Source organism: Saccopteryx leptura, chromosome 5 (assembly GCF_036850995.1).
Source record: "Saccopteryx leptura isolate mSacLep1 chromosome 5, mSacLep1_pri_phased_curated, whole genome shotgun sequence".
In the NCBI taxonomy this organism is placed as follows: Eukaryota; Metazoa; Chordata; class Mammalia; order Chiroptera; family Emballonuridae; genus Saccopteryx; species Saccopteryx leptura.
Window position 1 is genome coordinate 123031601 of NC_089507.1, and position 212002 is coordinate 123243602.

At 39.5% G+C, this 212002-nt stretch overlaps 1 protein-coding gene and 1 pseudogene across 1 annotated transcript; one reads left to right on the forward strand and one right to left on the reverse strand.

Moving 5' to 3' along the window:
- Window positions 1–1022: 1022 nt before the first annotated feature.
- On the forward strand, window positions 1023–122128 carry PRTFDC1 (phosphoribosyl transferase domain containing 1). The gene is made up of 9 exons (XM_066385930.1): window positions 1023–1417; window positions 9502–9608; window positions 14999–15182; window positions 103724–103789; window positions 114146–114163; window positions 115822–115904; window positions 116370–116416; window positions 119423–119499; window positions 120865–122128. Exons 1-9 carry the CDS (start codon window positions 1370–1372, stop codon window positions 120910–120912), a joined length of 678 nt encoding a protein of 225 aa, XP_066242027.1. The 5' UTR covers window positions 1023–1369; the 3' UTR covers window positions 120913–122128.
- Window positions 122129–157417: 35289 nt separating this feature from the next.
- LOC136405919 (large ribosomal subunit protein eL31-like) lies at window positions 157418–157820 on the reverse strand (annotated as a pseudogene).
- Window positions 157821–212002: the final 54182 nt, after the last annotated feature.

Consider the following 212002-nt stretch of genomic DNA (forward strand, 5'->3'; position numbering starts at 1 on the left):
CCTAGAGCAACATTAACTGATTGATAACAATTAGCTCCCAAATCAGGCAAAATCAACATTCCTCTCCCTGCCATGTGCCAAAACCCGAAGAAGAACAAAACTGTCTTTTAGAGAGGCCTGCGCAGAGGCGGACTTAAGGGCGGGTGTGGGCCCTGGGCTCAGCCCGACTTCTGAAGGGCCCCGGAAACCCCAATTTTATACTTTTTTTAATGACACCAAGTTTGGTTTCATATGTGCAATTTTAACATTAATAGTACATAATATTCTTTATATATTTAAAAATATGGTTAACACGTATTTTTATTTTTCCTCTTTTTTTTCTTAAGGGGCCCAATATTTTCTTCTGCGCCTGTGGGCCTGAGTCTGAGAGCTGTAGTCAGCTCCGGGCCTCAAACCCAGAACAGGGCTCTGAAAGATGGGGCAGGAGAGCAGAGACTAGATCTGTGTACGAACACAGATACAACCGGGAAAGCAGGGCCCTCCAGGTATGGACAAAGACCCGGGACTTTCGGGGTCGGGGAAGGCTGGAATTAGGTGTTGATTTAACAAGATTCATAAGAGGATTTCTAAATTGAAGGGAGTGATTGCTTTAAACTGCAACCAGAACCAATCAAAATATAACCGTATGTTCTTACAAAAAGTGCTAAAGCAGATAATTTGTAAAAATCTCTCCCTCTCCTTTTCAGCCTAGCTGAAGGATGTTTAGGAAAGACCCTATTTCGGAGTCCGGATCCTTCACCGCGATACGGTCCAGGGTTTTTCCAAGCAATCGTGTGGCTCTTCCAAACTCCTGGCTGAGCGGCTCGAAGATGTAAAACACTGATCGGAGAGCCTGATACACGGCCCTACTTCGAAAACGTCCCGGACCGCAAGCTCCTCAGCGCATTTGTTTGGCGTAAAGAGCGCAAATGAGCAAGGGCATTGTTAGCCCGAAGCTGGGACGACAGACTTAGGGGGGCAGCGGCAAGGGAACACTTTCCCTTCCTGTAAAAATCGAGCCGCAGGCAGCCTGGTCTCCTGAGTCTCCGAGGAGCGCGGACCAGGCGGGTCCCCGGCTCGCAGAAGCGAGGCGGCGGCGGCGGCGAGGGACGCGCCCCAGGCCTGCGCTCAGGTGGAGCGGGCGCTGCTCCGCAGTCGCTCCCGGCGCTCCGGGTCCCGCATCGCCCCCGCCCCCTGCGGCCGCGCCGGAGGTGGAGACGTGGGAGGGGGCGCGGTGGCGGAGACGCTGGAGCCCCGCCAGCGAGGGGTCCTGTGCGTGCCCCTTTCCGCCTGCTGGCCCGTGGAGGGGCGGAGCAGTGCAGCCCCCACCCCGTCCCCCTCCCGGATCCTTCCCGCGCCCTTCTTCCCGCCCCGCTTTCCCGGGAGAAACATGGCCGGGAGCAGTGAGGAGGCGCCAGGCTACGGGCGAGGCATAGTGGTAAATGCAACTCCCGATTGATTTCGGGGCTGCGTCGTACGCTCCCCGCGCCCTCCCCTCTCTCCCTTCCTGGCATTCTCCCCTTAGATTCAGTGCTTGAAGCGCCTGCGGGTGAGCGCGGGCCACTGCTTTGTTCTTCCCTCCTGGCGGGGACCCTTCCATCCTCAGACCCGGCGCTCCCAGCTCCCCGCGCCCCGCTCCCCGCTTGCAGTCTGACCAAACACTGAACCTCCCTTCGCCGGATGTTCTCAGTGTCTCCCCTCTATCCTCCTCCCCTCACTCCCGGCCCGGAACCGCTACTCCAGCGTTAAGCCTGTATTGAGTCGGGTCCCCAACTCCTGGCAGCTGCCAGGATTCACCCTTGGGAGGGGGGTGGGTTGGTGAAGACTCCTTGGGCCACCCCTGGAGGCCTCCTTCCCTTTGTGCTTCCCCCTGAATTCTCCAGCACGGGGCTTCTCGTTGTTTTCCTAAAGGATAACAACGAGATTTTCTCGAGGGCACCTAGGAAATAAAGTAGCGCAAACGGATGGAGTTTGGGCTTTGATACCTGCGCTGGGAGCCTGGCTGTGGGGTCTCTGCCCAAGCTCTAGGTAAACTAGGGCCTCTGGGGCGTCAGTTTCGTTGTCTGCAAGAGGGACGGAGCATGAGAAGCCGGTTGAGTGGTCTGGAAAATTTATAAGGAAACACCCAAGGTGGGAAAGTGGAATGATGGGTTCCCAGACCAGACCCTCTGTATCCCTGGCAATCCCTCCATTAGTCAATGAGAAGGAGCCCCTCTTCCAGTGTTCTGGAATCAAGTTAGGCCTGTGACCACCAGTGTCCACCTGTGGCTCCCATCAAGAATGATTTCTGTGGAAGGTGGTGGTTATATTACTGTGTCAGGTTTAATGTAAAAGAGAGGTGAGCCTGACTGGGCCGTGGCGCAGTGGATAGAGCGTCGGACTGGGATGCAGAAGACCCAGGTTCGAGACCCTGAGTTTGCCAGCTTGAGCACGGGCTCATCTGGTTTGAGCAAAAAGCTCACCAGCATGAGCCCAAGGTCGCTGGCTCAAACAAGGGGTTACTCAGTTTGCTGAAGGCCCGCAATCAAGGCACATATGAGAAAGCAATCAATGAACAATTAAGGTATTGCAATGTGCAACGAAAAACTAATGATTGATGCTTCTCATCTCTCTGTTCCTGTCTGTCTATCCCTCTCTCTGTCTCTGTAAAAAAAAACAAAAAAAAACAAAAAAAAAACAAAAAAACAAAAAACAAACAAAAAAAAACCACTGGTGAGGCTGGCCAGTAGGGTTAATTTAATATCTCTTTTTTCAGAGATCACCCTATAATTCACAGATAATCTGTGCTTATGAGTGGTCTGCATGATTAAGTGGGTTGGGGAAGGAAACACTTCACCTGGAACAGGACTGTTCTGGTTGATATATGATATATGTTGCTCAGTTCTTAATTTAACAGCAAAGCCTTTGTTCCTGAAGGAGTTGAAGTTCCCTTATTGATTCATTCCACACCTGCTGACTGTCCTGCTGGGCCCTCCGCAGTGTTCTAGGATGAGGCTGCAGCAGGGAACAAGACAACGCCCTGGCTTCTTGGAGTTTACATTCTAGAGAAGAGTCTGAGCAGGCAGTGTGAAAGCAAACACATGGAGGAGGCAATTTCAATGGTGACATGTACAGTGAGGATGAAAGAGAGTGGCTGGAAGAAGGCTTGGGAGCACTTCTGCTGAGGTGGTCAGGGCGGTCAGGATGGTGGCTTTTCCATGAGGTGTGAGCCACTATATGAAGGGTGAGCGGGAGTAGCCATGGGCAGACTCTGAAGCTGAGTGCTCAAGAGAGAACATACCGAGTACTAAGCAATCGTCACATCCTGAGAAGAAATGATTACTCCAAATTTATGCTTTTTAAAAAGTCTTCATGGAAGGAGATTTCTTGGGGTGGTGTGAACACACAATGCAATATACAGTATACAGGTGATGTATTGTAGAATTGTGCACCTAACACCTGTATAATTTTATTAACAAATGTCACCCCAATAAATTCAATAAAAAAGTTAATTTTAAGAAAACGTCACTCCAGTTGCCTTGAAGAGGATGGTCATGCCTGGGGTTGGGATGCAAGGGATGAAAATGTAAAAGGGAAGAAAGTTCAGCTCTGGACAGATCAAGTCTGTAGTGACCGTAGGGCCTACACGTCAGGATGCATTATGGGCAATTTGAAATTGAGGAGAGTGATTGAATATATTTGGAAATCATCAGCAAGTAGAAAACTATCTGATGCTTGGGAATGGATAGGGATGCCCAATGAAAATGGAAAAAGATTAAAAACTTAGGAATAGAAACCTGGAAGGTCCCAAATATAAGAGGCTGAGTGTCCAGGAGAAGCCAGGTAAAGTGACCAAGAATGAGGAGCAAGGAAGGGTGGTAAGTATCCAGGGAACAGAATTTTGTGAAGGGGTAAAGGGGTAAGGAGGTCATGAAGAGTGCAGATGCTGCATAACACTAGTAGGGACTAAATGGAAAAGTGGCCATTGTTTTCTTAATCACAAAGCCACTAGTGGAAAAAAAAAAAGCGTCCATCAGTAGAATGGTTAAAATATAGCACTGCTATTTGATAGTAGATACTCTTAAAAGGGAATGAGGTAAATCCGTATGACTAATAGGAAAGGTAGATTGTTAAACCTAAAAAAGCAAATAATGGAACCGTGTAAACAGCCTAATCTGTGTCAAAAGAAGCCGTCGGAAAAGTGAGGTGTATTTGTGGAAGATGCAGGGAGGCAGAGAGAGGGCCCACCTTTTTTGGAAATGCCCAGTGCACGGTATAATAAAAAGAGTTTCTGCATTTATGTCACCTTTTTTCCAGTAGAATTTAGGATAATCAGATTAGCTTCAAATTGGGTACAGGCAGGCAAGGCAAACCCAGAGTAAGTTCAAGGTGCTGAAGTTCATTTAGGAGTCTTGAAAACAGAGCTGAGAGCTGAGACTCCCTTCTTCTTTGACGGTGGAGGGGCAGCCCTGAATCTAGAGCTAGCAGTCATGCCTGAAGGAGAATGGGCCCAGTGCAAGGGACTTCGCAGTGAAGAAGAGAAGAGATGAGATTCACTTTTTATATGTGTTTCCAAACTGTTTTTCTCCTTGGGAGAAACCACTTGGAAAATAGTGCAAGAAATAGTCAAAGCACAAAATGTTTTAATGACTTAGGAAGAAGGTTTTCAATATATGTTCAAATGAGAAAAAGAGCGTTGGAATGAGCTCTGGGATTTGATGTTGTATAAAACGGCACAGCTGATGTGCTTGTCACTTCCTCAGCTTGGCCGCGTTTTGCACTTTGAACAGAGAAAGTATTGTTCTGAATAAACTTAGAGCATATTATCTGTGATACCGAAACTATTTTAAAGGCTTCTTGTTTTGGTTTTTTTAAAAGCCGATTAATAACATAATTATCTACAGTACACAGCAGTTTCCATTCCCTTAGGTTTAGGACTTATTTACCACACAATTTGCATGCAACCTTAAGGATAACAAAGGATAAACCAAGTCGTTCCTTTATCTCTAGTTGTCTTTTAGCTCAACAACAAAATTTCACTATTCCAGACTCATTGGAAATAACGCCAGTTTGGATGATAGAATAGTTTTTAGAGAAATACATTTTTCTGCTTTTACATTTACAACTTTAACTAAAGTAACGAGACTTGGGCAACTAAGTGTGAGGCATTTCTTTAAATTAATTAAAACATGTCATTTGTAAGTAAAGCGCTGATGTTTTTGGCACATCTAAATGGTTAATACTTATTACATAAGTGCTGCAGACTAACTATGAATGAGTTTGTATCCATTACTTAGCCTGTTGACCCCTCCAGTGACCAAAGAAGACAGGCATGGCCTTCACTTTGTAGATGAATACACTGGGACGCAGAGCACTTAAAATGCCCAAGGTCTCATAGTTAGTAAGCTTGCCTCCAGGTGTGTTGGACCTGTAAGTCTGTGCTTTTATCCATTACTCCTTTTGCTTCTGACCTGTAGATTACCATTATAGGTGTTTTAATTTGTTATTTTCTTATTCTTTTTTGGGGAGAGGGGTCATCATTTCTAAGCACTTACTATAAATCAGGAAATTACGAAGAACTACGTATTTTATCTGTTCTATACCTAATCCTCACAACTACCCTGTCTATAGACTGTATGTGTCTTATTTAAAGGAAGGGGAACTGATCCTCAGAGAAGGTAATTTTCCTAATGTCACAGCTTGTAAGTGTCAGAGCTAAGCTCAAGAACATGGATAGAGAGCTCTGAGGTTTAGCCAGAGCAGAGGACAGTAGAGAATTGGCATGATAAGGGAATGGGTTCAGCTGTCACCACCTGGAAGGGCTCCGGAAGTAGAGTGGTCAGTGTGTGTGGTCTGGAAGAGGATCCACAAAGGGCTGTGCACTTGGAGGTTCTCCCTGGCTTTGGTCAGGGTTCCTGGCTGGTCAGGATTCCTTACCTTGGCTTGCCAGCGGATCTCCTGGAAGCTGCTCATGTGCAGCTGATGGCCCAGACTCTGACCAGCCACTGTGGTATTGCTGGTTACAGCAGGCCCAAGCAGTTCTCAGGGGTGAAAGCCAGAGCTTCTCCATGCAAACTCACCTGTTGCACCCAGCTAGTTTGCTGGTAGAGGCCACACGTATGTGATGTTCTTCAAATATGCAGATGACCATTTGCTACGAGTCTGACTGTGGTAGATAGGAGTGATCAGAGTCTTGAACAGTGGTGCTCTTTATCACAGGGCAAAACTGAGGGTTAGGCTGGAGTTCAGATAGCATTGGATAATCCATCAGTGGAGGCTGTGTCATTCACTTACTCCTTTAACATTTTTGAACACCTACCATATTCTAGGTCAATGTCCTGGGCATTGGGGATTCAATTATGAATAAGGGAAAGTCTTTGCCAGAAGGAGCTGATTTCCAGTGGGACGAGAGAAGACAAAACGGGTGCATGCACATATACAACATGTCACCATGAGAATACATGCTATGAAGGAAAGTCAAGCTGGGTAGGAGGCAGACAAGGATGAGTGCTTAGGAGGTAGGTCCTCTTTCATATAGGTGGTTAGGGAAGGCCTCTCTATGGAGGTGACATTTGAATGGAGTCTAGAAGGAAGTGAAGAGTAAGCCATGTGGATATCTTGGGGAAGAATATTGTAGGTAAAACAAAGGCAAGTGCAACACTCAAAGCGCAAGCATGTTTGACACATTCAAAGATCAGCAAGGCAGACAGTGGCTGAAGCAGAGTGAGGGGGAGGAGAGGGCTTGCAGACAAGTCAGAGAGGGAAGCCATGCTGAGGACTTGGGTGTACTCACAGCGAAATGGGAAGCCCTTGAAACAATGTCAACAGAAGACTGCTACAATCAATGTACATTTTATTTATTTATTTATTTATTTATTTATTTATTTATTTATTTATTTTTGGTGAGAGAGAAAGAAAGACAGATAGGGACAGACAGATAGGAAGGGAAAGAGATGAGAAGTATTAATTCTTCGTTGTGGCTCCTTAGTGTCCTTAGTTTCATTGATTGCTTTCTCATATGTGCCTTGACTGAGGGTTTACAGCTGTGCAAGTGACCCTTTGCTCAAGCCCGTGACCTTGGGCTTAAGCCAGCGACCATGGGGTCATGTCTGTGATCCCACGCTCAATCCAATGACCCTGCGTTCAAACTGTTAAGCCTACACTCAAGCTGGATGAGCCCACACTCAAGCCAGCAACCTCAGGGTTTTGAACCTGGTCCTTTGTGTCCCAATCTGATGCTCTATCCACTGTGCCACCACCTGTTCAGGCACGATGTACATTTTTAAAGGAGCTCTTCCGCTGCCATGTAGGCGAGCGTTTGTGTATCCAGGTGGAAGCAGAGAGGGGGTTTGGCAGCTAGGACAATAGTCCCAGGAGACATAATGGTAGCCCAGACAGGGGAGGCAAATGGAGGTGCTGAGGGGTGGTCCAGGTTGCTTTTTGAAGGAATTCATGATAGGGTTTGCTAATGGGTCCCGTGAAGGGATGAAAGGATGGAATTGACAACTCTGAGATTTTGATATGAGCAACTGGAAAAATTAGTTGTCCTTTCTTGAGAGAGAAGGATAAAATTAGGGAGAACTATTACAAGTTTGGCTGGCATTCCTGAACCTAAGACGAACATGAGAGCAGATAGGGGCTGGGCAGTAAGTTGTCTTTCTAAAACCTGAGGTAAAGAGAATTGGCTTTAAGTCCTGAGTGAGGAGGAGAATGGAAGGCAGAAGAATGGCCGTTCAGACGGAGTGAACCAGAGGCTGGAAGGGACAGGCGTTTTCTCAAGGAGCCTGGATGGAAGCCTCTAGGAGAACAGATAGCTGTGAGGTGCACCAAAGGTCAGAGGACAGAAGGAGGCAGCAAAGCCTCCAGAAAGAAGGGGAGGCTGACCTGAGCTTCTGCAGAAGGAGCTGAGCTAAGAACACAGCAACAGAAGGGTGTAGATGCAAGACAGGCAGATGAACAGGACACAGAGCTGGGAAGGAAAATTACTTGACTGAGGACCAATCTGAGGACAGCAAGGAGATAGTTTAGGAATTGGACTGTAAAATTAGGATAGGTCAACATTATGAAAGGTCTGGAAAGCTTAAAGCTGGACAGAGGCATCTAATGGCAGTGGGTAGGAGTGGTTAAAGAACCAGAACCAGCAATGCAGCCATTGTAGTGTTTGAGTGTGTTAAAACTTTACTGTTGCATCCTTTCTTGAAGATCCAAAAGTAAAAGTAACACTTTCACCTTCATTTTCTCTCTTACCTCTTTACTATTATAACCATAAAACTTGCACACTCCTTCTAAGCAAGAGGAATACTTGCTAGCAGGTTTCCCAGTACCTGAATAGGTCAGTTTTCTGGAGCAACAGTTTCCCAAATAGACTGACTTCACTTTCCACCATAATACAGCCTATAGAAATCTTTACTAGGCCTGGCCTTTGGTGGCACAGTGGATCAAGCATCGATCTGGAATGCTGAGGTCACCAGTTCAAAACCCTGGGTTGTCCAGTCAAGGCACATATGGGAGTTGATGCTTCTTGCTCCCCTCTTCTCTCTCTCTTTTTCTCTATCTATCTTCTCCAAAATGAATAAATAAATAAAAATAATTTTTTAAAAATTTTAAAGAAAAAAAATTTTTACTAGAAGGACTAGAGCCTGACCAGGCTGTGGCACAGTGGATAGAGTGTCAGACTGGGATGAAGAGGACCCCGGTACGAAACCCCAAGGTCGCCAGCTTGAGTGCGGGGTCACTGGCTTGAACGTGGAATCATAGACATAACCCCATGGTCACTGGCTTGAAGCCCAAGGTCGCTGGCTTGAGCAAGGGGTCACTCGCTCTGCTATAAGCCCCCAGTCAAAGCACATATGAGAAAGCAGTCAATGAACAGCTAAGGAGCTACAACAAAGAATTGATGCTTCTCATCTCTCTCCCTTCCTGTCTGTCTGTCCCTATATGCCTCTCTCTCTGACCCTCTGTCAAAAAAAAAGGAGAAAAAAAAGAAAGAGAAGATTAGAAGTTTGGGTCAACACTAATCCCTGGAAACCTGTATTTTTTAATAGGTTATCTTTCCTAGGCAGATGAGGCATATCCAATGCATAGAAATGTAGTAATATATATAAAATGTAGTAATCTGTGGTATAGTGTATATATTAATATGATTACAAATATAATGTTATATACTCATGTTATATTTATGGTAACATTTATAATTTATGTATAGATTATATTTTTATACATATGTGCTTATTTTAAAGAATACTATCAGGCTAGCGCAAGACATTGAGTTTATACTTTTATTGTATGATGTCAAGGGTTAAAAATAGAGCATGTGCTCTGTTCATTTCAGTACGAGCGTCCTTTATCAGGCTGAATGAAGCATTACCTGTCCCACTGAGCTTTTCAGGGGTTGACAGAATGTAATTTAATGCCATATTAATTATAGGACCAACTCTCTGTTTTCAGTATTATTCTGTTTTTCAAAGAACATTTTTTTGTTTGTTTGTTTTAAAAACAAATTTCCAATGAAAAATACCATAACCAAAATAATGTGATTTGCAGATTACGGACGATTGGCCAGGGTATGACTTGAATTTATTCACATACCCACAGCACTATTATGGAGATTTGGAATGTGTCCTCATACCTCATGGCATCATTGTGGACAGGTAAGTGTTACTCCTGTGTTGGGCTTGGCCCTGTGCTGGGCTGGCTGTCTCTTGTGTGAATCATGCAGTATACTTTAGAACCCTGTTCCTGGTTCATTTTTATGCAGTGGTGGACAACATTTTTTAGGTCAGAGAATTTAAAATAAAAAGAATCTGTGCTTTAACTGAACTGTTTACCTGGACATTTGTTCAGGGGGAATAGTAAGAAGGTTATACATACATAGAGTGTTATATTAGAAATAGTAGCCTCAAGATAACAAGGTTCTGGACAAACTATCAAATGGCAGATGGGAAAGCATTGCTTCTCATCCAAGGACCTTTGTCTCACCTTTGTTTTAGCCTCTTGAGTTAAGCAAGAAGTGTTAAGAGGTGACCTTTGCCTTCATAGGACACACCCCAAGAGCCCAGGCTCTTTCTGCAGCTTACTTCATAGACTGGTGCATAATGTGCACTGGTCAGTGCACAATTTTATTTTCCAGACAGTGGTCAAGTTTTGGGGAAAATGGTATTTGCAGCTCAAAAAGATCTGCACTGAACTCTTTCTGGAATACTATTTATAGTTCTTTCTGATCTGTCTACACAGGTATCCTCTGACTCCTTCATAGTTGATTAGCTTTCCTGAAGCCAATATTTTCTCTCCTATTTAATCCTTACATCATCCCTAATTGTCCCTGCTTTTCAGAGAGCTCCCTGCAGTTCAGCCCACAAGTGCTAGGATTTATAGGTCATACCCTTTCACAAAATAGTCTTCATGCTCAGACTATTGTTTCCACATACCTTTAATTTCTGTACAAAGGTCAAATACTTAAACCTTCTCATTTATAGAGAAAGGTTCGTGGATTTCACAGTGCATTCCCAGGAATCGTAGAGATTCTTCAGAGACCAAGAAAGCGAGGTGCGGGGACACTGGGGATGAGGAGCAAAGGGAGGGTTTGGGCTCCCACTCTACCCTTTCCTTAAACCATAAACATAAACTTCCGCTCCTACTGTTTTTTATCTATTAGCTTCTTCTGAGTTAAACTTTAACTTTATGAAATATATCCTCAGCCAAAAGAAAGTTTGAAATAGACTAAGTGGTTATTATTCCCAGGATATTATCTTTCTATCAATTTCTTTGTGTAAGCAAAAGGAAATGTCATTCATTGACCCACCTTCTAAAATTTTCCATTGGATCAGATTTGAAAATTGTGTGTTCCCTCTCAAACTACAGTATGTTACTAACATGAAGTCTAGTTTGGGTTTCCCATGGCCTAAGATGGCTTTCTATGGAATACAAGCTCTGATCTTCAGAGGGGAAAATAGGTTTCAAAATTAAATAAACTTGGAAAATTTTCTATCTCCCAAATCGCTAAATCTCCCTATTGACAATTGATATTTAAATATATGGGAATTATGCAAATAATGGGGGTGGGGAGAAGAAACCTGCTTGACTTTAACAATTAAACCAATTTTTGTTGTACTCAGTTCACCTCATAATAGCTCTCAGGAGTTTCCACCTTAATATCAGTTTGGAAATCCCATGGTTTAAACAAATTCCTACTTTTCTCACCTGAATTTTATGTCTTAAGTTAATTGCATCCTGATCTAGTGTATGATTGAGTCCTGAGAGGATTATCTGAAGCCTGGTCCCTTACAGGACAATCACCTAGTGAGCTTGTTAAAATGCATATTCTTAAGCTTCATGTCCAGAAATTCTGATTTCCAAGGTTTGGGGTAGGGCTCAGGATTGTCATCCCACCTTTTCAATGAATTAATTAAGATATAATTTATATACTACAGAATTTGCCCACTGTAGGTAAATGATTTAATGATTTTTAAAGTAAGTTTTTATGGTAGGACAACCATCACTTCAATCATTTTGCAATATTTCTATCATTTCAGAAAGTTTGTTTCCTAAGTCTCTGTTCCTGCCTCAGCATTAGATGGTCGCTAATTTGATTTCTTTGTCTATAAATTTGTCCTTTGTGGAGATTTCTTATAAATTAAAGTATACAATATTTAATTATTGATTCACCAGTTGATAGACATTTGGATTCTGAGTTTTTGGCTATTGTGAATAATGCTTCTGTGAATGTTCTTTGGTGGATATAGCTTTTCATTTCTCTTGGATGGATTTCCTGGAGTGGAATTCTGAGTTTTATGCTAAGTTTGAGAAACTGCCAATTATATTTTACATTTCCACCAGCAGTGTAAGAGGTTTCCAGTTTCTCCACACACTTGCCACCATTTAGTATTGTCAGTCTGTCTAATTACGGCCATTCTAGTGGGTCTATAAGGGTACCTCATTGTGGTTTTAATTTGCATTTTCATGGTGATTAATGTGCTTGTTAGCTATGATATGTCTTTTTTGGAGAGATGTCTGTTTAGGTCTTTTGCCATTTTTTAAATTGGGTTGTTTGTCATCTTATTGAGTTCTTTGTAAGAGTTCTTTATATTTTCTGGATGCAAGTCCTTTATCAGTTGTATGATTTGTAAGTATTTTCCCCCAGTTTGTGCTTTGTCTTTTCATTTTCTTGTTGACATCTTTTGAGAAGAAAGTTAGATGAAATATTCTATAAATGTCAATTAGATCCAGTTGGTTTATGATATTGTTCAGTTCAACTATTTCCTTACCGGTTTTCTGCCTGCTGGATTGTCTATTGCTGAGAGAGGGGTTTTGAAGTCTCAAACTGCAGTAGTGGGTTCATCTATTTCTCCTTGTAGTTCTGTCAGTGTTTTGACCCTCTGTTGGTAGGATTGTTATATCTTGTTGGAGAATTGACTTATGTATTATGCAATGCTCCTCTTTATTCCTGATAATTTCCTTGTTCTGAAGTCTGCTTTGTCTGCAAGTAATATAGCAACTCCAGTTTCCTTTTGGTTAACATTAGTGTGGCATGTCTTTCTCTATCCTTTGACTTTTAGTCCATATGTGTATTTATGTTTAAAGTGTGTTTCCTTTAGATGACATATACAGGGTGGGGCAAAAGTAGGTTTACAGTTGTGTATGTGAAAGTTTATTTTTGTGTTATTATTTATTAATTATTGTATTATTTTTAACACGAACCACTGTAGACCTATTTTACTCTACCTGGTATTACTTTTTGTTTGACAGTCTCTGCCTGTTAATTGTTGTATTAGGATCATTCACATTTAAAGTGATTATTGTTCTAGTTGTTTTCATATCTACCCTATAGGTAACTATTTCCTATTCATTGCCCTTCTTTGTTTTTTGTTTTTGGGTTTTGTGGGGGGTTTTTGTCTTCTACTCCATAAAATATCTTCCCCGCACAGTGTGTTGCTTTTGATGACGTGGAGTTTATTTTTCTTGTTTTTAATTTTAAGCCTCACTTACGATGGTTGACCCCTGGGTCTGAAGAGCTTGGTCTTCAGCCTTAGTATGGTTAGAAATTGTACTCAACACCTCGAGCCAGGAAGGCTTCCACTCACTGCTGATGAGAGCGTGGGGAGAGTCAGCAGATATGTTTTGATTACCAGCCTTTTTCAAGTCTTCCTTGGCTTTTACATTCCACCGGGCTTCCCTGGTCTCCCCTGCACACGCGTCCAGTCTCCATCGTCCCGGGATGTGTGGGTAGCTTAGGCCCACTCTGGACTCTGCTCTGCATACACATAGCTCGGTCAATCTGGGATACGCAAAGAGTTTATTGTGTAGTCTGTACTATGACTCTAACCTCCTGGAATTCCCTATCAAATCCAGGACTGGTCTAACCAGTTAGTTGCTCAAACAGGAATGCAAATACTGGAAAATGAAGCCACTGGCCCTCTCTGTTCACATGCTCCCAAAATAGCCATTTCAGGTGCTAATGTTCCCAGTTAGATGCGCCCTCTGGCACTGCCCGCCTGCTTGAACTGCCTGGTTGAACAGCACAGTTGGTGGGGAGGGGGGGTTGAGGGGTCTAATGGGGACATTCTTGGGTGAGCATCCATAGACTTGCTCTGTTTCTACCCAGTGTTCAATATTTTCATAAATAAATGATTCTCAGTTTGTTTTATGCCTTTGGTTGATTCCAGTGAGCTGAAAAGGTTACTTTTGTTTTTGCCAGTTTTGTCCAGTTTTATAGTTGCTGTTTATGGAGAGGATGTGTTGACCTCTTCACTCCATCATGCTGAAACAAATGTCCATTTTTATAGAATATCTGGCATGCTGATATACATTTTTTGATGATTATATTTGAGACTGAAACCATGGTTGCCATTTTATAAGTGTATGTGCATGTGTGTAGACATATACTTATATAAAACATCTATAATGGAGTAGAAAAGGTGAAGGGGTCGAGTAGTAAAAATTGCCAATTATAAAGACAGTCATGAGATGTAACATACAACTTGAGAATATAGTCAATAGTATTATAATAACTATGTATGGTGTCAGATGGTACTAGTCTTATCAGGGTTATCACCTCATAAGGTTTATAAATGTCTAATCACTATATTGTATACCTAAAACTAATATAATATTGTATGTAAACTATAATTGAAAAATATTTTTAATTTAAATGTTTTTAAATAAAAGAGATAACAAATATATGTAAAATATATTATATAATTATCTTTATGTAGATTATATGTAATATAATGTTTTACATTATATATATATAAATATATTGAGATCATTCAGTTTATTTATTTTAAAATTGATTCTATTTGAGACACCAGTAGGAATTTTTTTTAAGTATGTGCCCTAGGTCCTGCCTTTATTCAAGGTTTTAATGTTATATGGATGCATGGGCAGTGGACTTCTAGACATGAAACAATTAGAAAAAAAATATGAGCATTCTAAATTAGGTATTGGGTGCCAATGTAAGGTTGCATCATCATATAACTCCAGGAGGCATAATTCACATCACACTCAACGGAAATGGTGCCACTGGGATTATACCCAGGGCATCTTTCACATAGGTAGTGTGCTGTCTTTGTGAAATGTAAGGCAAATGTTATTCTTTTGATAGTACTAAGCGCTTGACTTTTACTTCAGTCTCCTTTAATGTTGAAAGATGGTGAGTCATTCTCCATATCCCTTTTGTCTGCTATAAAGTGAGCAGACTATCAGCAAATACCATCATAGCATTAAGGTCAATAGCCAAGCTCTGTGGTGATAAAATAACAGTATTCATGATTTTTGACTTTATGTTTTACACCTCAATCATTTTTGTGACACAGAAGAGCAACGATGTGCTATTAATGATGTGACTATCAGAAATATGTTTTGAACACTCTCTCTTTGTCCAACATGAACAAAGCTTCTCTATCTGTAGGCTTTGTTCTTCCAAGGTCCTCTCCACAATCTTTTGCATAATCTAATATGTGTAGTACATCATGCATTTTTCTAAAAGGAACAAAAACACTCAGAAGTGGTATGTTTTAATATAACGTTTAATCCCTTCTTTCAGAATTGAGCGGCTGGCTAAGGATATTATGAAAGACATAGGATACTGTGACATTATGGTCCTGTGTGTGCTTAAAGGAGGTTACAAGTTCTGTGCTGATCTTGTAGAACACCTCAAGAACATCAGTCGAAATTCAGATAGATTTGTCTCTATGAAGGTTGATTTCATCAGACTAAAAAGTTATAGGGTAAGTCATTTGTTCCATTTTTATTTTATGACCTTTAGAATGAACAAGTTAATAGAATAAAATAACTAGTAATATTATCAAAATGAAGATTGTAATTTTTTAAAATTTGAAACAAGCTGCAGCTTGTAATTTAAATAGTATTCTTTGGGCTAGGATGGGGCTGGGGGAGAGTACTACTATCTATATATTTACACATATATGGAAAGATGCTTCAGGAATAATTCATGCTTGCTTTTGTGGTTATTTCTTGGTGCCCCAGCTTCTCAAGTGAGTGTGTTAAGAATGAGTGTTAAGAAAGTTCAGTGAACATTGACATATCTCTGCTTGTTACTGTTGGCCTGGAGACCTGAGTGAGGATGTCCTACCCAGAAAGGAGAGTGTTAATACCTGGGTGGCTGACTTTAGGTAGAGAAAGGAAGTCTGTGGGGACAGGAAGTTATCACATGCGATGCGACAAGACCAGGGAACCTCCAACAGAAGGCCCCGCCACCCGTCTATGCCAGGCTCCTCTTGGCCACTACTGAACAGAATTGAGAGAGATTGTTCTCCAAACACTGCATCGCCTTAGCCTTCTCCTCATTTCTCTATGTTACCTTTTGTGAGGCTTTTTGATTCAAGATATGGTAAGTCATTAAAACTGGCTTACTATTGGGTGGGGAGCTTTTGGAGGTCAAAATCATGAAAATGTTCACATTGATTAAACTAGGTTGCACACTTTCATTCACTTTTTGAATTGGTTTTCCGCTGCCACCTGACAAAATCACCATGAACATAGTGACTTAAACCAACACACTTTTACCACTTTATAGTTTCTCTAGGTCAGAAGTCAGGGCATGGGTTGTCTGCTCAGTCTTCCCAGACTGAAATCAAGGTGTTAGCTGGGGCTGTGATCTCATGTGAGGTTTGGGGTCCTTTTCCAAGATCACTGATTTTTAGCAGAATTCAGTTCCTGTTTCTCTGCTGACTCTAGGCTGAAGACTTCTCAGGTCTTTCCCTCATAGACTCCTTGATAGGCAGCTCAGAAAACTTTAGCAGACCCTCTTTTTAAAGGCTAATCTAATTAAAATAGGTTCACCTAAGATAAACTCCCTTTCGATGAACTCAGAGAGTGAATTCCCATGATACTTATAAGTCTCACTCAAATTCAAGTGGAGAAAATTATACAGGGCATGTATACCAGAGGATGGAAATGGGGAGGGGGCATTTTAGAACTCTGCCTACCTCTCTCTGTGACTCAATTACTTCAGCTATGGAGCAGTTGGAAAATTATTTCTATTTCTTGAGATACTGATACATTTTCTGTCTTGAGTTTTGCTTTTTCCAGAATGTCATATAGTGTAATCATGTGCCATATAACCTTAGTAAGTCTAAATCTTAGCATAATTCATTTGAGATACATGTATTGTTACGTGTACCAGTAGTTCATTTCTTCTTATTGTCAAGTAGGATTTCATTACATGGATATACCACAGTTTTTAAATCCATTCATCAGCTAAAAGATATTCAGTTTGTTTCCTTTTCAGGGTCATTATGAATAAAGCTGCTATATATATCCACACACAGGTTTTTGTGCATAATGATGTCTTAGATTCTCTTGAGATTGCTCAGTCATATGGTGACTGTATAAATTGCCTAACTCTTCTCCAGAGATTGAATAATTTTACATTCCTATCTACAGTATGAGATTTCCAGTTCTTCCACATTTTTAGCAGTACTTGGTATTGCCAATTTTTCTTTACTCTTTATTTTGCCCATTCCAATAGGTGATGGTATCTCATAGTGATTTTAATTTTTATTTCCTCATTGAATAATGATATTGAGTACAATTTCATTTGCCTATTTGTTCCTTTGATGATGTGTTTATTTAAATATCTAGCTTATTTTTAAAATTGGATTGTTTGTCTTCTTATTGTTGAGTTTTGAGAATTCTTTATATATTTTTTGTCACAGATTCTTTATTAGATAAAAGAATATATTTTTGGCCTTACCAGGCAGTGATGCAGTAGATAGAGTAACAGCCTGGGACCCTGAGCACCCAAGTTCAAAAACCCGAGATCACTGGCTTGAGTGTGGGCTCACAGGCTTGAGCAGGGTCGCCAGTTTGAGCATGGGATCATAGACATGACCCCATGGTCTCTGGCTTGAGCAAAAAGATTGTTGGCTTGAAGCCCAAGGTTGCTGCCTTGAGCCCAAGGTCGCTGGCTTGAAGCCCAAGGTTGCTGGCTTAAGCCCAAGGTTTCTAACTTGAGCAAGGGGTCACTGGCTTGGCTGGAGCTCCCAATCAAGGCACATATAAGAAAACAATCAATGAACAACAAAGGTGCCGCAGCTATGAGTTAATGCTTCTCATCTCTCTCCTCTCTGTTTGTCTATCCCTGTCTGTCTTTTTCTCACTAAAAAAAATATCAATTAATTAATTTTAAAAAAATACATATTTTTAATGCATTTTGAATACATTTCCAAGTAGTGGGTTGTTATGTTCCTATTTTGTAACAGTGACTTTTATTCAAAGAGCATGCTTTAAAATTTTTTATCAACTCCAGTTATCAATTTTTTCTTTTATGGTTCATGCTTTTTGTGTATCTATCTAAGTAACCTTTGCCAAATTCAAGGTCACAAAAATGTTCTCTGGTTTTTTTGAGTTTTATCGTTTTAGATTTAAAACTAGGTCTATGGTCCATATTGTGTTAATTAGTACAGTACAGGTCAGGGTCTTTTTTTTTTTTTTTTTTTTTTTTTTTTTTTTGGCAAATGAATGTTTGATTATTCCAGAATCATTTGACAGTCAATTGACTATATCTGTGTGGGTCTATTTCTGAACATTATATCCAGTTCTGTTCATGTATGTGCTTATCCTTTTGTCAATACCCCACTCTATAGATTACTGTAGCTATATAATACATCTGGAAATTAGGTAGTATATGTCCTTCCAACCTTGTTCTTTTTCATAAACTCTCTTAGTTATTCTACTTACTTGCTTTTCCATATAAATTTTAAAATCATGTTGTTGCCCTGGTTGGTTGGTTCAGGGGTAGAGCACTGGCCCGGCATGTGGAAGTCCCAGGTTTGATTCCTGGTCAGGGCACACAGGAGAAGTACCCATCTGCTTCTCCCCCCACTCCCCTCTCTTTGCCTCCCACAGCCATGGCTCAGTTGTTTCAAGCGCATCAGCCCAGGCACTGAGGATGACTCCATGGAGCCTCTGCCTCAGGTGCTAAAAATACTTCGATTGTGAGCATAGCCCCAGATGGGCAGAGCATTGTCCCCAGACAAGGAATGACGGGTGAATCCTGGTTAGGGTGCATATGGAAATCTATCTTTCTATCTCCCCTCCTCTAATTTGAAAAAGAAGAAAAACAATTAAAATCACATTGTTGATTTCTACAAAATAACCTATTAAAATTTTTGTTGTTTTGAATCTACAGATCAATTTGAATTAAAATCTTAACACTGTTTAGTATTCAAATCCATGGACAGGGTATATTTTTCAACTTATTTAGGTCTTTTTTAATGTCAGCTCTTTTCAGGTTTGCCAGAGTCAGATCTTAGACATACTTCTTAGGGTTATACCCAAACATTTAATGTTTTAGGTCTTATTATATTGTAGTTGTAAATTTTTCTTTGAATTTTAATTTTCAATTGTTTATTATAAGTATATAGAAATACTGTTGATTTTGTATATTTAAAACTCTTATTAGTTCTTTGTAGACTTTTTTGATTTTTTATAAAGATAATTTCTTCTGTAAATAAAGGTGGTTTTACTTCTTCCTTTGTAGTTTATATAGTTTAAGTTTCTTTTTATTGCTTTATTGCACTGGCTAGTATTTCCTATACAATTAAGTCAATCTTGCTGAAACTAACAGCATTGTAATCCATATAAGCTTAACAATACTGCTGATGATGCAGGTGAAAATGGGCTCTTCCATGGAGTCATAAGGAAAGCATTGCAGAGACTCATGTAGGAGGGGATGAGGCTTTGTGGTCAGATTTATTCAAGGTTGAAATGGAAGGCTGTCCCCACATTGCCAATGTCTTGTCATCCTCCCTTTCACCATTGAAAAAGTCCAGTCTAGTCTTCCCTAGACCCAATACAAAAACCAGTGTCCAGATATTCTGTGCCACAGTTCAAATCATATCAAAGCTTAGTTCATTCCAGTCTTTGTCTTTGTCCTTCAGCACAGTCTGTGTTCTTGGCTATGCTCTTGTTGGTGCTATGTCCAGGCCCCGTTTAGAGTCCATGCTCTTGTTGGCAGGCAGCCAGCCTGCGAGGTTCCTAGAGCCTCATGGCTGCTTGGAGAATGTGGATGACTATAACAAGTGTGTTTCCCGTGAAAGAAAAGAAGAGAGAACTTCTCTGTTAGGCTTAGGTTATATTGCCTTGGACTTTGGGAAAGTCTAGGGCTTCTTTAAACTAATAAATCAACTTCCTAATCTTTGGTGTTCTTCTTATGGTTCTTTCCCCTAACCAATCTGATCCTTCCAGGCTAGACTGACAAGTCTCTGTGGCCACCATATTGGCTTCTATTGCACATGCCTCAAAGAAGAAGCACCTACCCCCCTAGTCTGGGGATGGACATGTTGGGGGAGGAAGGAGTGTTAATTCCTTTCATGGGACTAGACTGCAATGTACTGGTGTATCTCAAACTATAATTTCCTAGTGAAGCAAGCAGGTTTTTTCATTTCTGGTTCCCTTTTCTCTCTTCCCTTATTAATATCTAGCTACCTCTACTGACTTTATCATCTTTCACTCTTCATTTCTCTAAATATCCTCTCTATTTTATCAGTGTTTTAACTAGAGGCACACATTGTAACACTTATTAACAGTCATTAACACTTATTAATTAGTATACATAACTCGTGTTTATGTGATACTAGTTCAGAACAAATAGTTGCATTCTAAAACTCCAATAACATTGTAATCATTATTGCTGCATCTAGGCTGATATTTTCAAATAGACATATTTTTCCTGGGGGTAAGGGTGTAGGGGCTCCTACCCAGGGTTCTGATGAAGGAGGAAGGCAATTCTAGATTTTAAATCTTTCTCAGTTACATCCATTCTCCACACTGTATATTTTAGCTTTTGTCCTACCCTTAAATCCTGTAGAACCCAAGCATGATGTGGTATCTCTTCTCTTCTAACTAAATGTTTTTCCTCTTGTTTGTCTCCAAAGTGACACACATCAGTGGTGGGATTCAAATAATTTAACAAGCAGTTCTCTGCCCTAATTACAAGGGCCATTTTAACAACCAGATCACCAGACTCAACAAAAAATTAGGCATTGGTTCTGCCAAACCCATGCGAACCTTCTGAGTCCCGCCATTGACACACATCCTCTCCTAAGAAATTACCTGACGTAGAGGCCTACTTGCTACTCAGAGAAAGCTTTTCGGCTAATTAAATTTGCTGAGAAGCCATGGGAAACCATATTTATAGTCCAGGCACAATGAGAACAGCTCTCTGCTCACAGCACATAAACTGTCCTCATCCAGAGATGAATTAATTTCTCTGTCTGGTTAGGCTTGAGCTGACCTTCCTTTTCATACTTTAGCCATTTCAACATTCCTGAGGGCAGAGAGACCTATTAAAAAACCAAGCTAATAAACATCACCAAATAAGGGGAACAGGACTAGGTCATTTTCCTCCGAGGGTGTCTGGTGCTCCTGCATGCCTCCAGACCTATTCATAGGGAGCAGACATCTCGAAAACATTTCAGCAGAAACAAGGGCCACTAGAGTGCTCTTTTTGTTCCTTTAGAAATTTCTGGAGGGGAATCAGGACTTTGTGTACTGTTACCAGGTTGAGATCAAAAGCACTGTGTAGTTTTACTCTCTCTTACTCTTCTACTCTGTGACTCATTCTAAATTTCTTCTTTGAGGAAAGAGGATGAAAGTTCAATGTACTGTAGTAACCATGAGCATTAGGAGCTCTTTTCCTGGAGGATCTCATTGTTTGATGCCCTTCATAGTTTACTCACGACTGGTGAGGGTGGGGGCTCCAAACATCTCCTCAGGGCTTTAGGTAATTCTACTTGTCATTTTGTTAAAGGTACCATAAGACATGAAATAAATTTACATGAATGATAGCAATCTAGATAAAGATTATTTAGAAATTAGCATTAGGCTAATTCACTGGAGAACTGGCCAATTTACTCTTGTTCTTTAATGAAATGAGAGGCAGTGGCAACCTGAATTCTTAACACTTCAAGTTTTTCTATCCCTTCTTCCTTTTTCCTGCTATCTTTCCACTAATGTTTATTCAGCTCTTGCTAGATGAATTTAATATCTCATTTAATCCTGACTGCAAACCTTGCCAAGGTATGTTTCATTCATTTCCTCTGTTATTGATGAAGGAAAGGAGACACAGAGGGATAGTTAGCTCCCCTAATGTCACACAGCAGTGAATAGTCCAGATGGCATTGGAACCCACACCATCAGTCTCTCAGCCCATGGCACTTTGTAGTACATCCACATTTCCAACACAATTTTCTAAGGTTTTCCACAAAACTTTACTATTCGTGTTTACCAACATTTATACAGGAACTGGTTATATTTGCTCCTAAAAATATATGTCAGAAAAAGTTTAAGTACCTATATACAATTATTATTCTCATTTTGTCATACTTTTCCTTTATAAAACAGTGACCTTAGTGGAGAGAATCTGGTAGTTCTGTGAGAGAATTTATTACATGTATGACCTCTCATCCGCACACAAGAGGCTGCACTTTGCAGCTGGTCTCATAAGATCAACAAAATTTAGTGAAAGTATTCAGTGTTCATATTTTTTAATAAAAAAATTAAATATCATTTTTCATAAGAATGTATTCAGCTATGGGGCCTAATTTCTCAGCTGCTCTTATTCAAAGATACCCTGCATCGTATGGGCACCTTATTTTTTTTATATTTGTGTTATCACTACATTACACATTTAAAAAAATATTTTCTTTTTATCAAAGTAATATATTTATGCAGATTAACAGAAAAAAAATAGAGAATTTGACTGTCAATGTTATGGAAGAGACAGCTTGAAAATGCTATTGCTACCAAAATGCCATGTGTAATATGATTTAAAAGTATTTTAAATGCTTTGTGGAGCTCACAAGAAGGTAGGGAATACCTATGAGCAGGTAGCTCCCAGGATTAGGCTTAGAGAGAAAGAATGTCAGTCTCAGTAGTCTGGTTTTCACAAATGTGCAGAGACAGCTAACAGAGCCCTGGACACATATAAAATAGGAAGTTCAGTGAGACCCTTGGGTAACGCTCAGGCCTTCAAAGATGTATACGCTTGGTGAAGAAATTCATCCATTGGTAATGGGAGATCCAAAGAAACTAGCTTGTCTTTCTTGGTGTGGGCTGTACTGGGAAAGTAAAATATCCCTTATGAATTTTTAAGCACAAGACTATATCACATGTGAATTTGATGTTTTAATTTACTGTACCTGCATAGTCTGGGAAACCCCAACCAGAAAATTTAATATTAAAATTGTTCTTAGACTACAACACCCACATGTGATTGTTAGAAGTGAGTTGAAAACCTCTCTAGAGAGAGCACCTCAACTTAAGAGGGATTCCTACAGATAAGCTTCACTTATTCTGAACTCACAGACCCAAAGCAAAAAGGGCAAGTGGAAGCAACCCACACGGGCAAGATCAACTGGCAGAAGCAGGTAAACAAACTGTCTGAAAGAGAATATAAACTAATTCTATTTAACATGACCAAAGATATAAATGTCAGTATTTTTTTTTTAAAGATAGAACATAAGAAGAAAAAAACAAAATAACTTTTAAGAGTGAAATAATAGAATGTCTAGCAGTGAAAAAGGTAGTAATTGAATGGTTAAGATAGTAACTCAAACAATAGGATATGCAGAAGATTGGATGTTATAAATATGAATTTTGAAATGGAAGATAAATCTGAAGAAGTTATTCAGATATAATAAAGAAAAAAATTATTCATGAATATAAGACAGAGAAGATAGGAGATATGAAAGATTGAATGAAAAGACCCAAAATATGTCACATAGGCATTCTATATGAAAATACTGGAGAACTGAAGAGAGGCAATTTGTATAAGCTAAGACCTAATCATAGTCTAGAGTTGATGAAAGAAAGACATGACTACTCAGATTCAGGAAGTAAAGTGAGACCACAACTAGGTGTGACATAGTCAAACTGAAAAACAAAACACCAGAGTCAAATAATTGCCAAGGCAACTGGGGAGAAAGGAAAAGTTGCCTTTATAAGAATTTCCATTATCATATCAATGGTCTCCTCAAAGGCGATAACAGAAATCAGAAGACATGGAGTAGTATCATCGATATACTAAGAGAAAATAACTGCTAACACAAGTGTAAGCGCCAGACAAAGACATCAGTAGTCTCATTCTGAAAGAGTTCCCTAATAACAGATGCTGGCTGAGAGCACCTCCTAGGAGTATATTTTAGTAAGAGGGAGATTGAATCCAAAAGAATAAATGTGATGCAAAGAAATAGAAAAACATGTAGGTAAATCAAAAAAGTTTTGATTGGTTTAAATAATAATTGATGAAAATAATACTGATTATGACAACACTTTGGTGGTAAAACAAACAAGACAGAATTGAAATACCAAGTCAAACTCACTTGCCATGGTCAGAGCAAAAACATGTTACTGTCCTGTTACTGTTTAGGAGAAGCATAGAGATGTTGATGACTTTCAAACTTTAATTTAGGCATACCTTTAAAAATTTTAGGGTAACCAATGAAAGAATAGGAATATTGTGTATGTTATGTTTAACTTCCAGGTACTATGTATAGAGAAACCTAAAACTTGATTGATTTTTTTTTTTTAATGTGAGAGGCGGGGAGGCAGAGACAGACTCAGACATGTGCCCGAACTGGGGTCCACCAAGCAAGCCCACTAGGTGGAGGTGCTCTGCCCACCTGGGGCCGTTGCTCTGTTACTCACAACGGAGCCATTTTAGTGCCTGAGGTGGAGGCCATGGAGCCATCCTCAGCACCCACGGCCATCTTGCTCAAGCTGCTTGAGCCATAGCTGTGGGAGAAGAGAGAGAGGGGAGAAGGGGAGAACAGATGGTCACCTCCCTTATGTACCCGAACCAGGAATTGAACCCAGGACTTTCACATACTGGGCCAATGCTCTACTGCTGAACCAACCAGCCAGGGCTTGATTTTTCCATAGTAGACAGAAGATGAGAAACAATTAGGTATCTTATTATACCCATTCTACAACTAAAGAAACTGAGACATGAATGTTAAGTAACATGTCCAAATCAAAAGGTTTATAAAAGAAGTATATAGTATCAAACCCAAGTTCAACTCCAGAGCCCAAGGCTGAGACCACTAAAACATTGTCTCTATAGAGAGGTGTTGTGTTGAGATGTATTAGACTAAAAGAATGAAAATTTCACCAAATGAATCAACATTAGTTTTTTCTTGAGCTTAATTTTGATATTTACTGAACTCGTTTAAGACAGCTCCCATAATTTCTGGAAAAATGGCAATATCTGTAAATAGATAATTAACTGCTCATTTTTCTGAAATGTTTTATGTATTAGTAAACTATCAAGAATTACCTACCAAGAAAATAAATAATAAATAGTAACACTTGATTTTCTGGTAAGTTGTGGGAAACTAGTCCTCCCTGGTCCTCTTCCCCTCCCCGTGGAGGCTGCCATGTTGTCTCTCTGGCTGCACTTCAGGCTGCAGCTCGTGGCAGCCACATCCGGCAGAACCACACCGGAGCCTGGAGATCAAGCTCCTCCCAGCTCCTGAAGGTCGAGAAACCTGAACCGGAGAGAAACAGCTGTAATTCAGCTACTCCTTGAGCTACCCAGCTGAGTTTGTTCTGAGGAAGTTCTGTCAGAGAAGGGGTGGGAGGCCTCTTGAAATATTTATTCTAAGTGTCTCAGGAGTAGAAAGCTGTGAGGATTTGAAAAGCTGGTGGAGAGTAGGGCCCAGCAGGTGACTTCTCAGCCAACTTTTTGTATGTGGATGTATTATTTGCCAGCTTTCCCCCTCTTATCCTTCTGAAACGTTACCTTGAATTAAAGGTTTATTACATACAATCCAACGTGAGGATAAAGTGCATTACTCAGATTTCGTCTTCCACCAGTTTTGCTGTGAGCAAAGTAAAATCTTCATCAAATTTTCGAGGCTTTAAAAACTGAAGAGAAATTTTATTTTAAGTGGACCATAGTTGCGCTAGATCCTCCCCCATGCTGTTTGAACATGCACTGCTTTGTACTAATTAATACTTCCTGTGTGCTGGCAGCAGCCAGAGAACGCTCTCTGGTGATAACATACAATCCAAAGCGTGGCTGCAGTAAGACCGAGATTTGCCATGCTGGGGACGTGGGCCCCTGAGGAAGCTGGCATCTTCATTAAAGCGGCTCATTAGAGCTAATGGTTGGCCACAAACCTAATCCCTTGAGGGAAGATAAAAGCTAAAAAACGTTTCTTCTCTCTCATTCCCACAGTAGAACAAAGGGTCCAAGTCAATCCTTGATGATCCACGCTAGTGAGGAATGGGAACAGGATAGATAAGCTGGACCCAGCATCCTTTGTTGTAGTGAGTAGTTTTCACTTGGCCCCACAACAGGCTTCGCACTGAACCTCTTCCATGTAGTAAGGGGCCTTGAGCTGAACGCCCCCTATTCTTTCTGAGACAAGAAGTCCACCTGTCCCAGAGTCCCATCTTGGGCATAGGATGAAGATAAGGACTCTAATTTAATTCTTTGGAGATGGACAGGTGGAAAAAAGAGGTCCCCATTCTTTGGGGTGCTGGATGGGTCCAAGATGGGTGTGTATTCATGTCATTTGTAGTATTATGTGTGTGTAAGAGAGGAAGGAAAACTAAAGGCATAGGAAAAGGAAAATGAGAGACAAAAGAAATTCTAAAATTTGCCACATTTCATTAAATCTAATATGTCATAGATTTTTCAAGTATACCATTATTTTATGTACCACTAATAAAGAAAAACTGCTATAAATTAAGCCATGATCTGACATGGATTATAAGATGCATCCTGATTTGGGATATATTAAAATGTGAAAAAAAATGTACCACTTGGATTGAATGGATTGGTAATTCCCTTTTTTTTTTTTTTTTTTTTTTGTAATATCATTTGCAAGTGTTCAAATAGCTGAAATATAAAGAAAACATTGTCTTCAAATTTTGGTTATTCTTAAATCTTAGGTCCTGTAATATTATTCCAATGCCCTTTACAAATGGTGGGGTATTCCTTTGAGGCAGCAGATTTTTTCCCACTTAGTATCTGAAATATTTTTAACTTCTTTAAAACACTTTTGCAGATTTTGAAGGGAGAGTTACATACTAAAGAATAAATCAGAGAGAGGCCTGGGTGGTTTGAATCAACTCACATCCATCTTTAAAATTAATTAAAAGGCATTTATGAAACCAGAACATAATTTCTGTGTCACTTCTGGATAGATATATTAACCCATCTGTCATGTTCATATGTTTACTGAAAAAAGGAGTATTGATATTATCTGTTTTGTCTTTGACCTTTAGTTCTTAAGATATATTTACTATTAGCTTTCAGCATGACTGGATGAAAAAACTTGGCAGGAGGTAAATATTTATATCTTTTTGACCTTAAAAGAGATCACCTAGATTTTCCTAGCTTACTAGGAAAGTTTACTTTGAGATATATTTAATTCTAGCAAGTAAAAGATTTTATTTATTTATTTTTGTGTGGTGACACAGACAGAAAGAGAGACAGATAGGGACAGACAGACAGGAAGGGAGAGAGATAAGAAGCATCAATTCTTCATTGAGGCTCCTTAGTTGTTCATTGATTGCTTTCTCATATGTGCCTTGACGGGGTTGGGGGTGGGGGCTACAGCACAGCAAGTGACCCCTTTCTCAAGCCAGAGACCTTGGACTTAATCCAGTGACCTTGAGCTTCGAGCCAGTGACCCTTGGGCTCAAGCCAGTGACCATGGGCCACATCTATGATCCCACATTCAAGCCAGTGACCCCTCGCTCAAGCTGGTGACCCTGAGCTCAAGCTGGATGAGCCCGCACTCAAGCTGGCAACCTCAGGATTTTGAACCTGGGTCCTCTGCATCCCAGTCCCACTCTCAATCCACTGCGCCACCGCCTGGTCAGGCAAAGATTATTTTTAAAGTAAAACCAAAGCCTTTTTTTATATATTTATTTATTTATTATAAATTTATTTTTCAATTACACTTTACATTCAACATTATTTTGTATTAGTTTAAGTTTACAGCATTGTAGTCAGACAATCACATACCAAGCTTGTTTTTATAATAAAGTTAATGGTAGGGTTTATAACCACATTTTAATTTATCGTTTCTAACAGTTTTTTATTTAGTAATATATATGCATTTTATTAACGTACATTCTTCATAATAAAATTAACTATAAAGATGCTCATTAAAATAAACGATTCGTCTTTCTTTATAAAAAGCAGACACTGAGATGGCAAGTAAATGAATAATGCAGAAATAATTATTAAATTATAGAGGCCAACAAAGTTTCAAAGACCACTGTGGAGCTAGGGCTGTGCTTAACTCAGTAACTCTCTCAGACTGGGTTGACTCCTAGCTGAGGAACGTGACCCAGCCCAGAGTAGGGCATTCTGGGAAATGCGCTCTGCTGCCAGTGCAAGTTGAAGTGCAGGGCGGCAGGTGTAACACATAGCTGAGAGATGGGATAAGAGACCACAGCCTTTAGAGCTCCAGAAACGAGGCAGGAAGGATGAGCAAGCTTGTATTCTACTACTGGTTCAACTATTAACAAAATCTAATATTCACTGAGTACTTCTATATTATGGCCAGCTGATGGTTTAAGTGCTTTATATGTATTCATTCATTGTACCCTCACAAGCCCCTATGAAGCTGGTGTGACTAATACCTCTTTTCACAGGTGAGGACATAGAGGCCATAGAGGTTAGTCAGAGCTCCAGGAATACATGCTGGGAAGTAGAGTTGGTCAGATTCCCAGACTAAGGCCTTTAAGCACAACACCACAGCTGCTTGTGGGAGCTATGGGTGAGAAAAAGGACCTCAACGCCTAGGAAGTAGACAAGCAGGAGAACAGAGCTGCCTGATTCTTTAGGAATGCTGACTGAGTTTCCAGGAAAAGACCTGGGTGTAAAAGACAGGACAAGGCATGAACCCAGTACAAACAGAGGGCTCTGGGTCTTGGGAACAAGGCAGGGTGCCAAAACCAGCAGGAGAGACAAATACTGAGTCAAGGGGCATTAGGCTCCACTGCCTGCCCAACAGCTCCAGCGTTCCAATCTCACCTAATTTAGGGGTTTTTCATAGAAATTCGCTCATGTTGAGCCAGTAGATGAGGTGGGGGCCAGGTTCAAGTGACTGTTATTAGGAGGGAAGGCTGCAGAACCAGAGTACTATGCAAGACCTGGCCCACCGGACAGTGTGTGTAGGGGAGAACTGATTCCATCAAATGCCTCAGGGTTCTAACTATAGCTCATGTCTCTGAGTTGCCCTTTAATCTTTTCTGTGTACTCGCTGGACCTTGGAACTTAAGCATGCTGCATATGTATAGTAACAATGCTGCTATCATTTTCTTTTATTTGTGTCTCTCCTTTTCCAAAAAGGATACAATGCGGTATTTTATTCATTGTGTCCATATAATTTCTAATTTTCAGCACAAAAATAATTGCAGGCAGCAAAATTCTTTGCCCTTTATGTTAGGATATTTTAATCAACATTTTGTAACTGATACAGAATATAAAGCCTAGTATCAAAAGTCTTTATGAAATTATAAAACACATGGACTTGATATGCTAAGAGAGTTACCAGGAAATCATTTGGATTTGGAGGGAAAAAATAATTCATATGATCAAATGATTTGGGGAAAGTATTTGTGGAAATTAACCTCTTTAAAATCTTTTATGCTGATCATTGTGCTATTGAACAGTTTGAACTTAATGTTTTTTTTTCTTTCTTTTTTTTTTTTTTACTTTATTTTTTTTCTTTTTTTTTTTTTTTATTAATAATTTTATTTTTTTTAATGGGGTGACATCAATAAATCAGGATACATATATTCAAAGATAACAAGTCCAGATTATCTTGTCGTTCAATTATGTTGCATACCCACCACCCAAAGTCAGATTGTCCTCTGTCACCTTCTATCTTGTTTTCTTTATGCCCCTCCCCACCCCCTATCCCTCTCCCATTCCCCCCTCCCCCACGTAACCACCACACTCTTATCAATGTCTCTTAGTTTCACTATTATGTCCCACCTACGTATGGAATAATACAGTTCCTGTTTTTTTCTGATTTACTTATTTCGCTTCGTATCATGTTATCAAGATCCCACCATTTTGCTGTAAATGTTCCGATGTCATCATTTCTTATGGCTGAGTAGTATTCCATAGTGTATATGTGCCACATCTTCTTTATCCAGTCATCTATTGATGGGCTTTTTGGTTGTTTCCATGTCCTGGTCACTGTGAACAATGTTGCAATGAACATGGGGCTGCATGTGTCTTTACGTATCAATGTTTCTGAGTTTTTGGGATATATACCCAGTAGAGGGATTGCTGGGTCATAAGGTAGTTCTATTTTCAGTTTTTTGAGGAACCACCATACTTTCTTCCATAATGGTTGTACTACTTTACATTCCCACCAACAGTGTATGAGGGTTCCTTTTTCTCCACAGCCTCTCCAACATTTGCTATTACCTGACTTGCTAATAACAGCTAATCGAACAGGTGTGAGGTGGTATCTCATTGCCGTTTTGATTTGCATTTCTCTAATAGCTAAAGAAGATGAGCATCTTTTCATATATCTGTTGGCCATTTGTATTTCTTCCTGGGAGAAGTGTCTATTCATATCCTCTTCCCATTTTTTTATTGGATTGTTTGTTTGTTTGTTGTTGAGTTTTATGAGTTCTTTGTATATTTTGGATATTAGGCCCTTATCTGAGCTGTTGTTTGAAAAAATCATTTCCCATTTAGTTGGCTTTCTGTTTATTTTGTTATCAGTTTCTCTTGCTGAGCAAAAACTTCTTAGTCTGATGTAGTCCCATTCATTAATTTTTGCCTTCACTTCTCTTGCCATTGGAGTCAAATTCATAAAATGCTCTTTAAAACCCAGGTCCCTGAGTTGAGTACCTATGTCTTCTTCTATGTACTTGATTGTTTCAGGTCTTATGTTTAGATCTTTGATCCATTTTGAGTTAATTTTTGTACAGGGGGAGAGACTGTAGTCCAGTTTCATTCTTTTGCATGTGGCTTTCCAGTTTTCCCAGCACCATTTATTGAAGAGGCTTTCTTTTCTCCATTGTGTGTTGTTGGCCCCTTTATCAAAAATTATTTGACTATATATATGTGGTTTTATTTCTGGATTTTCTATTCTGTTCCATTGTTCTGAGTGTCTATTTTTCTGCCAATACCATGCTATTTTGATTGTCGTGGCCCTATAATAGAGTTTGAAGTCAGGTATTGAAATGCCCCCAGCTTCATTCTTTTTCTTTAGGATTGCTTTGGCTATTCGGGGTTTTTTATAGTTCCATATAAATCTGATGATTTTTTGCTCTATTTCTTTAAAAAATGTCATTGGAAGTTTGATGGGAATTGCATTAAATTTGTATATTGCTTTGGGTAATATAGCCATCTTGATTATATTTATTCTTCCTAGCCAAGAACAAGGTATATTCTTCCATCTCATTATATCTTTTTTGATTTCCCTTAACAATGGTTTATAGTTTTCATTATATAAGTCCTTTACATTCTTTGTTATGTTTATTCCTAAGTATTTTATTTTTTTTGTTGCAATCGTGAAGGGGATTATTCTTTTGAGTTCCTTCTCAGTTGTTTCATTGTTGGCATATAGAAAGGCTATTGACTTCTGTATGTTAATTTTGTATCCTGCGACCTTACTGTATTGGCTTATTGTTTCTAGTAGTCTTTTTGTGGATTCTTTGGGGTTTTCGATGTATAGGATCATATCATCTGCAAAAAGTGATACCTTTACTTCTTCTTTTCCGATATGGATGCCTTTTATTTCTTTGTCTTGTCTGATTGCTCTGGCTAGAACCTCTAGTACCACATTAAATAAGAGTGGAGAGAGTGGACAACCCTGTCTTGTTCCTGATTTAAGGGGGAAAGCCTTCAGTTTAGTGCCATTTAATATGATGTTGCTGATGGTTTATCATATATGGCCTTTATCATGTTGAGATATTTTCCTTCTATACCCATTTTGTTGAGAGTCTTAAACATAAAATTGTGTTGTATTTTATCGAAAGCCTTTTCTGCGTCTATTGATAAGATCATGTGGTTTTGTTCTTTGTTTTGTTGATATGGTGTATTACATTAACCGTTTTACGTATGTTGAACCATCCTTGAGATTCTGGGATGAATCCCACTTGATCATGATGTATTATTTTTTTAATATGTTGTTGTATTCAATTTGCTAGTATTTTGTTTAGTATTTAGCATCTGTATTCATTAGAGATATTGGTCTGTAGTTTTCTTTTTTTGTGCCATCCTTGCCTGGTTTTGGTATGAGGGTTATGTTGGCCTCATAAAATGTGTTTGGAAGTATTGCTTCTTCTTCAATTTTTTGGAAGACTTTGAGTAGAATAGGAACCAAGTCTTCTTTGAATGTTTGATAAAATTCGCTGGTATAGCCGTCAGGGCCTGGACTTTTATTTTTGGGGAGGTTTTTAATGTTTTTTTCTATTTCTTCTCTACTGATAGGTCTGTTTAGGCTTTCTGCTTCTTCTTGACTCAGTCTAGGAAGGTTGTATTGTTCTAGGAATTTATCCATTTCTTCTAGGTTGTTGAATTTAGTGGCATAAAGTTTTTCATAGTGTTCTACAATAATTCTTTGTATATCTACGGTGTCCGTGGTGATTTCTCCTCTTTCATTTTGGATTTTGTTTATATGAGTTCTTTCTCTTTTTTCCTTGGTGAGTCTTGCCAAGGGTTTGTCAACTTTGTTGATCTTTTCAAAGAACCAGCTCCTTGTTCTATTAATTTTTTCTATAGTTTTTCTGTTCTCTAATTCATTTATTTCTGCTCTGATTTTTATTATCTCCTTTCTTCGGCTGGTTTTGGGTTGTCTTTGTTCTTCTTTTTCTAGTTCCTTAAGGTGGGAAGTTAAGTGGTTCACTTGGGCTCTCTCTTGTTTGTTCATATATGCCTGAAGTGATATGAACTTCCCTCTTATCACTGCTTTTGCTGCATCCCATAGATTCTGATATGTCATATTGTCATTTTCATTAGTCTGTATATATCTTTTGATCTCTGCACTTATTTCTTCTTTGACCCAGTCATTTTTTAAAAGTATGTTGTTTAGTTTCCACATTTTTGTGGGATTTTTTTCCTCTTTTTTGCTGTTGAATTCTAGTTTCAAGGCTTTATGATCAGAAAATATGCTTGGTACAACTTCAATTTTTCTGAATTTGCTGATGTTGTTTTTGTGGCCCAACATATGGTCAATTCTTGAGAATGATCCATGTACACTGGAGAAAAATGTATACTCAGTCACTTTGGGATGAAATGTCCTGTAGATGTCTATCATATCCAGGTGCTCTAGTGTTTTGTTTAAGGCTACTATGTCTTTGTTGATTCTCTGTTTGGATGACCGATCTAGAGCCGTCAGCGGTGTATTGAGGTCTCCAAGTATGATTGTATTTTTGTCAGTTTTTGTTTTAAGGTCAATAAGTAGCTGTCTTATATATTTTGGTGCTCCTTGGTTTGGTGCATATATATTAAGAATTGTTATGTCTTCTTGATTCAGTGTCCCCTTAGCCATTATGAAATGGCCATTTTTGTCTCTGAGTACTTTTCCTGTCTTGTAGTCAGCATTATCCGATATGAGTATTGCTACACCTGCTTTTTTTTGGATGTTATTTGCTTGGAGTATTGTTTTCCAGCCTTTCACTTTGAATTTGTTTTTATCCTTGTTACTTAGATGAGTTTCCTGTAGGCAGCATACAGTTGGATTTTCTTTTTTAATCCATTCTGCTACTCTGTGCCTTTTTATTGGTGAGTTTAATCCATTTACATTTAGTGTAATTATTGATACTTGTGAGTTCCCTATTGCCATTTTATATCTTGCTTTCTGTTAGTTTTGTGTCTTGTTTGATCCTTCTCTTTTGTTTTTCTATCTTTTGTTTTTATTTGGTTGTATTCCATACATCTTTCCTCTGTTGGTATCTTTTTTATCTCATGTGCTTCTGTGGTGGTTTTTTCAATGGTGGTTACCTTTGAGTAATGAAAAGGGTCCCTACCCTGTTCATTGTAGCGAACTATTTTGTGAGTACTTTTGTACTCCATCGTCCTTTGCTACTGTTAATCTCCATCTTCTCCCCCTCTTTCTTTTTGTTGTTGTCACAGTTTAAATTTGGTTTTATTGTGTTCTTCTTGGAGCTTTTACTTGTGGCTCTGTTATTTTTTGTTCTTTGTATCTGATTGGAGAACCCCCTTTAGTAATTCCTGGAGTGGGGGTTTTCTGATGATAAATTCCCTCATCTTTTCTGTATCTGTGAATGTTTTTATTTCTCCTTCATATTTGAAGGATAGCTTTGATGGGTATAGTATTCGTGGCTGAAAGTTCCTCTCTTTCAGGACTTTAAATATTGGGGTCCACTCTCTTCTAGCTTGTAGAGTTTCTGCTGAGAAATCTGATGATAATCTAATGGGCCTTCCTTTATATGTTGTATTCTTCTTTTCCCTGGCTGCCTTGAGAATTTTTTCTTTACTGTTAGTTTGTGTCAATTTCATTATGATATGCCTTGGAGTAGGTTTGTTGGGGTTAAGAAAACTTGGAGTTCTGTTTGCTTCTTGAACTTGAGGCTTTAGTTCTTTCCACAGGCTTGGGAAGTTCTCATCTATTATTTGTTTGAGTATGTTCTCCATTCCATTTTCTCTCTCTTCTCCCTCTGATATACCTATTATTCTTATGTTATTCTTTTTGATGGAGTCAGATAATTCTTGTAGGGCTATCTCATTTTTTTTAATTTTTGAGTCTCTTTCTTCTTCTCTCTGTTGTGCCTCAAGTTGCTTGTCTTCTATTTCACTAATCCTCTCTTCTATCTGACCTGTTCTATTAGCTAAGCTTGTTACTTCATTTTTCAGCTCGTGAATTGAGTTTTTCATCTCTGTTTGATTTGTTTTTATAGTTTCAATTTCCTTGGACATATATTCTTTGTGTTCATTGAGTTGTTTTCTGAGCTCCCTAAATTGCCTTTCTGTGTTTTCTTGTATATCTCGGAGGATTTTTAGGATTTCTATCTTGAATTCTCTGTCATTTAGCTCCAAGGTTTCCAATATATTAAATTTTTTCTCCATAGATTTTTCCTCATCTAGCTGTGTTACCTCTCTTTCTTTTGTATCCATGATATTCGATTTTCTCTTCCTTAATGGCATCTGAGGGTGGTTTTGTTGATAGTATTAATGAGATTTAATAAAGAATAAAAAGTTTAAAAAAATAATAAAAAAAGTAAAAAATCAAAAAGAGTTATTTTTTTTTAAAAAAAATTAATAATGAAATAAAGAAAAATAAAATAAAATAAAAATTAAAAAAAAAAAAGGAAATTATTCCCTCCCTCCTTTTTTCCTCTCCTCTCCTCTCCCCTCTTTCTTGAGAAGATCTTGTGGTGGACTGTGAATTATAACAAACAATGCCTGTGATGGAGGGCCTGAATTGGGGAAAAGTAATAAAGGGGAAAAAAAAAAAAAAAAACAAAAACGTATGGACCCACAAAAAGCAAATAAGGAAAAAATTTGGGTCAAGAATAAAATGATTTGCTTTTAGGTGTTGGTTGTCTAAGAGTTATGATGAGAGGAATAAGAGGAAAACGGAAAAATGGGGGGACAAATTAAAAAATTACTATTGTATTTAGTGGAACAAGAACTAGATAAAATGGAGAGCCAGGGTTGGGAGCACTGCTAGTGAGTTAAAAAGGTGAAGTAAAAACCCCCCAAAATGCCACAAACATAAGTTTGAGTCCCAGATAAGATAATTTGTTTGTTATTGAGGTTTGAATGAGAGGAGATGTAAAGGAGAAAGGAAGAAACTAATATAGAGGGAGAAAAGAAAGAGAGAGAGAGAAAAAAAGAGGGAACCACTAAAAGAAGAAAAAAGAAAGGAGAGAGAGAGAGAGAGAGTTAAGGGTTATGGAGTGCAACCCTCATAGAGAGAAAGGAAGAGAAGAGAAAAGATAATGGGAGATGTAACACTTATGGGTAGTGTAGTTCAAGGAGAGGAGAGAGTAAGACCGGTAGAGAGTTAATCGGCCAAATTGGAGGAGGAAAAAAAAGTATCAAGAATGAAGATAAGAGAAACAAATGAACAAATATAATAAAATGGGATAGGTTATAAAGTCTGCAGATTATTCTTGATTTTGAGAGGTTATCTTCTTGCTTTTTCTTTTCTCTCCCTCTTCCTGGTCGGTGACTCTGTACCCCGGGTTTTGCCCCTTTGGCACGCTCAGGTGGAGGTTTGCAGTTGATAAGTCTCTATGGCAATGTCATGTATTGTGCTTTAGTCTCGTTGGCAGTCGAAGCTCATTAGCATTTATAGGCTCCGACAGTGAGAGAGTCCGTGTTCCTGGAGCCTTTCTCCTAGTCTTTCCTTCCTCAGTTAGTAGCCTAATAATCCAGCTATGGGGTTTCTGCTGCCTCTGCCTGGATAGTAAGAGGCTCAAAGAGCTGGCAACTCCCCACTCTATTTCCACTCAGCACAGGGCTCTGGGTAAGGCTCAGTCAGTCAGAGCTGCTAGCATAATCAGGCGGGCTTTCCGCCCACTCAAAGACCTCTGGCTCTGCCACTCTGTCCGGTAACACAAGCGGGCGCCCACTTCCGGGGCGCTTGGAGGAAACTCTCACTCACTGTCTGCGACCAGGATATCCAGCCAGCAGTCTCACGTTCTGAGTGAAACCCCCAACCGCAGGGAAAAGTTGCAGCGTTGGAATTGAGTCTCGCTCTGTCCCCGTGCGCGGCTTTTGCAAGGCGCTGGGGCGGCCCGAGATTCCGCTTTGGCCCACACAAAGGCCCCTGACTCTGCCCCTCTGTGCGATAACATGGGCGCGCACTGCCGAGGCACTCGGAGGAATCGCTCACTCCTTATCTGCGTGCGCAAACCAGGATATGAGGCCGGCCGCGTTTCCCTCTGAGTGAAACACCCTCCAGCACGGAAAATCTCCACCGTTGGAATTAGTTCTCACTCCCTCCCGTGCATGGCTTTCCCAGGGCGCTGGGGCTGCCCAGAGACTCTGCCCTCGGCCCACAGAAAGGCCTCTGACCCTGCCTCTCCGTGGGGCAACACGGGCACCCACTCTCGGGGCCTTGGAAGAAATCTCTCGCCCACTAACTGCGCGCACGCCGACCAGGAGACCGGGTAAAATGGCCGCGCCGCTTGTCTTTCTTTGTTTGGGTTTGGCGCGAGTGTTAGCTTGAATTGCCCGGGTTGCCACAGGATCAGTTTTTCCTCGGCTTGGATCTCCGTGCCACAGCCTGGTTCGGCCATTTGTGTCGTGGCCTGGATGTATTCACCCCCTTTGTCCCCCTCAGTTTCTATATTCACAGTTACCAGAGAAAGCCGCCCTGTTTAGGTTAGTGAGGAAGGCGGAGCATTTCTTACTCCCTATTTCCTTCGGGGTTTGGTTATATATTTAGCCAATTTTTCACTCGACCATACCTTTGGGTGTTTTGCGAAGCATCTGGAAGCTCCAAGTATAGGTTTTTCTGTTTCTGGTTGAAGATCTTGTTGAGTTTTGGGGGAGATTTATCGGTATCGCTTCCTACCCCGCCATTACTCTGACGTCATCTCCAGAAAAATGAACTTAATGTTTTTATTCTCATTTTAGATTATACTATGGGTTATTTTATGTCATGGGTTTTCCATTATTAAATATAATGCTAACAAATTAGGTGATATAATAATATATATTAAAATGTTTGAGACTCATAGCTTTCAAGGACAAGAATTATTTAAATTTCTTTTTATTGATTGGCATTCATATAGAGGAAGTTTAAAAAAAACTTTCTTAATTTGCCTGGCATTATTTTCTAATCAAGAACAGAAATGGTATCCAAACAGCCATTGAAAAATTAGAGAATAATACCATCAAAACAAGATGATTCTTGGTGAGAAAACGGACACAATAATACATTAAGGGCCCTGAAGCTCATACCGTGAGAGAAATGACCGAGCAGAAATGCATCAGGAAAAGGCTGAGCAGTCTTGGCAGACCAGTGGTCTGATGATCAGCAATGCCTTAGCTAAAAAGATTAATCTAATATAGTAGTGGGAAGCACTAGTAGGCACATGACATGTGGAAGCCTGTAATCACTTTTTCTTCCCTCCTAAGCCACTACTGAAAGAACTGATATGGACTTTGAAGTCCTACTAACCTCTGCATGTTTTCATTGTAGACCATCTTCAAATTAGGAAAGGCGCTAAACAAAAGGGACACTCAGAGCTGCTCCAACTTGAATTCTGGTATGGGTGCACTTCTGAAGTCCATCATGCTTATAGTTAACAGATCTAAGAAGTGAAAAAGTGTAATGTTATCTCTCCTTTTCTCCTAGTAAGATAATTTCTTAAGACAGAAGACAATTTGACTTTTGGTGAGGGGTATACAACATAATCAAATGTCAAAATAATCTGGAGATGTTTTCTCTGAATATATGTACCCTGATTTATCAATGTCACCCCATTAAAAATTAATTTAAAAAAAAGACTACAGAAAAAAAAAAAGATAGAAATAGGGTTTTCCCTAATTCCACTGCTTTCTGAGCCTGAGTCACTCAGGAAGATACCAATTATGCCTCTGTTATTCAATTCTTTAAATTATTTTAACTGTTGTTGAATTGTAGGAAGGAAAATACTTCACTGTGAAAGAAACACATCCTAGATTTATTTCTTTATTTTAAGCAAAATCCACTCACTTTTAATGAAGATCAATTTGTACCAGTAATCAGGGATAAAATTTCAGATGTTTTTAGGCATTATTCTTGTAAGAATTAGAATTTTCAGTGATTTTAGATGATGAATGAGTATATTTTCATTTGAAAACCATTATGCAATTCAGTTTTTTTATTAGATAAATTTAAACACATTTCAAGTGGATTGATTCAGACTCTTCCAAAGATGATTTTTCTGTCAGCATCACTGTTAAACTAATATCTATGTACAGAACACATATACTAGAATAAATTATTCCTAATATTGCTTGTTCAAATTCTTAAATTAAGCTCTCTTTCTACTATAATAGTACTCTGCATGTTTTTTTAAGTTAAGTTAGATTTATTTATATAATATGATTGATATATCCAAATAATATAATAATATTTATTCATCAACTACTGTGTGAAAATGCTTCTTAAATGCTGTGCAAATATTAATGTCAACCACAACCTGGTGAGTTAGGTAACAACTATTATTATTCCCATTTAACCTATGAAAATGTGAGACAGAGAGTTTTAAAAAACTGTTCAAAAATCACAGAACAGGTTGATACTGAGGCTGACTTGACAGCATGAAGGCCAGACGATGTCTCCACAGTGCCTCCCAGAAGGACCCTATTAGTGCAGTTCACTTGGGCAAGAACACGGTTTTCTGGGCTTTCCTTTTATGCTTTTGTAAAATGATTAGGTTAGCCCTGGCTGGATAGCTTAGTTGATTGGAGCATCATCCCAGAGCACAGAAGTTGCACATACAGGAGCAGCCCAGTGTTCCTGTCTCTCTCTTCCTGACTATCTCTCAAAAAAAAAAAAGTCAGTTTTCAAAATCAGTAGTGTCCCTGACAGATTTGAATTTATATAACCTTTAAAATAATGGAGTATCTGTGTAAAAATGACAGCTTGACCACACACATTTTGATTGCATTCTCCACTAAAATGACATTTAAATTTATATATATACATATATATATATAAATTGGAGGTTTTATATATATATATATATGCACATATATAATATTTCAATATATAAAACCTCAAATGACAAACTGAATAGAAGAGGAGATAACACTGCCAGAGATACAGGGACCCAATGGCATGGGGGTGCATGGGGTCCGGTGCCCGTAGTGTGAGGGCGCCATAGAGCAAGTTGAGCAGGGCCTTGAGGGACTCAGCGTGCCAGAGAGGTTGGGTAGAGCAGGCAGCGGGCTGATGTCGGACAGACCACTTAAACTTCTGTTCCCCTACTCTACGTCCATTGTTTGCAATCAGGTGACTGCACTTCTCCCGTTGCAACTAGCCCTCATTTGCTTCTTCCACTGTTGCAGGAAACTGAAGATTTATTTTTCAGAAAAATTGAACCAAAAAGGTGCCACATGTGTGGACACCAAATAAACAGAAGTCTGGGAGAACTGAGCTAAACTTTCTATAGAAGACTCCGAGAGCGTCTCCTCCTTCCTTAGCAATACGCATGTATGTCCACCCGTAAGGTTTGAGAATAAATGTCCTCAAAAAAAAGAATGACTTCAACACTTTGAGCCTAAGCAAAAGTAAGAACTGAGTTGGCCTTTTCTAAAATTAGAAAGAGTGCAAAAAGAGGAAGTTTGGAAAGGGAAACCAATGTGTATATTTAACTTTATAAGAAACTTTGTAAGTTTGGGTTTGCACTATCTTTCCTCTTGAAAATTTAAGATGAGCAAGCAGTGTGTGTACCAATCTGGAGTTCAGAGAAGAGGCTGAAAATGAAGATATTACAGCAGGTCCTCAAATAACATTATTTTATTATGAAGTTGATAAGAGAAAAAAGAATCTTTTTCCATCCAGGGTCACTGTCTATATGCAGTTTCTAAGTTCTCCTCATGTCTGCATGGGTTTTCTGTGGGCTCTCGGTTTCCTTCTGCATCCTAGGGATGTGCATTTAGGTGAATCGTGGTATCTAAATTGTCCCAGTCCAAGTGAGCATGGATGTGTGTGAGTGTGCCCTGCGATGGGAGGGTGGGGGTCCCACCTTGCACCCTGAGCTACTGGGATAGACTTAGCCACCCGTGGCCTGAACTGGGATAAAAGGATTGGAAAATAATTAGCTTGATTTTTTTTTGTTTTTGTTTTAAGATTTTATTTATTGATTTTAGAGACAGGAGAGAGAGAGAGAAGGAGGGGAAAAGCAGGAAGAATCAGCTCATAGTTGCCTCTCATATGTGCCTTGAGCAGGCAAGCTTGGGGTTTCAAACTAGCGACCTCATATTGCAAGTCATGCTTTACCCCCTGTGCCCCCACAGGCCAGGCTTAGTTTACTTGTTTTTATTAATCTCTCTTATATATATTAGCACCCATATTTATTTCAATGTCTAATATTAAAAGTGTTTGGGGTCTTTATTTAGAAGTTTGGTGATTTTTCTGTGACCAAAAAGATGCCATGGGAACTTAGCTCTAGGCTATGGTAAAACTAGTATACAGAGTTTTGCTTAAAGTCACAGTTTCTAAGAACTTATTGAGGATGTTAAGTGAGGACTTACTTCATTTGAAAGTGGTCAATATATAGAAGGGATTTAAATCCATGAAAAAGGATGAGATCATCCAGAGAGTGAGAGTAAACAGAGCCAAGATCAAATGATGAGCCCTGGGGCATACCAATAGTTAGGAAATGGGAGGACGGACAAGAAGAAACTAACAGAGGAGTCTGAAGAGGAGCAGCTAGGGCAGCAGTTGATAGATCCCATAAGAAGACTGAAACATTGACCACCAGGGTTAGCAAGGTGGAACTTGCTCATGGCCTTGACAAGGGCCCAGGTGTCTTTAGAAACAGAGAAGACAGCTTCAGCAAATGAGGATCTGTCAGCAATAGCAGCTAAGCTAGACAACCAGTCATGGGAGGTAGAGTGCAACGCTGGAAATGACTCCTTGCCTGGGAAGTGTGTGCAGTTCTAACAGTGCCTACAAGAGTATGGAAACCAAATTGTGGGAAAGGGTCACTGTCTGAAAGAGAAATAAGGAAACAATCCCCTTCACTATTACAAAAAATAATAATAATAAAGTACCTAGGAGTAAATTTAACCCGGGAAGTAAAAGACTTGGACTTGGAAAACTTTAAGACATTGAAAAAAGAAATCAAGGAAGATACAAACAAATGGAAGCATATACCATGTTCATGGTTAGGAAGAACAAACATCATTAAAATCTCTATATTACCCAAATCAATCTATAAATTCAATGCAATTCCTAATAAAATACTAATAGCAATAGATATAGAACAAATAGTCCAAAAATTTATATGGAACCAAAAAAGAACATGAATAGCCTCAGCAATCTTGAAAATGTAGAATAAAGTGGGATGTATCACACTTCCTGATATCAAGTTATACTACAAGGCCATTGTACTCAAAACAGCCTGGTACTGGCATAAGAACAGGCATATAGATCAATGGAACAGAACAGAGAACCCAGAAATAAACTTGCACCATTATGGACAATTGATATTTGACAAATGAGGTAAAAGCATACAATGGAGTGAAGGCAGTCTCTTTAATAAATGGTGTTGGGAAAATTGGACAGGTACATGCAAAAAAATGAAAATAGCCCTCCAACTTACACCATTCACAAAAATAAACTCAAAATGGATAAAAGACAAATGTAAGTCACAAAACCATAAACATCTTGGAAGAAAACATAAGCAGGTAAGTCACAAAACCATAAACATCTTGGAAGAAAACATAAGCAGTAAACTCTCCAATCTCTTTCATAGCAATATTTTTGCCAGTTTATCTCCACGGGCAAGTAAAATAAAAGACAAGATAAACAAGTGGAACAATATCAAACTAAAAAGCATTTGCACAGCAAAAGACAACACCATTAACAAAATAAGTAGACAACCCACATAATTGAAGAACATATTCACCAATACATCTGATAAGGGGTTAATAACCAAAATTTATAAAGAACTTCTAAAATTCAACACCAGGAAGCTAAACAATCCAATTAAAAAGTGGGCAAAAGAACTGAATAGACACTTTCCGAAAGAGGACATACAGATGGCCAATAGGCATATGAAAAAATGGTCAAGATCAATAATCATCAGAGAAATGCAAATTAAAACCACAATGAGATACCACCTCACAGCAGTCAGAATGGCGCTCATCAACAAATCAACACACAATAAGTGCTGGTGAGGGTGTGGAGAAAAGGGAACCCTCCTGCACTGCTGGTGGGAATGCAGACTGGTGCAGCCACTGTGGAAAATTGTATGGTGTTGCCTCAAAAAATTAAAAATGGAACTTTTTAATTTGGACCCAGCTATTCCACTTTTAGGAATATGTCCTAAGAATACCAAATCACTGATTCAGAAGAAGACATGCACCCCCACGTTTATGGCAGCATTGTTTACAATAGCCAAGATCTGGAAACAGCCCAAGTGTCCGTCAGTGGACAAGTGGATTAAAAAGCAGTGGTACATATACACAATGGAATACTACATGGCCATGAAAAAGAAGGAAATCTTACCTTTTGCAATGGCATGGATGGACCTGGAGATTATCACATGTGAAATAAGCCAGGCAGAGAAAGACAAATATCATATGATCTCACTTATATGAGGAATCTAATGAACAAAGTGAACTGAAGAACAGAATAGAGGCAGAGGAGGGGTCACAGGGAGCAGAGGGACAGCTGTCAGAGGGAAAGGGGATGAGGGGATAGGATCAGAGAAGGTGAAAGGATTAGTGAAATTATATATACACTAGAAAGCCCGGCGGTCATACAAAATGACCGCTGTTCTAGATATTATAAATTGTAATTAAAATGATTTGTGCAAAGGTGTCTGCTAATTCAAACTGAATTACCCAGGGCAGGCAGCGAGGATGCCCCTTTGCTTACTGCCCCATGGGGTTTCCCCCTTCTACTTGCTTAATTGCTTAAAGTAGAGTGCAATGAAGGAAACCACTGGCGGTACATTTCTTAAGAGCCACCACTAGCTTAATAAATAAAGGCGATTTAAATAATAAAATGTTAATTCACATGTCAAAGATCTCTTTGTACACAACATTTCTTGTGTAGATCTTTCCATCATTTTTAAGCTTGCCTTGCAGAGGACCATCAATTATTTTTAATTTTACGTCCGTTCTTTCACGAACTCTTGAACAGGCAACATAAGTTTTTTTGCATTTCTCTCCTGCCTTTGTTCAAGGGACTCATTTTGTCGAGACAGGCTTTTTTGTCTTGCATCTGAGGCAAGCCTTGTTTCTCTATGCTCATCAGTCTCATTTTGCCGAGAAAGACGCATTTGCTCTGCGACTGAAGCAAGCCTTGTCTTTCTCTGCTCAGTTGTTTATTTTTGTCGAGAAAGCCGTTTTTGTGCAGCTTTAGCTCCTTTTCTCTCCTCTTCAGTGCTGTATTTTCTAGGAGGCATTCTTAAAAGAAATTACGTTAAGACGTAGTTTTTATGTAAAACAGATGATTGCCAATGCAAACAAATGTTCACCTCCCCCCTGACACACTCAATTTGCGTTCAGCCTTAAATTGTTTCAAAAGCAGATGATTGCCAATGCAAACAAATGTTCACCTTCCCCCTGACCTGCTCAATTTGCAATCAGCCGTGGCAACTTCACCCCATTGGCTAGTACAGTTACGTAATCGGCGACAAACAGACATTTAAGCCGCATATAATAAAGATAACACATAGATACAGATAACAGGACAGCAAATCCCAGAGGAAAGGGGGAGGGAGTTAGGGGGAAGGGGGCAAAAAGAGGGTGATGAGATACAAGGGGGTGGGGGGTGAGGGTATTATATTGAGTAGGACACATAAATCTATGTTAACACAATAAATTAAAATTAATAAAAATTATTTTAAAGTGGGAAAGGGTCATTAAAAGGCAAGTGAGAAGCTCTGATTTTAGCATTTAAGTGGAATAGGTATGCTCTTTGCAGCTCATATTTATTTAGAAACATGGTAAAGGAAGCTCTGTGACCCATTCACTCTTCAGACGTCAGAGGTCTTTGAAAAGACAAGCATAATAAAAAAGAATGTGGAAGCCATAAGCACAAAGTTTAGAATAAAAATATATCAGGTACAAATTCCTCCAACATTGTATACTAGTTTTGATACCAAGTTAATGAACCATTCTGAATCTTGATGGTTCCTCTATCAAATAAGGCTTATCATGCCAATCTCATGAGAAGATTTTATGAATAAAATCTTGTGGAAGGCCCCTAGTACAGAATCATGCAAATAGCTGATCAATAAATACAACTATTACTATTACCATTCTTATTAGATCCTTGTTAGGCCCGAGGTAGAGGCCACTCACTGTGCTGTGGGAAGGATGAAGTATTTGTTGGTGTGAACCATGTTGGAGAAGTGGGTGGCTGTGCCTGCGGTTTTAATAAAATTCTTTGAAAGGCATTTATTATGGCCTTGACCTTGTAAGAAGTAGAGCAGTGCTCGAGGCCATATTTTCTTGACATATTCCAACACAAATTTCCCTGACTTCTCTGAAACTGTTTTTTAAACCAGATCTGAGTATGTGTAAACTTAAGATAATACCACACCCCTTTGAGACACTGAGGGCAGGGAACAGGGAACAGAATACCTAGCAGCCTACAAACGCCGCCAGGCCAAGAAGCACATCTTTGTGAGGCAATAAATGGCCCTCCACTCACCTCCATTCTGTTTCTGTTCTAACCTTTACGTATTTTTTACTTCAGAACACTATGTACACAAGGGGTTGGTTTTGTTCTCAGTGCCTCACAAAATAGAAAGCAGATAGCAAATGTCTAAGAAATTATTTTGTGAAAGCACATCATGACTTCCTTTTTATTTTCACAGTAACTCAGACCAAATTGGAATATTTCTAATGGAAATAGTCACATTTTTTCACACTTGAATAAAATATTTGGAAATTTAGCAAATGGGTTCTATGTCCTAAAACAATGTTTACTTGAAGCTATTATTAACTTCATTTTCTTATTTAAATATGTAATTCTGAGTCCTGTGTCTGTGATTTATTTTTCCCAGCTGACCTGACTGTGAAATGTTATGTCATGAAGCACTTTAGTCAAGGGAATCAGAGGGCAATGTTTGTTTTGAATTTTGTTTTGTATTATAGTTTGTGGTCGATTTATTGAAAAAAAAAATCCAACAAAATGGATATTCCCAGAAGTTAGGTAATTTCCCCAGAGAAAAAATAAAGTTTTATTACTTCCCAAATTTAACAAAATCTCCTATCCCTATTTAAAAATAACCACAGAAATTCTCTTTATTCATATGTGACTCAAAGAATGACTGCTTTGTGCATCTTGAATACACAGCCTCTGTGGTTTCCTGACCTTCACTTACATGCATTCTAATTCCTACTTTAGAGGTAAATAGGTTCTAAAAATTGCTTTAAATCATTGCCCTGCTGGTCTTGTCCTTATTAGTAGCTAAATGTAATCTGGATGAAAATCCATCCTAAGAGGGGCATTGAAAATCATTTAGGATCATTTCTGAAGGAAATGACAGTTCCTGAACACTCAGATTAGATGCATTAGCCTGTCTTAATTCTAACCTCTCTTGTAAAGATCGTGCCAGAATTTTACTTACCAAGCTCTCTGGGCATAAAGAATTGTCAGTTTGGGCCTGAAATATGTTGAAGTATTTGAAGACATGGGCACAAGCATGTCAATGATACCACCCAACAAAGAACTTTTTAAAATTAAAAACTGCATTTTGAATCATCTCATAAACCTAACATGTACACATGAACATACTTAAAGGGTCAAGCTAAAAGGAACAGTAAAATTGCTTGACATTATACACACCCATCTCTTTGCTAACCTAACTTTGAACCAATAAAAGGAAGCCAATTACAATGACACCCTTTTTCAGCTGAGAATTTACTAGGTAGCTCTCCCATGGAAGCTGAGCAGCCCTAGAAAATTAGTGTTTCTCCATAAAGCAGCTGAAATTTCAATGGTAAATGGTGTTAGAACTTTTGAATGCCATACATGAAATGTTTCATGTTTGATTTAGTAAAAATATTTCATTTACAGTATTATCAAATCTGAGTTCAAAAAATATAAATGGCATTTTCTTTGTTTTTATTGTAACTGTCTATAGTTCTTGATTTAGTAAAAGGAAGCCTTTGGGGGAGTTGAAGTGGAAAAGTGACACGACCTGATTTGTGGTTTGAGAGGCTCGCTCAGGGTGCTGTGTTTAGAAGGGAAGGAAGGGGCACGGGCAGAATCCAGGCGGCCAGTGCAGAGGCTCACTCGGGATGCTGTATTTATAGAAGGGAAGGAAGGGGCACAGGCAGAATCCAGGCAGCCAGTGCAGAGGCTCACTCGGGATGCTGTGTTTAGAAGGGAAGGAAGGGGCACGGGCAGAATCCAGGCGGCCAGTGCAGAGGCTCACTCAGGACGCTGTGTTTAGAAGGGAAGGAAGGGGCACGGGCAGAATCCAGGCGGCCAGTGCAGAGGTGACTGCAGTAGTCCAGGCGAGAGACAGTGGAGCACTGCAGCCACTGGGCAAGTTCTGGGTACATTAAAGTATGTAGAACCAGGAGAATTGGATGCGAACAGAAACAGAATGAGAGTTGTCAAGGATGACTCAAAGATTTGGGACTTAGGCACCAAATGAAAGGAAATCTTTGTAAAACACATCGGCTAAAGGTCTTATATTCAGACATAAGGAATTCTTACAACTCATTAGTAAGAGGACAAATAAACCAATTTTTTTTTAAAAAAAGAAAATTTGAATAGGCATTCCACTAAATATATGTATGTGTATATATATATAAGTTTATATTATATGTATGTATTTATAAGGATATAAGTATATGAATGGCAAATGAGAACATAGGAAGATTCCCAGCATCATCAGTCATCAGGGTAATGCAAATCAAAACCCAAACGAGATACCACTTCACACCATTCAAATGCCTATAATCAAAAAGTCAGATAGTAGCAAGTGTTGGAAAGGACATCGAGAAATTGGAACCCTCATAAACTGCTGGTGGGAATGCAAAATGGTCTAGCCATTTTGAAAAACTCTGACAGTTTCTCATAATATTAAATATAAAGATGATCCAACAATCCTACTCCTAGGTATTTATCCAGGTAAAATGAAAATATATTTTACACAAAGATTTATATGCAAATATTTATAAAAATTTTATGCATAATAACTCAAACTAGAAATAATCCAAATGTCTATGGACTGCTGAAAGGACAACTAAACTGTGTTCCATCCATGAATAGAAAAGTACTCAGTAATAAAAAGGGATAAGTTACATCCAAGGAATAATATGACATGGGTGAATCTCAAATGCATTATGCTAAGTAAGAACTAGACTCAAAAACTACATACTGTACAATTCCATGTAAATGAAATGCTAGAGGAAACAAAACTATCGCAACAGAAAGCAGATCAGTGTTCATTAGAGGCTACATACAGGTAGAGGGGAGGAGAGGGTGACAGAAGTATTTTATACCGTTAACTGTCGAGATGGAGACATAACTATATGTTGGTCGAAACTCATAGAATTATCTGCTCAAAACATGTAGATATAAATTAAACCTCAAAAGAGCTGATTTTTAAAAAAAGTAGTGCTAAAAATTACTGCATTTTTTGAGGTTGACACATTTTAATTATTTGGGATTTAGTAAATAGATGCACCACTGTCCAGTACATAAGAAATCTTGAAGAAAATTAACCTAGCCCTCTAGGGGTGTCTTGTCAGCTATAAATTGGAGACCATGGTTCTTCATTTAGCAACTTTTTAAATGGTCTAACAACTATTTTTATAAATTGTATTGAAGTTTAATTGCCTCAAGTTCAGTTTTTATTTAATGGAATCCAATGGTGATTCATACTCATGTTATAAAGTATAATTCTATAATGAAATAAGTGGGATTAAATTATTTCATAGACTTGTATTATTGAATACAAATTTTTATTAAAGCTGAATTTATCTATAAGTACATATTCCTGAGGGGGGAAAAATGCTTGCTCTCATACTAACAACCAGAAATTTTAAGCTCTTATTTAATTCATACGCAACTAACATGGATTACGGTATTTACTATAATCATACATTTTATTTTTATATACATAATCTTAATCTTCAACAGCCTTTTGAAAAATAGGTGTCATTACCTCCATTATACACAGAATGAGATAAAAATCTTTGTGTTGTTGAATGACTTACTCATGGTCACATAGCTTGTACTGGTAAAACTAGAATTAAATCTTAGGTTCTCTGGCTTTTTGCTCTTTCCTCAACCAAAGCTCCCTGACTCCCCTGGTCCATAAAATATATGTAAGTTGTAAAGATAATAGCTGTTTTTTAGTTCACTGAGTTCCCAGCCTCTACCACTGTTCAGCTCATCAGACAAATGTATGCATTTGATTGGTACATATCTGCATGGAAACCTAGCAATGTTAATAAGATCTGGCTTTGGGCACTGGGAAAGGCCCTTGCACGGGCAAGTTAGCCTCCAACTCATCTTCCTGAAGCGCTAAGGGCTTCCTGGACCTACAGTGGGAGGCAAGAGGAATCTAACGTAGTGCCAGGTAGAGACTATTAGTCTTTCACTATTGGAAAAAAGGGATTGTTTTCCTATACAAAGCTATAAAGATTAAGAAGAAATATATGTAGTATTTTAAACTTCATCCATTCAGTGGACACTTGCAAACGGCATGTGCATCAATGATTCTGCTGGATCCTGTGAATTTGGGAAAGCATAGCCGTATACAATCCCTGTCCTTAAAGGGCCTGGAGCCGAGAAAGGGAAACAGGTGTGCAAATGAAGGCTGAACAGCGAGATAATGGGTAGTGGATATTTTTATAATAAAAAGACAGCTTGCATCCCAGCTACTTATTAAAGGCCCTGCAATATTGCACTCTAATCTTTAAGATATTCTTTCTCCACTTAAAACATGAGATGACTGGCCCTGGCCAGATAGCTTAGTTGGTTAGAGCATCCTCTGGCAGCAGAGGTGGCCGGTTTGATCCCAGGTCAGGGCACATACAGGAGCAACTCGATATTCCTGTCTCTCTCTCCCTCTCCTCCTTCCTCTCTTTCAAATCAATATAATAAACATTAAACCATATATATATGATTCTCAGGAAATTTAGATACCCTGTTCAAAGCTAATCATCCTAGGACAGGAGTTGATATTTAAAACAGGGGTCCTCTCTCCTGCAAACTTAGCCCAACCACAGATCTTCTGTTTTTCTCAAAGTAGCTGAAATGAAAGGGGCTATAAGGAAGAGAGGTCCACTCTGAGTGCTCATCCCCACCTCCACACCCCACCTTGGCTACCAGGGCCAGCATGGAATAGATCCCGCCAGGTACACGGCCGCACACAGACTGTTCTGGTGCTCAGCCTCTTCCCGGCCCCTTCGAGTCCTGGCTGTCCCACAGTCCTGGGGGAAACCAGATGCTTTATCACTTGATGCCTGATTCTTCCTGCCAGAGATTGTGAAAAACATCAAACTATGTAAAGAAATATTGCTTAGACATTAAAAGTATTGCCTTGAAATACATCGTGGTGGTCTTCCAGCTCTTTATTCAGTAAACAGTAGAAGGCATATTCATTAAAAGCAATTCACCAAAAATGTATTGAGGGCATTCTGCACCATAGTGGAGGGGGAGGGGCGGTGGAATATAGCACTGGAAGAAACCTTGGTCCCGGGAGGACTTTATTGCAGATGGAGCAAGTCAGTAAAACTTCCTTCTAAAAGGCCCTATTCAACATTCACTTTCCATGTCTTGGATAGAATCCTAGAAAGCAGTGTTGCCCTCAAGTAAAATTTTCCCACATCAAAAATTTAAGACTCAGTCGCTAGAAAATTCTATAAAGAAATTTACTGAAAATCAAACTCTTAGGGTGAAGGTTATGGCATTTTGTTGCCTGGTTCTGAAATAAAATAGTCTTTTATTTGTGTTCTCTGTTTATGCTGGGTTAGAATACTTTACTTTGAAATGTATTTGTTTGTGGTTTTGAAGTGAAAAAGAACAGAAAGAAAACAGTCAGTCCAAAGATTTTTTTTTCTTATTGTTTGACATTGCATTTGAAACAATTTAACTTCTTCAGTGGTGTTGATGAAAGCTGCCCACGATTTTCAGAACCTAAGTGAAATGATATAATAACTCTCAAAATGACCCTGTTGCTATTTTCATAAAAATGATCCTTTTTCTTTGAAGAATTTGTCTTGAGAGGCTTCTAGTCAAATACTTTTACCCTGTGGAAATTGTAACTCATACAACTTTTTCTCTCTCGGTCTCCATTTCCTGCGTAACTTTCCATTTTTATTAATACACTTATCTACAGTATCCTGTTTTATTGAATGTGTTCATGTGACATTTCTACTCAAGAACATAAGACACAAGCTGCTTTATATCCAAAATGGATATAACCATAACATAACTATATGCTTATATTCCAAAGAAATCCATTTAAGGAAAGATAAACGAGGAGCAACACCAGGAAAAGTGACAGGATTTCCTGACATCTCCCCGCTTCTTGCTCCTTTGACTCCACGCCTCTCGGAAGGAGTGCCCACGATGACCCACTGGGAGCAGGCAGCTAGGAGCTCTCTAGAGCGCTAAAAACTGCTCATATGTGAGCATCCTGGCCACAGTGGCTCCTGTGAAATGAGGTTTTGTAGCAATCTCACTTTCATTTCCTTGATAAATAAAAATGTTCCAGTTCACTGGTTTCTTAACAGAAATGCCAAAGATATCAAACAACAAAGGGCAGCCTTGTGTGTTCCTTCTGTGTGGTCTGTATTCTGTCCATTTACCAAGTGAGATATGATTTTCTTTGTTCCACATGGTGAGTTCATTCATTTATACAAATCATTTTTGTCTAGGAGTGTGTGTGTATGTATTGTATTTAAGCATTTAAATTATAACACATTTTGTGATCTTGTATTTCTTCACTACATCAGGATCGTCATAAGCTGGGTGGCCCCAGGCCACTCTTGACTTCACAGAGGACCTGGCAGTCTCAGTGCAGAGAGAACTGTAATGAGGCATATGCACAAAGCGTGGGAGCAGAAAGGGGTCAGAGAGGCTTCCTCAGCTCAGTCATGAATGTGGAGAAGGACTCTCCTTGGATACAAGAGACGGGAGTTTGAGGCCTAGAAAGCAGCATTTACAACCGCAAGGAACAGGAGGAAGCCTGGTTAGGAACGGATGGGCACCATGGGCGTGGGCTGTGCTGGGAAGCAGATCTGCAGAGATGAGCCTGCTCTGCCTCTGAGGAGGCTGCTCGGACACTCTGGGTCTGGAAGATGGGAAACTATGGAAGGATTGTAAGCAGAGAATTGATATCATCAGCTGGGCCGTAGAAAGTCATTCTGAGGGTGCTGTAGATGATTGCAGGCAGAAGAAACTAGGGATGAGGAAGTCAGTTAGGAGACTTGTAATAACCCAAGCAGGACATGAAGAGAGTCTTGAACTAAAGCAAAGATGGAGGGGAAGCTTCAGATACAACAAGCCTAGCCTGAGTCTTTGTGGAAATACTTTGAAGCCAGTTGGGCAAATAATTGAATCTTTATGAGCCTTAGGTGTCTAATCTCTGTAAAGTAGGTATAATAACTCTTACTCTGAAGAATTATAATCTAAATGACATGTGACAATGACTACCACCAGTGAGCCCTCCCTACCACCACTACTCATGCAAGTCATATGGGTCTCCTTGAATTTCCTTAAATACCACAGCCATGGCTCAGTTGGTTCCAGGGCATTGGCCCCAGGATGCTGAGGATGGCTCCATGGAGCCTCCACCTCAGGTGCTAAAAATAACTTGGTTGCCAGCATGGCCCCAGATGGGCAGAGCATCAGTCCCAGATGGGGGTTGCCAGGTCAATCCCAGTCAGGGCATGTGGGAGTCTGTCATCTCCTCTCACTTGGAAAAGAAAAATAAATAAATAAAATTAAAAACAAGTAAAAATTGAAATGTAAGTACATAACAGAAAATGATCAAATTATAAGTGCACAGTTCAATGAATTTTTCACCAAGTTATTGGGTTGGGGAATAAGTTCGTAGCGTTTTTACCGAAGACTTTTATTTAAACAAAAAACAATAATTATATCAATAAGTTAATCAATTATATATTCGCCGTTGCTGTTTACAACCTCTTCCCACTTCTCGACCAATTTGTTGATGCCGTTCCGCCAAAAATCGCCTGGTCTGGTGTCAAAGAAGTTGTTGAGCCAGTTTTTAAGGACCTCATTGTTATCAAAGGTACCGCCCTTCATATGGTTTGACAGGGAGCGGAAAAGATGGTAATCTGTCGGTGCAAGGTCCAGAGAATACGGCGGATGCTGAAGGACCTCCCATTCGAGCTCTTAGAGTGCGGCTTTGACGACTTGTGCAACATGGGGCCTGGCGTTGTTGTGAAGGAGTATGGTTTGACCATGTCGATCAGGTCTTTTCAGTCGAATAGCCTCATTCACGCAGTGTAGCTGGGCAATGTAGAGCTCCTTGTTGACCGTGGCATTCTTTTCGAGCATTTCCCAGTTCTTCATCGAATTCAGAAGGCCTTCTGCTGCGGCACGTGTCATCGACGTCAAAGTCGCCATTTTTGAACTTTGCAAACCATTTCCGTGCTGTAGACTCACCTATGACACCTTCTCCATACACGTCGCAAATGTCCCGGGCTGCTTCAGCAGCTTTTTGACCTTGATGAAAAGCAAAGAAGAGCAGGTGTTGAAAATGTTGATTTTTGCCTCCTGGGTATTCCATTTCTAAGCCTCAAAACTAATAAAAAATTAAATAACTCAAAAATACAATTAACATAGTTTTGTAGAGCAGAAAGAGTTTTATCGAATGACTACTTACCCTTTGCCAAACAGCAAACAAATCGTTGTAAAATAAAAGAAAATATAAAAACGCTACGAACTTATTCCCCAACCCAATAATATGAATATATTTGTGTAATTATTACCAGTTAACAACAAATAGAACATTACCAACTATGTGCTTTATTAATATTGAACTTACGGGGGTGCCTAATAACAATTTACTTAGTCTATTAAGATGATTTAATCATCTTTTCTCACAACACTCTCTATACCAGGGGTCAGGAAACTTTTTGACTGAGAGAGCCATGAATGCCACATATTTTAAAATGAAATTCCGTGAGAGCCATACAACGACGACCCATGTACGTTACACATTAGCCAATAAAAATTTGGTGTTGTCCTGGAGGACAGCTGTGATTGGCTCCAGCCACCCGCAACCATGAACATGAGCGGTAGGAAATGAATGGATGTTTTATATTTTTAACGTTATTATAATTTTTATTAAAGATTTTTCTGCGATACAGATGCAGCCATCAAAAGAGCCACATCTGGCTCGCGAGCCATAGGTTCCCGACCCCTGCTCTGTACCTTGTTATTCCATTCATAGTGGAGAATTTTTGCCAAATAATCTCTTATGAACTATTATAATCTTTTAAGGTCTTATGAAATCCGCAGTTATTTGTTGAAAGAATAGATGAATGACTACTTAAGTCAGCAATTATGGCTGAGTACCAAAACAGTGAGGAAGAAAGAAATGTAATTTGCTAGACTCCATTTTACTGACTTTCGCTCCCAATTCCTAATTCCTATTAACATGTGACTGTGTGGTGAGTGGAGGAAGCTCTCTCAGTTCTAGTGTCACTCTCTCTGGTCCAAAGTGTGAAGAAAAATGTAAAAGTCAGATTCCCCTGCAGCTTCTAAGAAGATCCTTTCCTAAGAGAGGCAATTTGCATGGGACTGGTTTATGAGATTCTATCCCTGGTTCTGATGTGACCTCTTGAATGACCAGGTCTTGGACACAAGTTGACTGGATCTGACATCTGCAAAAAGACAGAAGCAAACCATTGCTAGAATTCATTTCTTCTCCAGGATTCCAACAACACACACTTTTCCACAATGACTGGTTGTAGCTAAAGGTGCCTTCTGTGGACACAAAGCAGATAAAAGTGGGCTGTGACTCTGCAACGATGAGCCCTTTGTCCTGGGTACACAGCTCTGTGAGTTGGCCAATCAAACAAACCAGGCAGAGATTAATGCCTAACCAGAATCTGAACTGTTGCTTTGAAAAGAGCAATGTAAATGTTAAGGGGGAAAACAATTCCCAGGCAATCATATTGCTCTGCCTCCCAGCGCCCAGGCAGCTTCCACCTGGTACTCCAAGCCATCACTCTCTTCTTTTGCCATCCTTTGCTGTGGCAGAGTTTTTACACTGCCAAAAGCCACTCCAACTGTGTAGTCTCACCTGCCTAACAGCCACCTCCCACTCCTTCTAGAAAGGGTATCGGAATTGCAGTGACATTCCTGGAGGAGAATCCGGGCTGTGGCCCTTGTGGCTGAACACCCGTGACAGGTCATCACACCTCTGGGCCATCTCTGTAGTGGGAGTGGGATATTTATAGATTTTCAGGAGAGGAATTCATGGCAACTGCAGAGTGATTCAATACAGCAACAAGGCATTGTAGGTGTGACTAGTTCAATCTGGGAAAGATGAGATGTTCTGTTTCAGCCTTTTAAACACATATTTTAGAGTGTATTAGTGAGGTTCGGCCATGGAAGCCATTTCTCTGAAAAAGCACTTTCCATCTAAAGCTTCTATTTTTATCTTACAGTTCCAGCACGGACATTCTCTCACCTGGTACACCTGCTCTTCTAATTGCTAACATGGATTCGATGCCAAAAAAGAAGCCCGCTTAGTTGCTTCCCTGCAGTTGCAGGTTCCTTTTCTCTTACTGTTTGAATGTTAGCCTGGTCTACCGACCATTCAAGAAACAAGAGCCTGACCATAAAGAGATTTTATTTTATTTTTTATTAAGTTAAATTTATTGGGGTGACAAGTTGAAGGATTTTAATCATGGCCTTATGATCAACTACACATATATTGGATCAAGGAACCAATATAGAGTTTTCTATTACATCGTGTGATGATGTCTGCGGCATGTGGTTCTGAAGTATTTTAGAAGACTAGACATATTTCCAATGCTAAAATATGATTTCCAGGTTATAACTCCTTGTACTTTGATAATTTGAGGTTCAACCTTCAGACCAGAAATTTTGAATACTATTAGTGACAAGTGGCCATAAAATAATTTTCTTCCTCAGGGACATGCACAGGAAGCAGAGTTCTTCCTTTTTAAAAATGGTCTTTATGCATAAATTTTATTTACATAAAATGTTTATCTCATGCCTTTGTAAAAAGCACTCACACTAGTTATTGGATTTTTTTGGGGGGGAGGGTCGTTTGTTTTTTTTTAGGTGAGAGGAGGGGAGATAGTGAGGCAGACTCCCACATGCACCCAAACCAGCATCTACTCAGCAGCCCCATCTGGGACCGATGCTTAAAGACCAAGCTATTTTTAGTGCCTGGGGCTGACATGCTCCAACCAACTGAGCTATCCTCAGCGTCTGGGGCTGAGGCTTGAATTAATCAAGCCACTGGTTGCAGGAAGGAAGAGGGAGAGAGAATGGTGGAAGGGAGGGGAGAGAAGCACATGGTTGCTTCTCCTATGTGTCCTGACCGGGAATAGAACCTGGGATATTCATACACCGGGCTGACACTCTATCTACTGAGCCACCAGCCAGGGTAGTTATTGGTTTATTTTTTAATTCTAAAAGTAAACATGTACAAAATTTAGCAAATAAAATCTAAACTCACTGGGCTTGCAAGTAATACTGCATATATTTGCTGATTTGGTTTGTAGGAGAAACAATTGTTTATTTTTTTTATCCAGTGAATGGATTTGAAGAGAATATTCAAAAGAATAAAGAGATATGTATCCCAAAGAGCATATTTTTCTTCTTTAGGTTACCGTACCACAAATTGGTCACCACAGTCTTCTCTCTCTGTCTTCAGTCAGGATTCTAGAAAGGTTTGAGGTATTGGCTCTCTGTTACTTGACCAGAGTAAGAGAGCAACTTCTCTGGAGCTGCAGAACTTGTTGAGGGAAGATGCAGTTGCAAAAATACCAAATTACTAAGGTTCTGTAAAAAGTCAGCCACAAAGCCTTGATTTAGAGTTTCTAGCTCTTCGGTTTCTACCCCTTTTTGAACCTAGACATGAAATGGTGTGTGTACTACACACCCGGAGCTTGAGGGGGCTCTGGGTCAAGACCACTGCCATATTCTGTTTCTTACATTTTCTCAATATTGGTCTAGGTTGTCATAGCATTTATATTGAAGAAGAAACTCTGAAGAGGCAAATATCTAAATTCTCTCAACTTAGTAATATGAAACAAGATGTAAAATAAGTGGTGTGGTTTTCAAAAGGGAGAATTAGGTTGCATCAGTAAATTAGGTAAGATGTGGAATTTTGCTTGTTGATGGGCAGTGTTAATCCACGATACCCTTGTCTGTAAAATACAGAAACTCCATAAAGGCGTTATTGTTTAATTCAGAATACTTCCTGCAATATTGTTGGCTTTTCTCTGACAAAACTAGAGCATTTCATTGTGGTAATATATTTTAAATGACTATCATTTGTCATAGACATCTGTCTCTATTGTCTTGAGATCTGGGTTTATTAAAGACCCATGTTGTATTTCTCTCTCTCTGTAAAGTATATGGTTCAAAAATGGCATCTCTAATGATAGCATGATAGAATTCACTTTCTGGTTAGTTAGGAATTGGTATGCTTTAGAAATGCTCTGCTAGATTTCTACATAACAGAAAATTATTGTTTCATATCATCAGTTCTCACCCGCAAAGTTTTGTTTAGGACACGAAGTCTTCTGTTAGTGGTGGCAGCTCACCCGCCTGATGCCACTCAGTGTGGCTGGGGGCGTCATGGTCAGCTCCAACAGGGCAACTCCTTCCCACTGCCCTTGACTCCAGAGCACTTCCCAACCACTCAGTCACAGAGGAATCCCTTTTCTTGAAATAAAGTAAGACAAAGTTACTCTTGAACCTCACAAGAAGACTAGGTCCAACTCTGGTGGTGAGAAAGCACTGATAGATGATGCTGTTGACTGAAGATGTGGGAGACAGATTGAAGTCGCTTCCTGGGCTCCAGCAATTGCCTCAGCAACCCTGACTGTGTTAGTCTACCCATTCCACTCTGATCCTCTCACAGGGGGTCCAAGTTACCCCCTCAGCCACAGCAGTCAATCTAAGGGGAGGTATCTGACAAAAGGCAGGCTAGTCCTTAGACCTCAAGTATACCTGGCCACAGCCATTAGGCCACAGGGTGCACATGTGATCCAAGCCCAAGCAGAGAGGTCTTCCTGGGAAATTTTCACATTGGATATTTGCAGGGAAAAATCCCTTCCTCTTGCATGATGATATTGTTAGGATTGTGAGCCTATAAATAAAGTGGGAGCAGAGACAAAGGAGAGTCCTGAGGCCATCCGAGTCCTCTAGTTCGCTGTCCCTCAAACTACCCTGTGTCCTACCTTCCTAAGCTTGGTTGTTCAGCTTTTCTTTTCTGTCAATCATCTTTCTGTTTAAATTCACTCAAATGAGGGTCCCATCACTTGTACTCCAGAAAGTCTTAAGTTGGACCATATTGAAAAGAGTTGTTCACAATATCACTCTTAGTGGCTGGTAAACATCCTGCAATATGCATATATTTACAGGTTTTTCAAATAATGTTTTATAATTATGTATTTAAATTGCTTAAAGTCTTCTTGCATTATGAATGATGTTGCAATAAACATGGTTTTGCATAAAATATTTATATCGTTGATTATTTCATTACACTGCCTCCAGAACATGTGTGCACTTTGAAAGCTTCTGATATGTTATTGCCAGATTTTCCTGCCCCACAATTGCAGTTAATGTGTGTTCCCAACAGCAGCTCACGAACATGGATTTTTCTCATTGTCACTGCCTCAGGATAGGATCAGTCCCTTTCTGTCACATATTTCTCAAGTTTACAGGCAAAAAGCGCTACCTCATTGTTGCATTTTTTTTTTTAATTTGCACTTCTTGGGAAAAATAGGTCATTCTTCCTGAGAAGTCCTTGATGGCCCTCACGCTAGAGCATTGTGCTTACAGCTCCTATCACCCCCGCAGCCTCGACTGCTGACTGACTCACTGTATCAAAGTGCTCTCAGAACTTCCTTCCTTTGGAGGGTTTTGTCAAAACATCATGTTGCCTTGCTTTGATCCAAAATACCAACAATCTTCTTCATTCTGGGAGGAGGGAGAGATAAATCGTCAAGTAAACATCCTAAGAGATGATAGAAGGGAGCAGGAGGATTTTCACTTTATTTTGTTTGCTTTCCTTAAGTTTAGACTTAAAGTGACTGAAGGGGAGTGGCAAGTCCTTTGGCCAGGATACCGATGCTAAAGAGACTTTCTTTTGACTCAGATTGCTGTCAAATTTTTTTATTGATTTAAATTTACTGTGTTTACATAGATTCAAATGTCTCACCAAATACATCCCCCTGGCCCCCTCCACCCAGTGCCCACCCCCTTTCCTCCAGGATTTGCTGTCCTGCTCTCTATAACGATGTGTTATGTGTATATAATTTCACCAATCTCTATCCCTTCTCTGATCCCATCCTCTCATCCCCTTCCCTCTGACCACTTTCCCTCTGGTCCCTTTGATCCCGTCTCTGCTTCTGTTCCATTCCTCAGTTCACATTGTTCATTGGGTTCTTCAAATGAGTGAGGTCATATGATATTTTTCTTTCTCTGCCTGGCTTATTTCATTTAAAATAATAGTTTCCAGGTTCATCCATGTTGTCGCAAAAAGTAAGATTTCCTTCTCTTTCATGGACCCATAGTATTCCATTGTGTATATGTACCACCGCTTTTTAATCCACTCATCCACTGACGGACACTTGGGCTGTTTCCAGATCTTCGCTATTGTAAACAATGCTGCAGTAAACATAGGGGTGCATTTCTTCTTTTGAATCAGTAATTTGGTGTTCTTAGGACATATTCCTAAAAGTGGGATGGCTGGGTCAAAAGGCAGTTTCATTTTTAATTTTTTGAGGAATCTCCATACTGTCTTCCACAGTGGCTGCACCAATCTGCATTCCCCCCAGCAGTGCAGGAGGGTTCCCTTTTCTCCACATCCTCACCAGCACTTATTATGTATTTTGTTGATGAGCGCCATTCTGACTGGTGTGAGGTGGAATCTCATTGTGGTTTTAATTTGCATTTCTCTAATCATTAATGATGTTGAACATTTTTTCACCTGCTTATTGCCCATCTGTATGTCCTCTTTGGAGAAGTGTCTATTGATTTCTTTTGCCCATTTTTTGATTGGATTGTTTATCTTCCTGGTGTTGAGTTTTACAAGTTCTTTATAAATTTTGGTTATTAACCACTTATCAGATGTATTGTTGAATATGTTCTCCCACTGTGTGGGTTGTATTTTTATTTGGTCATATTGTCTTTAGCTGTGCAAAAGCTTTTGAGTTTAATATAGTCCCATTTGTTTATCCTGTCCTTTATTTCACTTGCCGGTGGAGGTAAATCAGCAAATATATTGCTGCAAAAGATGTCAGAGAGCTTACTGCCTGTGTTTTCTTCCAAGATGTATGGTTTCATGACTACATTTAAGTCTTTTATCCATTTTGAGATTATTTTTGTGAATGATGTAAGTTGGTGGTCTAGTTTCATTTTTTTTGCAGTTAGCTGTCCAACTTCCCAACACCATTTGTTAAAGAAACTGTCTTTACTCCATTGTATGCTCTTACCTCCTTTGTCAAATATCAATTATCCATACAGGTGTGGGTTTATTTCTGGGTTCTCTGTTCTGTTCCATTGATCAATATGCCTGTTCTTATGCCAGTAAGAAGCTGTTTTGAGTACAATGGCCTTGTAATATAAGTAGATATCAGGAAGTGTGATACTACCCACTTTATTCTTTTTTTTCAAGATTCCTGAGGCTATTCATGTTTGTTTTTGGATCCATATAAAGTTTTGGAATATTTGTTCTATATCTTTGAAGTGTGTCATTGGTATTTTAATTGGAATTGCATTCAATTTATAAATTGCTTTGAGTAATATAGACATTTTAATGATGTTTATTCTTCCTAACCATGAACACAGTATATGCTTCCACTTATTTGTATCTTCTTTGATTTCTTCATCAATGTTTAATTATTTTCCAAGTACAAGTCTTTAACCTCCTTGGTTAAATTTAATCCTAGGTACTTTATTTTTTTGGTTGCAATAGTGAAGGGATTATTTTCTTAATTTCTCTTTCAGATAGTTCATTGTTGGTGTATAAAAATGACTCTGATTTCTGAATATTAATTTTATATCCTGCAACCTTGCTGAATTCATTTATCAGGTCCAGTAGTTTTTTGACTGAGACTTTAGGGTTTTCTATGTACAGAATCATATCATCAGTAAATAATGATAGTTTTACTTCTTCTTTTCCAATTTGGATGCCTTTTATTTCTTCTCCTTGTCTGATTGCAGTAGCTAGGACTTCCAGAACTACGTTGAATAAGAGTGGTGAAAGGGGGCACCCCTGCCTTGTTCCTGATCTTAAAAGGACTGCTTTTAATTTTTCCCATTGAGTATGATGTAGGTTGTGGGTTTGTCATAGATGGCCTTTATCATGTTGAGGTATGTTCCCTGTATTCCCACTTTGCTGAGAGTTTTGATCATGAATGGGTGCTGGATTTTATCAAATGCTTTTTCTGCATCTGTTGCAATTATCATGTGGTTTTTGTCCTTCCTTTTATTTATGTGATGAATCACATTGGTTGATTTGCAAATATTGTACCAGCCTTGCCTCCCCAGAATAAATCCCACTTGATCATGATGTATGATCATGTATTTCTGAATCTGATTTGCTAATTTTTTGTTGAGAATTTTAACATCTAAATTCATCAGGGATATTAGCCTGTACTTTCTTTCTTTGTATTGTCTTTGCCTGGTTTTGGAATCAGAATTATGCTTGCCTCGTAAAAGGAGTTTGGAAGTCCTCCCTCCTCTTGAATTTTTTTGAAATAGCTTGAGAAAGATAGGAGTTAATTATTCTTTGAATATTTGGTAGAATTTGCCTGTGAAGCCATCTGACCCAGGGCTTTTGTTTGTTGGGAGTTTTTTGATAACTGTTTAGATCTCATTTATTGTAATTGGTCTTAGGTTTTCTGATTCTTCCAGATTGATTTTTGAAAGATTATATGTTTTAAGAAATTTATTCATTTCACCTAGGTTGTCTAATTTTTTGGCATACACTTCTTCATAGTATTTTCTTATAATCCTTTGTATTCTGCTGTGTCAGTTCTTACTTCTCCACTCTCATTTCTAATTTTATTTTATCCTCTCTCCTTTTCTCTTGGTGAGTCTGGTTAAAGGTTCATCAATCTTGTTTACCTTTTCAGAAAACCAGCTCTTGATTTCATTGATCCTCTGTATTTTTTTTTTAGCCTCTATGTCATTTATTTCTAGTCTGATCTTATTATTTCCTTCCTTTTACTTCCTCTGGGCTTTACTTGCTGTTCTTTTTCTAGTTCTTTTAGATGCAGGGTTAAATTGTTTATTTGAGCTTTTTCTAGCTTCTTAAGATATGCCTGTAATGCTATGAACTTCCCTTTCAGGACTGCTTTGCTATGTCCCATAAATTGTGAGTTGTGTGTTCATTTTTATTTGTTTGAAGGAAATTTTTTATTTCTTCCTTGATTTCAGTGTTAACCCATTTGTTATTTAATAACATGCCATTTAGTTTTCAAATGTTTGAATGTTTTTCAGTTTTTCTGTTGTGGTTGATTTCCAGTTTCATGCCATTGTGATCAGAGAAAATGCTTGATATGATTTCAATCTTTTTAAATTTGTTGAGACCATTTTTGTGCCCTAACATGTGGTCTATCCTAGAGAATGTACCATGAGCACTTGAAAAGAATGTATATTCTGCTGCTTTAGGGTGAAAGGTTCTGAAGATATCTACTAAATTAAGTTGATCTAGTGTGTCCTTTAAATCTGCTGTTTCTTTGTTAATTTTTTTTCTTGAGGATCTATCTAGTGATGTTACTGGGGTATTGAAATCCCCTACTATTATAGTATTGCTGTTGATCTCGCCCTTTATGTCCATAAAAATCTGCTTTATAAATTTAGGTGCTCCTATATTAGGCACATAGACATTTATAATGGTAATATCTTCCCATTGGATTGCTCCCTTTATCATTATGTAGTGACCTTTTTTATCCCTTACTATAGCCTTTGTTTTAAAGTCTATTTTGACAGATATAAGTACAGTGGTACCTTGAGATAAAAGTTTAATTCATTCTGTAACCAAGCTCATAAGTCAGTCAATTTGTGTATCAAACAGATTTCTCCCATTTAAAATAACTGAAATAGATTTAATCTGTTCCAGCCATATGAAACATCCTGAAACCATCCTAAATTATGAAAAAAGACATATTTAATTAAGAAACACACATGTATACTTTACCAATACATAAAAAAATATATGAAATAAGAAAAAGTGTTATTTAGTACTGTATTCTTACCTTGGAGACAAACGAGTGTGGCTAACGGAGGTGAATGGCAGAGGAGGAGGGAGGGAGGAAGGGATGTAGGCACTGTAGACACGTGAACTAAAACTGCACTTTCTTAACACTAAATGTAAACTAAAACTGCATTTTCTTTAAACAAAACTAAAACTGCACTTTCTTTACTTAAAATGAAACCACAAAAACTTAATTGTAAAGAAATGCACTTTCTTAACTTTAAACTTAACCTAAGCTTAACATTACATATTTTTCATTTAATCATCACCTGTTTATGCCTTTTTGGTTGCACTTTCGGCACTTTCACTTGCAGGACTTTTGAATAAAAATCTATCCAAAGAGGTTTGCTTTTGCCTGCCTTTTAAAATGTTACAGAAATGTGACAAACAAGTGTCATTAAAAAGTGCTGAAGCACAACCAGTTGAAACTTTTTCTGGGTGTTTCTTTTCAATGAAACTTGAAAGCTTCTCCCACATTGCCAGCATGTCTTTAATTTCACTTGTAGAAATCACTTCCTCTGACTCTACCTCCTTCTCACTGCTAATCTCTTGGAGAAGCTCCGGATGTTGCAACATCTGTAGCTCCTTCAACTCCTCAGTTGAGAATTCCTCCTCATGTTCCTTGACGAGCTCGTTTATGTCACCCTCATCTACCTCCAGACCCATCGACTTTCCAAGGGACACAATCTCCTCCAACGCTTCTACTTCAGTCTCAGACTCTGGTTCAAATTGTTCGAAGTCCCTGTCTGCAACAACATCAGGCCATAAATTTTTCCATGCCGAGTTCAAGGTTCTTCTGGTAACCTCTTGCCATGCCAAGTCAATAATGTGTAAACATATTATGATGTTGTAGTGATCTTTCCAAAACTCTCGAATGGTTAGATTTGTATTCTCAGTCACCTCAAAGCAGCGGTGGAACAAGTGCTTTGTGTAAAGCTTTTTAAAGTCAGAAACAACCTGTTGATCCATAGGTTGCAATATTGGAGTTGTGTTAGGTAGGAGGTAGAGAACTTTCATGAATTTGAACTCATTGAGAATGTCATCTTCAAGACCAGGTGGGTGGGCTGGAGCATTTTCAAGGATTAGTAATGCTTTCATTGGGAGTTTATTTTCTTGAAGCTATTTCTTCACTGCAGGACCAAGGACGAGATTAACCCATCAATAAAAAACTGCTGCATAACCCATGCCCTAGCATTGGCGCCACATAACCTGCAGTTTTTCTTTAAGAATCTTGTGAGTCTTAATGGCTCGAGGATTTTCGGAATGATACACTAGCAGTGGCTTTACAGTCACCGCTAGCATTTGCACACAGTGCAAGGGTCAGATGATCCTTCATGGGTTTATGGCCTGGCAGCTTCTTCTCCTCTGCGGTGATGAAAGTCCTCTGGGGCATTTTTTTCCAAAACAATCCTGTTTCAACACAGCTGAAAACTTGTTGGGGGATGTAGCCTTCCTTTGTGATAAGTGCAGCAAAACGTGCTATGTACTTCTCAGCTGCCTGAATGTCAGCACTCGCAGCTTCACCATGCCTCACCACCGAGTGGATGCCAGATCTCTTCCTGAAATTTTCAAATCAGCTGTGACTTGCCTTAAATGTATCTTCTGCTGCCTTTATTGAGGTTGATGGTTCTTCTTCAAGTCGCCGTAAATAATACATGCCTTTTCGCATATTACAGTCTCCGTCACTGTATCTCCTGCCAGCTCTTTCTCTTTCACTCACACCAGCAGAAGCTTCTCCATTTCTTCATGGATATTTGTCCTTAATTGGGACAGAATTGTAGTTCCTTTCGCTGGATTTGCGCATTTGATGGCATCCTTTTGTTTAAGGATGGTACAAATTGTAGATTTATTGCAGTCGTACAGCCTTGCCAGTTCAATCACTCGTACACCACGCTCATGTTTTTCTATTATTTCGTGCTTTACTTCTATCAACATTATTCTCTTCTTCTTCTCACCACTGTCCTTTACACTCACATTCTTCAGCCTCATGATAGCACACAAAAAAAGTTAGTAAAAAATGCAAAAATGATACAAGAACGAGTACAGTGCATGAGATTCAACTTGATTCTGTGGGTAACACATGAGAAAGAATGAGATGCTGGTGTTGTGCTGCCGGTATTGGACCTGTGCACCAATGCGCCAACTAGTGGCAGCTCCCCGAATCATGACTTGTATCTTAGAATTTTGCTCGGATCTCGAACAAAAATAAGGAGCGACAGCAAGAGAAACTGATATCAAAATAAACAGACAGCCCACTAAATGGGAACTGATATTTTCAAACAATAGCTCAGATAAGGGCCTAATATCCAAAATTTACAAAGAACTCATAAAACTCAACAACAAACAAACAAACAATCCAATAAAAAAAATGGGAAGAGGACATGAACAGACACTTCTCCCAGGAAGAAATACAAATGAAAAGATGCTCAGCTTCATTAGTTATTAGAGAAATGCAAATCAAAACTACAATGAGATACCACCTCACCCCTGTTAGATTAGCTATTATCAACAAGACGGGTAATAGCAAATGTTGGAGAGGCTGTGGAGAAAAAGGAACCCTCATACACTGTTGGTGGGAATGTAAAGTAGTACAACCATTATGGAGGAAAGTATGGTGGTTCCTCAAAAAACTGCAAATAGAACTACCTTATGACCCAGCAATCCCTCTACTGGGTATATACCCCAAAACCTCAGAATCATTGATACGTAAAGACACATGTAGCCCCATGTTCATTGCAGCACTGTTCACAGTGGCCAAGACATGGAAACAACCAAAAAACCCTTCAAAGAAGACTGGATAAAGAAGATGTGGCACATATACACTATGGAATACTACTCAGCCATAAGAAACGATGACATCAGATCATTTACAGCAAAATGGTGGGATCTTGATAACATTATATGGAGTGAAATAAGTAAATCAGAAAAAAACAAGAACTACATGATTCCATACATTGGTGGAACATAAAAACGAGACTAAGAGACATGGACAAGAGAGTGGTGGTTACCAGGGGTGGGGGGAGGGAGGACGCAGGAGGGAGGGAGGGAGGGAGAGAGTTAGGGGGAGGGGGAGGGGCACAGAGAAAACTAGACAGAGGGTGACGGAGGACAATCTGACTCTGGGTGAGGGGTATGCAACATAATTTAATGACAAGATAACCTAGACATGTTTTCTTTGAATATATGTACCCTGAATTATTAATGTCATCCCATTAACATTAATAAAAATTTATAAAAAAAAAAAAAATAAGGAGCGAGTCGCAGCTCGTATATTAAAAAAAAAAAAATCGTATGATGATCTGCTTGTATCTCAAGATACCACTGTATTGCTACCCCAGTTTTTTTTTCATTCCATTTACATGAAATATTGTTTTCCATTCCTTTTAGTCTGTGTGTCTCTTTTGTTTTGAGGTGAGTCTCTTATAGACAGCATATGTACAAGTTTTGTTTTCTTATCCACTCAGCTACCCTATGTCTTTTGATTGGAGCATTTAATCCATTTACATTTAAGGTTATTTTTGATATGTAGTTGTTTATTGCCATTTTATCTTTAAATCTACATTCCTCTTTTTTTAGATTTTTTCCCCCTTTGTTCTATTTACAACAGGCCCCTTAACATTTCTTGTAGCATTGGTTTGGTTATAATGAATTCCTTGAGTTTTTTGTTTGTTTGTTTTTTGTCTGGGAAGCTTTTTTATTGCTCCTTCAATTTTAAATAATAGCCTTGCTGGATAGAGAAGTCTTGGTTGTAGGTTCTTGTTTTGCATTACTTTGAATATTTCTTGCCATTCCCTTCTGCCCTCTAAAGTGTTGAGAAGTCAGATGCCATCCTTCTGGGGGCTCCTCTGTAGGTAATTGACTGCTTTTCTCTTGCAGCTGTTAGTATTCTTTTTTTATCCCTTAATTTTGGTATTCTAATTATGATGTGTCTTGGGCTAGGCCTCTTTGGGTTCATCCTTAATGGGACTCTTTGTGCTTCTTGAACTTCTGTGACTTTTTGCCTCATTATTTTGGGAAGTTTTCAGCTATGATTTCTTCAATCAGGTTCTCTATCCCTGTTCTTTCTCTTCTCCTTCAGGAATCCCTGTAATGCAGATGTTATTTCTCTTCACGTTGTCACAGAGCTCTGTTAGAGTTTCCTCAGTCTTTTTGAGCCTCTTTTCTTTTTGCTGCTCTGCCTCCATGCTTTCATTTATCTTGTCGTCTAGACCACTGATTCAATCCTCAGCTTCATCCATCCAGCTTTTAATTCCTTCTAGTATGGTCTTCATTTCTGATATTGTATTTGTCATTTCTGACTGGTTCTTTTTTATGACTTCAATGTCCATTTTGATGCTTGTCTATCTCTTTATTTAGGTGCTAATTATGTCCATCCATTGTTGCTTTAAGATCTTTGAGCATTCTAACAATCATATTTTAAACTCTTCATCTGGTAATTTGGTTATTTCCATCTCATTCCGATCTTTTTCTGGGGATTTCTCTTGTTAATTCATTTGGGTTGCCTTTTTCTGCCTTCCCATTTTTGTCTGTGTATAGACTCCTCCTTTAGATGTGTTGTTTGTATAGCTAACTGAGTTTAGAGTTGGTATTGTCTGCCTCTAGTTTCCAGTTGTGTTGTTTCTAGAACTTCTTGTGTTGGCTTCAGCTGCTGTTTGTAAACTGCTGTGGGCTATTTGTCTGCTATTTTTGCTATTTGTATCAATGTTTTCTATATCTTAACTGGGTCAGGTGTGAGGAGCCCTTCCTTAAGATATCACTCTAACAAGGGTTGTTAGGTCCTGAACTGATGTTCTCTGTATTTGGCTTCTGGATGTGCCCTCCCTGGACCTTCTTGGCCAGAGTGTGGCACAGACCAGTGAAGGTCAGTGCCTATGACTGGCCCTTACCTACCTTTTTGGAGCAACAGGCGATCCAGATCCTGTGGCTGCCTCTGCTGAGCCCAGGTGCCATTGTTAATATCAACTGCACTCTTAGGCTGGCTTTTATCTACTTTTGGCCTGGTGGATGTTTGTTTAAGTGTTCAGATTCCCCTGAGATCCGCTTTCTGCCATCTCTTATTGGTGGCTACCTGTTGGGCTCCGTAGTATAAATCAGGGGTTAGGTAAGGTATTGGATGTGGCTTGCCCTTTAGCCTCAGGTGTTGTTCTATCCAGACTTCTTTTTTATTTTATTTTATTTTTCTTTCTCAGCCCTCAGAAGGGTGTGACCACAGGAGTCCAATGGGTGTGGCCTCTGTGTTCCCAAGGTGTGGTCTGTCTGTAGGCCCACCACCACTGCTGCCTCTGCCTCAGGCATTCAGGCATGGGCATTGCCAGCACCAGCCTGCTGCTGCAGTTGCTACGGCTTCCACTTTGCCTCCATGGATGGGACTGCATTCAGGCACCAGGCCACAAGCCTCTGCCAGTTCCCTGGCTTCTGCCCTACCCCCGCAGGTGGACTGTGTTCGTTTGCCCAGGCTGCAAGCTTTGGTTGGCCCCCAGCCTCCACCCCACCCCCCCAGATGGGACCGCACTCTCACATCCTGCCACCGCCTGCCCTCCACAAGCACTCAGCAATGTGGGGGTGGTGTTGTAGCTCAGAGCTCAGCATTCAATACTGTATTCCTGATGGGCTTCCTGCTTCTATGTGACTCTGCTCTGACTGTAGCAGGAGAGCTTCTGTTTGGCTGGTGACCTGCTTCCCTTTGCTGGTATTGCTGGTTCCAGGAAAAATATTCACTTTAGATTTGGGGAGTGACTCGTCCCAGGGGTTAGGGTGGCTGTCCCTCAAAGTGTTTCTCCCTGTGCCTCCTAGATTATACTCTCTTCATGCTGCTCTGGTCCTCTCCTCACTCTCCATCCCCCAGAGCCCCAGGTGGGTGGTTGTGAAAGAGGTTTTCTGTGTGGACCCTTTACGATGAATCCAGGGTCTGAGAAATCTGTCTCTTTCTCGCAAACAGTATCCTGGCCTGTTTCGCAGCTAAATACTGTCCATATACTGTCCATTCGCCTCTTCTAGGCTCTGGGGCTACAGGCTGGGGCTACAGGCGGGGACTCCGGTCCTGGGGCCCAGGACCCTCCCCTCTCTAGGAAACTCACCCCGCCACACGAGTCCCTCTGGGCTGCCATTCGCTCCCGGGAGCTGGGCAGCCCTCTCTGCATTTTTGCTTTTCCTACCAGTCTCAGGGTGGCTTCTTCGGTGATCTTTGGTTATAGATTCCTCTTGGTTTAGCCCAGTTGTTTTTTCCAGATGATTGTTCTTAAAATTAAGTTGTAATCCACTTTGGTTCTGGTAGAAGATGGAACATCTTCCATCTACTCCATTGCCATCTTGCTGCTCCTCATCTTATGGGATTTTTTTAATTAAAAAAAAAAAAAACAACTTGCTGTCAATTTTTTTTAATGCCCTCACAATGGTTTGTCTTTTGGGATGCCATTGGGATGATCTTGAATTTCACAGAGGAGCTTTTCAGAACTCTTCCACGTCACCTTCTTCCAAAGCATTTGCCATACACGACCACTCAGGGCTCCTGACAACAGACTGAATGACACACATTCCACCCTTCCTCTGTAGTGGTTCCAAATAGGGTGCGTTTGCTCTCATCTTTTTCTCCCTTTCCATTAGGACAAACTAAAACTAACATTACGTTGTCAGAATTTGAATTTAGTGAACTCTGGTATTTTCTTCAAGAGGCTCCAAGTGAAAACAGGTCACATCTCATAATTAAAGGCTTGAAGAAGCAACTGTTAGAGCACATACTACTGACTCCTGTTGTCCAGGACCAAAAGCCCTTCTGTCACATGTGGTGTGGGTGTGTTGTGGCCAAAGAGTTAGCTGACACTTGAGATTTTTTACCAGTTCAGTGCAGTGAAAGGAGGAAGGGTAGGCACTATTTTTATTCTATTTTTAGATTTAAATAGAGTTGACCTAGTTTTCAGTGGTATGAAAATTATGATATGTAAACTTTTTGAATATAATAAGGTTTGTATGAATATATCATTATTATTGACATAGTAAGTTAAAGATTGTATTAAGGGGAATTGATTTTCATTTTTATCAGTGTTTTAGAATATATGTATATATAGTATATATATACACATTATCAGAATTTGTGTATATATATTATATATACATTGTCAGAATTTAAATTTATATATACTTTTTTGCCAGGCTCAACTCTAACTCTCCTAGATTTTAAAGTCTTCTTTCACTGGTATTCAGTCCTTTATCTTTTCCCTCTGCTTATATGAGCCCCACTCCCCACCTATACCATGTATATAGAAAACTACTTTATTTATTTGAATAAGAAAGTTTAGAAATACCCAGAAGGAAGAAAAAGAACTACATGGATATAAAAATAAAATGGTTTCTGATTTAACCTTGGTACAAGTCACAGCTTCCCTAGACCTTAATTTTTAAATTTATAACAGGAGAAGTCCAGTTTTATAATCAGAAGATAAAATACAGATAAACTCTTCACTTTACTTTAGACCAGTCTGGGGAACCAGGCTCCCAAGTCTTTCTTTCACAGACCAATGATTATTTGTCTTCTCTTTCTGGATTTAAACCACCCACCCTTAGTTCCTCACTCACGACTGGGACCAGACAGTAGTGTTAATAACTGACATTTTCAATGCCAATGCTGAGCCAGAACATACATGCGAGGTCAAAAGGATGGACTGATGTGCTGTGAAGCACAAGTTAGGAGTGGTTGAGCCTAGACTTGAACCCAGTTTATCAGGCTCCAAAGCTATGATCTTAACCACTGTGCCTTGCTGTCTCCCAGTAGGCATGTGGTTTTCCAACATTTTAAGTGATATCTTCCATAAAACCTCAGGCAGAGAGCTGCTCTGAGTAAAGCAGAATGGGAACATGAGTGTCGGCCACTTTGTCTCATCTCTGAGCCTATGTTGGCCCATAGTGTTTTCACTGAGCTACGTGAAGTGGAAAAAAGAACCACTACGCTCTCTTCGATTCGACTCAACTGTGACAGAGCAAAGCCTACTTTGCCTCCTCTCCAGAGTCTCGGGGTGAAGAGCAACCTGTCACTGTGCACAGAGCCGAGGCCCAAGAGCATGACTCAAAGCTTCAGCAGCAGTTACAACAGCCAGCGTGACAGCAGAGCTGCCCTATTTTAACACTTCCTTTGAGGGCCATGGTCACATTATCAGGAGACAAGCAGTTTTTGCACTTCCTCTGTCCTGACCCCATCACATTTTCAATAGACATGATAAGGTGGGAGCCTGCAGGCCTTCATATTTGAGCACTATTGCCAAGTTGATTACTATTTATTCATATCATTTTCCTGAAACTTAACATCATGGTTGAGAGAGGAGTTTGCTATGGGTAGGCCTGACTTTCCATTCTGGCCCTGCCAATTACTCAGTGGGCTTGGACTATCTCTTTAATTAAGTTCCCATTTTTTTCATCTAGGAAATAGGGTATATAAAACAGCACAGTATCTATCACAATAAAGGTTAGCTATTAATATTAATATTGTGAGTTAATAAAACATATTCTTCTAGTTATAAGAAAATAAGAAGAATCAGTATTTTATTTTTTAATTGAATTTATTAGGGTGACACTAGCAAACATAATTCAGGTACCCAATTCTATAATATATCTCTGTACATTGTATTGTGTGTTCACCCCCCAAGTCAAGTCTCCATCCATCACCATTCATGCCCCTCTACCCTCTTCACCTCCCCCAACCTCACAATCACGACACTATTATCTATGTCCATGGGATTTTTGTTTTTGTTTTTGTTTTGGCCTTTTTTCTCTATCCCTCTACCTCCCTCACTGAGTCTCCCACCCCCAGAAGAAGCAGTGATTTCAAAAACTTTATTAGTATATATAGTTACCTTATTAAAAGAATTATTAAGAGATGGACCTGTGAAACTTACTTTTTTTAGTTTTAGTTTCCTTCCAAATTTCACTTGAATTTTTTTATGATCACCATAATGTCTAGTGAACATCCAACACCACACATAGTTACAAATGTTTTTCTTATTATGAGAACTTTTAAGATCTATTCTCTTAGCATGATATAACACACAGTATGGTGACTATAGTTAATAATAACACTGTACCATATATTTGAAAGTTGCATTTGAATTTTAAGTGAGTTATTTCTCAAGTATGTAATATTGCTCCATTTTCCTTTCAATCAGATATACATTACAATGACAGATGTTAGATGATCAGGGTTTAGATGGATGTTATTACCTGCTCACAGCTAAATCCCAGGATTTCAAAGAACTTGTAAACTCCTTCTTCTCACCCTTATAAGCCAAATAAAACCAGAGTTATGGAAATCAGTGTTCTATTTGACAGGTTTGGGAATCATTAATGCATCCTAAATATGCAACCATATCTGCCAGCAGTAGCAAAATGTGTTGTTAGGTCTTCCATGCTCCAGAGTTAACTAGTGCTAGACTAGAATCTGAAATGTCAGTTTTCTCGTGAAGAATATTGCTTTCACTGCCACCTGCCTCCTGAAATATCTCAGCACCTTCACACTTGTGACCCAGTGTGTTTATAGTACCCACCATTTGTCTCTGAATTTCAGTTGTTGAGTTAGGTGTGCATGAATGGCATGTGAGCACAGAATCCTGGCTGCATCGCCTAACTGGCCCCAGGAGCACATATCTTAAGTTGGATGGGAGAAGAGGACTGCTTTGGACTATAGGAGTAAACCAATATGCACAACCAATCTGAGCAGATGAGAAGCAGGGAGAACATGCAGAAGAAACAGATGGTGATGTATAAAGAGAAGTAGGCAAGAAGTTTTATGTAAGAAACAACTTAATCAGAACACTGGTGACTTGAATCAGTTTAAAATGCCCATCTGAAAGAGGTTTGACTTGTGGAAATGGGATTGAGGATTTGGAGCATGTTCTGAGAACTTTTGGCTAAAGTGTAAATTATTTAACATAATCAAATATGTTTATTGATTTTGAAAAACTGAACTTTTTTTAAAAAAAAGCATTTTCTTTCTTTTTTTTTAAGTGAAAGGAGGGAAAAAAGAGAGACTCCCTCATGTGCCCCAACCAGGATCCACCGAGCAACCTCCATCCAAGGCCAATGCTCGAATCAACCGAGCTATATAGCCTCAGCACCCAGGGCCAGTGCTCGGACCAGCTGTCCTCAGTGTCTGAGGCCGACACTCAAACCAATTGAGCCACTGGCTACAGGAAGTCAAGAGGGAGACAAGGGAGGGGGGAGGAGAAGAGATTGTTGCTTCTCATGTGTGCCCTGACTGGAGATCAAACCTAGGACATCCATATACCAGGATGCTCTATTCACTGAGCCAACTGGCCAGGGCCTAAGAAGCATTTTCAAATTCTTAAATCTTGTGTGAAATACTCCTTGAAAATGGCCAATCAGCAAGCCAGTGTGAAGCTTCTCCATTTTTCACTGTCAGCTCCTCTTCTGAGCCCACCTAGTTGGCACCTGTTGATGGATATGTGAGTAGCTTCCAGTTTTTGAGCTATTACAAATAAAGCTTCTATAAATATTCATAACAGGTTTTTGTAAGGGCATATGCTTTCTTTTGTCTTGGGTACATTCTTAGGAATGAGTGGCCAAACTTCATAGTAGATGCATATTTAACTTTCGAAGAAACTGTTCAACTGTTTTATAAAGTGACTTCCTTTTAAGCCCCACAAGCAGTATGTGAGTTCCAGTTCCTCTCCATCCTCACCAGCACTTGGGATGGCTTTTAAATATAGCCATTCAAAGAAATAGAGTTATCTTATTGGTGTGTTAGTCTTTCCTTAACGATTAGGGTGCTTGTTCGCTATTCATGTGTCTTCTTTAGAGAGGTATCGATTTACATCTTTTGCCAGTTTTTGCTTTAGACCTTTCCCCCTCCCAGAATCTTACAGACGCTGATGAAAGCAGTTCAATCCTCTCACACCAGAGTTCAAATGTAGTCAAATGAACCATCTAGAGCAGTGTTTCCCAACCTTTTTTGTGCCATGCCCCACCTTAACCTTTCTAAAATTTTTATGTCCCCCCCTATGTAACATACATAATTTTTAACATTAAAAAATTGATTTGTTCACTTAATAAACATAAATGATAGGTTCTAGGAAGAAATCACTATGAAATTGTTAACAAAACATAGTAAGTAAAATTTCAAAACATATAATGAAAAACAGAAATTTAAATTCCAAATAATTTTAATACAGATTTTTCTATATTAATTTATTATTTTAATTTAGTGTGATCCTTGCGCTTGATGCTTGCTGCACAGAGATTTTATATTAGGTTCCAATTTGGTTAGCTTAATCTCAAGTCTCCACGTTGTGTTATATCCAGCCGATTTCTTTTTTTTACCAGTAAATCATTTACAGCACTAAATCCACATTCAGCTAAAAATGAAGATGGAAACGGTAGCAATAGTTTTCTTGCACATTTGGTTGAATTTGGGTATTTGATTTCTGTTTCCTCACAAAGCCATGCCATTGCTCCTTTGATATTAAATAAAGCTTTAACTGACTCATCATTTTGCAATTCTGCGAGTTCTTCTTGATACTGCATATTTGATATATCAGACAAATCCACTAACATTGGCTGCGTCAACCATGTTGGGAAATCAATTTGTTTTAAATCAGAAAATCTTTCTTTTAAATCAGCCGATAGAATATTCAAATGATTGACAATAACAAGTAAAGCAGTATCAGTTACTTCACATTTTTGGAGCCAATGAAACTGTGTAAAGTTTTTGTTGTTAATATGTTTCTGACATAACTCAATATTGGTAATGAAACCAAATATCTTTGCTTTTTGCATCGACAAGAGTTTTATTTGTTCCTTGAAGTTGCTTATTTAATATATTTAGTTTTTCAAAGATATCGGCTAAATAACTCACAAATGCTTTACCATCTATTGTTAACAGATACTTCATTTCAGGTTTGTCACTTAAAAAATCACTAAGAGTATCAAACAGTTCCATAAATCTTTTCAAACAGTTTCCTTTAGATAGCCATCTGACTTCAGTATGAAGTAAAAGTCTCACATGGTCTTCATTTTGTTCTTCACAAAATAGCTTGAAAAGACGCTCACATTTGGCACTACCTTTAATAGCATTAACACACTTTATTACTGTATGTAATACTTCATTCAGAACAGGCGAGATGTTTTTAGCTACCCAAGTTTTCCCTATGAATAACACAATGCACAAGAATCATTTCTGGATTCGCATCTTTCATCAATTTTAAGCAGCCATTTTTCTTGCCCATCATATTGGGAGCACCATCTGCAGCACAAGATGTTATATTTTTCATTGGTATATCATTGACATCTAAGTAGTTTTTTAGCTTATTATATATATCTTTGGAGGTAGTGGTGCTTCCTAATCTTTTACAGAACAACATTTCTTCAGCAAAATGTCCTTTATCAATATACCTTACGTAAGTTATCAATACTGCCTCACTGTCTCTCAAAGTTGATTCATCCATTTGCAAGAAGAATTTTCTTGTTTTCAGCTTTTCAATAAGTTGTTTTTCAATATCCTAACTCATTTCGTCTATTCTTCTGCTAACAGTATTGTCACTGAGTGGCATAGCTTTTACATCTTTGTCATCTTTTTCAAGAACCGTTTTAAGAAATGCTGATATTGATGGTTTTATTAAATTCTCTTCTATAGTGTGATTTTCTCCAGTTTTAGCAATGAATAAAGGAATTTGATAACTAGCCTCAAGAACACGATTATTAGTTGAAGTATGAGCAGTAAATAGAGACTTTAATGTTGTTCTTTTTTCAAAATTTTTCTTTAAAGTTTTAAAGTAACTCAAATCTGAATTAATATGAGCACTATGTTTCGCCTTCAAATGCACCTCAAGACGACCTCGTTTCATTGATTCGTTGGTCAAGCATTGCTGGCATAAAAGACAAAAAGGAATCCGCTCATCGTGAACAGCGGGTATGAACCCAAATTTTAAATATTCCTCTGAATATTGACAAGTTTTTTTCTTGCTTGCACCATTCATTTTATTATGGGCTATAAGAAATAAAAATAAGATCAATTAAAAACTAATATTAAAATATGTGTTAAATTATATTCAATGTGACATAGAGTAAACGTATACTAAAAATTCATATTTATTTAAATGTATATAACACATTTACTACACTACCACCGCAAATCAAAAGGTATCTATATTTTTTCCACTTGACAAAATTTTCTGGAAAGTTATGCTTCTAAAATTAAAATTGTTGTGCATGCACTATTATAGCCCCAATAATATTTATAAAATATTAGTGCTTTCTAGCCCCGATGCAAGAAGTATTTAATAAAGAGTTTAATATTGATAAAAATAAAATCAAATACTTACCAATTATATCTATACAATATATATATATATGTATATTTATTAAATCAACGAGCTTTTACAACAGTTTTGACTGACACTTATTTCAAATGAACACCAACTGAATGATGTGAAACACTACAGAAGTTGCGATGGGCCAACTAGGTGAGAATAACTGCGTTGTTTAGCGAGTTTTTAAAACGTCCGGGGTTCCCTGCGGCAGACGGTACGCTCCGTGGTGAACCCAGGATGAAGTTTACTTGACGACGCCAATCACCCAGTTGATATTTTGGTCTCGTCAAACGAAATTATACTTAATAATTATTTCCCACAATTATTTAAGAATTGCATTTTTTGTTAAATTTGGCACCGATATCTAGCATTGCATTTAAATGGCCCAGGGCGAAAGAGTTAAAGTCGTGTCGAGTCCATTTTCAAATTGCCCCCCTTAACTATCGAATTGCCCCCCTGTGGGGCGTGGGCCCCACGTTGGGAAACACCGATCTAGAGAGCAGTGTTGTATCACCCTCCATCTTCTCTCTTTCCTGCTGCCTCTGACCCAATCAATCTTCTCCTGCCCACCTCCAACTCCTACAAACCAAAGGCCCTCATACTCATCAGCCAATGACAACAAATATTTGACAGGGACAAAGAGAACAATAGGTATTCTATGCATTAGCAATATCTAGATGCAAAATACTTACAGCCTGCATGCCCTGTTCCGCAGCTGCTGAGCCTTGTTAGGCCAGGTCATATGGACATTCTGACATTCAGAGCACAGAGGTTGATGGTCTTGAAGCCTCAGTTGAATCTCTCACTGAGGAGTTGTTCTTAGATTATTCAGCAAAAACTGGGAGTGAAAGCCACCCTCCCTGGACAGTTTGTCACTCCTCATCGGCAGTCTAGAATAAGGTATACTACAGTAGCCTTTTGCATTGAGCCCTACATTTCCCATGTTTAAGAAAGTATGACTGCTCTAAGTCAGGCACAGCTGCTGACGACTTCCAGCTCCCACGCCTCCTCCAGGTTTCCACCACAAATTGCTACAGCAGAGTCTCATTTCCATTGGTGTCCTGAACCTTCCTTTTGACTGTGATTATAAAAACATTTATTAGAGAATAATTTATTCCTCAGGCACATTAATGGAGTCCAGATTCTGTTTGTATAATATGGACAGACAGATGTGCAGTGTTTTGTGTTACTTTTAGATGAGCAATGCTGTTTACACAGAATCTTCCTGAGACCACCCAACTCCATTCACATGTCCTCTTCAGCTACTTCCAAGCCCTGGCCTCCAGAGGAAAAGAAAAAATGTACTAACTCAGAGCCCCACCCAGTTTTGAAGACATGACTTAATACTGAAGGAATGTGCAAGTGTGCACTGCCAATCAACATGCCTACATCAAATAAACCATCTTTTCTTATTCTGAAAAATAGAACGTGGCTCAAGAAGCATTCTACTCTGTGACCTCCTTACATATTACTCATGTCTCATTAGATACCTGGAAAAGGCTGAGAGCGGACTAAATCTAAAACATAATAATAGATGAAACATTGGATGTTTGGCACTCTTCATGTCTTCTACTTTCTGTATATTTTGCATAAAATGACCCTAGCTCTGCATTATGCTTAAAGATATTGCTAATAATTTTTTCACACATAAAAGGTTTGCTATATTTTTCATAGTATTTGCATATATTGGCAGTTTGTTTGCTCTTCACGTGAGCTCTGAAAAGAAAGTTAGGCAGTTAGTAGTGTCTCCATTCCAGATGAAGTCAATGACAAATCAGGTGAGTTTGCCAAGGTGTCTCAATGAGTAATTGATTAAGGCAGCTATTATGGCCGTTCATAATCATTTCTTTTCTTCTTGTATCATCACATTTTATCTGCTCACTATTACCTATTTTTATGTTTGGCTAATATGAGTTACATAGGCATACCACTACAGATGTATAATAAATACCTTATATTGTTACTTTGCGTTACCAAGGTTTCAGGATACATCAATGCCTGTTATTTCTAAGCCCTATTTGAATTTTAGTCAATGATTTGCATAGAAAATGTGAACCAGGAGATAATACTCTAGGGTTTTTTTCCTGTAAATATTGATCAATTTTAGTTACATCAATGACCAAGAATTTCTCACATAAACAAAATAAAGTGAGGGACAACTTGATAGAGTGGAAAATCATTGGAATGAAAGTTAAGACACCCAGTGCTATGCCTGGCTCTCATTAACTTACTCCCACGTTCATACCCTCCCCTTATAAGGATAGTAAAAGAGGAAAATAAAACTCAGTAAATATTTATCAGGGGCTTACTGTGGGTGAAGCAGTTTATAGGTGACATTTAATTTAAACCTCACAACAATTCTAACAGGTAGGTGTTATTGTCTCCATCTTATAGATGAGGGACCATTCTCGGGGAGCTTAAAGAAGGGACAAGGCAGGGTCTGAGCCCCTTTCTTTAACACACCCTGTTCCTTTCTGCAAACAAGGCCCCGCTCAGTGTTGGGGAACCTAAAAAGATGCATGACATAGAGTCCCTGTCCTCAAGTTGACTTCGAATAGCAGAAGTAAACAGAGTCAGAGAGAATGAGTGAGGAATACCCAGTATAACAAGAAAGAAACAGATGCCACATGACTGGTGCTAACTGCAAAGGAAGCACACTGGTGGAAGAGGTCAGTGCTGGCTACCGGCGGGGGGTGGGGGTGTGGTGAGCATCAGGTGCCGCTTGATAAGGGAAGTCTACCCTCATTTGTATATCTGAAGAAGATGAACATTTTCAGAGGCAGAGATGTGGCAGAAAGACATTTTGGGTAGAGGGAACATTGGAAGATACAAAGGTGATAAAATGCAGGGTGTGCCCTGGACTTAGTCAGGAGGTTGGCATGGGTGGAACATAGACCCTGGCAACTCTGAGTGTGGCCTGTGTGACCTGCCTAATCACCATCACCTGGGAGCTTGTTAGAAATGCAGGCTCTTGGGCCCCACCCAGACTGGATCACCGTCTGCACAGGTGAAGCACAGGGGCAAGAAGGACTATAGTAGCAAGTCACACGAAAGATAGATTCTGATCAGAGCCAAGAGAAAAGCTGTGGAACGTATGGGTAGGTGGGGGCTTTGGAGCGAGACAGAGGGTTAATCTCTGCTCAGCCTCAGCTCTGTCAGTTTCTAACGGTGGAGTCTTAAGCAAAGTTACTTAACAAAGTTACTTAAATCGAAGTGGTACCAGTATTGTTACTTCATAGAATTTTTTTGATGGGTTTTATTCTTTTAGAGAAGTTTTGAGTTCATAGCAAAATTGTCCCCACACACTTACTGCCTCCCTCACTGTCAACATCCTGTGTTAGACTGGTACATGTGTTATAATTGATGAACCTACCTTAACAAATTGTAATCATCCAAAGTCTATTTGGTCGACATTAGGGTTTGTTCTTGGTGTTGCATGTTCTTTAGGTTTGGACAGATGTGTAATGACATGTGTAATGCTGGTGGCCGTGGTCAGGCAGGTTCACATTGGATTCGGGCAAATGGTAGAGAAACTAACTGCACAGCCGGAAAGCATTGGGCCATTCCCGTTCAATAGATTCTCACAATGGTGGACAAGCACCCTGCTTCTCACGGCAGCCGGCAAACAAACCGCAGAGCAGCCCCTCACAGTGGCGGGCAGCCCGGTTGCCCCGAGGGCAAACCCCTGTAGCCTTACACAGGCTAAGCACACGTGGCTCTGCCATGTGCTCATGCACCAATTATGTAAAACTTCAAGCGAGCAGGCCTGACACAGCTGCTTTCCCTATAACGTGTATTCATCATTACGACCTAATGGAATATTCTCACTGCCCTGAAAATCATCTGTGCTACACTTACTCATTCTTCTCTTCTCCAGTCCTGGACAACCACTGATCTTTTCTACTGTCTCCACAGTTTTGCCTTTTCCAGAGCGTCATTAGTTGGTACCATACAGTATGACAACTTTTCAGGTTGACTTTTTCCACTTGCCAGTATGCAATTAAGTTTTCTTTATGTCCTTCCCAGGCCTGACAACTCATTTCTTTTTAACACTGAATAATATCCCACTGTCTGGATGTGTCACAGTTTACTTACCCATTCAGCTGCTGAAGGACATCTTAGTTTCTTGCAAATTTTTGGCAATTATGAATGAAACTGCTATAAACCATGTGCAAGTTTTTGTAAGGACATAAGTTTTCAATCCCTTGGGGAAATGCCAAGGAGCATGATTTCTGGGTTGTATCTCATTGAATTTTGTTAGATTCATGTAAGTATTGTGCTCAGCATTGTACCTGGCACTTGGTAAATGCTCAGTAAGTGGTTTTCAAAGTCAGGCTCACCCCTAATATCTGAGAGGCTCAGGGTAAGAGTACAAATGCAGATCTACATATCATATGACTAGGTAGTTAACTTTAAACTTTAAATATTTAACATTAAAACTTTGTAGCTTTGTCTATGGCCAGCTCATGTTTCTACCCAGGTCGCCAGGCCTGGGGACTGAAGGGGCCCTGCTCGCTTGCAGCCTGCAAGCCCGAGCGAGGCCAAGTCTGCTGGGCAAGGCAGGGCAGTGCGGGCCAGAGCCGCGGCCGGTGCTGACGCCCGCCTGAGCCCCGCACAGGGCCAGCCCAGGCGAGCTCTTCCGGGGCCTGAGGCGGGTAGGTTATGTTTGCACACCTTTCCAACCCAGAGGCCCCTCCGACGCAGACTGTATCTCCTGAGCAGAGACACAGGAGTGACAGTTAGCTGGGGAGTCCGAACTCTTATCCACCTGCTGGGATATTTAGGGTGCCGACTTGAGAAACAGCAGGCACCCTTTGGTATCCCAGGGTAAATCTGCTGTTCTCCACCACCACTTCCCTGCCACAAACTCAGCCCTACAAAGTGGGGGAGGGGTGCAAAGCCCAGTTCAGCACACATGTGCTTGTTGTGACTCAAACTGTTACAGAACATTCTAGAAAAGTTTTTCATAAAACGAAAAAGAAGAAAGACAATGTCTTTGTGTTTCAGTATTTTTGACATTCAGGGCCCCTCTTCCCTAACTAACAGGGTGGTCCTGCCTATTGGGATGGCATAATAGAACTTTATTTTGAGGGCATGGGCATCTCCCAAAATATCTTGAGCTGAGAAGTGGCACGAGACAACAGAACTCTCTGGACCCAGAGCACAGTCGTGGGAATGAAGACAGACCCGGTGTGATGCTGAAAAGCAGTGTGTGTTCCAGAGGGCTCCCCAGCACGGAGTCTGCCACCTGCTCCCTCCTTGGCTCTCCCTTGGCTGTTCCCCGAAAAGCAGTGTGTGCTCTAGAGGGTCCCCCAGCACGGAGTCTGCCGCCTGCTCCCCTGGGCTCTCCCTTGGCTGTTCCCCGAAAAGCAGTGTGTGCTCTAGAGGGTCCCCCAGCACGGAGTCTGCCGCCTGCGCCCCTGGGCTCTCCCTTGGCTGTTCCCCGAAAAGCAGTGTGTGCTCTAGAGGGTCCCCCAGCACGGAGTCTGCCGCCTGCTCCCTCCTTGGCTCTCCCTTGGCTGTTCCCCGAAAAGCAGTGTGTGTTCCAGAGGGTCCCCCAGCACGGAGTCTGCCGCCTGCGCCCCTGGGCTCTCCCTTGGCTGTTCCCCGAAAAGCAGTGTGTGTTCCAGAGGGTCCCCCAGCACGGAGTCTGCCGCCTGCTCCCCTGGGCTCTCCCTTGGCTGTTCCCCATCCCATCCCCCAGTTTTCTTAAGAATGGGTCAGGAGAGCTGGTTTATGATAGCATAATTGTTTAACAACAATTTTTATTTGGTTATTTTTTAAAGTTATTAACCTTTCCCGGGGCTTTCAGGGGGGAAATGTGTGGTCTATCACTGTGACCAGGCAGTGAATAGAGCATTGGCCTGGGATGCTGAAGACCCAGGTTCGAGACCCCAAGGTCACTGGTGGGGTGACACACAGGGTTGCTGGCTCGAGTGTGGGACCAGAGACATTACTGCATGGTCGCTGGCTTGAGCCCAAAAGTCACTGGATTAAACCCAAGGTCGCTGCCTTGAGCAAGGGGTTGGCTGAAGCCCCCTGGTCAAGGCACATATGAGAAAGCAATCAATGAACAACTAAGGTGCCGCAACTATGAGTTGATGCTTCACATCTCTCTCCTTTCCTGTCTGTCCCTGTCTGTCTGTCTGTCCCTCTCTCTCTCACTAAAACTCTCACTAAAAAAAAAAAGGAAGAAAAGAAAAAGACAGATATGGTGGTGGTGGTACACATTTTAAAACATTGATTGAACTGGAGTCTTCTGGGGCCATTCAAATGTGTCAAGAGGCTTAGCTTGTTTGTCCCTCAGATCCACAAAATAAAAACATAATTTAAACCCAAACAAGTCCATACCAATGTTCAAAACAGAAGGATATCCTGCTTCAAGGTTGCAAACAGAGATCATATAAAGCAAGTCACTGAATCTGTTTTTAAACTGAGTTTCCTCTTTCCTGGAGTCTGTTATAACTAAGTTGAAGTAAAAGTCTATTTTACTTTTCCCCCTCCCCTGCCTCTTTATTTTTGTGACCCTGTTTGTTCCTTCCAGCATGTAGTTTCTTCATGTGCTCGTGGTCTGTTATTCTGACCCCACATCCCTCTAGTTCTCAGAAGAAAAGTGCCTTTCTCTGCTGGGTGGGGATTACGTTCAGCTGACCGGTCCTTTCTTGGAGCCTGGGTGGAGTAGAATACCAATCACAATAGGTAATAAATCATTGTCAATAAACAGAAAGCCATGTTGTCTTTGAGTAAAGTCACCTCATGTTTGAAAAATTAGAACCACCAAATTCTAAAAATGCAAAATGTATGTGTACTTTCAAATTAGCTAAATTGTACATACTAACATATATTTTTTCTGGATTAAAATGCTAGTTTGGCTTTAAAATGTATCCTTTACTAATCATGAAATGAATTACTGATATTAAAATATCTTAATAATGCAAATTTTCGTATCTTTAGTGTCCGGAATTCATGTGGATTTTTGCATTTAAGTGTTTAAAAATATTAAGGAGTCTGTTTGGGAACTGAGATAATAAAATAATAGTCATAAGAGTAAAAATATATCATTTGAATGGGAATCATTCAGACATAACAGAGAAAGGTTAGTATTTTTATAGCCTCCCCATCTTCCAAGTTATTTATGTCAACTTCATTATGTCCCTCTCACTTGAGTTTCACGATATTTTTTCATATGTGTTTATCATTTTTATTTTCTGTCTACCATTGGGCAATAAGCCCCTCAGGCCTCTGGACAGCCAAAGAAAGAACTTAAAGCAAGAGAAGCTAAGTGCTGCCTGAAAACACTTCATGTCTAAAGTAGGTAGGAGAAGTATTAAAAATATAGCTAACACGTGTACTCAGATGATTTAACATCTGACATCTCAGCAAACAGTGGGTGGCACAGTGTGCCAGCCACTGGGAGTACAGTTAGAATGAAAATAGGGGCTTTTTAGTCCGTTGGCAATTGCTACCTACATTCACAGAAAATTCCAGGTGGACATGATCTGTTAACATGCAGATATGCCTAGAGTGTTACTGGGACACAGATAAAGTCCCAGGATTCCAGGAATGCTTCTTGAAAGAGATGATGGCTGCAATGTGTCTTTTTTTTTTTTTTTTTTTTTAATGAGAGAGAGAGGAAAGGAGAGAGATGAAAAGCATCAATTCCTAGTTGCGGCTCCTTAGCTGTTCTTTGATTGCTTTCTCATATGTGCCCTGACTGGGGGGCTCCAGCCAAGCCAGTGACCCCTTGCTCAAGCTAGTCACAAGCCAGTGACCCCACACTCAAGCTGGTTACCTCGGGTTTTGAATCTGGGACCTCAACATCCCAGGCTGAACTGAGTCCTGAAGAAAGAGTAAGAATTACTCTTGTGACAAAAGGTGGAGAGGTGTGGCATGAGCCATCAAGAGCTAAGACAGAGAGGACAAAACAGTGCGTTGTGTGCCAGGAGCTCCTAGTATCTCAGTGCAGCACAGGGGTGTTCAGTGGCGGTGGTGAGGTGTAACCTAAGTAATTTTTCATTAATAATATTCATCAAAATATGCAAATATTAACTTTTCTGTAAATTAGCATGATATCTTAGTCAAGGAGTTTTTGTGTACAGGTATTATAAATTTATTTTAAATTACTGTAAGCTAAAATGGTGGATTTATAGGAAAGAATTGGGGTATCTCATGATCCCCAAGGTAAAAATGCAGCCAGGCCTGGAAAAGTGTCAGGATTCCAGCCACTGCTTCTCGTGTTCTAGCACAGGCCACCTGCCGCCATCTTGTAAAGTAGTTTCAAGGTTAACTCCTTGCTCTAGTGACTATAAGTGGCTCCACAGAATAACCAACAAGGATCTGACAGAAAATAATAAGTTCAACAGTATGTCAGAGCATGGTCTTCTGGTGGCTCTGTCTATTGAGGAAAAGGATGGAAACAGCAAATTGGAATGATGCAAATTATGCCCACCAAATGGCCCACTTTAAAGCTTTAGATGCCACAGCAGAGCAGCTGGGGAACCTCCCCAAAACAAACAAATGAGGTCATTTTTTTCAGCAAGGCTCTCACCATAATACAGAGGGCCAATGGCAGGACATGAGTCCTGTCCTTCTTAACCACATGCCTCATGGGTTGCGATCTGCCTCAGTAAACCCAAGCATGGAGCACATGGCATAGGTGTATTAGTAGGTGCTGAGTGAGCTGAACAAGGAATCTGTCACAAGCCAGTGCTAGAAAACTCAGGTAGGTGTGCAAGTTTAAGATTAAAGGTAGATGGTGAGAACACAGGGCCTGCTTTATGTTCTGTTGATTATTACTTTTCTCAGTGCATAGTGAATATTCTTTTTGTCCTCCCAATAATCCTTTAAGTTGGAACTATTAATATACTCTCTATAAATAATGAAACTAAAGCACTGAGAGGTGCAGTGACTTCCTCAATGTCCTACAACTGATGGCAGGTGGAGCTGTGACTAACTCTGGTCCCTGAGTGCAGGGGACACCAGCAGCCTGTGTACTCCATCTCAGTGTTCTCCTTTCTCACAGCTCACCCCACATGTTATAATGATGAGTTCTAAACATAAACAATCTCAGAAGCCAATGGATAATTAAATGAACAAGAAACCCACAAGAAAGTCAGTCAATTTGTAAAGAAGAAACCATTAACATGATAGGTTTCAACCTTGTTCTGCTTCCACCATCTCACTTTTAACCCAATCAGTACCACAGAAATAGGGCGTTGGTCTGGTTGAAGCACAAGAGCTACACCAGCTCTGACTGCACTGTGCCTTCCTCTTGGGCTCTGGCTGCTTCAAGGACTCGGGGACTCAGTGAAGACTCATGTCCACCATCCACATTACTGGTTGAAAAAAACTGGGGATAATGGAATTAATTCACCTGTCCTCATTACCGGGCTTGGCATCTAATGTTAGACTTAAAAATTTGTTTCAGAATTTGCAACATTTTAATTAGAAGCTCTCCCATGTGATCGTTACAATTTGTTATAATGAACCGCTCTTTGGTTTTGTTTTGCATTCCTATCCATTTTCTATAGTGTTTATCTTATTAAGTATAGTGGAATAGCTGAGAGGAAGGATTAGGCTGAAAAGGTCAGGGCAGCCAAATTAAGGCATCTGTAGAGGATGAGAATGTTGAGAAAGCTTTTGCACGTATATAGTTTTAAAGCAAGTCGGCACTGACTTTGAAAATGAATAGCTGAGAGACTGGTTCTTTTTGTTTTCTTGACTTTTCCCTTTCTGGTTCCTCAAAAGGACAGGAATTCAGGATATTTATTCTTTGTTGTGGACAGAATAAATGGCAGAGAGCCACTGTGGATTCGAGGCTTAGCAAAAGGCTGGGTTCTCCCCCCTCCACCTCCACATTGGCTATGATGCTGAGTATTCGCACCCACTTCACTTGCTTCTTTAAGTTGCTGGAGGCAATTTACATGCCCTTACTCTTGCTCTTTGTTTGTTCAGATGTTGGTTGATTTTGCTTATGCATGGTGGGGGGATTCCTGTTTGCGCCTTGGGAGAGTTCCTGTTTTGGCCTCGGATGTGTGGCTTTGCGTCCAGGACTTCCTTGATTTGCATATGGCTATATAATGAAGCAGGCTGGGGCTACGGGGCACTCGGATATTGCCATCAGCTTTGAAGAGTCCTCCCGGTCCCATCCTTTTTTCTTTTTTTTTTTTTTTTTTTAAATAAATTTTTATTAATGGTAATGGGATGACATTAATAAATCAGGGTACATATATTCAAAGAAAACATGTCCAGGTTATCTTGTCATTAAACTATGTTGCATACCCCTCGCCCAAAGTCAGATTGTCCTTCGCCACCCTCCATCTAGTTCTCTGTGCCCCTGCCCCTCCCCCCAACCCTCCCCCTGTCCCCCCTCCCCCCACCCCTGGTAACCACCACACTCTTGTCCATGTCTCTTAGTCTCATTTTTATGTTCCACCAATGTATGGAATCATGTAGTTCTTGTTTTTTTCTGATTTACTTATTTCACTCCTTATAATGTTATCAAGATCCCACCATTTTGCTGTAAATGATCTGATGTCATCGTTTCTTATGGCTGAGTAGTATTCCATAGTGTATATGTGCCACATCTTCTTTATCCAGTCTTCTATTGAAGGGCTTTTTGGTTGTTTCCATGTCTTGGCCACTGTGAACAGTGCTGCAATGAACATGGGGCTACATGTGTCTTCACGTATCAATGTTTCTGAGGTTTGGGGGTATATACCCAGTAGAGGGATTGCTGGGTCATAAGGTAGTTCTATTTGCAGTTTTTTGAGGAACCACCATACTTTCCTCCATAATGGTTGTACTACTTTACAGTCCCACCAACAGTGAATGAGGGTTCCTTTTTCTCCACAGCCTCTCCAACATTTGCTATTACCCGTCTTGTTGATCATAGCTAATCTAACAGGGGTGAGGTGGTATCTCATTGTAGTTTTGATTTGCATTTCCCTAATAACTAATGAAGCTGAGCATTTTTTCATATATCTGTTGGCCATTTGTATCTCTTCCTGGGAGAAGTGTCTATTCATGTCTTCTTCCCATTTTTTTATTGGATTGTTTGTTTGTTTGTTGTTGAGTTTTATGAGTTCTTTGTAAATTTTGGAAATTAGGCCCTTATCTGAGCTGTTGTTTGAAAATATCATTTCCCATTTAGTTGGCTGTCTGTTTATTTTGATATCAGTTTCTCTTGCTGAGCAAAAACTTTTTATTCTGATGTAGTCCCATTCATTTATCTTTGCCTTCACTTCTCTTGCCATTGGAGTCAAGTTCATAAAATGTTCTTTAAAACCCAGGTCCATGAGTTTAGTACCTATGTCTTCTTCTATGTACTTTATTGTTTCAGGTCTTATATTTAGGTCTTTGATCCATTTTGAATTAATTTTAGTACACGGGGACAGGCTGTAGTCGAGTTTCATTCTTTTGCATGTGGCTTTCCAGTTTTCCCAACACCATTTGTTGAAGAGGCTTTCTTTTCTCCATTGTGTGTTCTTGGCCCCTTTATCAAAGATTATTTGACCATATATATGTGGTTTTATTTCTGGGCTTTCTATTCTGTTCCATTGGTCTGAGTGTCTATTTTTCTGCCAATACCATGCAGTTTTGATTATTGTGGCCCTATAATATAGTTTAAAGTCAGGTATTGTAATGCCCCCAGCTTCATTCTTTTTCCTTAGGATTGTTTTGGCTATTCGGGGTTTTTTATAGTTCCATATAAATCTGATTATTTTTTGTTCCATTTCTTTAAAAAATCTCATAGGGATTTTGATGGGAATTGCATTAAATTTGTATATTGCTTTGGGTAATATGGCCATTTTGATTATATTTATTCTTCCTATCCAAGAACAAGGAATATTTTTCCATCTCATTGTATCTTTTTCGATTTCCCTTAACAATGCTTTGTAATTTTCATTATATAGGTCCTTTACATTTTTTGTTATGTTTATTCCTAGGTATTTTATTTTTTTTGTTGCAATCGTGAAGGGGATTATTTTTTTGAGTTCGTTTTCTAATATTTCATTGTTGGCATAGAGAAAGGCTATGGACTTCTGTATGTTAATTTTGTATCCTGCGACCTTACTGTATTGGTTTATTGTTTCTAATAATCTTTTTGTGGAGTCCTTCGGGTTTTCGATGTATAGGATCATATCATCAGCAAAAAGTGATACCTTTACTTTTTCTTTTCCAATATGGATGCCTTTTATTTCTTTGTCTTGTCTGATTGCTCTGGCCAGAACTTCTAGCACCACGTTAAATAAGAGTGGAGAGAGTGGACAACCCTGTCTTGTTCCTGATTTAAGGTAGAAAGTCCTCAGTTTTTTGCCGTTTAAAATGATGTTGGCTGATGGTTTATCATATATGGCCTTTATCATGTTGAGATATTTTCCTTCTATACCCATTTTGTTGAGAGTCTTAAACATAAAATTGTGTTGTATTTTATCAAAAGCCTTTTCTGCATCTATTGATAAGATCATGTGGTTTTTGTTCTTTGTTTTGTTGATATGGTGTATTACGTTAACCGTTTTGCGTATGTTGAACCATCCTTGAGATTCTGGGATGAATCCCACTTGATCATGATGTATTATTTTTTTAATATGTTGTTGTATTCGGTTTGCCAGTATTTTGTTTAGAATTTTAGCATCTGTATTCATTAGAGATATTGGTCTGTAGTTTTCTTTCTTTGTGCCATCCTTGCCAGGTTTTGGTATGAGGGTTATGTTGGCCTCATAAAATGTGTTTGGAAGTATTGCTTCTTCTTCAATTTTTTGGAAGACTTTGAGTAGAATAGGAACCAAGTCTTCTTTGAATGTTTGATAGAATTCACTAGTATAACCGTCTGGGCCTGGACTTTTATTTTTGGGGAGGTTTTTAATAGTTTTTTCTATTTCCTCCCTGCTGATTGGTCTGTTTAGGCTTTCTGCTTCTTCATGACTCAGTCTAGGAAGGTTGTATTGTTCTAGGAATTTATCCATTTCTTCTAGATTGTTGTATTTGGTGGCATATAATTTTTCATAGTATTCTACAATAATTCTTTGTATATCTATGATGTCTGTGGTGATCTCTCCTCTTTCATTTTGGATTTTATTTATTTGAGTCCTGTGCCTTTTTTCTTTGGTGAGTCTTGCTAAGGGTTTGTCAATTTTGTTGATCTTTTCAAAGAACCAGCTCCTTGTTTTATTGATTTTTTCTATAGTTTTTCTGTTCTCTATTTCATTTATTTCTGCTCTGATTTTTATTATCTCCTTTCTTCGGCTGGTTTTGGGTTGTCTTTGTTCTTCTTTTTCTAGTTCCTTAAGGTGTGAAGTTAAGTGGTTTATTTCGGCTCTCTCTTGTTTGTTCATATAGGCCTGAAGTGATATGAACTTTCCTCTTATTACTGCTTTTGCTGCATCCCATAGATTCTGATATGTCGTATTTTCATTTTCATTTGTCTGTATGTATCTTTTGATCTCTGCGCTTATTTCTTCTTTGACCCATTCATTTTTTAGAAGTATGTTGTTTAGTTTCCACATTTTTGTGGGTTTTTCCCCCTCTTTTTTACAGTTGAATTCTAGTTTCAAGGCTTTATGATCAGAAAATATGCTTGGTACAATTTCAATTTTTCTAAATTTGCTGATATTGTCTTTGTGGCCCAACATATGGTCAATTCTTGAGAATGTTCCATGTACACTAGAGAAAAATGTATACTCTGTCGCTTTGGGATGAAGTGTCCTGTAGATGTCTATCATATCCAGGTGTTCTAGTATTTCGTTCAAGGCCACTATATCTTTATTGATTCTCTGTTTGGATGACCGATCTAGAGCCGTCAGCGGAGTATTGAGGTCTCCAAGTATGATTGTATTTTTGTTAGTTTTTGTTTTAAGGTCAATAAGTAGCTGTCTTATATATTTTGGTGCTCCTTGGTTTGGTGCATATATATTAAGGATTGTTATGTCTTCTTGATTCAGTGTCCCCTTAATCATTATGAAGTGACCATTTTTGTCTTTGAGTACTTTTTCTGTCTTGTAGTCAGCATTATCAGATATGAGTATTGCTACACCTGCTTTTTTTTGGGTGTTGTTTGCTTGGAGTATTGTTTTCCAGCCTTTCACTTTGAATTTGTATTTATCCTTGTTGCTTAGATGTGTTTCTTGTAGGCAGCATATAGTTGGATTTTCTTTTTTAATCCATTCTGCTACTCTGTGTCTTTTTATTGGTAAGTTTAATCCATTTACATTTAGTGTAATTATTGACACTTGTGGGTTCCCTACTGCCATTTTATAAATTGCTTTCTGTTAGTTTTGTATCTAGTTTGATTCTTCTCTTTTGTTTTTCTATCATTTGTTTCTGTTTGTTTGTGTTCCATACTTCTTTCCTCTGTTGCTACCTTTTTTAAGTCATGTGTTTTTGTGGTGGTTTTTTCTAGGGTGGTTACCATTAAGTAATGAAAAGGGTACCTACCATATTCATTGTAGTACCCTATCTTATAAGTATTTCTGCACTTCATCGTCCTTTGCTACTGTTAATCTCCATTCTCTCCCCCCTTTTTTTTCCTTTGTTGTCACAGTTTAAGTTTGGTTTTATTGTGTTCTTGGTGGAGCTGTTACTTGTGGTGTTGTTTTCTTTTGTTCTTTGAATCTGGTTGGAAAACCCCCTTTAGTATTTCCTGGAGTGGGGGCTTTCTGGTGATAAATTCTCTCATCTTTTCTGTATTTGTGAATGTTTTTATATCTCCTTCATACTTGAAGGATAGCTTTGATGGGTATAGTATTCTTGGCTGAAAGTTCCTCTCTTTCAGGGCTTTAAATATTGGGGTCCACTCTCTTCTAGCTTGTAGAGTTTCTGCTGAGAAATCTGATGATAATCTAATAGGCCTTCCTTTATATGTTGTACTCTTCTTTTCCCTGGCTGCCTTGAGAATTTTTTCTTTGTCATTGGTTTGTGTCATCTTTATTATGATGTGCCTTGGAGTGGGTTTGTTGGGGTTAAGAAAACTCGGTGTTCTGTTTGCTTCTTGAATTTGAGGCTTTAGTTCTTTCCACAGGTTTGGGAAGTTCTCGTCTATTATTTGTTTGAGTATATTCTCCATTCCATTTTCTTTCTCTTCTCCCTCTGATATACCTATTATTCTTATGTTATTCTTTCTGATGGAGTCAGATAATTCCTGTAGGGCTTTCTCATTTTTTATTATTTTTGAGTCTCTTTCTTCTTCTCTCTGTTGGGCCTCAAGTTGTTTGTCTTCTATTTCACTAATCCTATCTTCAATCTGGGTTGTTCTGCTAGCTAAGCTTGTTACCTCGTTTTTCAGCTCGTGAATTGAGTTTTTCATTTCTGTTTGATTTGTTTTTATAGTTTCAATTTCCTTGGTAATATATTCTTTGTGTTCATTGAGTTGTTTTCTGATCTCCCTATATTGCCTTTCCGTGTTTTCTTGTATATCTCTGAGTATTTTTAAGATTTCTATTTTAAATTCTCTGTCATTTAGCTCCAAGGCTTCCAATATGTTAAGTCTTTTCTCCATAGATTTTTCCACATCTATTTGTGTTACCTCTCTTTCTTTTGTATCCATAATATTCGATTTCCTCTTTCTTATTGGCATCTGAGGGTGGTCTTGTTGATAGCACTAATTAGAATTAATAAAGAGTAAAAAGTAAAAAACAAAAAAACAAAAAAAACAAAAACAAAAAAAAAACCCAAAAAACAAAGGGTAAAACACCCCACAAAAAAAAAGCAGTAATAATTTATTATTTCCCCCTTTTTTTTTCTTTGTTCTCCTTCCCTCCTCTCCCCTCCTCAGGGAAATATCGTGCCTATAATGGAGGGCCTGGTTTGCGGTGTAGAGTTCAAGGGGGCAAAAAATAAAAAAAATTAAAAAAAAAAAAAAAAAAAAAAAAGAAGAAAATCTTAGACAAGCATAAGTTGATCTGCCTGCGGGTGACAGTCAACCAAGAGATATAATGAGAGGGACAAGAGGGAACCAGAAAAAAGGACAAAAAAAGGAATAATCAAGAAGAAAAAATAAAAATAATAAGTAAAAATACGTTGTATTAAGTGGAGCAAAGACCAAATACAATGGAGACCTTGGGTTGGGAGGACCCAAAATGCCACAAAAACAAACCAACCAGAAAAAAACAAAAACAAAACCGAAAAAGAAAAACAAAGCCAAAAAAAACCTTGAGTCCCAAATTAACTAATTTGTTCGTGATTGAGGATTAAATGGGAGGAAAGTAAAACGAGAAAAGAAAAAACGAATAGAAAGGAAAAAATAAGAAAAAGAGAAAAACGAAGGAAGAAATAAAAAAGGAAGAGAAAAAAACAAAATAAGGCAAAAAAAAACAAAAGAGGAGAGAGTGAGAATTAAGTGTCCTGGAGTATAACCCCAAAGGAGGGTGAGGATGAAGAAGAGAAATAAAATGTAACACTTATGGGTAGTGTAGTTCAAGAAAAGGGAAGCATAAGATGGGCAGAGAATAGAAGGACTGAGGTGGAGGAAATAAAGGCAATAAGATAGAAGGAGCAAACAACAACAACAACAACAACAAAAAAAAAAAAAAAAAAAAAAAAAACAAACAGTGGAACAAGCTGCAAAGTCTGTGGATTTTTCCTGATTTTGAGATGTCAACCTCTTCCTCCTTCTCCTCTCTCCCTCTTCCCGGTCGGCGACTCTGCACCCCAGGCCCTGCCCCTGCGCCACACCCAGGCAGGGACTTGCAATTGATGGGGTTCTACGGCAATGTCACACAATTGGCTTTAGTCTTGCTGGTAGTCAAGGCCTGCCGGCGTCTGCAGGGTCTACCGACGAGAGAGTTCGCCTTCGTGGATTCTCTCTCCCAGTCCCCCCTTCCCGAACCAGCAGCCTGGCGATCCAGCCACAAGGCTGCCACTGCTTCTGTCTGGGGAGTAAGAGGCTCAACGAGCTGGGAAATCCCCACTCTATCCCCACTCAGTGCAAGGCTCTGGGAAGGGCTCTGACAGTCAGGGCCTCCAGTGTAATCAGGCGGGGGTGGGAGTCAATTGTTGTCAAGGTGATTGTTCAGCGCCTAGCATTCCGTTGGACCTCTCAACCCAGGCTTTCCACACTTTGTAGCCTGTTTTGGCCGGTAAGAAGAGGCACTAGCCTCTGCTTGCGACTAGTGTGCTATAGATCTTATTATCTGCCAAGTCCTTCTTGTTAGCGTTTATCCCTGAATATGGAGGCTCTATCAATCAGAAGTTGCCCCCGCCCCTTTAGCGAGAGGCACCAAAAAATATCAAGCCTCTTGTCTTGGGTCGGTGAACTGAGAGAGATCTTATCAATTAGAACCGAGGGTGCGCAGATTTCACGGGTTAAGTTAATTTTAGTAATTGGGTCGCAGCTGTGCTCCCGAAGGTATTTCAGGCTGCCTGCGCGCGCCCCTCCCCCAACGCTTGATTGTTAGCTTGAATGGCTGGGTGAGGTGCCCCGCCCGCGGAGAGAATCTCCCAAGTAGGGAATACCGCCCTGGGGCCTCTCCCGCTCCCCGTGCGCGGGCCGCTGGGAACGTTAGCGGTGCTCGGTCTGCAATGCTCGGTCTGCAACCAGACCGGGAGCGCGCCAGCAGCTGCTCGCCGCTCGTTCTGCAACCGACCCGGGCTGGCCTGGCGGCGGCAGCGGCGGCGGCGGTGGCGGCGGCGGCGGCGGCTTCCGAGTGCGGGATGACTTACCCCAGGCGCACTTTCTCGCGGCTTGAGTGAACGTCCCTGGGGTAGCTTCCTCCACACCCTCGTCTTTCAGATTCGAGTGATAACAGTCCTATTGCTTTCAGTTTGCTCCGAAGATAAATTTTCCTGTTTCTAGTTGATAAATTTGTTGTGATTTTGGGGAGATCTGTCGGACGCGCTGCTCACGGCGCCATTTCCGTGACGTCACTCCCATCCTTTTTTCTTAATAAGTCTGTTTTCTTAATTCTGCACCATTCTCACTCAAAACCCAGAATTAGGAGCTGCGCTGGTCTGCGGCAATTCTTCTTCACTTATGCTTTCTCTAAGCATTACCTAAGCAGTCCAAAGGCTCTGCATGAGGCATCACCACATCTGTTGGGCTATTTGGTGTGCTTGTTTTGTACCTGGAGATCAGGTCACCTAAGCTCATAAATTTCCAAAGTATTTCCTTCCAAGGATGTCCAGACTCAGTGCGAGAGGTTTCTGTTGCTACGTAAACAAATCCACACCACCTCTACCAGCGCTTCTACCACAATGTTGATTTCTCCTAGCCATTTCAACTCTTGTATTTACTTCATTAGTACAATTACGACCCACTTCTTCTCTGTGTTCCTCTCAGATGTACAACATGCTTCTTTATTCTAGGAATATTGGGGAGGGAGGTCACCAAAATTATGTACAGACAGGCAATTCTAAGATTAAACTAGATACCTTCACTTTCTAGCTGCACCTCTTTGGTCAAGTTACTTAACCTCTCCTTGCCTCAAATTCCTCATTTGTAAATTGCGAATTAAATAATACCTATCCTTAGCTCAACTGGACCTTCGCAAAACAGAATCAGTCGTCCCTCACCATATTGCGGTTCACTTTTCGTGATCTCACTGTATCGCAGATTTTAAAATTCTATATATCTAATTTTGTATCGCAGATATTTTGCTATATCACAGGATTTTGTGGTATTTAGGTATTTTTATATATTTATTGTTTTAATTCTTTTTGTGGTAAAATAAGCATTTTATAGCCTAAAAAACTGAAAACAATATAAAAAATATTAAAAGAATATTAAACCGAAATAAAATACAGTGTAGAATTTTATATGTTGTTAAAATTGTGTAGGTTTAAGAGTGTAGAAAGTATTTAGGGCATAGGAAGTATTTATAAGAGTGTGGGAAAGGTTAATAACACTGTGGGAAAGGTTTATAACAGTGTAGGGAGGGTTTATAAAGCCTTAAAATATATATAAATAATAAAATAAATATAAGGTTGCTACTTAGTAGATTTTCGCCTTTGCGGGGGGTTCTAGAACCTAACCCCCTGCATAGACGAGGGACCACTATAAATCCATTCATACACAAAGTTGTTTAGACCATAGAAAAAAGATAAAGAGGAAGTTCCAAGATGATGGAAGGGTGGAAGCTGCACTCACCTCTTCCCATGACTACATCAAAATTTTAACTAAATTATAGAACAGTCAACCTGGAAACCATCTGAATAGGAGCTAAACAGAAGTCCTATAACTAAGGGTATAAAGAAGCCATACTGAGACTTGTAGGAGGGGTGGAGATGTGAAACAGGCTGGCCATGTACCCACATACAGCTGTTGAGAATACGGAGGGATATCTCAGCTGTAAAGTTCCCCTGAAGGAATTAGTGGTCTCAGCCCCAGTCTGGCTCCCAGCCCAGAGTACCAGTGCTGAGAAAATGAGCCTACATAATATTTGGCTATGGAAATAAGTGAGGATCCCATTTCCCCCCAAAACAACAAAGGCTGCTAGACACCAAAGTGTCCTTTCAAAGGGCCAACACACAAGTCTCACAGGCACTCACCCTGGGCTCCAGTGGAGAGACAGCAGCTCAGGGGGGTGCCAGAGTCATAGAAGGAGAAACTGAATTGTGTGGTTCACAGGTTAGAATGGAAGGACAGCCTCCAATGTCCCTGTGTTAAGTCCTCCTATCACACAGCCCACAGGTACCATCTTTCCTGAGTTAATCACTCCCCCAACAGGCAGTAGTCTGACACTAGTTCCACCCTGATGCCTGTTGCTAACCAGCTTTCACATGGCTAGACACTGGGGCATCTTCCCCCTAAGCCTACAGGCATCACCCATTCCTGTGTGGAGCCCTTCCCCCATAGGACATTAGCCTGGTTAGCTACACTAGCTCCATCATGATGACTCCCTGAGGTCCTACCTGACCAGCTCACACAGGGTTAGAGGCGCTGTCAGTGGTGGCTACTAGTCTCAGCCTGTGTTGCATTCCTTCTTTAAAAACTATCCAGGATTTCTGGTTGAGCTCTAGAGTGCTACAGACACAGAGAGAAACTGAGTTGTCTGGCTTCAAGGCACACAATCTATTTTCCCACAGGGCCATCTTTCTTTTCTTAAGGCTTCACTACACACAACCAAATCTGAGTCTGCTTTAGCTTGGGAACTCTACTAGCTCCATCCTCAAAACTCCTTGAGGCCCTACCCCCACCGCAATGGTCCACATGGTTGCTGGTTGGCCTTGGTGTACCCTCAGACTTGCTGAATGGTCTCAGACCCAGCAGAGCTACCAAGTTTGAAAACGTATTAACCTGGTAAACACCACTCAACGTTACCTGGTGACTGCCTGAGAACCTGCCACATGAAACTAACTTAACTGCCCAAGGCTCTTACAGTGGTTCAGTCTATGCTGCAGGTGGCAGTATGTCTCAGGTGCCTTGGGCCTTTTGCTGACCTGCCCAGGACTAGTACTGATGGTAGATGAGATCAGTTTGCAGTTTTGTCCCTCCCACATGCACCCAGGTCCAGCAGATAAAGCTACAAACCATGGATCACTTTTTAGCTCCTAACAGGTAGCTCAGGGCTGGTCACTGGCAAGGACTGACCTGCACAAAAATCCTGCCCAGGAGGCCTCAGAACCAACACTACTGGGGGCTGGTTTGAGACTACATCAGAGCACCACCCAATTAGCTCCACAAGTGGCATACACAAAGAGAGGTCTTGGTAGGCACCAGAGTATGCTGGGGAAAATTCCACTTCATGGAGTCAGTCCCCACATGGAAAATCATACAGTGTGATCATGGCCAATTCTCACAGTCAGCCAGCCTGAAGGTCAACCCTACCCATAGATTTATATACCAAGAGCAGTCAAGACTCAACTGCAACAGGAGGGCACACATAAAACACAAAAAAGACATTCCTGGAGCACCCAGCCAAGGTGATCAGGTGGACTGAATGACTGTGCCCCACTGGACACCTACTACATAAGGCCACCCTACCAAGACTGGGAGACTAAGCAGCTCTACCTAATACACAGAAGCAAACACAGAGAGGCAGCCTAAATGAAGAGAGAAAGGAGCATGCCTCCAATGAAAGAACAGTTGACATCTTTAGTTCTTTCATTTCTCATTTCTTATAAAATGGAGGCATCTACTTGATACAGAGTTCAAGTATGCCCAAGGAACTGATGAGAATTTCAACAGCGTAACAAAGGACATAGAAACCATAAAAAAGAATCAGTCAGAAATGAAAACTGCAATAACTGAAATGAAAAATACACTACAAGGAATCAACAGCATAATAGATGAAGCAGAGGATCAAATCAATGATTTGGTAGCAGAAACCACCCAATCAGAGTAACAGAGAAAAAAGAATTTTTTAAAATGAGGAAGTGGCCTCTGGGACAACGTCAAGCATAACAACATTGACATCATAGGAGTACCAGAAGGAAAAAAGAAAGAGCAAGGGACTGAGAACTTATTTGAAGAAATAATGACTGAAAACTTTCCAAACCTAGTGAAGGAAAAAGACACACAAGTCTAGGAAGCACAAAGAATCCCAAACAAGATGAGCCCAAAGTAGCTCACACCAAGACACATCATAATTAAAATGGCAAAGGTTAAAGACAAAGAAAGAATTGTAAAAGCAGCAAGAGAAAGACAGTCAGTCACCTATAAGAGAGTTCTCATAAGACTGTCAACTGATTTCTCAACAGAAATTTTGCAGGCTAGAGGGAGTGTCAAGAAATATTCAAAGTGATGAAAAGCAAGGAACTAAAACCAAGACTGCTCTACTCAGCAAAGTTATTAAAATTGGAGGAATGATTAAAGAGCTTCCCAGACAAGAAAAAGCTAAAGGATTTCATCACCACCAAACCAGTATTACCAAAAATGTTAAAGGGACTTCTTTAAGAAGAAGAAGGGAAAAAAGAAAAATGAATATTAATAATAAAATGACAATAATGACATACCTATCAATAATCACCTTAAATGTAAATGGATTAAATGCTGCAATTATAAAGCAAAGAGTATCTGAATGAATAAGAAAACAAGACACCTTGACCAGGCAGTGGAACAGTGGATAGAGCATCAGACTGGGATGTGGAGGACCCAGGTTCGAAGCTTCAAGGTCACTGGCTTGAAAGCAGGCTCATCTGGCCTGAGTGGGGGCTCACCAGCTTGAGCTTGGGGTCGCTCACTTGAGCGTGGGGTCACAGACATGACACTATGTTTGCTGGCTTGAGCCTAAGGTTGCCGGCTTGAGCAAGGGGTCACTCGCTCTGCTGTAGCCGCGCCCCCCCCCCCCCAGCAAGGCACATATGAAAAAGCAATCAATGAACAACTAAGGAAACTAAGGAGCCACAACAAAGAATTGATGTTTTTCATCTCTCTCCCTTTCTGCCTGTCTGCCCTATCTATCCTTCTCTCTGTCTCTGTCACACATACAAAAAAAAAAAAGAAAACAAGACCTATATATATGTTATCTATAACAGATCCACTTCAGGTCAAAAGATACACACAGACCTAAAGTAAAGGAATAAAAAAATATTTCATACAAATGGAAACAACTAAAAATAAAGCTGGGGTAGCAATATTTATATCAGACAAACTAGACTAAGACAAAGGCTATAATAAGAGACAAAAAGGACATTAAATAATGATAAAGAGATCAATCCAACAAGAGAATATAACTCTTGTAAACAACAATATGCCCAACATAGGAGCATCTAAATATATAAAGGAAATATTGATAGACATAAAGGAAGAGACTAATAGTAATACTGCCACAGTAGAGAACTTTAAGATCCCTGTTGATGTCACTGAATAGATCTTCCAGGCAGAAAATCAACAAGGGAACAGTGACCTCAAATGACACATTAGACCAGCTGGGTTAAATCGATATTTTTGAGCATTTTATCCCAAAGCAGTGGAATATACATTCTTTTCTAGTGTACATGGAACATTTTTAGGATAGATTGCATGTTAGGCCACAAATGAAGTCTCAATAAATCTGAGGAAACTGAAATTGTATCAGGCAGCTTGTCTAACCACAATGGTATGAAACTAGAAATCAATTCCAAGAAAAAAACTAAAAAAAACCACATGAACATATGGATGCTAAATAACATCTTACTAAATAATGAATGTGTTAACAATGAGATCAAGGGAAAAATCAGATGATACCTGAGACAAAAGGAAAATGAAAACACAACAACCCAAAATCTATGAGACACAACAAAAACAGTCTTAAGAGGGCAATTTATAGCAATACAGGCATACCTCACAAAACAAGAAAAATCTCAAATAAACAATCTAACCTTATACATAAAGGAGCTGGGGGGGGGGGGGAACGCAGCAAACAAAGCCCAAAGTGAGTAAAAGGAAGAAAATAATAAAGATCAAATCAGAAATAAATGAAATAGAGACTAAAAACAAATACAAAGATCAATAAAACCAAGAACTCATTCTTTGAAAAGATAAACAAGATTGATAAATCTTTGCCCAGACTCATCTAGAAAAAGAGAGAGGACTCAAATAAATAAAATCAGAAGTGAAAGAGAAATAATGACTGACACCACAGAAATACAAAGGATTATAAGAAAATACTACAAACAATTATATGCCACAAGATAAATTCCTAAACATATATTATACAATCTTCCAAGACTGAGTCCAGAAGAAACAGAGAATTTAAACAGACCAATTACAACCAACAAAATCAATTCAATGAACAAAAAATACCTAGCAAAAGTCCTGGAATGGGTGGCTTAACAGGTGAATTTTACCAAACATTCAAAGAAGAATTAGCTCCTATTCTCAAACTATTCCAAAAACTTCAAGAAGAAAGAAGTCTCCCAGATTCATTTATGAAGCCAATATTATAATGATTCCAAAACCTGGCAAAGACATTACAAAAAAGAAAATTATAGACCAATATTTTATCAATATAGATGCAAAAACCCTCAACAAAATATTAGCAAACCAAAAGCAGTCATACATTAAAAAATCATACACCATGGTCAAGTTAGATTTATTCTTGAGATGCAAGTTTGGTTCAATATCGAAAATAAATAAATGTGATACACCACATAAACAAAGGATAAAAATCATTTAATCATTTCAATAAAAACAAAAGGCATTTGACAAAATCAATCACCCATTTATTATAAAAACTCTCAGCAAAGTGGGAGTGGAGGGAACATATCTCAACACAATAAAGGCCATATATGACAAAACAACAGCTAACATCATACTCAACAGGGAGGAAAAGCTAAAAATGTTTTTCTTAAGATCAGGAAAAAGATTGAGGTGTCCACTTTCACCACTCATTTAAAATAACATTGAAAGTTCTAGCCACAGTAATCAGAAAAATCGAGAGCTCATATATACAGCCATGACTTTATGGTCAATTAATATATGACAAAGGAGGCAAGAATATATAACAGGGTAAAGAAAGTCTATTCAATAAGTGGTATTGGCAAAATTGGACAGATACATGCAAAAAAAAAGAAACTGGACCATCTTCTTACATCATATATAAGAATAAACTCAAAATAAATTAAAGACTAAAATAAAAGACTTGAAACCATAAAACTTCTAGAAGAAAACATAGGCAGTATACTCTGACATTTCTGCAATATTTTTTCATATATATATCTCCACAGGCAAGGGAAAGAAAATAAAAAATAAACAAATGGGACTAAATCAAACTAAATAGTTTTTGCACAACAAAGGTACCCATCAACAAAATGAAAAGACATTCTACTAAATAGAAAATATTGACCAATGATTCATCTGATGAGGGGTTCATATCCAAAATTTATAAAGAAGTCATTCAACTTAATATCCAAAAAACAAACAACCCAATTAAAACTGGGCAGAGGATGTGTGTACACACTACTCTATAGAAGACATACAGTTGTCCAGTAGATATATAAAAAGATGCTCAGTGTCATTAATAATCAGAGAGATGCAAATTAAAACTACAATGAGATATCACCTTACACCTGACAGAATGGCTATCATCAATAACCAACAAATAACACGTGTTAGTGAGGATGTGGAGAAAAGGGAACCCTCCTGCACTGTTGGTGGGAATGCAGACTGGTGCAGCCACTGTGGAAAACAGTATGAAGATTCCTCAGAAAATTAAAAATGGAACTGCCTTATGATCCAACAATTCCACTTTTGGGTATATATAAAACAAAAACCCAAATCACTAATTTGAAAGAATATACACATTCCCATGTTCATTGCAGCATTATTTGCAATAGCCAAGATATGGAAGCAACTCCAGTGCCCATCAATAGACAAGTGGATAAAAAAGTGGTGGTATATATACACAATAGAAAATTACTCAGCCATAAAAAATAATGAAATCTTATTATTTGTGACAGCATGGATAGACCTAGAAGGTATGCTAAGTGAAATAAGTCAGACAGAGAAAGACAAATCATATGATCTCACTTATGTGTGGAATCTAAAGAATAAAATAAGTGAACAAACAAAATAAAAGTTGAAGGGATTAAGAAGTACATATTATAGTTACAAAGTTGTCATGAGGATGTAAAGTTCAGCATGCAGAATATAGTCAGTAATATTGCCATAACTATGTAAGGTGCCAGGTGGGCACCTGAATTATCAGGGGGATCACTTTGAAAATTAATTTAAAAAAATAATGTTAACTGTGATTAAAAAATAAAATTTATAAAACAGAAAAAATATACCAGTATAAAGAACCACCCTACTCATAGTAGGAGGCCAATATCACTTTGCTTTAAAACTAGAGGACAATCTTACTTATGAATACAAGATGAAAAAAAATCCCAAATAAAATATCATCAAATCAAAACCAGTGACATTACAAACCAGTAGGGGAAGAAATAAACAATTCAATAAATGGTTTTTGGACAATTGACTATATATTAATACATACTTGGGAGATAGAAGTTCCAGATGAATTAAGAACAAATCTAATATTAAAAACATGTTATGAACTTGGACTAAGTAAGACCTGAAATAAGACTCGCTTGGCAACACAACTATGTTGTTACTCAGATCATATTATTTAGCTTTCTGAGATATTGTCTTTTGTTTTTAATCAATAGAATGGAGATGATAATAGAAGTATTGCAAAATATATTCTGATCTGGCAAAGTATAAATCTCATTTGTTACATTAAACTTTGTGGTTTAATAGTTGTATCTGATTCTGCATACTTCAGTCCTCTGGAGGTACTGAGATTTTATTTTTCCTGCTGCTATTAGGAACATATTTGAGTTGACTATGCAGAAATTCTCCTTCTATTAACTCATACATTAATTCCTATTGCTTAGTGCCTCTAGACATAACAAGAACATGTTCTCCTTTGACATTTTGGACAAGTTTCTTAGCCTACTGACATGATTGCTTGCAGAAACATGATTACGTATGCCAGCACAAAACAGTAAAAGATCTGGGAATTCTGGATAGTCTTTGATTTTCTCTTTCTGAGATCCATTCCCATAGGAAGGAAATTATTGGTTTTATTGACTTAGTAGGTCACTTTCAAGCACTCTCACCACTTCTCTGCAGTGAGGATTGAATGCTTTTACCAAGCAGAAGTAAACACATTTTAAGGTTATTTATTTTCCCTCTTGAGCAAAAAAGTAAAAAGACAAATGTGTTTCATTGGTAAAACTGTTATATTGGTGGTTCAGCTGTTTTTTCCTTCCCCTGATGACCATTTCTATGACTCAGTGACTATGTCTTGATCAAGACTCAGTTTTCAAGAGACAGAATCCAATTCAAAGCAACCCAAGATAATTCCTAAGGAAATAAATTGGCTTCCATAGGTGGAATGTCCCAGGCTGGGTATAGCTTCCTGCATAGCTAGTTGGTTTGCATGGTTAAGGCCTAGCCCCACCTGATGCATATGGAATAAACTCCTCTCAGAAAGAGGCGGGGCCTTATTGGTGGAAAGAAGGGGGACAGCACTGAACTGGCAAAAGCAGTAGCTGACCACAGCAGTATGGAAGATGTGTCTTGGTTCCACACATTGTATACCCGGTGCCTGCATCTCTCCCTTAGGATAGTTTGCATGGAGGGGTTGCATCATTACAGCAGTCTTTCTCGGGAGCTGATTGCCTCTAGGATATCTGCTTCAGGTTCGTGTATCGTCTCCATCCTGAGGCTAGAAAACAACTTGCCTGCACTGCTTCCCATTTTGCCCCCAAGTTATTTTGTTGTGATATTCACTAAGTAACAATTTCACACATTGTGTGAGGTTTAATTGGGACAGGATGATGTACCATCCATGACCATTGGGAAAGCAAATGCTCATAACCTCTTTCAGGATTTGTGTAAAAATGTCTTCTATGGAGGGTTATGGGTCTCATTTTCCTGGAACTGCAGCAAATTCCTGAGGCTTTGTCATCCTTGTCTGAAGGTCTGAGGGCAGTAGTTCTTGATCCGCAGCCTGTTAAAATTGTCCTTGACCTCAGCTGAGGGAAAGGACCTGCGACCTGCACCTCTAATTGCTTTGGGAACCGCAATCTAATTGTTCCCCACTGCAGAGCAATGACTGGAGCAGGACAGCACGGATGGCAAATACTGGGCAGACTACTGGGATTCCCGAAGCCTGCCGCACCCCAGGGAAGTCCAGGGGCATGACTGTCTTTCATTCCATGGGCCTCTCTGGGGAGAGGCTGAGGCACCTTCCAGTTTTTTGTTCCAAAATTAGGTTTGTTTGTCCTCTCTTCACTCTTTCCATCCTCTCTCTCCACAGACTCTTAGCCATTAGAGTGCTTTGTCTCAAGTACAGGAGCAGCCAGCGGCTATTGGTAACCATAGGCAACCATGAACCTGTACTAGCTATTTGTGCTATATTTGTAAGGCGCAACCTAGCCACTGGCTGAGTGGATGGGAAAATGTGCTCTATGGATGTCTTTGTACAGTAAAATATTGGCTTCTCTTTTTTTAGAACGACCAGTTCATGGGCGAGATGCAGATAATTGGAGGCTATGATCTTTCAACACTGGCTGGAAAGGTTTGTTAATGTAACGGCTCAGCCCGCACTGCTGTCTGATGTTGTGGGGAATTGGTGACCTTCATTTCAAGTCAGCACTTGCAATACATTTCACACACTCTCCAGGGTTTGCTAATTAATGCAAATGTCTGTGTGAATTCTTTTAATGATTTCTTCTTTATAAAACACTCCTTTTATAATGCTTCCAGGACATGAGGCAGACCAAATCTTTCATCTGCGAGCTTCCTTCAAATCTTGTTTCAGACATCCTTGTATTAGCAGACGCCTTGGCACTCCTTGTTTTTTCCTTTCCATTCACCCTTTCAGGTACATCCTGAAAGGGAAGCTTTCCCCTGTATTTCTCGGCTTTGTGTCTCTGGTCCCGACTCAGCACCCGGAGACTTCAGGAGGACAGCTAATCAACAGGTTTGTTGAAATGTACAAAATTGGGTGAGAGAAGAAAAAAGACTTTTGTGACAGCACAGTTTTCAGCCCTTTGTCCTTTCTCTGTTATTAAAAAGATTTAACTCATTAGATCATGGAGGAAACACCTTTAGTTTTAACATGGAATTCCAAAACTTGCCAATGCTTAGTAATCCAGTGGGGGGGAATGTTTGGCTTCTGGTAGGAATGCCTACATCAGAAGGAAGAGTGGCTTCGTAAAGCAGATGCTCTTTGCTACGATGTGACTGGAAATGAAAGTTTTGCTGTGAATAAAAGCAACACAATTTGTTTTTTGCTCTGCTCTACTGATGTGTCTTGTATTCATTATATCTAAACAACTTCGGCTTTCTAAGTAACATGGTTCGGTCTGTTACACAAGCTTAATCTCTCATATTGATGGTTGCTATTATGCAATGCCCACATGGTGAAAAGGAATGCCAGTCACATTTAATAAAAAGATAAATAATAACATAAGGGACACTCCAACGCACAAGGATTCTCACTACAAAGCTGCTTAACTTCCCTCTGCACTGGAGGCAACATAGCAGCATCCAAGTGTTAGTGCTAAATTACTATCTAGCAGTAAATTATGTTCATAGAAATTGGAACTAACTTGATGTTAATGTATCTATCACCAGGCCACCATTTAATGTTACTACTTCAGTGCATAAAACAACATCCTGGAAAGCTAAAATACTCAAAGCAATGTCCAGAAATTTATAATTTTTAACACCTCTGGAGTGGTCTATAAATGATGCCATTTTATATTCTTTTTTTATCTTTTAACTTTATTTTATCTTTATGACATGTAGCTTTTTATCAATATTTGGAAATTTGCACATTGTCAGTTCAGAATCTCTATATCATATGTATCAATGTATGTATGTGTACATCTATAGTAATATGTTTAACTTCTGTGTGTGATAGCAGATCACCTCACTTAAACATTACATTTTGGTCAAATGGGAAGTAAACATCAGAGGTAAAGCTAAGTTGCAGGCTATAATTTTGTGGAAATATATCATCATTATTCCTGAAGGTCAAAGCTGGAAAGTGGTATTGAAAACAGCTCAATATTGAACTACATCTTTTTTATAAAGTTTTTATATGCAAATGTTAGTTCAATTTGAAGAATTGCTTTCATGTAGGAAAAGATCAGCCAAACATAATTTAAGTCATTATACCAAGCTCATATTATTACTGTACTTTTTTCTTCTAAGATCTGAGATGAAAACTCAGCTTATAAGGTTTGTAAATAGCAACTGTATTCTAAGTAAATGCATGTTTTAAGAATTGAGATGCAACTGACATACAACATTGTATTAGTTAATCACTATACAGCATAATGATTAAATATTTGTATATATTATGAAATGATTACCACAATAAGTCTAGTTAATATCTAGTTAATGTAAGACATTTTAGGACTTTGCTGTATGACATTGCCTTAAAGGTTTATTACACAAAAGAAATATACTTTGTGCTTTTGCCATGAGGTCTGTCAAAGTAGCAACTCTAAGAATCCCAAATGAATCTCTTCATGAGAAATACTACACATAGAATTGTGGTCCTTCTGTCCTTCCTTCAAAAATCATCTTCTATTTTTTTTAGAGTGATTTACTTCTCTCTTAGGTAAGCCCTGGATAGTTCCTTCCTTTAAGAGAGAGAAAGGAAGTTGACTTTCTTACTGGAGGTTGAGTGAGCAGAAGGCGTGACATTGCTATTCCTCAGTATCCCCTCCTATAGTTGCTACAAAGACCCCTCCAATGAGAAAGTAGAGATCATGTAAGTGTTCCAGTAGGAGAGGTGGAAAATGAGCTAGCAGTAAGAATGACAAGAGTTGGCTTCAACCTTTGCCAACATGACAAATCATTCTTTCAAGTGACACAGTGCCGATTTATGGTATTTTTACACTCTCCGTGTGTACAGAGATGCATTTCTATATGTTTCAACATGTGCCAAGTAAAACCGCTTGGACTTAGAATAATACACTTGGTTACTATTTCTAAGATGAGTGAACATCAGTTAACCAGGTTCTCAACTGTCACAACAGCTTAAGGTTAAAGACCCTGCCGTTGATGTGCCCAGGCTCACATCAGAAGGGAATGCCAAACACGCCAGTGCAGACCTCGCTCGGTGCCTTCAAATGTACCTTGACTTTGCCCACGTCTCTCCATCTCCTTAGTAACCTCCCAAGTCTAGACCTGTGCTACTTAATGTGTGATCTAGGGCAGAGCTCAGCAAACTTCAGGTAAGGGCCTGAGAGTAAGTCTTTTAGGTTTTTGTAGGGCATACAGTCATAGCATGAAAGCAGCCATAGATAACATGAAAACAAGTGGCTATTTTCAATAAAGTTTTAAATAGTCAGCAGGCCAGATTTAGCTGGCGGGCCCTCGTTTGCCAACCTTTGGTCTAGGAACCAGCAAGGTCAGCCAGAGGGATCATCTTAAATCACAAATTGGATCAAAATACTTGCCTACCAAAAACCTTTCAGCAACTTCTCAGTTAGGGTTATCAGATTTAGCAAAAACAATGAAAAACAGGTTCAATTTGAATTTCAAATAAACAATGAACAGACTTTTTTAGTATAAGTATGGCCCATGTAATATTTAGAACACACTTAAACAAAAAAAGTTATCTGTTACTTATGCGAAGTTCAAATTTAAGTGGGAGTTCTGTATTGTACCTGGCAGGCCCACACCCAGTGCTCGAGATTCTACTCCAGACTCCTTAGTACAGTTGGTAAAACCTGTGTGATCTGGCCTTGTCTCCTTCCCAGCATCCTCACATCCCGTCCTACCCTCCTCACGGTGCTGCAACCACACTTGCTAAGCTCCTGCCAGGATCTTGGACAAGCTGCAGCCTCCACCTGGAATCCACTTTCAGCCTAAGTCTGTGTAAGGGAAGCCTTCCCTGACTAAGGGAGCACAAACTCTCTAACAAGACTTTTCTGGAGCTTAAAGAATTCCAAAGAAGGAATGATTCGTTGGGACTGAAATTGCCTTAGTGAAAAGCATATGAGCTTTTCTTTCTACCTTTTTCTTTTTATTTAAAGATTTTATTTTATTGATTTTTTTTTAAGAGAGAGGAGAGAGAAAGAGGAAGATGGGGGATAAGTGAGAAGCAGCAGCACATAGTAGTTGCCTCTCATATGCGCCTTGACCAGGCAAGCCCAGGGTTTCAAAGCAGTGACCTCAGCGTTCCAGGTCAATGCTTTATCCACTGCACCACCACAGGCCAGGCCAAATGAGCTATTCTTTGGGACCAGGATGTTGGGAATCACACAGACGAGGGAGGCAGAGCAGCCTGGAGCAAAGGGAGGGGATAGGAGAGCCAGAGGACAGCCATGGACCAGTGGAACGGAAGGAAATTAGTCAGAAACAGGGAAGTAATAATTTTAAAAAACCAAGCATGTACATCAGACTTGGTGTATAGTATACATTGAATTTCTCAACAAAGAGTTTGACTTGCTCAGAAAAAGCAAAGAGGGGCCCCAAATGTTGTTGAGCAGAAGTGACATCAGGAAGATGTGTTTGGGGAAAATGAACCTGGCAGGAGGGTGGCACTGACGGAATGAAGAGAGGGGCTACAGGCAGAGAGCCCACAGGAGGAGCGGTGTGGAGCCGCCTGCATGTGTAGTGGAGCTGCCTGCATGTGTAGTGGAGCTACACAGCAAAGGAGGAGTGGGAGAGGAGGAACAGTGCTCTCAGGAGCAGCGACAGCTAAGTGATTCAGTGAAGGACGGCTCTAGATCAGTGGTCCCCAACCCCCGGGCCATGGACCGGTACCGGTCTGTGGGCCATTTGGTACCAGTCCACAGAGCAAGAATATATAACTTACATTATTTCTGTTTTATTTATATTTAAGTCTGAATGATGTTTTATTTTTAAAAAATGACCAGATTCCCTCTGTTACATCCGTCTAAGACTCACTCTTGACGCTTGTCTCAGTCACGTGATACATTTATCCGTCCCACCCTAAAGGCCGGTCCGTGAAAATATTTTCTGAAATTAAACCGGTCCATGGCCCAAAAAAGATGGGGACCACTGCTCTAGACCAGCCTCCATGCACCTCCTCTTTCTTTCTTTTTTCCCTTCCTTCCTTCCTTCCTTCCTTCCTTCCTTCCTTCCTTCCTTCCTTCCTTCCTTCCTTCCTTCCTTCCTTCCTTCCTTCCTTCTTTATTTCTCTTTCTCTTTCTTTTTTCTCTCTTTCTCTTTTTCTTTTTTCCCCATTTCTTTCTCTTTTTTTGAAGCAGAGAGAGAGAAGCTCACAAGGAAGGCTGGCTGAGTCATGGTTCTAAATAGGTCATGGCTGTTGAATAAAAGGAACCCTCAATGATGAAGTTAAATGGCTTCTTTACTCACAACGTTAAAAGCATCTTACTCGGCAAGTTTAAGCTGTCTGTGCACCGTGCTTTGGCTGAATTTTTTTCAAAGTTGATTTAATCCTGGCACTTCATAAAATGTGTATAAAGCAAGAAGATTTTATTCCTGTTCAAGAGAAATGTCTGAAAGGGTGGAAGAAACCGAACGCATGGGAACAAGCTCAGCTCTGGCAGCTGGGAAACACAGATGTGCAGGTCAAGTCAAGATCCGAGCGCCCCACCCCCACCCCTCAGGAAGAGTCTGTGCCAGAATGAAACATCGGAACCTGCCAAGATTTCCTGCTTGGCTGCTTTAACTCTTGAAATTATTCCTTTTTATTGCCTCTGATGAGGCTAAGGACAATATTGGAAATGTCCACCAACTGATGATTCTGGCAGTTTTGTGAATTATCACACAAAATGAAATGGCTGAACTACATTCCCGTCGCCATGGAGTTTATATTCACACTTCTACTCCGGCTAGGCATCCACAGTCAGCTCACCACCCTACTGCCATCCCTTCCGTGGTGAGACCACAGCCGCAAAACTGTGCTGCTGAGGATTAGACTGTGATATGCTCATTTTGCATTTTAAAAGACTAGAAGTAGGAATAACCTATTTAAGAGAAACCACTTATACTCCTTGTATAATTCATTCCTTCTCCTTGTTTTTCTTTAGTATGCTCGATGTGATTAGCTTTGATTAAGATCGTGCACTAGCAGAGAGAGAACACACATCAGAGATTCCCCACAGAATTTTGCCCATGGCCCCCAAGCTGCAGGTTTTCCTGGCTTTCTGGGAGGAAATGAACTAGGTGTGATGAGATGACTAAGGCAGAAACTGGCGGACATCTCAGATTCAGTGATCAAAGTTATCAGACTGCAAGTGTTTAAGAGGCACAGTGTGTTCTGAAGAGGTTTCCAAGGATGCCCACTCAAAAATAAACTGGGGGGGGGGGGTAAATTTTAGAGGATTTCTTAGTGCTCGATTAAAAGCAGTAGACATTAAGTATAGCTCAATTAAAGAGGAGTTGTACATCGTTAAGGAAAAAAATGAAAGGATGTATCAAAAAGATAATGAACTAGAGAAAGTGAAAGAAATGAGGTCAGAATTGTCATGTTCCACAGGCATTTCTTGAGCAACTACTGTATATCTGTCTCCACGTTATATATTAATAGTATAAAAATGAGCTAGCCTTTGTCCCTTATCTCATGGAGTTAATCTTGATACATGAAAATGTAAAGAGATTAGTTCTTATAGACGTTCATAAAATGCCTCAAAGTTGGGGTAGTTGCTTTCTCTCTTCTCTTGGGCTACTACTTCTTGTTTCACATGGCAGAATCAACCTTCCAAAGGGCAAAGGGCATTGCTTTGGTTAGAGGTAAGCTGTTCACATAACATGAGTGCCACTGAAAAAATCCAGACAGAGGCATAGATTGCTAATGAAAGAATTTGAAAACATAGTGTGATGTTCTGTAAAAGAGAATAAATACATATATGTAATGACTGCTCTATATAACTCACTAAATAGCTCTGGATATCTGCTTCGTTCCCTCTTACTAGCAGCTGGTTTGTCCATAGCAGCATTCCCTGCTCATCATTCATGAACCCACTAAATAACAGAGAGGACTTTGTATTGTTACAGATATTATCAATCCATTCCTTAATCCTCCAGAATCCTCTCAGAAATATATATATAGTTAGACCATAGCTATCCAATGTTTTCCTCATAATAATCCTTCTAAGAAAGAAGAGCTTGTTTGCCCTGGCCAAATAGCAGCATCGATCTGACATGCCAAAGTTGCAGGTTCAGTCTCCGGTCAGGGCACAGCCAAGAATCAACCAATGAATGCATAAAATAAGTGGAACAACAAATCAATGTTTCTCTCTCTCTCTCTCTCTCTCCTCCTTCTCCTCCTCCTCCTCCCTCCCTTTTCTCTCTAAAACCAATTTTAAAAATTTAAAAGAAAAGCTTGCTTAAAAAATATGGAAGATTGTTTCAGTATAAGTCACAAGAAGATGATAGAAAAACCAATTAAGAATTCTAAGAAAAGAATAAGCAAACCCTAAAAGGAACTATAATTATAGTACAGCACTTCAGTCCTGATTCGGAAAAATGTAACACCAAAAGATAGAAAGTCACAACAAAGTAACTGCATTGGGAATAGGGAAAGGAAGTGAGTAAGTCTGCAAGAACTAAATTCTCATCTATTATATAATATAGTAAATACATGATGTCTAAAATTATTAAATTGAGAAAAGAAGTAGGGAAAAAGAGACTATTCTAAATTAAATGAGAATTAAAAATCCAATGCATAGTCTTAGATTGACAAACCAGCTACAAAGGCTATTTTAAGGACAACTGGGGAAATTTAAATATGTACTAAGTTTTATATGATATTAAGAAATTATTTTGTTTAATGTAATATTTAGCCATGCATAATAAAGAATATCATGATAACTTTAATCTATTTTAAAGTACATAGCATTTTAAAATACTTTAAACAGGCACACATCAATACTTAGAAAACAGACATTTTTATTTGATTTTGAACATGTGTGTATGCATGACCTTGACTTTAACACATTTTAAAACGTGTTTAAGTAATTTTGACAATATATCTCTAGATTAGTACACATCTAAGTTCCTTCTAGGAACCACTATGTCTTACAGTTGAAGCTGATCTCTTCAAAGATGACTCTTGCTTTGCAAGTCTCTAAACTTTCAAAACACAGATTTAACTATTTCAGTACACTTTACTTAATTAAGCAAGATTGCAGACTGAGTGTAGGAAGGTTTTTCATTATCAGATTAAGACAAAAAGTGACTGTGAACTAGGAACCAAGTATTTATTCTTCAAGTATTCTGTTTGGTTAATAGGCATAGTAGGTAAGTCTCAATCAAACAAAAAATGCACATCCTAACTAACTGTTATGGGTTGATGGTTAAGATCAGAGCAAATGTGTTTAAAATACCCAGGGGACTCCTGTGTGGTTCTCAGGGTAGAGAGAATACTGGGAACGTGACATCCTTTAAAAATTGACAAAATAATCTTACATTTTAATGATAAAATTTTTTAATGGATTTGATGAATAAAATACCATACTTGAGAGAAAAAACACTTCTAGAGAGAATTTCACTTCTAAATGTATTTGACACATAAAGTAGTGTGCAAATTCAACCAGGTTTTTAGTTGCTTGGTTAACATTTTCCTCACTTAAGTCTCCTCTGTATTCACCATAAGTAAGATACCTAAGGTGTAAGGCTTGATCCAATTTTTAAACTATTATATGAATCATTGGGATAAATGAAAGTTCATCAAAAGAAAGAAAACATTACATTGAGGGAATATCCACACCATTTAGTTAATTGGAATGGCATATTAGCACAGTCATTTTAATTTGGTGGGACAGTATTGACATGTAACTACTAATCCATTTAATTGGTTGATTTAAACTCACAAATAAGAGTAATTAGTTATTATCCCTTCATTCAACAAATAATAACTTAGCATCTGTATACAGATATTTCTGCTGGGGACTGAGAATACAGTAATAAGCAAAATAAATATGATTTACATCCTCATAGACTTATACTCTAGCGGGGAAAACAGGTATCAAACATGAAATTTAAATGAAATGTAACCAGTGTTCTTAGGGGAGAAGTCGATGAATGTCTTAGGAGCACCTGGCAAGGAACCTAACCATGTCATTGAAAATATAAACCAGGCACCTGCTAGTCCTCTATCTCACTCACCTCCTTCCTCGTTGTCCCAGTAGAGCCCAAGCTCTACATTGACCAGGCGTTTCTGATTCAACTTCCCTGTGCAGTGGGACACTCCTGCTTATCAGCAGGGCTGGCAGCCTCTTGGAGACTACTCTTGAGGCGGCTATGAGGATGCTACTGATAAGTACCGACACTAACAGCCACTGGAGGAAAAACACGACCAACACAAGTTAGTTGCAAGAATCACACAGGCAGTTTATTACTCACAAATCCTTTTGGCGTGCCTGGGTACAGCTTAAGGGGACCCTGTTGGCGTGCTCCTCTTGGCTGTCTTTGGTCAGAGCTCAGAGTGGTGTGGAGACAGTCCATGTTCATGCTGGAGTCTGGGTGACTACCTGAGCAGGGGGCCCCTCAGCTTTAGTACCTTTTCTGCCCAACGCCTTCTAACAGGTGTCAATCTACAGGATTATCACCTCAAACCACCTTCTTGGGAGTTCCTTGCAGGGAGCCCCTTTTATGTTAATCTACTGAAATGTTACATCAAACCACTTTTTAAGATGTTCCTAAAGAAGCTTCTTGTTTATGTTAACTTACAAAGTTATGAGATCAGGCCCTGGCCAGTTTGCTCAGTGGTAGAGCGTCGACCTGGCGTGCAGGAGTCCCGGGTTCGATTCCCAGCCATGGCACACAGGAGAAGCGCCCATCTGCTTCTCCACCCCTCCCCTCTCTTTCCTCTCTGTCTCTCTCTTCCCCTCCTGCAGCCGAGGCTCCATTGGAGCAAAGATGGCCCGGGCGCTGACGATAGTTCTGTGACCTCTGCCTCAGGCACTAGAATGGCTCTGGTTGCAACAGAGCAACGCCCCAGATGGGCAGAGCATCGCCCCCTGCTGGGCATGCCAGGTGGATCCCGGTCGGGCGCATGCGGGAGTCTGTCTGACTGCCTCCCTGTTTCCAACTTCAGAAAAATATTTAAAAAAACACACACACAAAAAAACAAAGTTATGAGATCAGGCCACTTCTTATCTATGTATAACTTCACACACACACTAACTGGGCCTTGTTCAAAAGTTAGAGTCTGTTTATCACATTACAGAGTTATGACATCAAGCCACTTCTTATCTATGTATAACTTCATACACACACACTAACCGGGCCTTGCTGGAAAGTCAGAGTCTATCACATCTGCACACACTATCTTAATTCTTATCCAGATAACATAACTTTATTTAATTTTCTTAATTAATTTTAATATTATATCTTAATTACTTTTATATATCTTCCATATTTTTTTATATTTCTATATATTTAATTACTTTAACATTATATTACTACAACTCTCAAGGATGAAAATTTGAGAGTAAATACAGAATCCCCAGTGATGTTGGAGGCAGTGTGGGAATAGGGCTGTCCCAGTTGAATATGTGACCCCTCTGCAGAGCGTTGTCTCTATTAGCAATGCAGTTTGTGTTGGCTTTGTTTTCCTGGAAAATGCTTAGTAAGCTTTGTGTCCCAAAGAATGCTGGACGGGGCACTTGCCAGAATTATGAAAGTGGGTTGACTATGGATAGCTCTTCAGACAGGTAACAGGATTTAAGATAAGTCTGCTCCTTACCTGAATACAGATAATTAATAAATAATGCAGAACCAACCAATTCTTGAGAGACTGTTAAAATGAGTCTGGGACACCTGGGTTATCTCCAAGGATTTGGGTAAGATGAATGGGGGAGGACCAAATAAGCCAATTGTAAAGTTCCAACTGTAAGCAAAATGTGTGTTTATTTTGTGAGCCTGATTTGTATTAGAATCTAACTAAAGGGTGGTGTTTGTTTTCTTTCTTCTTCAGAATGTCCTCATAGTTGAGGTAAGCTGATATTTTTATCCTTATTTGGAAATTGAAATGGTGAACAGTGAGTTTTAAAACACAGTGGTCCCTCATCTATCCTGGGGGTTAAATTCCAGAACCCCCACAACAGGCGAAAATCCACAAAATAGCAATTTATTTATTTTATTATTTATATATATTTTTAAGGCTTTTAAAACCCTCTCCACACTCTTATAAACACTTAATTATGCTTTTAAACACTTTCTATACTCTTAAACCTATGTAAAATTCCATGATGTAGTGAAAAATTTGCAATACAAAATTAGATATATACAATTTTAAAATCCGTGATATAGTGAGATCGCGAAAAGTGAACAGCGATATGGCGAGGGATGACTGTATAGAACTTGTTATTAAATTGGCCAAGGATGTAGTGAATTCTCTTTGTGGGCATGGCTCTCTAAATTTACTGACTAGGAGCCAATCAGAATCAACTTGAAATCACAAAAAAAGTATTTTTTTAATTTAATTTCATACATGTTTAAATTGGTTATTTTACCTATTTGTGAATCAGACATTTTTACAGAAGAGAAAACTGACCTACAAAATAAATTTATTTAATAATTAAGTGAAGGTTAGCACTCTCTTCACCCTTAACTCAGTGTTCTTGCTAACGACCTCTCCTGACTTTGAGCAATTTTACCTTCAGCATCCAAATCATAAATATAATCAATTTTAAAATGGAAGTCTAAAGGGAAGCTATGAATTAATTTAATTGGTTCTGTTTAAAAAGGAAGGAAGAGAAGAAGGGAGGGAGGGAGGGAGGGAGGGAGAAACCAAGCCCTGTGGCAGCCGTGCACTAATAAAGCAAATGTCTGTGTTTCCTTGAAGAGCACACCTGTCTCATCAGCTGGCAGAAAATTCAGGGGGGCTTATTTCAAGGTTTTGTTGCACAATTGCCTGTGTGCCATATGTATATGCAGTTCTGGCTCCAACATAACCCGTGAAGTCGACCCTCTAGTCAAAAGAATTGCCCAACTCAGGCTAAATTCAGACCTCTTGTTTTGACAAGCAGTGCCTGACAGCTGATTTCTGTCCCGAGGACAATAAATTTCTGCTGCCCATTCTACTCTATAATTGCACAGCAGCAGCTCATCAGCGGAGATGAGCCTCAGCACACTGTGGCCTCGCACCCCTCAGAATTCAAGGACTGTCACCAGCTGCTGTCCAGACACATCTCACTACCCAGTCCTAGAGTCCCTTATTGAGTGGGGAGAGCAAGGAGGAGGTTATTATCTATTCAGTGTATTCAGATGTACATCCCATATCCATGAAAATTCATGCGTCCTTTATTGTGTTACATAACCTCGGGGCCAAGTGCAACCCTTGAATGTGCATGAGCGAGTCCAAATACACTCAGTGAGGGTTCCACATCCTCTCCAAAGGCTGAATTTAGCCTTTCAAGCCAGCTCAAGGATTCAAGGTAATACTCACCAATGTATTTCCCCAAACCCAGCTTTCAGAAAGAAGCACCTGTCTAAAAAAAGAGAACCAATTCTGCCTCCTACTTCGATTCCAATTTGATCGCCGTTCTAATGATGCATTATTAATAAGGGATATAATTATCTGTCTGAATAAAAAAATCTATTACAGTGCCTAAATGTATTTGGTTGAATTTGACTGTTCTCTTTGCAAAGGATGTTGTTGGAACAGGAAGGACCATGAAATCCCTGCTCAGCAGTATAGAAAAATACAAGCCCAACATGGTTAAGGTGGCCAGGTGAGTAGAGCACACATCACTGTTGTTTCTGTCTTTCCAAGCCAGCCCAAGTGGGATTCTAACACAGGATGTTGTTTTCAGAGAGCGCAGTCTGTTCCAAGCATGTGACCTTTTGCTCTGGGGTGTTATGGTTTGACCACACTATACACGCATCCCAGTTAACTGCTGGCATGAGAGAAAGGAAAGGGAAGAGGACGCCCTTTGTTGTGGCTGAGCCCTTCTTTACTGTGCCTCTAGCTGTTTGCAGGGGCAGCTGGCTGAACTGGGGGAGCCAGTGCCCCCTTCTTTCCCTTTATCCTGAATCACTGAGGTGGTGCCTCCGGAGCAGGAGCAGGAGTTAGAGGGTTGTGATGATGCCCCATATGCTCATGGGAAAAAACACATATTTTAATGATGTTTAATTCTATTTTCAATTCACAGAGATTTTATTTGAATCACTACAGCCTTTTTTTTTTTTAATGATAGTTTGTTGGTGAAGAGAACATCTAGAAGAGATGGCTTTAGACCTGACTGTAAGTTTGTTTTTGGGTTTTGTTTGTTATTGGGTTGATTGGGAGTGGTGGTGTGTGTTTAAGAAACTCCAATTTGATGGCATTCTGTGTGAACTGGAAGCCATATAGGTTTGATAGACCCACTGATTCCCCCGGTCTCACAAGCCTTGCAGGCAAGTCTAGAGCTCTTTACAACAAGCAGCTTAAATTTTCTAATTTGCATCTGTCACAGGAGCTAAGTTGTGTGCATGACTACTTTGATTTTAGGTTTTCCATAGTACTTTATCTCCAAAGAACTCAGATAATAGGGTTTAGGTGGTGGAGGGAGACTTGATCCCTCTCGACTGACTCAGATACAGAGGATTCCTTGCCTCGTCCACTGTCCCCACCAGTCAGACATGGAGAGGCACTTGTCACAGTTTAGAGGCATTTTCATACCATCTCCAATACAATGCTGACCTTCAGCAAGCCTGAATTTTAACTCACGGAAAGAAATCCAAGACATTGCCCCACCACCTCCAAACAAAAGTTCAACAACACAAAGAATGAAATGTACAATGTAGGGAATACAGTCAATAATAGTGTAATAACTTTGAATGATAACAGATAGTAACTACACCTATTGTGATGATCATTTTATAATGTATAAAGACATCAAATCATTATGTTGTACACCTGAAATTAGTATAATATTGTATGTCAACTATAATCAATTGAAAAATTAAGAAATAAATATAGTTTCAAAGAAATGAAACAATAACAGAGCATTAGCAGAACAAATATCTATAGATGCTATCTTCACACTTGCCTTCAGACATGTGTTCTAGAAGACCCTTCTCATCCAAGGCAGAAGGGTAAACAAGCAGCTTGATTATTTATTATTCTAACACTGAATGATTTTTTTTTCACTTGCATAGACAGACTTCAGCTTGATTTTTATTAACTTACATTTGCTCTCAAGCCTCTGGGGTAATTTGGCTGCCGTTCTCATCAGCAAGCTGAACAAACAGTACATCAAGAGAAGCATGCTATGGATAGGTAATGTGCCAGTGGTACTTAGCCAGTGACGCATCATTCTGAAAAACAAGTTGCATTCCTATGTGAGATGTATTAAATCCAGGCAATGTCAGTTCTGGGCAGATAGACCCAACAGTGTTCCTGGCCAGTTATTGGCTTGGGGACTGTAATCTGGCTATAGTAAAAGTTGGACAAGTTTAGTAAACAGAAATGCTCTAAGGAAATAATAATGTAAGACATTGAACATAAAAGGTTTTAAATGAAATTGAAAGCCATTCACTACAGGCATCCAGTTATTTACAAATTTCTTGTGTCACTTATAGCAACAACATTAATAAAATAATAACAGCCAACACCAGTAAGAAGTTATGATGTGCCCAACACTGTTCTAAGAGCTACACAGAGATGAACACATTTAATCTTCAAGGAAGGTGCTATTGTTATGCCCACTTTACAGATGAGGAAATTGAACATAGCAAGGTTAAATAGCTTGCCAACATCACATAGCTGTAAGTATAGAGTCAGTATTGAACCCAGGCAGTCTACTGCTCTTATGCTTGCAATATACCTAAAAGTAACATCTGCAATTGCAAACATAGAGGAGGAATTGAACCCATTTACCAGCTAGAGACAGGTCAGTCTGGTTCCTGACCTACTCATCCAAGTCTTTCTTTTATTCCATGACATCTCTGAAGGTCTGGCTTTTCCAACTAGCTTTTCCCAGTCTGAGGTGCCCCATCGATTCTAGGGTTTGTATTGCTTGCTGTGAAGTCATTATTATTGTTACAACCAGGGTTTCCTGGGCTTTACTAATATTCTTTTAACTAGCTCCGAATCTGTTTCTTTTTTCTTCCTAGATTTCTGAGGCTTTGTACTTTTTGTTTCTTTCTCCTAATTGACTCTTTTCCTCTGTGATCAATGAGATCTTTTCTTCTGCTCTGATAACTTTTCTCAAGAACCTACAGTTTGAAAGGTCAAATGGGCTTCCTAACAGCAATGAATAATGCAGTCTCCCAGAAAATACGTTCCTCGCCTCTAGCACGTTCTGCGAACAGGAACCGATTAGGTTCTTCTCCACATGAAAGCATCTTTGGTCATACAGGTCAAAGTGATAGTGGCAGTACCATGGAGGCGACTTCCTCTGTGCTATACATTCATTGGCTGCACCAAAGTGTAGTTTCATAACAGTAAGCAAATACATATATCATCTGCAATACTGTATTAAACAAACATGATTCCAAAAACTGGAAGGAGTTCGAAAAATCATTGGACCATAAGCACATTTGTTTTAAGCCCTCTGATAAAAGGAGAGTTATGCTGTTCCTTAAGATCCTTTTCAAGAAAAGTCATCTTTCTTTCTATAAATTCTTTTCCTTAACTTATCTCCTACTGCATTTAAATTCATTTACTCTCCCTCTGTCCTTAATAGAGATAAAGAGCTAATTATCGTCACCTGCACTGTGGATTCCATACATTTGCTTTGTCAAGCTGAACAATCCCATTTCCTCTCAGATTGTCTCCCAGATTTGCCTCCCAACCCTTGAGTCTGCCAAGGACACTGAGTGTAGTGGGAGGATCGCCTCTTAGTTGCAACAGCCTGCACACCTAGTCACAGTGTTGCAGTATCTTAATACCTTCTGTGTGGCCTGCCCTTTGTGCTCGTCAGAGTGTTTCCTTTGGCATCATACCTTGGCTAACTCTTTGGAACAACCAGGATACATGACTAACACATGCATATATACATCTTATCCACTGGGCTGCCTGAGCCCTTTCTCAGCTCTGGATACAAGCAAGCGGTACAGTCATTGTTTATTGTTTGTTGGTTTATTTGACTTGCCCCCCTTAGTCCCAGGTCCCTGTTGGACATATCCTATACATTGCTTATCACTTTTCCTACTTGCTACTGCCTAAATGAAAATCCTCACTGTTGAAGTGTCACTAATAGCATATGGTGGCTTTATACTTATGTTATCTAAATTTTGTTTCCTTTTTCCTTCTCTTTCTGCTCAGATGCTGGATTTGAGATTCCAAACTTATTTGTGGTGGGTTATGCCTTAGATTACAATGAATACTTCAGAGATCTGAATGTAAGTCTTGCATGAAAATACCTACCCCCACTTTCACAGGAACTTAACAGTTCCATCAATTTAACAAATTATTGAAATAGTAGTCATGATGACTGCCATTTATTGAGTAACTTCTGCGGCAGGAATATGCTGAGCACTTTGCATGCATAATCTCAATTCATTCTCCCTACTACCTTGCAAGGTAGAAATTAGGGTGATAGAAGCAATTTTGATTATTTTACTTCTTTTTTAAAATTATTTTATTTTTTCTTTTTGATTGTCTCTGTTTTATACTAAAAAAAATAGGAAGCTAAAAGCAGAACTTTGGCTTGATATTGCTCTTTCTCCAAGTCATTGACTATGCCCATCCACCCATAGAAATAGTCAATATTCTACAAACTGTTTTGTATCATTTGAAATCTAACAGGTGCCAAGTGAAGTGACATGCAGCTAGCTCAGAACTATTCCCAATTTGGGAGAAGTGGTTTTAACATATAGACATGGACCCCCAGCTGTGTGACCTTGACCATTACTGAGTGATCTAGAAGTAGACATTTTACCCAAAGTGGACCAACCAGTCTCTCTCCCCTAAGAATTAGAAACTTAAACCAAAATCACAGAGACCAAGGGGTATGGAGCTTAAGCAATGGGCTGAGGTATGGAACTACCCCTGTTCCTGCCTTCCGTTCTCCGTTGCTCAGCCCTTTCTTTGCTTCTGTGAGCTAGCCTGGTATCTTACCAATAAATCTTCCTCTTTTGCCTATGTTAGCCTGACTCCATTTCTGTTGCTTGCAATCAAAATATTTCTGACACATTTCTTGCTACCCAAAAGTGTCAAATAGGAGTCAATATTATATTTTTATGGCTATTTCTCCACTCACCCTAGAGGTTGTACTTTTACCAGTAGGAAACTGCTCTCTCCACTGCCGCTAATGGTGCTGCTCCCTCAGCGTTTCTGGTAGTTGTAGTCCTAAGGAGCCAAACTCAGAAAAAGGCTCAAAACTGAAACAATGAAGAAATTTTTGTCAAGCATTTGAATGGGTCACTTTACATTTTACATATGCACATACAGAGACATAAATACACTTCTGTTTAAATAAACAGTAACTGGTGCAGTGGGATAAAGTGTCAACCGGGAACGCTGAGGTCGCCGGTTCAAAACCTTGGGCTTGCCAGTCAAGGCACATATGGGAGTTGATGCTTCCTGCTCCTCCTCCTTCTCTCTCTCTCTCCCTCTCTCCCTCTCTGTTCTCTCTAAAATGAATTTTAAAAATCTTAAATAAACAGTAACCACTTACAAGATAATAGTCTGTAATTATTGCATAACATTTTATGCACCTCATATTTTCTTAAGAAACTAATACATTATTAAATTTTTTGTTTCAGCACATATGTGTGATCAATGAACACGGCAAAGAAAAGTATCGAGTTTAAAGAAGTAAATTCTCACCATCAAATGCCCAGACAGCATCATACTTACAACTACATTCAGGAAGCCATCGTGTGGAGCTTGTCTCCCTAGGCGTCTTCACTCAGCAGGGTAGAAAAGAAAAAAATGTTTTATTGAGAGAGCTTTCTTTTCTGATATTATAACATAAAGAGTATCAGAAGTTCTTAAGGAAAAGAAAGCAATGTTTTTATTTGATTTGTTCCAAATTAAACACTCTGCTGTGTGACCCCTGAGCTGTCTCCACCTTCACACTCCTGAGCCACACCTCCTTTTGTTCTGACACAGTCCTTGTGCTCAAATACTCCCTCCCCCCCCCCCCAGTTACTCAAATACTTCTCACTCAGCTTTTAAAAAAATTTTAAAATATACTCTACTGTAGTAATATTTTGCAGTCTTAAGAAACTGGAAGCCCCTTTGAGTTAAGGTCTAAGCCCATATACTGGAAATGTGAGTAGATTCCAATACTAAAAAAGGAGGAACAGGACTATTTAATATAAATTTCTGTTTGCGCTTTTCTGACAGGCTGTCATTACTACTTTGACAAAGCCTCTCTGAACTACAGCGTACAATGAATGTTAATGATGTTATGAAATGGGCCTTGCTCAGTGCTCTTGATTGAAGCTTCCAGTATGTGATAACGGTATGTCATGGATGCATGGATGAACTCAACTGTGCTTAATACTCTGAATTCTAATTAGGAGAAGTACAATGGCTGCAAGGCCCCTGTTTCTGAGTGGCATCCTTTTATTCACATGGACATGAGCAAATGGCAGGCTTTGGGAGAGGGGCAAGTGTTTTCAGTGCTCAAAACTAAGCAAAAATAAAAGTTTCCTCTTATATGCACTGGAAGAAAAACATTATTATGTATTTTCCTAAACAGAAACACCGAGTTTGAATTATTTTTTTAAGTGGCCTCATAGGACTGATCACACAATCCAAGACACTATTGGGAAAAAGCATACTTAAAAAAGGTCTCTCTGAATAATATCTTTCCCATTTTTTCTGCTTTATGAAATGCTTTGTAATTTATGTGGATTTTAATTGAAAATAAACCTGAGTGCCTATAAAACTGTTTCTTCCTCACTTCCTAAAAGGAGCAAATGCAAAATAAATAAGCAGCCTTTGCTTGGTTCTGAACTGTATGCAGCATATTGTTACCAGGTTCTAGCTTCCCTTAAACTAATAAAGAATAAGAAACCATGTTATGTTTCATAACTGCTTACTGTTTTTCTTCTGCCTTCATATTTTTATATACTTTCAGACATCAAAATGTGTGTGAGCTGGTAGCTTAAACACACTATTGCGTGTATCTTCCTGTGGCTTTATTTTTGTTAACCTGGAAAAAAATCCAATATATGCACCAGTATAAGCAAACGATTAAGCCACACTTGACGTGCTGGGGTTTTTTTCTTCTTACGTTTGTTGGTAAGAACAAGAATTTTAGTTGTAGATTTTCCTACATATTTTTGTTCCAGCCAGAGAGAAAATAAACCACACCCAGATATCCCAAGGGGGAAAGAGCAGAGGGAATTCCTTCTAGCTTTATTCCATAGGAGAACCAGGATCCAAATTAGAGAGTGATAATTCTGTCTAATGGGCCTACTTCTTGATCTATCAAAATTAATTTTCTAAACACAATTTTTTATTATGCCACATTTATATCAGAAGACCTAAAATAATCCAGATACATTTGATTTTAACTATAAAATTATCCATAAAGTATGATTTATGAAAATATTTTCTTTAAAATTTTGAATTTCAATATCAGTATCACTTTTGAGTGCTTTATGTTTATTCAAATTAAGAACGAAAATACACTTCACGAAACTGAGGACTTGTGCTTACTTGAAGTTAATGCTGAAAAAAGAAAAATTTACTCACTACACAAGAAGTTTAATCATTCTTGTGATATTTTTCTATCAGATAATATTTTGACAGTGATATCCAAGAATGTCATCTTGGGAAAAATGGTATTTCCTTTTCTCTTGCAAAACTCTAGTCTATTTAATACCACTGAGTTTATTCAACCTAGACAAAAAAAAAAAAAGTAAAAGCTTATTACCTAAGTAATAATCAGTGAATTTAGTAAGTTAGTGTTCCAAAACATGAGTCAGGTGAAAAGGTGTATGGTATGTTTTATTGGAAAAATTTGGATTTAGTTACAATAACTCAATACTTTTACTGTAGTCATACAATAGCATAATTAGTAATATTTAGGAATCTCCCGAACAAATTAGGACCCATCATTACATATTTTAACATTTTTTAATTTATTAATTTTAGAAAGAAAGGAAGGGAAAGGGAAAGACAGAGAGACAGAAAGGAACGTTAATATCTTCCAGTATGTGCCCTGACCAGGGATTGAACTGGCAACCTTTGTGCTCGGGCTGGCACTCTATCAGCTGAGCTATCTGGCCAGGGTGGAGAAACCCATCATTACAGACTGGACCTTTCTTCCGAGACTGACGGTATCACACACTGAACCATGTGCCTAGCCCCAATGTGCACTGAAAATACAGTTGACTCTGAACCCTTTGAACAGTACGAACGTTCACGTACGTCCTCGTGCTTCCTGACCATCCAGATAACAAAAATTTTTATTTAAAAAATGTGTAAGCAACATTTAAAAAAAAGGCAAATGTATGTTCTTCTTGTTTCCATAAATTTGTTATCAAACAAACATAATTTTAAGTTAATAAAACTGTAAACGGAACTAATTTTTTGAAAAAAAATTCACTCCCAGGGGTCAGTAAGCATGAAAAAAACTTACTACTCAAAGAGTTAATCAATAAAGGTTAAAACTGCTCAAGTCCATTTATATGATAAATATATTGGAAAACATTTTTGGAGATTTGCAACAATTTAAAAAATGCTCTCAGACAGACATTATGCTTTTCTCAATAACATTTTCTCTAGACACACAGCTGCTGCGCGTGGCTGCACAGCGGGGCTGCTGGCGCCCTGTATGAGGACACCGGAGGCAGGGGAGCGAGGTGGGGCATTGAGCCCAGCCCACGCGCACCCAGCTCACACTCCACTTGCCAGGCCATGGACCCTACTTTACTGCAACAATATGGTATATAATTACTATACAACATAAAAAAATATGTGTTCATCAACTGTTTATGTTATTGGTAAGGCTTTCAGTCAAAAGTAGCCAATAAATATAGTAGTTAAGTTTTGGGGGAGTCAGAAGTTACACATGGATTTTTGACTGTAGGGAGTTGGTGCCCCTAACCCCTGCAATGTTCAAGGGTCTACTACAGGGGTAGTCAACCTTTTTATACCTACCGCCCACTTTTGTATCTCTGTTAGTAGTAAAATTTTCTAACCGCCCACCGGTTCCACAATAATGGTGATTTATAAAGTAGGGAAGTAACTTTACTTTATAAAATTTATAAAGCAGAGTTACAACAAGTTAAAGCATATAATAATAATTACTGACCAAGTAAATTATGTCAGGTTTTTTGCTATGTTTTGCAGAATAAATCTTTATAAAACAACTTCCTATAGTTAAATCTATCTTTTTATTTATACTTTGGTTGCTCCGCTACAGCCCACCATGAAGCTGAAACACCCACTAGTGGGCGGTAGGGACCAGGTTGACTACCACTGGTCTACTATAATCAAATCCTGATGTACCTCATTTAACTTTTGAATCTGAATATAACACATTTGCCATGTTTCAGGCCTTCTGAGACTGTGACAATAGCCCTTTTCAAGCAAGCATGTATTCAGCTTTGCGTGGGGTGAACTTGTATATATTTCCCGGATGGAGAGAGAAGGTAACCTATCCCACTTCTGGAGACTGGGGGCCATGGAAATATTTCCTCACTTTTGCAATAAAGGTAATGCGTCCTAAGAAATCAAAATCCTAGAACACATTCTCCACTCAGATGTCTGGAAATTTGGACAAAAGTACCACTTGGGAGTTTTACTTACTTTGCTATCATTAAGTTTCTCTGGGATTCCGCAGGTGACACTGGAGAAATTGGGGCAGGCTAAATTCAAGAAGGGCAAAGGGCGATCGTGAAAGGGAGATTTGCGCACCGATGCTGGGAGTTGTGTGCAGACAGGAAGAAGGGTGAACGTAGAGAGGGCTGCATTGTTTCTTGGCCCCGATCACATCCTATGGTTGATCCTGAACCCTGTGAAGAGAAGTAGACAAGGATGCCAACCAAAAGAGCTGTTTTCATGGTAGCCTTTATGCCACATGGTGGGACAACAGGTCATTCTCATGTTCCAGTGAGGATCCTGGCACAGCTTTGGTGCAGGGAGAAGTGGAAAAACAGCTTGTTTTAGGATCCCAATGACTCTGCAGTTAGGGGAGCACTCTCGGCTAGAAAGGTTGTCCACATTTAAGGTGCTTCATGAGATGCTACCCGCCAGAGGTTTCATGGGCCAGAGGCATCCACAAGGAGACCAGAGCAGCCCCTGAGAGGCATGTTGATGGACAGGTGAGAAAGCTCTGAGATCCCAGACACACAGCTGCTGGGCGTGGCTGCACAGCCGGGGCTGCTCCGCCCTGTATAAGGACACCGGAGGCAGGGGAGCGCGGTGGGGCGTTGAGCCCAGCCCATGCGCACCCAGCTCACACTCCACTTGCCAGGCCATGGACCCTGGCTGAGGACTGCATCCACCCTCCGGAAGAAGTGTCTTTTTCTAAAAGTGTATCTTTTTCTAGTCTGCTCAGAAAACATGAGTTTTTTGTTTTGTTTTGCTTGTGATTTAGCCAGGAGGAGGGTGGCTTTTTGTGGAGAAGTGGACTTTGGTCAGAAATAAGTAGGGGAGAGCATGAAGTCAGGGTCGGGTGCTGAGGTCTGCACTTCCAGGGGGGAGAAATAAGCTGAGCTGACTTCACTTTGACTCATTTGTTTCCAGAGCCCAGTGGATATCGATAGTGAAGAAGTTGTAAGTAAAGATGGTAAGTGCAGACAACTCACTTAAAAAATTGGAGGTAGGCCCTGGCCTGTTGGCTCAGCGGTAGAGCGTCGGCCTGGCGTGCGGGGAACCCGGGTTCGATTCCTGGCCGGGGCACATAGGAGAAGCGCCCATTTGCTTCTCCACCCCCCCCCCTTCCTCTCTGTCTCTCTCTTCCCCTCCCACAGCCAAGGCTCCATTGGAGCAAAGATGGCCCGGGCGCTGGGGATGGCTCCTTGGCCTCTGCCCCAGGCACTAGAGTGGCTCTGGTCGCGGCAGAGTGACGCCCGGGAGGGGCAGAGCATCGCCCCCTGGTGGGCAGAGCGTCGCCCCTGGTGGGTGTGCCGGGTGGATCCCGGTCGGGCGCATGCGGGAGTCTGTCTGTCTCCCCGTTTCCAGCTTCAGAAAAAATACAAAAAAAAAAAAAAAATTGGAGGTAAAAAGAGAAGACACATTAACTATAGCTAGAGGGCTTTTAAAAGTTGGAAGAGATTTGTTAAGGTAACCAATCCTCCTCCTTTAGGGAGGACAGTCCTTTTGTAAGTTTTGTCCTCCCTTGAAAAGTGTCCTCCTACATGTCCTCCTTTTTGATAATTGGAAGACTAATCTATAAATGTCTGTATTCAATCAATGCAGAGTCGATGCATTGTATGTGATGTGATGTATTTGTGTTTGACATGACGATTCGTCAAGGATCAGTACAGTGTGGCAAGATGCGATTATGAGACGCATGCGCTCTGCACGGGAGACCTTGAGAGAGAGCTCGATATACCAAGCATGCAAATGGCTTTGTGCACTTCTTACTGAAACATGACATGGCACATAAGACATTGTAGACTCACAATTATTTCTTTATCTGTGAATATTCAATCATAGACAGGTAAGCACAATTCACATAAAATTCAATATGAAGGATATTTCTTGTTCAGATATTTTCAATATATTATTACAAAATGATACATTGACAAAAAAGATTCATTCAATAATATTATCTAAATGAGTACTTTTTTCTTACAATTATTAAAAATTAATAGGCATGTAAGCATAATTAAAATATAAAATATTACAAATGTTTTTATTATGCATTTATCATATTATCATGTATTATTGTTGCAATGAATAACATGTTTCTTTTATTTACAATATTGTTTTTTTCTATTTATTTTTGTCCTCCTTTTCATTGTATTTTTAGATTCATGCATTTTTATTTGCTAAAGAGAACAAAAAAACAAACATAAGGGGGAAAACTCTTGAAAATGTATTTGTTATCCATTTCCATGTCACAAATCACTCCAAAACTGAGTAGTAGCTTAAGCCGACAGTATTTATTTACATCTGCCATGATTTACAAGAGCTTGGAGTACAGAGAGGGCAGGGGAAGAGTGGCTTGTTACTGCCCTGTGATGTCTGTTGCTTCAGCTGGAGGACTCAAAGGCTCTGAAGCTAAACTATCCAATGAGGCAGCCATTAGCCAGATGTACTTTTTAAATTTAAATGATCAAAAGTTAAATGAAATGAAAAATTTACTCCCTCATTCATACTTACTATGTTGCAATTGGTCAATAGACTCCTGTGTGGTAAGTTATCATACTAAACAGCACACCAGGAAATTTTCATAATCACAGAAGGTCCTACGGTAGTTCTGCTCTGAAAGCTCATCTCATGGCTGATGTTGGCTGGTAGCTGGAACCTTAGCTCAGGCTGTCAGCTGGAATTTTTATTCGTGTTCCTTTCATGTTTAGGCTTCCTCACAACATGGTAGCTGGGTTCCAAAGCAGGTGCAGAGAAAAGCAGAGACAGAAAGAAGCAGGTGAAAGCCATATTGCCTTTTATATGACAGGTTCACTTCCACCACAGTCTGTGAGTCAAGGTAGTTACAAAGATTTATTCGAGTTCAAGTGGAGGAATCATAGACTGCCACCACTCAATAGAAGAATAGCAGCATCATATCGTAAAATCAAGTGGAAAGTGATATATACTTCTGCTGCCAATTCAGAAAACTGGAGATGAAATATTCAGCAGAAAGGTTATTTGCCTTTGTATATTTTCTACTAAGATTAGTGGAAGAGGTGAGTATTCAGTAGTCATCTTATCTTTATTTTAACAAGGCTTTTGGTTTCTGCTGTGTGGAAGTGACTTGCACTACATAGCTACTGAGGGACTGCACAAATGCTTAGAGTTGTATTGAAAAGAAACCTATCGTGGACATAACATAGTATATATCTAGAAAAAGAGCACATGAATGTTTGTAACAGCTTTATTTATAAGAGCCAAAACTGGAGATACCACAAATGTCCATCAATAAATAGGTACAATAGAATACCACTCAGCAATAAAAAAATAAACAATTGATACATGTTAAAATACAGATGAATATCAAAATAATTATGCTAAGTGAAAAAAGCTAGACAGAAAAAAGAACCTATTGTATGATTCTACTTACATAAAATTCTAGGATGTGTAAGCCAATAAATAGTGACAGAAAGCCGATCAGTGGTTGCTTGGGGGCAGGAAACGGGAAAACAACGGCAAGGAAGTGTGGGCAGAGAGGGCGAGAAGGGGCAGGAAGAAATCTTATCAGTGTTAAATTACTTTGACTCTGGTTGATGGTTTCATGGGTACACACATATGTTAAAACTGTTCAAATTGTATACTTCAAATATGAGCAGTGTATCTCATAACAAATGGATCTCAATAAAGCTTTCTGAGAAAATAAACTTAGATAATGCAACCCAAATCAATGTAATCAAAAACATACTATATACTGCATGCACATTGTATTGCCAGTTCTTGTTCAACATTATGGGCTTTGGCTATTTTAAATATTATACCTGACTGGTGACATCTGACATGTAGGCTAAGTGAGGGTTTCCATGGCAATCCATATGTTAAATGTTAGTAAAACTTAATTTCTTAATTTTCGACTTAAAGAGCACTAACAGAAGTTTTAGTATTTCCTGCCCACCCTCATGAGTCACACATATCTATCTTGAGATATGAACACCCAGCTTTGGGGACACCTGCATAAGTGATAGAGCAGAAAATGCCTCATTTCCTCTTTCTCACTGGTGCCTACTCAATGGTGCATGACAGGAGTTGGCAAAAGCAGATTTATAGCTATGAGTACACAAAACAGAATTTATTAATTATTATATTTTCATTTGTCTTACAACTGTAAGCACACTTTTACCCACCCCTGTATTTGTTAATTGTGTGGCATGGTGCTAATAAAACTATTTTGTCCTATAGACCTGAAAACTAATACTCTTTTTGGAGTACCAGCATTAGTTCTGGGAATGACGAGTTTTAAAGAGCAATATAGAGAACAGGAGGGATCAGAAAATTGTGTAGAAGATAAGTGATGTTAGGTCTCTAAAGACTGAGCAAAGGAGTTTAGAGAGAAATCTAGGGATAAGGTAGCAATTTGTGTGGTTAGGGCTTTTTTTTTAAGTTTATTTTATTGATATTAGAGAGAAGAAGAGAGGGAGTGAGAGAGAGGTACATTGATCTGTTCCTGTATATACCCTAATCAAGGATCGAACCAGCTGTACTTTGGAACGATGCTCTAACCAACAAGCTATCCAGCCAGGGTGGGTGATTAGGGCTAATTCAAATGTGTGGAAAGTGAAGGGCTGAACCCACTGTACTTGAAAATCAAGTCCAAGGGTTCCCAAACTGCACTGGACTGAAAGAGAAGGGATAGCCCAGTATGGCACCTGTATATATTTTGATATAAAGAGGAAATTTTCTCAATTCTCTGTCTGGGCTGGCACTGTAATATTAAACTTTGACATGGAAAAACAGATTTCTTCAAAATGGAGCATTTGAGGTACAGAAGGAAATAGAAGGTCATAGAAGTGATGGTCTAAACCTCTCAAAGTCAACTATGGGGAGCTATTAGAAGATTTTTCTAAATAAGCAGGAATAAAAGCCATTTTTGTCTCATGTTTAAAATACACATGCTGAATAATTTCTCTATGTTGGTATAGCACCTTTCACATATGCAATACAGTATTGTTAACTGTAGTCACCACGCGGTGTGTCACAGCCCCAGGACTGACTTATTTTATAACTGGCAGTTTGTACCTCCTAACCCCTTTCATCCATATCACCACTCTGAACCACCACCCACCTCATGGCAATAACCAGTATGTTCTCTGTATCAGTTTTATTTTGTTTTGTTTGTTCATTTATCTTGTTTGTTTGTTTTTTAGATTCCACATATAGTGAAATCATATGGTATTTGTCTTCCTCTATCTGTATTATTTCATTTAGAATAATACCCACTTGTCACAAATGGCAAGATCTCACTCTTTTACATGGCTGAGTAGTATTCCATTATATATACAATGTGTCCATAAAGTCATGGTGCACTTTTGACCGGTCACAGGAAAGCAACAAAAGACGATAGAAATGTGAAGTCTGCACCAAATAAAAGGAAAACCCTCCCAGTTTCTGTAGGATGATGTGGCAGCATGTGCGCATGCGCAGATGATGACGTAACACCGTGTATACAGCAAAGCAGCCCACGGCCATGCCAGTCGAGATGTGGACGGTACAGAGGAAAGTTCAGTGTGTTCTGTGGCTCGTTAAATTCGAATCCATGACCAAAGTGCAACGTGAATATTGGCGCGTTTATAATGAAGCACCAACACATAGGAATAACATTACTCGGTGGGATAAGCAGTTGAAGGAAACTGGCAGTTTGGTGGAGAAACCCCATTCTGGTAGGCCATCAGTCAGTGACGAGTCTGTAGAGGCTATACGGGATAGCTACCTAAGGAGCCCTAAAAAATCTGTGCGTGAGCCCACATCAAACTGCACTGAATAGGTATGAAACTGGGAGAGTTTTCCTTTTATTTGGTGCAGATTTCACATTTCTATCTTCTTTTGTTGCTTTCCTGTGACCGGTCAAAAGTGCACCATGACTTCACGGACACACTGTATGTACCACAGCTATTTTTATCCATGCATCCACCAATGGGCACTTAGGTTGTTTCCATGTCTTGGCTATTGTAAGTAATGTTGCAATGAACATAGGGGTGCAAATACCTTTTTGAATTAGTGTTTTTATTTTCTTGATCTAAATTCCCAGAAATGGAATTGTTGGGTCATGTGGTAGTTCTATTACTAGTTTTTTGAGGACCCTCCATACTGTTTTCCCTAATCACACACTATGTATTTAACCACTTTTCACATAAATGGCATCTATGTTCAATATAATTCTAATGGCATAATTTTTAATATCATTATGACTTAAATAGTATCTTAGACACAGAAATTTAAATTTTCATTTGGTACAGAATCTACATTTTCTTATGTTTTAACATAATTTATTACATATACCACAACATGCTTTAATTAAGAGAGCTGCTAAACTTTGCTTAACTGGTTGCACCCTATGACTCATCAGCTTTTAATTTTTTTTTTTCTATTTTAAATTGAGTTCAACAACATCTGGTAGCTTATATAAAGAGAGAGGATGTTCTTTACAATCTGATTTTTCTGGACAACATGTTTCTGCAATTGGCGGACTTCCATTTTCTCTGAGTTGCTCTCTTCATGTAGTCTAACACAGGCATCTGAATATTTTGTCTAAATATTAACACGTGCTGGAATTTGGTCTATCTTGCATAGTAAATTTTATAATGATTGATGCCTAAATCTCTTTTATTAGTATGTTCTGAGTTGGTCCAACCTTGAGAAAGGAAAACAGAAATAATTGTAAATTTATTAGAAGCAAGCAAAAATACCAGTCATACACACTTCACATTCAGAGTGGCCCTTCTTTTAGGGAATTTTCATTATGAAATCTTTTTAGTGTCTTTGATAACCATTACAAAGAAGATAAGGATCAGATGTTGCAAAATATATCTCTAGATAACACTATTGTTTTTTACCCAGATGTTTTTCACATCCTTTCTGACTCACAGTCCTTCAGACAGAGATAAACTGTTCATGATATTCACACCACCAAAACTTCTGGAAATATGTCCCTAAGTTTTTACATATTCCTGCTTTTGTCTGGTCTCTCTTTTTTTTTTCCACCTTAGAAATGGGAGTAAGGAAAAGAGGCTTGTCTGCAACAGGAACTACGGTCACTTAAATAAAATCCTTTTACAATTTTCTACTAGTGTTTCTTCAGGCAGAAAAAGAACAACATTAACCCCAGTTATTTTCTCTCCATCTGTTTGCATTTTCATTTCGCTGGGGAAAAAAATATTACAGGAGTTTAAAAATGCACTGTGATCAAACTGTACAGACAAGATATAATCAATACCAGATACTTAAGAGTATCAAATGACCTAGAAAAAAGATGTTGACATCCAATATAGATTAATATTGAGTATAGATAAGATGCTGCTCAAAAAAGCCATTTTACACTTTTGTCTGCTCTAGCTTCCAAATAAATGGATGTTTCATTTGAATATTTGGTGGTTTGCAGGGCTTTAATGAATAATGATATTTCTACTTCTTCTTTCAATTCTTATTCCTGAATATTTCATTAAGACTAAAGATGCTGGCCCTGGCTGGTTGGCTCAGTGGTAGAGTGTCAGCCTGGCATGCAGGAGTTCCAGGTTCGATTCCCGGCCAGGGCACACAGGAGAAGCACCCATCTGCTTCTCCACCCCTCCCCCTCTCCTTCCTTTCTGTCTCTCTCTTCCCCTCCCACAGCCAAGGCTCCATTGGAGCAAAAAGTTGGCCCGGGCGCTAAGGATGGCTCTGTGGCCTCTGTCTCAGGCCCTAGAATGGCTCTGATTGCGGCAGAGCGACACCCCAAGATGGGCAGAGCATCGCCCCCTGGTGGGCATGCCGGGTGGATCCCGGTTGGGTGCATGTGGGAGTCTGTCTGACTGCCTCCCCGTTTCCAACTTCAGAAAAATACAAAAAAAAAAAAAAAAGAGAGACTAAAGATGCTCTTGAAGCTAAAAAAGAAAATTGGTTTAAAATTTTTGTTTTGAAGAGAAACAAGTACATACACTTAGAGATAAAGCAGAATTGTTTGATGTCTTGGCATAGTTTCAAATGTTGGTAATGTTTCAAAAGGTCACCAGTATCTCCATCCATTTCCACTCTCAGTGTGACCGTGAATTCATTCATTCTTCTCTGGGCAACACTGTTCCTGCCCCAGGTTAATAAATGGCTGGTCCCTTGCACATCTATGTTTGTAGCAGCACTATCCTTATTAGCCAAGAGCAGAGGTGGATTAATGTTGGTTAAGGCCCTGGGCGCAGAAGAAAATATTGGGCCCCTTAAAAAAAAAAGAGAGAGAGAGACAGGGAAAATAAAAATACATGTTAACCGTATTTTTAAATAAATAAAAAATATTATATACTATTAATGTTAAAATTGCACATATGAAACCAAACTTGGTATCATTAGAAAAATCTGTAAAGTTGAGATTTTTCAGGGCCCTTCAGAAGTCGAGGCCCAGGACGCTTGCCTGGTGCGCCCACTGTTAAATCCACCTCTGCCAAGGGGTGGAAGCAACCCAAGTGTCCACTGGTGAATGAATAGATGAGCAATATGTGGTACATACATACAATAAAATAATATTAGTCAGCCTTAAAAAAGAAGAAAATTCTGTCACATGCTACAATATGAGTCTTGAGAACAATACAGTAAGGGAAATAAACCAGTCACCAAAAAGCAAACATTGTGCAATTCCATTTACCATATTTTTCACTCCATAAGATGCACCTGACCAGAAGACACACCTAGGGTTTTAAGGAGGAAAATAAGAAAAAAAATATTCTGAACCAAATGGTGTGTTAAAATATTTAATAAAATATACCACAATAATATTTCAACAATGTAAACTCAACAGCAGTATTAACAGCCATTAGCACTGTTATTAACAAATGAGAAAAGACTTTAATGTTCAAATACTCTTCTAGTTGTCCTGGAACCCGCAGCAGCTAAAAAAAAATGAGCATTCGCTCCATAAGACGCATGGGCATTTCCCCCTCCACTTTTGGGGAAAAAAAAGTGCTTCTTATGGAGTGAAAAATACAGTATATCCTAGAGTAGTTGAATGTATTGAAACAGAAAGTGGAGCCATGGTTGCCAGGGCGGGGAGAGGGGACAGTGGGGAGTATCTAATGCAGGGGTCCCCAAACTACGGCCCACGGGCAACATGTGGCCCCTGAGGCCATTTATCCAGCCCCCACCACACTTTCGGAAGGGGCACCTTTTTTATTGGTGGTCAGTGAGAGGAGCATAGTTCTCATTGAAATACTGGTCAGTTTGTTGATTTAAATTTACTTGCTCTTTATTTTAAATATTGTATTTGTTCCTGTTTTGTTTTTTTACTTTAAAATAAGATATGTGCAGTGTGCATAGGGATTTGTTCATAGTTTTTTTTTATAGTCTGGCCCTCCAACGGTCTGAGGGACAGTGAACTCGCCCTCTGTGTAAAAAGTTTGGGGACCCCTGGTTTAATGGGTACAGAACGTCAGCTTTGCAACATGAAATGCATTCTAGAGACCAATGGTGTTGACAGTTGTACAACAATGTGAATGTACTCAATGCCGCTGAACCATACACTTAAAAATAGTTAAGATGGTAAATTTTATGCTATGTGTTTCTTACCACAATTATTAATAAACAAACAAATTATTATTATTTTCTCAGAAAGGTTTTTAATTCCCAAAACCCAACTTTAAAGTATAAAATTGATTATACTTTAACACCTCCCATTGTGGGGAGAGAGGAATGGAAAACTTCTGTTGTCTCTAAGTGTCCTAAAATTCACAGATGTCTTTATTTCTTATGTGCTTGGTTTGAAGATGTTACCTAATTTTTCCTGTCAAAGCCTGACTGTTTTTTAGAAGTTCCCAGATGTCAGGCAGAGGAATTTTAGAATTGAAATTTTAAAGAAATTGTGCACTCTGTTTCTTTAAAAGGTTTGGAGCTCTGGCCAGTTGGCTCAGTGGTAGAGCGTCGGCCTGGCATGCGGGAGTCCCGGGTTCGATTCCTGGCCAGGGCACACAGGAGAAGCGCCCATCTGCTTCTCCACCCCTTCCCCTCTCCTTCCTCTCTGTCTCTCTCTTCCCCTCCCACAGCCAAGGCTCCATTGGAGCAAAGAGTTGGCCCGGGCACTGAGGATGGCTCTGTGGCCTCTGCCTCAGGCACTAGAATGGCTCTGGTTGCAACAGAGCAACACCCCAGATGGGCAGAGCACCGCCTGCTGGTAGGCATGCTGGGTGGATCCCGGTTGGGCTCATGCGAGAGTCTGTCTGACTGCCTCTCCGTTTCCAGCTTCAGAAAAATACCAAAAAAAAAAAGGTTTGGAGACTTGCTCCTACCCTCATTCACCTAGAGAAATGTAAACCCTCATGGAATGGGATGAACAATTTGTTTTTATGTAAAAAGAAAGGACGTGGAAAGAAGGGAATGATGTGTAGTCCAAACACCAGAGCATCTTGCAGTATTCTAGCCTCTCTGCCTGCCTCTCATGCCCCGCTGGTGCAGAGTCAAAGTGACTAAAATCTCTATTTCAGATACTCCCACATGAGACATTTAATAATCTGACATTTAGCTCACTTCCTAACCTGCAGCTTGGTATGTACAGACCTTAGGCAACTGAGGAAATCTGTTTCTGTACAGCAGTCTGTAAGCAGAGAAGAGCTGTGAAGGTTGACAGTGACCTTCATCTAAGCGTTTCTACCCCCACTCCACTCACTACCCTCTTCCAGGGTCTGTTTTTGGTCTAAATTTAATTTTTTTGTGGAAAGGGAGATGGTTGCTCCACTTTCCAAGTGTACTGAGTGTTTCACCCCTGGATTAGTTCCTAGTTCTGGGGGGTTTGTAAAGTCCTCCCAGTAGAGTTCCAAACAGCCTACGCCTTTTCTTCGAGTCAATGCAGGCTCATTCATTCATTTAACAAATATTTATCATTTTATATATACTAGGTATTGGCCTTTAACAATGCATTTCTCTTTATTTTTTTTATTTACTTATTTGTGTGTGTGTGTGTGTGTGTGTGTGTGTGTGTGTGTGTGTGTGGCAGAGTCAGAGAGAAGGACAGATAGGGACAGACAGACAGGAAGGGAGAGAGATGAGAAACATCAATTCTTTGTTGTGGCTCCTTAGTTGTTCATTGATTGATTTCTCATATGTGCCTTAACTGGGGGCTACAGCAGACTGAGTGACCCCTTGCTCAAGCCAGCGACCTTGGGTTCAAGCTGGTGAGCCTTGCTCAAACCAGATGAGCCCACGCTCAAGCTGGCGACCTCGGGGTCTCAAACCTGGGTCCTCCACATCCTAGTCCGACACTCTATCCACTGTGCCACCGCCTGGTCAGCAATGCATGTCTCTTTAATATGGCCTTTTACAAATTAAGAAAGTATCTCCAGAATGGTTCTCTATATTTCAACCAAACAATGACCTTGACTACCAACTCAATGCTAGATATATAATAGGGCATATTTTTTAAAAATTATACAGATTCTTGACTCATTTCTGGGAATACAGAAAACAGCTATCTTTCAAGTATGAATCTTCCCAAAATACATGTGGAGGGGCTGGTACAAGCTTGTCCACAGGAATCTATCCTGGCTTTGAACGCTGACACCTGTGACCCAGCTTTAGCGCAGGGCTTGCACGCACAGGCCCCGACAGGAGCAACATGCAGATCCTCGACTGGGCCTGCCGGGTTCTGGCGCCACAGGGGTGAGGTCAGTCCTGACTGATGGGCTGGTTTCTGGCCACCTGGCCTTGGCTTGCAGAGAGCCTACCTATCTGCTTGCCTGCCTTCTCACCTGCCTGCTTTCCTGAGCTCCCCCACAGGACAGGCCCCTGGGATTCTTGGTCTTCCCAGCCTTCTGGCTGTGTGCCCTGCCTCCGCAAGTCACTGTTGCTCAATGCCAAGCTTGACAGTTGTGACTAATAGGGGGCAGGTCATCCTTTCAGCTCCAAGACAATCTCCCATCTACCTCATTGCAGCCTGTCTTACTCAAACAAAGGCATTTTCTTCCCAGACCCAGCAACCCAGAGCTTTCCTGGACTGCGAGCTTGCTGCCCACTTCCTAAAATCTAAGAGCTAAGAAAGAAAGATGTTTCCTTCATTGTCTTTAGAAGTAAATGGTAACGAATTTACTAGAAATGAGTGTCCAGTTTTAATCACCACTCTCTGTGTGTGAGCGCCACACCTAACCTCTCTGGAGCTCGTACTGTGTGGGGGGCTGAACTGGCGCAGTCCCTCCGTCTCAGAGGGAAACGCTTGAGCAGCAGGCAGAGGCCCAGGCCTGGGAGGGAAGCAGGCCTGAGTTTGAGTCCAGAGTTCCCATTTACTAACTGCGAACATGGACAATGGCTTAACCTCTCAGTTAGAGAAATACCTACCATCTCGTATTGTGATGATTAAATGAATTGATATATGTAGCATTCTTAGCACTTGGTATTAATCAACACAGTTATAGATAATATACAAATGCAGGGTCTTATGGTAACACTTAATGCCGACAATTTTCTTGTAATTTAATTCTGAGCATTCCCTTCAGCTAGCTCCATCTCGGTCCTTGCATCTACAGCATATTTAAAATAATTACTAAATATTTCTATGGCCAAGTAATATTTGCCTAAACCTTAATTTTGTGATGAGGGCACAAAAATCTTAGTTGTTGAACATACCCTAATCAAAACTGAGTTAAAATAAGCTGTTCTAACTTGAACGGATAGCTCTTTTCTTTTTTAAGCACAAATTATTTTGGCCACCATCTTTGAACTGGCTATAGATAAAACTTTTAGAAGACGTTCCAGTTTTTCATCGGGAAGCCAAACCGAGCTGGCAGATCATTTCCACATGGGAAAGGAACCTCCAGAGAGGTGTTGTGTCCCTGCTAGCTCAGTGTTGAGAACTCACGGACATTCTTTTCACAGCAGCCTCTAAGAAGGTGTGCCAACAGCAAGGAGAACAAAGAGAAGTCTCATTTCTCCTAAGCTATAACGTCAACAATAAAGACATAATAGGTTCTGCTCTTCCAGTCAGAGGCAGAGAAGTGAAACACTGAGGCCAAAATTCAGAACACAAGGAATGCTGTCCTCCACAACACAGAGCGGCAATTCTGGGCCCCGGGGGTCCTCTCTGGGTCCTGCTTTACTAGTCTAGAAGCCTGAGAGAGCCAGCAGGCCTCTTCACAGTGTAGCTGCAAGGAAGAATTAGTTAATGAGAGAAAGGTAACTCCATTGGCAACAGCAAACATCAGATGTTATAATTCACTTGGGAAGAATGATAGGTTAAGAGGTCTACCTTCACCAGGAGCAACCCTGCTCTCTGGGGCAAGGCTGCTAAACTGCTAACATTTGGAAATATGAAACAACCTTGAATTTACAGGAGGTCCAGGGCACAGTTGTTCAGTATGAGACAGATTGGGCAAGGCCATGTGGTGAAGAGAGGTTCTCGAAGTAAGTCAGTGGTCCTCCCAAATATCCATGCTCTAATCCTCAGAGTGTGTGAATATGTTGCCATGCATGTAAAGGGACTTTGCTGTTGTGAGTAAATTAAGGCTCTTGAGATGGGGAGATGATCCTGGATTGTCCAGGTGAGCACAGTGTAATCATGAAGGTCCTTACACGAGAAGGGCAGGAGGGTCAGGCTCAGAGGATAAGATGGATGACAGAGGTAGGTGCTCAGAGTCAGAGAAACTTGAAGGTGCCACACTGCTGGCTCTGAGGATGGAGAAGAGGGCATCAGCCACAGAAGCAGGAGGCCTCCAGAAACTGGAAAAGGCGAGGAACTGGATTCTTCCTGGAAAGGAATGTGGCTCTACCAACACCTTGATGTCAACCTAGTGAAAGCTGTTTTGGACTTCTGGCTTCCGAAACTGAAATGTAATAAATGTGTAGTGCTTTAAGTCACTAAATTAGTGGTAAGTTGTTACAGCCATCAAACAAAACAAAGTGCCAGAGATTCAAAGATGAAAAGATACATTTTCCCTTTGGTATTTGTTCAACAAATATCTATTGATTGCTCAAAATTACACAATGCCCAATGTTTATTAATACCCAGTATGTGTCAGAAAGGATGCTAAGTGCTTTGCATGCATTATTCTAATATTGATACTTACCACCCAGCCTTTTATATCCATTGCTAATATTTATTGAACACCATGTGCTAGTTACTGTCTTAAACAGTTAATACGAATTATTATATTTACTACTTAAACTCTTTGATAGAGATAATAATTCTCTGCCATTTTACACAGGAGGAAGCTGAGATTTAGGAAGGTTGAAAGTGGTTTCTCAGGGTCAAACTGCTAGAAAGCGATAAGAATTGAAACCAACCTGCTTCCAGAGCCTGCTCTAAATTTTCCCCATTGTCCAGGTGAGTAAACTGAGGCACAGAAAAGTTAAATTATTTACCAAAGCCAGACAGCTGATAAACAGCAAGACCAAAATGGATGCATCACCCACTGACTAGTACGGACTTTTCTCTGAGCACCTTCCCCACATGCCCAGAGCCTTCTAATTCTAGTCTGAAGCTTATTCAGAAAACCTCACACAATGTAGTAACGAGGCCCCTCCCAGCCTGATACTCAGTTGACCAGCTCTTGGGAAAGAGATTTGGGGGTAGGGTATGCGAGGGTAGATGGCCCGCGTTCCCCTTGCTGTCTTCAGCTCCTTTTAAGCTGGGACTAATTGATTTGCCCTAACAACACTTTCTTCCATTGGAGGAGAAGACATTACTCTCATAAGTTCCCTTTTACTCTTTTCCTTCCACTCCTTCCATAATCCCTTTAGGACCAAGGATTCTCCATACAGAAGTCTCCATGCAGGTCCTAGAAAGCAGTGGTTTTCAGAACTGGGAGGGCCCAGATTATCACAGCCCCCAATTGTGAGTCTGCAGACCACAAGAACTGAGGAGAGAGGAGGAAGGAGGCTCAGCCACTCCACTGCCCCTGATACCCTCACTTCCACAGTATCCTCAGGGGTCCCTCTGTGCATTTTTGCTGCTGGCCACAAGGCTGGGCACACGGCAGGCCACATGACAGCCCATGGAACTTGTCCTTCCACCTGAGATCCTGGGTTTTCCGTGGGAAAAAACAGGGTTAATGAATAACCAAAGAAAGACTATAAAGAATAAAAGGACTAAGTGCATATCAGCTTCTAAATATATCAGTTTCTAAGCTTCAAGTGGCTGGTGATAGTAGGAAATGCATTTTTGGAGAAGAAAAGCATACAGGTGCTCCAGACTTATTACAAATGATTCAGACACAAGCCAAGTACCCAAGAAATATTTATTGAATTGAATTGGTTTGGTTGAAATAAACTAATTTGATGGTCTGGCCTACTGTAATCTAAACATACCCTTTTCCCCACCACCAGCTCCCTCTCAACAGGTGGGAGTTCTGTCTACTCTGTCCTTCTCCAAAGGCAAGATATTTTCCTTATGAAAAGTCAAACTCTTTCCTTGTTCAAAGCCGCGCACACACACACCAGCCCTGCCCGCCAGCTACCTCACTCCTGCCTGTTGGTTCTAGTTTGGAGCTGGAGGGGAATGCTGGTCCCTGACGGTTCACAAGGAGAAGGCAGATAAGGAAGATGAACTAAGGCTGTCCTCATGCGGTTCCTCCCTCTGCTTCAGGAGCCCTTTGCTGTGACCTCTTCAGGTGACTTCCAGCTGAAGTTTGCCCCCTGACGTGCTCTAACAAAGGAGCAGCCAGGAACATCTGCAATAAGAACAGTCCAAAAATCAAAGAATAACTTTGCATCTACAAGGAGAGCTCACCTAGAAATGGGGTGAGGCACAGGAAGGCAGTCCTAATTCTCCTAATTCCAGCTGAGCAGGACGAGTCATCCGCCCAGTCTGTTTCGCTGCTGAGTCAGCGGCAGGGAAGAATAAACCCAGTGGCTCCCTTCACTCTTTTAAACGTCTATGGAATGTATTGATTATTTGCTCCTTTTGAGAATTTCCAGGTCTCCTTACTTTTGAATGAATACAGAGTGCTGATTCTCCTGGGACTGTTATGACAGACACACCTGTGGAACACACAGCCCGGGCTGCAGTCTGTCTTGTTCACGACACCCTGTGCCCAGCAGACTGCTAGAACCCAGTGAGCCCCAGTCCCCAGTCTCTACTGACATTTAGCTCCATAACAGCATTGTGATCACTGAGTGGCCATTAATGTGAGCCGGGAAACAGCAGCAGGTAATTTCATTGTTTTACCTACAACTGGTTTCGTTCCTTAGTGATCAAAACTGGGCAGATTCTTCAGATTCTCAACTGTCATCCAGGCAGCTGCCTCAAGGTATGACAGGAATGTTTTTAAGGTTGGTTTCTCTTGATGACATCATTTCTCTTTACTCGCTGATACGTTCCCTCCTGACCAGCCAAGCAAACCTGTTTGCTGCCTATGTTCATGGCTCATGGCTCTTCTCTCTGCCTCTTTGTCCTTCGACACAGTGCTATTTATTTCTATATTGAATGCTTTTACGTTCTCTTTATGTACTCACATGCCTCTCGGCTGCATTGATGCAGAACAGGATGCACTTCTAGAAACCCTTCTTGGGCCACCCCCACCCACCCACCCCGATGATCCCTGGTCGTGTCTCCTCTGTTCTTCCACAGGTGTTGGGTTCTGAGGCCAGTGGCCTGATTAGTCCCCTGGTACTTGGATTTATGTGTCACCTGTATTCCCAGGGAAACTCTAAGCCTTGAGAGGGAAGGAGCCATGTCTTCTGTTCCTTTTCTGTCACATGCCTGCCAAGATACTCCTTAGTACAGCCTTCAGTTTTCGGTATGTTCTTAACAAGTGGTTCTGACGGGGTGCGCTCTTCCTTCCAGGCAGAGAGAGCAGACCTTGGTTTCCGCCTGCCTCTGTCTTGAACCACCTGAGTGGTGTTAGCTGGGGCACTTCACCCACCTGCTGCTCGGCCTCTCCAGGATGAAATAAGGAGGCAGCTGAATGATCTCTAAGGTCTCTTTCAGTCCCAAAAGTCTACATATGCACTTCTGTCTTGGTGATGTTCCCCCCAGCCTGCCTTGTCCTTTCCCATTGCCACTCTTTGACCCCTCTGAGACTTTCCCACCATCTTGAACCATCTCAAGGCATATTTGATGCTCAGTGACAGCCCAGCCAGCCTGAACCACTGGGGCACTCAGTGGGCAGGGCCTGGTTTTCTGAGCAGACCCTTGGAGAGTCTCTTTGTGTCTGATTGTCAGCCATGGAAAGAAGCATCTTGTTAGGGCTACAACTCCGAAAGCTTTCTCTTCTCAGACTCATACAAAAGAACACTGGATCCCTCCACAAAAACCCACATAGGCTTCCTTCTCATATCTCTCTTGTATCTTCTCAAAACACTTCCTATGCTGGAGGCCATCCAATGTGTGCTGAGATACACTTGTCTCATGCAAGAGCTACTGAGGCCACTTCATCCCGAGCATGGGAGTGAGACGATTACCTGCATGGATGGTGGGATGCCACCCAGCACGTGGGTTCACGGGGGGCCCTGAGAATGCACTTGAAAAAACTTAACAAGTTATGAGCTCGAGTAAGTATATTGTTTAACCTCTGCCTCAGTTTCTACATCTATAAAATGGCACTAATAATAATATGCTTTTCATAGGGTTCTTATGAGGATTCAAGCAATTAGAACTGGGCCTGTTACATAGTAAGTGTTCATTAGATGTTAGCTCTCATCATCATTATCATTATTTGGGTGTTACCTTAGACCAATTCCCTCCAGGACTATTACCTGCATGAGGATGGAGGCTCCAACAGGGCACAGAGGTGAGCTCCTATTGGACCCAGCTGGCTTGCTGGGAAGCAGAAAAGCACACGGCACCTCACATAGTATTTTTTTTAGCAGTGATAGTGAATCATGAGCGTTTAATGTCAGAAAGGCTTAAAACTGAAGTAGCTCCTAGCACCTCTCCACTATTTCTACCACACTGTTTTATTTGGGCATAACAAAAAGTAATTTTAATTATATCTTGCTCTGCAAGAAAAGGAAAAAACCCACATCTTGCCATCTCTCTTCATTTTATGTGTGCCTTTCATTCCTAACCAGCAGCAGCCTCTAGAATGACGGCAGGGAGTAGAGTGTCTCTTGGTCAGGTGGAATCTGCCCACTGGGCCTGGTTTAGCCCAACTTTATTACAGGAAATAAATGCATTGTACTGAAGCTGTTTGTCAGCCCGTTGTTTCCCAGGCCCAGCCTGTGTGGGACTGTTTGTACTCCGGCACACACAGCAGCCATTATGTCCCCCGCAACCTCCTTCATGCAGCTGTGAACACTTGTGCCCAAGCCAGTTTATCTGCAGTGGAATTCACTCCAAAAGGGACTGTGAACAACACACCAAGTCAGGGCCCGACTTTGCGATGGGAATGTCCTGGGATCTCCAACATTCCTATTCCCACTTGGCCAAGAAAAACAAGCAACCAGAGACCCATTTTGATGTGTGCATCTCGGGGCTCGTGGGGTAACAATTTCCAATCTCCACATGGAATCTCCATTCACAACTTTCTGACCCAGAGCAGGAAACAGTGAAGCCCCTTGCGGGAGATGGTGGCAACAGACTTCATAACTACACAGTCTTCTGTCCCCACTGCCAGCAAAGTCCAGGAGTGTCCAGCCTGGTCATTTAATAGTGTGATTGGATAACTTGTGTTGTGATGTCATGAAACTCTATGGTTCTCTCAGCTTTCCTGCAGCCCACGTACCAGAGGACACATATTTAAATCAGCAGATGAGAAATATTGGCTCCCAGGCTAGAAATGATTGTCAATGAAGACTGAGGCGGTGAGTTCAAAGACAGCCATTTATGTCAGGGCTCAACACTTGCACTGACCTCCTCTTAGGGTTTAGAAGTGACAGCATTTTGCCCTCACCTTGAGGCTTGGGTTGGTAAGGGCAGCCTAGAAACTGGTCATTTCCTCTTAGGCACAGCGCCTATAGTTTTAGTTGATAAATGGTGGTGTTTGAAGGCTTGGTTATGTAAAGCAAACCAGCCATCTGGGGTTCTCCTGGGGCTGGTGACAGGACATTTAGCACAAGGAGCTGCCATAAGTTAAGCATTTCCCATAAAACATATATGTGTACAGATATGTATGTGTATAGAAATATAAAGCTGTGGATAGACTTATTAGTATAAATATCTAACAAACACAATTTATCAACATTGGCCAACACAGTTCAAAGTGGGTGTCATTCGAACATGACATGTAAATACAAACACCTGGATGTAAGTTAGATTGCTCATTGGCTCAATGTCTTGTTTCCACTGCTAAGTGTGAATCTGGCATTTATTACCAGGATGGGAGGAAACAAACTTAACTTGCTCCCAACTTTTTACAGAGTCTGGAGTGTTCTCGGCTTATGCTTAGCCTCTGTGCAGCAGTTATAGTACAAAAAGCTCAAAGGGAACCAAAGTTTTGCCACCATGAAACTGTTTTGGATATTGATGTTAAGCTATTTATTAAGAAACAAGACTCAAAAAGAAAATTTGACCTTCCCCACTTTTCTACTCAGGTACCAAGGAGATTCAGACAGAGAAGCCTGCTTCAAGAAGGATAGCTTAGGATGTTCACATTGGCCTAATTTGAATTAAGCATGGTAAATAAGAGGGCTCCAGACAGACCCCTGTTAGCTAGATAGCTACTGTGTCCCATTGTCTTGGGTTATTCCTCTTCCTCAACTTTCTGTAAATCCCTCATTCTCACTCCTGAAGTCAAATACTCCATCTACCCTCTTTTTCTCCTTTGCCCAAAAATGTCTCTTTTTTTGTCCAGTTTTCTTCCAAAAGACAACCATTGTTACCATTCTTTAGCATCTTGTCAAATGCATCATATATAACATTAATAACAGACTGTTTTGCATCTTTCCTTTTTTTGTAGTTCTACCTAAGTTTTTTTTAAATTTTTTATAGAATTTATTAGGATTATGTTGGTTAATAAAGTTAATAGGTTTCAAGTGTACAGTTCTATAATACATCATCTGTCTATTTATTGTGTGTTCACCTCACCAAAGTCATGTCTCCTTTCATCACTTTGTATACCTCTTATACCCTCTTCTACCTGTCCCCACCCCACCCCCCTATCCCTCAGGTAATTACCACATTGTTGTCTGTGTCTATGAGTTTTTCTTTTTTGGCTTAATTCCCTTTTTCACTCAGCCCCCACTATCCCCTACCCCTCTGACAGCTGTCAGTCTGTTCTCTGTATCTGTGAGTCTGTTTCTATTATGTTTGTTAGTTCATTTTGTTCATTAGATTCCACATATGAGTGAAATCATATGGTACTTGTCTTTCTCTGACTGGCTTACTTCACTTAGCATAATACTCTCCAGGTTCATCCATGCTGTCAAAAAAGGTAAGAGTTCCTTCTTTTTATGACCAAGTAGTATTCCATTGTGTATATGTACCACAGCTTTTTCATCCACTCATTTACTGATGGGCACTTGGGCCACTTTCTAACCTTGGCTGTTGTACATAACACTGCAGTGAATATAGGGGTGCATATATTCTTTAGAATTAGTGTTTTGGGTTTCTTTGGCTATATTCCCAGAAGTGGAATTGTTATAGTAATTTAGTTAGTTAGCTAGCTAGCTATTAACAAAGGAAGGAAGCAAATGGAATCAGACATTAAGCCTGACTAACTAAGAAATGACTGCTTCCCAGACACTCCAGGGATAGCCACATTGCCCTCTAAGGGGACTAATTCCTCCCATCTCTCCAAATGGGGAGGAAGGACCAGCTTTCCAATCACCCCCAAAAGCAACCAGTCCTTCCTCACCCAGATGACAAGGGGGAGGAATAAACAACAGGGAGGGAATTCCTCTGCTGAGGTATGTGCAGTAGAAGCCAAAATGATGATCATGCAGGGGAAGAGTCTAGCCTGGGAAAATCTGGGGAAAGGGTCAGATAGAATAAGGGCACAAAACCCCAGAAGATCCAGGAAAAGAATGGATAAGAAGTGTCAGCATAAGCCCAGGAAGATCCAGTAAAGAGGTTGGATAGTTTGAAGGAAAGCCTGCTCTTTCCTAAGTCCACATACATATAATCAAAGCTTAACGAAGGCCCATCTTGGTAGCACCTGCCCATGCTCTCTCTCTTTGGCACCTGGCATGGGCTAAGTTAAGATAAATAATAAAAATTATTGAATATCTAGATATTTCAAAATAGCATATAATACCAAAACAGTCATTGTTAGGGCAAGACAAGTTTACCTATTTTTGGCTTGATACTACAGAGAAACTAAACAATAAATTTGAATATGGCTGTACTTTATTAAAAATACTTGTGTCTTGCCTGACTTGTGGTGCAGTGAATAGAACGTTGACCTGGGATGTTGAAGTCCCCAGTTCAAAACCCTAACATCTCCAGCTTGAGCACAGGTTCATCACCTTGAATGCTGGGTCACTGGCTTAAGCATGGGATCATCAACATGATCTCAAGATCACTGGCTTGAGCCCAAGGTCGCTGGCTTGAGCCCCAGGTCACTGGCTCAAGCCCCAGGTCACTGGCTTGAGCAAGCAGTCACTGGCTCGGCTTGAGCCCCCAGGTGAAGGCACATATGAAAAGCAGTCAAAGCACAATTAAAGTAAAAAGCAACAATGAGTTGATGCACCTCATCCCCTTCTTTTCTCTCTCCTTATCTCTCTCTCTCAAAATAAAATAAAATACATGTGTCTTAAAAATTGTGAATATATTTGCCAATAGAAGGGCCTATGCTTCTAAAGATGATGTCACGTATTTATAAATTTGCCAACCTGAATTACATTGATTACTTACTTTTTGGTTGTTACTAGATATTATGATTTCTAAGAGTTAAGTATTCTAATTAACATGGAAAGCATGTATATTTTTGGTAATAGAAGGTATGAGGTATGGAAATACACTTTTAAGGAGTTTAAAAAAATAGTTTGTACTAAAATTGGTTATTTCTTAATGAGTTTATTTTATTTTATTTTATTTTTTTGTCTGAAGCTGGAAACGGGGAGGCAGTCAGACAGATTCCCGCATGCGCCCGACCGGTATCCACTCGGCATGCCCACCAGGGGGTGATGCTCTGCCCATCTAGGGTGTCGCTCTGTTGTGAACAGAGCCATTCTAGCACCTGGGGCAGAGGCCATGGAGCCATCCTCAGTGCCCGGGCCATCTTTGCTCCAATGGAGCCTCAGCTGCGGGAGGGGAAGAGAGAGGCAGAGAGGAAGGAGAGGGGGAGGGGTGGAGAAGCAGATGGGCGCTTCTCCTGTGTGCCCTGGCCGAGAATCGAACCCGGGACTCCCGCACGCCAGGCCGACGCTCTACCACTGAGCCAACCGTCAGGGCTGAATGAGTTTAGAAGAGGCAAAGTAAAGGGGCTGTGGAAAGTTGTGAAAGGTTTGTGAACAGAAATCTTGAGAGGAAATTTTATATCTGGTTAAGCTAAATGAGATTGGAATAAATACAATTAAGTAAATGAATATAAATATCAAGAGTAAGCTAATACAGAATCAGTTTGGTTCATTTTTGGTTAAAGAAATAAAGTTGGAGGGGTTTTTGTATTATTTTTCTTCTCCAGATATTATTAAAATTTTTCTACATAGAAAACAAAGATTTTATGTTTCATTGAAAGTTTTCTGTATGTCTTAAGCAGATTCTTCATTACTTAAGGAAACAATTTTCTCAATCCTAGAATGAAAGTTTTGCTAACTTGTGTTTATGTTTGAAATCTTTTATTGGCACTTTGGGTAAATAAATAATTTAATATTGTTTCCTAATGATATATATATAATCTTTTTGGTAAAGTATGTTTGGCAATGTTTCCAGGAATCAAATTTTAGAAGACTTTTTTTTAACCGGGAAATGACTTTGGGTTACTTTGATGAGCTCCTAGAATACCTCAAAGATTTTCCCCCCTCTTTCTTTATGAAAAAAAGGAATTTTAAATGAATTAGGTCTATTTGGCATGCTAAAATTCCATGGGACGATTTGTCAAATAAATAATAATATTATTATAAAAAATATATTAAACTAATTTTCAAAGCTACGAAGTTCTTATATATTTTCATTTGTAGTTCTAATTGTTATCTTAAAATATTGTTACAGAAAAGCACATGTTGTCAACTGCATTATAATTAGATATACACCAGTGTGTTATTTTAAATTTTGTTATTAACAGACAGTCATTGTTTTACTCTGATGCTTTTGTAAATATTTCATCTTAAGAAAGATCCATGGAGATGACTGATATTCTAAAATACAGGTTTCCAAGAATAAATTTTAAGGTTACACCTTTAAACTGGATGAAGTATAAAACTCTAAGGAATAATTGGATTCATAAAATGCTGGCAAATTATTAGAATAAACAAGAATTGATTATTTGAGACAGAATGAACTGAGGATGATTATAATTTTTATGACTTTTTGTTTGAAATATTGTTGATTTTTTTCAATGTTTCTATTTTCTAAATATAAAACAATTTGTTCTTAGACTACTTTGGTAAATTATACCTTTGTCAGCAGTATTGAGGCATCGTTTTCTCCTTACCTGATCTCTCCAGAACTTGGAAACTCAGTGAGTACTATTTTCACGGCAATATGTTTGTCTGCGTAAATAAGAATCTTTTTTTTTTTTTTTTTAAATAACAGGACACAATCGGTAATTGGTTTTATTGCCAAGATGTTGAGTGGAATGTCATGTTTAGAGGAAACATGCATAGACTCTGGAGGTCACCAGAAAGCTTTCAAGAATTAAGATTGTCTTTGGAGGTTGAAAGCCCCTTGGGAAAGCTTACATGGGAAGGAACAGTCTTTCCAGGTAAGGAGCGGAAGTTTCTTTCCTAGGAGATGGCAAGAGAAGAAACACAAGATATTTGGGGAGGACTTCAGGAACCTGAGGAATTCACCCAAATTTGTAGGTATTGCAGGCAATGTCTGATGGCAACTATGTGGTTTGGCTTCTTAGCCTTAAGGGTCTAATTAAAGTTTAATCTAGAGATTCCTTATGAAATTCCAGCAAAGCAGGGTTAAAAGAGTTTATATAATCAATCATTATTCTTGTTGTGTTTATGCAAATAATCAGGCCAAATTTATTGAAACTAGATTTATGCAATAAAATAGTTTTAATTTGGCTATCTTTTTTAAAAAGGAGGGTGATTCTAGAGAGAAAATGTGTTTTAATAGAAACTATAATGCATATTTGTAGATATTAGATTCTAGTTAATTGTCCTAAAGTTTTATTTTTCACCTATAAACTGGACTGGACCCTGAATATTTCTAGTTGTCTTAAATATTTGGCTATAACCTTCCAAACTAATGTTTCATTTTTCTCCCATATTTTGAGTTGAAATTATTGAAAACTGAAACTACTTTTTTTTCTGAGATGACATCAAATAAACTTAAGAGAAATAACCACAACAGCTCACACACACTTAAACAATCTCAGTGACTGATGCTGTGTTATCTTTGACCACTGACCCCAAGGACCCCAATACGCTGCAATTTCTTTGTTAAAAGTCTTTTTCCCTCTGCCCCAAACAAATGCAGCTGGCATAAGTTTTTCTTCATTTCCAGCCCCTGAATGCTGCCTCTCCTGTAACCAACAGAGAAGCATAAAAAGATGTTCATGGAAGGCTCGCTCCTTTAAGGTTCAAGGAAGCTAGTATTTCCTGAGACCGCTATTTTTTTCCAATCAAGAAAGGGTTCTCTTGATAATGAAGATACTGATTTATTCTCAACTCTTCCCTGATATTTGAGGCTTCAAGTGGCTATAAAAATAACTTCACAAAGAAGACTAAGGATTACTCACTAAATATGTTCCCTTCCTACTCATTCTGCTTGGCAAGCTATCTCAATTTTTGGCCTTTCTTCCTTCTTTCTTTTCTTTCTTTCTTTCTTCTTTCTTTCTTTCTTTCTTTCTTTCTTTCTTTCTTTCTTTCTTTCTTTCTTTCTTTCTTTCTTTCTCCTTCCTTCCTTCCTTCCTTCCTTCCTTCCTTCCTTCCTTCCTTCCTTCCTTCCTTCCTTCCTTTCTCTCTTTTCTTTCTTTCTCTCTCTCTTTCCCCTTCTTTTCCTCCCTCCCTCCCTCCCTCCCTTCCTCCCTTCCTCCCTTCCTTCCTTCCTTCCTTCCTTCCTTCCTTCCTTCCTTCCTTCCTTCCTTCCTTCCTTCCTTCCTTCCCCCCTCCCTCCCTTCCTCCCTTTTATTCTTTCTTAGAATATTAAAAAGCTGAAGGAAGCAGCAGAGAATGAGAATAGATTAGGCTTTAAAATAGGTGTGTTAACATGGTTTCCTGCAAGATGTGTTCCTTCATCTAGTGATCATGGTAATATGAGATCTAGGTAGCAGCAGGTTGAGCAATAATGCAGGACGACCCAAATGAATGTACATCTCTAACCTAATTATTGTCCTTTGTGGTTTCCAATGAAAAACAAATTTAAACAAACATAATATAAAACATTTTAATGAAAAACAATCTGTGAAATAAAATTCATCAAAATCAGTCAGTTGTTCAGAGCATATTTTCAAAACTCTCTAAATTGGAGGTTCTGAAACACTTTTGCTCACAGCCCCTAGCCCTTCCAAAAAAATAAGAATTTTGAAAAGCTATGCACTTTCTCACCCATTTTAAAGATAATGTCCAAATTTTTCAACTAAGTTTAAACAGTTGCCAAGGATACAATTTTCATGAGATTATAAATGTTAATATTTTCAACTAAAAGTACACACTACTATATGTCTGATAGAACCTAAGTATTTGGAAAACTTGATACTAATTTTCATCCACTTTAAAAATACATCAAAGCTCTTACTTAATGTTTGGAAATGATATATTCTTTATTTTTCTTTTAGAACTTATATCCATTCTACTTCTCCACATAATTTTATGCTAAGGATACTTATTTTTATTCTTGAAAGTCTTTTATTAATCATACTATTAAGCTTCTCTGTAATGAAATAGGTTTACAAATGGTTTCTGGCTGGAATATGGAAGGAGGTTACATGATCAATTAATGGTTTGAGGGTCTGAAATGTCCCCTGGCAGCACTCACCAGCTCGATCCAACATGGTCAATGTCGGGGTGGGAGCACACAGCCTGGTGTCTGGGACATATATGGTTCATCCCTCGTTTCAACACAACACAATTCTCCTTAGGGGGAAAAGTCAAGGCTAGGGCATCTTTAGGTCTGCTCACGCTTGCTGACCTTTGGCTACTGTGTGCAGGGCCCCCTCCCCACCAGCCCCTCACCTTCCCTTAGCATTGGACAGGGCTCAAGGCTGCAGATAAGCCAGAGCAAAGTATCTCACTTCTCACAAAAACTTCCCATCTGAATCCAAAGTTAGTCATGGCCTTCTAAGGGTACTGCATCTATTTATAGAAAAAGAATCAGATAAGAAAGGGGATTTCCTGAAGAGAAGGAAAAAGGAAATCTAGGGATGTCACGTGGGCACATAAGGAGTTCCCTTGACCAATTCTATTCATATGTGGAGTACTTGCTTAATTAGGCAAACTTGAACTTTTGCCTTAAAAATATGGACAAACAGTAATATAAAAGAGGAACATGATAGGTTTTCAAAAAGGAGTCTCTTACATGTCATTTGAGGTGTGGTTACTAAAGAATTAGCTCCTATATCTTGTGTTTGATCAGATGTGACTCCAGACTATTGGGTTTTGTTTATTCTCTAATGATTTTCTTTAAAATCGAAGTAACAATCCCAACATACTGTCACTTGAAATAATAGCAATAATCATAACAAACATTTATATATTACCTAAAATACACAAGATAGCATGTTAATTTTAGTCTCACAATTACCACTGTATCCCTATTTCACAGATGAGGAAACTGAGGCATGAGAGATTGAGTGTTTTGTCCAAGGTCACAAGGTTAATAAGTGATGGATCCAGGATTCAAACTGAGGCAGTTTGGCTCCAGTCTGGGTTCTTAGCAGCTCTAGGAGATATACTACTCAGAATGAGAAAGACATCCATTATAGAAAGAATATCCAATGCATCATCAGAAATACAATAGATGTGATGGCATCAGTGTCAGCATCTTACTTTCTTCCTGCCTTTGCTGGGGTTGTTTTTAAAAAATGGAATTCAGAATCAGGTATCCTTAAGATGAAGTAAGTAGGCCCTGACAGTTGGCTCAGCAGTAGAGCATCAGCCCAACGTGTGGAAGTCCCAGGTGATTCCCAGTCAGGGCACACAGGAGAAATGACCATCTGCTTCTCCACCCCTCCCTCCCATCTCTCTCTCTCTATTACCTTCATGCAGCCATGGCTCAAATGGTTCAAACTAAAGTTAGCCCCATGGCCTCGCCTCAGGTGCTAAAATAGCTTGGTTGCTGAGCAATGGAGCAGTGGCCCATATAGGTAGAGCATCGCCCTATAGAGGGCTTGCTGGGTAGACCCAGTCCAGGAGCATGCGGAAGTCTGTCTCTGCCTCCCCACCTCTCACTTAATAATAATAATAATAAAAAGATGACATAATCTCTGTATTTAGATCAGATTTGTAGACTAGCACTCACAGTGACTCCTGCCCAACATTCATTGGCCAATCCAAGTGTGTAAAACAATAGATCCTTCCTGCTGTTAGCAACCAATAGATCCTTCCTGCTGTAAGTCAACAACAGGTAAGACTTTAGGCAAGAGAGATAGGCTAGAGTTGATTGTTGTCACTTATATCATTTGCTTGTAGGAGGCAAGGAGTTAAGTTTATTAACAAGAAGAGAAACATTATGTCTCTATTTCTTGTCCTGTCCTGAAACATTTCCCCAATAACTCCTTTGCCAGCAAGCTATGGCATTTCTGGCTTCAAAAGCCCACTCTACAAGCTCTTTAGCTTGTAAATTCAATATGGAGGGTTTAACAAAAACCTAATAAATCTAATAAAAGGTTGTAAATTTTAAAAAGTAAAAAGCCTAAAAGACCAAATGAATGATATGTTAACATTAGATTTAAAAAAATAATAGATGAGACATAATACAGAGTGGAGAACCCAACCATTTAATGCCTGCAGGGCAGACAGCAAAAAGAAGCAAATGAGTTTGTCCCCCGAAAGCCTCATATTTTAGAATCACCAGGTAACATGGAAGGTTGTGTGAGGGCCCAAACTAAAAATGTGAATGAAAGATTGCGTGCACAAAGCAGTTTCTGTCTCCCCCCCCTCCTGTATAGCCAAACAAACTGCCTTCCTCTCTACATACACACACACACACACACACAAGAAATTACCATATTTCCCCGTGTATAAGATGCTCCCATATATAAAACACACCTTAATTTTGGTGCCCGAAATTTGAAGGAAAAAAAATGTATTACATAAAGTTATTGAACTTGTTTTATTTATCATAAAATTCATACAACTCCTCATCCCTGTCAAAACTACCATCCATTAGCTTGTCCTCATCTGTGTCTGATGACGAATCACTGTCTTCAAATAATGCCTCGTCCTCAGTTCCAACAATGAGCACAAAAAAAGTGCAAAAAAAGCATGAAATGCAAATAAAACAATCTACAACCACTGTATAAGATGCATCCAGTTTTTAGATGCCAAATTTTTCCAAAAAGGGTGTGTCTTATACATGGGGAAATATGGTTGTTGTTTTTTTTATCTTCAAATTAAACTGAGCATGTTATGCACCTACCACAAAGGATCCAAACCACAAATATCACTGGGAAATTGTAGAACATCAAAAATAAAGAGGAGATCCTACCATTCTCTAGAGAAAAAAATTAAATAAATAAATAAATAACAGCTCATACAAGAAGTATCAGAAATCAAAATGGCATTGAACTTCTTCATAACAATAATAGACACTATAGGTCAATGAATCATTGCCTTCAAAAAGTCTGAGGATTTTTTTTCTGATATAAGAGTCTATATTCAGGCAAAATATTAACCAAGTATAAATTTTAGAATAAAATATCTAATTTAGTGTAGGGCCAGGGGCTGCCACCATTATGGCCATGCATGTGCAGGTTCTCATTGGATTCAGGCAGACAGCAAAGAAACAGTGGAGCCAAAAAATAGTGGGACATTACTTTATTAAAGTCTTGCACTGGCCGATGAGCAAACACAGAGGGAAAACACTTCCCTCTTCATTCAGGGATCCTAAAGCCGCTGATGCATTCTCCTGTGGACAAGGCCCACCGGGGATGAAGATGACGGAGACGCAAAGACCCGACTCCGGGGATCAAGTTCAGTGATGCAGATCCGCTTTATTCAGGAAGTAAGCTAGCTTATAAACACAGGTTCAGTCTATAGGGTGTTATAGCATGTTCTTCAAAGCCAATGGATGAAAAGTTCAGGAAGCTTCCTTATAGCAGTGAGCTCCCTCCTGGGTGTGCCTAGGAGGGTTTCTGGTGCTGGAGTATTCTCACAGCATTGCATCAGCCACAGCTGCTAGAAATGTGCTCTGTGCTCTACCTACATTTCCCCCTTCTCTTTTAATTAGGGCCAGTTGGACTTGATGAATGACAGCTTGCTGTTGTCTCTACGGGCAGGATAATGCCAGGGTGGGGAAAAGCAGCCCAGATGTGGGGATACGCCCGCGTCTGGAAGTCAGCAGTTACTATAGCACACATAAGCAGGAACAGAGTACCAGGGCCTGGGGGCCCGTCAGGGGCCATTCTCTGGTCTTGCTCCGCTAAAGCCTTCATATCCCCCCAGGTGATGGGGTGTGCACGTTGGCCGTGAGGTCTTCTTCTGGAGACTTGCCATCTCCTGGGTTGGAGGGTTCGTTGAAGGGTCATCTTGGAACACTGGGATTGGCCTTATGTTTCATCCTGGGATCCAAATTGGCTGAGGGCTGTTTTCTGGAAAGACACAAGCATAACCTCTCCCTTGCATTAGAAGGGGGTGTGGACCCCACCACTGTGCCGTGGCTGGGTCCTTCCAGCATACCAACAGTAAAGGGGTTCGAGAGTGGCAACTTCTGCTTCTTCGGCTGGCGGAGCTGATGGCGCAGTTAGCAATTTTGTTGGTTTTGCTTTTGCACACTCAGCCACGAGTGTGTTAAACTTGGAGGCTCAGCCACTTTCCTCCTCAGTGGAGGGGGGCGAGGAACTCCTCGGTGGGAAACCTGAGAGGATTTCCAGTAGGTACAAAGATCTTTTTCACTAACTAACTAGCCTACTCTGCTAGGGCATGAAGGGCTCGAGCTTGTGGGGCTTGGGAGTGAGGGAGAAGGTTTCCTATTGCAGAGGGTCACTCACCCCTCCCTTGTATGCCAGTTGGGTCCCTGTTCAGGCACCAGTTGTGGACAAGGCCCACCGGGGGTGAGGACGACAAAGACGCAGAGACCTGACTCTGGAGACCAGGTTCAGTGATGCAGATCTGCTTTATTCAGGAAGTAAGCTAGCTTATATACACAGGTTCAGCCTATAGGGTGTTACAGTGTGTCCTTCACAGCCAATGGCTGAAAAGATCAGGAAGCTGCCTGGTTGGTGCTGAGTTACTTCCTTATAGCGGGCAAGCTCCCTCCTGGGTGTGCCTAGGAGGGTTTCGGGAGCTGGAGTATTCTCACAGCATTGCATCAGCCACAGCTGCTAGAAATGTGCCCTGTGCTCTATCTACATTCTCCGGTTCCACAACCAGGAGAATCTTCTCCAGTTCCTCCTAGAATCAAAGGCCCCACCAGCCTCAGTGGAGCTCCCAAAGCCCCTCAGCTCTGGTTCCCCATCTGCACACCTTCCCTCTCTCTGCATAAACTGGCTTCTTCTTCAGCACTCTGCATTCTCTCCTCTCCCTCACTCTGCAAACATGGCTTCTTTCTAACTCTTCTCCTTCTCTCTCTTTTCAAAACTTTCTGGAGCAAAAACCTCTCTTCCAGCAAACAATGGCCCTTCCCAAGCAGAAAGGTAATTTGCCATTTTATAGACCACATATACCTGACACTGCCCAGCCCCCAATGCAACCTATAAGCGAGCAAACATAAAAGTCATATTTTACAAACTTATTTGACCAATATTTAGATATATAAATCCTAAAATGTTTTATCTTTTGTATGCTCTTTGTCAGAAAAATACTGAATGAAGTTCTTTAGAAAAATAAGGAAGATAACCAAACAACAGAAATTGGTGATCAGGGATCCAAGGGCAGAATGACAGCGGCACAGGAGGCCTGGGTTGGAACACAGGCAGGAAGGCTCCAGGGCAACAGGCTCCTGGATAAAAAACAAAATTAATATACTTGATTGAGTAGCAAATAGAATTGTGAGGCATATTACAGAGCTATTGGAGTATTTAGAGAAAGAGAGAGAGAGAGAGAAAGAGTGAGTCCAGAGAGTGAGTCGGGGAATTCTCTGGGTTGTGGAACCCGAGAATGAGTCAGGTTTGGGGACCCCTGAATGAAAGGGAAGTGGTCTTCTCTGCCTATTTGCTCATCCACCCTTACGAGACTTTAATAAACAGAATGGTCCACCATTTTCTGGCTCCACTGTTCTTTACTGTCTGCCCAAATCCAATGAGAACCTGCATGGCCATGGCCATGGCCACTGGCCTTACAATCACATAGCAATTTACAAAGGAATTCAAGAAATAGTTATGGTAAATTGGAGAGTTTATTCTCATTCTAATGGTGTGTGTATATAAAAGTAACATATTTAATATGTGTATATATGCATATTTATACGTCAGTTATATATGTATCCATACATGTACATTTCACATATATTCTAAAACGTTAGCAGTGGTTAATATTATGGTGATTGATATTGTTATTGTGAATAGTCTTGGATTTCATCTCTTGCTACTATTGAAATACTTTGGAAAAATGCAATTTTTCTTTTTAATAGAGGTTTATTTTAATTTTTTTTCAATGACAGTTTACTTTCAATATTATTTTGTATTGGTTTCAGGTGTACAGCTTAGTGATTAGATAATCATATACTTTACAAAGCGTTCCCCATGGCACCATATATAGTTATTAGAATATTATTGAGCTTGACTGGGTGTTGGCACAGTGTATAGAGCATCAGACTGGGATGCCAAGGACCCAGGTTCAAAACCCCGGGGTTGCTGGCTTGAGCATGGGCTCATCTGGTTTGTGCAGGGGCTAACCAGCCTGAGTGTGAGGTCGCTGGCTTGAGCGTGGTATCATGGATATGACTCCATGGTCTCTGGCTTGAGCCCAAAGGTTGCTGGCTTGAAGCCCAAGGTTGCTGGCTTGAGCCCAGGGTTGCTGGTTTAAACAGGGGATCACTTGCTCTTCTATAGCGCCCCCTCCCCCCACCTCAGTCAGGGCACATATGAGAAAGCAATCAATGAACAACTAAGGAGACTAAGGAGCCACAATGAAGAATTGATGCTTCTCGTCTCTCTCCCTTCCTGCCTGTATGTCCCTATCTGTCCCTCTCTCTTTTTCTGTCTCTCTCTCTCTGTCTCTGTCACACACAAAAAAAGAATATTATTGACTATATTTCCTATGTTGTACATTACATCCCCATGACTATTCTGTAATGACCATTTGTACTTCTCAATCCCCTCACCTCTTCCTCCTAGTCCCCCAACCTCACTCCCCTCTGGCAACTACCAGTCTACTCTCTGTGTCTATGAGTCTGATTCAATTTTGTTTGTCCATTAATTTTGAGGAAAACACAATTTGGGGGGCAGTTTTATAACTGTATTCAACAACCAGCCATTAGTTCTCATCCACATGAACTATTTGTAGATTTTTGAAAGTGATGACAGGCTCATAGGTGACCAACATATAGAATTTGTTTGGTGAATCTTTATCCTCAGGACATTTTTCCATAAAACCACACCTGGATAGGTATGGGACAGTCCTTATTCCTTTGGCCCAGACAACTTTGTATAGCCTGATGTTAATGTGCACATCTTGAGTTTTCATCCATCTCCCTCATGGCACATTTTCAAATCGTTCTAAGTGCCCAAGGGGCATGCTTCTTGAAGCCCACTCCATGGACATGCTTGTGGATGTTGGTGGTGTACTCTCTGGCCACTTCCTCACTGATAGTAGCACAGCCCTTCTTCTTGTCTCCATTCTTTGTGGGGGCCATTCTGCCAGGTCCAAGTTGAAAAGAAAGAGCATACAAAAATCCCACAATTTTAAGTGAGCTCTTTTTATAATGCCTGTGTGTTTTCTGTTTACTTTTACTTTTGTGCTTATAAAATTATAACATTAAGAACTGGAAGGGACAGGAGGTTTAATTAAGATGGATAGCTGAGCACAGATGCCTCAAAATGACAGAAAGAAATAACATGTTTAAAATAACCCACAATATAACTGAAAACCAAGGAGACATTCTTGGTGGACCAAAAATAAGAAGGAATTCCTAAATAAGAGAAGACAGGCAAGTTTGGAATAGTAGAGGAAGATTTTTTCAAAAAGCAAAAGGCTGTTGTAGAAAGAAGAAATCATTCTGGAATGTTCCAAGCAGTTACAAAGAACAAGAGGGGAGACTAGGGGCGATTGCTCATGGAAGGCAGAGGAGCAGTCAGATGGGACGAGTTTTGACCCCGCCTTCCCCTCTAGAGATGTCTGCCTACAGGCTGGAGCAACAAATGTGAGCTTTGGAAACATCCAGAAATAATGGGGAATCCCTTTACGCAGATGACTAACTACTGGCATATCCCACCTGACAGTAGGTGGGACCACTCTTCCCGTTTGAGAATGCCAAGAAACAGAGGAACATTCCCAGAGAAGCTACCAGGAGGTTCCAGCTACAGCAATGAGCTCACAGCTAAGAGTGGTCAACCACTTAAGAAAAACGAATATCCTGAAGATTGGTACTAAACTCAGTAAATGGAAGTTGTTTTTTTCCTTTTTTTGAGGACACAAGGGTAATATGGTAATAAGAGAAGATATCATATCTCTGAAACTAAACAGGACTTTTTATTAGAAGCTTGGAAATTAAGTTTATGATGGTCAGAACAAGAATCTTCAGGATCTCGTCTGTATTTCCCTTTCTACTGAATTTCTAACCATCTGTGTGTTGGGAACTCATTATCTCTTCAAGCAATCTGTTTCATCGTGGGAGAGCTCAAATTTACGTTCTTTCATATTGAACTTTGTCTCTTTGCTCTTAAACCCATGGTCCTGAATCTTCCTTTCAAGCCAAACTCAGTCGGCTTCCAGAGTCTTCATTCTTCTGCTGACTTTTCCCCTGATCCCTTTCAAGATTATCCCCAACATGTATGAATGAAACTACTTAAGGCAGGCCTGGAATCTCTCATGTGATTTCAGATGTGGTCTAATTCTTCCCAAAATGGTATTATTACTTCCTCCGGTTACTCAGCTACTATTACTATTAATAACACCTGAGCTGGACGATTGTGGTGCTTTCCTTAAAGAACTCCAGGAAATGAGTAAGTAGGCCTATCTCTCTAATGTTTAATATTAGTTTCATCTACCTAGTAAATACTCATTAACCACAAGGTGTGTACTAAGTGCTATTTGGCCTTGAAAGATGAATGCAGTACTGTCACTGCCCTCAGAAAGTTTATAGTTAAGAAACTCAAGATGCACATGTAAAAAGCCTCCCCTAAGAAAATGGTATAGGATGGCAGCATAGTCTAGTTGTAGAGCTATGAGACCCAAAGGAGATACATGATCAAAAATTAGAAATTCTTCCTGATAAACCATATCTCAGGAGGCTGAAGCTGGACTTCCTGCTGCCGGGGTTCCTTGACATAGACCCTGTTTGCCCAGCCATTCCCTCCCGACTCCTCCCCAGCTCCAGTGCCTAGTGTTTGTCTCTGGTTTTTTGTTTGTTTGTTGTTGTTTTTTATTGTTTCCTCCTGGGCTTGAAAATGGCCTGAGAGGCCTTGCTTAAAGACTCAGCCCTTTCAGCTTTCCCATTTCTGTGAAAATGCCCCAAATTATTGGAAGCAGGAAATAGAAGACCTATCTTGCACACCCATGTTCATAACAGTATTATTTGCAATAGCCAAAAGGTGAAAGCAAACCAAGTGTCTGTTGGTGAATAAATGAATAGAAAAAAAAATGTGGTCTGTACATACAGTGTAATATTTTTCAGCCTTAAAAAAAAAAGAACTTCTGCCATATGCTACAACATGAGTAAACTTTGAAGACATTATGCTAAGTGAAATAAGCCAGTTACAAAAGGGCAAATATTGTTTAATTCCACTTACATCTGGTGAAACAGAAAGTAGAATGGTGGTTTCCAGGTGAGGGAGGAAGGGGAGAGTGTGGAGTTAGTATTTAATGGGTATAGAGTCTCATCTCAGATTTACAAGGTGAAAGAGTTCTGGAGATGGATGGTGGTGATGGTTGTACAAAAATACTTGATGCTGCTGAACTATACACTTAATAATGGTTCCAATGGTAAGTGTTATGCTATGTATATTTTACCACAATAATAAACAAAGAATCAGTCTCTTTTTGACCCTTAGATGATGCAGAATTCACTCCTTCACCTCTTTTTCTAGCTCTGATCCATAATTTTGCCTTTCCTTTTAGAGATACTCCTGACAGAGTGCTGTTTCCTAATGTTTAATATTTGTATCATCTAGTTCTCGTGGCTGCTGTGGCTGGGACTAAATGTTAGCTGAGGGAAAACAACGTACCCGGAGCAAGGGCTTGTCTTCAGGGGCCACAGCCAAGAAACTCACGTCAGAATCTTCTGGGGCAAGACTCACATGCCACTCAGAGGCTCTTCTGCCCATAAACCTGCATGAAACTGTTAAGAGTAGGTCACTAATCAGGCATGAAGTTGGGGGATGGCAGGGGGAATGGTAACCTTAAATGCAGCCACCAGTTGATAACAATCAGATGGCTGACCATGATTCTCAAGCTCCGGATACCATCCAGGGCAGTTACATACCCATGGGGAGCATGTGCAAAGGGACTGACACACAAGGCAGTGACCAATATGTGAACTTCCACTGGGACACTAGACGTGAAAGGACAAAATAATAGAAAAGAGCATGCATGTGTTCTCAAAGCATGAACAGTGCAGGCTTATGACCTCCGAGGACTGACAGAGATGTGCACAAACGATGGGCAGGGACAAACTGGTGGGGGTAGGGGAGCCAGGAAGCAGGGGGAGTGCCCGGTCAAGCATAAACATTTGACTAACCCAGAGGAGCATTCAGATTGGTCCGAGTTGCCTGCTTGGAAATCTTCCAAGTGTGCTTTCTCTTTGCTTATAAACCGCTATCCACTTTGCTATTCGCATCTCTGGTCTGAAATCATTCTCTCAAGAGGACAAGAGCTGAGGACCCCAGAACAATACTGTGAAACCAGTGACAGAGCAGACCCATGAGTTAACCATGAGCTTGTTTGGCTCTGGTCTGGAATAAGCCTAAAGTGAAGGCTCCCCATTTCCATCCCTGCCACGCTGGCATACTTCACAGAAACTCATTGTGAAGGAGGCTCTTTGCCTGCATTCCTTGCTCCATTCCCTAGAGAGGACCTCACGCCATGGCCCGCAGCCACAGCACCTGCTGCTGGAGTTGTCAAGTCAGTGAACAAACCAGCAGACTTAGAGAAACTGAAGTGACTATGTCATAAAGAGCACTCTATTAATTTATTTTGACAAGAGTTGTTTAATTTCAATTATTTATGATGCTTTATCATCCGCTAGAGACTGCCCACAACTCACTCAATAGGAGGCAGGCGGCAGAATAACCTGAGACCTTGGCCTGCCTCTCAACTGTTAAGGCTTTCTTACAAGAAACAGTTAACTTTTTTTTTTTTTTTTTTTTTTTTTTTTGCATTTTTCTGAAGCTGCAAACAGGGAGAGACAGTCAGACAGACTCCCGCATGCGCCCGACCGTGATCCACCCGGCACGCCCACCAGGGGCGACGCTCTGCCCACCAGGGGGCGATGCTCTGCCCATCCTGGGCGTCGCCATGTTGCGACCAGAGCCACTCTAGCGCCTGAGGCAGAGGCCACAGAGCCATGCCCAGCGCCCGAGCCATCTTTGCTCCAATGGAGCCTTGGCAGCGGGAGGGAAAGAGAGAGACAGAGAGGAAAGCGCGGCGGAGGGGTGGAGAAGCAAATGGGCGCTTCTCCTGTGTGCCCTGGCCGGGAATCGAACCCAGGTCCTCCGCACGCTAGGCCGACGCTCTACCACTGAGCCAACCGGCCAAGGCGAAACAGTTAACTTTTTAAGAGAAAAAAGCTATTCCTTCATTTAATAAATATTTATTGATATTGATATAATTATATGCTATATGACAATAGAGTTATGATAATAAAGGGGCTGTGATTGAGTAAGTGAAAATCTACTGAATATAGGTCATAAACATTGTTTTTATATAAAAACTGTTTTACTGTAATCTTACAGATCCCAAAACAATTGTACTTCTGGAAATACAGGGAAGACACTGTTGGTATGTTATGGGCTGAATTGTGCCCCCCTCCCAGTTCATATGTTGAAATCCTAACCTCCAGTACTTCAGAATACATTTAAAGGTATGGTCTCTAAAGAAACAATTAAGGTCAAATTAGGTCATTATTGTCTGCCTTGATCCAATATGTCTGGTGTCATTAAAAGAAGAGATTAGAACACAGACACACACAAGGGAAAGACCCTATGAAGACACAGGGAGAAGACAGCCATCCACAAGCCATGGAAAAAAACCTTAGGAGAAACTAACCCCGCTGAAACTTAGATGTTGGAGTTCTAGCCTCCAGAATTATAAGGAAGTAAATTTCTGTTGCTTAAGCCATCCAGCCTATAGTATGTTGTTATGGCAACTCTAGCAATAATACACTCTGTCAATGCCTAGTTCATTTCTCTGATTCCTTAAGAATCCCACTCTGTTCAGTGATATTATATCCAAGACATTAGGACCAAATTCTTTAGAGTCATGAAGGAGCTAAAGAAACACACAGCTAATAAATCTTCCTAGCAACACAGTGTGCATGAAAAAAAAACATGGTGGGAGGGGGAGGGGATGAACTGTGCCACAGCTCAGCAAGCTGTTGCTCTATTAAAAAAGCATATTTGTTATTACTCACATTTCCTTCGAGAGTAGGACTCTTCCAGAGTAGGAAGGCTTCCTGGAGCTGGCATTACTGCATTAACAGCTCAGCACTCAGGCATCTACTTAGCACTGTCACAAGGAGTTCAGGCAAATTGTGCAGTCTCTAAATAAGGATCTTGCTTTGATTATAATATATGTGAACAAGAAAACCCACAAACATTAATCCCCAAAGAAAGATGCCATTTCCAGCAGTCAGAGAGTGTAGGTGGATAGCTCCTTCGGTTTGAACTCCTAAGTGTCTGCCTTGTGTTTCTCCCTTCCCCACCACCTCAGCACATCCTGTGGGAGCCACATGGCCACATGCCTACTCAGCCGGTCATGCCCAGATTCATTTCTGCTTCTTCAGGAATCATGACAGCATCCTAGCTGAGATAACTCTTAGGCTTGAGCCTGCTTCTTATACTATGGACTCTACCTGTTTCCCAAATTTTCTTGCCAGGATTGTGAGCTATTTTTCCCAGCTTTCCCCCTAATTTCCCAAGCCCTGTACCCAGGATGTTACCCTCCGTATTCCAGGTTTGTCCATGACTGCTCTCCTGACCCTTGGATATTCCCATCCAATTTTCATTTTCTCATCTGGTTGGGGCCAATGGGCTTTTCCTAGTTGGGGGTTATGAGCCTGATCTTGATTCTTTGGTCAAAAACTGACACTAGCTTTCCAGACCTGGGAAGAGCTCTCAGGCCAAACAAACTCCGTGCCTGTCACATTGTAACTGCCTGAAATCTGGCCAACATCCAAATACTTCCCCCTTCTTCTTATTTTGTAGAAAGCATTTTTGTGTCCAATTTAATGGCAAAACAACATCTGTATTTATTGGAAGCCAGGCAAAAAATTCCTTCTGAATGCTCTCTTCCAACGGCACTAACCGGTAACAAACCTGCCTGGCAAACCTCAGAACCAGCTTGCTTTCACAGTCGAATACCCATCAGCTGCATCAGAAAAAAATCATTCACAAAATATAATCTAAGAGAAATAACGTTGCTTCCAGCTACTGTGAAAGCTCTCATTACAACCCCCGCCCCTTTCTGTTTCAAGAGGTCATCAATTGAGCTGCTCAACTACCTTTTTTTTTAAAGCAACACTCATCTAAACCTCTCACCAGCTCTACTTAGACTAGACGACAGGTCTGTTTCCCTCATTTTGCTCCCGACTTCCCCCTTCTTTGTCTAGTTAGAAGCATTCATGCTGTCCCCTAGAATTCTGATGCCTTCTGTGCTCTTCCATCTCTCCCTACTTTCTATCACACCCTTTCTCCTTGTTCCAAACAGGAGTGTGTGCAGAGCTGTTTATGCCCACAGCTATGCTTTGTGTGCTGGGAATGCGGTAGGCTCTGCAATGCATATCATAACCCTAAGGAACATTAATTGCTACTCTGATAAATGGAGAAAGAAAAAAAATGCCTCAGGGACAATGCCAGACACATTTCAGAACGGAATCAATCTTTGAAAGGCATCTCCAGAAACATCAGACTTTTAAAGAAAACAATCCCCTTCTCTCCCCTCTGTTTTTACTTTGGTTTCATCCTCTTCTCTTAGGCCATTCTAAGATAATTTCTTCCTGAACTGAACAAGGCATCTCAAGCTAAAAACAAATAAAACAAAACAAAAAAACAGAGCCCAGAATGGTCTCTGCTGTTATCAAGTTCAGGATTAGCTGGACAAGCCCTGCTCCCTATCACAAAACACCATTTTCCCAAGACGTCCTTGTAATCCATTGTCATTCACCAATCAGAGAGCCCAGCGAGGTGATATTTAATTCATGTCTGTCAATCATGACACAAAGGAAAGGCCTTCCACTGGCCACTGCGAGAATCTTCTGCCTACAGAACAAAGAAGCTGCAGGGCTGTGTGGTCCCAGCGCTCCTGTGCTCAGGGCCCGGCTGCTCTTGCAGCAGGCTGGTGCGTGGTTTCAGAGTAATTGTGGCATTGAAACAGCAAGGCAGATTAGAGAGATTAGATCAGCAGTGCATCCATGATACCTAGTCAGAAGAGAAGACAATATGATTGGCATTTTAATGTTCCAGCTCTTCAATCGCTGATCAGCATATCCTTGGCCATAGACCTCTACAGCAAATCCAAATATTTGAATTTTAGAGTAACTGCTGTGGTCTAACCCTCTTGACTGGGGTTATATTTCCCTCCTAGTTTTTAAACTGAGGGATCAGCAAAACAAAGTGGTTGAGATATGAATCTAGTGCATAAGAATGAAAAAAGCTTCACTTCCATGCCCCGCATTTATCTTTGGAAGTTGAAGGGATATGAATAATAAATAAATGAAATGAAACACTTCCGTGGCAATTGTCAGTAACACAAACACAGGATTCAGAGGCAGCAGCTGGACAACAAAGGAACAGTGCCTCATGGTCAAGATTAGCTCACCAAAGAAAGATTTCTAACCTCCCCCCAAAGTCACTGAGAAAAAGGTAGCGTATTTTCCCTTCTCCCTGTGCCTACTGTGTTAATAATAATGGAATCAAAATGGTTCCGTCTGTTGACACTAAGTTTGGGCCCTTAGACTGATGTTAATTGGTCATGCAAAACCTAATTTTGAGTTTCTTTTAACCACAAGCACCCTTTACATGTATTTTGCATCTTTTTCTTTCAAAATAGTTTACATTGGTTCATTCAGTTTTCATTAAGGTAAGGAATATTTTAGTGTTCCCTTTCCAGCCCCCTTTTACAAATGGAAAGCAGTGGGGGGCGTGGCAGGGAAATGAACGAGGATGGGAATTGGGAGGCTTAAATGAGATATTATATGTAGAAAGAATAAATTTCAATACACAATACTAAGTTTGGGCCCTTAGACTGATGTTAATTGGTCATGCAAAACCTAATTTTGAGTTTCTTTTAACCACAAGCACCCTTTACATGTATTTTGCATCTTTTTCTTTCAAAATAGTTTACATTGGTTCACTCAGTTTTCATTAAGGTAAGGAATATTTTAGTGTTCCCTTTCCAGCCCCCTTTTACAAATGGAAAGCAGTGGGGGGCGTGGCAGGGAAATGAACGAGGGTGGGGTAACAAGAACAAAGCAAATGGGTTCAGGGATAGGAACCCTGGTTTCTGTCTCCAGTGCTCTGACATCATCACGATACCCGACCTCTCCGGCCTTTGGTTTTGTCTTTGTGTTGAGTGGAAATACTTTGTCATAGTATTCTCACTACTATTAAATCAGATAACACAGGTAAGAGTCCTTGGCCCACAGTGGGCTCTTAGAAATTGTAGTTTCTCGCTTAAGCCAAGAGCAGTTGACAGCAGGGTTGGAAATTCTGCCTCTCACCAAGATGCCTTGCTAGCTCGGTTTACTCTGGCGGCTGACTGGTGCTGCTTGCTGGCTTTGTCCAATAGGCTGGATGCTGGTCAGTATCCTATGAACAGCCGCAGTCTCTTCCAGAAGTTTCCCTGGCTCCCGCCTTCCCTAGTATGTGCTACCTCTCTCAAGGGAACTTGGGCTAGGATAAATTTCAGAAAATGTGAGCCCTGTGAGACCCTGTGGCTTCAGTGCTCTACAACATGTTCTTGTTGTTAGGCTGTAATTAATACTTCAAAAGTAGAAAATTTCCACTGCTTTTCAAATGTGCCTGCCATAAAAGGGGGAAACCATAACAATACTGCTAATATAGTTTTTTTAATGCTAGTCTGTATAACCAGCCTTTCCTCTGGGCTTGGACTTTGAAATTGAAAATCTATTTAGCTTTTCTGAAATTTCCATTCCATAGTAGAATAAGGTACTTGAATGAGAATTTCTTTTTATGCGTCCATTTTTCATGTAGCCTCCACTTTTAATTACTGTAAAATAGGGGTAATTAAAACTTCATATATAAGTTATTGGGAGGCTTAAATGAGATATTATATGTAGAAAGAATAAATTTCAATACACAAATTCTGATATAAAAGAAATAATCATGTATACATGTAAATTTTTAAAAATTAGATAATCTCAGAGCCCTAACCATCTGGGTTACTACAAATTTAACTTCAGATCCAATTGGAGTGTTCTCACCCATATCCCCAGACAGAGCCCAGGGCCTCACACAGAACCCCGTTATAGTTGAGGGTGAGGGGTAAATGATTCTTGTCTGTATTTGAGATATCTATTGCCTTGGTCCTAGTGGGCTTTCAGTCATTGTCCTGCCATGCTGGGGATAAGAGAATCTTTGATTAGGCTGGGAAATTTAGTCTGTGGTCTCTTTCCCTCTTTGAAGTCTTGCCCCTTCCAGAGGTCCCTGCCAGGAAACAACACTTGCTCCCATGGCTCTGAGACCCTTATATTCACTGCGGTCCATTTGCTACTGTTATGCACGGCAGGCAAGTTCTTCAGTGTCTGGACTCCACCTATTTCTACCACCCATCTCCTGTCATCTCTTTACATGAATCCTTCATGCCAGCCATGCTGAGAAACCACCTGCAGCCCGCAACATCTGCCCTGCTCTCCCATGGCTTATTGCTTTGCATGAGCTGTCCCTCCTACCTGGAATATCTCCATGCCCACCTCCTGACCTAGTTTAGCTGTTATTCATTCTTAAGCCTAAGTTCACCTGTCACTTCATTCAAGGAGTCTTCTCTTAACTAATTAATTTTACTTATTGATTCGAGAGAGAGAAGAAGGGAAAGAGAGAAACATAGATTTGTTGTTCCACTTATTTATGCATTCATTGGTTGATTCTTATATGTGCCCTGACCAGGGATCAAACCCTCAACTTTAGCGTAGTAAGAACATGCTCTAACCAACTGAGCATGGACTCTAACCCGGCCAGAGCGAGGACTCTTCTTCTATGCTGCCTTCAGACACTCCTCTCTGTGTTACCTGGGTGGCACTGGTTCCATTTTGTTATAATGATCTCTTCTTACCTAAAAGTAAGTGGAGTTTATCTCTGTATCTCTGGCCCCTGCCAGAAACATAGCAAGTGCCCAGTGCAGATTAGTTCAGTCAATTTTCTTAATAACAGCCCTATCCCTTAGCCTTTCTTGTCCCTCTGTCTTCTCCTAGAAACTCTTGCCCTCTGCACTTGAACCCATGACAGCACTGTCCACATTTGCCACTTGAGTATTAATGTGACCACCAGGTACCGACAGATTTAAATGAATTACATACATGTCCCTTTCCCAAGCTTCTAATTACAGAGCCAGTCAGGGTTATCAGTGGTTAGCCAGTCTGACCTCCCATCTACTGCAGAACTGTCCTTATGGATGGTCATTCAGACTGCATTGAAATAATTCCCAAGGCTTTTATATTATAAGTGGATAAAATGGAGGCATCATGAAAGATACTAGTATGTGGGGTAAACATTTCCAAGAAAACCTCCATGCATACAGGGGCTGACTCACTCTGTCATTGAGGACAGGGCAGTCCAGCAGAGGCTGATGCTGAGAGAAAAGGGCTATTCTGTTTTTGATGGAGTTTATTTTTCTTTCAAATTATAGTCCAGGTGAAAAAGATGCTTGACTGCCCTAATCTTGTGGGCTGTGTTCTGAGCCAGTCTGGCTGCAAATCTACAGGTGGAATGACTGCCACCTTCTGCTCAGTCTGCAAGGAGCCTTTGTTATCTCCACAGAGAGTTTTGGACTCTTAATCGTTTTTGAAGAAGAAAGAAAGAGGCAAGGACAGTGGTTCTTTGTGTCTCTCAAAGGCAGTACTGTGTCCCTGGGCTGGCACAGGCTCCCCATCGTGTGAGATTGTTTTATTTCCCTGATGCATGGACTGCCTGGTGCCATCCTTCACGCAGGAGAGAAATGCTGATGCCCCCTGTGATGCCAGGACAACTTACAAAGCAGCAAATGGCGATGAACTTCTGATGATGACTCTCAGTCATTCATCTTCTCCTCTTACATCCCCAGGAAGCAAGGTTGAGGAGCACTTTCTGTTATTTGACTGATTTGTGGCTCCTACTGCCTCAGAGTTAACAGTGGTTCTGGAGCTTAGAAGTGGAGTTTCTAAGGATCTCTCACATTTTCTTAATTTAGATTCATTTTTAAAAGTTGAAAGTCAACAAACAGCTTAATCTTTATAACTACTTATATATTACCTAACCAGGCGGTGGCACAGTGGATAGAATGCCAGCCTGGGACATAGAGAACCCAGGTTCAAAGTCCGAGGTTGCCAGCTTGAGTGTGGTTTACCAGCTTGAGTGCTGGGGTCATAGGCTTGAGCATGGGATTATAGACATGACCACATGATTGCTGGCTTGAAGTCCAAGGTTGCTAGCTTGAACCCTAAGGTCACTGGCTTGAGCAAGGAATCACTGGCTCAGTGGGATCCCCACCCTCCCTCAAGGCACATGTGAGAAAGCAATCAATGAATAAATAAGGTGCCTCAACAACAAGTTGATGCTTCTCATCTTTCTCCCTCCCTGTCTGTCTGTCTCTCTCTCTCTAAAAAATAAAATAAAAAAACAAAATGCTTACCTGCTGGTGAAGCCTGAGCTACTAGAGAGACTCAGCAGCATTTGTTCACTCATCAAAATGTTTCACAGGCATTTGTTGAAGACCAGCTCTGAGCCACCACCGCACCTGGTGCTGAGGCAGTGAGAAGAAACATTTCTGTCCTCAGGGAGTTTAGACTAACTGACAGTTCATTGGGATAAGTAACAAAGGAAACTTGGGAGCCATGAGAGCCCAGAGGAAGGGTCACAGAACACAGCCATTGGGAGTCATGGAAGCTTCACATTGAAGGTGGTGACTGAGTTGTAACAGTGGTCAAATGAAAGTCAGCCAAGGCCACCGTGAACAATGCTGTGATGAACATGGAGTGTATGCGTCTTTTTTTAAAACTGTAATCATTTCTTTTTTTAATTGATTTTAATTTATTGTGTTTACATAGATTCAAGTGTCCCACCGAATACATCCCTCCCACTCCCATGTTCCCCTCAACATTCCCCTTTGCCCTCCTCTCCCCACGCCCCCCAGGATTTTCTTTTCTGCTCTCTATAACGCTGTGTAAGGTGACCAAGACATAGAAACAGCCAAAATGCCTTTCAATAGAGGATTGGATAAAGAAGATGTGGTACATATATACAATGGAATACTACTCAGCCATAAGAAATGATGACATAGTGTCATTTACGACAACATGGATGGACCTTGATAACATTATACTGAGTGAAATAAGTAAATCAGAGAAAGCTAAGAACTGTATGATTCCATACATAGGTGGGACACAAAATTGAGATTCATGGACATAGACAGGGGTACAGTGGTTACCAGGGGGAAGGGAGGGGTAGGGAGGGAGGGGGGTGGGGGGAAGGGGAGGGGCTTAAAGAGAAACAAAATGTAAGGTGACAGAGGATGATTTGACTTTGGATGATGGGTATACAGCATAATTGACTGTCCAAGTGATATGGAGATGTTTTCTCTAAATCTATGTACTCTGATTGACCAATGTCACCCTGTTAAATTTAATTGTCTAAATAAAAAAAAAAAAAGAAAGGCAGCCAAGGGTACACAGCATTAAGCATGGCACATCAGGGAACTGAAATTACCTCAGAAAGGTTGGAGTGTATGTGAGTGGCAGGAGAAGTTAATGAAAATATCTAGACATTTTGAAAACAAGCCTTGGATTTTGGATTTTATATTTTATACTAAAGGTAACTAAGGGCTCTGGAAGTATTTCTGTTGGATGGTGATATGGTCAGGTGCAGCGCACAGACCGTGTGCCGGACAGTGAAGCAGTGCCACGCAGGGGGTGACACACTGTCAGCGCACAGACCGTGTGCCGGACAGTGAAGCAGTGCCACGCGGGGGTGACACACTGTCAGCACACAGACCGTGTGCCGGGACAATGAAGTAGTGCCACGCAGGGGTGACACATTGTCAGTGACGTGCCAGCCCAGGGAACCGTGCTGCCATGAGGGACGTAAATACAGGTTTCAGAAGCTGGAACTTGACCTTCATCTTCCCTACAGTGTATGTTCTTTGAGGGAAGGAAGAGTTGCTTTTACTCTTGTACCTCTATAACCTGGCTTATAAACAATGGAAGGTGTTCAACAGATGATTGTTGAATGAATGAGTGAAGGAAGGAAGGAACAAAGGAATGGTCTGCCTTATCAGAGAGAAGGAAGCAAAAATAAACTTTCCTTCATGGGATTTCATATCACTTCTGACACCTGAAGACCACCAAGCCTTTAGTCTTATGTTCTTAGGCTCCACACCCTTAGATCATTCAACTATTCCTCATGTGATGAGATGCTCCCCACTGTACTTGTTTAATTTGTTCTCATTTGCTACTGCCTGTCTGATTAAAATGTGGTCCCGAAAACTAAATGCAAAGCTTCAGTAAGCTCTGGTCTCAGAGAAGGCTCCTGGGGAATCTTCATCTGGGTGTTCTTCTGCTAAGTTCTTCTGGTTCTTTTGGTAGTAACTTAACACCGATGACTCAAATGGTTCTTATAGAAACATTTTCCATTTGTTCAACTTTTAAGCCGTATCTCCTTCCATAAGAATAAAATTAATTATTAAAATATTTCCCCTACTTGATGTATATGCTTTACACAGTTTAGAGTCATATGTAGGGTTATATATTTAACTGTCTTTTAAACCTTAAGTTGTTTCCTTGGACCCATTGTTGCAGCCAATTCAGGCTATCTTAGCTACATCTTCCAGGCTGACATCATCTACAAACAAAATCAGTGTTCAATCAACGTCCTGATTCAAATGACCAGGAGAAATATGTTCAGCAGACTGGGCCACTGTGGTATACCAACTAGAAACCTGTCTTTCAAGCTGTGGTGCTGATCCCTTGGTAGGTCATGAAACAATTTAGTGGGCTGAAATAAGCATTTTTTTAAAAACGGCATGGAGTAGAATAGAACACGTCAGAGTTTACTGCATGCAGTAAAGTTAAATGTTGTGAAACTTTTGTCTCTGTCATATACATACATACATACATATTTTATTAAGGTCTATGTAACACAATCACAGACAGATACAAATAATATTGACACACGAATCACATAATTAAATTGGAGACTAAATATTGTGCTACTTCTTAAAAACAAACTAAAAACATACAAATGAACTGAAAACCTCATTGCTACACTTAAAATTCTTGACTTTTTAAAATAAAAACTCCCATTTTTTGGACATTGAGACAATTCCCTTCCTTTGGGTAGTGTTCTTGAAGCTGCAGTGTAGAGTATCCCAGGCTTTCTGAAGTGACTCGAGACCATCGTGAGGCTTCTACAGCCCCAAATCCAGCTCAGTTAGTTCACCTCCACTTCTCTGTTTTCCAACGCCATATTGCTACAGAAGATTTTGTTTGGGAGGTCCTATGGGGATGGAAGTTTCCTCTGGATTAAAAAAATAAAAGTAAAAAAAAGAAAGTTGAAGTCTACAGACCAAAATCATACTTCCTAACAAAAATGATTAGAAAAATTTTTTGACTTGCTAAGTAAGCACACAGAGAATATTGATATATTGGCAGACCAGTAAAGTTTTGCCTGATGCTTATGTTCAAACCATTTCTCATGAATACTTGCATCCTTATGTTCAACCTAAGTGATACATTTTCTAGATTCTAATGTTAATGTGTTAATTAGCCATAAATATTAAAGTTATTCTTTTGAAGTGAACAAACACCTTCCAGTTGGTGTTAATAGGACCCGTGGACTCTCCTTACATGTAATTGTCTTTGGTCTATACGTAGTTTTTCTTACATGTCAAGTATGTCAGAAATGATGTGATAGTCATTAAAGTTGTTCACAAATATATATCCTGATTCTTCTTGCAGACAGACAAATGGTAGAATTGCACTTCATGCTATTGAAGTTAGTCATGGTCATGTGACTTGCTTTGGTCCCTGAAATGAAATTGAAAGTGATGTGTGTCATTTCTATATGGAGCCATTTAATTGCCAGTGCTAAATACTATAGTGCTACCTCCCTCTTGCCACATTGATTAGGGAAATACTGGTGACAAGGATGACCAAAGCCTGCTTACAGACACCCACACCAAGCATACAACATGTGAAAGATAAAGCTTTATTGTCTTGAACAACTGAGATTTTATTAGTAATTAAAACATTAACTAACCCATTCCAATATATGGTTTATTATATACATATTTTCCTGTATTTTAAACCATTTTTTAAAAAATTTGTCCTTGTTTCTATAGTGATAAATCTTAATTATTATTCTTATATCTCCATACTGTTTATTGAGCTATAATAATCCTCTCTTCTGATTTTCCAGTGTTTTTCTTTTTCTGTGAAAAAGTCACATTGCAAGAATCTTTCTTGAATGAATATCAATAATGGGGCAGTTGGAAGTCATATTTTTTTCATTACATTTGGCAAGAAAAAATATACTTCTTTTTAGAAGATCTCCACCCTACAGCTGCAACTCATTACTGTCTACCTAAATGCACTAAACTAGCCAGAAAACAAATGTTTCCCATTACAAATGACATTTATCAGCTAGTCTCAGGAATAGGTCTCCTTTAAAATGGATCTCGTTTGGGAGTAACAGTTATGACTCACTACTGGATCTCTCAGTGCTTTCAAAGTGAAAAAATGCAATGGATGATATGATTAACATTGACCTATTGCATCTTTTATATGTATACATCAACCAGAACATTTATTTTGCCAGCAAGACACTTTTTTGGCTACCAGTATTAAAATGTCTTCCTGAATATGACTGGTAGTCATTCATTTGCATCAATGCTTTACATTTTGAAATTTTTCATATAACATACTCATTATATTTTATTTTGCACTCTAGTCCATAAATTGAATTATATTGTTATAAAATGTTTGAGTTAATATAATTTAGGTTTTAAACCTGATTGAAATATAAGAAGTCCCCAACTTCCATGTGAGCTATGTTATAAAGTCTACTTTTTGGAGCTACGTTGACATTTCTCAGAAATAATTTTGAAATTTATGATTAATCCCAATTGTAGCTACCCAGGGCCACTTTAACCCCTAATGTAGTTGAAACACGGTGTGTGTGTGTGTGTGTGTGTGTGTGTGTGTGTGTGTGTGTGTGTGTAGATCATCTTAGAAGTCTAATCACCATATAACAATGTCTGGGAAAAATCAATCCTTTGGCATCAAAAAGGATACACATTTATCTAATGAAAATGTTTGTTCCCCTAAATTTTCTTATGAGAAGGGAAAGTATACAATTTTTTCTTTCTTAAAACCATGGCAACTAAGGTCTGCTAATATATGATTTCTTTAAAAAAGAATACGGAAGTATAGGAATCTTTTCTCCCTCTTCAGGTAGTTGAGGTGAGCCCCTTAGAATGTCTGGTATGGCCTGAGATGGATAGTAAGACACAAAGTTCTTTTTAAATCAGGTATTGCTTTCAAAATACTCATATTTAATATCATAAAGTAGCTTGAAAGGATAGATCAATGCAGAAGCAATATAATACAAAATTAACTCAAATGGCACCTCACCTTCTCATTCTGATTTTCTAACAAGAAAGTATTGCTCACAATCTAATAGGAGCATTAACCTAATAATATTTTTAATGAGGTAATGCAGCAGCGAGATTTACACTTGGACCATTCCATCCCTACAGTGCCACAGAGGCAAAGACTAGAATGACTTTGAAACCTCTAAGTTTGGAGATGTAGAACAAATAGTGTCTGTTTATTTAGTAATAAACTGGAGGTAGACTGTGTCCTGCCACCTTGACCCATAGATGAGCTGACTCAGTACTGAACCAGCAGGGATTTTGTTTTCAGGCATTGTTTGCTCTATTTTGAAAGCAATAAAAAGGTAGCCTTTTTAACAAGGAAATAAAAAAATTCCAATAAGGAATTTATATAAGTCTGCTTTTAACCATAATAATATAGTCTTCAAGAGGAGGTTGGTTGCCTGATAAGAAAAAGCAAAAGAAAGTAAAAAAGAGATTAAAACATTGTTTGAATTTTAAGTCTTTTAAACAGGTATGTTCCAGACATTTAACAACTCTGATAGCAAATGTTCCCCTCATTTCTCAAAGAGTGAAACTGGAGTCAATTATGAGGTAGAATGGTCTAGAGAAGATTAACTTACAGTAAAACTGCCTCGATGACAAATAAACTTTTCTATGTGTCTCCATTATTTAACCTGTTTGTTAAATTGAATAGAGAATGCTAGGCAGTTTGAAAAATCTGGGAAAAGGTGAAGCAAAATAAAATACAGTGTAGAAGAGTAAACAGGGACCTGAATTTTGAGCCAGTTGATGTTGCTTTTAATTTCTCTTCTATACTAACTTCCTGGTCATTTTGATGATTAAGACTTAGTTGAACCCTCCACAACTATATCTTATCAGAGTACTTGTTCTCTAAGTCCTTTTCAGCTTCATTAGGTCTATATCTCAGTGATCTATCACTCATGTACTCAGTCAGATACAAGCATTTTCACTAAGGGGTGGCAGCATTTGGTCATCTGTGTCACTTTTTGGTAGCAATGGTAGCAACGAACACAACTGCCATTCACTGAAAATTTACAGTGGGCATGATTCTATGCTGAGTCTTTTACATGTATTATCTATCTCACTTAATCCTCAAAATATCATTAGAGATTTTTATATAATTTGCTCAAGTCCACCCACTATAAAAGGACTAATATAGAAAGAAGTAGTGAATATTGATCTGTTTATCACCTGCTCATAAATTAACACCCATAGCAACTTTGACTGAAAACATAAATCTAATATACCCATTCTTATTGGAAATCAGAGGTCTTGTGTATATTGGAAAGACTTTAGTTTAGGTAACATTTGGATGCATTCATGGGTATTATATGTACTAAGTACATTCACAAAATTATACAATATCATAACTCTTAGAGCTCTTAAAGACGATCTAGTGATATGTTGTCCAATAAAGCAGTCATGAGCAATATGTGACTACTTAAATTTAAATTTAATTAATTTGATTAAAAATTTACTTCCTCAGTCACCAGCCCTAACTCAATAGACACATGTGGCTACCATATTGGACAGTGCTTTTAAGAACATTTCTGTCATCATAGAAGTTTCTATTTGACACTGTGGCCCTAGTGATTACATTCTAATTTAACCCCTTTGTAGCAATTAGGATGCTTTTGGTTCCCAATAGGAGAAAACCTGGCCAAGACTGATTTAATCAAAGAATTAAAGAGTGGAATTTTTTTTTTTTTTTTTTTTTTTTTTGGTTCATGTTATTGGGTAGTCCAGGCCTTGACCCAGAGGTTTGTGAGGCCATATGGGCTCTTACTACTGTTTTCTTTTTTTTCTTTTCTTTTTTTCTTTTTTCTTTTTGTATTTTTCCGAAGATAGAAGCGGAGAAGCAGTCAGACAGACTCCCACATGCACCTGACTGGGATCCACCCAGCATGCCCACCAGGGAGTGTCCATCTGGGGGGTCATTCCTATGTAGCCAGAGCCATTCTAGCACCTGAGGTGGAGGCCATGGAGCTATCCTCAGCACCCGGGCCAACTTTGCTCCAATGGAGTCTTGGCTGCAAGAGAGGAAGAGAAAGATAGAGAGGAAGGAGAAGGGGAAGGGTGGAGAAGCAGATGGGTGCTTCTCCTGTGTGCCCTGACTGGGAATAGAACCCAGGACTTCCGCACGCCAGGCCGATGCTCTACCGCTAAGCCAACCAGCCAGGGCCTATTATCTTCCTATCTCTCACGTTTCTCCTCCCCTTCCTTCCTTCCCTACACCCAGTGCTTTGTTTCAGGCCAGCTCCATTCATGGTGATAATGACTCTAGTAGTCCTAGACCATCCCACCCATCCAGAGAATTATCTTTTGAGGTAGTTAGAAGAGCAAGGCAACTAACTTTTCAAAACCTCATCATATATCTAGTTATGTTTCAATGACACAAATCTGATGATGTTATGTCTGAATAACCATTGCAGCCAGAGAGATAAGATGTTCTGAATGGAATCGAACCTATGCCTAGGTAAACTGCAGTGTAATTACTGTAATTTCATGACTAGTGTACTTTGGATTAACAAACAGACTCCCTCCTCCTCCCACCCCATAAAAAACCTCAGAGTACTTTAAATAACAACAAAAATATATTTTGGTAGGTCACCCCCAAATTTTCCACCATACTCTTCATTTTTACTCTTTCTCCAAAATGGTAAATGATGATGTGTTTATGCTATACTGAAAGTCACAGAACTCAGGCACTCATATAGCCTGGATTAGGTTTTTATATTCCTAGGCAGCACACTTACTGCTATACCATGAGGTACCCCATTATGATATATGTATAGAAGATATACACCTTTGAGTAAGTATTATAGAAGAAACAAAATTATTGGGTACACCACAGTAATAGAAATTCCATTTTAAAAGCTTTGCCTAGACCTAAGGAAGAAAGTCTAAGTAAGTGGGTAACCTCTCAGCTACACTACTGTATAAACTGGGAATATTCAATTAACTCTACTAGTTAAACTTTTATGCCACACTTCCCTTGTATTCCCTGTAACGAAAGTCAGCACTATAGCCATCATACACACTGGAGGTCTCTAAGTCTAAATTAATGTTTTCTAAAGGTCTTTGACCTCTAGACCACAGAGAGTTATTAGGAAAAGAATATCATTATTCAGTTTTACTAAAAGTAAAAAGAAACGGTACCAATATTCATCAAGTACATTGCTTTTCAGTCTTTGCTCTCAGTTTTTAATAAATGTGAAATCTGGGCCTTGTTATTTTAAATTTCTAAAGGTTATATAAATGTAGAAAAGAGGACTACCCCAACTATTTCCTTCCCCAAATACAAATATACAAAAGAAGAATACACACAAGTCTGTTTACAATTTAGAACAAAAAAATAAATTGAAAAAGTCATGGTGATGAGTCCAGAATGTCCAAGCCAGTTTTAAGGCAGCTGGCCTTTGAGTTGCTAAGTGTGTTTATTTTTTCCATTCTCTTCTGAAACCATAGTTGCTACAAAATTCCAGAAACAAAACTGCACTAGTCTACAGAACTCCTTTATTCCATCAAACCCCAGTCACAAAACTGTGATTAAATGGGTGTGAAGAGTAAAACGTCCCAAGATTCCTAAAATGTCACATATTTGCAATTTGACCAAAATGGAACCAAGCCTGTAGGCTTGTCTCATTACTTCTTGGCAAGGGAAAAGTGAATGCTCTTAAAATTGTCCTCATTTTCTTCTGAAAAAAAAAAAAATGGTACCAATTTATAAAGTAAATTTTAATCCTAGTCAAAGAGGTTGACAAACTCACTGAGCAGAGACTCTTAAAGAAGAATCAACTTTCTCAAAACTTTGGTGTTAGCATTTTGCTCTAAGGCAGTAATAGTCTTAGACAACTAAGCTTACATTTCAGAACATGCTCTCACTTTTTTTAGCTGCATAATTGAGAGCTCTCTCTCCCTCAAACTGACTACCATCTTTTTTGAGAAGCCTAGACATTAGCCTTTCAGGGCAATAATTGCAACTCTTCTCTGAACTAAATGAACCAGCCCCTTTTGTGTAATAAAAAGCATTTTAATGACTATTGATTATGATAAGGTCAGTTCTTCCTATGTATAAATGCCCATCACAGCAATCAGCAGACCCAATATTCTACTCACCAGATTCTAGCAAAAGAGTCTACAGATAAAACAGTTATTTTCTTGCTTGTTTTTCTGTTTGTTTTAGAAGGTTTTGGAGATGACAATAGCATATATTACTATCTCATATTAACTACATTAACTACTTATTTAAAGTGGGAACCAAGCCTAACAGCTTAACTATCTCAAATGTCTTTTTTCTTTCTCTGATTACAAAAACCAACTGTAAACTAGTTTAAGGCACACTCCTTTGAGCCTTTTCTTCATCTCTCCTCTGTGCCTTTCAGGATGAATATTTGATTTGGGGGAAAATAGACATGCTATTCTGGGCCTTTCTAGAATCATAAAATGTTACTGATATTTAAATAGCCTTGTATGATTTTCAGATGATAATAGTAAGTAACTAAATAGATGAAACATTTAATACATATATGAGTCTTTAATGAAATTTAAACCTAAGAGCATATTAATTTATTTATAGAATTGAAAAGGAAAACTTCACATACCATATTTCTCCATGTATAAGATGCACCTTAATTTGGGGGCTGATATTTGAAAAAAAATGTATTACATAAACTTATTGACCACAAGTTTTATTCATCATAAAATTCATACAACTCCTCATCACTGTCAAAACTCCCATCCATTAGCTTGTCCTCATCTGTGTCTAATGACGAATCACTGTCTTCATATATTGACTCATCCTCAGTTCCATCTATGGCATTTGAAATGCCACAACCACTGTATAAGACGCACCCAGTTTTTAGACCACAAATTTTTCTAAAATGGGTGCGTCTTATACATGGGGGAATGTGGTATGTGCTCTACTAGAAAGTCTCCTAATAATATGTATTTACCTACATTATCTCAACGAACACCATCCTATGCTGGCAAACAAAGATTCTGAGGCTTTATTCTTTCGAAGTTACTGACAACCACTACTAATATGGAGGATGTGGGATTTGAAAGACATTAGAATAAAATCTACAACATGAACAAAGCACAGAAGAAGGCATAATAAAGGATTCTGTCTAGTTCAACTTAACTGAAATGTCAATTATGAGTGGGAATTTGAGAAAACTAAAGTCTCTATATATGATACATAAATATAAAACTTCTGTAAAAAAGGCTTCTCTGATCTTCCAGACAAGGTTAAATCTTTTGATATAAAATCTATTTCTCTTTAATAGTATCCACAATTTTATCTAACTTTTTTTAACCTGTTTATGTAATGTTTATCTTTCATGTAAGACTGATAATTTCTTGAGGGCAAGAATCATGCCTGTTTTGCTCACTATTGTATTTACAGCATTTAATAATAAATATTCATCGAATCAATTAATAAATGGATTAGAATATGAAGTCTAAATTTAATTGGAGTCTTTAAAATATTCATTAAACACCAGGAAGGTAAACAATCCAATCAAAAAATGGGCAAAAGAACTGAATAGACTCTTCTCCAAAGAGGACATACAGATGGCCAATAAGCAGATGAAAAAATGTTCAACATCACTAATCATCAGAGAAATGCAAATTAAAACCACAATGAGATGCCACCTCACACCTGTCAGAATGGTGCTTATTAACAAATCAACACACAATAAGTGCTGACGAGGGTGTGGAGAAAAGGGAACCCTCCTGCACTGCTGGTGGGAATGCAGACTTGTACAGCCACTGTGGAAAACTGTATGGAGTTTCATCAAAAAATTAAAAATGGATCTGCCATTTGACCCAGCTATCCCACTTTTAGGAATATATCCTAAGAATACCAAATCATTGATTCAAAAGAGGACATGCACCCCCATGCTTATTGCAGCACTGTTTGCAATAGCCACGATCTAGAAACAGCCCAGTGTCCATCAGTGGACGAGTGGATTAAAAGCTGTTGTACATATACACAATGGAATAGTACGTAGCCATGAAAAAAAAGGAAATCTTACCTTTCACGACAACATGGATGGACCTGGAGAGTATTGTGCTAAGTGAAATAAACCAGGCAGAGAAAGAAAAATATCATATGACCCCACTCATATGAGGAATCTAATGAACAATGTGAACCGAGGAATGAAATAGAGGCAAAGGTGGGGTCAAAGGGACAGAGGGAAAGGGGAAGAGAGGATGGGATCAGAGAGGGGAAAGGTATTAGTGAAATTATGTACACATAACACAGAGGCAAAGAGAGCAGGACAGCAAATCCTGGAGGGAAGGGGGAAGGGTACGGGGGGAAGGGGCAAAGGGAGTATCAAGGGGAACACAGGGGTGGGGAGAGAGGGAGATATATTCGATGTGACACTTGAATCTATGTAAACACAATAATTTTTTTTTAAAAAGTATTCATTTTAGAAGAATGCTACCTCCAGAATTATGCAATAGGAAGATTTTTATGGCAACATGTAGTGAATGAATGAGAGGGAGATAAGCATAGCATGAGAACAATGAGAAGGCTACTGTATTAGATTAGGCAGGAGGCAAGGTGAGACTCTGCCATGGCGGGGGCATGGAAATTGGAAGGTAATAGATACAAATGATTCTGTAGAGAGAAAACCAACAAAAATATGGAAATTGGGGATGAGAAAGAATGAAAAGTAAGTTGTATACCTGATGTGTTAATAGTGGAGGATCAGGAGAAAAAGTGTGCCAGTCATAGAAATAGGGTGCAAATTAGAAGTGCTGATTCAGGGAGGTAGCTGTCAATCATGAGTGTCAATTATCTGTGAGCTTTCTAGTGGATCTATTGACTAGGCAATTGAAAACATTAGTTTGAATCTCAGAGCAGAGCTGTAAACTAGGACACAGAATGAGAATCATTCACCTAAAGGGGACACTTAGTCCTCGTGAATGATAAGATTGGAAAGAGAAAGATTGAAAAAGAGAGAAGAAGAGAGAGAGAGAGAGAGAAGAAGAAGAAAAAGGAGGAGGAGGAAAACAAGGAGAAGTCTAAAGAGACAATTATAGCGTATTAACTTTATGAAGCAGGAAGAAGGAAGTCAATAAAGGATATGGATAAGGGAAGTTTTCTTGAGTTGGAAGTAGAACCAATATTGTTATGTTATAAAAGGAAAGAATATTTGGAAAGGTTGAGTAGCACAAAGACAAGAAAGACTTTGATTATCAGATAACTAACTTCAAGATAACTCAAATTGCTTAATTTGAGTCCTATATAGAATAATCCATAAAGGCAAAAAGAGAACATTATTATCCTTATTTTGTTGATGAAGAAACTGAGTCTCTAAAAGTTTGAGTGACCTTTTGAGGCTACACAGACACAAAACATCAGATCTAGGTCTTTACCCCAATGTAATCCTTGACGTTGTCTCCTAATACCATGCTGTATCTTATGCTTTATAACATTCTTCAGAAAAATGTATTTGTTCTTAGACCTATACTCTGTTTTTAGTTATCTCATTATTGTTTATTTCCCTAGGAAACCTGTAAAAATACTTGTCTTAGATCCTGCTGCTATAAAGATCAATACTAGAGCCTGACTGGTGGTGGTGCAGTAGATAGACCATCAACCTAGGACTCAGAGGTCCCAGGTTCAAAACCCTGAGGTCTCAAGTTTGAACACAGGCTCATTTGGTTTGAGCATGGGGTCACTGGCTTAAGAGTAGAATCATTGACATGACCCCATGGTCACTACCTCAAACCTAAAGGTCACTGGCTTGAAGCCCAAGATCAGTGGCTTGAGCCAATATTGGTGGTTTGAGGAAGGGGTCACTGGCTTGGCTACAGCCCCCCAGTCAAGGCACATATGAGAACCAATCAATGAACAGCAACCAAAGTGCTGCAAGTATGAGTTGATGAGTCTTATCTTTCTTCCTTCCTCTCTCTCTCTCTCTCAAAAATAAAAAATAAAAATAAAAAGTAAATACTAGAAGTTACTGAAATTATTTTAAAGGGCCCAAATTGAACTTTTAAAGAGAAAAAAACCAATGTATGTGAAGAAAAAATTCTGGATGAGATTAGCAGCAGATTAAATATTGTAGAAGATTAGTAAATTTGAATATATAGTAGCAAACTATTCAAAATGAAATACAAAGAGAAAAAGAATTTTTTAAACTAAAAGAACATAAGTGAACTATGGGACAACTTCAAGTGACCTAATATATGTGTATTTAGAGTTGCCAAAGGAGATGAGAGGGCAGAGAAATATTTGAAAAAATAATATTTTCAAATTTTCTGTGTGATAAAAATTATAAACCCATTGATACACCAAGCTCAATAAACCCTTAGCACAAGAAACAAGTTTATGCACCAAATACTAGAGCAAAAATAACTAACACTTGATCAATCTACAATGAGAAATAGACAAATGAACGAGTGTAGTCAGAGAACACTAGAGAAAATATTCATCATGAACTTAGATGCAAAATTTCTAAAGAAAATTTTATCAAATCAAATCCAATAAAGTATTAAAAGCATTATGGTCAGGTGAGATTTACTCCAAAAATGCAAGCTTGACTTAACATTCAAAAATCAATCACTGTCATTCACTGTATTAACAAACTAAAAAAGGAAAACCATGTGATCTTTTCAACAGACACAGAAAAGACATTTGGCAAAAACAACATCCGTTTCTGATAAAAATTCTCAACAAAAGTCCTACAGTGAACATCATACTAATGTTGAAATACAAAATGCTTTCCCTCTAAAGTCAGAAACAAGATAAGGATGTCTGCACTTCTACTCAGCACTCTACTGAAGTTATAACCAACACAAGGGGAAAAGAAGGCATCCAGATTGGCAAGAAAGAAACAACACTATCATTATTCATGGATGACACAATAGTTTATGTAAAATATCCAATAGAATCTACAAGACAGAATAGAGTTCAGAAAAAGAGCCACACAAATACAACAAATTAATTTTCACAAAGCTTCCAATAGAATTTAACAAGGAAAAGAAAGTCTTTTCAACAAATGGCCCTGGATTATCTGGATAAGCAAATAGAAAAAAAATAAACCTTGACAGCTACCTTAAGCCACATACAAAAAATTAATTTGAGCTGGATTGTTAAGCTAATCACAAAGCTAGAACTAAAAGCTTCCAGGAAAAAAAAAATTAAAATACACTGCTCACAAAAATTAGGGGATCAGGAACATGCAGAGATACTCCAGTACTTCCAGCCTTTTGTATAGTGCATTTTCTCCAATGAAATAAAAGTTGGTTTTACATCTCATTTGCATAATTGAACAACTTTGTTTGACTTGTTTGCTTTTCTGATGTTCTTGTTTAATAAAAAAAAATCAAATGCTTCTTTTTTTATTGCTTCATATTCATTTTGAAATATTCCCTAATTTTTGTGAGCAGTATAATTAAACTTCATAAACATTAAACTATACTGCTCACAAAAACTAGGGGATGTTTCAAAGTGAATGTGAAGCAATAAAATATCTCTTAATTTTTGTGAGCAGTGTACATTTGTCAAAAGACAGAATTTAGAATTTAGAAATGTAAGGAGAAGTCACAGACTGGAAGAAATGGTATACATATATTTATATTTTATATATATTTAACAAATATATGTATATATTTGTTATATATTGTACACAATACCTATACATGTACAGTATATATTGTTGTACATATAACAAGTATATATGTAAAACAAATTACTTGAATCCATAATATATAAAGAAAAACTACAAATCAATATTAAAGATAAACAACGCTCTTTTTTAAATGGGCAAATTCCCGAACTGACACTTCAGAAAGAATAACTCTCGTAATGGCAAATAAACATATATGCAAAGATGCTCAACATTAATTGTCATCAAGGAAATGAACATAGAAACTACAGTGATATACCATTTCACACACATAAGAATGATTAAAGTTTAACACTGACAACATCAAATATTGACAAGGGTATAAAGCTACTGAAACTTTCATAGGACTCTATAAATAGATACAACCATTTGGAAAATGTAAGTGTTAAGTAAAGCTAAACATTATACCTACTTTGATTTAGTAATTCATCTAGTGATTTATCCCCCCAAATTAAACATGGCCACAAAAGATTTGTATAACAATATATTTGGCTTTAATAATAATGGCCAGAATTTCAGTTTCCAGTTCCATATGTAAGAAGCTTGAAAGTTGCCAACCCATCCTAACAAGTTTTTAGCAGAACAGACTGAAAAATCAACAACTCTTCTTAGATTCCTAAGAGAGAGGAAGACATAGGACAAACCACTGCCCGGAGACTGGAGAGACTGACAAAAGAATACAGTGAATGGCTGCTTTTAGGAACAGATTCAGGAGAGGAAACCGCTGTGGGAACTGGGGCCAGCATAGGGAAACCAGGACTGTAATGGACAAATTGCTGGAGGCTGAATGTGGACAACTCTAAAAGTAAAAATCTCCAGGGAAACTCAATCATTGGAAGTGAGGGGCACAATATTGTGAGATTTACTTCCAGATTCCAATCTGGTACCCACAGTAAATATGAAAGAAAAAGCCTCATGTGCTTCCAATTCAGGGAGAAGAAAAGGTCCTTAGCATTCTGTTCTTAGCAAGGCTTGCCCTCAGGCAGAACTAGGTAATTGAGTCTGACCTGCTGGGGTATTATCAAGCTTAACTGACATGGGGAAAGGAAGTATATACTAGCTCCAACTCCAATCCACTCTAGCCATCCTGTCCCACCTACTAAAACAAAACAGTACTAAACAGAACAAACAAAACTCAACTGAGAAACACTTGTGAAGTTCACAATCCAAAGTTCATAGGCTCATTAAAGACTGAGACCTAATTATAGTACTGTAGAACACTTCCCCTTATAGGAAAGACTATAGAACACCTTACAACCACACTTTTAAAGGCCTATTTACAAAATTTTCTTTTACCCAGTACATCGTGTCCAATTATCAAGAAAAAATTACAAAATGTACCAAAAGGCAAAACAAACAAAAAAACAGTTTGAAGAAACAGAACAAGCATGAAAACCAGACATGGCAGGAATGTTGAAATTATCAGACTAGGAATTTAAAACAACTATGATGAATATGCTACAGGCTCTAACAGGTAAAGTAGGTGACATACAAGAACAGATGAGCAATGTAGGCAGAGAGATGAAAATCTTAAGGAAGAACCAAAAAGAAATGCTAGAGGGTCAACAGCACTGCAACAGAAGTGTTGGCTTATATTTGTAGACTGGACATGGCTAAAGAAATTATCTCTAAGTGTGAAGATATAGCAATAGAAACCTCCCAAACTGAAAAGAAAACAAAGAGTGAAAATAAATTAATAACAGAGCAGAATATCCAAGATCAGTGAGAACTATAAAAGGTATAATGTGTGTAATGGGAACATGAGGAGAAGAAAGAGAGAAAGGTACAGAAGAAATATTTGAAACAATGACTGAGAATTTCCACCAAATCAATGTCAGATATCAAATTACAGATTCAGGGACTGAGTGTATACCAAGCAGTATAAATGCCAAAAACCCTACATCAAGACATATTATTTTCAAACTACCAAAAATCAAAGATAAAGTAGAAATCCTGAAAGAAGCGAGAGGGATAAAGCACTTTACCCATAAAAGAACAAAGGTAAGAGTTGGAGTTCATTTTTCCTTGGAAACCATGCAAGCAAGAAGAGAGTGGAGGGAAATAATTACAGCATTGAAAGAAAAAAACTAATCCATTTATAATTCTGGATCCTGTGAAATTATCCTTCAAAAGGGAAGGAGGAATAAAGATTATTTCAAACAAACAAAGTTGAGAGAATTATTGCCAATACATATGCCTTGTAAGAAACATTACAAGTTCTTCAGAGGGAAGGAAAATACTTTAGGTCAGAAATCTAGATCTACATATAGAATAAAAAAGCATCAAAAGAAAATAAGTGAAGGTAAAATAAAAACTTTTACTTTTCTTATTCTTAATTGATCTATCTAGCTGATAAGTTTCTTAAAAATATTAACAGCAACAATATATTCAATTAACTATGTTTCTGTATATATCTTATTCATGTGTGTCTATATATGCATATACATGTTTATATATACAGTATATAAATGAAATGAATGACAGCAATGAGACAAAAGATGGGAGGAGATATTAAGATTATTTTGCTTTTATACAATATTCACACTACAAAGTAAAGTAGCACAGTATTGTCTGAAAGTGGACTTGGGTTAGTTGTAAATGGATATGTACTTATAATAGCCAAAAACAACACAAATATCCATCAACAGTGGAATAGATAGTCAAATTATGGTATATTCCATACAGTGCAATACTTACTTAGCAATAAAAAAGGATCTACCAATATGTACAATATTGATCAATCTCAAAAACAGTATATAGATTGAAAGAGAGAGTCACAAAAATGTGAAAATTGTATCCTTTCATACATACAGTTAAAGAACAGGCACAACTGATCTCTGAAGATAGGAGTCAGGAAAGTGATTGTCCATGGATTTTGAGGATTAACTGGAAGGAGATATGAGAGAACATTTTGTCGTCTGGATTGGGGTAGTGGTTTTATAGGCGTATATGCATTTATCAAAATGTATGTTTCAGATTTCTGCATTGTATTCACACAAACCTTGCCTTAAAAATTAGACAAATATTAACTTGGTTAGGTGACAGGTGATGATCGACAATTTATATAAGTCTGTGTTTCTGAGCTTTGATTTCTCTTTTTTAAAGTAGGCTTCAAATTTCTATTCTGTAAAACATTAAATACATATTATCTTTAAACAAACTTAAAATGCATGTGTTTTATAAAATAGTATACATTTCTGAGCCTTTACTTAAGAGTTTTAAGAAACCATGTGTAAAGACTGAGGAACTGTGAAACAAATGTGACTGAGATATTAGAGATGAGCTGGAATGCACTGCAAGACTAAAATAAAACTCCACAACAGCAAATCTAGAGAACTCTGAAAAGGGGAAGAATGATGACAAATTACAAGAATAACTCAACACCCCAAGATTAATCCAGCAGAAAGTATGGATGTGAATAACCAACAAGCAATGATCCATTTGGAAAAACCTAACTCAGGAAATACGCGCTACAACTGGGAGCCCTGCAATGACCTTGGGTCCTGTTCTCATACCACGCATACCTCTCATTCCACGGAACATAAATATGCCTTTCATATTAGAAAGAGGACTATTTCCTATGTGCTCAGTCTCTCTGGTGGCCATCAACGGGCACAGGGATAGGCACTTGGACGAAAGCTACTTATATTTTCTAAAACTTTTATTTCTTCCCTGACAACTACATTTTACTCTCTGAAAGTGTGTTTACTGGGCTCATTAAGTACTGTTTTTGAGAACAGGATTCTAATATGAGTTTGTAATAAAACATAATTTGAGATACAAGATCTGATCATATAACTAGAATGGAGGGGGTCACACCAGCTACAGTCTCTTTATTGTGGTTTGCTTTATATTCTGGTTGTTGGCTCGCACTTTTTCTCTGTTCAGCTATAATAAGCAATGTGAGGTCAAAGACTGTGTTTTCCTTACCCACGCATATCCTTCAGAACCTTGAACATGACTAGAGAGGAACAATTATTTTCTCTATTGAAATTAATCGAATTGTCTCTCACTTTTCCCTCTCCGTTTCCAGGAGCCCCAGTGTCTCTGTGGCACAAAGCCCCTTAATCTGGTTCCTTCCTCTTTTTTATTGTGTTTTGAAGGTGAATTTTTTAATTCATTCACACATCTCTGACAGATTTCTTCCTTCTTTCCCGAGGAGTTCAACAACTAAACAGATAAAGTTTTCTGTTTGTGGTCTGAGTCCTGTTTTCTCTCTGATTTCCTCCAAAAGAAAGAGCAATAAATAAAACAGGCTAACATGAGCTGTGTCAGCACAGCGAAGCACCTGCAGAACAGCAGCTCGAAGCTGACAAAGGCTTACGCAACTTTGGAATGGTTTGTCCCAGACCCAAGATTTTCCTGACAGTAACTCCCTCCCTGCCAGAGAGATCATGACCCTTCAATCTGGTAGAGAAATTGAGTATAATACTGTACTGCTGCTTCTGGGAATGACAGAATAAAATGTGTGGTTGGAATCTTTGTCACAAAAAGATGTTGAATGCAGATTACTACACAAAATTTAGAAAATGATGATGATAGCAACTGAGACATCTAAAATATATGCAAGATTTACAGTGTGCAAAGCAGTTTTACTTACATTATAACCCCTCCCCCAACACACACCCATACATACAACAAACCAAGGGAGTGGCTATAAATTTCTTTATTGATGAGAAAATGAACTCTGAGCAATGGCGGTTTCTACTCAGTCACAAAATCATATTCTTCCTTGATATTTCTGACTCCTGTGCATTAATCATCTAATTCAACTTAGCTGTCTTTCTATAAATGTTTCTGGATATATAAATTATACAAACATATATATATATAATCTATCTTCTATATATAGTACTACTTTGCACATCAGTACACACATATTTATTTAATTCACTTTAACAATCTATTTTAACAGTCTGTTTTAGAGATTACCATAATTTATTTAACACATCCCATAGTTGTAGCCATTTAACCAAACATCTGTTCCCTATGGGGATAGCTTTGTGCATCTTTATTATATGCGGCTTAAGTGTCTGTTTGTCGCCGATAGCTTATTGGTTGCTTGCGTAACTGTACTAGCCAATGGGGTGAAGTTGCCACGGCATTCAAATAGTCCCGCCTTCTGGCATGCCACCTCACAAATTGAGGTTAAAGACTGGAGCAATTATTATGCTGTTAAGAAATCTTAACACCAGAAGGGGTCTTTGCAATGGTACAAGACTAGAGGTTCTCCAATTGAAAAATAATGTCATAATAGCTAAGTCTTTGGCTCCTCTAAAGGTGAAATACATGTCATTCCAAGAATTGATTTGGCTCCATCTCAAACAGGGTTGCTGTTTCAATTGAAACGTAGACAATTTCCTGTAAAACTTGCCTTTGCTATGACCATCAATAAGTCTCAGGGCCAAACGCTTAAGCGTGTTGGCATTTTTTTTTACCTGAGCCTGCATTTGGACATGGTCAACTTTATGTTGCCTGTTCAAGAGTTCATGAAAGAACGGACGTAAAATTAAAAATAATTGATGGTCCTCTGCAAGGCAAGCTTAAAAATGATGGAAAGATCTACACAAGAAATGTTGTGTACAAAGAGATCTTTGACATGTGAATTAACATTTTATTATTTAAATCACCTTTATTTATTGAGCTAGCGGTGGCTCTTAAGAAATGTACTGCCAGTGGTTTCCTTCACTGCACTCTACTTTAAGCAATTAAGCAAGTAGAAGGGGGAAACCCCGTGGGGCAGTAAGCAAAGGGGCGTCCTTGCCGCCTGCCTTGGGTAATTCAGTTTGAATTAGCAGACACCTTTGCACAAATCATTTTAATTACAATTTATAATATCTAGAACAGCGGTCATTTTGTATGACCGCCGGGCTTTCTAGTTTAATCATACTCATTTTAGAATCCTGTGTTCTATTTGTTGTAAAATAAATATTTAAAAAATATGAAGATGCTTCTTACATAGTTTGTACACATCTTTTGAGGATTAGACAATGATTGAAAAGTGCTATAAAATTATTATTTTTCAGCACCAGCTAAATAAATTGGTTGGTTAAAGCATCATTCAAAGATGGAGCTTGTTCGATTCCTGGTCAGGGCACATACAAGAACAGCTTGATGTTCCTGTCTCTCTCTCTCTCTCTCTCTCTCTCTTCCTTCCTCTCTCACTGAAATTAATAAATAGAAAAATTTTAATTTAAAAATTTCTTATGTTGCCAATAATTTGATTGTCTTTTCTCTATCACTCACAAAATAACTTTTTCCATCTTTACATTTCAAAGGTATAATTTACCCTTTAAATAATATCCAAATTTTAAAATACTCAAAATATTATACTATTATAAACCTTAGAAGAAGAGTGAATGTCTTGGGTTTGAATAGAATAATCAGATTTAAAATGCTTTCCTTCTCTGTATAGTGCTCTTTTTGACTCATGAAATGATTAAAGGAATTTAATATTAGTAAAGAAAATGTGTCTCACACATGCCTAGAAAGTCAGAGACTCTGGACCATATTTACCCATGAGTTACAGAAACACTTGCATCTTTAAGACAGAAAGAGCTTATCAGGTATTTATCAAGCATGAACTCACACTCCCCTCTACTCAGACTGATGGCAGCTGGGAATTGCAAGAAAAAATAAAAATCTCCCAAGCATTACTGACACACCCAGAAAAAGTTACTCAAAAAATAAAAAAATCATTGGCATCAAAATAGTTTTCTGTAATATTAAGTACCAAAATAGAGTGATGCAAATATTACAATTTGCTGAAACCATAAAATCAATTTTATAAAATGTATGTAAATTCTATATAATAACTAGAAACAATTGTACATACTGTTGGACTTGCTTTGCATTAGCTCATTAAACCCTCAAAACAAGGTCGGTGTTAATCCCATTTTGCAGAGTGGAAAACTAAGGAAAGAGAGGCTGCCCAAATTTGTAAAGCCAGGATTTGGACTTTGGCCATGTGAGAGCAAAAGTTGACATCTTAACTGCTATTCTATTTTGACCTACCACAAGAGATAATGTAATGCTTTCTTTCCTGCTTCTGCTAGAAAAAAAACTAAAACACCGGATGTCAGATGTTCTATATAAAATAAACGTGAAGAGAGTATGGGAGAAGATATTCTGTATCAAGAGCCATTAGAGAAATGCAAATTTTAACCACAATGATCTGTTGCTACAAATTCATCACAACTGCTACAATAATAATAAAAAAAAATGATAGCACCAAATGCTGGCAAGGATGCAGAGAAACTCCATCACAATCACTCATACATTGCTGAAGGGGATGTAAAGTGATCGAGTCACTCTGGAAAATACTTTGGCAATTTCTTAAGAAACATGTAACTACCATATGACCCAGCAATCACACTCCTGGGTAGTTATTCCAGTGAAATGAAACCTTATGTTCACAAAAAACCTGTACACAAATGCTTTCATAGCAGCTTTATAGGCAACAGCCCCAAACTGGAAACAACCCAGATGTCCTTTACTGGGTGCAGAATAAAGCAAACTGCGATCTACTAATAACATGGAATACTACTCAGCAATAAAAAGGACCAAACCAATGATACACGCAACAACCAAGATGAATCTCCAGAGAATTATATCAAGTGAGAAGAAGTGTTCCCAGGAGGTGACAGGCTATTTGATTCCTTTTATATAACACTCTTGAAATGACAAAAACATAAAAATGGAAGACAGATCGATGGTTGCCAAGAATTATGAAGGGGTTGGGAGTGGAACAAAAGTAGGGGTCACAAAACAAGGGCAACCTGAGGGATTCTTGAGGTGGTGGAAGTGTCCTCGATCTTGGTGACACCGATGTTAATACTCTGGCAGTACCCACTGTTACCAATGGGAGAAACTGGGGAGAGATAGCACAGTCTCTCCACATCACTTCTTACTGCATGTAAATCAGCAATTTTCTCAAAATAGGAAGTTGAGTTAAGAAATAGATAATGTTCGTAAATCTAGAAAACCATACTTAGGTTCAAGGATGACAAAAAGACATGTTCAGACTTACCACTCTAGTATCCTTTGTGGCTCAGGGGGTGGGGTGGAGTGGGGGTGCCAGCAGGGCTAAAAGAGGTTCTTCTATTGTAATAAAGAGGTTAAGAAAGTAGAACTCACGGAAGCAAGTGAAAAGCCTGTTAAAAGACACAACATAATCAAACAATTAGAACAGTGCTAAGACTAAACAGCTAATATTATGGTGGTTACCTCAAAATATTTCACCAAGGGATGGTAAAAATATATTATAGAGACCATTTTTCCCTCACCTTCCTAACTAGGTGATGCTTGATGTTCCCAACCAGCCCTGTATCAGTCAAGTCCTTCATACATTTTTTAATTGTTTCAAAGCATTTATTTTATTTTATTGATTTTGAGAGAGAGGTACAGGGAAAAAGAGAAAGAGAGGAGGAGAGAGGGTGAGAAGCATCAACTCGTAGTTGCTTCACTTTAGTTGTTCATTGATTGCTTCTTGTATGTGCTTTTGGAGGGGAGGTTCAAATCGAGCCAGTCACCCTTGCTCAAGCCCAGCAACCTTGGGCTTCAAGCCAGTGACTTTGGGATCATGTCAATGATCCCACACTCAAGCTGACAACCTCTGGGTTTCAATACTGGGAACTAGGTATTCCAGGCCGGTACTCTATCCACCATGCCATTACCAGTTAGGCTAAAAACATATTAAATAGTGCTTCAATATTTACTTCAGATACCATTAATTGGATTTATACATTCTTCTCCATGAGAATAAGAAATTGAGCTTTATGTTTTTATTAAAGCCTTTGAAATATTAGCTTATTTTATTTCTTAATATAACAGACACAAATTAAGTTAACTCTTAGCTTTAGAAATATTTTCTATGGAAATAATGGAGAAGAAAAAAGAAAATCCCTTTGGAAAGAAAGAATATCTTTCTGTACCACTCAGACAATCAAAGCTATTTTGATAAGTTTTAAGTGCAGCTTCACCCCACTTTTTTTTTTTTACTTTACTCAAAATCAGAATAACTTCCTGTTGCCTTGTCAGATGATTAAAGTGATTCATGGCAACATCGACCACACGTGTCTTCATGAAGTCTAAACAGAACAGCCCACACTTCTGGACTAAATAAGAACTAAAATGCCTTCTGCTCTAGAATGCAAGAAAACAGAGATACAAGGCCTTTCACACTTTCTGGAAGTGTCATGTTTCTGCAGGCTTCTGCGATGCAACAGTCCCTCTTTCCCTCCCCTGGCATCTAGTGCAGTAGGGTCCTAGCTTTGACTGCACAAGGGAATCATTGGAGAAGCTTTAAAAAAAAACCCATGCCTGGGCCCAACCCACAGAGAACATATTATAATTTGCTGAAGTTAACTTGCCCTTCTGAGTCAACTCAACTCCTAGTCTAATGAACCTGCACTTTGCAGAAATGTAATTGGAATTCTAAAATCAAACTTTGCATCTAAGTTCCATGTTCCCTCTCCAGTAATTAGGCAGTTCATTTTAAATCAGTAACTTAGTTATCTTGTTCTTAGTAATCATTCCATGATGTATATCAATATCACATTGTGCCCTTTAAATATAAACAATTATATGTATTTTTCAATTGTTCTTCAATAAAGTTGAAAAATAAAATAACAAAATGCCCCTGATTTTATTAATTAGTAAGCTAATTAGTAGTTTAGATTTTTTTTTTTTTTGTATTTTTCCGAAGCTAGAAACGGGGAGAGACAGTCAGACAGACTCCTGCATGCGCCCGACCAGGATCCACCTGGCACACCCACCAGGGGGCGACGCTCTGCCCACCAGGGGGCGATGCTCTGCCCCTCCCGGGCATCGCTCTGCCGGGACCAGAGCCACTCTAGCACCTGGGGCAGAGGCCAAGGAGCCATCCCCAGCGCCCAGGCCATCTTTGCTCCAATGGAGCCTTGGCTGCGGGAGGGGAAGAGAGAGACAGAAAGGAAGGAGAGGGGGAGGGGTGGAGAAGCAGATGGGCGCTTCTCCTGTGTGCCCTGGCCGGGAATTGAACAGTAGTTTAGATTTTGCAGCTTGAGTGTTCATGAGCAAACTGGAGGTTTGCACACATAGGAGGTTGTAATTTGGCTGATGCACACATTGGAATGAGACATGCTTTGAGACTAGAGAGCTGAGCATCCATGTCTCATTCAATTTTGCACTATTCTACTTGTCATGGATTGATACATTGCATAACACCTTTGTCTTTTGGTTAAAAATGGCCTCCAAGTGAGAAAACATGTTGGTGTAAGTGAAAAGAGCATAAAAAGAGCTGTAAAGACATACATCAAAAACTTTCCATTGTAAATATTTCCATGTCTATGGAACTCATGTTACTTCGTCCCTGTCCCTGGAACACACCACACTCTCATTCTCCATCCTCTTCAAGAGCCAGTCACATTTCTATAGCATATTTGGGGAAAAAGAAAAGCAAGTGTATCTCGTGTTTGTGTTGCAGGAAAGCAACCCAATGGAGGATTGACAGATAACTATAAGAGGAAAAGAGAATTTATTAAAGCCAACAGAGCATGCAGGGCCTGTGGCTCCAAAGACATGTGCTCCCCAAAATTAGATTTCCTACATCTTATATACCCTTTAGAGAACACAAGTTCGCATACATGGATCTCGGGATTCCTCTGTCTAGAGGTACATACATCAATCAAACGATTTCAGGATGGGAGGGGCCTACATGATGTCAGAGGATAAGTGTTTGTAAATTGCCAATTAAGGAGAAAGAAAGGGTAGAGGAAAGGGCTACTCAAAGCTCCCTCCCCCCCCACCCCCATTCCTGGCTGCTTTACCTTCTTTCACCAGATGTAGAGAAGGGAGGGAGTCCCAGTCTCCTTCCTCCTCCTTCCATTCAAAACCTTCTAAGTATGAAAACCTCTTCATTTACAATATAACAGCCTTTCCTAAGCAGGAATGCGATTGGCCATCTTGAGCTGTTGTAAATTACACACAAGTATAAAAATCATATTTACAAACTCTCTCTGAATGCTTGGCCTAAATCATAAAATACCTTTGAAGCCTCTTAGTGAAAAGGAGGTTTCTTATCTCAAACCAGTGACCCTTTGCTCAGGCCAACGACCTTGGACTTCAAGCTAGTGACCTTTGGGTTCAATCCACAACCATAGGATCATGTCTATGATCCCACGCTCAAGCTGGTGAGACTGCTCTCAAGTCAGGGCCCTCAGCATCCCAGGTTTTTCTTTACTGTATCCAAGGTTGTGCTCCCCTCTAATCTCATCTCTGGGGAAGAGAAACTGAAAAAATGTATTCTCTTACTCTCATCTCCATCTGAGCCCCTAGAGGTCATAGCATCATGTTCTTCCAGTAGCACCTGAGAATTTGGGGCATTGGTTAAGCTATTAGTAGATATCTCTTGCTGTATTAATATCATATGAAAATAAGGAGGATCTTTATCTCTGTGACAGTGCGTAAAGTCTTTCTTCATGGAGTCAGTATGCATATCACACAGAAGAACATCCTTATTCTGTTTAGATAGTCCTTCTTCGCCCCCAATGCTTTACTTTGATGGAAGTATACTAAAAAATGTCGCCTGTCGTTCAGCCATATGCACCCTCATCATTGTTCTGTCTTTCCTACTGACTTCTCTCTCCTCACCCCATCCCCCATATCACTCAGTCTCCCACTGGACATGGTTACAGGGACTGCCACTCTTGCCTGATGGCAGAGCTGAGACCCTCTACAATGGCCAGAAGACCAGGCATCTATGTGCCTACCACCACCCCTACCTTCCCTTTCTCTACACAGAGAAAAGCCTAACAACTCTCCTAGGAAGTACCGTTGTTCTTTTTCTGTTTTTAGTTAGGTTTAATAAAATTCTGCAATGTATTATATGTATGGTCATGCTCGAAGTTGTGCAAAGTATGAATATTTTCTTTTTTGTGACTAGATTTGCATTTTTTAGAGCTTGATGCAGTATATAAAACCTCTCACTTGATCAACTGGATGTTTGATTCAAACAAGATTAGTTTTTAAAAACTACAACTGTATTTAGTAAATGCTTTTAAGCATTACTCTGTGAATGATCACACATATTTTCCTTGTCTACTAACAACAAAGGGAAAATGCATGTATTTCAATTAAAGCAGAAGAATTAAGATCAAATTTCTTCCTTTTTTGATTTTTTAAATAAAATATTATTTTGATTTAAATTAATGCATATTCTTTGCAAAATCTGGTGACATTACAAAAACATAAAAAGCACAAACTACTAGTCATGTTGTTTTTTAATCCTACTCACCTTATTTAAAAACTCAATATTCATAGTGAATATTATCCCCAACACTGTGACCTGTTTTGTTTGTTTTTACTTTATAATATATCATGAATATTATGGTAGATAATATTAGGTTCATCTGGTGCTCCTTTATAAGGTGTGAGCAGAAATATGTATAATGTCCAAGCAGAAACTTTGAAAGCCAGCTTAAACTTTTGTCATGTCTCTCTTTATCCTATTCCATGAGACCAAACCTTTAGATAGCAGCTGTCCCATCAGACTGAGTTCTGGAGTTAAGATGATGTAGAGAAAATGATGTAGAGTTGATTCATGATGGATATGTGAAGTGAGCAAAAAAGAAACTTTTGAGATAGGGGAAGCATTTTTTTTTTTAATTCATTTTAGAGAGGAGAGAAAGAGAGAGAGAAGGGGGGAGGAGCAGGAAGCATCAACTCCCATATGCGCCTTGACCAGGCAAGCTCAGGGTTTCGAACCCGCGACCTCAGCATTCCAGGCTGACACTATCCACTGCACTACCACAGGTGGGAAGCATTTGTTACAATAGCATAAACTTTGCCTATCTTTTTTTTTTTTTTTTTTTTTTTGTATTTTTCTGAAGCTGGAAATGGGGAGAGACAGTCAGACAGACTCCCGCATGCGCCCCACCGGGATCCACCCGGCACGCCCACCAGGGGCGATACTCTGCCCACCAGGGGGCAATGCTCTGCCCCTCCGGGGCGTCGCTCTGCCGCGACCAGAGCCACTCTAGCGCCTGGAGCAGAGGCCAAGGAGCCATCCCAGCGCCCGGGCCATCTTTGCTCCGATGGAGCCTTGGCTGCGGGAGGGGAAGAGAGAGACAGAGAGGAAGGGGGGGTGGAGAAGCAAATGGGCGCTTCTCCTATGTGCCCTGGCCGGGAATCGAACCCGGGTCCCCCGCACGCCAGGCCGACGCTCTACCGCTGAGCCAACCGGCCAGGGCCGAAACCTTGCCTATCTTGACTGATAGAGATATATTTACATATAAATGCATACAACTATATGGTTTTCAAGCAGCTGCATGGTATTATCAGATTGTATGGATCAACAATATACTTTTTTGTATCAACAATATTTTATTTGATTTTCTGTATAGTTGTTCTAGCAGTTGTTGAGAGAGGTGTACTGATGCCTTCAATACAAATTGTGAATTTATCTGTTTCTCCTTTCATTTCTCTTTATTTTTGCTTCAAATATTTTGCAGCACTCTTTGGTTCATGTGTATTTAAGATTGCTAGGTCTTCTTTTATGGATTGACATTTTTGTTATTATTTAATGCCTTTGTCTCTGGTCAATTTTTTTGCTCTGAAGACTACTTTATCTGATATTAATATAGAAACCCCTCCTCTCTTTTTATTAAGCTTTGCCTAATATATGTTTTCTGTGGTGTTTTACTGGCACATTTATTGTTTAAAAGCTTTTTTTTTTATCCTTTTTCTAGGCTGCCCCTTTTCTAGTTCTTGGCTAGAGAGAATAGGTTTCACAGGAGATGGGACCTTTCAGTCTATATCTGGAAAACCAGTAGAAGGTTTGTAGCAATGAAGTAAAATGATCTGACTTAGGTCCTACAAGGGTGCCTCTAGCTCCAGTGAAGGCAAGGGAAAAAGCTAGAAGAGTGAGTAAGACGGTTGTCGTGATCCAGGTGACTGGTGACTCGGCTTAGCTTTGAGTGATAGCTGTGAAGGTAAACAGATTCTGGATATAATTTTCCCCCCAGTTTTCTTAAGGCTATAATTTGACATGAGAACTGACAGGGTTTATGGGCGACTTGCATGGGGGGTATGAGAGAAAGAGGAGTCAAGTCTCCCTTAAAGATTTTGGTGTCGAGCTGCGGGATGAACAGGATTGTCACTTACTGTGGGGTAAGAAGATTAGGGTGTTTTAAATTTGAGAACGTTATTGGATATCGAGGTAGAAATAATAGTCATTTCAGATGTTGAAGACAATACATGATCTGGGGCCTGAGCAAGGAGATTTACCCCCTAATGGGTTTTATGAATTTATATTTCCCACCTGCAATGTGAAAGAGTTTCTGTTTTTATCACCACTTTAACACTTGATTTGAAATGGTCTTGTTATCATTTTAATTTGCATTATCCTGATTCCAGTGATATTAAGCACTTATGATTATGTTTGCTCTTTTGTGAAATGCCTATTTATCTTTACTATTTTATTTACTTGTGTATAGGGACTCTTTGATAAACTCTCAATAAAACTCTTTGGTGAGCTATATCATTGCATATATCTTCTGCTAGTATGTGGCTTTTTTTTTCACTTTTATTACCACTTATTCATTTAACCATTCTGCCTTAAATAATAACATGATATTATTTCCATAATTCCCTATAACCAATGAGGAAATTACAGCAATTACCACTTTTTCCATCTTTCCTTCCCCTTCCATCTCTTAAATTTTTTTGTATCCTTGTTTTTGTTCTGGTATATTATAGTATTATTACATTTATTTTAGTATCTTCCTTTCAAGATTTATGACATGTATATTTGGTATTATCATAATAGTAATTGCCAGTTTTTTCAGTTTCTCTCTCAGTCCTTTTATATATCTTAAAGCATCATTTAGTCGATTATATCATCATATGTTATTATTTTGGGGAAAGTTGATATATTTCCCAAATTTTTACATATTTGAAAGTGTCTTCCCGCTGCTTTTAAATGTGGATCACTACATGGTTGTGTGTTACTTTTAAGTCACATTCTTTTTTTCAAATTTCTTCTCACATCAATAACGCTGAGAAGGGTTTTGAGGCCAGTAATAGTTTTTCTTTGGGTCAGAAGTCAGCAAATATTTTTTTGCACAATCCTAGATAGAAAATATTTTAGGCTTTGCAGACTGCACGACCTCTATTGCAATTCCTCATCCCTGCTATTAAGTGTTAAAGCAACCATCTTCATGTAAACAAACAAGGGAGACTATATTCTCATAAAACTTTGTTTACAAAACCAGGCAGCAGACTGTGTGCCACAGTTTGCCACTCTCTGCTTTAGGTGATTTACTTTGATTTGCTTGTAGGATTCCATTCTTCATATCCAAAGTTTAACAACTTCCCCTAAGTAATTATTCTCTTTTAATAACTTCCTGAAACATGCTAAGTCCTTTTAATCTTTGGAGTTGTAAAAAAGTTTACACATATCAGTTAGGACAAAAATGAGCTCCTGTATGAAAAAAATCTTTGTAATACCAAGGTCCTTATATATATATTGAACTGGAGACATAGAAAGTTATGGGTTTTGTTCAGGCAATATGTCAGAAGTAGGCAATTCAGGCCTATTGTAATGTGTCTGACATCTTGCACAGGTGGCATCCATCTCTCCATCAAAGGCAGATACTCCACTTCTCAATACTGTATCTCCAGAAAGATTGCCAGGCAAAACGTAGGACATCCAGTTCCATTGGAATTTCAGATAAACAATGATTACTTTTTTAGTATAACTGTGTCTCATGCAATAATTGAAATATACTAAAAAATTGTCTCTATGAAATCCAAATTGAACTAGACATTCTATTTCTTTATTTGTTAAATCTAGCAATCCTTATGTCCAACCACCGGCAGAGGGGAAGGGACTAGGAAGGCAGAAGTTCAGTCCTCCAGTGGCAGGTACTCATTCCTGCCCACATTTTACTGCCTAGGATTTTGTCATATGGCCACAACTAGTTAAAAGGGAGAGTGTGAAACAAAGTCTATCTTGTTGACCTAGTGCCCAGCTAAAATGATATTGTTGCAGAAGAAGAGAACAGATATATGGAGATACTTAGTAGTCTGCCACATTATATATTTGAATATTTTTTAGTTTCATTAGTTCTAAATTCTTTGCTAGAAACATCAATTTCTCTAAATTTGATTTTTATTTGTCCTCCTTATTTTTCATCTGCTGTCTAATCACTTTAACCTCTTTGTCCTTTGCTTTGTATTTGATGTGCTTTTAAAAATCCTCTCATGCATCCCACTAGATATTTTCTATTTTCTGCCAGATATTTCTTCTTACTCTTTCATATTTCTAATTCATGTATTACTTCAGCAACGGTGTGATTATTTCCTACTCTCAAGATCTTAACTCTTCCAACCCCTTTTATATCTTATTCATTCTCTTGTCATTTCACTTTTGTCTCTATTCTTCTGTTTACAGAAGTTAGTTGTCTTCTATAATACATTCTTTCTCTTTCTTTAGAATATGTTCCCTTATTTCATCTTTCCCCTTTCCCCTACAATTTAAAATATTTACATCAGTTTTTAAAGTTTTCTTCCTATTCATCTTTAATCAAGATTTACTACCTAGATTTCCTATTTATAGAAAACCAGAGTGGATAAATCATCTTTGAGTGCCTTGGGCTTTCTGTTGAAGCCTGCCAATAAGGAGCTACAACAGGAGGCTGGAAGAGGGCAAGAGAATGGGTTCATAAATTGTGGTATAAGATTGGGCTCTTTCGATACCACCTCACACCTGTTAGATTAGCTATTATTAATAAGACAGGTAATAGCAAATGTTGGAGAGGCTGTGGAGAAAAAGGAACCCTCATACACTGTTGGTGGGAATGTAAAGTAGTACAACCATTATGGAAGAAAGTATGGTGGTTCCTCAAAAAACTGAAAATAGAACTACCTTATGACCCAGCAATCCCTCTACTGGGTATATACCCCCAAAACTCAGAAACATTGATACGTAAAGACACATGCAGCCCCATGTTCATTGCAGCATTGTTCACAGTGGCCAGGACATGGAAACAACCAAAAAACCCGTCAATAGATGACTGGATAAAGAAGATGTGGCACATATACACTATGGAATACTACTCAGCCATAAGAAATAATGACATCGGATCATTTACAGCAAAATGGTGGGATCTTGATAACATTATACGAAGTGAAATAAGTAAATCAGAAAAATCCAGGAACTGCATTATTCCATACATAGGTGGGACATAAAAGTGAAACTAAGAGACATTAATAAGAGTGTGGTGGTTACGGGGGTATGGGGGAAAGGGAGAGGGAAAGGGGGAGGGGGAGGGGCACAAAGAAAACTAGATAGAAGGTGACAGAGGACAATCTGACTTTGGGTGATGGGTATGCAACATAATTGAACGACAAGATAACCTGGAATTGTTATCTTTGAATATATGTATCCTGATTTATTGATGTCGTCCCATTAAAAAAATAAAATTATTTAAAAAAAAAAAAAAAGATTGGGCTCTTTCATTATTTCAATGTTTACCATTTTTTGTTTTTTTGGGTTTTTTTATGTTGCAATTTTCTAAATTAAAATTTAATGGAAAAGATGTTTAAGGAAGAAAGTTATGTAAGCCTGTAGCTATCCTACTTAAGCCCAGATGTGAATTGTCAAATATTATTCTGCATTCCTTTCCTACATAAAGGAAGAACCCTTGGCTAGTTGACTTTGGATTAGTAGAGAATGCAAGTAATTATAAGACTAGAGGGATGGAATCTACACTGATAGAGAGTATTGGAAAATTCCCAGTTACCCTGACCCAGAGAATTGAGAGGTTGTTAAATGCCTTTTCTACTTCTGCCCCCATGAAGAAAGAAGAGAAAGATAGTATATTTTTTTCATTATAATAAAAAAATATTTGGTTGCCCTGGATTAGGTTTATAATATCAAAAATCAATTGCTAGCACTGTTTCTAGTTAGAATGATTGGAATTTAGCATTCTATTCCAAGATGATAAAAAAAACATTGTAGTTCTCCTGTTGTAATTTAGGATTGTACAGTGTTTTCACAGGATGTTCCAACCTATAAGTAATATAGTGGATAAAAATGAAAATCACAACTCTTGGGATAAAATATTTTAAAACATTTTATTCTTATTTTTTCTTAAAGTGTTTTTTTAAAGTATTTTTTAAAAAATAAACTCTTGCCCTGGCTGGTTGGCTCAGCGGTAGAGCGTCGGCCTGGCGTGCAGGGGACCCGGGTTCGATTCCCGGCCAGGGCACATAGGAGAAGCGCCCATTTGCTTCTCCACCCCCCCTCCTTCCTCTCTGTCTCTCTCTTCCCCTCCCGCAGCCAAGGCTCCATTGGAGCAAAGATGGCCCGGGCGCTGGGGATGGCTCCTTGGCCTCTGCCCCAGGCGCTAGAGTGGCTCTGGTCGCGGCAGAGCAATGCCCGGGCGGGGCAGAGCATCGCCCCCTGGTGGGCAGAGCGTTGCCCCTGGTGGGCGTGCCGGGTGGATCCCGGTCGGGTGCATGCAGGAGTCTGTCTGACTGTCTCTCCCTGTTTCCAGCTTCAGAAAAATACTAAATAAATAAATAAATAAATAAATAAATAAATAAATAAATAAACTCTTGACAATGGATATGATTACCATACCACTCAATTTTAACTATGGAGATGTTGGTGCTGAAAAATCATTTGAATACAGAAGAAAATGTTGAAGACATAATTATGGATAAACTACGGGCTGAAATTTCATAATTTCTGCCCAAATGCAAAGTGACACTAAGTTTTGGCATGAGGCTGTGGCCACAATACATCTTGGCTATCAGAGGTGAAAGTTAGGTAGAGACAAATGTGGCATTTCTGGAAGTATACACCCATACCAAGAGTTCTTTTTGTGAACACCTCTTATCATTAATAATGTCCATTTTGGGCCTGTCCACACAGACATGTACACATATTTCTCTGCAACCCAGAGAGTTGCTGATCAGCCAGGAATTTCTTGAGTTATAAATATTTATCAAACATTATGACACATATACCATTCACCTCTTGCATAATTTTACAGTTACTGTTATGTGTAAAAGCTGTAATAAGCATTATGGGGGCCTGAAAAGAAGTAAAAATTTTGGAATCTGTCCTAGAGAAGTTTATATTCTAGATAGATAGAAAAGGAGATAATATTCAATTAAAACATGAGATTGTTTATGATCAAGTAATTAATAGCAACAAACAAAACAAAAAGAAAACCCAAAGCAGAGTCCTAGGCCAGAGGAGGGAAAGACCACAATAAGCTCAGGGCAGAGAAATTATTCAAGAGTATCTACTGTGTGTGGCACTTTCCGGGCGACTGCATATATTGAATTAAATAGAGTCACTGTCTTCTAGATTAGAAATTAATAACTGAAGATAGATAGTAATTATGTGTATAGAAATAATAAGTCATAAATCTAGCAAATGAAGAACATTAAACTAAAAAATTATTTGCATTATTAATTTAAAAGGTGATAAAGGAAAAAGAACCTTAGAAATTGTCTATTGTGGAAAATCAATCCCATCTCTTGATTACAGTAATAATGCCTTCCAAAAGAGATGGGTTTTCTGTAGCTATTCAATTCAACATGAATTGAAGCCTTTTTCAAAGAAATATTAGTAAATAATGTATTTTTTGGTATTATATGAATAAGAAACAAAGTCTACAGTATTTTCCTAAAACCAAAAAATGTATACTCCTCTGAGGGCCATTGGTCTATCTGCCTCAGACACATAGTTTCTCAAATACTTCACCCCAAGTTATACATTTCATTTGTAAAATTCTCTGACAAACACTTATGCCTCTTAGAATTGCCAACTTCTATATTCAGAGTAGAAATCATCCATAGATTATCACAGAGTGACATTAGACCAAGGGCTAGGACACTTTGGTTCTATTTCTGGCTTTGACATTTTTCCTTGATAATGGTTTACCAAAACAATATTATTGAGTCATTAATAAAGTCAAAACTTAAATTTTAAGAATACAGTTTCCAACTTTAAAAATATCTTGCCTACATTGCAAGAATTGTAGTGTATAAAGATTTCTTACAATTGTTATTACTATAGCTATAGTACCTTTTGAAGCTCTTTCAAGGGAAACTCTTAAGTTGTTAGGTTATAGGAATCTACACATATATTAACTATGCTCAAAAAAGAAAAATAGCAGATTTTCAAAGTAATCAAAGCCAGAATTAATGTTGGCTCTTGCATATCATGATATGTGGGATAAAGAAAACTATCAAGATATTAATTGTGGGGGTGGGAAGATGGCGATGCAGTAGGCAAACATACCAACTTCCACCTCCCAGAACCAAAGTGGATTACAACTTAATTTTAAGAACCATTATCTGGGCTCAGTGGTAGAGCATCCACCCAGCGTATAGAAGTCCCAGGAGAGAAAAGATGGCTCTAGAGTAGGCGGACGTACCAACATCTACCTCCCAGAACCAAAGTGGATTAAAAACTAATTTTAAGAACTATCATCCGGAAAAACCAACTTTGGACTAAATTAAGAGGACTCTTCAACCAAGGAACACTGAAGAAGCCACACTGAGACTGGTAGGAAAAGCGGAAACGTGGAGAGGGCTGCCCAGCTCCCCGGAGCGAATGGCAGCAGGGAGAAACTTGTGTGGCTGGAAGTGAGTTTAGCAGAGAGGGAAGGGTCCTGAGCCCCAGGAACAAAGTCCCAGCCTGCAGCCCCAGAGCCCAGAAGAGGCGTAAGCACAGTATTTAGCTGGAAACAAGTCAGGATACTGTTTGTGAGAAAGAGTCTGATTTCTCAGACCCAGGATCCTTCTTAAAGGGACCGCGCAGAACATCTCTCTCACAACCACTTACCTGGGGCTCCTGGGGACGGGGAGAGAGGAGAGGACCAGAGTAACAGGAAGAGAGTGTAATCTAGGAGGCACAGGGAGAAACAGTTTGGGAGATAGCTGACCTAACCCCGGGGAAGAGTCACTCCCCAAAGCTGAAGTGAATATTTCCCCCGGAAACAGCAATACCAGCAAAGGGAAGCAGGAGAGCAGCCAAACAAGCTCCCCCGTGGCATTCAGAGCAGTCGCATAGAAGGAGGGAGCTTTTGGGTCTACAGTGGTGAATCTTAGGGTCCGAGCTGCAACGCCCCCACCCACACGGCTGAGGGCTCGCTGGAGGGTGGGCGGTTCTGCTGGCAGGGGCGGAAGCCAGCTGGCCACCACTGGGCTCAGGTGTGAGCTCAATCTTGCCCAGGTGGGGAGAAGAGAGCGTGCAAAAGCGGTCAAGCTCAGCTGCCGGCAGCCTGTAATCCAGTCTGCGGGAGAAGGGCGGGAACCCCGGAAAGGGTGGAGACCAGCCCCTGAGCAATGGCAGAGGAGCACAGCCTTGTCCCGCCCGTGCAACCCAGGCTTGAGGTCTGACTTGGTAGCCAGCTCCTCCCGTGGGGATGGAGCCAAAAGCCTAGAAGAGGCCAGTTCCTCTAGGGAGCTGAGCTTGGGCACGCAGCCCTGCCCAGTGGTAGAGCCAAGGCTAGCAGCTGTTCTTTGAGTGGGATCCTCCTGCAAGGGCAGGACAAAAGCCCGGAAACAGGCGGAGACCCGCAGCTGAGCAAAGGTGCTCGCCAGTGCCCTCAGGACCGAGCATAACGTCACACACGGGGGAGGGGCAAAGGCCAAGGCCACCAATGCTCTTGCACCCAAGCACGTGATCACAGCCCCTCCCTTGAAGAGAAAATGCGGAGGCAGAGAAATACAACACAAATAAACCAAGAGAAATCCCCAGAAAAGGACCTAAGTAAATCAGATATAACCAAATTACCAGATGCAGAGTTTAAAATAACGATTGTTAGGATGCTCAAAGATATTAGAACAACCATAGATGGCCATTACAAAAACCTAAATAAGGAGATAACAAATATAAAAAAGGACATTGAAATAATAAAAAAGAATCAGTCAGAAATGACAAATACAATATCTGAAATAAAGAATACAATGGAAGGAATTAAAAGCAGGATGGATGAAGCAGAGAATCGAATCAGCGAGTTGAGGACACGATAAAAAAAAGGCACGGAAGCAGAGCAGAAAAAAGAAAAGAGACTCAAAAAGTCTGAGGAAACTCTAAGAGAGCTCTGTGACAATATGAAGAGAAATAACATCCGCATCATAGGGGTTTCTGAAGAAGAAGAGAAAGAACAAGGGATAGAGACTTTGTTCAAACATATCATAGCGGAAAACTTCCCTCAATTAAGGCAGGAAAACATTTCACATGTTCAGGAAGTACAGAGAACTCCATTAAGGAGAAACCCAAAGAAACCAACAACAAGACACATCATAATTAAAATACCAAAGCTAAATAATAAAGAGAAAATATTAAAAGCTGCTAGAGAAAAAAAGACTATCATCTACAAAGGAGCCACCATAAGTATGACTTCTGACTTCTCAACAGAAACATTTGAGGCCAGAAAGGAATGTCAAGAAATATTCAAAGTAATGCACAACAAGAACCTACAACCAAGACTACTTTATCCAGCAAGGCTATCATTTAAAATTGAAGGAGAAATAAAAAGCTTTACAGACAAATAAAAAACTCAAGGAATTCACTGAAACCTAACCAAGGCTGCAAGAAATGCTAAGGGACCTGTTGTAAACAGATCAAAGGAAAAAAGAATATAGCAAAAGAGGAATACAGTTTTAAAGAAAAAAATGGCAATAAACAATTACATATCAGTAATAACCTTAAATGTTAATGGATTAAATGATCTGATCAAGAGACATAGGGTAGCTGCGTGGATAAGAAAACAGGACCCATACATATGCTGTCTACAAGAGACACACCTTAAATTAAAAGATGCACACAGACTGAAGATAAAAGGATGGAAAAAATATTTCATGCAAATGGCAATGAAAAAAAAGCTGGGGTAACAATACTTATATCAGACAAAATGGACTTTAAAATAAAGACCATAGTTAGAGATAAAGAAGGTCATTACATAATGATAAAAGGAGCAATCCAAAAGGAAGACATAATCATTATAAATATATATGCACCTAATATAGGAGCACCTAAATATATAAAGCAGACTTTGATGGACTTAAAGGGCGAGATCAACAGCAATACTATAATAGTAGGGGATTTCAATACGCCATTAACATCATTAGATAGATCCTCAAGAAAGAAAATTAACAAAGAAACAGCAGACTTAAAGGACATATTAGATCAACTCGATTTAATAGATATCTTCAGAACCTTTCACCCTAAAACAGCAGAATATACATTCTTTTCAAGCACTCATGGCACATTCTCTAGAATAGACCACATGTTAGGGCACAAAAGCGGTCTCAACAAATTTAAGGAGATTGAAATCATATCGAGCACGTTCTCTGATCACAATGGCATTAAACTAGAAATCAACCACAATAGAAAAATTGAAAAACATTCAAACACTTGGAAACTAAATAGGATGTAATTAAATAACAAATGGGTTAACATTGAGATCAAAGAAGAAATTTAAAAATTCCTAGAAACAAATGATAATAAGCATACATCAACTCAAAATTATGGGACACAGCAAAAGCAGTCCTGAGAGGGAAGTTTATAGCATTACAGGTATACCTCAAGAAGCTAGAAAAAGCTCAAATAAACAACTTAACCCTGCATCTAAAAGAACTAGAAAAAGAACAGCAAGTAAAGCCCAGAGCTAGTAGAAGGAAGAAAATAATAAAGATCAGAGCAGAAACAAATGACATAGAGGCTAAAGAAACAATACAGAGGATCAATGAAACCAGGAGCTGGAACTTTGAAAAGGTAAACAAGATCGATGAACCTTTAACGAGACTCACCAAGAAAAAAAGAGAGAGGACTCAAATAAATAAAATTAGAAACGAGAGTGGAGAAATAACAACTGACACAACAGAAATACAAAATATTGTAAGAAAATACTATGAAGAACTATACGCCAAAAAACTAGACAACCTAGAAGAAATGAAAAACTTCCTTGAATCATATAGTCTTCCAAAAATCAATCTGGAAGAATCAGAAAACCTAAATAGACCAATTACAACAAATGAGATTGAAACAGTTATCAAAAAACTCCCAACAAAGAAAAGTCCTGGGCCTGATGGATTCACAAGTGAATTCTACCAAATATTCAAAGAAGAACTAACTCCTATCCTTCTCAAGCTATTTCAAAAAATTCAAGAAGAAGGAAGACTTCCAAACTCCTTTTATGAGGCGAGCATAATCCTGATTCCAAAACCAGGCAAAGACAACACAAAAAAAGAAAATTATATGCCAATATCTCTGATGAACTTAGATGCAAAAATCCTCAACAAAATATTAGCAAACCGGATCCAGCAATATATGAAAAAAATCATACACCATGATCAAGTGGGATTTATTCTTAGGAGGCAAGGCTGGTACAATATTCGCAAATCAATCAATGTGATTCATCACATAAACAAAAGGAAGGAAAAAAAACACATGATAATTTCAATAGATGCAGAAAAAGCATTTGATAAAATCCAGCACCCATTCATGATCAAAACTCTCAGCAAAGTGGGAATACAGGGAACATACCTAAACATGATAAAGACCATCTATGACAAACCCACAGCCAACATCATACTCAATGGGCAAAAATTAAAAGCAATCCCCTTAAGATCAGGAACAAGGCAGGGGTGCCCCCTTTCATTACTCTTATTCAACATAGTTCTGGAAGTCCTAGCCACAGCAATCAGACAAGAAAAAGAAATAAAAGGCATTCAAGTTGGAAAAGAAGAAGTAAAACTATCATTATTTGCAAATGATATGATACTGTATATAGAAAACCCTAAAGTCTCAGTCAAAAAACTACTAAACCTGATAAATGAATTCGGCAAGGTGGCAGGATATAAAATCAATACTCAGAAATCAGAGGCATTTTTATACACTAATAATGAACTGCCAGAAAGAGAAATCAAGAAATCAATCCCCTTTACCATTGCAACCAAAAAAATAAAGTACCTAGGAATAAATCTAACCAAAGAGATTAAAGACTTGTACTCCGAAAATTATAAAACGAAAATTATAATACGAATAAGTGGAGGCATATACCATGCTCATGGATAGGAAGAATAAACATCATTAAAATGTCTATATTACCCAAAGCAATTTATAAATTCAATGCAATACCGATTAAAATACCAATGACTTACTTCAAAGATATAGAACACATATTCCAAAAATTTATATGGAACCAAAAGAGATCACGAATAGCCTCAGCAATCTTGAAAAGGAAGAATAAAGCGGGAGGTATCACACTTCTGGATATCAAGTTATATTATAAGGCCATTGTACTCAAAACAGCCTGGTACTGGCATAAGAACAGGCACATAGATCAATGGAACAGAACAGAGAACCCAGAAATAAACCTACAGCTCTATGGACAACTGATATTTGACAAAGGAGGTAAGGGCATACAATGGAGTAAAGACAGCCTCTTCAACAAATGGTGTTGGGAAAATTGGACAGCTACCTGCAAAAAATGAAACTAGACCACCAACTTACACCACTCACAAAAATAAACTCAAAATGGATAAAAGACTTAAATGTAAGCCGTGAAACCATAAGCATCTTAGAAGAAAACATAGGCAGTAAGCTCTCTGACATCACTCGCAGCAATATATTTGCAGATTTGTCTCCACAGGCAAGTGAAATAAAAGACAGGATAAACAAATAAGACTTTATCAAACTAAAAAGCTTCTGCACAGCTAAAGACAATAAGAACAGAATAAAAAGACAAACTACACAATGGGAGAATACATTTGACATTGCATCTGATAAGGGGTTAGTTAATAACCAAAATTTATAAAGAACTTGTAAATTTTAATACCAGGAAGACAAACAATCTAATCCAAAAATGGGCAAAAGAAATGAATAGACACTTCTCCAAAGAGGACACACAGATGGCCAATAGGCATATGAAAAAATGTTCAACATCATTAATGATTAGAGAAATGCAAATTAAAACCACAATGAATTATCACCTCACACCAGTCAGAATGGCGCTCACCAATAAAACAACACAGAATAAGTGCTGGCGAGGATGTGGAGAAAAGGGAACCCTCCTGCACTGCTGGTGGGAATGCAGACTGGTGCAGCCACTGTGGAAAACAGTATGGAGATTCCTCAAGAATTTAAAAATCGAACTGCCTTTTGACCCAGCTATACCACTCTTAGGAATATACCCCAAGAACACCATAGCACTATTTGAAAAGAAGAAATGTACCCCCATGTTTATGGCAGCATTGTTCACAATAGCAAAGATCTGGAAACAGCCCAAGTGTCCATCAGAGGACGAGTGGATTAAAAAGCTTTGATATATATATATATATATATATATATATATATATATATATATATATATATATATACACACACACACACACACACACACACACACACACACACACACTCACACACACATACACACACACTATGGAATACTACTCAGCCATAAGAAATGATGACATAGGATCTTTTACAACAACATAGATGGGCCTTGATAACATTATACTGAGCGAAAGAAGTAATTCAGAAAAAACTAAGAACTGTATGATTCCATACATAGGTGGGACATAAAGATGAGACTCAGAGACATGGACAACAGTGTTGGGGTTACAGGGTGGGGTGAGGAGAGGGAGAGGGTTGGAGGAGGGGAGGGGCACAAAGATCATGGCTTTTCAGCATTTGCCATATTCCCCGTTTAATCTATAGACAGACAGCAAATATTTACTTATGGTGTTTCCACTATAAAGACTGCTGTCTTAAGGACAAATGCTGATGAACTATTTCAGCAGTTCTTCCTTCCTCAAAGACTTATATGTCAACATAGAGCTCCATGTTTCATAGGACATATTCAAGCTCACTCCATGCTCCCTGGAGCTTTAGCACAAGGGAATGCCCTTTTTTTTTCCTTCTGGTTATATTTTTTCTTTTATTTACTTATTTTTTGTATTTTTCTGAAGATGGAAATGGGGAGGCAGTCAGAAAGACTCCCGCATGCGCCTGACTGGGATCCACCTGGCATGCCTACCAGGGGGGAATGCTCTGCCCATCTGGGGTGTTGCTCTATTGCAACCAGAGCCACTGTAGCGCCTGAAGCAAAGGCCATGGGGCCATCCTTATTGCCCGGGGTGGCTTTTCTCCAGTGGAGCCTTAGCTGCGGGAGGGGAAGAGAGACAAAGAGAGGAAGGAGAGGGGGAGGGGTGGAGAAGTAGATGGGTGCTTCTTTTGTGTGCTCTGACTGAGAATCGAACCTGGGAATCCTGCACACCAGGCCAATGCTCTACAACTGAGCCAACTGGCCAGGGCCTAGGAATGCCCTTGTTGATCAAGCTACCCAAAAGAAAATTATATGGAGCAACCATGACAGACCAAGGAAGTCAGTCTCATACTATTCATCACCAGAACGCTTCAGCCCGGTGTAAACAGTTTCAACTTTCTTGGGAAGCAGCACGGCAGATTTGGAAATCCCGTCCAAAGGGTCCTATACTGCCCCTTCATTTGGAGTTAACCCTCAAGGACCCCTACCAGGAAAACTTTGGCAGATGGATGTTACTCATATACTGTCATTTAGCAAACAGTCATATGTCCACATTACAGTGGATACATATTCTGGATCTATAGTAACCTCTGTCAGAACAGGAGAGGCTGCTAAGCATGCTATAGCTCATTGTCTGTATGCATTGTTCTATTATTATTGGATTTCCTAAACTGGCTAAACTGAAAATGCTCCTGCAATGGAGCAAAAGCACTTACTGTATTTTGTCATGCTTACAATCTTTAAGGTTAAGATATTATTAAAGTGTACTCAGCAAACATTTTTTTTGTTGTTTTTTGTTTTTTGTTGTTTTTTTTTTTTCATTTTTTTTTTTTTCTGAAGCTGAAAATGGGGAGAGACAGTCAGACAGACTCCCGCATGCGCCCAACCGGGATCCACCCGGCACGCCCACCAGGGGCGACGCTCTGCCCACCAGGGGGTGATGCTCTGCCCATCCTGGGCGTCGCCATGTTGCGACCAGAGCCACTCTAGCGCCTGAGGCAGAGGCCACAGAGCCATGCCCAGCGCCCGGGCCATCTTTGCTCCAGTGGAGCCTCGGCTGCGGGAAGGGAAGAGAGAGACAGAGCGGAAAGCGCGGCGGTGGGGTGGAGAAGCAAACGGGCGCTTCTCCTGTGTTC

What these genes read in the sequence shown, in the direction of transcription:
- PRTFDC1 (XM_066385930.1), top strand. Translation starts at nt 1,370, where the DNA reads ATGGCCGGGAGCAGTGAGGAGGCGCCAGGCTACGGGCGAGGCATAGTG. An exon ending in TCAGACTAAAAAGTTATAGG is followed by an intron (nt 15,183 to 103,723) that starts GTAAGTCATTTG and finishes CTCTTTTTTTAG; the next exon opens with AACGACCAGTTCATGGGCGA. An exon ending in AACATGGTTAAGGTGGCCAG is followed by an intron (nt 115,905 to 116,369) that starts GTGAGTAGAGCA and finishes TTTTAATGATAG; the next exon opens with TTTGTTGGTGAAGAGAACAT.